Source organism: Gasterosteus aculeatus, chromosome 17, assembly GCF_964276395.1.
Source record: "Gasterosteus aculeatus chromosome 17, fGasAcu3.hap1.1, whole genome shotgun sequence".
Classification (NCBI taxonomy): Eukaryota; Metazoa; Chordata; class Actinopteri; order Perciformes; family Gasterosteidae; genus Gasterosteus; species Gasterosteus aculeatus.
This window is the reverse complement of record NC_135705.1, coordinates 6,086,636-6,370,789: the sequence shown is the minus strand read 5'-3', so window position 1 is coordinate 6,370,789 and position 284,154 is coordinate 6,086,636. Positions and strand designations below refer to the sequence as shown.

The 284,154-nt window shown below is 43.4% G+C and overlaps 16 protein-coding genes across 95 annotated transcripts in view; 7 read left to right on the top strand and 9 right to left on the bottom strand.

Moving 5' to 3' along the window:
• The window catches only part of LOC120834888 (cell division cycle-associated protein 7), a gene marked incomplete at its 5' end in the record, with an annotated part of 1,501 nt that extends 530 nt beyond the window's left edge, over positions 1-971 (top strand). The window contains 3 exon segments of the mRNA XM_078091819.1: positions 13-162; positions 622-758; positions 859-971. Of these exon segments, the coding sequence (XP_077947945.1) occupies positions 13-162; positions 622-758; positions 859-904 (333 nt within the window).
• A 280-nt stretch (positions 972-1,251) lies between these two features.
• Positions 1,252-9,069, bottom strand: sp1 (sp1 transcription factor). Of its 2 annotated transcripts, XM_040204398.2 has the most exons (7): positions 8,850-9,069; positions 7,986-8,076; positions 7,264-7,337; positions 4,886-6,269; positions 3,677-3,818; positions 2,984-3,174; positions 1,252-2,870 (listed from the first exon to the last, which is right to left on the bottom strand). In XM_040204398.2, exons 2-7 carry the CDS (start codon positions 7,990-7,992, stop codon positions 2,569-2,571), a joined length of 2,100 nt encoding a protein of 699 aa, XP_040060332.1. In that variant the 5' UTR covers positions 7,993-8,076; positions 8,850-9,069; the 3' UTR covers positions 1,252-2,568. The 2 variants fall into 2 exon arrangements, with proteins under 2 accessions (XP_040060332.1, XP_077947941.1); XM_078091815.1 differs by lacking the exons at positions 7,986-8,076; positions 8,850-9,069 and adding an exon at positions 7,880-7,958.
• Positions 9,070-10,133: 1,064 nt separating this feature from the next.
• tespa1 (thymocyte expressed, positive selection associated 1) lies at positions 10,134-16,694 on the top strand. Of its 4 annotated transcripts, none has more exons than XM_078091817.1 (12): positions 10,134-10,403; positions 11,163-11,331; positions 11,586-11,628; positions 12,407-12,435; positions 12,887-12,940; positions 13,391-13,430; positions 13,753-13,800; positions 13,880-13,969; positions 14,054-14,262; positions 14,365-15,458; positions 15,994-16,081; positions 16,449-16,694. In XM_078091817.1, exons 2-12 carry the CDS (start codon positions 11,205-11,207, stop codon positions 16,541-16,543), a joined length of 1,917 nt encoding a protein of 638 aa, XP_077947943.1. In that variant the 5' UTR covers positions 10,134-10,403; positions 11,163-11,204; the 3' UTR covers positions 16,544-16,694. The 4 variants fall into 4 exon arrangements, with proteins under 4 accessions (XP_077947943.1, XP_040060337.2, XP_077947944.1 ...); XM_040204403.2 differs by having other exon boundaries at positions 10,149-10,403; positions 14,051-14,262; XM_078091818.1 differs by lacking the exon at positions 10,134-10,403 and having other exon boundaries at positions 10,619-11,331.
• Positions 16,193-22,569, bottom strand: tarbp2 (TAR (HIV) RNA binding protein 2). 4 transcript variants are annotated; one of them, XM_040204414.2, is made up of 8 exons: positions 21,695-21,968; positions 21,006-21,053; positions 20,398-20,736; positions 20,147-20,216; positions 19,905-20,022; positions 19,563-19,690; positions 19,148-19,343; positions 16,193-18,232 (listed from the first exon to the last, which is right to left on the bottom strand). In XM_040204414.2, the coding sequence occupies exons 3-8, from the start codon at positions 20,724-20,726 to the stop codon at positions 18,075-18,077; spliced, it is 999 nt and encodes a 332-aa protein (XP_040060348.1). In that variant the 5' UTR covers positions 20,727-20,736; positions 21,006-21,053; positions 21,695-21,968; the 3' UTR covers positions 16,193-18,074. The 4 variants fall into 4 exon arrangements, with proteins under 4 accessions (XP_040060348.1, XP_040060350.1, XP_040060347.1 ...); XM_040204416.2 differs by lacking the exons at positions 21,006-21,053; positions 21,695-21,968 and adding an exon at positions 22,397-22,569; XM_040204413.2 differs by lacking the exon at positions 21,006-21,053 and having other exon boundaries at positions 21,695-21,936.
• Positions 22,570-28,099: 5,530 nt separating this feature from the next.
• Positions 28,100-32,120, bottom strand: sp7 (Sp7 transcription factor). 4 transcript variants are annotated; one of them, XM_040205106.2, is made up of 2 exons: positions 31,961-32,120; positions 28,100-30,836 (listed from the first exon to the last, which is right to left on the bottom strand). In XM_040205106.2, the coding sequence occupies exons 1-2, from the start codon at positions 31,979-31,981 to the stop codon at positions 29,469-29,471; spliced, it is 1,389 nt and encodes a 462-aa protein (XP_040061040.2). In that variant the 5' UTR covers positions 31,982-32,120; the 3' UTR covers positions 28,100-29,468. The 4 variants fall into 4 exon arrangements, with proteins under 4 accessions (XP_040061040.2, XP_077947938.1, XP_077947939.1 ...); XM_078091812.1 differs by having other exon boundaries at positions 31,946-32,104; XM_078091813.1 differs by having other exon boundaries at positions 28,100-30,832; positions 31,946-32,080.
• A 16,727-nt stretch (positions 32,121-48,847) lies between these two features.
• igsf8 (immunoglobulin superfamily, member 8) lies at positions 48,848-57,918 on the top strand. The gene is made up of 8 exons (XM_040202844.2): positions 48,848-49,164; positions 49,352-49,512; positions 51,507-51,887; positions 52,595-53,047; positions 54,366-54,544; positions 54,659-54,911; positions 55,031-55,489; positions 55,644-57,918. The coding sequence occupies exons 2-8, from the start codon at positions 49,461-49,463 to the stop codon at positions 55,769-55,771; spliced, it is 1,905 nt and encodes a 634-aa protein (XP_040058778.2). The 5' UTR covers positions 48,848-49,164; positions 49,352-49,460; the 3' UTR covers positions 55,772-57,918.
• Positions 57,919-58,751: 833 nt separating this feature from the next.
• Positions 58,752-69,115, bottom strand: soat2 (sterol O-acyltransferase 2). Its single transcript, XM_040202845.2, has 16 exons — positions 68,895-69,115; positions 66,900-67,039; positions 66,624-66,682; positions 66,075-66,214; positions 65,933-65,986; positions 65,596-65,703; positions 64,702-64,984; positions 63,770-63,845; positions 63,356-63,440; positions 62,956-63,001; positions 62,576-62,705; positions 62,086-62,183; positions 61,575-61,673; positions 61,283-61,418; positions 60,644-60,789; positions 58,752-60,034 (listed from the first exon to the last, which is right to left on the bottom strand). Exons 2-16 carry the CDS (start codon positions 66,976-66,978, stop codon positions 59,978-59,980), a joined length of 1,596 nt encoding a protein of 531 aa, XP_040058779.2. The 5' UTR covers positions 66,979-67,039; positions 68,895-69,115; the 3' UTR covers positions 58,752-59,977.
• Positions 69,116-70,229: 1,114 nt separating this feature from the next.
• On the bottom strand, positions 70,230-115,907 carry kif5ab (kinesin family member 5A, b). 2 transcript variants are annotated; one of them, XM_040202843.2, is made up of 29 exons: positions 115,391-115,907; positions 99,688-99,775; positions 98,201-98,274; positions 97,800-97,904; positions 97,364-97,412; positions 96,143-96,198; positions 95,431-95,518; positions 95,105-95,229; positions 94,065-94,169; positions 93,074-93,222; positions 91,734-91,870; positions 90,207-90,415; positions 89,310-89,378; positions 87,981-88,187; positions 85,086-85,232; positions 84,692-84,880; positions 84,179-84,296; positions 82,972-83,036; positions 82,300-82,409; positions 81,555-81,656; positions 80,788-80,848; positions 80,608-80,679; positions 80,394-80,498; positions 78,844-79,060; positions 77,075-77,336; positions 76,613-76,677; positions 75,012-75,039; positions 74,372-74,484; positions 70,230-73,294 (listed from the first exon to the last, which is right to left on the bottom strand). In XM_040202843.2, the coding sequence occupies exons 1-28, from the start codon at positions 115,517-115,519 to the stop codon at positions 74,385-74,387; spliced, it is 3,231 nt and encodes a 1,076-aa protein (XP_040058777.2). In that variant the 5' UTR covers positions 115,520-115,907; the 3' UTR covers positions 70,230-73,294; positions 74,372-74,384. The 2 variants fall into 2 exon arrangements, with proteins under 2 accessions (XP_040058777.2, XP_040058776.2); XM_040202842.2 differs by having other exon boundaries at positions 72,369-73,294; positions 80,608-80,848.
• Positions 115,908-116,820: 913 nt separating this feature from the next.
• dctn2 (dynactin 2 (p50)) lies at positions 116,821-126,867 on the top strand. The gene is made up of 14 exons (XM_040204264.2): positions 116,821-117,113; positions 117,418-117,486; positions 120,078-120,174; positions 120,639-120,700; positions 120,884-120,982; positions 121,368-121,528; positions 121,919-122,072; positions 122,298-122,363; positions 122,594-122,632; positions 122,867-122,944; positions 123,495-123,566; positions 124,215-124,317; positions 125,210-125,301; positions 126,029-126,867. Exons 1-14 carry the CDS (start codon positions 117,078-117,080, stop codon positions 126,113-126,115), a joined length of 1,215 nt encoding a protein of 404 aa, XP_040060198.1. The 5' UTR covers positions 116,821-117,077; the 3' UTR covers positions 126,116-126,867.
• Positions 126,868-132,407: 5,540 nt separating this feature from the next.
• ddit3 (DNA-damage-inducible transcript 3) lies at positions 132,408-136,698 on the top strand. Of its 2 annotated transcripts, XM_040202645.2 has the most exons (4): positions 132,408-132,868; positions 134,258-134,316; positions 134,627-134,835; positions 135,007-136,698. In XM_040202645.2, the coding sequence occupies exons 3-4, from the start codon at positions 134,680-134,682 to the stop codon at positions 135,763-135,765; spliced, it is 915 nt and encodes a 304-aa protein (XP_040058579.1). In that variant the 5' UTR covers positions 132,408-132,868; positions 134,258-134,316; positions 134,627-134,679; the 3' UTR covers positions 135,766-136,698. The 2 variants fall into 2 exon arrangements, with proteins under 2 accessions (XP_040058579.1, XP_077947937.1); XM_078091811.1 differs by lacking the exon at positions 132,408-132,868 and having other exon boundaries at positions 134,257-134,316.
• A 4-nt stretch (positions 136,699-136,702) lies between these two features.
• mars1 (methionyl-tRNA synthetase 1) lies at positions 136,703-152,744 on the bottom strand. 2 transcript variants are annotated; one of them, XM_078091809.1, is made up of 22 exons: positions 152,214-152,683; positions 148,809-148,899; positions 148,274-148,352; positions 147,807-147,938; positions 147,317-147,392; positions 146,969-147,153; positions 145,943-146,052; positions 145,207-145,323; positions 144,799-145,002; positions 143,529-143,730; positions 143,320-143,394; positions 142,926-143,096; positions 142,393-142,488; positions 141,563-141,680; positions 141,241-141,454; positions 139,752-139,883; positions 139,397-139,501; positions 139,089-139,284; positions 138,465-138,536; positions 138,207-138,233; positions 137,793-137,924; positions 136,703-137,330 (listed from the first exon to the last, which is right to left on the bottom strand). In XM_078091809.1, the coding sequence occupies exons 1-22, from the start codon at positions 152,314-152,316 to the stop codon at positions 137,181-137,183; spliced, it is 2,787 nt and encodes a 928-aa protein (XP_077947935.1). In that variant the 5' UTR covers positions 152,317-152,683; the 3' UTR covers positions 136,703-137,180. The 2 variants fall into 2 exon arrangements, with proteins under 2 accessions (XP_077947935.1, XP_077947936.1); XM_078091810.1 differs by lacking the exon at positions 138,207-138,233 and having other exon boundaries at positions 136,760-137,330; positions 152,214-152,744.
• arhgap9 (Rho GTPase activating protein 9) lies at positions 152,725-185,603 on the top strand. Of its 28 annotated transcripts, none has more exons than XM_040202641.2 (23): positions 152,725-152,859; positions 152,950-153,016; positions 160,946-161,032; positions 164,926-165,269; positions 165,961-166,159; positions 166,610-167,010; positions 169,475-169,726; positions 170,471-170,560; positions 173,532-173,597; positions 175,153-175,299; positions 175,480-175,578; positions 176,258-176,319; positions 176,434-176,521; positions 176,682-176,777; positions 177,174-177,272; positions 177,465-177,570; positions 177,973-178,092; positions 178,927-179,025; positions 180,032-180,109; positions 180,398-180,451; positions 181,168-181,302; positions 182,548-182,653; positions 184,391-185,603. In XM_040202641.2, the coding sequence occupies exons 4-23, from the start codon at positions 165,051-165,053 to the stop codon at positions 184,575-184,577; spliced, it is 2,703 nt and encodes a 900-aa protein (XP_040058575.2). In that variant the 5' UTR covers positions 152,725-152,859; positions 152,950-153,016; positions 160,946-161,032; positions 164,926-165,050; the 3' UTR covers positions 184,578-185,603. The 28 variants fall into 28 exon arrangements, with proteins under 28 accessions (XP_040058575.2, XP_040058574.2, XP_040058573.2 ...); XM_040202640.2 differs by having other exon boundaries at positions 170,468-170,560; XM_040202639.2 differs by having other exon boundaries at positions 166,610-167,052.
• A 2,150-nt stretch (positions 185,604-187,753) lies between these two features.
• LOC120834575 (zinc finger E-box-binding homeobox 2) lies at positions 187,754-212,180 on the bottom strand. 3 transcript variants are annotated; one of them, XM_078091784.1, is made up of 9 exons: positions 198,899-198,971; positions 197,479-197,659; positions 195,048-195,332; positions 193,361-193,573; positions 192,707-192,900; positions 192,434-192,545; positions 190,700-192,195; positions 190,345-190,528; positions 187,754-190,057 (listed from the first exon to the last, which is right to left on the bottom strand). In XM_078091784.1, exons 2-9 carry the CDS (start codon positions 197,615-197,617, stop codon positions 189,411-189,413), a joined length of 3,270 nt encoding a protein of 1,089 aa, XP_077947910.1. In that variant the 5' UTR covers positions 197,618-197,659; positions 198,899-198,971; the 3' UTR covers positions 187,754-189,410. The 3 variants fall into 3 exon arrangements, with proteins under 3 accessions (XP_077947910.1, XP_040058566.2, XP_040058567.2); XM_040202632.2 differs by lacking the exons at positions 197,479-197,659; positions 198,899-198,971 and adding an exon at positions 211,990-212,180; XM_040202633.2 differs by lacking the exon at positions 197,479-197,659 and having other exon boundaries at positions 198,899-199,062.
• A 4,764-nt stretch (positions 212,181-216,944) lies between these two features.
• gli1 (GLI family zinc finger 1) lies at positions 216,945-256,273 on the bottom strand. 2 transcript variants are annotated; one of them, XM_040204562.2, is made up of 13 exons: positions 255,902-256,273; positions 227,649-227,758; positions 225,542-225,768; positions 224,840-224,941; positions 224,551-224,749; positions 224,071-224,239; positions 223,868-223,975; positions 223,378-223,518; positions 223,107-223,256; positions 222,801-222,965; positions 222,254-222,496; positions 221,829-222,129; positions 216,945-221,628 (listed from the first exon to the last, which is right to left on the bottom strand). In XM_040204562.2, exons 2-13 carry the CDS (start codon positions 227,717-227,719, stop codon positions 219,092-219,094), a joined length of 4,413 nt encoding a protein of 1,470 aa, XP_040060496.2. In that variant the 5' UTR covers positions 227,720-227,758; positions 255,902-256,273; the 3' UTR covers positions 216,945-219,091. The 2 variants fall into 2 exon arrangements, with proteins under 2 accessions (XP_040060496.2, XP_040060497.2); XM_040204563.2 differs by lacking the exon at positions 255,902-256,273 and adding an exon at positions 233,484-233,751.
• A 9,346-nt stretch (positions 256,274-265,619) lies between these two features.
• Positions 265,620-270,241, bottom strand: LOC120835157 (inhibin beta B chain). Its single transcript, XM_040203805.2, has 2 exons — positions 269,050-270,241; positions 265,620-268,735 (listed from the first exon to the last, which is right to left on the bottom strand). The coding sequence occupies exons 1-2, from the start codon at positions 269,417-269,419 to the stop codon at positions 267,954-267,956; spliced, it is 1,152 nt and encodes a 383-aa protein (XP_040059739.2). The 5' UTR covers positions 269,420-270,241; the 3' UTR covers positions 265,620-267,953.
• r3hdm2 (R3H domain containing 2) overlaps positions 268,598-284,154 on the top strand; it is a 41,139-nt gene continuing 25,582 nt past the window's right edge. For 9 of the 37 annotated variants that reach the window (XM_078091782.1, XM_078091774.1, XM_078091767.1 and 6 more), the window contains exons 1-2: positions 270,837-271,158; positions 271,520-271,572. The gene's annotated coding sequence lies outside the window, so the exon portion shown is untranslated. Of the gene's footprint in view, positions 268,696-269,215; positions 269,701-270,744; positions 271,245-271,519; positions 271,573-275,972; positions 276,170-276,273; positions 276,358-282,442; positions 282,534-284,154 lie in introns of those variants that run through there. The other 28 variants (XM_040203797.2, XM_078091771.1, XM_040203799.2 and 25 more) reach the window with 12 other exon arrangements.

Genomic DNA, 284,154 nt, shown 5'->3' with positions numbered 1-284,154 from the left:
TTTTTTTTTCAGGGCTCCACATGTCATCAGTGCCGTCAGAAAACGGTTGACACAAAGACGTGCTGCCGCGCCGAGGAGTGTCGCGGGATTCAGGGTCAGTTCTGCGGACCGTGTCTGAGGAACCGATACGGAGAGGATGTCAGGAAGGCGCTGCTTGATCCGGTCAGACTGCTCGCACACCGCCACGCGCTCCCCACACGTGTAGAAGTTATAATGTTGCAATCATTGTTTTTTTAGATTCAGATTTGTAACAAAAGGTTTGAAGAGCGATTTAAGTGCAATGCATGCTGCACATGTGGCATTCGATCCAAGGTTGGATCTTAAAAGGTCCCGACTGTGTAAAATTCATTCAGGCCAAGAAATGCATTTCCTGTGTTCACTCGAAATCATGGCTTGCATGTTGCACGTTATCTTTGTTTTGTAAAACTGCTGAAATGGTAGTTTCTCTGTCGTGTTGTATTACCAAACTTCATTCGTTCATTGATTTTGTTTTGTCTATGAAAGTCATCGGCTACTCTGCATCTTCCACATGGCAGCCCTCGAAGGAATAAACCTCAATGTTTTCTGGCACACTTTTACCGTTCTGATTAAAGTCATTTTGCCGTTTCTAATCCCCCCCAGGAGTGGAAGTGTCCTCCCTGCCGCGGTATTTGCAACTGCAGCTTCTGCCGGCAGCGAGACGGCCGCTGCCCGACCGGCATCCTGTTCCCTCTCGCCCAGTACCACGGCTTCTCCGACGTCCACTCTTACCTCAGCAGGTGGGAAACCACATCGGCTGGTTTTAGGTCACTAAATTGGTTCTGGTTAAGCTAATCCAACTTTTTTTGAAAGCACTAACCAAAACATTTCTGTCGACAGCCTCCGTAAGAAACTGATGAGCGAGCACAACGATGAAGTGGTGTGATAGTTACGCGCTGCAGCATCTTTAAAGTTTGTGATTTGATAAGAAATAAAGTTTGTTTTAATCATGAGATCGTGACACAAGTTTGCAAAGCAGAGACGAGAGTATTCAGAATTTTAATCCAGCTGTTTGCAATTGCAGCAGTTGTATACACAATATAAAATCCCTTATTTAAAATGGGGCAAAGAAAGATAAGAGCACTTGTTGTCTGATAAACTTGGTCTATATTATAAAAGGAGAGCATTTAATTGGTGTTACAATTAACTTAATTTAATTAAGGAAGACGAATTCTGAAGCAAAAACTTAACTGGTGAAAAGTATTGTTCAGAAAGAAGGAAATCATTGACAAATATTTTGCAACTTATTTATTTGGCCAACCAAGAGATGTGTGTCCGGCGCTTGCCTCAAGCTAGATCTTTTCCAGTTAGAACTCTTAACATTTCGCAAGTAAAAATTAATAGAACGTTCACGAACCAAAGAAAGACTTTTTGCTTATAAAATGAGTATTAACCTTTGGTTTTAAGCTTGCATATTTATGAAATCTGGACATTACAAAATACTTCTGACCCGATTAAGTTTTTCCACCGAAAGAAAACGGAAACTGACGTAACTGCAAAGAAAAATATACCAACAAGAAAAAAAAAGAAAAAAAAAAGGTACTGGAAGATCTGGACTGTATAGAATACATTGTCCTATGACAGAAGGTTCTTAAATTTAAACATTTATTCTACATATATATATATATAAAAGTAATAACAGAAGATTAAGATTGATTGTGCATGAGAGGTTCATACAACTGAAAGGCAGTCTCTTGCAATCATGTCTGATGATCCTGCCTAAGCTAAGAATTGCTGTAGCCTTTACATTACCAAAAATATATATATACATAAAAAAAAATCAAAATGTTGCTATGACAAACATCAAAGCATGATGGCTTGAGTGTGTACCTACTTAAGAGGTTAAAGGGTTATTCTCAGGACTTCAGTGCCCTGACATACCTACGTCCTCACACTGCTTAGTGCTTCTGGCTCGGTCTCCACCTTTAGTATTCCAGCCCTCTAAACGCTTCCCCCTAAAAACACCTCAATATTTTCCAATTATACTTTGTTCGATAGAAATACGAGAAACCATACAAAATATTTCCTGCACAACATTGTTACTTGTTTTAGGGGTGAAGTTAGCATTACATGCCAGTTAGCCTGAGGGGGCGAGGCTGATACAGCAGCCCGGGTGGGAGAATACCTGAGGTGATGAGGGACAAGAAGCGCACATCCTGGGAAACGGGGGTGAGGGTCTGACCTCGTCGTGCCATCTCCTCATTAAGGAAGCTCGTAGAAAGGGTTTTGGTAGCTCCCAGTTCAGCGTCAAGGAGGCCGGTCTGTGGGCGTGTCTTTGCGAGCACACCGTAAAAGGGTAAAAACGAGTCTCTGTGTGGGACAGATGTCGCTGTAGCGCCATTTCCATTCAGGCGAATCGGGATTTCACAATGACGTTTTTGTCCAACATTTTCCTTCAACACCACAGATTTCTAAACACGAGATGGAGATCTGCATTCCCGCCTCAGTTCTCAGATGCAATAGGGGCCGCTGTTGCGTCTCAACGTGCCCTTTTTAACCCCAAATGACGCCCAAAAGCCCGCCCCCCCTGCTTCTCCTCCGCCGCTGCCCTTAGTAGCTGTTGGCATTGATTTGGTGAAGGTCCACTTGCATCATGTTGATCCCACTGTTGGCTAACCGGGCTATGCTCTCTGGAGATAAGGTTTCCATGGTGACGATGGTGTGCTGGTCACTGGCTGACATGTTTCCTGTGCTGCCTTTCGTGTCCTCTGAAGGGGAAGCGGCGTCGGTTGAGATCACGCTATTGCTGGCGATGGCTGCTTTCTTGTTCAGGTGGGTTTTGATGTGCTTGGAGAGGTGATCGCTGCGCATGAAGCGTTTAGGACACTCGGTACAAACAAACCTTTTTTCACCTGGGAAGGAAGGAGAAAAAAATAAAGTATGAATCAATAATAGCTGCACAGTTTTAGATGTATGAAGGTTTAATGCACTATAGAATACATTTACAACAAAGGTAAATGCTCACCTGTGTGCGTCCTCTTATGGCGCTGAAGCTCATCCGAACGGGTAAATCGTTTACCACAAAAGGACCAGCTGCAGACGAAAGGTCGCTCTCCCGTGTGCCAACGCAAGTGGGCCCTCAGGTGGGAGGTCTTTCCGTAGATCTTCCCACAGCCAGAGATGTGACAAATGTGCTGCTTCTTCTTAGTTGGGTCCCTGTTTTATGCAAAAAATTAAAGATTCATGGTTAATGATTTTTACCTGCAGAAGGTCACCAGTAATATAAATTTGTTTCTCTGAGGTAGTGTTAAGAGGAACAATGTTTAATCACAAGTTGTGCGGGACTTACTGTAGGTTTCTAAACTTTTACATAAATCACTAAAGACCGTTGAAACTTGCACCAACAAGTAACCATCATCATATCAAAACCAGGCAGTAAGATTAACATTTCTAAAAATACAATAAACTCTGAGAAAACTCTGGGTGCAGGAAATGTTTAAAAATAAATCATGTATTACTATAGATCAGTGGTGCCCGAACCCGGTCAGGGCCCCCTTTTAGGTTATCGGAACACAGGCACTCTGCGCATGTGCTCAGGTCGGTTTCGCTTTTGTGTTAGGGTTGGCGATGAATCCCCAACTCCCCTGTTGCGTTCAAAGGAGGGCTGTTGTATTGCTTTAGACTGCACATGTGTCCTTAAAGGGGTCCAAAGACGTACCGTCCCTCTCCGTCCTTGCAGAAGGGGCAGGTACAGGCTTCCCTGCGGTTGCGCCGCCCTTGAGGTTGTGGGCTTATATCCCCCTCATCCATTGCTGTGCTCTCGTCCAAACTGTCTCCGCCTGCCTGCAACCCTTGTTCTCCTGTCGTGATGGAATAGAGAAAAACAGATTGATCATTCAGGGCTAGAATGAGATTTTTTGTCTCTGCTCATTTCCTCAATCAAGTTAAGAAAAAAAAAAAACAACATCCCGGTTCTTCCTTGTAAAAAACCCAGCTTGATTCTTGTATCATTTATTCATTTGAATCCATTTAAAAAAAATGAATATGATGGTAGGGAAAACACTGCTGGTATTATGAGTGGTTTTGTTAAACAGTCAACACAATAGATGTAGAACCCTTTACCCTTCAGGCATAACTACTATACTAAAGTAAATATTTGTATATGTCAGCAAAGACAATTTCAGTATGAAGTTGACGGGAATCATTTTACAAAAAAGGTAATAATAGAACGAATCACATCCATTAAAAACAGATCAAGAGTCCTCTCAAACATCACGAATGACTATCAAACCTATGGTAATGTGAGTAATAACCAAATAGACGGGCATGGTTATGATAACGGTTGCTACAAGATGGGAGGGGCCAAGTTACACCCCTACTCTGTCAGAAGTTGTGGCCAAGCAAAGAAAATGCAGAGCAGGAAATGGCTTTGAAACACTGGGCCAGCTGAACCGGTTATACCAGTAGTGCGCACACACACACACTAAAATCTAGAAATACAAGACACTTAGAGTTTCAGTCCTGGGGAAAGTGGGCGGAGGGTTTGGGGGGCAAGTCAATGTAACTTTCAAGATATTTCACACGTTTACTGAGCTCCATTTCCAGTTACTGTAAAGCTGAAACTTTATTATATGTTAACATTGGTGGGTTATCAGTATTGCTGCAAAGAACTTACCAGGTAGTCATAACCAAAAGGAAATATAGATTCAATTCAAAATAAAAGCAAAAATGGCAAATTCGAGAAAAGCATTTAGACCAAATAGATCTAAAAACGTGTACAATCCTGCAAAACAACTGTCCACAATTTACTGCAAAGTGCTTTCTAGTAAACTCTTGTCAATAAGGGACACTTGTTATGAATATAAATGCAAAGGTTAGCAAAATAGAATTTGTAAATTATTTTACACAGAAGAGGATACCGACTGACCTCCTGAGCTGGTGATGGTGATGGGAACGGTCTGCAGCTGATGCATCTGCAGCCCAGAACCTCCGAGTGCGTTGAGATTTATGGTTTGGATACCTGGGATCTGTACCGTGTTAACAGATACTCCTCCAGCTCCAGAGGAACTTTGGCCAAGTTGGGGGAGACTTTGCATCGGGGCCAGCGTGATCTGTGGTCCTGTCGGACTCTGGATCTGAATGGTCTGCCAGCTCACCTGGCCATTGGGGCCTACCGTACGGAGGAAGATGGGGCCTGTATTCGGCATTATTTGAAGATTTTGAAGCCCTTCCTGGCTGAGAGTCGGCGTTGCAAATACCTGAGCGCCAGAGGTGGCAACAGTACCAGCCTGGATGGTCTGGAGGGATGTTCCCCCTTGGATGACCTGCTGAGGCTGAATAAGGATTTGTTGCGGCTGCTGCCCGTCTCTGTTGTCCGGCTGTATCGGGACACCCAGAGTGTTCTGCTGGAATGTCCCAGTCACCACGCCATTGCTGTTCTGCGTTTGAGTCATTCCATATGAAGAGGCGGCTTGTGTGGTGACAGTGGATGCACTTGTCATGTAGCCCGCCCCACTGGACACTGGATGCTGCTGTATAAGATGGTTTCCCCCTGTATCCCCTCCACCGTTTGCCTCTCCCCCTCCGTTTGTTCCAGTGCTGACGGGCAAAAAAGTAATGTTTCCGTTTAGCGACACGGGCATATTTGCCAGGAACTGGGGCTGGTTTTGTAACATCCCGTTGCCTAAGCTTATATTTTGTATGGGGATGGCTCCCTGAAGGAGACTGGGCATCGTTATGATGTTTCCTGCAGCACCAGCTCTGTTGGTCGCAGCGATGATCTGCTGGCCATTGGCAGATGATACTATCTGAAACTGCTGGCCTTGTCCTGCGGCGGAAGATACAGCAGAATCCTGCTGAGTATGTGCCAACTGCAGCGTCTGGCCATCTACTGTCTGAAACTGGGGAATAACTTGGTATTGAATGTTGGGCATCATACCTGATATGGTAGTAAGCATCTGCTGACCCTGCATCGATGGAGCCTGAGCTACTACATATTGCTGTGGCTGATGATGCTGCTGCTGTCCCTGAGTACTCACTATAGCTGCCGAGGGTGACATCACCTGTCTACTCTTGCCTATGTCTGATGTCATCACCCCCGAGGAGTCGGTGGTGATGGTGTTGGTACCGGAGGTTGTGTGAACCCCAAGAGGGATAACCTGCCAGCCGTTGGCACCGGAGGTGAAAACACCGTGGTTTAGGTCCAGCTGTTGCTGCTGGTTTTGATCTGCAGGTGAATCGTTCTCTCCTGGGGTGTCAATTCTACTACACGTGGCAGCCAACAAGGCAAGCGGAGATGGCTGCTGTGAGTCCTGGAAATGGAAATAAATGTGTAGTAAGTGTAAAAGAAGAAAAATATTTTTTACAAAATGCATCTTAATATCTTATATATATATATATATATCTTATATACATATATATATATATATATATATATATATATATATATCTTATATACATGTTAATGTTGAAGCAGTGAGGAAGAAGTTTAGAAATACCGACACAATTCAAAATACTATGCTAAAAGGAAACATTAATACCAATATTGTGATACTGTGAAACTATATTTTTAGAGCAGTTTTACAGGCAACCTTATACACCGTTTTACAATTAAACAGTGTAAAATTTTAAATATTTTACGGAGTAAAATAGAAAAAAAAAAAAAAAGATCAAGCAGAATTACTGCACGGGTAATTTTAAATATTAATAGTAAAATATAGTTGGGCCTGAACACTAATGGCCATTGGACAATTATTAATTCATTAAGTTATGATTTAAAATATGTATTTTTTGTGAATTCCAATAGAATCCCGCTGTGGGGCGGCACATGGCATCAAACGGACGGGCAGAGGGGGCAGTAGGAAGGCGTTCGATGGGGAGGCAGGGTGGGAGAGCATGGGAGGGACCACGTCTCTTTGGCAGAGAAGCGGCGGGCTCGGCTTCCCCTCCCCCCAAACCCACCCATCTCCCTCCCACACTTTATTTTGCCCTATAAACTGACACACCGCCCAGGCCACCCCCCCTCCGAGGCCGGCCAAATGGGCCGAGCGAGACGCACGTCGAGTGCCGCGGTTCGACGGAAACACCCCGTGTGGGCGAAATCTACCTGCCCATTCTCCACCCCAGTGACATGTGCTCCGCAGAGAAAGTCAACAACCGGTACCAGCTCAGACAGAGACAGAGAGAGAGATGAAATCCATGCGAAATAAAGAACACGGGCAGTGGGTGCGAGCGGGGATCGTAGTCGATGTTGCCCGGTTGACGAATCATCCGATTCGGCTAGCAGTGGGAGTGCGGGTAACCTACTTGTGAATTCGTGTTTCGCTTTTGACTGTAGCCTCCGCCGCTTTCCGCAGCGGCCATTTCACCCTGCTGCTGATCTGCGGAAGAAGAGTTACGTGAGATCACTTCTGTTGAAAGTTGCCCACATTTGAAACCGCAGGAACCAAACTGTTAACGACGAGGAGGAAAAAAACGCACGGTGGACTTCACACAAACGACTCAACTTCACACAGTCTCACGTAAAAAAAGCAATAAAAACAATTACGGGAGGACAATTTTGGGAAAATCCATGCCACAAGTGATCGCAGGGCCAGCTAGCCTATTAGCTACTACCAGGAACTCAACACAACAAGCGACGTTAATGTTCAGTAAAACTGCTAGCGTTTACGTCACGGTTTCAACTGAACTACCAAATACCACGCAGCTAGCACAAATGTACTGCTGAAGCTAAATTATTGTGTAATCATGCCGTTTTGACTGAGATCAGGAGATGCGTTACTGTTAAAGAGTAAGCTAGCTTCAATAGCCGGCTAAATATTGTTAGCAGAGTGTCGACAATTAACGTTAGCAGGTAAGCAACGCTAGTTGGTCACTTTTTAACAGCTTGAGACGCTAGCTGGAAAACAATGAAATGTCATACTTATAACAGTGAATACGCGTAAAATATGTATTTCAATTCTGCTTATTGTTGGTAACTTAACGCCTCGTTCACAACATGCCACTGAGTTTGGAAAAAGTTCACTTACTGCTCATAATTTGAAGACGGGAGGAGTTTCTCTGCTCTTTTTTTCGGGTTGACAACTTTTCAGAACTTCACACAAACTTGACAGACTCCCCCTATGAAGGAGAGAGGCAGATGCGTTCGATTTATGGACCTACGTATCCCGCAACATTCGAACATTAACCAGCAAACAGCTTTTACTTTTACATTTTAAAAGTTGGTGGTATAGCTTTTCAGAATACTGTATTATTTACTAGATTTTACCAACTTAAACCACATAACACAATCCTCATCGACAAACGAAGTTTCCTTTAGGATTAACTTCAACGCAAATCCATCATCTTCCCGTTATTTGGCTTAGAGTAAGCACTTTGTTGAGCATTATTCGTTAATTTCGAACTGGAGTTGAAATAAGTTAAGCATTAAGTACCATTAATCCAAACTATAAACAGGTAGTTAATTGCGTGTTTAAGTAAAGTCCCATTTATAATACACCTACCATTCAAATGTATTTGCTGTATTAAAATGTTAATTTCTAAAGGCAGTTTTTTTAGCATTAATGGACCTTATTATCATTATTTGGAAGTAACTGTTAATATGAAAATAGTCAACATTGATTGTGATCGTGTTTTGAGACGCGTTTACTGTACTTTTGCACCGTCTCTTTACACAAAAGAAGCGCACCCCACTGAGAGGGATCGTTGCTTTTCTCCAATGGAGTTGTTCGTTTCTGCCAACGAGGATCAACTAGCCAATGTAATTGGCTCAAAGGCGGAGAATTGGGCGGGACCAAGCACGGTAGGTTGAGTCCCTGAGCATGATTGACGTTGGGTTATCTGTTTTCCGCTTAAATGGCGCCATTAGCAAACGTGATCCCGTAAATACTGACGTTCATCTTCACTCTTTCTGTGATACTGTCCCGTCACACCCCGCGTAGAGACGCGAGGCCCCATCTGTCGCTTTGAACACGGAGGTGGGGAAGGAGGAAGGCTGATTCGGTATTTAAGTCTTGCCTCCGTGGCCACTGGCCACTCCCTGGTGGCGCCTTGTGGGCTGGGAAACAGCGAGGAGGCGGGAGGAGTCCGCCCGGGTGGAGGAGAAGAGACCCTATCACACTCAAACGCTGGCTGTTACCGCGCTGGGTGGAGAAAAAAGGGCGCACTTGTAGGAGGGTTTGTGTGATTGGGATGTGCGAGTGGGCTGTCAGTGAAGCAGCACATGTGCCCATGTAAACAGGAGGGAGGGTGGAGTCCATCCTCAGGGCCAGGCCTGCATCCACCCAACAATACCGATGTTACTACTGTGTATACTAACACAATACATATATATATATATATACTAATAATAATTTGCTGTACTAGCACGCACACATACACACACAGATAAATATGAAAATTAATAAAATTAGAGAATTATTTTTATACAGCAAAAACAGCAACTATAACAGTTTGATAAGATAAGTGACAATATAATACTTTAATAGCAGCGAGTCAGCAAGAAGGCAATGAATGGTTTATTATTACATTACATAACAGGTCACTTAGCTGACGCTTTTATCCAAAGCACTTAAATTGCATTTTTGACCCATGGCTTATTACATTTTGCCAGGGGAGCATTTAGGGGTTCGGTGTCTTGCTCAGGGCCCCTTCGACATGGGACATGGAGCAGCCGGGGCTCGATCGATCGATTATTGATGCGTTACTATCAAACCAGCCTACTATTGTAGTTGATATTGAGCTGATTTTAATTAGAGTTGACATTGTTGGGTAGTTTAATCATAATAATGCTTCATATTTTAAGCCTATCACATTTGTGCATGTACAGCAAGCCTCGGTGAGCACAGGTGTTAATAACATCTCACAGTGCTGCAACATGCAACATGTTAAATATATTTTACTTAGGTACTTTTCTCAGTAAATATTTTTGCGTTATAGCGTTCGTTACAAATACTACAAATGTTTTCTGTTTCCAAAGAAAAAAAAAGTTTTCTTCCCTTCAGAAGCAAGAGAAAACATAAAGAAACGTGTCAAACATCGGATTAAGCACACACAGCTTTCAAGTGAATGAATTATACATCTAACAAAAACCAAATGAATAACAAAAATCTGCAGAAAATTGTGCCGAGAACAAATGAACCTGTTCCTGTCACGTGGGAGCGTCTTGTTTCCCCGCTACTCAACGATGATGTACATATTAAATGTGACGTTGTAGGAAATTCAACCGTTAAGCAACCGCGACTCCATCTCCTCCTTAATGTGCACGCGCGCGAATCCGAGACACGCGGATCAATCGCTGGACGCGCGCGCGCGCGCGCGTGCGGGCTGGAAGCTGCGAGCCGCTCTGCGACTTTGCAGAAGCGTGCGGATCACTTTGACATCACCGGAGGAAACAGGAAACGAGAGAAAGCGACGCTGCGACAGAAGCGAAACCTGCGCCCATGAAGGTAAAGCTGGTGCTCTTCTTTCTCGCTCACAAGCCGCTCGGTTTTAATAAGTTAAGTAACTTTTAAGAGGACTAAGTAACTTTTAGGAGGACTAAGCTGATAAACTGCTTTTAAACACCTTGTTTTTCTCTCTCGCGGGTTTATTGAGCAAATTATTATTTTGTTGATGAAGTTAGGCCAATACCAAACAATGCTGTGATCATCACAACGGAAGGAAACGTTCAGACTTTCGACCATATATGCGGATGCAGTATTGATTTGCACATCTTATAGTTTGGATCTATTCATCATGATTGTATATTTTCTAAATGGCTTGTAGGGCTCATGGTTGGACTTGTTACATCAACCCTTTGCAAATTTGGACATAAGTGGATTTGGATTGATTTATCTGTCGATGTTTTTATATGTTTGTCTCTTACAGACAGTTCTAATTTAAGTCTAGTACAAGTATACAGTATATCATCTTTTATGTGCACTCTATTTGAACATGCATTTTTATTATTTTTTTAATGATGATTTCGGTTTCATGCACCTTCACACTATGCAGGTGTTTAATCGTTGATTCAAACTTCAATCAAACAAACCTGAATCTGAATCTTAATTCATTCATTTTGATGTGTGACTTGTCCTGAGCATTTTGTTCAACTTTGCCGATAAAAGGATTCCACCACGAAACAGCAAATATTGTTTTATTGTAAAAAGATCCGCTTTTTCAACCAAACATCAGCAAAACCACAATCTGGTCTTGCACCTCTTCAGCTTGGACCCCGGCGCGTGACCCCGCCCGGCTGTCTGTGAGCGATGGAGAACCCGTCGTCCACAGTGAGGCGGCGAGCCTGGATCAACAGCAGCCGGCAGGGGCCCACTGTGGAGGAGCCGGGCGTCCCCCCTTCCGCCTCTATAGCCGATGACGATGTCTTTTCCGACGGTAGGTCCAAATTTACGAGGTGACGGATCCGTCCGGGGTCAACGGTTCGTGTAACAACCGTGTAAGTGAAGTGAGCCTGATTAAGCGTATGCCCAGTTTAACAATCAAAATGCTATAAAATGGTACATTTACAAAACGTGGATTACTTCTTTTACACATATTGTTCAATATGATCACAGGCTGAACGTCTTCATAACGGAATATGTTCAAAGCTGGCATTTACATTCCGCTTGTTTTGTACATGACTTCCACAGGATGCTTTACAGGAAAGATTGAGAACTGGCTCCTAAGATGTGGGTGAGTCAGCTTGCTTGACTACTTTTTTTCTTTCTTTTTTGTGAGATGTAACATTTTTGAGCACATGAGGACCAGGTGTTCTACAAACAGTGTAGCAGACAGGTGGAAACTCTCTGAGGTCAGGTGTAGATGGTGTGTTAAGGTCGCAACGGCGTCGTTTTCACCACAACAGTATGCGTTGAGTTGCTGTTAAAGTTTGGTACCTTATTTTAGATCTCCAAAAAACACAATGTTAATGAAAATCAACCACCCAATGCCTTTCTAGGACACGAGAGGATGCAGACAACGAGTTCTGCAATCCCAAGACTGTTTCACCTAGAAAGCACACAACTTAAGCCCTTTCGTTTTTTTTTAATGTCCCTGTAGTTTAGATTGTTATATAACCAGACGGAAATGACAGTTCCTGTTATAGAACCGACAATTCATTTCTGTCACCGAGAGGGAGGCTGGTCGTCAGCGGCGCGTCAGCATCTGAGGGGTGGCGTGATGGTTTTATGCTTTCTGGGAACTCGAGAGGAAAATAACCAGATCATTTTTGGAGGTGTCAACCATTCGTTCCCTTGCTCGACAAGGGAACATTTACACAAGAGGAAGTTGACGAACAGGAGCAGCCCGTGGAGCGCTGATTAGGGAGTTGACCGCACAAGCCTGCTTTGTAGCTCTGCAATCGAAACGATGAGGCCGATGCAAATGCGATGACTCAGTTATTTATATAAAATGAAGCATGCAAATAGTACTGGGCATATCGATGCATTAAATGTTGTCATATATATTACAGGTCAGAGGAGAGCAGTCAGCGGAGCTTTGGTGAGTATAGACTGCAAGTCATGATGTAACATTTACCAAATCTTTAATGCATTTAATACATTTAGTTTGCATGTTATAAATGCAAATTAACTTAAATGCTTAAATTATTTTTTGAAATCATGTTCATATACACCAACGTTTTATAAACAGTGTACTTAAAGTATCATAAGAAGAAAACCAATATAATTGGTAGGTTGTACATTACATTATTATACTGGTTTGTACTTTAACTCATTGTACATTAAAGTTGAATAAAGTTGTAATGGAAATACCTCAAATTAATTTAAGTGCAGTACTCAAGTCAATAGGTTCTATCCCAAGGACGACGCATACAAGCCAGTTTTGAAGACAGGAACTTTTGCGTTCTTCAGTTGATCATTTTAGAAAATTTAGATAATGTGGAACCATGTGTGAAATTACTTAAATCAATGATAGTGTGCCTTTTCTCCAGAGTCTGTGCTGAAACCCAGCAACTTGGATGATGAGCTCAGTCTTGGAGCCGATGGTAAGTACGCACACACACACACACACACACACACACACACACAAACAAAGAGACATAGAGGAAGGTAACAAAGCAGGAAATGTAATATAGGAAAATGAGGTGTGCATCATAATGTGCATCGTCTGCTCAAGCTCTCATTTGTTTTGTGCAGACAGAGATGGACCCATCTCTTCATATCAGTTGTAATAAGTCAGATACGTGTCCGGTGTTTCGCCGTGTGGCTCTACCTTTGTCAAGGAAGATGCTTTTTGTGTCTGGAGGAAAGTTCCCATCTTTAGAAGTTAAGGAATCGTAAAATAGCTCTAAATATATAATGTAACCACGGCTTTACATTAGACAATGAATACGGTTTGCATAACACGGTCAAAACATTGCACAAGCAAATATGTAATCTAATCCACATTCAGATGCAAATGAACTTCTTCTGGAATGATTTCTTTCTTGTTTCAGCTTCTTTGTTAAATGTTGGAGAGAGTACACCTGAAACTGAGTGAGTAGCAGCTGCACCATGAGGAACAAGGAACGCCCTTCTATTATATTATTGTATATTAGTTTATGATCCATGTTGCTTTAATCATTGAGTGTATTTTTAAACTAAATATCACTTTTAACACAGAAAAACAGAAGTTATTTAGAGGACCTGTCTAATGTTTTGCATGTTTTAGTCAGATTCCAATGGACATGAGCTACACTTACGGTACATATGGCAGGACGAATTTAATAGCGTGACTTTACAAAAATTACACTTTACAAAAAAATGTACAAAAATGACTAAAGCTTTCACTTCTCTGTTTGTTCTTCTTCTCGTTAAGCGTCGCACAGCATCCCGCCACCAAACAAGATCCCAGCAGACCCACCAGGTCAGTGGACGACTTCTTAGAAGTAATAAGAAAATGCATTATTATTAAGATACTTAAGAGGGGACTGTTTCGTTCAAAGCACCCCTCGTCGGAGACTATGCCTGCCGTCACTGAACTTGGGCCACAGCATGGCCTCGAGCTGCCTCTCCTCCTCCACCTGCACGTCAAGGTGAACATATTCTTTGTTCGGTAAGATAAATTCCCCGTACAAACATACAGGTTTCCCGTTACTCCTTTTGTCTTTGCACAGCAGTGTATCGGAGATCCTGCAGCTGTGTTCGGAGGACGCCGAGGAGACGCTGTACGAGCTGGGCTTCGGCCGCGATGAGCCGCAGGTCACCGTCCGCATCCCTCCGCGCTTCCTCCACTTCCCTTCTCTGTCCGAGGGCATCAACTTCCGCGTCTTCCTCGACTCTCAGCTACGGCGGATAAGAGAGGAAGACCCCAGCCTCACTCTTGCTAGTAAGGCCATGGAAGTACATTCTACCATTGTGGTTGGTTTGGGGGATGAGAAGAAATAACTCAACTTGATGTTGCCGATGACGCTTTTTATTCTCACCACAGGTCGTTTCAGACAAGTGCAAGTGCTCACGTCAATGGCCAACGCGTTCTACTCCCTCTACTCCCACGTGTCCCGCACTCCCGTGCAGAAACTGGCCACGCCGGAGTTCACCTTCTCCTCGTCTCCCGTGGAGAGGATCGACCGCTTCAGGAGCGCCGTCCGCAGCGAGCCACGTTCGCCCGTGGAGAGGCTCAAGGACACCGTCTCCAAGATGTGCCTCTACACAGGTTCTCCTCGGGGGTCCGACTCCACCTCCCCGCAGGCCTCGCCCAGAAAGAGGTCGAGCCTCGGCGACGTTGTGGATATAGTCCTTCTGAAAGTCAAGACTGGGGCCACCGAGAAATTGGGTTCGGGGTTAAGCGACAGGAATAAATCGGCCGTGGACGTCAGGCTCACGACGCATGGTGAGACGCCACGCGACAGCGAGGTGGAGGAGGAAACGCAGCAGGCCGCGGCGGACACGGACGGTCTTCAGGAGGCCAATCCGATCCGTCATAAGGAGGTGAAGGGCAGTAAACAAACAGATAATGCGGATGCCGTCATACCAGGAGACCTTGACAGGAGGACTCACAGTGAAGGAACGTCCTCGGCGTCATTGACGGAAGAAACTGCGCAAGAAAAAGATCATCGGTTCATTTCCTATCAGTGTGACACAAGGACTGCTGATCCGAAACCAGTTGCAAAGATTACTTACGATCTAATCTGCCCGCAGATAGTGGAAAGTGTTCAGCAGAGGCCTTTTTGCTCTCAGGACACACATGGTACAAAAACAAACGCCTCACCTCCAGTGTCCTCTGAGACTGGGAGCATAGATGGATCACGCGCGGGCTCACATGGGCCCGATGCACAAACCGCTGTCTCTGAGCCTGATGCCGGGTCACTTCCTGTCCTGGTCGCAAGCGTTAGCTACGCCCAGTGCTGCATCACCGTGACGGGCTGGGAGGGGGACAACGTCTCGTCCACTGTCCCACCCGTCCAGGCCTGTGAGGAGACATCTAACACGTCGGAAAGGCGGTACCTGAATCCACAGATGCACCAGGGCCTCTGTGACGACTCCAATAACCTGCAACAGACCAACTCCTTTGAGCTAGAGGAGGTAATTGTTGGATATTAGAAATAAACTGACGACCCGGTTCATAAATTAAAAAAACGCATTTAGTGTACACCAGAATACAGCCATGATTCTGAAACTGAGTAATCAACAAAGTAATGACAATCTTGTAAAACCACTGTAATAAATACCTGTAGGGAACCATTGTTCTCAAGCTCGCTGGTGGAGGTCCAGGTTCAGTCCAGGTTAAAGTTTTACAAGAAGGAATTAGCCAAAATAACGTTAGATGGTTCTGGTTCTGATGTCATGGGTAATGGTGCAATGACATGTGTTAACAGTTACAAGTACTCTGCAAACAGTGACTGTTCTAGTTCCACAACATTTTGATCAAACCACTTTGTTTGAGACACTTTACTCCTCTTAAGTTAGATGCAGTAATGTCAGATTTATTTGGGTTTAAATTAATTCATTCTTCTTAAAACAATGTCAAAGAAGAACAATCAAACAATTGTGTTTAACCCTTTTGGTATACCGTTATTCTTAATGGTGCACAATATATTCATACCTGTTGTCTGAACAGGTCCAGAGTGCAGGAGAAGAGGATTTGGGACAATTAGAAACTACACAAACAGCAACCTTACAGTTGTCCAAAAACCATCAATCCAAAGGTAAATTATGGTTTTATTTGTGTGAATGATATCTTTGATAAGAACACATAGTTGTTACAACTCCTTCTTTAGAGTAGTCAATTTGTAGAATCAGAATAAATGAAAATCATGTTTGTGTATTATATTTATTTTTGTTGTCCTTAATGTGCGTACACAGAAATGAACATACAGTTAAAACAAGGATGACACACGTCAGATCACGACAATCATTTGTGGGCCTGAATAGTTGAGACAAATGTGTACAGAAGGGCCGTGTGTGTGTGTCTGTGTCTGAGCCGGTGTTTACACCACGCAGAGCGTGTGTATTTGTCAGCAGGCACATGTGTGACGTGTGGGAGTTGTTGACCGTGTTTGTGTCCTTGTGTAGGTGACGTGGTCCGGGGGGACAGCATGCAGTCAGACAGCAGCGGCTACGCAGACGAAGAAGTCAGCTCCTCATCACCAAACGCACAAAGCAGATGACTGAAAACTATGTCGACTATGCTTAAAATACTTGTGTTACTCCCGGTGCTCGTACTGAATACAGAACATTGTAAATAAGGAATCATTCATAGTAAAACTGTTCAAGTTTAAACACCTGGATGAAATAAAGTGTGGGGAAAGTTTATTAAAACGGTAATTTAATCACTGGAGCTCATATTTTAGTTCATAAAAACAGTTTCTACTACACGACAAAGATGTCAACTCAAATGTATCAATGTCAGCATAGACGAACAGTGTCAGCAACAAAAAAAACTAAATATTCCAGCAAAGGTTCCTTACTTCGTGATCAGAAAAACAAGATGCAGATCTGACTTTCCAGAGAATGAGGTTAACATCAAACTCCCAAAAGGTGGGAGAGATGTACAGAAACTCGGTCAGCCTGATTTGTGCAAGTAGAGCGAATGATCTTCTATTTTTAATACATATTTCAGCTGAGTGCCGGGGGGGGGGGTCAGTAATCAGTCCTTACACCAAGACCCAGCAGGTAGTTGGAGAAAATGATGTGAACATTTACCTCCAACATCATCACAGGAATCATAGTCGGTGACAGAAAAAAGTCACATGGGTTTAGATTATAAATAAACTAATACCAGGCATAAGGTCACAAAAAGCATCGAGACCACGTAATAATGTGCGGCAGGTTGTTTGCTTGGTCATTCAAAGTCAAAGGTAACATGGACAATGCGGAAGATTCACAGTACTTCTTTCTCTCTAATGATCAATTAAAAAATGGTAATTTAGAAATCATTTTTGGTAGTTGGATTTTGAATTGAATTGTAACGTTGTGTAATATTTTTAATTATCCTAACAGTTAAAAAGTGAGAAAAGATTCACAATTTATGAATCAATCATTTTCTGATCCTTCTCACCTTTTATATCTTGTGATGGCGTGTGTCTAGAAAATGAATTACACATTTTAAATCTTTTTGATCACAATTCCCCCAAAAAATACATGGACGAGGGCCAATTAATATACAACAAAAAAAACGGATTTTCTCATACAATCATCTGAAAACAGGGCAGTCTTTAAAAATAATTATCCTCTGAGGTCTATTCAGCAGAGTCCTTTTCTCTCCACGTTTCAGCACATGGCTGGAATTTCTACCATTCATCCATCCATCCTGGATCAGGGAATGAATGAAGCACCAATAATTGTCAATTCCAAGCCCAATTTCTCTAAACTCCTTTGACCGTCTGTTGCATCAGAATTTGTCTGCAGTGATTTTGAAACTCACTGCGAGAGCGCCTGGCCAACAAAAACTGAAAAAAAAACATTTGTGACAAATATGCAAAATGTCAAGGAGGGGTACATGAGTTTTTGGGCAACTAAATCTTCATCTGGAACAATAAGAAATCCATGTGGCTCCGGGAGTCAATTTTGGGCAAAGAAAAAGTCTTGTTTCCACATTTGAGGTAATTTGCGTCGTTTGAATTCATCAAAAAAGTGCCTCCGTCATCCGAAGAGGAAATGTATCCTGGCAGAAGAGAATCTGTGAGGAGGAAGACGACATCACTTCCCTCCGGCCATGATTTTGAGGTACTGTAGTGCATTGTGGGCCGCATTGGCCCGAGCGGCGTCGCTGCTCGGAGCAAATCCATGGCACACTGTGATTGGCTGCGTGGACAGCTCCACTAGACACTGGCACAAGCCACTCAGACTGCGCTCTTCTGAAACACAAAGCAAACGGGTCTTTTTGTTTCATTTTGTTCAGCGAGATTGGACAATAAAAACTGTTTTTTTTCCACCATCATTGCTGCTTTGGAACTGTCTCTGGGAGCTACAGGAGCTCATTTTGATGCTCTACAGTTGCACTACAGCCCATTTCACAGACATAGGCTGCCCCCCTCATTAGTTGTCCTTCAAGCTTTTCTCATGCTGAATTACATATTTCCAAGAAACTAATGAGCGTAACTTTTGAAAATGCATGATTCAAATTATGCTTTTTTTAGTCATGGATATTCTTTTGAACAAAAATGAAAAGGGACTTAATAGTTATGATTCTTCTTCCGTATTCTCACTTACCATAAACATGTCAATGACTGCATATATAATATAATCCAAATATAACCCAGACATCAGCTATAATTCAGTTGCGTCTGTTCTTTTAGTTTAAAAATAGGTATTCCGCTGAAATAAAGTATCAAACTGCAACCACCGATTATCTTCATACAAATGAAACCATTACATTCTCTGCAGAAGATGAGATATGGTTTGTCTGCACTTAAGTGTGGCAAGATGCAGCTTTGAGCCACTTCCTCTATATCTCATGACAGTTATGGTAAACCGTACAGCATTTATTTTACGGTATGTTGCCAGTAATGTGCACCTATGATGATACTGAAGTGTGAAGTTTGTGCAGAGAGTGTGAATCATACGCCCATTGATGGTTTATCATATGCTCAGTGTAAGCTCAACCGCCCCGCTATGTTTACACGCTCCTAACTAACATGCATCCCTTCATCCATGCAGACGCCTAACTGGTGATTTAACCTATAACCAATCAGTCACTGTAGTCACAGTGTGATGCTCGGCGGAAGGGAATGCAACAGCAATTCAAACCAAAGCCACTGTTGGCTACTGACCCAGATCCAGGTAACTGACGTCAAAGCGCTGCTCCGTGGACAGGTCACTCAGCAACGAGCAGGAGTTGGAGTCAGTGGCCGTGCCCAGAGGGTGGCTACGGAGCTGGAGGATTTTCTCTCCAGCAGAGTTACGCAGTGAGTCCCAGGTGCAACTGAAGCCTTTGCTTTTGCCCGTCTCCGCTTTGCTCCCCATGTGCTGTGTGTGCAGAGAAGGGGAAGTTCAGCGCAGTTAATAAATGCTATTGAGATGTACGAGTAAGAAAAGGGGGAATTGAGGTGCCAGGAGAGTAGCTTATTGTATTGTGCACGTGCTATTCAGTGCTCCGAGTCCTCGCCTGAGTAAAGTGACAGGCTGGATTTTCATTAGCCTTGCCAACGGGTGCAAAAAGAGTGAGTTTATTTATTTGTCTATCACCATGTTGAACGTGTCTTCTTCCACGTCGGCGTCGTTGCTGGTCCTCAGGTCCACTGGGACATCGTGTATACGCGATAACATCTTCGCTGCTGCATTTCTCTTGGCTAGTTTTTTGGAGGTTCCGCTTCCTGTAGAACAGGTTGAGACATGTTGAGTAACGTCGCTCAATCAATGATCAGTAGTTGTTGATAAGACGGATATTCATTCAGTACGAAAACGGTAAGCTGAGCAACCGCAGAGTCACCGGTGATTTCCTCTCGATTTCAGCTGCTGTAAACAAAAGTCTGAATATTGCACAGAGTAGATATGATTTAGGAAAACATTTTTAAATACACATTTTACCGATTTCCACAAATCTCTCCACTCTGCAGGTCATGGTGAACTCCTTGCGGTGTGCTGGACCAGACTCCTGGGTGACTGTGTACTCTGGCAAACGCCATCCTTTCTGCACCACCAATTCCTGGTGGAGGAGAATGAAAAACGTAGAAGGCATACAACTGTAAACCAGTCCAATCTTATGAATAACAATAACAAGCATTGACGACGGCAGCATTCATCAGTTGACAATCTGGGTTTATATTCACCTGCAGAGCCCCCACGGGGTTACATTCAGACTGCTGAGAACTGCCTGAGGTCTTCATCTCTGGCTGGGAGCTGTACAGAAGATGATCAAGCTCGGAAGTGTAACAGATCTCCATCCCGAAAGTATAAAGCGCTTAAATGTACGTTGAGTACTGAGATGTTATATTGGCTGATGTTTCCACAATGTTAACCCCCAGCATAGCGGTTTGTGAATCGTTATCGCTTTAGAGGAAAAACCTTAATAAAAACTGACCTGTCCCCATCAGTGGACACGTCAACCGCAACCAAGCCCTCGACTCCGACTCCAACTCCGACTCCGACACCAACACCAACACCAACGGGACCTCCAAGACCTCCCTTGTGCATTTTCAGAGCAGCCTCGGCTGCTTTGTGCTTGGCTGCCTTCTTGCTGGGCCCTTGGCCGGTGCAGCTGATCTCTCCGACGGAGACGCGGAAAGTGAAGTTTGGCTGGTGGGCCTGTCCCTCGGCCTTCAGCAAGTCATACACTGGGGTCTTGCCTATCCGCGTTCCATACTCCTGCAGCAGACTGATGGGCGTCTTTCCGGGATTCACTGCCAGCATTTGCTCAATACTAAATGACGTAAAAAAAAAAAAAAAAAAGAAGACCCAAGATTAGAAGGACTGTTGACTCCGGTTGTTTAAGTTGCAAAGGGCTTAAGACCTTTCAGGAGACATTTTAAAGCATTTTCACCAAAATTACAAAAGGCTTGGAGATATTCACCACCCCAATATAAGACAATCCCTTTTCAAAATGAATTAAGGGTGCAGTCTATCCAGAAACAATGTTCATCTCCTTGAATACAACTAAAAGTGACTATGTATACTAAAAATGTCCTTTACCTCCTTCATATTGTGGCAACGGAAATCTCAGCAGCTCAACTCCAAAATCTTAGGCAAATAAATGAGTACAAATTTTAGGTGAATTCACACTAATTATAATGTTTAAAGCATGATCATTTCATTCATACAAAAAGCTTGAGTATAATGAGACAATATAGGGAAACAATCGATTCAGGAAAAAATGGCAAAAGTTACGGTGTTCAGTTGTAGGAAGGTGTTGATTATACTCTACATTCATTTCCGAGGCTGCAGTTTGTGTTGCTGCTGAATTGTGTTGTGATGCATTGACAGATATTTCTATAACTTTGATCAATGAGGTTGGGCTAAACAACAGAAGCTGCAGCAATGTGAAACAAATAAACTATAATCAAGAGATCTTACTACCAAGTTTAGGTTCATTCTCCAGGGTACTGTGTAGACTACTGTGTTGTGAAGTGCTACACCAAATCACTTGTACACAGACGGCAATGTCTAGATTGAAGACGAATCAATGACACTTAATAATGTTGTAAACCGGATCTCTTGTAATCATACAGGTGGCACCTTATCCTAAAGCTAGCAGAGTGAGGCTTATATACACGAAATGTCGGTGTCCCACGTTAAAAGTAGTACAGCTAATTAGCAACGCTGTGGCTTCATCCCACTGTCCCCTCCGCTAGCCGATGTGCTATACTAGCTTAGCTTCACACCTGGAGCACCCGGAGTTTCTGTTCCAGCTGTCCGATGCTGTCTCGTCGTTCATTCCCTATTTCACGCAGCCAGAGCCGATCGGTATCGGATGATTGATCCGCCCACCGTAACAGAAGCTCGCTTTCATTAGACGGTATTTTCCCAAACAGATAATGAGGCAACGACATGCGAAGAGCAGACCACCCCTCCGCTACGGCATAATGCAGCGGGGCGCTGTGCTGGAGCACAGATATGACGTAGGACGGAGTTCCGCGAAACTCGAGTTCTAATTGGTCCGTGGGCGCTGTAGGGTGGTTCGTTTTATACACCGGAAAGCACCGACATTGTTGCTCGCGTTACATCCACGCGAGGTAATAGTAACGACTATTTCCATGAGGCGGTGTGCGAGGTTAAATGGTTATATTTTGTTTCATTGCGACAGGAACAAGTTGACAAACCAATTAGCGATACTGGAGAATTTAGTTTTCTGCTGTAGAAAAATATCGAAAACTCGAAAGTACAACGAAGCAAAGCTTTAATTCACGTATCTAACATGTGATGTTGCAGTAAAAATAAATAAGTCAACGTTACTTCAGCTATGGCTCTTTTTTTGCCGCTAAAGTAGCTGAAGATGTCAAACTGCAGCTGTCAAGCAGGCTGCATTCGGTGAAAAAGTACTAGGAAATAGACCAACTCAAGTAAGTGCAAGTACCAAGCTGTACCTTTAGTACATGTTAGATGTGTCCGCGTCGCTCTGCGTGTGAGAAATTCCCATAAACACATGTTTTCTGCGCGAACGGCGCGTTGAACCGGACGCTTCTCTTAATTATGGGCTCCAGCAATGAAGCGGAATGTGTAGCGACCTTCATCGCATTGTGGCATCTCGGCGCATCTCACGCGCCGTGACTGACAGCGACCAGAAGAGGGCAGCAGTGAGTCACTGTACGGCTCACCTGACCGGCCTCTCTGAAGGACGCTCTGCGAGCGCTACGGGGCCTCGGTTAATTGCCTGACACCTGTTATCTCCTGTAAAGGAGCCGTCAAAGAAACATGAAAAGTTACACTAGTTTAATAGAGTGATTTATGCTGAAACCCTGAAAACGACAGATGGGCCCAGACTAAACTGGTTTGTTTGATGCAAATATGATAGGTTGTCATATTTTTGGTAACGGCGGACAGAATATATGACAGCTGTCAAAACCAAGCTAATGTGAAATAATAGAGATGACGATTGAGCTGTTATGCAAATAAATGGAAACGCTCCAGACGTAGTCAACATCCAGCCACAACTCAAAGCGGTGCAACACATTGAAAACCCCCAAAATAAACACAATGAAATAATAAATAAATATGAATAAGTTGAAAAGACAACAGCCCCATACAGCTTGACCAAACTGTACCATTTAATGTGTGTGGATTTGAAAGAATGTTGCATTTGTTTATGGTATTAATAGATAAAAAAAGATTTAGGACCGACATCTCTAATTTTGGTGCTGTGTCTTTGCTTAGTTTGGATCCTGGTTGAATAGTCAAACCATTAAAATCCTTTTGGGTTTCAGAACCTCCTTCTCAACTAATACAGCAGCACTTATTCTGTACAATTTCCATCACTTCCTTTATTTCCGTGGCGGGACTATTAATCCCATGATGGTAATGCTTGTAAAGCCTCGATGGCCTCCGTTGAAATAGAGCGAGGATCCTGATGGCTTCATTCACTGGCATCAGCGTGCCAGTGTGGATCAGCACTGTTTGCCAAGTGCAATACTTAGTGAACTGGCCTTGACAATGAGTAAAATAGTCTCCCAACTGAACTCGGATTCACACTTCCAGCGTTAAAAAGTCTTGTTTCGCTCGGGCTTCATTTGTCAGTTTGCAGTCCGGATTTATTGACCTATGACATGATCATGTAAAAGATGTGAGATGACTTTTTATTGCGTTTGTGGTTGAATCACTGACTGAATAAAATCGGAAATTAATACCATCTTAACAGTACATCCAAGATGTATGCACACATTGGCACTCACACACACACACACACACACACTCTTTCCTTCTCCCTGTCTTGGCCTGGCGCATTAGTATGTGTGGTTCTTTGGTGGCCAAAATCATCAGTAGATATCTTGAAGCACGGAGCTGTATGAATGCTCTTTTTTCCCTCCTTCCATAATATGATGTGTTTCCTTTTTTGTGTGTGTTTTGATCCTTCCCTTGCAGCCAAGCTGTGCTGCGGTGGGGCGCGGGTTCGAGTGGCGCTCCTGTGTTATTTTTGGCAGCAGCGGTGGTTGGTGGCTCTTGAGGAGAGAGGGAGACAGGAGGGGGATGGCATGAAGCCCCCCAAAAACCCCGGAGGCTGCTTAAGGGATTCTTTTTGTCTGGAGGAATTGCTCTGTGATGATCAGGAACTCCTTATGGATTCTATGAATGTACTCACTCGCGTGCACGTTTGTTCATTTAGCACTTCACAAACACCTCATATACTCGTTCTCCTTTACAGACCACACACTCATAATTGCTTCATCGCTTGACGTGTCAAATGTTAGTCTTTCTTCAACAAAATCAACGCCATCCGTGTTTTTTTTATTTGATGGAGCCCATTTCTGAATCCACCAGCACGTTTAAATGTTTGGTCCTACGTATTTGCCACAGCTGCCCTGTTCGTGTCAAATGGGAACTATTTATTGTTTGTCAACTACATTGGCAACACACTCTCTCTCTCTCTTTCTCTCTCTCTCTCTCTCCTCGGCGGGAGTCGGTTGGAGACACGCCGCACGCTCAGGCAACACGCAGTGTCAGACATTCACGCTCCTCCCTCTACGCTTCTGAAAACACCATTTGAAAAAGATTTTCTCCGAGTCTGTTCTTGGCCACGGATCAAGAGAACGTTTTTGCTTGACTTTATTTATTTATATATTGTGGCGGTAACGTGTGTGAATGTGTGCGTGCGTGCGTGCGTGTGTGTGTGTGTGCGGGTGAGTGATGTGTAATTGCGTATGTATGTGTTTTAACCCACAAAGATATTTCAATTTCTTTCAGAATATTAAATAAACATGCAGCAGCAGCAGCTTCAGTCAAGCGCTGCCTGCCAGTGGGTTTTGGGTTGGATGGGTGGCGGTGCTGGTGGTGAAGGGGGAGAAGGGGTTTGTGGCCGTGGCTCTGGGGGGGTGAGGCAGCTCATGGTCAGGGCCCCCGCCGGACACACTGGCGCCTCGCGCTGGAGGACTTCTGAACCACCACACTCCTCCACCAAAACCCTGCCAACCCAGGCTCCCTGCTCCCACTTCCAACCCGGATCACTCAGTTCTCCTTCGGCATCTTTGCTCTCTGTCTTGCTGTCTCTCTCTCTCCCTCCCTCCCTCCCTCTCTCTCTTCCCCCTCTTTCCTCTCTATTTTTCCTTCTTCAGTTTCCTCATTCAGTAGATCCAAATCCAGATTCATTTGCTATTTGGCCACGACCCTCTTTTTTCTCACTTACTGCTGTGTTGTTAGAGGCAGGTCTGTGTGATTGTCTTTTCTCAGATCCTCCACCGCCCTTTCTGCATTGTCTCTCTTGAATCCCTTCATTTAAATAGTATTTAGTGGCTTAAAGAACGCAAACGGGGAATGCTTTGGTTTGCATGTCCGTCAGAATACCATCACGATAGAAGGCATTTTCAAAAGGAAAGAACTGTTTACGGGTGCTTTGGTTATTTGTAAGGGTATTTGCAACCACCTCCAAGACATATGCGGCTATTGTTTTTGTCATGGAAAAAAAGAAAAACCTCCCATCGTGCTCAAAGTGAGTCCTTCGAGCCTTACTTGATATCCAAACTGAATGAAAACATAAATAATTTGTCATGATTAGTAAATGTACCCTAATCGTACGTGAGGATAAATACTGCCACTGAAGAGGCTAAGCATGCGCTTTATAAATGCCTTATGGGCAGACTTGATTATTAAAATAGATAAATCCTGAATGCAGCTACTGCTGAGTAATTGATTCATGGATGTCAAACATCCCGAGTAGAGTGAATATGTCTTTACGTGTCACACACGCAGTTTTCTTAACTAAATTTTCCCCTGGAAGCAATTTGTCATCCGGAGGCCATTAAATGGGAAGCATATTATCTTTTTAAAGGGGCACAGAGTCACCCGCAACCCTCCCACAGCTCCTATAAACAAAATGGCCTCGTTTAGTGCCGCATTTGGATCACCGGGCAGCGAGGGAGGACTCCCTTTAAACTTTAAAGGCCGCTCTGTGCTGGAACGGGCTCCGACATTATATGATTAGAGGCGGAAATATAAAGAGCCCTCCGTGTTTAATGCTACGAGCCACACAGACGGCTGCATGTCCTGTCTAAAGTGAGGGGGCGGCTCAACCTCCATCACCTATGCAACGGGGAGCGAGGAGGAAGCATTGACGAAAGACTGTCGCATCAGCTGGGCCGCAGTATCTTCTGTGACGTGGTGCCGTTTCCTAACAAATGTAAATGATGGCTGATCTGCGTGATCGCCTGACCTTTTTACCTATCACCCTCTCTTATCTGTTGTGTTTTCCTCTGCAGCTCCTTCTCTCCGGGTCCCGTTATGATTCACTCGGGTCAGTTGACCTTTAGCCTTTGCCAAAAAAGCCTTATCTTGTTCCTCCTTCACGGCCTCTGGGCCTGCCGGCATTCTTTTCCCTTTCTTCCCCCGCTCTGCCACAGAGTCCCAGTCACACCTGCAGACACCTGTGCCTTTGTCCTGCCGACCAGTCCCCCCCCCCCCCACGCGCCTGTGGCCATCTCAGAGCACAGTCCCATTGTTTTACTCGACTATTCAGTTAGGACCAGTTAATAACAGGAAAGAGGAGATTCATTAGCATTTTCGTCAACACATCCCGATAACTTTTTTCCCTCGTTTTAAAAAACAGCTGGAAGTTTGGAGAGTTTAAATGGGAGTAATTCATCAGTAAGTCTCATGGCTAAACTAAACATTGCCTGAGTGAAAGAAATGGCTTCATTGTGTAAGATCGGAAATGGGCTTTAACTTGTGTGTGTGGTGTCCTGTGTGATAACCTTTACAGTCCCAGCAGGTCTGTGTGTTGCGGTGATTTCTGTAAAAAGAGTGCAGGGGCAGAAGTGGGCAAATCATATGGAACACATTGTCCAGCTTCTTCCTCTGCCGCTACGTGTCACGGCACGTATATTTTTTTCCTTTTTATGGCCTTATTCGAAGCAACACTTAATGTTTCCTGGCTTTCTAAATAAAAGATGTAAAAATAAAGTCAAGGCTACAGTATACCACCACCACCACCACTGGTAAGGCAGAAAATACCAGTAGCAGGTTTTAAAAGCCACTGACCATCTTCTTAACCCCCCCCTCCCTCCCCTCCCTCTCTCCCCCATCACCCCCAGTCACTGGCCTGACACACCCTACCCATACCCCACTCCCACTGTTAGCCTTTTATGTTGTGGACTCAACCGTGCGCCCACTTCAGACCACCATAAACATGTCGGCCCCTGATGACAGAGTCGGCCCCGGGACGTTTTATATAAATTGACCTCAACTACAGCTCATTAGATGCCCGAAATTGGAACCATGCAGCCTGGGAAGTGTAAATGTTGCATCACGAGGGTCGGTAGCTTCAGGGGGGTTCCGACTGCACAGGTCCACACTGCTGTGATGTAACTGGCAACGTTTTATCTTGTCTTTTTGTTTTTAGAAGCGGTAAAATCATGTAGCCAAAAGAAGGTTTGTCTGGGATAAGGACATAGTTTTACCTGCTTATCATTTATTTCAACCGTCAGCTGTCAACCTCTTTGGCTTTAGGCGTTGAAGGCTTCTTCTAGTCTTTCACTGAGGCTACCGCTCTAGTCCACCCAGCTCTGGTATTTTCATTAGTCTGCAACTTGACCCGAATGACCCGACTTGACATAAAGACGCACGTTCCACTTGTCGTGACACTAACTTGTTTGCCTACAGTGGCAGCACGGCATGGAGTTGGAGGTTTTTGACGGACTCGATGGTGAGCGCAGCTTCTCCTCTGCATTCGTATCTCCACATCACGTCCTCCGTCCTGCATCCTGCCTTAATTGGGGTCCTTTGTTTAACCGCCTCCCTCAATAAACAATACAACCGCAACTCCCATGTCCTAATCCGTCTTCTCCTCTCTTCTGACTCTGCAGGAGCATCGCTCTCAGTAATTACCCCTCTCAAGCCGGAGAGTGGAGTAATTGTCTTGAGTGTAACTACAGTGGCTCTCAGAAAGGGGCTCATTGTGTGGGGTTAAGACTTCACGTCAATGGCTTTGTTTGTGCTCCAAGGGATAATGAAAATATATGAAAGTATTAGTGAGTGTAGAGAGGATGAGGCGTGGAGGAGTGAGCGAAACCCTCTGAGAGCGACGGCTCCTCATTTTATGCATTTTAAAATGCCTTCAATAATACGAATAACACCAGTAGAGAAAATGCGTTTCGAAATGTCTTTACTTTACATTGTCATGATCTCACACCACAACTTTTACAAAATATTAACCTTTATGAGGCGTAATGCTTTACAGTATCTTATACACTCATTTCACAACAAGTCAGCAAACAGTGGTAGTTTCATTTTATGAGCAAAACTATCAACAACAATTCATGATCTTTTATGTTTCTTTTATACTAATGCAACATAGTGATCTTTTTCATTGTGGAAAGTTACATAAAATATAGAAAATAGATTAAAAAGTAGAAAAATAACACACCTTACAATGTCTATATATTGTTGTAAATATATAGTATGTACAAACAAGGAGAAGGCCTTATTATTCATTACTTTGCCAGGTGTGGAAGATTTCACGATTAAAAGATTATATAGAAATAGTTTACACGTACATCTAACATGATCTATAAATACATCTTTAAAAACACCCAAAACTCCACGTTATAACTAATAAATAAGAAAAAAGTTTTAATTTAATGCATTTTATTTTCTTGGCCGCCTATTACCATCTTGCGTTTATTCAGGCATTATTTTTCCTGCAGAGCGCAAGATAATCTCCCATGTGTATAATTTAAGACATAAATTAGGTTATTTATGTAAATATGAAATTAAATTAAACATCGTAAGAAGCAAACAGCAAAAGTAAAATGCAAAACCCTTTAAATCAAAACATCTTTGGCAACGTGAAGCAGTAAGAAAGACTGTCCTTTGATTGTTTCAGGAATAATGCATAAGTATCAAAGTACAACTGTAAATCAGATTTCTCTCCAGTCATGCAATGTTCCTTCAACTCCATCACTCTAACCATAAGTCTCATTTTAAAACTACTTTGCTTTTGTGGCTTCAGAGTTCTTTTCCTTCTGCTTTCGCGGATTACATTTCCCCAGTGGTCGGCCTCATTTTAGAGGCAGAAAATGTGTGCATGACTGTGTTTATTTGTATGTGTGTGTGCGTGTACATGCATTATATATTCTTGCACATTTGTACACATATATATATATATATATATATATATATATATATCTGTGCTTTAGTATTTGCACATGTGCGTGTTGTATTTATTTTCATGTACACCACGGCTTGATTGTTCATATTTCCGTGTGTATGTGTGTCGTCGTGTGTACATTTGTGCATTGGTTCATGCTAGCTGGCGTGCTCATATTTGTGTATTTGGACCAGTTGAATTGAAGTGATCCAAGCTGCAACATGCTCACTCATCAAGTCATTTCAAACATGATTTCATCTCATTTACATGTCTTGAAACCAAACCAAATCACTCCTTTTTTTTAATTGAAAAGGTGAATTCTTCCACCATCATGCCTCAAATGGTTCTAGATAGAAACCTCAATGAAGTCAGATCTCCAACAGTCCACTGCTGTTCTCCACTCCATTAGGCGTGCCAGTTTTATCATCTCCATTGGTGATTTGGTCAGCGACAGGATTGGTGCTCACAGCGTTGGCGTTCAGCTCTGTGGTCTCCTCGCTCCGCGGATCCGTCTCTCCCTCCACCGCTACAGCTTTGCCCTGCATCGCAGAATCCGCGTGGGTCTTCTGGTGCTTGGAGAGGTGGTCGCTGCGCGTGAAGCGCTTGTTGCACAGCAGGCAGGTGAACTTCTTCTCCCGCGTGTGGGTGCGCACGTGCCTCTCCAGTTCGTCTGAGCGGGTGAAGCGTTTCCCGCAGAACAGCCAGTTGCAGACAAAGGGTCGCTCGCCGGTGTGCCAGCGCAGGTGGGCTTTGAGGTGGGAGGCCTTGCCGTAGACTTTCCCACAGCCCGGGATGTGGCAGCTGTGGACCGGCTTCTTCCTTAGGGACGCGGCCGACGCCCCCAGCCTCTCCAGCTCCTGGCAGTTGGGGCAGTCACATGAGGACCTGGTGGGCGCGCCCCCTCCGCTGTAGCCCCCCGATCCCCGGGCAGGCTTCAAGCCCATGGGACTCTCAATCAGCCCTGCACTTGGCACAGGCTTTGGCTTGTACATGTCCTGGGGCAGCATGTGCTGGGAGGGCTGGAGGAGGTGTGAGGAGGAGCCCAGCCCCACAGACGGGTAAGGAGCCGGGTTGAGCTGTGTGAAGTCGGTGCCGTAGCTGGACAACTGCGGGCTGAGGGAGGCCTGTTGAGAGACGGGCTGCAGGGAGGCTTGGAGGCCTCCGTCCCCCTGGGGCTGGGAGGACGACAGCCAGTTGGAGTTGGGATGCACGTCCCACCAGGAGGACGTGGCATTAGCTGGAGCAGCTGTAATGCCGGGGTGGATGCCGGCTTTGTACCAGGAGCCATAGGGGTGTGTCATATCGAGCGAGGTGTAGACACTGGTGAGGCAGTCAGCTGTGGCGTGGGCCTTGGACACTAAAAGAGATGGGTCCTGGGACATGGACGTTTGGAAGGAGTGGGAGAAAGGGTTATATTCTGTAGTGTAGCCTCCGGCTGAAGGAGGGGGGCTTCCAGTGGGGGTGAGCAGCCCGCCACCTCCACCACCACCTCCTCCTCCTCCTCCTCCAGCTGTGGTGAAGGAGCCAGTGTAGGAGTCTGCCAGGCCATTGCCGTCTGCGGTGCGTCCGTTCTTGGCTGTCTGAAGGTCAGAGGTCATGTTGTAGGGCTTCTTTACAGGAATAGCGCTGCCGATCTTACCGGGTGTAGCCGAATCTCTGTGGGGGCTCGTGCTGCCAAACTTGTTGCAGGTAGCAGTTAACATAGCCAGAGGACTGGAACCATAGCGTGCGTCTTCCTGGAGGAGACATGGGAGAGAATAAGACTGTCTGTCTGCAGGAAATGGCTGCTTGCTTCTGTCAGTGTCAACTCTAATAAAAAACGCATGTGAGGCTGCCACCGCCGGGTTTTCCTGCTCGCTCTGTTTTCAAGGTGGTCAGAGCAATTTCAAGCAGTGAATGTTTATGCTTTTGTAAGTTCTGCTCTGCTCAGCAAAGGAGGAATTCCCCAAATCTTTTGTTTCACCTAAAACCACAAGCTATTCTACATTTAGCTTTAATGTTTGCTTTATACGTTCACCACCTGTCCATCACACATAAACCTAGGTTAATAATGTCTAGCCACTGCACTATTAAGCGTGACTTATTTATCGCAGTGAGTTGCATTTTTTTTCTCCAGTAGTCAATCATCTCGCTATCGTGCTGTTTGAATTTCTTACAGATCAAGTTGATTTCATTTAGGGTATTTATTTTTCTATTAATAAATCAAATAAGTCTCCACTTTTCACTACCAAAGGCAATTCCCTACAGATACTTTTTTTGTATCTCCCTTTTCCATGTGTCAGTTAACTAAACACCATGGCACAACATATCAGAGGTGGTGTGTCTGTACCACACGCTGTACACGTGGAAATAGCTTCATCGTTTTTCTATACAGACCTACTCTTGATGCAGAGGTTATTGATAGTACTCTTCCAAACAGCTGGAGTCAGCTCTCAGGTTAATCCTGTTTTATCACAGACTTTTAGGTATTTTATTTATATGTATTGTATTTATGTCGGCACTTTTCACGTGAGATAACTAATAGTAAATTCTCTATTATTTCTATTTGCTCATTGATATAGGAAGCTTATGCCAAGAGGAAATGTGAGTTGCGGCAGCAGCCCACCTTTAAATTGCTTTGAAATCACACATTAAGACCTACGGTCTTTCTTCATTAATGCACATTATACATTTCATTATCTTGAATTTCATCACATATTGATTCAAATCAAACCAGGCTTTAGGTTTCCTCAATTCAACTTACAACAGCGTCCCTTTAATATAAAGTCGAGTTGGAGTTTTAACATGGTAATAGTTAAGTTTGCATAAAAAAGGAGAGAAAAAGGAGGGAAAAGATTCTACTTACAATTGCATTCCCTACCTCCAGAATAGATGCAGCCATCCCTGAGAAACTAAATCCTAAGGAAGCTGAGGGGAGCAGGAGAAGCACAGCTCGGAGTCCCAGGACAGTTTGGAAGAAGTTGGGCACTCACGCGGGGAAGTGTTTTGAGGCCCGGGAAGCCCGCCCCCTAATTACAGGCTCTGGGCTCTTTGAAGACCGCTAAGAGGCAATGCAAACCCAGAGATAGAGGGGACTGTAAGGAGATTGGTGGATGGAAAGAGGACATCCCACCTCCCCAAACAGCGAGTATCGAATAATTTTTCAAGATAAATGCATGAATGGGTTACTCATCAATCACCGCGTGGACGTTATTTCAGTTTCACTGGCATTATTTTTTCCACCGGGATTATTCTAGTGGAGTCGGAAGGGAAAGTTTAACACCATCTCACAGAAAATGATCTTTCCAGATGACAGATTTAGTAAATTCTGTTCCTGCTGTTTGACACGTTGCTAAAGGAGCACTGTGAATACAAAATGAAAAAGGTCTCTATTGTTGTTCTCCTGAGAGAGAAAAAATAACGAAGTAACAAGTAGCCTCGGCCTCTGCCGCATAAATCTGAAAATGAAGCTAAACGAGTCTGTGGTTTCTATAAGAGATTTTATTATCCTGACTTCAAACCTCTCCCTGTTTCCAATATTCTTAAATACAGTTAACTGCCTTTATAGAGATTAACTGTAATGGTGAGAGACTGAACTACAAAGACAAGCAAAGCAGGAAAAGGATCAAGACATTAAATAAAATAAAGAAAAGATTATCACATGAAATGAAATGAATTCAAACAGCAGAACTATCAGGGGATAATCGTTTCCTCAAATAAAATGCTTGATGAAAAGATGAAGAACAGGGGAAGTTAGAAAATATAAAAAAGAATAGGTCTCGACAAAGACGGCTGCAAGAGGTACAGTTTTTTACTTGTCTAATTTATTTTATTCATTTTTGAGTTGTGTTTTGAAATCTTTCACAGGAAAACGTGTCTTTTTTGTTGACTTACCATTTATGTGTATTTCACATCCCCAAACTCCATGTAAGCTGATGGCAGTGCTCTCTGGCTGGGAAAGTAAATGCAAACCACTTTAAAGCTGCAATACGAATAATAACTCCATACTGACTCATTATGATAAGTTTATCAAATACTCAAGGGATTTATATACCTTCTTATTTATTTTAGATACAAACAAATGTACATATCTTAAACAGACATATGTATAATCAAGTCAATAGTTAATAAATTGATTCATTTTAGTGGAACATCTTTGTCAAAATGAGTAAACAAAAAAAAAAACATAATTACAGTTCCCAATTCCCAAGTATTATTTAAAAAATAACATAAATGTCAATAATATTGTCAACCGTGATCAACTCAAGATACAGCACATTTAAATAGATAGATAGATAGATATTTAGTTTTTAGAATTTCATTTGTTGGTTGAAAGAGTCAAAAAGTCAACTCTCAGTCTCGGGTGAGACGGATTCTTAGCGGCGTTTTGTGGGCGTCTCGTTTTCTGAAGGAGAGCACAGAAGATTAAAATTGTTGTCAAAAATAAACATATAATTTCTGTCCTTATTTTCTCCTCAATTACAGGGCATGGTCAGAGTTGGGCTTGTCGTTCTGGAGAGTCTGGCCCTCACATGAACAAAGCGGCTATATTTGGCAGTCTGCTCTCCAACTGACCTTCATCCCTTTATTTTCTTATTCCAGAAGTGGTGTTAGTAGAAGAACAAAGGCTGCTACATGCTCCTGAATACAATGTCACTCTTACCGGATTGTGTTTGCACTCATATGATTCTCTGAACTCACCCCAAACTCAAGACATGGTGTCAAAAAAGGTAAAATATTACAGCGTATATTTCATCTCCCTGTCTGTCCATCTGTCCTGTCTGTCGGTCTCCATCCAGATACATGTGCTGTACGTGGCAGCCTTTTCACACTTTTTTGGGGGCATTTCCCTGCCCTCTCATTTCACACATGGTGTGTTGCTGGTGTAAAGCTTTTAGTGAAGTGTTCCTTTTCTTCTTAGCGTTCATTAATGCTTAATGTTTTACACTTAAGTGAAATGAGAGGGGAGGAATAAAAGCTCCTATATTGCCACAAAAGTGGTCCGCGATGGACCACTTTTCCAGTTTTTATAAGACTTGTAGTAATCTAAAACTTTGGCGTGCTCCCATTTACTGTTCTCTTCAAAAGAGAGCAAGTTAGATCTATAATTAGAGAACGCGTTAAGCTCTTAACAGCCTCTTCAAAAAGCTTTCTCTGCTCTATTTACTATTTTCTGCTCTGTGTGGTTTAGATTCTTCGGGTATGTACACTGGGCGCTGCAGGCTTGATGAACCTCGGGGGCCTTGGGTGGGCACCATCATGTTCCCCGGGGCTGATTATACGTTTTGCATAGTCATTGTGCATATGACAGCCATCAGTTGTATTAGTAGCTCCAGGTTTTTGTAGTGTTGGTGCTAGCTCATTAGCCTGAACCGGTTGATTTAACAGAAATTGTCATTTTCAACATCTTGGTTCTTCTTCTTTGTGGTTTTCAAAGCGTTCCAGTTCATTCTTTTCGATTGAGGCAATTCATGGCCAACATATAAACCAAGTAAGCATGTTGTACCTTTTTCTTTCCATGTTGCCAGTTGTTCCCAGAGGATTGTGGGTAATGACCCAATTGTAAACGTCTTCGATCCCTGAATTGTGTGATGCACAAATACACCAGAACCTTGTTTTTTTTACATTTAATGAGTGGTCTTGATTGATAACATCAAACTTGTATTCACAACAATAAACCCTCCTTTACCAAAAGTTGTGTTCAAGGTTCAAGGTCCTTTTATGCCCGACTGTGGACATTTTTTGCAACCATCAAGAAAAGATAAATTTGTCTAATTGCTGTATTTTATTGTTTTTGAAAATAAACCCTTGTCATATGTGTTTTGTGTATTCTGCAGTGAGACTGTCTCTCTCAACTTTTCCGTGCAAACCTTCTGGGTGAATTGTTTAACTCTGTTAAAGGCTCAGCTCTAAATAAAAAACAACTCAACAAGTTGCAATTTTAATCGAAGTGACGGCAGTAAGAGCACAGTTAGTTTTCCCATCGAGGTGATAGACTACTCCTCCTTTTGAGTGTGTGAATAAGACAACGGAGGCATTACACTGCTCTTGCTGGGGTCGGGTATCAAACCTCATTCCTCTTTTGAGTTTGATTGAATGAGTCTGTAGAACCTGGTATTGATAACTGTGACACAAACCCAGGTGATGAATGTTTGTCCCGGTCAAGTTGCTCTTTGATCAGCCATTTCCTGATAAAAGCCTCATTCTGCTCATTTCAGACCGCCTCAAATCAAAGTATCATCATACAGCGGTTTGTATAATATGGCATATTTTTATTAATTTTTTCTTTCCAGCAACAACATTAATCAGTGTGCCTACGTGAATCTGCGACTTGCTTAGATTTAGGAGATTGTGGTTTGGGTTAGATGAGTGCAGAAAAGTGCAGAAAGTTACATAATGATCAATTCATCTTTGACTCAGGATTTAACTCGAGGCACAAAGTGCAGTCTTCTGGGGGAAGGTCCTGTGTTTCTTTGTTGCTGTGCTTCGTTACTTGTCCCGGCTCAGGGATCATCAGTATATGGCTCGTATGCGAGTGTGCATTACTCTTTGTAGAAACTAGCATAGAATAGAGCAGTGTGACTCCTTAGATGTTGGGCCGCGTGTACATCGGCATCACATGCTTGGTTTTTAAAAGCATCTTTCTTCAGGGGGTTAACGTCCTTCTGTTTTCTGCATTTGTATTAAATTGGCCTCTTGGTATCATTAGGCTATTACAGCGACCAAGTAAGTGTTTATAATGGTGGATCAATGGAATATCTCGCCGTAATGCATTTCCCTTTTCATTCCCCTCTGGGCTGCAACCCTCAGAAAATTAACAATGTTAATAATACTGCGACGGAGGGGGAAAATTGAAATGATTAGATGTGTTTTACTTTGCTGCTGATGGAAATGTGGTGAAAGGGAATCAGGGTCAGGCATAGACTTGCCTTGCAGCATGACTCTGTGCTATTTTTCCAGGCTGTGTGGTCAAAGATTCAGAGAGCTTGACAACGGAAAAAAAGAGCGAGCGAGAGACGTGGGGGAGAGGAGAGAAAGAGGGAGACGTATAGACAGAAAGACTGGGAGAAATGGGGAGAGCGGGAACAGGGCGGTGGGTTACACAACACGCCAGTGAACGCCGTGTTCATTTGCACTAATGTTGATGCCGCTGATAAAAAGCGATAACATGTTTTAATAAAATGACCTGAGCGAATGGTCTCTACTTTGGGGGCATGATGATGGTTTTGAGTAATTCAACCACCGACCGGCTGCATTTCAACCATTGGACAGAGCATATCCAGTCCCCAGACATGGTGATAATCCCAGTCAGCAATGAGGAGGAGGTAGTCCTTTCTCTAAATAAATGCAAATATAAAAGAAGCTTATTCTGCAACTTTGCATATTGTTTTGAAGGAGCTACATCATTTCCATCCCTGGCGAAATGGATGCCTTTCTCACTGCGATGTCTCGCTGACCACACGTCATGAAGCGATCCCACATGGCACCGGAGAGACGTTCATTTTTTACTTTTCGTATACTTTTTCGCAGTATGACTTGAGTTACCGCCCCACTTCGGGATTACAAATGTTGCTGTGTAGAGTACGACACGCAAGTATCAGCTTTAGAAACACAGAAGTCCGTCGACTCCCAAACAAATCCAAGTCCACCGCCTTCTTGGTGTATACAAACCGACATCTGGCCTGTAATCTCCCCGTCTGTAGAGGAGACCTGTGGCCACCTAATGACCCCGACAGGCGTCATGCATGCAATTGCTCGGGATGGTGCAATGACAAGTCTCTTTCAATATTTCTTTATACATACTTTGTAAAATGAGAGGGGCTTTGAAGAGTACTACGCTTTTTACTGGACACTGCACGTTACATGCAGTTTGTGAGGTGGTTGGACTCTGATCCTTATCTTATATCCATACTGCATCTTAGAAAAAAGCCTTTTTTTATACTATCCACTCTCGGATTTCTGTTAGTAATTTATGGCGGTACTTGACAAATTACCCTTTGTTTACGCTCAACTCAAACAGTTTTGTCATTTTTCAACCTGGATCTTGTTTTCATTTTTTTTTTCGGTCTAAATGCCAAACTATGTTTTTTATTTGGTCCAGTATTGCGAGAGTACACTACAGCAGACAGCACAGTCAACGGACCGTAATGTAGACGCGTCTGGCAGTTCCTGATTGTCCGTTCACATTAAAATGTTCACAATGTCAAATGTTCACAATTCGACAAATACTCATCGTACTTATGTGTGGTCGAATCTAGGAAAACCGAAATAACTTAAATGTAAGTTAGAAGTCAATGTTAATATACAGAAATGTTCAGTTAAGCCTGTTTCCTTGCTGCGATTGTAATAAATTAGCTGCTTTTTTGCCATCACATGTCAACTCTTACTGAACACTCTTGTGTCGGCAGGTACAGAGCTGCAGCGTACCACTTCCCTCCGTCGCCCCCACTGGCTCATGCATATTAAGTCAGTGCCCCCAGACCCCGACAGCAGCTGGTGCTGAGGTTTGGGTGGGAGCTCATTACTCCTTGGTGGAGCTCTGCCAAAAGGAGGGGAGGGTTTTTTTTTTTTTTAAAGGGAGTAAATTGAGGTTTTTCTTTTTGGGGTTATTTTATTTCGTACGGGCAAATCCAACTCCATCCATGCGACGTGTGATGTGTTCCATGTGTCGCGCGTGTGCCACCAGCAGTCATCTCTGGTCTCCTCGACCCCGGAAATAACTTCCGTCTAACTTCCCTTGATTTAATGAACTCCCCTCTTGCGTGTGCTTATTTATCTTTAACTTGATTAAAATGGTCAGACATTACAATTTTGTTGAGGTACTTGACCTTTACTTGACTATTTTCAAGTTCATGTTGCTACTTTGTACTCCTTTCAAACATATAGGCTATGGGCTATATTGTAGCCTACTTTTTACGTATGTATTTGATAGTATAGACATTGCGTAATAATAGCAGGTTAAACAGATTTTTTAAACCAAAAAAAATCTTGTTTCTCGTTTCAGATATATAAGCGTTTGTTTCGTTCGATAAAAACAATGGAAGAAAGATACGTTGTATAGTACACCTTTTTTTACTTACATATTTTCATACATTAAATGATTTCACAACCACTCAGATGTATCTTGTGACCCATAGACAATACTACCTTAATGTATGTTGAGTAGTAGCTACTAAGTAGCTACTTATCGCATCACTATTATCAAACTGCTAAATATGATCTTAGATCAGTCCCATGGGACAGTTTGAGTACGTATTGGCTGGTAGTAGTATAGCTTTATTCAGGTAGTACTCGGATGCAGGACTTAGGACGTATTTTAGATTATAAATTGGCGTTTTTACTTAATGGTCTTCCACCACTGCTTATACTTTAACAGGCTTTAGTACGTAACTATTACTCCATGGTCTGCAACCTACGAGACAAAGACTCCATCCCTCCATATCTTCCACTTCTAACAGGGGATTGTTCAATGCTTTACATTTGATGCGTTAGCGCTTTAACGATGTGGTCTGGTGGACTGTTTATTTATGAGAGACATTTTGCGCTGCGGGAGAAGGATAATATCTTTAAGTGGGTCAAAGGAGTGTGTTTGTCTCTGTGTTCTAGACGGGTGACCAAGAGTATCAGATGTCCCCCGTCTATTGAGTGATTGTGTGGAACAGAAGTGAAGTGTTCTTGATTTGCGTTTCCTCCTCTGGAGAGGAGACTGATGGGGGGACTTCCTGCTGATACTGATCAAGAAGAGAGTAGGGGGATCAAAACAGACGGGTTTAGGATTAAAGCAGCGTTCAAAACTGTCAAAAGTGGTGCTCGATAAATGGAAAATGTTCAGAGGGGATGTGCAGCAGGCCAGAGCAGGAAAGAGGCTGTAAGAACTCTTAAAATCTGGGAAAGGTGTGGGCTGGGCACACCATACAGAAATAGAAGGACATTATAGGTAGGTAAAATAAGCAGGCCGTACCTAAAGGGGACTTTAATACGTATGACCTAAAACCCCTAAAGTCAAAACAAAAAGGCCAAGCCGCACCATATGTGTGCAAGAGGAAGCTCACGTCTTCTCTCCTTTGGACCACCCAACGTTTCACCCACACACACTCCTGAGAAGCACTGGGAGACTGCGCAGGACTAAATATTCCAAACATCACATATTACACAAGATCTTGGAACTAACTTTAATTATTTCAGCTCATCTATTCTTTCGAGCCTGGGAGATCCAACCACACAACTTAAAACACACAGATTGGAGGTACTGGCTTGTGCAACTTTACCTCACTTGATTGAGCGGTGTTGCTTAAACGGAAAAGCTGTGAGAAAGCTTTTATCAGGAAGCAAGATAGGAAATTCAAACAATCCCTTCACCCCGACTGAGTCTAGTGCAGTGCAGATGTAGAAAAGCTCCCAAAGCCCATGATGCTTTGACTGAAAATAAAGAAAGAAACCTTCCTCCCCCCCACTTGCCTGAAGCCACAGCATGTGGTCTACTCTGTTGCTGCTCTAAAAATGGCAGGCGGGCGGCCTCGGGAGAAGCCCAGAACAGCCTCCACCGTAATGGCCGCGTGGGTGTGGCCCCTCGTAGATGGCTTTTGAGGGGGCCCCTCCCGGACGCCCGCACCCCTTGCCAGCGCCCAAGGGCTCCAGGCTGCCTGACCAGAGACACCGCGATGCGGCCCACGCTGAACCCGGGTCGGTCCGGACTAGGATGGGCCGGGCCGGGCCGGGGCCAGGGGCCACGGCAAACTCCGCGGCTGGTTCGCGGCAGGTTCCTGCACTCCCGCCCTCTGCTGGGGTCACAGGGAAACAAGACGGGAAATAAGATCAAGGAAGGAATGCGGAAAAAATGGAAGAAATGCCTTTACGTTTGTCGTGACAGCTACGCAGTCACCAGTAAAAAGACTTTACATGCAAAACATGTGGTTGGTCTGTGAAATATCGTGGATTGCAATTGGTTAAATTGATGAATTCAAAGCTCAAAGTACTACTACTACATCTTTCTTAACGTTTTATTTTATATATGCTATATATGCCTACTTTTAGCAACAATATCTAAATACTTCTTCAATCAATGCAACATTTCAAGTAAAAACAAACACAAACCGAATGGGCAGTAGAAGACTAACAAATGAGAGACTTAAATAATCTGGTATGCTATGTGCTAACATTTCCACTGGTTTAATGTGGTGAAGAAACAACTACAATCCTTAAAAGATTCTCTGGCCGGTCAAACAAACATTGACTTTATTGAAAGAAACAAACCCTGTCCATTCCAGCTCATTTTTCACTTCCTAAAACCCTGTAATTCAAAGAAAAGTTATGTTTTGAATGAAGCTTTGGCCTTTATTAATGTGTTTCAACACATCACAATTTACCCAGATGCCGCTCGTGTTGATTTTTTACTGCCCCGGCCTTTACAGTCAATATGCACTAACCATGTGTAATACATCACTGCACGGGTTTTTACATGTAAAACTGCACATCTGATGGTAATGCCGCCTGAACTGTGATAGTGAGTGATAGGGTGAAGCCAGCCAGTCACCTTCTGGTTTGAATCAGTGGGAAGGGGATCGGAGGGGGTTGCTCTCGCTAGGTTGGCTTTTATTGCTTCTCTCCTTTGGTTTTAAACAGATCTGCCTGTTTGTGGAAGTGTGGCTGGCGGTTGGCTCCTCAGCTGGCAAGGCAGCGGCGTTTAATTGCTCTTTGTTGTGGCGGGTCGGGGGAGAAGGAGGCCCTGTGGTCGCCGCTGCACACAATGGTGCTTTGGCTTGCCAACACACACTCGCAAACACACACATTTAGAAACACATGGAAGTACCTACACACTCGCACACGCTAGCTGTGCGTACTCGAACACGCACGTTGATCGCACGCAAAACCAGATGTACACGGATGAATCTAAACTACGTTTGTTTTTGATCAAATGTACATTTTTCTTCTAGCCTTATGTTCTGTATCCTGTATTGTTCTTTATTCTCTTTGAAAAAAATGTACTTGCAGTTACCGCTCACAAGCCACCAAATAATAGTGCACATAGGAAACAGCTTAATGGTGTAACAACGTTGGTTTATAATGGATTACCTCGGCGTTGGAGGAAATAAAAGAGGGATTACAGGGAGAATAAACAGAAGCAGCATGCTTTGTATATTTGGTCTGTACTGTGAATGGGCAAGCATATAATTATCACATTTGCAAGGAAGAGCTGCTGAATAATGGGTCACAGTGGGTGCAGCAGTAGGGCAGTGAATCCTCCCTGATTGGCCCCTCCCCCGTATGAGAGAGAGAGAGAGAGCGAGAGAGCAACCTGAAGGCATTTGATCAATAGCCATGGCTTGGATATCAAATCACACAATGATCCAGCTTCTGAATAGTGAGCAAATCCAGTCACATATTGATTATGAGACGTTCTGGATTAAGCAACACGGTTTAATGCAGTTTTTATACCTCCTTCTCAACCCCCGACCGTCTCCAGCGATGCGTCGGTACCAGCCAAACATTTCCTCGCCTTGTTTACTTTTCCGGCAGCCTCTGCACGTGTGTTTATTCAAATCTAAAGCATTCTCTTTTTTCTGCTCCTCCGTCACGGTGGCTTTTTGTGCTCAGCTGTGGTGAGTTGTGTGTATTTGTGTGTAATGTACTCCTGCAATTGGACAAAAGACGTGCTCTTGTCCTCGCCCCCCCTCCCTCCCAGAGAGGTTCTTTTCCGTTGATGCACTTACTGTAAAGTGTTCCCTCTGCCCTCCATCACTGACCACATAAACTCGGCCAATCACTGATGAGTCATTATGCACATAAACAGAACAAAGCACAAACAGTCATCACAGAATTACTGCATACGTTTACACATGCGGCACAGCAGTGTTTTTAGTCCCCCCCCCCCCCCACCCACCGCTCTTATCTCTCTATCAAACGCACACACATAGGCACACACAGCATGGATGCCCTCAGAGTGAACAGAACGCAACGCCACTGTAATCTTTGGAAATGAAAATGGAAACTGGCACCAATTAGGGAAACCAATAAAGTAACCTCAGCTGCGTACGTCTGCCAAGCGGTGGAGGGGATTCTGCTGGAGAGCGTAGCGTTACATCCAGCCTGTAGGTTATCACCCAGATAACATCATCCAGTTTTACACACTCCTCCTCTCTGCCTTTTACAGAGGCAGGACGTCACATAAAACCAACACGGTCACTGTTCCATGTTGATTCATTGTCTCGGTGTTTCTCAACAAGGCAACTTCATTTATGCAGCCGTGATAGCCTTTCATTAGCTAAGTCAATGTTTACATCCAGCTAACTCACGATGGATCAATGAGAGGGACAAGATTTAAACACTTACTAATTGTGACCCTCTTGGCCGCTGCGATGAATTGGTTCCGGCAGAACGCCGCGTATAAGAGAGGAAAGGGAAGGAGGCAGATGGGGCAGTAGGTTTAATACGGCCTCTGGAAGAGACGCGGTAATTGGGTAATGATTCTGTGGCCCTCTGGTGCTGATGTGGTGTCGAGAGAGCAAAGGAGAAAGGAAAAGAAAGAGGGACCTGAGCTTCAGGAGAACCACTAAATGCTGCCACATTGGTCCATGGCAGTGACGCCATGGCACACACTCACACACACACACACACACACACACACACACACACACACTTCACACACACTATCTCTCTTTCAAGCCATATCAAAACATTTAGCAAAAAAAGTCTTACAATCATTCCTCAAGGTCTGGTCACTACATTTAACAACATGGTCCTCCAGCACCAGGGAACCATGGGAGACTATTCATCATGTAGAATAACCACTGTAATAATAATGATCGGTCAAATAGGGAAGGTGGGGTTATCACTCAACAAAGCGCGCGTAGGGACGAGATCAGGGCCGATGGATGGGTTAATAAAACATGGACTAACCGCAGACTGGGCTTCTCCGGAGGAGTTGCTTGAATAGACAAGCGCTGAAACAGAGCGTTTCAGACAGAGTGGGTGAATACATGTATACAGACATTATAGGAAAAGTGTCTCGGAACAAAAAGAACTGTTAGGAAATGCACAAACCTGGAAATGAGCACGACAGGAAAAAAATATGTTTCACTTAATATACTCAATTATTTTTTCTGTCTAAACCAAACCAAACCTTAACCATTGTGTTGTAACTTCAGTCAACGGACTACAACGTTTTTCTGTACAGTATATGTGGTCGAATGGGTTTTATTTTACTGTGTTTGTTGTGACTGTTTTTGTAATTTCCTTGTGTTTTTGTCAACCTTAAGAGTTCCAGTGCATCGAACACAACAAGAGGCAGACTCAAGAAAGCATTCTATACACATACGTGATCGAATGAAAAGCGTTAAACTTACATTTGAATGCGAATTGAGTTCACAGCAAAAGAAATAAAGAGATACATCAGTCTACAGTAATGCTTTTGTGGGCGATACAAATAGATGTACGGTCACAAACTTCTCATTGTTTGAATTTTATGAATTTTCCCTCACAATGACTCATGTATCCGCAAAAATGTTTTTGTATTATAAAAAAAAAAAAAAAAAACTCATTCCGGACAGTACTTTGTTTTTCAGAAAGGAAAAGTCCTAAAACCAGTTTTCTGTGGCTCTTTGTGAGCACCCGCTTACCCATATCCTGACGTTGGCTTTCTTTATTGCTCTTTTCTTCCCCCTCGGGCCGTCACTCCCCCTCAGCTCCTCCTGTTCTATACCATACCGTTTCCTGTCTCTTTACTCCCTTCCTGTCATCCATCCCTCCTTCAGTCTCCCCCCCCCCCCCCCCCCCCTCTCCCTCTGTCTCCCTCTCCCAGTCTTTCTGGCCTCTCTGTCTCCCTCTCCCTCTCAGTTGTGCTCATGTGGGACTGATTGAGCTTGAGGATCCAGCCCTCATCAAAGGCCGAGTGTGGTTGAATGCAAGCAAGCCACTGAGGCTCCAATCTCGCACTGGTTAATGAGCCCCCCCCCCCTCTTCCTCCCCCTTCCTTCTCCTCCTCCTCCTCCTCCTCTTCTTCCACACTCCCCCAGCGCCGGCATCCCTCCAGCGGCGGGCTTATACGACACGTCCTCCCCCTCTTCTCTGTCTTTTAAAAAAAACAAAACGCTCCCCACCTCAGTGTACTCACACTGCTGCCTCTCTCTTTCAGCTAATGAATTGCTAATAAAGTTTATTCTATCATTCGCCTGTAGTTTAGCATTTTAGTCTCCCCTCCTCTCCACATTCCCTTGTCCTCGCGCTCTCCATCAGCAGCAGTCCCCTTTCAGGCACAGATCCAAACCACGGCTGGCGTCTGTCTCGCTGTGTCCGATCCCCCCCCCCCTCCCCCTCCTCCTCCTCCTCCTCCTCCTCCTCCTCCTCCTCCTCTTCCTCTAACCACCACCACCATCACCGCACTGATGATACATACTCTCTCTCACTCTCTTGCTGCAGACCTGCCTTTAATCATCGCACGCACTCCAGCCGCACACTTGTGCAAGTGCAAGTGCACGCGCACACACGCAAAACCTTCACACACAGGTGGGCAACATGCAAGCTGCTACATTTATGCACGCGTGGTTATAAACACACGTTGGTATTGTTTTGCTGAAGCATACATGAATAATTTAGCATTTCGCCTTTTGGTTCTGTTTTGCTGTAATGAATCAGGGAAAAATGCCACAATAATTTACATGAGTGCAGTAAATCAGTGGTACAAAGGGACCACTTTTGATTCTGTTCCAGATGGTAACTGGGTTTTTGGTCATTAAAACTGAAAAATGACTTTACCAAACTGTTTGAAAAGTAGGAAAATCTATTTAAGAGTATTATAAGATATACAGTGGTTTAAACATAAAGAGATCAAGCATCGAATATGAAATGTAAGAGAATGGATTTGAGGATGCGAAATATTATAATTCAGTTGAAAACGTAATTTAATTTCTATAGTGAGAACTTACCTTGTCCAGGTTCAAATACATTCATGTAGTGTGTCCTCCGTTTGTGTATATTCCAGATGTATATGCAAGACCTTGAAACATAATACGTCCAGTATGAGAAAGAATATTGAAAACAATTTTCAGATAATTGCATAAAAAATAATACAACCACTCTGAAATGTTTAAAATTTGTGTCAGAATTGTTCTCACAATTAAATAAATGTTATTTATTTGCAGCAGTAAATGTTAAACTTCTGTTATAAACGCTACATACTTACCATACTTCTACACAATGCACAATACGGAGGCCAAGTTATTACTTTCAAATTGTATTTATGGTCCATTCTGTCATCTGCACTTTAGTGATTGCTTGTTGCCATCTTTCTTCCATAAAGTGCTACCAGTACGAAACACTGCGCACGTGTCATCACCTTTGCACTCAACCTCACACCATTTCTGGCCCATCTCCCGTCTTTGTTTTGTGTGGTTGTCTGGGTGAGGCACAGGGAGGAAGACCAGCCATTAGACCACTACATATGCTTCCAATTTCCATCTTTGCAGACCTCCTCTCTCCTCTCTTAGCTTCCTCGTGCTCTCCCATCTCTCCTCTCCTCTCTGTGTGTATTTCTCTCTCCATGTCCACCAAATTGCCCGTTAGATTGTCTATTTCTCCATCTGTCGACCTGCCTGTTTGGGTAGAGGCCGTCCGTGCAACATTTTATTTGCGAATTTCTGTGCACATTTCATGCTACGTGGCCGCTAGAAGCCAAACTTCCAACGCATGCAAACACGTGCGGCGCAGAAACAATTCATTATGGTCATACAACGTTCTTATTCAATTGCAATGACAGTAAAAAGTTTGGTTATGTTAAAGGAGCAAAATGGAACAAATGTTTCTGTAGGTAATTTGAACGGAAGACATTTTACATCTTTGGACAACAAAGCTCCTTCTCTGTCTGTTTGAGGGTAAAGTGTTCATCTTGTTAAACTTGTTAAAACATGGTTCATAACGGTCGACATGGCATGTGGTTGTACTCATATGTGTTCTAATTATAATCTCATTGCTTTTTGTCCTCGGTTGACAGATTAGCCGCCCACATTTCCAGTCCCAGACAGTGACAAAAAGAAGTGGAACGATGCGCCAAACGCTTAGCTAAACATTGTTGTTGTATTCTGTTATAGAAAAAGAGGAACCCTCAAAACCAAAGGGCCCCCCCCCCCCCGGAGAAAGTTATTAGTATCCTGCCAACAGTAAATAGGCGGTGTGTGTGTACGTGGTGTCCCTGCTCCTTCTCTTTGTTTTGTCTGGCAGTCATCCTTCCATCAGCACCACTGGCTGGCAGTGTGTCCCCTGGAGCACGGGGATAAATCTGCAGACAGAACCCGGAGAAAGAAACGCAGCTCAAATATAGAGTTTGGAAGAATGAGCTGTAGTCAGTACCAATATTTGTTTGAATGTACTGTGTGTACTTGCGAGGGAAATAAACCAAGGGAGCATTCAGACCAAGTCACGCTCGAAAAAACCACGGCGGACGTGAGACAGACGCTTTGTCGGCACGTGCCAATGAAAATAATTTCCTAGCAAGATGAATGAACAAAAGGTGCAACTCTGTGTCTCTACCAACAATATCAACCGATGCCACACACGGCGAAGGGATCTCCTTGACAGTCATGGCGAGGTCCTCCCGATGACAGGGTTTTCTGCCTGACTAGTGACTGTACTACAATGTAATTAGAGAGCGTCGCCAGTACAGGTCACAGTTTAGTCTGTAATGGCCTTAGAAGAGTGGACGTGAGTGCACAAAGAAGGAAGATGTAATAGAAGTTAATTCATCATGTAGTGCAGAATATTGTGGAGGTGGAATTCACTTTCTTTAGCCTAAGCTGCACATGTTGATATTTTTTCAATGGAGCAAATTAATTCATCTAATGTAAAAGGTGTCAAATTACCACCTGGGTCCCCAGTAGGTCTCCGCGCTCGTCCACTTTATTTACCGCAGCAGCAGGCAGCTGTTTTTTTTTAGCTAAATCTGTGAGGTAATTTGTAGCTATAACAGCCAAAAAAGTGGTGTAAAAAGTACAATTTAAAGTATACAACTTGGAGGAGAAGAAATATAAAGCAGGAAAGGAAAATTCATGAGACACACTAAACTCAAAATTGTTTTAAAGCACAGTATAACATATTTCATTTCTGACCGGAAAAAAGGGATAATTGACATCTGACTATGATATATTAATGTTCAAACCAAACGACAAGAGAACATACACTTCAGCGGCAAAGATTTGGGGATTTTAAGATTCCCTGTCATAAGCAATACACAGACATGTGCACAAGAAACAGAGTGGAGCTTTGAGGGGTTTATTTCCGTTAAAGTGAATCAAAACGCATCATGCTCCAACTGTCCAACTCGGTTAAAAACGTCGCGACGCCTTGGAAGCCATGAGGCTGAGGAAGTTTACTCTGCATGGGAGCCATCCCTCATTGCTGGTGTGGGCTCCTGCTGAAGTCTGCATATCCCGCTCGCCGCCTTGTTAACCCAGAATACCCTAATGACTTCCCCTCTCGCTGCCGAGCCACACTGTGAAGTCATCCATGTTTCCATGTAGCCTGAAGTGAGAAAAGGAGTGAGCGGGAGAGGAAAGGAAACTAGACGGGATGGAGGATAACTGGCACCACTAATGAGGTGCCTTGTGATGGCATAAATCCTCTTTAGAGCAAGCAGCATCTGAGTGGTTGTCCCCCAATACATTATTGCTAGTCATAACCACACATAGAAGCATGTCCTGCCCCACTTAATGTTTCTCTTTTATTTTTCTAGTCTATGCTTTAATAATTCTCTGGACCACCCTAAATCTTGGGAAAATGGTTAAGTCACTGATTAGACTAATTTATTGCCTTTTCCTTTGAGGGTAATACAAAAAGGAGACAGAGAAGGCGCAGTGTTGCCTTTGCAGGCCACAGAAATGTTAGTTGTTTTTTATCGCTGCTTTACATCACTGTCAGCTGGTGAACATTGTTGCTGAAGAAACCTCCCATGCCGCTCTGACGATTCAGGGTTCAGGAACAAATAATGGAATTTTGAAATCATGCAAAACAAAAGTTGCATTGCATTTAGTTTCGGCAACCGCATATGTGAGGATTTAAATGGTAACACTGGAAGACAACCAATGTGTTGCTACTTCTTTGTCTTTTCATCTCTATTAATTGATATGCAGTGTGTGTCTCTGATGCTGAAGGTTTGAACTCGGGGCGATTCTTTGCCGCCACCTTGTGGCTGAATAAAGCTGTTTCTAACTAAAGTATTCGTTCAAAACATGCATGCCACAAAGTAATGGTTATTACGGCCAGACGTCACACGGAGTAAAGTTATTTTATTTTATTTAAATGAAAAAAAATATTGCTAAATAAACTAGATCTAAAAATAAGATTTTGCGGATTCAACACCCATTCAAGACCCGTAACAACGCTCAAAATCCTTCTTAAAGAACTTTTCACACTGTAACTATAATATGACATTTTGATGTAATTTCATGGCATACAATAATATAACATTTTTGTTACAATTGAACTACATTTTATGGCATACTTTGCTATGATGGTTAAATGCCATGTATCATACTATATAACATATTTATAGTAGTAAGTGCATAGTTACTCTTTCATGGCATATGTGTTTTATATATTTATATATGTGTACACTAATGTCAATAAAATGCTTTATGCATTTTAAATCTGTATATTTATGGCACCTTTTATGCCATACTATTACTATTGCATTAATCATAACGCCGTTGTGTTTATACAGTGCTGTTGCTGTGGCGACCCCTTGCGGCCTGACGTCGCATGTTCAGCCTCTGCGCAACACTTCATTGGTCGAAAAAGTCACCGTCGTTGCTTTACCACCGGTCTGACCTCTTTTGTGTGCCTACTCTGCATGCAAGCTCCTCCTCCCTCCTCCTCCTCCTCCACCACACGCACCGCGCGCACACACACACACACACACACACACACACACACACACACACACACACACACACACACACACACACACACACACACACTAACCCACCCCCTGTGATGCCAAACCCTCCATTGCTCGGCGGCATGTCTGTCTGGGCGATGTGATCTAAAACCGATCCCGTGCCGACGATGCGTTGACGGAGATGCGAAAGGTGAACAAATAAGGTAATCGAACACGCGGCGTTGCGCGTTTGCACCCGGTGACGTGATGAATATCGATCCTCCGCCTTGCACTTAGCCGATGGCGCTAAACTCCCAACTCTTTTATCGTTGCACAATAAACGGGTGTCGACATGTCTTCCGTCGCGAACACTAATCCTTTTTCGTTTTTTCCTTCCCTTCTCTTTGGAAGACGGTTTGTCCTCCGCGGCGGGATGAAGAATGAGCGACGATAAACGCGCGGAGAGGAATCCGAGTCAACATAATCCCTGCGAGCAGCGGGGGGAGGCGGGACGGGGACGATGAGGACCGCTATGGCTTCGATGAAAACAATATTCCCGTGTCTGCTCTGGGGTGAGTGAGCGCGCGCTCTACCTGTGCGACTCTCCACCTGTGTGTCACACGCACGCGGATTGTTCGTTCACGCGGACCAAAACACCCGAGTTTGTGTCGCACGGTCTGACCAGCAGCAGACGGACACGCGCCAGGCGTTTTGAAGGATGTGGAGTGTCGTTGGTTCGGGGGAAACAGGTGTTTTAATGTACACACCAAGAGGCCTCCCCCATGCTATTCCCAAAATACTACATTATTATTATTATTGTGGGCAAAAGAAAGGTGCTTTTGAAGGTTTTGTTGGTTTGACTAGTTATTGTTTGCTTTCATCACCTGTTTAATCTCCTTGTTGTTTTACTGTTACTTCCACCTTTGCACACAGCGGACACAATCAAACGTGTAAAGTACTTAAAAGTTTATATGAGAGTAAGAAGAACCTGGAACGTATTCAATTGGATCACCCCAGCAGTGATCCTATCATTTCATCTAATAACCAAGTAGACGGATTGACAGATCTGATTCTGATTCTGACAGGGTTCCATTTTTTTTCAGTCCTGGGGTCCAACATGCATCAGTTTGTGAGTTCTTAGTATGACAAATTGGGGCTTCGCTCCTCCCATGGTGCACACTAATCACTCCAGACAGCATTGAGCATTGTCCCGAGCTGTGGTGTCCCCCGGCCATATCGGGCCAAGCCCAATGTTAATTAGGACTTGATCCGCCTAAGCCTCCCTCTCGTCTCCCATGTAATTATGTAGGGCCGCGTTGTTGTCGGCTTACGGATCGCCTGTGAGAAAGCTCCAGTTGTTTTAGGCCTGACGTACACTCAGACACACACACACATAGAAAAACACACACAGCCACACACACACACACACACAGACAAGCGGGGAGTGCCAAAACACATCCATCTAGTATTTCTAGTTGCTCAGATGATTTTATCAACTGTAGGCGTTAAAGTGCATGTGTTCGTTGGTCCTGATCTTTTGTTCACATCTTATTTGCATTTTTAATTTTCTAAGCGCTGCCTTGATTGATACCAAGTACCAGAGATTAAGCATCTAAATGTGATTGCACATTTTTAATATACAAATGCCCCAAATTCAATTTGTGTTCAATTTATTTTTTCCTTTCATTTTCATTCATTTTTTTAAATTCAAATTAGCATTTTTATTATTATTATTGTGAGGGCGTGAGAAGTTCCAATGCCTGAGTTTCCGTGTTTGAATACCTCGGGCCCGTTGTATTTGGTCCCCTTCTGTGTGCTTTGCAGTTCTTACATTAGCTCATTCTAAAGGAAAACGCACTCAATGACCATCAGTTCTCGCTCATTTGAGCCGTGAAAAGTAGCATTAGAACCTTTTGAATGCCACTTTCCTGGATTGAGGCAACTAGTTTCAGGTAATCTTACTGAAGCTTGCTCACTGTAGAGAGAACTAACTATTGTCCTGTTCCTTGTTCCTTGTTCCTTTTTTAAATAAAACAACACCCACAGCATAAGCTACGGCTGAACATTTTCGACTGTACTATTGCTATTATTTCGAGCGATGTTGCCATCGCCAGATTATGATTAGCAATATTAGGTGGAACATTCGCTAAATCAATTCTCATTTTCATTCACAAACTTGTTAAAATCATTATATAGTGGTTTCTGCCCAAAAGCAATGTTCTCTTAAGACAGCAGAACATGAGGTTTATTTAATTTAAAATGGACTTTTGAATAATGCATCTCCTGGGATTTGAAAATTTGACCAATTTTGCCTTTTTTGATGAAATATTTGGGTCACTTGTTCAGCCTAAATATGAGCTTACAGAGACCCACATATACAATAGTATTTATTCATGAAACGCATCCTCGTTCTTCCTCCCGTGCCTTTTAACGTATTGATTCCATGTTAGCGAGTCATCAGCTCAGCATATCGACTTGTGACGCCGCGTGGCCAAAAGCCGTGACCCGCAGGGGTTGACCCTGTCAACAGTCTTGAACCTTCCCTGTCGCCATCTCCCTTCCCCAGGGCTCCAGTGCGTTCTGTGTCGCGACGTGTTCCTTCCCCCTGGCACGCTGTACCGCGTGGCGGGGTTCCCCCTCTCCCTGCCCTGCGCCGTCTCCGGATACGACGGCCCGCGCACGCAGGACTTTGAGTGGTTCCTCATCAGAGACGACGCCGAAGGGAGGCAGATGGGAGTGGTGTCCACCAGGGACGAGGGCTTCCCTTACGCCCCTTTCCAGGCCCGGGTGAAGAGCGGGGAGGTGAGGGTCGAGAGGGACTCGGGCGACAAAGTCCGGCTGGTGATCCAGAGGCTGCGAGCGGATGATCAGGGGAAGTATGAATGCTACACGCCCAGCACGGACACCACCTACCAGGGGAACTACAGCACCACCGTGCCTGTCAAAGGTGAGGAACAAGGTAGTGGTGATAAGAAGAATGAGAAGCATCCCACAGGTTCTGGAGACGGGCTGGTCTCACAACACGAACATGAAACGGATCGCGGAAGTAATCAGGGATCAAAAATACAGATGAGATCAGAGGAACGAAGAGACTTTTATTACTTGTGACCAGCAGAAGAATATGAAAACCCAGGCAATAAACATTAAAATACACAAACTAAATGAGTAAAAAAGGGGTGAATAATAATACCCGAATGATTGCAATGCAACTTATTTCAAGCTCAATCTCTTTCAGCCAGATGAAAATGTGTTCAGAAGCTGACGTTGTCTGGTCAGACTTATAACCTTTGTATTGTAGCACCAACTTCTGCTGGAAGTTCTTTAATCAAACTGTGTGTTTACCTTGCTGCTCGATGACGTTCCTCACGTCCAACTCTCATCCACACTTCCTATTTGGAGTTTTTTACATCTGCTTACTGATCCTCTTGCAATTCTTTGTTTACGGCCTGCAAGGTGTGTGTGTGTGTGTGTTTTGAGGCTGAAGAGTTTTAACCTCGTTATAGTCGCCTAAGCTTCGGCAAAGCTCGAGGCCAAAGGTCGGTAAACGTCCCGCAGTCGCCTTCAGCCACGCCGATACACGACTTGCTTCATAGAAATGAAATTTGCCTCCCGTCGATTTAATGTAATCGCCTGTGTCTCTTTACACACCCGCAGTGATCCCTGACACGCTGCAGATCAGCTTCTCCCGCTCGCTCAGCGGGCAGCCCGTGCCCGAGGGCGCCGAGTTAACGCTGACCTGCTCAGCCGGCATCCAATCGGAGCAGCTCACCCATCTGTCCGTCACGTTCGGGAAGCGCGGCGAGGCCGGGGAGGCTTCGGAGAGCGGCGGCGTCGGCGTCCGAGAGGTCATCTCCATCGACAAGCTGCTGGGCGTCGTCCCCGGGCCCGCGTACAGGAAGCGCTACGAGGATGGAGAGATCACGCTGGAGAAGAGGAACGGGGAGGCCGGCGTGGACGTGTACGTGATGAAGATGAGAGCGGTGCGGCCGCCGGACACCGGCGCGTATTTCTGCGAGGCCTCCCAGTGGATTCGAGACCCCGATCGATCGTGGCAGAAGATCGCACAGAGGACGCTGGATATTGGCAACTTGACCGTTCAGCGACTAGGTCAGTGCAACATTGTGTTACTTACAGCTTAAGTTAATGTCTAGCTTGCTGGCTGGCCAACTGGGCACTTTAGATGGGGGGCGGCGGGGCTGATTAAACATGTAACAGGATACGCATACGCAGTCAGCCTGTTTGCTGAATTAGTATTTGCCTTTCTAGCAGCTTTGATGGCTCGGATATTATACTATTGTTCCACTATATTTTATTATTCTTTATAGATATCCCTGTTATTTGTCTCGATCAATCAATTTGTCTTTTGATCTATACAACGGTGAAACTCTGAGATGACTTCATCAAATGTCCTTTTTTGTTAACTCGCTGTGCGTCAGCTGTCAAACGGTCTGACTGCTGAACTTGATGCTCTTGCTCTTGATGATTATCCAGCCGGATCCGAAGGGTCGATAGCTGGCTGACGGAGCATTAGAATAACGGCCCGCCGCCTCGCAGCTCGGATCAATTTAAATTCTAAAGAGCTTGTGTAGGTCTGAAGGATTAAGCAATCTTTCCTCCCACCTTGGCCCCTTGTAGCCCACAGAGAGCATAGCCATCCCTCTGTCAGACCGCTAACAGCTTTGTCCTTTTCAAAACCGCTTTAACAACTCTGACAGGGTTTATGGTCTTGATATGTTCGCTTCATAAAACGCATTTTAACGTTCAATATTTAATATCCTCCCCCCACATTTCACACATGTCGTGTTGCTGACCGAGTGCCGCGAACAACTGCATAGTACTTGCTAATTACTTATTGGTGCTAAAAGTTATTTAGGTCAATTATTTTTCTCTTCAGCAATACAATTGGAGCTGAAGTTGAGACATTGGATCCGATCAACGCCTGCATTGTTTTTCTGACATGCAGTATCTAGCTCTGTCCGTCCGGCCCCTCTTGTCTGACTAAACAATAGTCTGATGCGTCTCCTTTTGTTTAGATAAATAATGCGTCTATTATGGAGCAGGTCTGTGTGGGGGTTAAATGAGGCTTTGCAGAAGTTTCATTTATACCAGGTTATCAGCAACAATTTCAGTTCCTTAAACTTCTCATTAGTGCTCTATCTTCCACTGTGAAGCTTTAAATGTACCTCAGAATACAACACAGTACTTCCGCCCACATGCTGAAGTTTAATCTTTAAGGAAACAGAAAAGGACAAAGGGGTTATCCATTTTATGGCCATCGAATATATAAAGTCCAACAGAAACAACTCTAGCTCTTCCCCCCAAAAATGAAAACCAAAGTATATATTGCTTCCTGTGGATGTTTCTGAGTGCTTGTCGGAGGCCCTACACCATTATCACTAATCTGTCTCCCTCTTCCCTTTGCTAGCGGAGTCCCTGAGCATAACGTCCTCGCCCAAGGGGGAGGTGACGCTGCAGGTCGGGTCCCCTCTCATCCTGACCTGCGAGGTGTTGGGCCTGCCGTCCGAAGTAAGCTCGGGCCTCCTGGTCCAGTGGACGAAGAAGGGGTCAGAAAGCGGCGGCGTGGCTGGTAGCGGTGGAGTCGAGGTACTGACCCATTTGAACTCTAGTTGTCTACAAGGTGCCACGCAAAATATGTGTGTGAATGCACAGGTCCCATCACATTCTGAGACATTGTTTTTTATGTTATGTTACGTTAAGGTGGAGGTGGCCCGGATGAGCCCGGACGGCGTTGTGAGCTGGGGGGACGACCTCAGCCGGGCGAGCGGGGGCTCCATGGAGAAAGTGGCCGAGGGGAGGTACTCGCTGAAGCTGTTCTCGGCCCGGCCCTTGGACTCGGGGGTGTATCGGTGTGTGGTGAGTGTGTATGCCGGGGAAAGGAACCCTGGAGTTTCTACCCCTGCAACGCTCACCCAGAGGTCCGAGGGAGTCACTGTCAACCTCAAGAGCAAAGGTGAGAGCAGCTTCTCACACAACAATATAGATGCATAACAGTAAAATGACAACTGGAACATGTGACTTGTTTCTCTCCATATTCATCAGAAACTCTAAAACTACCCTTTGGGTTCACAGATGTGCTCGTTGCCGCTGTGGCTCATCTACCTCGAGGCCCCCTTTTAAAAAGAGGCAGTACCATCACCCTCATCTGTAACGCCACGGTGACGACCACAGGTCCCGCCCAGGCACAGGTGCAGTGGCTGCGCTGGCCGATCCCCGAACGAGGCGGCAAGAAGATACCGAGCCCAGCATTCGATGTCACTCTACCGGACCCGTCCGTGCAGAAAAGGCCCATACTGGTAGCTGCCCTCATGTACGACGGCGTCGCAAAGATCTACACCAACGGCAGCGAGGTCAGCGTAGAGCGCCTGTCGGCCGGCAGCTACAGGCTGAGGGTCCACGCGGCGACAATGGAGGATCAGGGCGTCTACGTGTGTCACGCCCAGGCGTTCGGCCAGGACCCTCATGGCGGCTGGTACAACACGGGGGCCAAAGCCGAGTCCAATGCGGTGACTGTTTACCTGTATGCCAGAGGTAAGAGTCTCCCGGGGGGGCGGGGGGGTATTTCTATGCAATAATCAAAGCGATCGTGGATGCTGCATGCAACGGATTACAAGCAGATACAGATTAACTATTTCTGAAGGGATTTAATTTACATCACTGCATGCTTCTCCCTTTTACCTTTCAGCTGCCGACCTCGTCCTGATCCCGTTGGTTATCGGAGTCTCCTCTTCCTTGTTTGTGGGCATCGTCATCATCGCTACGGTGACCTGCTGCTTCATGAAGCGACTAGCCAGGCAGAGGGCTATAAAATAGATGTTCGCAGTCTCCGTCTGTCGGAAATCTGAATGTTCGCAAAGACGCACAAAAGGAGGTAATACACAGAACACAGTGGTTCAAATAGCAGGGGAAAATGAAGTGAAAGATGACTCGCCCTGTTTATTTTCTTTTTGCTGTATTTTGACAAACCTGTTTAATGTCCAATGCCAAAATAATCGTAATAATAGTTTTTTTATTTTCTTGTATTTTTATATTCAAATGGTCTCTGACCAAATTTTAGTGTTTGCTCCACCTCACAGCCACAGGCGTAATATTCTAGATTTTTGAGGCCACTATCAAATTGTAGAAATACTTTTTCTATGTTAGCTTAACCCATTGCTTTGTTCAAATGAAGAAGTGAAAAATACACACGCTTTTAAAAGACCAGGTCAAAGGCGCCTAAGGTACTGCAGGTTTATTTTGAGGAACCTCGTGGATCCGAGCAAACAGAAGTCACACCTGTGATTGTTACAATATAAAAAAGGCTTCTCCGCCTGTAATAGCTCTATTTTCACATAAAGAATATGCTGTGTTTTCACAAAGGGTCGGTTGTTTTCCAGTGGTTCTCTCCCTCTCCCTGCATGTATTTTTCTAAATGTCTGTGCATGATTAAGCCTCTAGCACTGCCACTGACAGTCACATGAATGCTGATGGGAGCAGTTCAGTGTCCAGAAGCTTAATCTGAGCAGGAACCTTCCACCGCCTGCAGCCCAGCAGCACTCTGCACGTAAACAAAGTCTCTGTCTGTTACTTAATAAGGAAGGCGCTGGCCGGCGGCAGGATGATGCCACGGCCAATTGAATATCACTTCTAAACACAAGAATTCTTTGCTTGCGATACTGCGCGCTGAAGTGAGTTTTCCATACGGAGATTTGACGAGGCGAAATGGTAGAGTTACCCGTTATGCACTGAGCTAAAATATGTAAATATTTTGTGGGGTTTAGCTGTTTTATTTTTTCTTAATGTGAGTAAGACCACGCTTTCTTTTACAAAGCACCAGTGTTAAGCATTCTGCAGCAGTCTGCTCGTATGAAGCACTCTGAGACATGGGACTGAGTTCATTTGTTCTTGTAACTCAGACAGAAAAAAATCATATTTGTCCTATTTGTGATGCTGAAAAACAGAAAAAAACATTGTTTCACACCGATTAGGTAACTTGTCCCCAATGTTTAAATCTCCTCAGCAGCACAGTCATGTGACATAGTTTAGTGGAGTGACACTCACATCATCGCCATGTACCCAAGTCATTGTGACTGCTGCTGATGGATTCACTGTGTCTGCACACTGTGAAATGCATCCTTTTCTTCCTGTGCAAATTAAAACATGAAAAGTCAAATTTGTTGATAACCAGCTCGTGGGCAGTTCCTTTCTCCTGCTTTCAATCTGTTTGCATTGACTTACACTCTGCTGTCTCAGTCAGTCTTTACTGTCTGTCTCCTGGTGGGTTTTTCAATGTGAGAGTCCCTTTAAATCTGCTTGTCCTCCCTATCTTGTGCGCTATAAACCCCCCCTGTTTTATAAATCTCGTTCACAACCAATAGGGAATAAAACCACAGATCTGCTTGCTTCCCGAGCCACTTTGTTCCAGATCAACTACTCAAAGCTGATTTGTTCCCCCACATATTCGACACACATGATTATATAGTTACATGCACAAATGCACATGCACCAACAGTGCAGCAGCAGCGCTGGCTGGTATGTCAGATGCAAATAAGTGAGTATCTGCGTGCTCATCTCTAATCCCTGTTCATGGCGGCAGTTTGTGTCCTGCTGCCCTTCCCTCTCTCTCTCTCTCTCTCTCTCTCTCTCTCTCTCGCTCTCTGTGTGTCTCTGACGCAGCGCCAGTTTGGCTCGTGTTTTGATTCATTTCTAATCTCTGTTCACTGAGAAATACAGCTGACTGTAAGAAGTGCAGCACACGGCGTGCAAAGCAGCTGTAACGAGTTGTGCTTTTGTTTGAGGATACATGTTAAACCCTTTTTATGAAGGTGTTATGTTTTGACTGTTTACTCATGCTTTAAAACCACTGTTCCTGAATGCATGGATTGAAATATACAAAAAGGCTGGTTATTGCTGAGTTTCTGATGGTGCTTTGGCAGACCTGCCAGTTGAAAAAAACAATAAACCACTCTGGGTTTACAAGATCTCTTTGGTTTTATGTATTCCTTTGTTTTCTATTGCAGAATATGCATGTAAGGAGATAATACGTTCCGTCTGCAAAATAAGTGTTTGGGTGCCGGATGAGCGTTCTTTCCATCTATTCAGTAGGAAAAGTACAAAATATATCTTGTGGTTGCTGCAGTTTCCATGTTTGGACCAGCCAAAAGTTCGAATTTCAGCTCAAGTTAACTCTCAGCACTTTGCGTTCCAGTTTTAGAAGTAATTGGGCAGAAACTGTTTCTTATATTCTGACAGAAAAACATGTGCTCATGCAACCCGAATAATAGTCCAATCATCAAATTTAATTACCTAGTATTTCTGTTCCTGCTCTTGCTAGATGAAATAAGACACAACGAAAACAAAACATCTCATCCAAACCACCGGATTAAACTGCTCTTTCGTTCAGACGAAGACTTGTAGAAGAAAGAAGCAACGGCACAATGTCTCATAACAGCTTGTATCTATTGTAATTGTAAAATAGTTATTCATCATGTAATTTCCAGTGCATCGCAGCCGGAGACTCAATGAACCTATTCAAATATCTCCCTTTCTACAACTAGTATGCTGACTAAGCATTTTTGAATATGATCCTGGATGATTCAGTTCCATTTGCAAAGCAAAATGAACACTGCAAATATACATATTATTACTTTCCCAACGTATTTAAAAGGCCGTGTAAAGTGAGCGTGATCAACCCACAGATAATTATCACCTGGCTGCAACTTCTCCTAACAAGTTGCCCCCTAGTGATAGCCAGTGATAAAAAAAAGTCTAATCTAGTCGTCAAACTTAAAGATAAAACAAAAAACCTAGATGATTTTGTTCTCAAGTGTAACATTTAATGAATTATGCCAAACATAGACACAACTTTTTATTAAGTTCCACCATTGACGCTGCTTCTAAAAGGACTCTGAGCTTCCACGGCACTGCGGCATCTGTTTACAGAGCATTACATCACCAATGCAAACACTGTACCGATGTTAATCCTCTTCTTCCTGCATGACTTCGGAGGGACACGGCAGGCACACAAACGCGGCTTTGTGGCCGACTGATATGACGCTGCGCTGCGGTTGGTCGGTGAAGGTACCTGCTCTCCCAATCAGTCCCTGCCATCTGAATGTCAACCGAGGCGGGATTAAACGTGCAACACAGCGCAGGCCCATTGCGGCAGGTGACCATAACTATTTCATTTCCAGAGAGTTCTGAGGGCTTATTATTTAAATATATTTAATCATTCAGCAAATTAGATCTAGGAGGGTTAAACAGCCAGCCTGACAATTTATTGTGAATAAACCAGCAAATAGATGATTAATGTGCAACCGTTTCCTCACAGGTTGATGTTCTATGAGCACTTGATTAAAGAAAATACAATAAGTTGTAAAGAAAGTTTGGTAACTTCTTTTGATACCGCTCAAAGAAAATAATGCTCATAACAGTGTTTTGTTATAGTTGTAAGCGCTCATGAATATGAATAACTCATTATGACAATGATCATCATTACACATTAATTATTGTTTAAGGACTTATAAAGGTCAAGTATGAATCATAATTGGAGGTCGTAGCTTCAAAACTCTTTTACAAGGATAATTGCGTATTCATTTCCAATAGTTGTAATATACTGCAATATTTTTTCATATGGCTTTCTAAGATCTCTATAGTTACTATAATGGTCATCGTTTGCTTTAAGTGAAAATATATAGAAATGGTTTCTTGCTATTATAATCATAGTTTTTTTGTATTGTTATTATGATTATTGTCAAAAGGCATTCTGAATGTGTGTTACTTACAGCTATAAATACAGACTGCTGTAATCAGATTATGGGGCATTTTAAATGATTCAGGTGAGTGATCAGTGACAAAGTGAGAGACAACATATCCAAAAAACAACGCAAAGATACGAGTAAAAAAAAAATCTTTACATCATATCAGCAGAATATCGTACAAAAAAGCCCTATTTACATGACTTCCAAGCTCCTTGCTCTCTACTGTGTTCAGTCTATCACATGCCGTCATTCATGCATCCAGCCAAGGACAAAGGCTGCATTAACTCTGGTAGTTGCAGGACCACGACCGAGGTGTCACCGACTCCCAGAAGCTCTTCTGTTGAGACGCAGTAGAAGAATAGGTGTAAATACGCTAATCCTTCCCTACGTGATTAAACATAATTCTAACATCGGTTAATTACATCCTATTTATAGACGGTTACTTGTGTTAAACCACTGTTTGTGTGAATGACGCGGCTGGCTTTAGAGGACGCCTCATGTGTAAAAAAGTATGTTAAGTCCATCCGTGTCCATCTGTCAGGCAAATCCTTAACATCTGTCACTACATCAAACGTTGTTAGATTTCTACACACCCCCTGATACTCGACACATGTGACTTTCTAACAAGAGCTTAGAAGTTGGATGGGTCCTTTATTTATTCTGTGTACACGTAGTACATGGCTGCAGATAAGAACAGTCAATAAAAACAGTCAGTTATTATTAGATTTAGTGTTCATCTACAAAAAGTGTTTTTATGTTCTTATTTGCACTTGAGGTTGATCGACATCTGGCCTAGTTTCCATGTAAGTATCTCATAAACTGGGGTCAAAGTGCTGTCTACTGACGTCACTGTAGTGCAGCACACTACAAAAACCTGCCGTCACACGGTGTCTGTTCATGTACCTCCCCGTGTACCAGTGGGTGTGCGTGTAGGTGGAGTACGTACCCCGGCCTGAGGGCAGTGTATCTGAGCGTACCACTCCTGGCAGTACAGACACACCTGGACACCCTGACCCAGGAAGAGACACATCCACATGATGACGTTGAACACGGGGCTCTGCCGCTTGTCATTCATGGTAAAGTTGAACACCACTGTGAAAGGACGACACGAGGGATTATGGTGGTTGATGATTGTTTTTTGTTGTTATTGTTTTTGACTGTTAATCTACATGAGATGTAGCTCATCTCGTGCTTATAAGGACTGGGGAAAATAGAAAAAGAGCATGCAAAGCAATTTTCTCTGATGAAGACTTATATATAGCCAGAGGGAGATAACTCAATGCATACGTGTGGTCTCTTGAAAAATAATAAGAGCTGTCTGAAAAGAGCCTTTGAAGACACAGTTCAGAACGTTGAAGGCAACATTTACATAATTTTAAAAACCCTTTGCATTTAGAGACAGTGTTTTAATTTCAGCAACATTTTTTGATTCCCTTTTTCTCGCTCCATCTCCTTTTCATCCTTTATTTAAAAGCCATATATGTTATAAAAAAGATTTCCCCCGACCAGCAGCAATCGAATACCAATAATCTTTGTTTACATCGTTCTGAAGGCCCTCCCCTGAATAATGAACGCGACCCCTCACCTCCGAAGCAGGCAAAGAGACAGAACATGACGGGGTAGAAGAAGCCGAATCCCATGCCCAAGGCGTACTCGTGGACGAGGGCGGAGACAATGAACACGGAGAGCATGGCGGCTGTTCGGAATTTCCTTTTTGACAGCTGCAGGGATCAGAGGGGTTCGGCTCAAAGTTCAGAGGTCACGCTGGTTCAGTGGGGGAATTACAGGACTATGTGACGTGCTGCCGATTGTATTATTGTTTTTGTTTTTTTAATATATTTTTCTACTGGATGTAATCGTAGTCTCCCCGTACTCACCAAGAGGAAGTCTCTGTATCCGTAGTAATAGAGCCAGTCGTGAACCACTACATTCCAGGTACGGTAATAGTTGGCGAAAGATGTTGAGTTCCACCAGTCCTGAGACATCGACGCAGGGCAGTAAAATGAGGGTGTGGAAAGAAAAAATAGAGATGGATCATTTCAATGCATCTAAATTATACAGAGATGACTGCCGTCATAATATGTTATAATACGTAAATGGTAAAAAAGACAAATACTCTGGAGTGATGTCATTTTACATAAATCAATCAGTTGTAATTTAATGACAACTTGCAGCAACACATCAGTCAAAGCACAAGAGCACAAAACTGTCAAGTCATGTTCAGGAGAAAACTGTTTCAACAGAATATAATGTTGGAAAAGTTCAACTGTTTAGGAACAATAGGGACACCCTGCGGTGAACTCATTTGTTAACAGTCAAAATGTCCCCTTCTGTAAAAGCAAGCCCGTTTGAAAAATGGTGCCTTCACAGGAAGAGATGATGTCAAACCTTATAAAACATCCTGTCAGCAAAACGCAGCAGCTCCCCGAAGAGGTTGAGCCAGCAGTGCAGGAAGGCAAAGAAGCAGAGCAGGAGGAGCATTGTGCCTGTGATAGAAAGTAAGAGAGAGGGGGGAGGACACTTTTAATCTGGGCACCTTTCCCAGCTTTCTCATAAGAATTGTAACCCGACACTCACTCTCTTAAATCCACACTACAGAAAGCCAATCACTTAAAGAGAGTTATAAAAATGCCAGGCTTGAATACCTTTATCCGGTTGCATAATAGCATCTTTAATCTTATCTCTTGGAAACACAAGAGACTTGTTACCTCGATTTCCATACCAAGAGATACATCTTACCAGCGCTGACTCACACGGATAAGAGATAAGAAGTGATGTAACAAATGAAGATTCATTTCATTTCCGTGTGTGTTTTACACGTGGCTTAAAAATCTTCCAGCACAAGTTCCACGAAGGTGGCGAGTAGTAAATACTGTACCTGGTAATATTGCGTGGAACACAGCCAGCACCATTGTTCGTTTACTAAAAGGCTGGTTGCTCTTAGGTCTGAAGACGGGCACGCAGAGGCGGACCAGGATGAAGTAGCCGTAAAACAGGCACCCAAAGATCTGCAAATTCAGCGGTAGGACAAAAAAAATAAATAAAATAAGGGACAAACTGAATTTGGTATAAGAGAGAAAGCTATTTAGCACCTGTAGTTTATTTTTGCTTCAGGTTATCACATAGGTGCTAAGAGCCCTTCTAGGTCAGATCCTTTCTAGGTCATTAAACCCGCACACACCTTCTTCCTTTTCCTTCACAGGCTTACATAATCTGACTGAGGGGTGATGAGTGTGAAAAGCCAAAGTTGTATCTTACCATACCAAGTGTGGTGAAAACATACTTCCATCTTATGTGGGAGTTCCTGCAAAGACACAAGGGCTTACTTCAAAAATTGCATTTTCCTGAAGGTATTTCTCCTCATAATATTGATTATTGATAATCATTGTAGGAAAAGGCCATAAATTGTTACTATTTACATTTTGAAAGTGAAACAACATGAACAATACCAGGCCCCTTAAAAGAAAGCAACTAAAAAAGCAATTAGCTTACTATTAAAGTTTGTCTATGTGATATTCAGAGCATCAATTGAGCAGCACATATTGCACGTCACAATATAGTGGAACAATGTCTACCCGAGCATAGAATGACTTCATTTTCACTGATTAAAATGAAATAAAGGAATACAAGCAAAGGTCAAAGGAACAGCTTGTCTTACCGAGGATAAGATTCCCTGTAGATGAGAGTTGGACAGAAGAGGAAGTACAGATAGCTGGAAAATGTTGGAGATCTTGGACTTTCCCCTGAAAAGAAAGGAATACTCAGTAAGTATGTTCCTCAAATCAAGGAAGTAAAAAAAGGGGTTTTGTTTGTTGACAGTAAAATGAAAAAGACACATTCTTCACCACCAGCAAACTTTTGCAACATGACGTCATGGGGCGGCACATACTTGAGGTTATTTATTGCATGTGGGTTTAGTCGTTAGTTTTAACTTTAGCATGCATCATTATAGGTGGTATCCTGCTGAGGTCTGTATTAGTCATTTTTCCCAGCTGTCTGGGAGTGTCGCTGTGAGTAATGATACTGCCCAAGGTGTAAATACACCTGGCATTAGTACAATTCAGCACAGTACCTTGCTTTGGTGTATTCTTCATAATAACAGGAGCGGTTTCTCTCATGAACGAGTAGCTTTTCATCAGGAATCGAATCTGGGGAAAATTGATAGATAGATTATTATGAGATGAGAGACACAATGTATCAATTCAAACAGCTTAAAAACGACTTGACGAGGTGAAATGAAAAACGTACATATTTCATTACGTCATTCTCATGTTTCTGTTTTTGTGTATTTTAACCAATGATACATTATTTAAACCACCTTTGTAATTAATCTCGAGAAGGTACATCAACGGGGAACAGTTTTCAGTGATAGAAACACAGATGGACCATTCGTCTTCCTCAAACTCAAGTTCTGACATGATGCGTCATCTGTTTACAGCAGAGAACCGCTCTGTACTCACATCTAGATTATACACTTTATATGAGTACAATTAGGCTAACTGGTCCCAGCGCAGATGAAGATGGGGAACGAGTTTCACAGAAGGCCTAAACCCCGGGATTACTTCACTTCATCCAACGCAGCTGAATTAACAGCAGAACTAAGGAGGTTTTGGGAGACTGAGGAAGCTGCGATAAAGAGGAGGAGATCTTTGAAGTTCAAACGACGGCTACAATGAGATCTACTTTCTCCTTTCCAGCTGGAAGACTCCCATCTCAAGCATTTCTCATTCTTGTTATTGAAATTGAGAAATCTGTAGAATTATAAAAACTGAGCGGCTGGTTCTTAAATCACAACTGAACTGCTCATGTCAGCTGTTTGGTGACAACAGAATCCAACCACATTCGTACGTGTGTACCACACGGCTTTTACAATGACTTTTATTCTCGTGGTTTCTCATAGAATGAGGATGTCCTTTTCACTCAGTAAGGGTTCAGCCGGTCCAAAACCTTTGCAGCCTGTTTTCAATAAAAGGGACATCGTTTATTCCTCAAATAGACACTGACCTGCTCCAGTATCACGATAAACCGCGAGGCTGGCGGCAGCTCGTAGTGCACAGCCACGTAGACGGGAAATATTCCCAGCACACAGGTCTGCGCTGCAGACAGGACCAGACCCGCGCCGAGAGAAAGCCCCAACTTAGAGGGGAAGCTGTGGTACAGAGATCCCCAAAACACCAGCGTGAAGTAGGGCACGAGCAGGGTGTAGACAAACATCACAGTCCAGGCCCAGGTGACCGTCCCCAGCTTCCCAAAGGCAAAGAACAGCAGGTCGAACTCCAAGACCAACCTGAGGTTGCATAGGAGAAACACAGAAGAATCCAAGTTTTTTCATAGAAAAAAAAGAGTCTGTTTTAGCTGCGAACAGGGTATTGGATTAACCATTAAAATGATATTAAAGCATGACTGGCTTTGATTAATGGCGGTTGTAGTTAAATACATTGAATATTTTACGCGTTCATTTCTCTGAAGAGAGCCCTTCTGGTGATAACAGAAATAGATTTAAAATCCCACTCACTGCAGCATGTCAACTCATTAAGTTTCAGTCAACTGTGGGTGGACGTATTGAACAATTTGCACACAGCCGATGGAGAAACATAAAGCTTTAAAATCACAACAATGCGTGACTGCAAACAGCAACTGAATCATTACCGATCAGCCCAAAGCAACGGCAGAAATACTCTGAGGAATTGATTGCTCTGTTTTTCTGCTGCCAGACGCGCAGAGCGGCCGGGAGAGAAGGAGGGAGGGAAGCAATAAGGGAGGAAGATAAGACGTTCTTTTTAAAGGCTCCGCGGTAATCGAGCTTCTATTAGTTCAGGGTTACAGGGTTCGATACGTGTCATTGTCGTAAACCCACTTCCACACGCACGCATCCGAGCATGCACATGTCACACTGACCTGCCCTGGTCGAAGAAGTCGACAGCCAGCGTGCTCAGGCAGAAAATGAGGAGGATGGCGATGAACATGTGGTAGATGGTCCTGATGTGGTTGATCTCAAACAGTTCACTGATGAAGAGGAGCGGAGCCTTCATTAACGTAGCTCTATGTTGTATTCATGTGAATTATAGTGTGGTCCTGAATATATACATGTAATAGGATGTACACAAACTTGCTTATTTGCAGTTTCCGTATGTTGTATATGTAAACATTGCAGATTTCCACTCTGATCAAGGCATGATTGTTGAAACAATGTTTTCTCATGGTAAACTGGAGACGACTTTTCTTTCACACTTACTCCAACAGCGATGGCCTGTCCATAAACACTTTGCCATCATCCATTCTCTGAGAACTAGAACAAACACAGACACAGAGAAGAGAGAAGATGAACATGTCTCCCACATCAATGAGGGAAAATGTGCTAAAAGTTGCCCCCTTACCTGGATGGGGGTCTTTTGGATGGCTTCCCGTTAGCAGCTGGCCGTATTTGGCCAAAAGGCTGGATGGAGTCAGTCAGAGCTTTGTCTAGTAAATCGCCGAGCTGATCCTGGACCTGCTTCAGGACATTCCCCTTCACCACCTGCAGGACGTACAGGAGAAAGAGCTTTTTCAACCAAAGCATAAGTTGCAACTTTTACGCTGCATCCTATCTACTCTGCACAATTTGAGCTTTTGTATTGTATAGTAAGCCAGCCTGAACACAGCTACTGTACATTGCATACATGTAAAAAAGTCTATTGGTCTACATATACTATTCAAAATATTGCATTGCCATCCCCTAACAGGTAACATTTCAGTGAAATGTGGGGATTACATTAATAGTGATATATTTATACAATTTCTTAGCTACTTTGAAGATGTGGTTTATCTTGAAAGGCAGAAAATATTATTATTATAATATTTTTGTCTAATTTCAAGACATACATTTGATGCTATTTCTCAAAATCCATTCCAGGAAGGACTGGGCTGGAAGGGGAGTCAGCGGTTACCTGTGCATGTTTCTGCCACCGTTTTAGATCCTCCTCTTGTAAAATATTATGGTCTTCACCTGCAGAGAGAAAAACTTAATTTGCATTAAATGAACTGGCACAATATACCATATTTCACCTTAATATCCAATTAATCCAATTATTAATTTAGTATTTTATTATTTTAATTTTAAAAAGCCACCAGCCACTGGGTTTAGTGTGTGGGTGTGCTTAATATATATATAAAATAAATAAAATATAAAATACAAAATACAAATAAGATAAATATGGTCATACCGTGACCAGTGATCTCGTCCGACTGACGGGTCTTGATGTTTCGGTGCAACAGTCCGTTAGGTGGCTCTGTAGTTGTCATGGTTACAAAAGGGCCACGCCACAACAATGTGGACAGTCCACTGGAAGTCAGGCGGACAATCCTGTGCATGTCAAAGTTGAAAGTTAGTCTCACACAAATTCTCTTATGGAAATCTAATAACGTTTGAAGTCACATTGTAATATGCTACTAATTATTGCTGTCAGGTTCCTATTGGCCCAAACCAGCATGTTGTTTATTGGTCCGATAGGGGTAGGAAAACATAAAATCCATTAAATCTGCTGTTTTTTACTCATTAAAGAGAATAAAGTTCAACATGCATGTTCAAATGCAACATGCTTGAAACCTTCAAACCCCGGGATGCAGTAATTATTTTTGCTGTTAAATAGTTTTTATTCACTGTGAATTTAACCTTTGCAGTTGAGGCTTGTCGGTGTGAAGAATATTAAACTATTACAGGCCCGTTGCAGGCAGATTGCCTCATGCAGAAAATCATTGATATTCCTGATGAGTCGGTCCCAAAGCAGCAGGCTTTCTCGTGTGCATCTTAAACTGAAAGTGCCTGATCTGAATGCAGAAACAAATCAGGGTCAGAGGTTTTTAAACTGTAGTGACCCTACACTGCTTGTCCATAGCAAAAGTCACTTGAGTTCAAGCTAAACAATGAAACAAATGATAAAGACTGTCTACTTGTCCCCAGTGGACGTTCACAGCCTATAGATAAGCCATACAGATGACCGACGAAGTAAGAGACATAGAGTAACCCCCTTCTATGGTCCATACTGTTTGATCACACAGGGGAGACATGTCAACACAGCAGATAAGCTCACACAGATACACAGATTATGTATTATGTGCCTGCAGATAATGAGAAAGAGATGAAGAAAAACATGTCTCGGAGCAGATCCGACTTAATGCCACAATTATACATTTTCTCCTTAAGCAGACCAGATGTATTCTTTGCTTGTCCTCTTTTCTTATGCTACGTTCAGACTGCTATTTAATGACTGACTTGATAATAAAAGTCGGGTTTGAATTTACATATAGTTGCTGACTTTAATGGGAAACAATGAACCCACGGATTTTAAGTGATAGTTCCATCAACTTGCCTTTTCAACGTATTATTGTATCCAAACTCAATGTGGATGTCATCATCCACCCTATTTGCATGAATGGCTTACCCCATCTTAATGGGCAGCTAAAAGAAAATCCAGATTTGGAGTCGGTGGAACTGTTTTGTAGGGGTACAATAGCTTCAGGCAATCCTATAACATTTGGTTAAGTTTCCATTGAGAATCATTGACTACCATGGTAATATAATTTCCCTAATAGGTGTCTGCACGGTTTCACATTTACATTTTTCCAGACCAACTTACGATAAGTGCATTATGCAGTTAAACCAATGATGATTGTGATGACTATCATCACTGTTTCAGAGGGATTTTCATGTCGGATGATCATAGAAAGGACTTTTTATGATGTTATGGAATTCAAAATGAATGTCAGAGCCATTTTGAAGTATTGATTGAGTAGTTATCTTGAGCTCCACTGAGAATTTTCTGAAAAAGACATCCTCAATTTTATTGTCAGATGAAATCTGACCGGTTAGGGTACAATCTGTGTAGTAAATGACTGTAAAGTTAATGTTTTGCATTAGTATACGTTGTTTACAAACCTCAAGTGATTCAATCCTACATTTCCTTCAGAACAAACATATTTAAAGTGTCACCTCCAGAAATCAACTAAAAACCTGGATTGTTTTCTTTTCATACTGATGCACTAATGTGAGGACTTTTCAGCAGTCAGTAATCACACTCTATTCCACATTTGGTCATTTACTAAAACCTGTTCTTAATAGTAAATAGCAGAAACAGTGTAATTCTGGCTATAAATGTGACAGATGTAACATACGTTTCAGGCAGACATCCAGGAGAAAACATCTGTAACTTTGTACTCACACAGCTTTGCAGTCAGCGGGCTATCGGCTGGGACGCAGTGTTTCGATTGAGGATCCCAGCTGACAGGGTGTGTTTTTAAGCCTGTGTCACAGTTCTTATGATCCGCCTCCTCTCCGTTTCCTCTGCTGCCGTTTTGCACTTTGACCCCTTTGGCAGAACAGGTACACCTTCTCTTCGACTTGGCATGTGAGGTCATGCTGCGGGACAGTTCGTCCCACATTCTATTGACATAAAATTACTCTTGCTAGGTATGTTCATAGCATTATTGAATTGTGTGCACATGCTACTTGAAATAGCTGAATATGTCTGCAGGTTCGATGACATCCTGGTCAAAGAGAAGAACTGAATGGGTGTCAAGGCATTGAATAGTTAGTAGTTTAATTTAATAGTTAGAGTATTTCTCTACTGTGTATCTCAAGACATGTGCACAGGGGATTGTTAAGCTCATTAGGAGTAAACATATTCATAAACTTTGGGGAATTATCTCTGAAGTGCTCAGCTGTATGTTCTGGAGAAAATAATATGGGCAAACTCTTGCTCATAACTGCATTATTTGTACCTTTCACAAAGACTGGAATACAAGTAACACATGATGTAATGAAACAAGATGAGCAGTGTATTGGAAAAGGTCATGTAACTCTGTGGGCAAATACAGCGTTGGTGAGACTACGGTACGTGCCACAGCGGTGTGTCATTTAAAAAAACGTTTGTTGTTGTTTTTGGCAGTTGGACCAAAAAGAAAAAACATGCTGTACAAAGTTTATTTTGTGTCCATGTTCTCAAAGTGTTTATCTTGGATAGTGTTTGGAACCAACTAAAAGGATAATAGTTATTTGAAAATTCTTTATGTGAACAGCAGATCCACTTATTAGCAGCATGAGCACATCTTACATTCATGCAGAAAATGAAAAATGATTATTAACAGGGAGCTCTCAGACACTTAATACAAAAAAGTAAATTCATTTCTCATAAGTATGTCAGCCCTCCCCCTTTTTGTACTTTTATTGTACTTGCTTAACCTATTGATTTTTTAGGGGGTTAAATGTGACTGACTCACTTTGAGCTGATTCTAATCATCAATGATGATGATAATAATGTGTGGATGATATTATAAATGAATTAACTCTTATTTCTCTAAATAGAACCCATGAGAAAAAGGGTAAAGATATGAACTAATAGATATCACACGAAACCTCCCAGAAATTCTTTTTTGCATTAAATGTTTTTATGAAATATGTTCAAATCCAAAATGATCCATTATCCAATGCAAAATCTCCATTTCCTTTTTTTTTCTTCTGACAATCTCAAACAAACAGCATAAGATCTCCAAATGGATTAGCGCATGAAAGGAATGTTTTATTGCCAGAGGTTTCTCCCCAAAAGCAATTGAAAATGTCTGCATTTATTTTTTAGAACATAGACAGTGTAATAATAACACGACATAGGATCATCTTTATTTAAAGGAGATAACAACACTGTTTCCCAGCAGCTACAGAAGTACTGCATGCACTAAATCCCACACTATGAACAGACCGACCGACGCACACGAGTACAAACAAACATTTTGCATCAGTTTTTTTTTCCGACCCTACCATTCTTGCCAAGTTAGATTTCTGCATATTTTAGGCTACAGCTTCACACATTATTCAACTTGCCTGAATATTTTCAGTTTGGTTACAATGACAAATGGAACAATGGAATCGAAAATATACTCTCACCCAAACATTTACAGCTCGGTATTCAACCACAGCACATGTCGGAGGAATAATTGTTTTCTTTGTGGTTGTCATTCATTAACAGAAAATTGATATAAAAAGGCCGTTCACATTCAACATTTCTTTAGCTTATGCAAACACTTGTCTGTGACTGTGTAAAGTTGCACAATGTCTTTTTATCAGACTTAACAGCTGCTGAGTGAAGTAATAGAAGCATAAAGAACATAATGTGATAAAGTGCTTCATGAATTAGCATCAATAACTAAATAGAAAAGCGGTTCTCTCAGTTACGTTTGACATCACAGCCCACAATGTAACGTAATAATTCAGTTTATGTTATCATTAAAATGGCAACTACTAAAAATATGGGGCGAGAATTACAGAGGAGACAGATTTTATTTGTAGGTAACTTATAATTTATATGGTGTTCATTTCATGTGACTGAAAATCAAAATCTTGGGCTTCACGGTCTTTACAGCTGCAGGTAAAAATACTATTTTTTTGACAATCAAAACTGATACTTACAGTACTATCACCCTTGATGCTCTCATCCTGACTGGCTGATCAGGAGCTCATCACGAAAGTATGAAGGGCGACCAGAACATCATTGTGTGTGTGTGTGTCTGCATAGAGTCAATCAACTTATCTGCTCAGATAACTTTGGCTGCACCCATAGAACACGGCATGTGTGATATAGCTACACGTGAGGGTCAAAGGTCAAACACCTGATTGTCTGATGAAGCCATCTATGTGTGAGTCAGAGGGCCGAGTATCCTACAGTGACCTTTGGTTTATGGCTCGATCAGAACTTATAGAGACCTCTTCAGATGAATCACTCTAATCAGGACTTTGGTTTCGATCCAAGGTGCTTCATACAGAACCGTGGGGTGAGTCATTGACATTAACATTGGAACGGCCGCTGCACGGGTACATGCATTTTCATTCAATGACAAAACCCTGGAAATCCGATATCCAAAAACATTCAAAGCACACATACAAAACAAATACTTCACATTCAGAAACGGCTATAAATTATGATTTGTTTTAATAATTTATAGCAAAAAAAGTTTAAATAGAGCTAAACGCTTAATACTATATATTTATTTATTTATTTTAAACTAAAACCAGCAGTATAAAAATAGTTGCTACACATTTCTTTTTTTCCACTCTGCCATGCTTTTGGGTGTCATGACAATGACGGAACATCTCACAGACGGTCCCTGCCATGCTGTTTTCTTTAGGGACAATTTACTGCTTAAGAGTCTCTCTACTATACGACAGAATCAGTATTTAAAAAACTATCAGAAACCCTCTGTTTATGACTCTACGGGTGGGATACACCAAGTGGCCTTTCAAACTAGTTGCAACTTATGCAGTTTACCAAAAGTAAGACGTACTGAGTCAACTGAACATTTAGGTGAAGGATATTCTGATGAATGCCCTTATTAGCATTAAGATATTCACAATGGGTCCTTGCGTGGTTGGGTAGAAAGTGGCTTTAAGACCTCCACAGAAAGAGTGACTTGCTAGGGTGTACGTATATGGAATATATGGGTTACCATTTATTGAGTGTATGTACGAAAGTTATCCTCATCAGGTACTAAAATACTAAACTGTCATGACTTGAGGAGTTAGAAATAAACTGCATAATATATGTAAAGTTAATTTCCTTTGGTGTAAAATGTTGCAGGCAAGATTATAGACTACATTGTTACTGTGACGGCTGAAACTGCTTCTAGAAAGAAAAAAAAGCATAAGCTTTAATAAGTCTGATGGTGCTGCAGTTTATTTTCAGACAATCCCACTCACACAATCCTGCTGCTGTAGAAACTCACTAGAACACCACATGTGGTTAAATTGAATGAATCCACAGCTGAAAATGGTCCCCATGAATCTAATTTCTACCTGTGTTCTAGAAGGTGCTTTTACTGAGCCGTTTGGTTAAAGAATAACACAATACTTCATTGATCTGTTTTAAACATCTTTGCTTGAGACTGAAATTTCAGGAGATTTGTTAACAACAACAAAAAGTTGAAATAGTACAAGCCTAATCCTTTAAATACAACAGTTTTTAAGACTGAATTCCCCATTTATATTGACACAGTTATTTTTTTAGATTTAAACATTTCGTGGTAATGCAGTCTCACTTTCCCTCCTAATATTGACTTTGACATGCACAGTTCTAAATTATACATATTAGCCAGTAATCCTGAGGTTCACTGTGGAGTTTCCAGATCCATTTGCGTATAATTATCATAATATAACAGTAATAGTGATCAAGATTAAGCCTGTTGTTAATTGAACCATTGCCCTTCAGTTCACTGTGATACCCTCACTGATGCAAACAGCACCTACTAGTGGTCACCTACAGACCTGCACCTTCTCTTCCCCACCTTCATGGGAGGGAGGGTGCAGCAATATGGGCGTGAGCTGCCAAGTCACACATTTTTGAGATGCAGTGCATGCCATGAATCTTACTGATACCAACATACAACCCACATCCGTGTAGAGGAAGGAGAACATATTTAAAAAGAAGAAGCAAGCAGGGGGCGGGAAAGGGGACCCCGAAGAGATTGAGGTCTGCTCACAGCAGGTGAGGATAAGAGAGGAAGGAGAGGCTGGGAGGACGGTGTTCAGCTGCATGCAGATGTACAGAGGAGGCCTCAGAAAAAGGATGGAGGGAGCCTGGGGGGGAGAGAAAGAGAGAGAGACAGAGAGAGAGAGAGAGCAACAGTCAGATACATTTGAAAGTAACAGGGAGAACGAGAGGGCGGCCGGTGAGTCATGCCAACATTGCCAGAAGGAACATCACTGAGAGCCGGATGTGTTTAGGAACTGCATGGAAATGTCTTGGGACAGATTTAGACTACAAAGGATGTAAAACTGTGCACTTTGTAAAACTCGTACTAGAAGGTTTGAGTGAATTCCCGTTTTTGTGACATGTGGTGCTGTATAATATTCACTTGAATAGACGACAGGGGAAACCAAATGGAGCTCTTGACGGCAAAATGACTGAGATAAAGTAAAACCCCAGGGGAATCGAGGATTGAATGAATCTTTTTCCAATGGTATTTCCCAGAGGAAATACTTTTTTTATAATGTTGTATAATCTTTGACCTTCGCTGATATTTATGAGAGAGTGAGTTAGAAAAGTGTGTGGCGCTGAGCCGAGACAGATGCTCTTTGTTGGATATTTCTGAGCAAAGCGTCTTCTCTGAGCGTAGGTATTTTTAGTGCGGGGCCCCCAAAAAAACAAAAAACAAAGCTGTCCCTAGCAGCTGGCAGTGTTGTAATCTCTAGAAACCCCCCGAGACCCAATAAACTCTAAAGTCATAGTGATGTTACGTAAGACAATGTTGGCTCCCAAACCAATATATACAATGGTCTAATAGAGTTTTAATATACAACTAATAACTACTGTTTGGATAAGAACATTTAGTTTCAAATGGCAGGTAATGTTTGATAAGCATTATTTCAGATTTTATTTCATGCAACATGAAAGCTGCAACATCAGCGTTAATTCCTTTCTTATTTATTTTGAATGTTCTCAACAAATACTTGTAATCCATGCATGAGCTTACAGGAGCCCTCTAAGTCTCACAAATGTAAAAGCAGCTTGCAAGCAGGGACGACATGTGAGAATTGACACTGCCAACTTTTGCAACTTCAGTGTAAAATGCTTCATTTAAAGGCTCATGCTTCTCAGGATGAATGTTTTGATGAATTGAAATGATGTAATGTAATCTTTTTCTTTGTTCTTACCTCCCCAGGACTATTAGCTGGCTGAGGCCTTCGGCTGCAAGCTGAAGAGTTTGTCTGGGTCGTGGTTGTCACAGACGTCAGTACTGGACCCAGAATTCACATTGAGAGCCGTGCTATCCAAACGCACCGGAATCAAATGCGGCCGGAGAACCGACAACCAGATTCGCCAGCGGCAGCATCCACGGCAGCAACCAGGGAGCAGTGACGGAGCAGAGAGAGACGCAGCCGTGAAGGAAGTGAATCCGTAATGTTACAGTAATTGGTCTTAAAATACAGGTGAGATTGGCGCATGCAAGGTGAATGTGGCATTCAACCTGTTTTTTGCCCATAACTGACTGTTTTCAAAGATGCTAAAATACAACACGTAATTATCCTGCTCTTTTTCCTGACCGTAATTCTTGAAGTTGACAGCTGATTGTCTCCCTTTAAAAGTAAATACTTTAGGGCCTTAAGTTGAAAAAAAAGCTGTTAAAGTCCAAAATGAACCCTAAAACTAAATAATTCATAGTAAATACTCAACGAGTAACATTTTAAAGGTGAATTCTGCCCCATGACTGAATAACACGGAATCCTGCAGAAAGGCGAGAACAAAGCAGCAGCGGGAGTTTCGCGGTCCTCAAAGACGGGGCAGTGGTCTCACCTGTTGTCATTGATATCTGTGGTGTTTCCTGTGGACAGAGAGAGGTGCATAAGGAGGCAGGCAGGTGCACAGTGAGAGGGTTGGTGGCGTGTAAATGAGGGGAGGAGTGGCTTTGTCACACGGATAGATGGCAGCTGCATAATGTGTCAGTTTCTCCAACAAACAGCCTACTGTATTTTTTGGGGATGAGGACATTCTCTCTAGGGATGTATGACTGGAACAACCAGTAACTGCTATGCAGTATACGCTTTAAAAGAAGTGCAGTATCGTCTTGCTAGCCGCTACTGTGGAACTACAAATCCACAAGGCATGTTTTTTCTTTTCCTCAAACTTCCCAGACACAAAATATTCAGTTTGCATTTCATATTAAACAACATGTTGACAGCAAAACACGTCAAAATGTTTGAAATATTTATCAGCCTGCAGAAGAGTATGTGGGCATTGATTTGTCGTTATTCACGGCAGAAAGCTTACTTAATTCATGTGCTTCCGTTTAAGGCGCTGGCTGTAATCAAGGAGCCTTTGCATGACTGGATTATAAGGCTGCTCGGTTTAATCTCTTTGAAAAAAGGTACGACAGTTAATGAAAAGCTTATCCGAACAGAGACTGTCAAGGCGACACCTCAACGGACTCAAAATACACCAAAATGTGAGATTTTTTGTGGCACATGTCTGTCAAAGCTATTTGGCATTGACTTTTATACTTTCCCATAAACTCTTATTAAAATGCATGAACCGAGTGGAATCCCATCCCAGGGGGCCGTTGCATGTGAGGTCCCAGAAGGAAACCTCTCTCCTTCAGAATACATTACAGTGCACAAGCACATCCATTCCGAAAATGGCACATGTCCACTTCTGGGAAGAATACGAAATAAGGATTGAGAATTGATTAAAATATTTAGAATAACAAAGCTGCAGTTTTATGCCAAAAACAGGCAAATGTCAAGCATTTACTTGATGGGTTGACAACCTTCTAAAACAGGCACCGTGGAAAGCAATAACTAAAATCAGCGTTCTCCGGATACCATCTCTAATAACTGTTATTTGATAAAAAGACAGGTACCATCGCAGCAGTTTTGCTGTATTGGCGCAGTGCCAGTTTACGACTTTTATTAATATTGGTGGAGAATGAAAAAGGTGTAGTGTCGTTACGTAACTCTACAACTGTCAGCACTGGGTCACAGGCCGAGTTGGGCACTCAGCCTGTCTGGCTGGTTATCTGTCTGGCTGAGTAATGACACTGCAAGCTTAATCTATCTCCTCAAGAGCCCGCTGATGATGAGAGCGGACACACACACACACACACACAGAAAAGGCTCAAGTAGCATTATCTTCCCATCCTTAGTGAATGCCCCAAAAACAGCATTACGTAAACATATCGACGCTTCGTCCTTTTCCTCACACACCAATGAATTACAGTCATGTAATTGAGGCCATTACAAGGAGCTGAGAGCAGAACAGTTATCAGAGCAGCAAGGCAATCACTTTAACAGCATGAACAACATTTAAACATAAAGGCTCGCGTGATGACATAATGGCAAGCACTAAAAAATAAAAAGAGATTTTATTATTTTAACTGCCGTCATCTGAGCGGGGCTCACCGTTCTCTGAATCGAGCATCTCCGCCGTGTTCTTGTCTGCTTCGCTCTGCGGTTCGGCTCTGAGGCTACAAACAGGGGGAAGAGACATTTGTGTGAAGGCAGCAATGGGATTTGTGAGTCAATATCTTAGCTCTCTAGGTAACAGAACTAAAACGGCAATGAAAAACGGTGCGTTAACTCAACCGTTAAATGATAAAGCAACGTCAAAACAGAGACACAGACGCCGAACGAAAAAAAAAAAAAAGAGCTGGAACGTAAAAAGCTTTCACAAAATAGTCAATAGTGCTTCACTTCCTAATGGAGCTGTTCCTGGAGCATTCGCCGTGTTTCAAAAATCCACATCAGCGGATCGTTGTTATGACAACTGCACTGACGGGCGCAGCTTCCCGAGGAGCGGGCCTTAAGTTTAGTGGCCCGAACCGTGACCAAGAAAGAAGTGCACAGCTGCCTGAGCTTCCTCACATGTTGTCCTGAACGCTGCCCTCTTGCCCGTCGTCGTTTTGGGAGTCGAGGTGTCGGCCGGCGCCGACCTGGTCCGGGTGGGCCTCGGCTAACCTGGCCTCACCCTCCGGCGCCGCGGGGGCAGCGGGAGCCGCTGCTTGTTGCTCGTTGACGTTGTGGAAATCGGCTTTGCAGGAGGCCACGGGGTGGTGGCTGTAGCCCCGGATGAAGAAGGGGCTGGTGGGGGAGCACGGTGGGTAGTGGCCGGGACGCACGGGCTTGGCTGTAAGCGGTACAACAGAAACCAAAATCCATCGACTGAACTGTTCATGCAGAAAAGACCAAAACATCACATTTATCGGTAAACTGCCCACAGCGGATGTTGCTACACGCTCATCCGCAGCACAAAATACTACATTTAAATGGTAATAGAGCACTGGGAATAGAGCAACTTGAACAGCTTTCTATATGCTACTGCATACATATTGTGTTCTTTGAGACAAAATTTACATTCTGTATTTCTTTTGTTTAGGCTGTGATTCATTTTGATAACACAAATCTCCTTCTGATCAAAGTTTCAAACACACCAGCACAAGCTTGTGTACTTCACTGCAGCCTGCAAGCTGCTGTCAATTGAACCTGACCACGCCTCACCAGCTGAGAGGAGAGAAGCTTCTCTATTTCCCCAAGGACCCCTTTTTCCTCCTTTGAATAATGAAGAAGACTTAACAATGCATGAATGAAGGTGACAAAATGAAATATTGCAGTAACTCACAGTTGCTTCAGTTTACTCCTCAAATTAAAATAATTATTCTAAAAACACTCAAGTCAATGGCTAATTTTCTGACTGCAGCCCAGTCATGTAATTTCTTTCGCAGACGATTCAAAAGTATGAGTGCAATTGGATGAAGTGGGGTTCTGTAATTAAAATGAAGTACACTGCTTTTCTAATCAATGTTTTTTTGTCTCTCAGAAGATCTCACTGCGCAAATCCTTACACAAAATATTCCCACCAACCATCACAACTATAACTACAAACATGTTGTTGAATTTAGTTACCAAACGCATCAATGTGTTCCGCAGTGGTGAAAACTCTTCTCATATGTCGATCACTTATGAGTAGGTGGTGTATGAATGTGGGACATTCTGGTTGAGAGGGAAGGAAAGAGATGACAGACGATGCAAATACAACAATGGATGTCTCCTGTGGTGAAATCACTTAGCAGAGACAGAACAACATTCCTCCAAAACATCCTCTCATGGTGGAGTACAAAGACCACGGATGCGATGAAGCGATGCAGCCTATTATTTGAATTATTTAAAAGAAATAATTAAGGGAAATTTGCAGGTGTTGAGCTTCAGTGTCTTACCTCTTCTAAGAACAAATAATCAAAACATGCAAAATTACCATATATTGTTTAGTAAGATAGCTTGATTGCAGGATTCATTAGTTTTTAATTAAACTTATTTTGATTGTGGACTTTACGGATTGAGCACGATCACACGGACTAAACCACTGAGACACGGAGATGCTGTTACGAAAAGTAATTAATGTCCTCGAGAGGGGTTTTATGTAACCCTGTACTATTGCATTTTAATACCCTGCAGATCCAATTTAAAAGGCTGGATTCGGTGGATTGCAACACACCCAAAGATCAGAAGACAATTTGATCAGGAAACACTTTCTTACTGAATTAACAAATGCAGCAACGTGTACGCAGATCATCCGCTGGTGGCTGTTCCCAGTTTTGAAATAGCGGAATCGCTGGTGAATGAGGTGAGTGCGTTACCGATCTGTGCAGCGTGGGGCCTCCGGAAGGGGTTGCGGGTCCTCATCACATCTTTGATGCGCTCCACCTCCTGCTGGTAGCGGTGGCGGTCCTTCATGGCTCCTTCCTTCGCCTCCTTCAGCGCTCCCTCCAGCGCTTTAACCCTCTCGGCCGTAGAGCGAAGCCGCTTCTCCAGTTTCGGAAGCTCACAGCGAAGATCTGCGTTGTCACGTACCAGCTGTGGAGCGCACACACATATACAACAACATATACAGTAAACCCATGTCAGTCAGGTAATATTTAAAATACAAAAAGAAATTAACGATACAATACAAAAGTCAAAGAAAGGTTTTGTAAACTGTTGGTGATGATTTTGACAAAATAATTCTTCATAATTTCTTTGTGTCTGAGATTATTTTCTGAATACAATTGGAATACATAGAAAGATACAGTATACATTTTTTTTTTAATCTTTGTGTGAAGTTTTGCTGTAGTTTGTTTGGAGGAAGACCAATAAGAATGTTTTTTTTCTAATATTATTTTGTTTTTTAACAGTTTTATCAATATATTGGTTGATATATTGAGACAATCAAGACTTTCCCCGACAATTGCTGAACACAACTTGGTTGCTTCAAGAGAACAGTCTCGTTTGTTGTTGATTAAATAATGAAAAAATAATTGATTGAGCCCCTTTACGCAGAGTCTGCAGCTATGTGACCGTAATCCCCATGAGTAGAAGACCTTGCAGCGGGTTTAGACAACAGGCAGAGATTTCTACCATACAAAGGATTCAGGGATTGAATAGAATCACAGGAGATCTGGCAGTGCAAGTATTTGGTGGTGAGTCATTCTAAAAAGAGATGGAAGTAAATTCACGACAGTTGTGAGTGTGTTGAGATGCATTGATGGGACGACATCACTATAACTGTACAGGGGGCAGAGAAACTCATCCGTAGCTCCGGCACGCCGTCCGCTGCCTGCCTATGGGAGTCCTATCACTTTGCACTGGGAGCTTTTTTGATTTATGACCGTGACTTTCATCTTCTGTTCTCACAGAATCAGCAGGTGGTGGATGGGACGGAGTTTCCCAGCAGCCACTTTAGGATTGGTTTTCAGCCACTGCTGCAGTGCAGCTCTCACCAATCTGCCGGCACGAGTGATGTGCCAGTCTGTAGAACATTTAATACACAAACATTCAGCCCTCTGCTGCATTTAGTAATATTGAAGAAAGATGGAAAGTGTGTGTGTCTGTGTGTGCGTGCATGTTCATAGACATGTCCTTTTTGAGCACAAGGTTGCCTTCGAGAGCAGAGACGGGAGAAAAACCGGAGCGTGTTTATGTGAAACCACATGATGAAAACGTTTGTATTTATCAAATCAGAGTAGCTTCTTTATGCATGGCTTCCTTTTCCTGAAGGCAGCGTGACTTAACACCCCCGCTGTGTTTCAAAGGAGCCTTTCATGGGAATTAGTAAGATGATTGATGGACCCGGCGCTGCTTTTGCCCATAGGAGCGCAATGAAGAACATAGTATTCTATCAAAAAAGTTTCACTTTGCTGCTCATTGTTACCTGTTTGTGAACTTTTGTAAGCTGGTTGAGGTTGTTTTCAAGAAAGGAGATTTTCTGTTTCTGGCTGATATATCCCCCGCTTTCATCAAGCTCCATCTGTGCACTCTGTCGACAGGAACAGAACAGATCTTTTAGCGTTGGAGGAACACTGCCGTTGCAAATAAGAAAGAAACGCATTCAGTCCAGGTGAAGCTTTATGTTGTGTCCGGCTTACTTTTCTAACTTGAGTCGTGAGGTCTTGAACGAAAAGCTTTCGGAGGTTGTGCAGGGTGTAGAGTTCACGGGCCTTTGGTATAAAAGGAGAGAGTAAATAGTCAGAGCAGCAGGGGTATTTATGGTGGATCCGTGGCCTCTGAGGGAGCCAAGCGAATCGTGACAGTAAATGATGACTTACGACAGTCTCTTCCAGCCCTTTGAGGTCCCTCTTCGACTGCTCATGCCGCTCATGGAGAAATCTATATTCAGACAGATAGATGAAAAATTCTTTAACCTTCTCTATGATGACAATGTCAATAATGCATTCAAAAACAGAACTATAATGAGTTATTATTGCTTATAGCACTGCACAAGCACTCATAAATACTCATAACGCTTTAAAACAATAACATCATAAAGCATTTTACAGTTTCTTAAGATTTCAGGTCTCATTATTTGCACCACAATTGCAGTGTATTAAAGTAATTATGTATTACATCTATGGGTATTATAATACCCCATGAGCCCTGCAAAACAGACTTGTCAGTGAGTGGCAGTGAGTACCATTTCCCGGCAAGAATTATTCCTGAATAAAGAATAAATGTAATCATAGACTGTCGGCCCGGCTCGTGGCTGATTCCCATCTGCCATCTGATCAAATTCGCTGCAAAGGTCAGGGCAGAAAGAGGCCTATTAACAGCCAGCTGCTACCTTGTCCCATAATGGTGGAGAAAGAGATTAACAAAGAAATACAGAAACCACGACAGAGAGAGAGAGAGTGAAAAGGGAAAGGCCTTTATAGCGGCAAACTCAGCGACTGAACGACGCATGCTGCAGAGCGAGAGGAAAATAGACAAACGACAGAGAAAAAGGGGAAGTTGTGCATCAAAAGAGGCAGCTCGCCCCGGAGCCTCCATATGGTTTAGTGTTTGAAAGCTGGCCGGGACAGTAGCGCATGAGACTCACGTCAGTTCCTCCAGCTGTCGGCTCTTGTGATGTTCTTGGCTCCGGAGACACTCAAAGTCACAGTGCAGTTGCTCCAACTCCAGCTGCTGCTTCTGATTACAACTGAAAAAGGTGAATAACGGCTCATTCAGTTCAATGGACAGTTTCGATGCAGATCTGTAGAGAAGTGTTTCCATTCCGAGTATAGATACAATCTGACTCTTTTTTGTTCTTCATTTTTGGTTTTACCCTCCTTTTCTGATTGTTGAATCTAACATGAACATTTATTGTACACCCACAACGCTCCCATTACAGCGGCTTTGTGGCCTGCTCCATCCCTCCATCCAAACATTGGCGAGCTGCTTATCCAAACCAGGTCACGCTAGCGGAACGAGCAGAGAAGCCCCAAGCGTCTTTTCATTCAGAAATCCTCCGCTGCTGCTCCTTCACAGTCACGCCCGGCACGGAACATCTTCACAAGGAGGCACTCGAAGCGGCAGGAGCCCAAACATGCTCCTCACACAGTGGTTCAGCAGCTGCTTTACTCAGACGTCCTCACAAGCTGCAGCTTCGTAATGTGGCCACCCACATGTATTTAAGTCAGCCCTTTTTGCTGCTTGGCCGGATCTAATTTCAGATTTGAGCCCACAGACTGATGACGGAATGGGTTACATGTTACATGTTTCCGTGACAATGTACAAACTGCATAAAATGGGGCCAAATCATCTCATACATTGGGAGAACCTCATTTAGTACAAGCACTGACTCCGTTAAGTCGGCGATGATCTCCCGCTTCTCATTGATCTCGTCTCGCAGGCGCCCGAGCTGCTTGCTGTGCGACTCCCGGTGCGACTCCATCTGCTGCTCCAGAGCCCTCTGAGGAACACGCAACAAGTTTGTGAGACACACACGCGTGGAGGGAGTAGAGGTGGGAACCGATGGAAATCGAAACGACTCAACAACGAGAGGGGATAGAAACACACACGAGAGCCCCATTGGCATTACACAAACGTAAATACACACACACGCGCACTTCTTTGTGTATGGTATAAAGTGAGACACGGCTAACTGGTATGTGCCACACACTCACAAACACACACTCACTTAGAATAAATAAAATGTGCGCAAATAAAGTGCAGGCAGTTAATTAAAAACAGAAAATTCTCCCAACGATACAAATATGTCCAGCAGCTGAAAAATTCACGTGTTGCATGTTTACTTTCACTCTAGACCACCCGGGCAAAGTACAAATGTGTCCTGCTCTTGCCCTAAATAAAACCGTCTGTTTATTTTTGTTATTGATTGATTGATTTCCTGCCCTTTTGTCACAGAGACACACTGTGCGCACACATAAATGCACGCTAACAGGTGCACACGAGCACATCACACCTGACAAAGGTCATTACACTAGGTTGTTTTATATTGTTGTCATGGTTACCTTCATATCACAGGAATCATGGGCGCACGAGTGATTCTCCCCGCCGGTCACCTTTGCCATCCTCTCTAAAAAAAAGAAAACACACACACACACACACACACACACACATTTAAGAGAACGACAATGAGAGAAACCCAGAAAGAGAGATTGAAAAACCTAAATGAAAAGAAAAGGAGGCAGTTAAAAGAGACTAATGAAGATGATAAAGGTCACGGCTGACTTTGACAGCACAGCAGTTCCGCTGCTTCGTGTTGACAGAGAGGTCAGCGTGATCCAAGTCATGCCTCGGGTGTGATCATATCGATCGCTGACAGTGACATCTATTGTGTTACGTTGATCTGCTGCTAACTCACTGCTGTTCCTGCTGTCGGATGATGAAATTACAAAGCTCTCTACCTCGCACCGGGCCGGGCCCATCAAGACAACCTGTGGAACTTTGTATTTATCTACATCCCTAATGACTCAAAGAGCTCATGGTTGAAGTGTAGATTAGGGCCAAAATGTATTTACCTGCCCTTAAATCAATCAAGCCTCTCCTCGGGAACCGGGACTCACGTTGCCAACGGCCTGGTTTGTGAATCGCATCGGTGCCCTGGGAATATCTGCCGTGACGTGGACTTAGCACGCATTTCAAATGCACGGTCATTAATCTATTGGTGCTGGTGTTTTGACAGGCTTTGGAGCTGGAGTTGTTCATCAGCGTTTGACCTTGCTTTTTTACTTGACGGGACCAAAGCGCTTCTGGCACAGCCGCCACGCTCTGCACTGAAGCCGATGAAGTTGTTTTAATCTGCATTCCCTCAAAGTTCCAGTTCGGTGGAGTGACACGTCTTTTTCATGTTCTGCTCTGTCTAGACACGATTGTGTTCTGCTGCATCAGAATATTAAACTTTTATTTGACTTTGGCATCAAGTGAGCAATTAGGCGAGAATTAACTATGTAGCTCAATCTACATTTCGTCCTTCACTGTGCAGCGAGCGAACTTCAATCCATTTAGGACAATGTCATCTTAAAAACCTGTGCTTGTACATCACTGTCATATTGTCACATTGTCATAGCATGCTTACATCAGTAATTAGCTTAGCGCACTGCTGTGCTAAATTCAAATTGAGAATGTCGTAGACATTAGTCGTAGACCTTTTGAATATATTGAGAAAGCTTTTTTATTCTTTTTTTTTAACAATACCAATATACAACGTCAGTCTACCTTGAGCTTGGAGTTTGGCCAGCTCCTCGCTCAGTGAGTCGTGGCTGTCCTCCAGCTTCCTCTTCTTCAGCTCCACGTTCTGCATGTAGTCCGTTAGAGAGCGGATCTTTGCCTCGTGCTGAAAGACGGACGATGTGAAAAGCACAAATCGATGAGCAAAGGACCTCTACATGGCAACGCTTTGCACAAAAGATCATTTTTATATATGTGGCCTCCGGAATTCATTGGGGAATTTAAATTAAATGTCAGTGGTACCACACAATAGAAATATGCAATATAAATGTACCTTGATTTTAGGTTTTCCATATATTTATTATTCTCCTAAAAAAGCCTAACTGCCAAAAAGGCAGATTAATTGTAATATTTACTTGAAAGTAAAGCTGTTAATTAAACACGCTTTCAAGCACTCACCAAAATACGAATCACGCAATCCTTTAAAAATCAGGACAGTTTGTACACTAAAAACTGTTGAGGGACACTTGTCACACACTCATCATCAGGATAGTTCCTCACCTGTGAAACGAGGAGGTGACCTGAGGACAGCTCTCTACCCGTCTCCTCCATCTTCCGGTGACACTCTGTTTGAAGGTTCTCCAGGTTGCGGCAGCGCTTCACCATTGATTTAACCTCCGACTTTATCTTACTGATGTAGAGGCGAGCTACTGTGAACTCCTCCTCGATCGCACCGGTGACCTCCATGTGCTGCAGGCCAATGAGGTGGAGAGAAAGAGAGGCCGTTAATAGAGCAATGGAGACTTTTAGTTAGGATTCAGTGAGTCGGGCAAGTTTAAAGAGGGAGAAAGGCATCTCAGAGACTCTCTCTGACATCATTAGGTTTTATTAGAAATAAGGCGTTTGGTTACACATTTACACAAACAGGGATGTCTTCAGTTTGCCTCTCACTCACCAGCTTGATGTCCCTGTTTCCGAGGATGGTGCTGAACTCACTCAGGTCCCTCGTCAGCCCGTTGAGGATCTCAGAGATGCGTTTCCTTTGGTGGCCGCTCACTTCCTTGACACGAGCCAGCTCCACCTCTAAAGCCATGAGCTGAGCCTGTTAGGAGGAGAATAATGAAATTAGTGAACGAGTGAATGATCTCATTCTCACCCGGCTACCCGAGTAGCGAAAACAGAACGGCAACTAAATTCCAAATCAATAAACCGCTAAGATCGGGGCGGATGGCGTCGGCGCTGAATGGAAGGATGTGGGAGAATGAATGATGGAGCTCCATCGTGTACAGCAGGCAGCTCCACCCTTGTAGGCTGAATGCTCCAACATGAAGAAACCATTTGGTTTCAATCAATAACACTACAGGGCTGGATGAAATATAGAGAACGAAGGTGTGTACCCATTTACCAACTTCCTAAATACAATAACATTAACTCCTTTACTAGCCTCTCCATCTTCATCTCCACCTGTTAACTTCAGGCCTTGATTTACGGGTCACCTCCCATGACAAAACATTAAAACCAAAGGTAGTAAATCATGATCTGAAATTAATCCATTGACGAGTAAGTAAAAGCAAAAGAGGTTCATTTAACATGTTCAGTATATTTAAGCATCGATAAAGACATTTCTAAAAGAGGGGATGATTTGTTAAATCAATGTTTCCCAAACTAGGAGGGGGGGGGGGCACCAAACCACACAGACAGTCAATAGAAATACAATAGAACAGATCAGTGTAAAGAAATTGAAAAGATATGGTTGCACCTAAGAAATAGAGATGAAGAAAAATAAATCAAGAGGAAGAGAGAGACAGAGAGAGAAAGAGAAAAAGGGAAGAGATCAATAAGGTTGCGTGTTGCCAAAATGGACAGACTTGTGACAAGTGTAAAGCGACAATCAGATGATAGTCTGTTACAGCTGTGACAGGAACAAAAGAAAACAGAAATATAACGAAGCGTATCTGTCCCTGGGCTTTACAAGCACTGTGGTCGGCCAAGAGGACAGAGCCCAGTGTGTCGAGTGTCTTTAAATACTGGCGGCAGATCGCATGCAGCCGGCTAAATTGAAAGACACTTTCCGATCACACCCTGATCATGTGAACAAGCACCTTGAGTTTTTCAAAGAGAAATTGGAAAACTGAGTCACTTTGCGAAAGATGCTGTCCCGGTGAAAGCACTACTCACTTCCTACAAAGTAGCCTACATTTCATTTATTTATTCACAATAAAGATGGTTCGATCCATTTTGGGGGGCAAAGGACGGGGCCTTCGATGTTTTTATATCATCACAAGGGGGCTGGACAGAAAAAGTTTGGGAACCACTTTGTTAAACAATGACTGGCATGAATTGTAAAGATGGAAAAGAGCTCGTGAAAGAAGGTGCTTAGATGAACGCCTGCAACAGTTAGCGATGGCATGTCCTCCTGCAGAATAACTGAAAGCGAGATGAAGGACGCTGAGCAGAGAGTGGGTTAAAGACGGGGATGGATGTACTCCATCGCACCATTTTTCTAGGTCACTGCAGCTCATTTCTACTGTAGTTATGAAAGAAATGAGTACATTACGCATTAGCATAACAGCTGGGATGCAGAAAAAAGAGAATTTGTAATAGAGAGTCAGGGGGAATGGAGATGGGAAAGGCCATGTGAGGCAGCGAAAAGGAGATGTTTTTTTTATGTCAGTATTATTTCTTGTTTTCAGTTTCACATCTCGTCAGACTGCCAGGCAGCGTCTCCGAGAGGACATTATGTGAGTTGGGAGGTCAGGGGCGAACGAGCTGAGACATCTACAAAACTTATCTGACTGAGAATAGAAGGAGGTTTCTGCTGGTTTCAGCAGACTAAACGGTGCAGTCAGTCGTTACAACGTCGATTATTTTTTTTATCAATTTCCGGAGCAGCTTTTGATAGAGACGGAGGAGAGGTGAATAATGGCTCCACTCTGTCCAGTGACTCAGTCACAACGACGTCATTAATAACTGGCGAGTTCTGACAACGTCCACTTGTATAAAAACCTTTAAAATCATCAATAGATCCTGTAGGTGGATTTGTGCTGTTTCTGATGAGCTCTTTCCACATTTATAAGCCCCTGAAAACATGGATTTAACTTGAATATTTTCCAATAACAGTTAATATTCATGACTAAGTAAGCAACAATCAATGTTTAAGATGTTTCTGATTGAAATATTATTGAACTCCACGGTTTAAACCTAAACTAAAAAAACATTTATAAAAAGGATTCAAACACTGTACCACTAAGGAGCAAACTGAGAATGACTGTAACAGGATGTTAGATTGAGACTGAGAAACAGATAACATCTTCATCTTCACTAATTTAAAATTCTTTTTTTACAACTTTTCAAAGCTTCAGCTTTTGCAGATGAAACATGCCTAATTAAATCAACCCTAACCTTGTCGACGTTGAATACTGTCGTAATGTTAATCTGCTATTCAATAAAAAACCACTTTAGAACGATGATATGAGATGGCTTTGAAAACGGACCGTAATCAAATCATCAGACAGAAATCTATTTTTTTTTCTGGTTGAATTGCAAAACAAAGCAAATGCAGGTATGAGCTAAAGGAAATGTTGCTGTAATTTGAACAATATTGGTGAACCTATGCCAAGTTGTTGATAAATAGCTTTCCACCTTTTATGTACGCATGTCATTCTTTCTAATACTTCTAGTATTTCTAGATGCATCTGTTCAAGTCTGCTGGATTAATCAGAATTTCTCTCTTATTTTCCTTCCACAAAGCTCTTGAATTTCTCATTATCTTTTAAATTGCATTTTGATGTTCCAATTATTCTTGAAAGACATGCATGTCAAGACTGCGTCTCCACAGAGCCGAACCCACCATTTTCTTTGCACACTCTTCAGCCAGTAGTTTGTTCTGCGCGCTCTTCTCCTCGACCTCCAGGCTCTTCTGGTCGTAGTTGACCGCCAGCTCCTCCAGGGCCTGCAGGACCTCCTTCACCTCGGCCTTAGCAGATTCGTTCTCTGTCTGCAGCGTGCCGAGCTCCGACTGCACCCTCTCGCTGTTTCCTCTGGATGACGCTAGAAGCTGAGGGACGCAGGCGTTTAGCAACTTAACAAAACTGTAAAAACAGAAGGATTCCATTGTGAACAGCTTTGTGCACAACAAGCAGCGTCTTCAATATTCATGAGGCGGAGTTGTGGAATTTATCTTGTTCTCTTGGTAATAACAGATCTGTGCACAAACCTCTGTGAGTCTAAGCAGCTGGGAATTTATAGATAAAACATGTTTAGAATATTCAACTATCTCTTAGAGCTGTAAGACTTTCCTTTTGCCATCAGGGTGTTTTTTCTGCACGCTCCCTGCTGCAGCCCACCGAGGGCCATTTTACTGAATGGATGTCGTTAAATGTAGATTTTGCTCTACCCAGGGTGCCTGGAGGTTTGAACTGTAGAATAAATATTCTGTTTGGCCAAATGGATGTGAAATCATGTTATCGTACACAAAGCTAATGCTGGGTAGTTACCATCTTGTCAACCCACAGCGGGGACATTTTTGGAATGTGGATGAACCCATTTAGCAAATGTGGAGTCTTTTACTTGCCAGTGCACTACATTGCAAAGCTTGTTGCAGGCCGTTTTGCCCCTCTGCTATTAATGGGGTAAATGCTGTTTTCAAATACATTTGAATAGAGTCCTTCTTCCGACAAGTAGCAAACAAACACAGACACAGATAAACCTGTTTACTATATTGATGTTAACAACAGGCTTTGAACCAATTTATATTACATAAAAGGTCTCTAAATTCACAAATGGTTGTGGAGTCATGTTCATCCAAAGTATTATATTCCACATATTGAATAATTACAGGGCATTTGTTTGTTAGCTTAACAGCTACAACGTTAGCCATGGTCCCTTCTCGCACATCACGCTTCGATCCTTCATCAACCCTTGTATTGATCTTTCCCTCCACTCATTAAAGTCTGAGCAGCCACCAAAACACATTATATCCCAAACTACTGGAAATACACTTGCTAATGAACAATAACGCTTCATTTTCTTCAAGTACTTTCTGGCGCCTGAAAAATGTTTTCTCATGCATGTATCAAGGGCAAGGGAATAAACCTCTCCCAGCTTACTTCTATTCAAATGGTGCTATAGATTACCGCACGCAGCCTACCGTGTGCCGATTAACCAAACTGACTTTTACCTCCTCCTGGTCAAGCATCCGCTCCTTCAGTTTCTCCACCATCTGGCTCTGGTGGTTGATGTCGTCATCCTTCGGAGACAAAGAGACATGTTGAATAGACACAGTACACATGTACTGTGGTAAGTATGACACAAACTTGTGCATTGCAGATTGTTTGTGCAATCCCATCATGGTATACGGTATGAGCTTGCACAAACTGCATAAATAGGAGTTATAGTACAGGAAAAAAACGTGGATACATCAGAATTGAATTGGAAGTAAAGCACAGCTTGTTATTAAGTATATGTTAAATTACAAGTCAAAAATCATGTGTTTCACGGTCTGTGGTCAGCCAATCATGCATCACGTCAATCAAGTGCATCTTCAACCAGAAACGGTACATAACTAAAACAAGTGCAGGAGATCTGTGTTGGGTATAAATGTATATCATGTGTAATAGAATATCCAGCATCAGTTGGTGTACCACACAGGAGTGTAAAAATGTATGCATCCCCATGGATTGACCTGTGCAGTGTGCACAGATATGCCTGCGTGAGTAAAAATGTCAAATCTTTTTTCCCCCTCATATGCATTTCAAAACAAATACAAACGGTGCAACTGAATTCAATACAATTACACACTATGATCCTTCAGAGAAAGTCGTACATGAGCACAGACAATGTGTTGAATAAATCAAAGCTTGAATGCTTATCATCGTAGGCTATTATTATTTTCCCCAATGCCCTCTATTTCCAAGTTACAACATTATTCAGCACTATGTGCTGGATCCTAAATAAATAACAAATAAAACATTCATGATATTCTCTTTGTGTTTTTATGTGCATGCAATTACATCCATTATGTGTAAACAGCTCTACACCCATGAACAGGAATGCACCTGACGCAGCATCCATTCACCTTATCATCCAGCTGTTTGTAAAGCTTGCGGATTTCCTCCTCATACTTCTGCCGCTCCTCCTCAGAGATGTGTACGACAATGGAGGAGGCAATGGAGCAAGGGCTGCAGGGACTGCAGATGTCGAGGAGCAGCACCTCAGATTGAGGAGGCACCAGGGAGACGTCTTCCGATCCTGGGCTCACAGGTTCTAACACAGCGGCATCCTCACCTGAAGACATAGTGACAAGATGCTGGATTTCCTTTGTACATGCGAAGTTCTTATCTTTCAATATGGATTTGTGCATAAAATAAGGGATGGGTGGACATTTCTTCAACATTGGTCATTATTAAATGTCTCAGGTATAAGATATTTCTGTGCCATACATTCGTTTCCTTTGGAACAGCAGCACAACATACATGAGCTTATCAATTTTAAATGTTAGTGGTCTCGTGTGGCTTTGGCTCAAAAGCAAAGGAAGGGATCCGGCGAATGCAGAAAAGTGATGAAATTCAATTTTCTGACCAAAAGGTTCCACAGTGTTGGTCTCAGGAAGTTTGAGGCCTGAGGTGGGCAACAATATGTGGAGCTTAGATGGGGTAATGAGGACAACGATGCTGTCAAAATGATACATTAGGAAATTAAAAGCCCTGAATTGTGAGAGAGACACTCGGGAAGATAGTGGAGGGAGAGGCTATGTGTGAGAGAGAGGGAGGAAAAGAGTAACTGAGAGGGATTAGGCAGTTGAATAAATCATTTCACTGATAGCCTGTTCATTGAATGTCAGCCAATCACTACCGCTGGGTGCACTGACATTTGAATGAACACCCGTGCTTGTAATTACGGGTAAATGAGTTTGTGCTCAGGGCTTCTAGCGTTAAGGGATACGTGTAGAAGTTATTAGTCTTTGTTGCCTCAGGACTACTAATAGGTAAATATTCCTAAAAAAATAAAGCCTCCCGCACTTTGGCCCAATGAGAGAGAGAATCCATTTATACAAAGTGTATAATATTAGCCAGTAGACGTGGCCAGGGAAAGATTTTAAAGCGTTTGGGCACCAGGCCAGCAAGTCTGTTTGGCCGCTGTGCCCCATATCTCCATCGGCGTGTGTACAGATGATATCAAAGAGGTTAAATCTGCACTTAGGTGGACCCAAAAATAATGTCTGTAGGCGAGTTGGCTGGTCGTGTTCCATAAATGGCAAGGTAACACAAACTATGTGTTGAGATGTGCAGTCTGTCACCATACATTAAAGTATGTACTTAGTGCACCTGGTTGATGATCATTTTCATAAAACTCTATCTAATTGCTTTCCTTTTGCCTGAGAGACTCTAACAGCTTCGCTTTGAACTAGATGATAGCATCATCCTGCTTACATGTTCACAGTGACCATGAACATACTGATAATTAGCATATATTTTTACCATGCTCACCATTTAGTTGAACTACTGCTGAGGGTAACCACGCAATGTCATTAGGTGTACACATATTCATGCACTTAAGGCACATTATGTTTTGGCAAACGTTAGGATATTAGTGAGAGTCTTACCATTCAGCTCAGCCTCCAGTCTTTGAACAGTCTCCTTCAACGACCTGTTCTTCTCTTTCTCCTTTTCGTATTTCTTCTTCCACTGCTCCGCTGTGAGCTCCAGGTTCACTGTGACGGTGTTTCTGATGGTCTTGGCTCTAATTGCAGCGGTACCGAGCGATACAGAGAACAGGGGAAGAAAAGAAAATGTTCATGAGGACAGAGGAACTGTCAAACGAGGGTAATTCGGCCCCGGCTGCTCAATGAGAAACGGCTTGCACTAATTAATCGGTATGCAAATTAGGCTTCTGACATCTATGTTTAATGGTGCATGTAGGTAGAGGAAGGTAAGGCATGAATTCCAAATGTAAAAACCCTCCCGACCGCTTAACACATATTCACCACATCAACACATAGCACTCTTTAAGTTGGTGAGACGATACACGAACTGTATGTGACTATAAATCAATGCTTAATTATGATGCAAATAAGTGGCGTCACAGAGTTGAAATATTCATGATGCCACAGCACACAGTACCAGCTCACAGATCACTTAATTTAACACCCCAGTTAGAAAATGCCGTTGTCCTTGTTAATTTATTCCTCGATAATAAAGCAACAAACTGATAAAAATGTCTCATCACATCAGACTTTTGTTACTGAGAGCAATGGTGCTACTGGAACATCAGGGGACAATACAGTTAATGTTAAACAAAGCAGTAATGGCTCATTTGTGCGATTATGTCTAATTGCACAGTTTGTCCATAGACTTTAACATTCCACACAAACTTGTACATTTGTGGACCTTTCATGTATCTCTTGACACAGACTGAAATATCTGAAGTATATTGATTTTAACAATAAGCTCATTCATGGTGTTAAATAGCTACTGCGGCCTACAGAGACCACGCCTTCTCTTTAAAAGAATTAAAATCCAATATTTGATGTGGATTGCGTTACTGCTTTTGCTCGCAGGCATGCATTATTATATTATTGTATTATGCATTACGAGGAATGTATTATTTATTTCAACCAACAACACTGTTGTGTCAGCCACTATTCCTAGAATTTATTGGTAGAGGAAAAAAGGCTGGAGATGGATAAGGAGGATTTCACCCGATCTCCCCTCCTACAAGTGCAGCTTACCCGCAGGATTACAAAAAGCTATGTGTATTCCCACACCGATCAGGAACCAAAAAGGAACCCTTCCTCCAAAGAGGCGAAGATGGAGGCACTGTGTGAACAGCGTTTCTGAGTTCTCCAAATCTCAGCGGAGAAACATCCCCGGCGGCTGCAGCTGAGCAAGACGGACACGCACACGGTGAAGCCGCCCATGATCACTTAGCATGAAAGCATATTACCGTTGGCCAAACATCAAGGTGGATTTGGTCTCTGCATCGTTGTAGCTCGAGGGAGAGCAACAGATGAACATGGTGGTGCGACAGTTCCCGCCCAGCGAGTCCTGTAGGATGCGAGTCATTTTGCTGTCACGGTACGGGACGTGAGATTTCTACAAAGACATAAAGGCAGGACATAAAAAAAGATTTATCGAAAGAGCTTGGGGGACATTCTAAAAAGTTGTATATCAACAGGCAGATGCCTTTCTTCTTGGGAGATAAATTGATGTCTTTTGAGCAGCAGCACGGAACAAAGACGGAAGAGTTTTTTCCTCATCCGCAGCATCATTCGCAGTCTCACCTTTCTTTACCACTGGAATGCCATCAAAAAGAGCGTGTTCTTTCTTGATGAATGAAGAATGAATGCCGGTTGCTTTGTAAAAGATTTGTGAGACATTTGCTCTCCGTGAGCCTTTATGGAGGTTTTTTAAGCCTTCCGAGTTGTATGATAGAAGATGCAGGATGTTTTAATTACGATGATGGAGCTTGGAAAGAAGAGTGGGCAGATCGCATCGAGTGGTTCAATTATCTGGTTCCATTTGGGGAAATATGGAAAAAGATTACCAACTGTAGCAGCATTATGGTTTATGGACAAGGGGACAAACTACTTAACATCACTGCAACTTTCATCGATTCCAACCGCAAGACGAGAATAACAACATGAGGAGCTTCTGCTTGTTCAGAAACAACCTCGTCTTTACTTCTAGTGCCAAAGATGTTTGTATCTGTTCTTAGGGTCTGAGTGGTGCTAATATTAGGAAAATATCTTTTTTATTCTAAAAACAAAGGAAAAACAAGAGGTCAACATAGAGAGAGATTAGGCAGTTTCTATCTTCTCATCCAGCTCTGGGCAAATATGCATTTTCCCCAAAAATTGCAAACTATTTCTTTAAAGTACGGCTGTGGGAGTATATGAGATGGATAACAAAGACCGCAGAGAATTGCTCTTCCGTACCGTTCCTTCAGCCAAGGCTGAGATGACGTTCCCCAGGGCAGACAGAGATTTGTTGATGTTCTTGGCCTCATCCAGCACAGCTCCCTCTGCACCCGTCTTACTGACCTGACGCACACACACACACACACACAAGGAACTTGTTCATAGTACATTATTGCATCGTAAATCTACATTATTATTAACCGTAGGTTTTTTTTAACAGACAAACAAATGTGTAAACGATAACGATGTAGCATTTTAGACAGTGTGTTCCGTTGGTAAACGTCCAATTAATCAATAATAATGAATTAGCATGTTAACCAAGAGAGTCTTTCATTAGTGCAAAGCAGGTCAGTTTAGCGTGCGAACATTTATTCTCGGGGGAAACAAATTGAAGGAATGAAAAAAATATATATAACTTGCTAAAAAAAAAAAAAAGATCAGGAGGTGTTTGAGGCGGTAAATGTCAATCAAAATTTAACAAGGAAGTCATACCAGATTGGGTCAGATTCGTCCCGGGAGAAAGATAACGAGTTGCTTAATTAGAGAACAGGGCGAGTTGTCTTATCAGAGCCTTCGGTGGCGCATTCACCGGCATCCAGTTCGGTCAATAATATTTTTTCTGAATCTAAGGAGTTTTCAACCCCCAGGGATCACGAAGCAACTGAATCTATACTGAGGTTATGGCCACCAAGTACTCTGAACGCACACTATTCTTTGCATCAATACAATCGACACGATACTACGTACAAGACCCAAGGATCACGTTCAACCAATTGGATTCCTCAAAGTTTACCAGAGCCCTTATAATTAAAAAAATATGAATTAATAAATAAAAATCCCTTAAAAATTCAGTGCGCTGCTATGAAGTGAGTGATGGATTAAGCTCACAGCTTCCCTGCATTGATTATCGGATTCTTTGATGTCTGCACACAGACAGAGAAATAAGTCCGGTCCCAGCGTAACAAAATACTGCTGACAGTGAAGGTCGAGAGTTTATAGCAGTGCAAAGCTCTATTGTACTTTTCATGTTTTTAAAGAAAATTCCCCAGTTGCCTTACCTTCTCACTCCCAGCTAGGTCGACCAGGTACAATTTGCCACAGAGCTTCAGCTCCGTCTCCACGTTCTCTTGTTTGATGTTTATCAGGAAGATGCTGTGACTGCGGGAACTGTGCTCATTCATGTCTGGATAATAAAGCGAGGGGACGAGAAAATGTCATTCAATTCAGTATTTCCCCCTTAGACGGACGTGTAAGGAGCTGTTCCCTTAGCACTTCATTATACATTTCTCACCTTTGCACCTGGAAATTGCCAAAAAAGATATATCTGACATGAAACAGGGGGATTGAGTGTGAAACGTGGCAAAAGATTCAAAGTGTGACTCACTGGTGACAGCAACATGTCGGTTGGCCTTCCCTTCATCGATCACATCCATCACTTCCTCGGGACTCGTGACGAAGCGCTCTGTGCAGCCCTTAGCGAAAGAAAGATGGAGCAAACGTTCCTTTGTTGCTGTGAAGAACAAAACTAAGCATCTAAACGTACCACACTTTTATCCCGCCCCGAAACCTCTTTGAAATTGCACGTTTAAACGTCCACGTTTATGTCTGCACAAAAAAAGTAAAAAATGAAAACTACAGCTCACCCTTTTGCAGGAGGTTTTATCTTAAACTATTTCAGCCAAGTATGAAAGATATTCACACACTACGTAGATGTGAAAATTGTCCTTGCTCGATTCTTGTTGTTTTGCGTCTGTGCCCTCTTGCTTGAATGCACTTATCGTATGTCGCTTCGCATAAAGCGTCAGCTAAATGAAAAATGTAAATGTAAATGTGGACGGCGAGCTACTACAAAACGATTTGTTCCCCCGAGCCCACACTCAAATTGGTCTCTTATGTGCATTTGGCGCAGGGATTCAATAACTTTACCTTCATGTAGCAAACAAAATGACCTCCCACATTATTCTTATCCTGTCAGTTATACAACAAAATCTATTTTGAAAAAATGTCCTAATGTTAAATCATTTGCGCACTCATAATTATTTGGTATGTGAGGAGGAGAAATCAAACTGAATCATGTCAAACTTCTGATGACTCACCTTCACATAAGGAACTCTGTATTTGTCTTCGTGCACTGACAGGTTGGTTTTTGTCACTAGGGTGTAAAGGAAAGAGGTCATCGTATTACCCAAAGCATTGTGTGTGCAAATGAGCATACAAATATGTGTTATTACTCTCAGCACAACTATAATCTAACCTGACCTGATGCTCCACCTCTTTTAGTGTGGGGTGAGAAAAATGGGCGCCTAGCTATTCGTATTCTATGGAACGGAACTATTTCAGATCACCGAGAGATCTGAAACGATGCCTGTGATGGAAACATCGGACTTCTGCATTTGCCCTTTCACATTGCAAAGTCCTGTCTCTTATATTATAATTACATTTCACAGTATTGCGGAGGCCCGTTTATTTTTTGGGGAGACTACACACTTGTGAGTGTCTGTGTTTGTCCGTTTTATCCCCCTACAGCCACCTTTTCTCTTCGCAAATGCCTCCGCAGGGTGTTGTCTCTCTGCCGGGATTCATCGTGCGTGTCGTTGACTCTTTTTTTGTGTTCATGGCTGTAACTCCCCCGCATACAAATGAAGACTTCCCCTACTGCCTCGGGCTCGATGGGAGAGATGGAATCACCGGGATGCTGCCTACAGCTTCTTGTCCGGGGCCTCTCCATCATTTTAAACTGGTTATGTATCTGGGTGATAAGACTATGAACCACAATGGTGTGTTTTTTTGTGTGAATTAAGCACAAAACTACAAAGCTTTAGCCGAAAAAAAGGATATTAAGTGTAAATGTTGTGCTTTCCAAAATGAAAACCTCAAGATGAAAACTGTTCTGTTGTTGCACTTTATCTACCTGCTGACTACAAAGAGCTCTTAGCTGTACTCATGTTTGATTGATGTTCAATTCAAACAACCCCCAAAACACGATCATGTTTCATTACTTTTATCAGCCCTGCAATCTTCATCCAAAGCTGCATACATGGCCAACACCCGCCATTAATAAGGTATAACTGTAAATAGCCTCAGGGTTGAGAGATGCAAAATATGTCTATCCCTTGATACTGCGTGGTAACAAAAAATTCATTTGGATTTGGGCAGAAAATAGGATTTTGACACTCTTCATAAGAACATAACCATTTATCCATATTCATCCAGGTTTGAAGAGTTTTAAATGTCATCCATGTACTGGAAGGAAACTTTACAGTATTAACAAATGTGAATTGTGTTTTCAAACCCATGTGTTCAGAGCAACAACACACCATCGAGCAGGTCCCGGATTTTATCCATGTAGATCTCAAAGTAGGAGACCTGCAGCAAAAACAAAAAACATGAAGTGGTCAAAAACATGTGGAGGGTAATCTCTAATCTGAACAGGACGGATAGAAGAAAGTCATTACGATAAAGATGATTATTGTGCAAATATGTGAAATATTGTTGGCGTAATCTGTCACCCTGAGGGTTCAGGAAAGGTATTAACAACTGTTAGAAGACTGTTGTGTAAAAAGCAAAAAGCCCAACAACAGCAGCAGGATTATCACATATACATCATGATTTATTGATGCTTGGCCCTCGTGCACTCAGCTCATCCATGTGACAATTACGTAAGAGGCCCGAGCTGAATTACCCACTGAACGTGTCCAGTGGGAACCGCACAAATTCATTCATTAATAAACCCACATGGAAATACACACCAACCTTTATGTGAAATTCTAGGTTCTCATCCATGGCAAATATATGTTCAAAAATGTCCTCTGCAATCCGGGGAATGATTCCCATTCCCTGAGGATCATGAAGGTTCCCCTAAGAGGAGACAGAGAGGAGATGAGGACGTGTGAGGGATGAATTAAGCAGATAGGATAGTAAAATAAAGGAGAGAAGAGAGACGATTGAATTGAAAGGGAACAGGGTTGTTTCCCGGTGAGAGTTGTAAAGGAGGTTATTGGCCACAAAAGGCTGGGAGCGAGAGATAGCGAGCGATGACAGTGATGCAGGGGGATTTACTGTGCGAGGAGATGGGATGAGGATGTACTGTGTGTGTCTCGTGTGATGCACCACAGCGAGTGGTCTGCATTATGAATTATTTAATGAAACCGTACCTCCATGGTGTGCGTTTTTCCAGAAGAAGTCTGCCCATAGGCAAATATTGTCCCATTGTATCCACCCAGTACATCTATAAAAATAAAAGCATTTTAAAGAAATAGTATGAGAAGGACACAAGGCAGAAAAAGAGCAAAACATAATGAACATGGGGCAGAATACCAACCAGATGTGTATCAGTACAGAACAGAAAAGCCACTACACAAAGACCTTTTGTTTGACCTTTTGTTTTGATGGTTATTGAGACTGTGCCACACAAAGTGTGTGTGTGTGTGTGTGTGTGCACTAAGAACTGTGTGGTATTTAAGCATGGTTAGTTGCTAAATTACCCACTAAATTGCTAAAAGCTGCTGTTGTCACCAGGAGTCACCAGAAGGCACTCAGTGAAGTCCACATACATTATTCTCTCTCTCCACTCAAACCACACATCCAGCTGAGGTTGTGAAGGAGCACGCTGATGTATATCGTACTGCTGACCGAGTCTAATAAAACCCCTAAGGTGAAAGTTAAACATAGATTAAAGGAAAACACTTCACCCTGACACAAGTCAGCTGACCGTAGACTAATCATCACAAAGGCTCTCAGATAACACACAGAGGAATCCTCCTACCCTTCTCCTCCCTCTATCCTCCCCCCCATCCTCCCCTCTCCACCACCACAGCTCTCAGCTCAGCAATATACCTTCCACTGCCCGACCGCAGTGAGAACCAAACAGAGCGTGACGCATTACAGAACCGGGAATTAAGGATCAGTGTGGGAATAAAGACAGCCAGAATAAAGTCAAAGAAATCCCGAAAAAAGGTTTGAATGAGACGGCGTGAGTGTTGGAGAAAGAGAAAAGAAGAAGAAGAAAAGCGAGGGCGGAAAAACCTGACTGCCAGGAAAAAGGAGAGAAAGTGTTAACGTGGATGTGTCTACAAACCAGCTTTCTATGGCCTTGCTCCCGTTGCCCTTTTCCACTGACACATTTCAAATCCCATTCCTTCATTTTTCTACACCCCCAATTTGCTAGATCCCTCGGACTTTTCCACAGCTACAATTCTTTCCTTTTGGTCTTTCTTTGCCCTATTTGTTGATCTCACGTTCAGTGAGTAGTCTCAAATCAATCTTTTTTTCATGCTCCTTCTAGAGTTGTTGAATGGAATACCACACTCAAAAACGAGACCTTGACAGGGGTGGAGAAGGTCGACGGGAGGAGGGATGAAGGAAATAGCATTCGATCTCTGGACTCGCTGTGCTTTGATAAGCACGCATCTTTGTCAATCTTTGCATGTCCATGCTAATCACTGTAAATCGTGTGACCACGTCAGGTCACGGAAATTGATTTTCGCACTTTTCTACAAGAAGCTGTTGATGCATGCAGTCAGGAGAATAGAGCGTAAACTGACAAAGCTAGTAAGGGGAACCGAAGGATATGTTGATTCGGCGTGTATGGGCTTTCTCATTCACCTTTCAAGAAAAAGGAAACCCTGTTTACGCAACTTACCTTTGACAATCTGCTTGGCGCAGGTGTTGTAGACCTGTATCTGGCTGGTGTTGGTGGGGAACACTTGGTCAAACACATAGGACTTCCCCTGTGAATAGCAACGCAAACACAGTTTAGAGACGCTGTGACTACCTGTTGTATCCACCTTGGGAAGAGTGAGAAGCAGAGACCACACGGGAGCGATGGACACTTAACACGTTGTGCTTATCACTAACGCATTATAATGACATATTGCCACAATAGAAATACACCACATCAATATTCATTTAATGGACGCTGTTTCCATCTATGTGTCTTTGCCCTGAATAGCAGCACTTATCACAATAAGTGGCCCATCTCTTTTGATTTGAGCGATGTGTATCCTGTATTTTTGTCTGGTTTTATCTGTGTGTATTTTGTCCTATAGTGAGAGACATTGGGTGTGTTTGAATGAGCGCAATGCACCGTGAAGCTTTGGGCAAAAGACTGCGCAACCTCGAGAGAGACAGAGAAAAAGATCACATCTGAGGTGAAGCCATTAAAGGGCAGTGTGCAAGGACTTGAAGAGTAAAGTGATGCAACGGAGGGGAGCAATAGAGTGGAGGAGTATAGGAGAGGAGTGCAGATGCAGAGAGTGCCATAATAAAGTAGATGACCTGAAACAAGATATTGCATGTGAGAAAGAAAATGCAAGAGAATAACACACAAAGAACGGGGGGAAAAAAAGGTTGTTGTTTATTTTTTGAAACTTTGGGTCAGTTACGAGGCTGTCTGACAGCAATTAATCAGCCATTAAACAAGTCAAACAGCCAACCAGAGATGTACTCATTGAAACCACACAGAGATGACACTCTGTCATCATTGTTGACTAACCAGCATCCATCTTTCAGTGAACCACTCCGAACAACATACGAAGGCACAGATCAGCCAAGAACTGGTGATAGTTAGAAGTCAAACATGCATGGCTGCTAGTAAGCACTGTGTGTATGTGTGTGCGTGGGTGGATAGAGGGATGCATATGTGTGTGTAAACTTCACAGACTCTGCTTGTGCAATTGTGCAGACAGCCTCCACCGCCCACAGACCGTGCAGACATCAACCGTAGAGGAGGCTATCTATAACCTTCACATTTATTCCCCCTGCTCTTTGTGAGGACTTAGTTGCAAAGCTAACGCGGGACAATAGTATATATTGATTTATAAGTTTGTAAGCTGACTTTTCTGAACTTATTCATGTGAGTCAGTGAACTGAATTTCACACACTTTTTTTAATAAGAAATTTATAATCATCCAATAGCCTGACAGTTAGGGGAGACAAAAGGTTTTCAAGCCAAACCACGCAAACACTCTTTTTATTACTTTAGATGTCAAGATGTGCATTGTATCAAACTGCATGATTTCACTTTAAGACTTTTGTAAGTTATAAGACAAAACGAAGACTTGGAGCTCATTTTTGAGCTCAAATTCTGTGTCTCCGTCTGTGTTGACCCATTATGCCTCAGCCTTTTCTCGCTTGCAGAAACGTTGCTGACTTCTCAAATAATATTTCATCTCGTCATGTTAGACCGAGTCCTAAAATCCATAGAAGTACTGCACCTTCCTGCCTGCATGCATATTTAATATTTAAAAGTAATAGTAGAAATGATAATCTACTACAAAGAAAATTAAAATGTTCTGTCCTTTACTTAAAAGCCACACAACTCAGGAGGAGGATTTAAACTTGTTATGTTTGCACCAGCGGTCTGGGATATAATACATCCATAATCCCCTCACCTCCAGGTATTACACATGGCTCCGCTGCTTCTCAGTCTTTTTAATGACAGGTTCAACAACAAGCTTGACAAAAGAAATGTTCGACTATATTGGTGGATGGAATAGTAATCTGTTTCTTTTAAAGGTAGGAATTAAAGGATTTATTATTTTGTAATGTTAAAGTTCACGTTTCCTTTTTTAGTCCACAAACAGATATGTTTGTCAAACTCAATTAGATCACTTTGTAGTCCTTTCCGCCAATTTGTGCACAGCACTTACGCATTGTAGGAGGCAATAATGTGTCACAGCTAACGCTTTATTATTTATACTAGTGCAGTGCTTGTTGCCTTCTCAAGAACAGCTCTCACCAACAACTTCACATTCAGTTCCTGCGCTCTTGATGGGCCCTCTTATTGGACGACTTCAAAATAGTTTCACACACGTTTCACACACGTGGTTCAACCTCGTCAAGAAACAAACCCAGTGAGTTTATTATTGACTAACGATTAGTAATAAACTTAGCAACTTTAATGGAAGTATTCATAGAAGTACAAGCAACAATACAGAACTAATTATCTACAACTTCTTCTTAAAGTACTAAGTGATAGTCTTCACTATGCAGAATGATCCTTTTGAATGTACATTAAATAACTTGATTTTTATGTTCATTAATTTAGTATTGAAGCTGTTAAATCTGGAGATAATTTCAACTACTTTATATACTGCTAGTATTTTAATACATAATAACCTATCAGTTATCAGAATCCCCAAAGTGACGAAATCAAATTAAATCTGGCAAAATACTAAACAATATAGCCCTCCGAGATCTAGGGGAGTAGAAGAAGAAAAAAGTAGAAAATGAAAAATGAAAAAATTAACTGTGGTTATCCAGCAGTTGAGCTCTCCGTAAGTGAGCGATCCAAGCAGAAATCAGCATTCACTGGTGCTAATGATCCGTAACCCATGTGGAGAAGGCAATCACTTAGAGTTAGTACCTCGGGATAGGCCTCTGATTCCTGCTGTTAGAACCTGTAATCTGAGTCTGAAATGTGAAAACCATATGAGACGACAGTTTCATGCAGTTTGTGGCTATAGTTCAAAGCAAATTAATGTTCTACTTAGTTTTAAAAAGTCGGCATCCATCAGCAGTTTTGGTGAGCTGATCATGTGAAACTGCTGTTGGAGCTGCATCCCATCATGAGAGATACATTCTCCCCTATAGACTCCGCATCCCGAGGATCTGCTATAAATGATGAGCTATTCCTTTGACCTAAAGGCAGCACAGCAGAAAGGACTCATGTCTCCTTTGGGAGGTTTTGAATTATGTTTTTTCATTTAGTTTAGTTCAAGAGTTGGAAGGAGCTGGTGTTGTGACCGTCAACAAATATTGTTCCTCGGTTTTTCCTCATCTGTAGAAACTGCATCACATCTGTGGAGCCGGGATGAAAGGAAGACCATTGCCGAAAGGGACGGACGAACAAACGTGAAGAAAGAGGAGGAGGCTACAACTGAAAGAGGGCTCTGGAGCCAAAGACACTGAACAAAACACCAAACAGGATTTGTTGGTATCAACAGGTGCATAGTTTGTATTTATCATGTTGTGTAAATTCATGATTTAAATGAGGTGTAGCAGAGAATGAATATTGTTACTAACAAATGTGTTAGAACTAAATATGTATTTATTTTTTTATTTGAATTTGAGGCCAATGACCAGCAGCTGTGGAAACTGAAGCTGTAGATGTGGATCTGTATTTGCTGGCCACCGCAAAGCACATAATCCACCGGCAAGTGTAACACACACACACACACACACACTACTGCACCCACATACGTACAATATGGCCAGTAATCGCTAAGTCTTGCTTGTATCTCATTGGTTGCCATCAAACAAATTCCCAAGGAATACATTCCCCGCAGACACGTGGTCAGTGAGTAACACCTGCTGGTGTGATAATCTGTTGTTTTCACCACTGCACTCTCTTTCTGAATGTGTTACGGGCTCTCTCATCCTTGTCTCTGTAGCGGTGTTTCAGGGCGACGATGGGAAGCAGCTTTCCGTGGAGGTCGCCGTCATGTTGAAACTGGTGACCGAATCAGGGGCGACATCATCACCTTCGAATGGCTTCCCAGCGGTGCCGAATTTAATGCCATCCGGGACCTAACGGATCCGTCGCCCTCAGCTTACTTTGCCTTCTGTTTCTTCAGATTGGAGGCATTTGTTCGAGCGTAGCACCCAATCAGCACCGTACCCTCAAACCGCTCGGGCTTCACCAATGGCTCAGATAAACACACCCACACATACAAACAAACATGTACACACCTGCATACAGAAACGCCTACGCAGACACACAGGGACTCAAACACATATTTTCAACACCTTTAAATGAAAAAATATTTAAATGAACCCAGTGCCGAATGAATAGTTTTGGCATTTGGCAGCTTGTGTGCTCGCCCAGGCCATCAGAGAATGAATACATGAATGGGTGAATGACAGCTTGAGCTGAACATCAGACAGCATCATTGCAATGTGAGACATTGAGTGGGAACACTTCGCAGTGACCTCCCTCTCTGCGCTGCTGGCTTTGCATAAAAATAGTTTTTTTTATGACAGCAGAGGCAGTTTGGCAGAATCCAATCTTCAATTCATAATAATATTTCTTCCCCTCCAATGTTTTAATAAAAACTGATTAGTTCTTCCCTCCAAATGCTGTAATCACAGCTGGTACAAACAAGCTTCCCATCAGAACTGATTAAGGCTGCGTCTAGCAATGAGTCATTTGTAATGCAACACAGTATGTGCATACAGACCACATCAGACAACAGGCCGGCGGGGGGGCCGGGGGTAAGAAATCATCATGATGTGGTCTTCACTGGAGTGAATGAAATGAGTCAGTTATATAAGCTTGATGAAAAACAGTCGGTTGAAACCCTAATCTGATCCTGTGCTACAAAAAAAAATAATAGCTTGAATGTTGAATGAAGATATTCTGAGCCCTCTATCTGCGCATCAATCTCTCAGCCCTCTGTAAGTATGGTTGTTTCAATACGTGATTGAACGCGCATGCAAGCACAAGTGTGTGTGAGTGTGCGTGGCGGGTTTGTGAACACGTAAAGATAATATATTGAATTACGCTTATACATGCAGACGTTGTACATGGCCGCCGCAGCTTTGTGCGACGTCAAACACCCACATGCGCTGCAGCCTGCAATTTTCTGCTGCATGCCGAGAATCAAAAGAGGCTGTGGGTTGCAGGCAAAGAGAGAGAGAGAGAGAGAGAGAGAGAGAGAGAGAGAGACCAAGGCGGGAGGATGGTGTTAAAAACACCAGCATCTGTGAGGCTTCATTGGCTGTGAAAAAAAAAATCTAGACATATTAATCAGCATGAACAGCAACAAAAAGACGTACAAAAAAAATTCAATGGAGATCAAGGCTGACTGAAGGGGAAGCAATTGACTGAAGGGAAGACAATTCAACAGGCAGTTGACAAGAGACGGTGAAAGGAAGAAAAGAGAGGAATGAAGTGTTCCACAGCAGCTGTTGAATTTAGATAGTCTTCTGGTGCACGGGGCTTGACACCCTCGAGACCAACCGAGGCCCGTCTTTAACCCGAGGGCTCGGCATGAGCACACCTCCAATAGACACTCACAACATACAGGCACGTTTACTTACGTCTGCAAACAATGACTGCCCATGAAACTATTTACGAGCTGAACGACAAACACTTTGCCTGTCAGCGTTCTCAAAAACAGACCCTCCCATCTTGGTTATTATGCCGTTTGTTGGAATATCGATTTTTACACAATAGTTATTTTAATAATTCAGCTTGGAAAGAAGCTCTTGCTTGGATTTAGGTCACTCTGCAGATTAAATTAAAATCCATGTAACGTGATTATTAGCTTGCTAGCTGTGGTGCTAATACTAGCTACCAAAAACGTCAACAAAAACACAGTATGCTTTCGGTTCGCCTTCAATCAAATGCTTTGAACCGCACGCTCGCATCTCACCTTTACATTGCTGTGTTTGGAGGTCGCATTCTTAGCCTCTTCATGAAAACTAATCACTTCCAGAATCTTTGCATAGCAAATAGTTCTAACTAAATCCTTTTGGTGAGTGGGTAAGCATTTAGTATTCATCTTGTGTACGTGTGACAGCTTGCAAATTCCTGCAGCCAGTTTAAACTCATTCAAACTCACTCAATTCATGCAGTTTAAACAACTGACAGTTTGCTCTGTTGTGCTAAAGAAAACATTGCTGGGCCACTAAATTCAAGAAAGAGGAAGGCTGATGCAGTAAAGGTAAAAAAAAAAGCTTTGTTTTTTTATGTATTTGTTTTGCTTTCGAAATAATTTTTTACAAGAAAAGTTAAGGACAGCTCATCATCATGGTTAAGCAAATCAGTCATGGTTAATCAACACTGACAATATGTAGGAGACCGGATGCAGACGTCCTCAGTATAAAGTCTCACTTTGTTGTGTTACTGCCTCCAGTCACTCCAACCTCTGGAGGTTTTGCGCTGAAATTATCTCAAGCACATCATTCATCTCTGCTTCTGACAGAACAACAGGTTTTATTCACACATCCACAGAAGGTCACTTGTCAGGAAAATACGAGCTGGGCTCATTTTAAGTTGACAATTGACCAATGCCTTCCTTCATTTGGTGAGGACAGTACAAACAACATCCACATGCAAGAAAAGGCCAAACGCACAAATCCCCTGCTTCTGTTCATGGTGAATAATTGGAAAAGATACATCCCGAACAAAGATCTCACACCAAAGCCTCCCTACTGAGAATAAACACGGTAGCTAAATGTTTTAAAAGGCAGCGCTGGATGAGGCATGTGTTCCTCCTCCTACATTCTAGTGCGCTGACAGGCAGGATGCAGACTGCTGCTCTATTATTTTTCTCCGTGGCTCTTTTGCAGTGGTTCGAGGTTGGCATGTGAGCACAGCGAGGAAGAGGAGGAGGAGGAAGAGGAGGAGGAGGAAAAGCAGGAGGGGTTCTATTTTTTATTGTGTGTTTCGGCCTCTATATCCGTCCACCCCCCCAATCCCAGAAACTCATCAACTCCCCATTTCTCTCCTCACACACACACACACACACACACACACACACACACACACACACACCATACAAGCAATTCACACTGTTCACGCTGCAAATTCGTGCTCTATCCGTCAAGCTAATCAGGCTTAGAGCCCCAGATAACAGCGTCATTAGCGATTCTCTCAAAAAAAAACGAACAAACGCCGCAAATGCCGCAGTCACACAATATTACCAAACATAACTGAATTTCCTAATTCACTTTGCCGACAAGTCTAGGCGGAGTCAAGTGGCACACACCGCCTCGAGGGGAAAAGCAGTGCAGACTGATTAACCGGGTTGCAGTAGTGGTGGCATTCATTTTGGGGAGTCTTGCAGCTAATTATCAAGGCTATTTTTGTACCTGTTTTACTTTATCACTAGCTCAGAGGACAAAGGTTTATCACCTACCGTCACATTATGAACACTAATTTAATAAAGTTCTCTGCCTCAGGTTGTTTATTGACTATCAATATATTGAAATGGAGCAATTAGTTCCCCATCCACCTATTCGTGATTTATCCGGATGAACGAGAGAACAGGAGACAGAGGAGTGGAAAACTTGAGAGAATGATTGGGCCTTGTTCACAGAGTTTCAGGAAAAGAAAAAAGCATCAACATTAATCTCTCTACGGACATTAGAGGAGTGAGAAACAGAAAGACTTGGAGCCACATCAAATTCCAGTTGAGGAGAGTGAGAGAGAGAAAAACTTCAAACCACACAAGATGAACTGAGATAACGGATAGATGATTACGGGATAGATACACACAGATAGAGAGAATAAAGCAGTATGATAGCAGCAGGATATTCAGCAACATGCTGGTGAATATCATTTTATTTCATACTAAGCAGGTTTGGAAAATGACACATCCACTACAGAAGCGCCACCGCAGCTCGACCAGCTGTCTGTTAGGGGTAAACAATAGGCCAGATAGATAATAGACACCAGAGTTTGTCTTCAGCACAGAGTATCAGTAGGACGGAAAACTAGCATGTTCATAATCATGTTCATAATCAGATTTTTTTTACAGGAACAGGAAGGAAATCCCAAATTCAAACAATCAAAAAGAGTAAAAACAACGCAACTTGGGTGAAAAAGTAAGAAGACATCTGGTGGACATGCGATGAATGTTGGGAACTGGTTTGATAAAGTGAGGAACAGAAATGCACAAAAACGAAACTTATAGCTTTTAGATAACTGAACTAATTCCAGCTGCTGAGTAGGATTGTGTAGTTACATTCAGGTGAGATTATTTCGTCAACTGAACAGCTTTATTTGTACAAATTGTGTTTTGAAAACATGTAACAAGCTGGCTATGAAGAGAAACTATTGCTGTATATACGTTGTCTTTTTCTGATATTTTTATCGCTCAGCTCTTTCAGTCTAATTGCTTTGGAAAACCACTAAGGCACATAAGGGTCCATCAATTCATAACAGCAAAGCACACTAAAAATGATCCTCAGTTCATATAAAGAGATACTGCAACAACATGACTTGAAAGAGAGTGCAAGGAGAGCGGAAAACGCTTTCACGGATGACAGAGATGCCTCATCATCGACGTGACACTCCCACTGTTTCTGTGCTCGCCTCCGAAGTCCCGTTTGATTTGCCCTCCATCCTTTACACACCTTTCTGTTATTTACGTTAAAGACTTCTAGCAATTGTAGAGAAAATGAAAGTGAACCGTGAGATAAAGCTGTGTGGTTTGACATGGATTGGGGACCAGTGACCTAAATCTAGAGCGAAGAGTTCCACTCACAACCCGAGCTTTCAGCCGGGCTCTTAAAGAGAATATTTGATGACTGAGGAACTATCACAGGTATTGCGGATTCAGTAATTACCTTTTTACCGTTTCAGCCAGCGGCCACCTGCATGCATCTCTAACTGCATACACGCAAATCCACTCAAAATTAATTGGCAAAAGGTACAAGACTCCTGACAGCGGCTCTGTCTTTGCCTGCGCTGCTCCGGCACGACTCAGAAGAAGCCGGACACGTGAAGCATTTAACACAGAGGTGCTAATACAGCACTGAATGTGTAAAATAATCTGTCATGTTAACAAAGAATCCATTGATTCCTCTATAATTCAATGAGGGAACTGAATTTAGGTGAAAAGGGATCCTCCAATGAAATGACCATGCACGCGACTTATAAAGCATACACTCTGTGCCAAATTGAAGGTTTTGTGTTGTCCTACTGGCCAGTTCTAATTAAATCTTAATCCAGACCCTTGACACTGGGAGCCGATCCAGAGCCAGAGGACGACACATGCAGTAAACCACCAACTGTGCTGTACACCATTACTATGAGTCCTGTTAATGACTGCACGTGGCAGAGTATGAATTATAAATGAAGCTAAGATGGAAGTCATGAAAATGTGGTAAAATTAGGACACATTCCTATCAACTTGTGTACGCTGGCGGCAATTATTAAAGTGAGTAAAGCTAGATGGGAATAGCTGAATGGTAAATGAAGCCATCGAAGAAATAACAGTGAGCTGTGACTTCAATTTGCTGTAAAAAATCAACCACGGCGTTGAGCGGATTCTGTTCTGCTACAACTAACAACTAAACTGTACAGAGAGCTAATTTGGATAATAAAGGGCCTCCAGAAAAAAATAGTGAGCGGTATTAAGGGTTTGCATAAAATGCCGTTAATTAGAAACTCAGGGAGAAATAGACAGTGGAGTAAAAGAGAAAAATACTACATCACTATGTAGTTATTATCAATGCATGTACCAGATCTGTTCCCTCTTGATTTAACACACTTATTGTGAGTTGATTAGGATAAAAGTGTCAGCTAAATGATAAATGTAAAATGTAAATGTACCAGCAGCCAGAAAGAAAACACATGGGATTATTGGAGGGGTGTTTTTCTGAGCGCAAAGCAAATTTTAAAACGATTGCAAGTCCATTAATTATTTAGTGTACAACCTAACCCTCAACAACCTAAATTAGATTAACCTAGATAAAAAGCAAAAAAAAGGAAGACATTTTTTTTTTTTAAACATGGCTCCCACGAGGAAGGAGGCAAACAGTGAACCACGCTGGATGTCAAAGCTACAGTATCTGATCGATGCACTGAACTGTGATTAATTGAAAGAAACAGAAGTCCTCAGAATGCAAAGTGCAGCGATGCTCCTCTCGTCGCCTCGGGATTTCCTTCTTGATCTACTTCCAGGCTAACACAGCACCGACTGCCCGCGGGGCCTTGGCGTGTGCACAGCACACGCGTGTGAGCCGGTTACGCTGTACTGACCACAGACTGCGGGGCCTATAGGGCAGACGTAGAGTCCAGGCAGGCAGCATCCTGGGCAGGGCCGTGGTTAATGAGGACAGGATGCTCCATTAACGCTCCCCGCTGCCATACGAGCCTGCTAGTCACAGCCCACTTCTGCCATGAAGGGAGAGAGATGGGCAGGAAGCGTGTGGACGAACTGGCACACGCTTATCTAACCCCAGCATGTGTGCACGCTGAGTAAAAATAAAGAAAGGGCTAAAGGAACTGGCAGTTAATATGCAGCTGAGTGTGGCTGCTGACTGAATTGGAGCCAGTATAATGTTAATATTAGGGAACAGATGAGAGGGAGGGATGCAGCGCTTGCTGGTATGGATAGTGGCTGGATAGATCACGCACTCTGCGCTGGCAAATACTACAAGCCAGCCTGTAAAGTAGTAGTGATTAGAATAATAAAACAGATATTTCTATTAAAAAGTAGTTTCATATAGCCTATTTCCATATATCTCAGGGCTAATAGGAGAAAAATACAACTCACCAAAGTCAAAAAAGATTCTTTAAAATTCCCCCGACTCCAAACTGAGAGGCCCTTCCCCCTTGAACCCATTACAACGCTGCTAACTCAATGAGATGACAGGCGATGCTGAGCTTCTGCTCTTAGATCTTTCCAAAAACCGCCGCTGACTCAATGCGAAAGTGAGCCGCAGAATCACCACCACGTCAAACGCAGCTAGACAGAGAGAAATGCAGCGAAGAGGGTATTTAGGACGAGCGGGCGAGAGAGAAAGAGGGAGGTTTGATTCCAATTGCTATGTTGTGATGACGGCATTGAAGGGGAGAGATGAGTGCAGATCTTGACCCTACACAACAATCCCATTACACGGCCTAATTGGATAGGATGTGTGCACTAAAGTGTGCGGGGTGGCTACGGGGAGAGCCCTGTGGACCTCCATTTGTGGCGGTTTGCTCTGCAGACATTCAATTGCAAAGAAATATCCATGAGCAGAGAAGACCTCGAGTGGCTAAATGAATAACAAAAGGTACGAGGCAGGTAGAGTACGCCGACATGCACTGTCAACAGTTTGTTTCGACAGCAGCCGTTTTCTCCTCTCGGTGCCTAATCAAGGAACGGAGAAGGAGAACAAAAGAGAATCCGCTCTGTGCCGAGCACAACGGGGAAAGAGCCGCCACTCCATCAGAATTCAGGCCGTCCTAAATTGGTGCTCATGAACAATCGGTCACTTTCCAAAAATATGACATCCCGATTTTCTGCAACAGTACCACAAATGATCCTCATTCATTGTCACTAATCTCAAAGAAACTTTCGGGGGGGAAAAGTGCTTTCTTGTGAGGAAGTAGCACAGCCTGGATAAAGGATGATGAGCTTCAGAACAGAATAAACTCCACCTCAGGTGATCCTTTGGACAAGATTTTTTTAATCCTCTATTCTCCCCTAATAATGTAAGCCAGATGTTTTATGCATCAGTTAATCCAGCAGCCTTAACCACCCTCGAGTTCATATGGTAGACTTGTAAGCAAGCAAGGGAACAGCTACCCGGGAGAGTTTCATAGAATTGTAAATGGTCTGCAGAAAAAAGAGAATCAATAGTTATTTAATGAGTGCATTTGAATTGGACTTATCACACGGAGAAACTCATTTCAACAGAAATATCACCCATCTAGATATCTATCATGGACAATGAAAAGAAAAGATCCAACGGCTCCCTGAGACAATGCCAGCGAGGTCAGTCTAGAGATCATGGAATTAATGAGTGCTTTAAATGATTGCATATTAATCATTTATGCATATTGTATAACTCACATGCTGAGGCACGTGCTCTCACCCCAATGTTGAGTCTGCTTTTGTATTTTGGTGCAGATTGTAAATAGTCTGGTCCTGCTCCAATATGCAGGACCATTAAATATGTTCCTCTAATACTGGAGAGTAATGATATAAGATTAAAGGGACTCCTAATTTCAGAGACCAAATGCCCTGCAGTAGAGGAGGCAGTGCAGTGTAAAATCCACTGTTAAAGATTTCCTTTTACTGGTTTAAAATAGTTGGATATGGAGAGGGATCTAATAATCTGTGCTTATGTGTAATGTCATACTACACCCTTAAGCTAAACTGCATGCAGCTAAGAATATTCATAAAGTTTCACAATAGCAGCCAAATAACCATGAAATCAAATCATTTTGGACAAAAGGAATGGAAATTAGGCTCTTTCGCCTCTTCAGGACTAGCAAGACTCCATAAACCCTCACAGCTTAATGAGATATGACAACAAATAATCCCGTAGGAAATGGCGCAGGTCAGAAATGACAGTTATTACTCCTAACTCATATATTATCATTACATGCTGCCAATGGTATGATGCGTATATGCATGCAATGCATATTTAATAAGCCAAGCATGAACACAGCTCATATGGCTACAGCATTACATATTTACATATATATATATATATATATATATATGTCACTGCCTCGGAGAAAAAATTGCATATCTTGCTACCTCGAAGGCAACCGTGATTATTTATTATTCATAGAATTGAATCCAAAGCGTGATTCATGGGAGTTGACGTTTTCGCCTGCCGTAAGACAAATTTGCCCCCGTGATGGTGCATTGTTACAGACAGTGAAATAGCACAGACAGCTGTGTCACTCCACTGTGGAGCAATACAGCTGAGTATGGTCATTACTGTCCCACAGCCAGTGAGAGCCACAGGGCTCCACAGGTGGCACGTGAGACGTAAATAGAACCATACTAATAAACAGTTAGATATTGTTGTGTGTGGCATGTTGCTAGTCATTAGCTGACCATCGGGGGAAAAGGGATGTTGCAATGTCTGAAAGTGCTTGAATGTCTAACTTTTTCTCACGTCTTCTGTATGTGTGATGTGTTTCTTTAGAGACCCGACATTCTCTAGATTACTGGTCAATGACTGAACGAGTGATTTAGCTTTGTCTCGCTCCACACCTCGTGAGAGAACAACGCTGATTCCTGCCGAGCGAAAGCAGAATAGTACAACTCTCACGATGTTGGTGATGTCCCAACATCAAGTCTGGAGCAATCGGTGTTGAAATGCGAGTATACGTCACTGAGGGGAGATCTGAGTGGAGTCCAGGCTAACTGAGATGCTGCTAAACGGATCAAATGTCTACATTAGCCTTGGATACGTTGACTGTATAGCATGACAGGGGTTGATCATAGTTATAAAAATCTTTCCTTCACCCATTTTTATACACTTGCTGCTGCACGCCCACTTTACCTGCTATGAACAGCTTATGGAGGCTTATGTCAGATAACTAAAGATAGATATTGCTGTGTGTGTAATATTTATTTGCTATTTTTACTACTGCTCTACTTGTGCGATTGTTATAGTTGAACCTGTCAGAAATAAACTATCAAGTGCGCCAATACTACAGTTATGTTATCATGCTTGAAGTAATCCCTGTTGGAGTGGAGGATGCAAAGCTAATGTCGAAGTTGATGTGTCGAGTTCAAGTGCAAATCTCAGTTCAAGTTGTCTGAATTCCCATCCAAGCAGTTTCAGTAGTCTTTGCTGTTTGACTCTTCTTATCAGCCAGACTTCAACCGACGCAAATGTTTTTGAAGCCACACGAGAGACGCGTTCCATCAATACAGAGCACACCAGCACGCCGTCTTCCCAGATCTCTAATCTTTCAAGTCTCCTCCTGCCTGCCACCCAGGTGCCACCGGAACCATCACTCAGGGACTGAAATCATGGTCTGTGTCAGTTGCCAAGTTCTGAAAGGAGGCTTCCTGGCGCAGACAAATGTGGAGCCATCAGGGCGGTCCAGATGCCGATTGTTCTTTATCAACCGTCAGAATGCGGGCGCTTAGTTATCGCTACAGGATCCCTGCAGCCTGTCTGCGTGTCTGCCAGACGGATACTCTAAATCCTCATCCAACCTGACGGCCGTAGCATTTCCACTCTCGGGAGACATATTTTTTTTACAACTTCCTCGGAGAGTGTTCCCGAGCTGCGAGAGAGACGCTAAGGAAAGCGCACACTCTGATAGCAGTTACACAACTAAAAAACCTTTGCTTTATACCGCCCAAGCAATTACATGATGAGAAGATGAGAACTGCGTACGCCAGCATATGTGATCATTTGAGCAGAAGGAGATGGATGGACAGTTTGTTTATGAAGTTACTTGAAAAATGAGAAGACAACTGCACGCTTCCGTTCCCAGACGTTGTCATATTTGAAGGCTCCTGCTGGCACGCTGAAGTCTTGGTGGGCAACAACAGCCGTGCAGTGTGTGTTTTTTCTTGGCATTACAACAGATCACAGCTCCCTTAATTGGGTAATATAATTACAGTTCCTGCACACTGTTCTCAGCTGTCACCCTCTGCAGACTGTTGTGAGGAACACACTAAAACACTGCGGGCCAAAAGGAACAGACGCATTGACGTCAAACACATCGTGCAAAGACAATGATTTGAGATGCTATAAGAGATAGAATGCATTTAAATGCAGTTCCCGCGACGGAGGCAGGCGTGACTGATTTCAAGCCGTTGACAACCCGCCACTCCCAGACGGAATAAAAATAATGCGGTTATGAGCAATCGGGTCATTCAATCTGCATGAGGAAGATATGCCGCTGCTTCCATCACATACAACCAAAATGCTGTGTGTGTGTGTGTGTGTGTGTGTGTGTGTGTGTGTGTGTGTGTGTGTGTGTGTGTGTGTGTGTGTGTGTGTGTGTGTGTGTGTGTGTGTGTGTGTGTGCGCGTGTGTGACAATTTGAAAGATGATAGAAATTTTCTGAACTAGACTCTCAGGCCACATGTGTGTATGTGCACATCTGTGTTGTGGAGACATGTATGGAGGCATGTGTATCTGCAAGTGTGTGCGTGTGTGTTTGTTTTAGCGTTGTCCTGGATGTGCTTTACATCTAAACACTGAGAACATTTGCATTTAGAGCACTCTTGATCCCCTGCTGTTAACCTCATAGATCCATCAGATTGTCAGATGTTTTACAGCTTGGTTCATTTTCAAGTGCTGCTCTGCTCCAGATCAGTGAGAGTAATCGTCAGCAGCATTTCAAGTCTACTGGATGGACAGGAACACCCCTCCCTCCCCCTTCCCAGAACCTAATTAAGACTCCCATTACATTTGCAGCATCGGCATGGTCAAAGCTCCACTGAAAGGTACACAGCAATGCCTACACATGGAACACACAAAAATCCAGCAGATCAATACCAGGGAAGGAGTGATAATGAGACGGTGTGAGATCACAGATGTGGGGCCCAGATACATTTTTTTTGTTGAAAATAATGAGTTTTTAAGATCCTCACAACGCTGGTAGAGCTTAATGGGATGGTTTGGGCTGATCACGTGTCCAGGCTGTTCATTAATCAATTTGATCCAACCGAATTTCCACTGCGAGGCTCAGTCCACCTTGTTGCTCTTCAATGGCAGCATCACGTGACTGAACAATGTATTGTGCCGATCGGAATACTAATAGGGGTTATACTTAGTTCGATTCCTGTCAGAAACCCTTTAAGTCCACCAGCGTTGTCTGGTCGATATCCGAGGTGTGAGATGAGAAGTGTAACCCCTGGCGTTAGCGCGCGCAGACTGCACGAGGTGACGAAGAAGATCGCAATAGGATAACTTACCCCGAGGACGACGGTATCTTCTCCTTGAAATATTGGGATGAACTTATCTCTGCGGATAATTTCCGACTTGTTCAGGGGACGAAATCGACACAACACCTTGATATTGCATTCTGTGTTAGCATCTGCCATTGTAGGGGAAATAGTAGACGCGCTTCCAAAAGGTAACCAGGAATTTTAACTGAAGACAAAATATTCCCGGTGCAACCTTTTCCGCGTAGACCACCCGGACGCAGTCGGGAACCAACCGGCTTATACCCACACGCGAAGCGAGACTGACAACATTTGGAAGAATGAACTACGAGTTTTGGTGGGGCAGACTTCAGCCGAATTAATTAAAGAAAAACGTAAAGAAAGAAGCCGTTTGAGAGAGTTTTCGTTTTAAAAAAAATCCTCAAACCAGCTCGGGTCCAGTTGAGCGGCAGGGAAACAGATGGAGAGTTGTAAACGGTGAGTGTATTCCAAGCTGGTCCGGTCGGCAGTGGGCTGCTCACGGGCATGGCTCGCATCAACGTCATCCCGGTGACTCTCACTGGGGGCGGGGCGAGGAGCGACTCAAAATCCTCCCTCATCAGGACCACTGAGGACCGAGGAGCTGAGAGAGGACCCCCAACTCCGCTTCCTATTCCCGATGCCATCGCTGCCATCAAACATCATTACACGCGGGAAAAATTCACTTCTGACGTGATACGTTTATGTTGACAATGGCTATTAAACAGGGATTACGAGGGATTGATTAAAAGAGAGAATGTTGATGCAGTTAAAATAGTCTTCTTGTCCCTAGAGATTATGCAACAAAAACTCCGGATATGCCTGCCACATTTCCCAAATGACAACTCAATTTTCATTGTACCTTCCCTGCAAAGTAAATATTCTGGGGCCACATATAACATGATGCGACACTTTCGCAGGCAGAAAGTATCATACTTTGTTTGTAAAATAAGCTTAGTGGCATTTTTTAAATATTTGACAGTATTTTCAGGATTAGGTTTAAAAATAGTTTTTAAAACCAAAAATGTGTGCAATGGTACAAATAAAAAAAGAAACGTTGTAGAATACATTAGTAGTTAGTTTAAACACGTAACATACAGTTTAGGATACACTAATATTGTCTTTTACTGCAGTATCTGGAATAACCCATTTTTTTCCAACAGAGTGAATCATCGTCTTTTTCGACTGTCTTTGGCCCTTTGATTGAGTTTTCTGGTCGTACATTCAGCGCCACCACGCGACGACTTGCAATTTAACAAAAGACATTTAAAAAAAAGACAACATATTTTTGAGACGTAAAGAATATATGAATGCGACCGTAAATAGGAAATTAGCAAAATGAAAAAAACGATGTTAAACACAAGGGAAAGGAAAAGGTAAAATTGGTCAAACTTGGCGCATGCGTAAAGACGTTCAACTCTTTGGGAGTGCTTGATTTGTTGGTCTCGATATGCCGTTGGGCCCTTCCCCCTTGGCGTAGCAAACACCTCACCGTCCGTTCGCCTGCTCGTTCATGAAACCCAGCGTACACGCTGTCAAATCAAGCTGGAAAAGCCAACACATCAGCCGGCTGAGAGAGACTGCTGGATCGTCTACCGTTAGCCTATGTTACAATTTCGTTTGGTTTAATCGATTATTTTCACGTTTTAAGAACTGATATTATAGTCGTGGTTAATTAGATCTTTGCCCCTCGCTGAAAATGGCTGATCCCAAATACGCCAACTTGCCAGGAATTGTAAGTGGCTAATGTTAGCAGACAGCCTAGCTACAATGCTACTAGCCGATGGTAGCAGCAAGATGTGACAGCTAAGCTAGCTAACGTCCCACGCCTTATTGTTCGCAACTGCTAAACAAATACCGTTAGAAATTGTAGATTCTCAATAGCAAAATGTTCAGTTCGTCTTCTTGTGATATAAGCCAACATGTAGCGACGGCTAGCTAATATGTGTTGTTGAACGGGCCGGGGCGTTGGCCAGACTAAGGACAATAAACGGGACGTCTGATAGTTTGACACACTCCTTACTTGATTGTTTTATTAGGCCTTCAATGAGCCGGATGTTTACGAGACCGGTGACCTTCCAGAAGATGACCAGGCTCAGTTTGAGTCGGTAAGTTGGGACGTTTTTGAGCCGGCTGGATTTGTTTTTCCATATACGGACTGTTCGTTTAGCTTCACATTAACTTAATATAACTAACGTTAGCAAACAAGGGTTAATACTTGTAATAACGGAGGACGCATTTACTCTTTGCGATACGTGCGCAACAACAAGAAATGACTTAACGATCACCGCCACCTTCACGGGAAAGCACTGATTGTACCTCAGCTTGAAACGGTGTCCCTGCATGTGTGCTGTATACTATGAGCAGTGCTTTTTACATAAAGAGAAGTAAGTAAGGGAAGTTCATTTAGAGTAGATTTTAAAAGCCCCAAAGCATCGTCATCTTTTGAAATGTATACTGATCAACATGAAAGTGTCTTTTGATTCTTTGAAACGTCTGTCCTCCCTGTCAACTTGTAACATTAACCAGAGTTCCGGGTGTTGATGCTAAAGTAAAGACCTCTTCTGTTGTTTCCACATTCGCTCTCCTCAATCCCTTGCCCTTGTTTTGACCCCCCCCCCCCCCCCCTCCTGGGACCCTAGTTTGTACAAGTAAGACTGGCTCCATTTGACCCTCAGTGAGCTTAACGTTATGCTTTTAATGCATGGGTTTCTAATCTCATGTCCACTTTTTTCTACCTCTGATTGTGGTGAATTTAGAAATGGATCGTTTGAGTGACGTTTTTTATTCCCTGTAAATCATAAATTTCTTGATTTATGATTGTTTTGAATGGCAAGGAATATCTTCTTTTCCTCCCACTTGTTTTGCTAAAGTAGAACTATTTCAAATGGTCTTCAGCACTGCAACCCTTAAATAAGAAAAGTGTTTGAGATATTTCCTTTTGTCCTTATGCTCTGACTAAGCACACTATTTTGACTAACTGGATGTTCTAAAGGCCCTTACAGGCCGCAATAACCACTTGAAGGTCAGGTTTAGGTAAAAATGGCTATACATTACTGTTAAGTTTTCAAAGGTTTTAGTATTATTTTGGGTGTATGCCTATTACTTTATTAAAAGTTGTTTTGACCTGTCTATTCTATATCATTACAATTAGGGATGCATTGATATCCATTGACCTTACAAACTTCACAAATTTGGGCCCTGATTCCTGATCCTGTTCAACCTTTGACGCAGACTTCGTTGGTGACCAATGTCCTAAATCTGGATGTTTCTCTTGATGTCTACCTCCGTCCTGATGGCCAAAGATAATTGCATTTGTCTGCGATAGACCAAAGTTTCTCTGTGTATAGAGGCCTTAACTTGTAAATACTTCATTAGCATCATATGTTCAGCCTCGTCAATGAATTTAAGATGAACAGCAGGATAATAACCCACCCTGATGAGTTATTATAGATTCCAAAGTCCAATATGGGTGGGAGGGTTTTCTTGACTTTTTGATTCTTATTCCACCTTAAACCACCTCTCATTCCGCCTCATGGATTGTTTTTAAAACACCAACCCGCTGCATTCACAGCATAATATCCTGAGACCCGCAGTGCTCTTCGTGAGCGCACACGGTCGCATTGCATTCTCAAGTTTGAGGACTAGCTTACCCTGAATCGGGGAAGAAAGAAAGAGCTGCAGACCTCCGTAAGCAGTCCAAAGCGCGTGTCTTTGGGGGTTTTAGCAGCAGCAGCAGCTCTCCGAACACTGCTTTCTTTCTTATCTTTCCCCGACCAACTGTTCCCGTTGTGTGCATGCATGTGATAACCACATTAATCTGTGTTGTCTCTCTCTCTCTGTCCCCACCCACCCCCCCACCCCCCTCAACTTTTTTTTCTCTCCCTCTGCTGTTCCGTTACTCTCTCTAACTCTCTTTGGAAACCCAAGGAGCTGGTAAGAGCCTGACTAACTCTCCTCCCCACCCTCCCCCTTCTTCCTCACCCCTTCATCTGCTTAACTGTCTTGTCTGTGTTTGTTTTGGGGGGTTTTCTTCCCAAATCTGTAAGTGTGGCCGGACTCGTGTCATCTTGCTGTACGTGTCCGTGGTGTTTTAATCCTACCTCAGCCTCTTGCTCATCATAACTGATCACGAGGACGTTCTGATCAAAGGATGCATGTTTTGTCCTCCCCAGAATCACTAATCAAACTGTAATTTAGAAAAGAAAGTGTTCATGTTGTCCAACTTAACATTCACGTAACAATGATTTTACCATGGTAGACTTCTACTAAATGAACCTATATCAAACCTATATTGAATTTAAGAATCTCCTGTAGCTGTCATGCATATAATGTTGCACATTCATCTCTCGCCTGCTGGTACTCTACATTTATTTGTAATAATCTGACTCTGGGCCGCCCAAATTTATGGCTGTGAAGCTATTGCAGATTGTCATGATTCATTTCTACAATGGCTTTTATTTTCTCTGTGTGTGTAACTTTTTGTAGATCATTGTACGGTCGTTGACTTAAGCACATCAATCATCTTTAAATCATATTTAGGGGCAAAAATCAAACATCACATATTTGAAGTCTACCTTGGGCTTCGATGCTCTTGGCTCACTGAGCAACGGCTCTTTTTTTTTTTGTCTAGCATGCCATTTTAAAGATTCCGTTAATGTCCACCTGACTACCTTATTTTCTGGTATTTCAATGACAGGAGGAGCTCTGCAGCGACAGCGTGGAGAGGATTGTGGTCAACCCCAACGCCGCCTTTGACAAGTTCAAAGACAAGCATGTCAACACCAAGGGGCTTGGTCAGTTCACAGGGGATTATAAATCCCTCTTCTATTCATTTAAGTACCTTTTAATGGTGAAACAAAGATAACATGAACTTCAGAATATATATATATATCATTTAACTGGTCAGTAACTACATTGATTCATACAAGGGTGTTTCTGTTAATTAGCCTTTCCCATTGGTATTAATAAGGTGAACAATGTAGTAGAAAACTGCTTTCTGTAGAAAGCTATTGAGTTCATTAACAAAACAATATGCATTCTCCAAAATGGCCCTACATTTTAATCAACAATATCAATTTTTTTGAAAATCAAAAGAATGGTCACCTTTTTTCATCAGCTTGCTTTCTGATATTGTGTCTGGTGTCCTCAGTCAAATTTTGTGACCAGTAATGAGGATAAATACTAAGTATACAAAACAAAGTTACCATGTATGTGCTTCATACAACCAGCCAACGACCCATTTGTCTCCTTTTCACAGACTTCTCAGACACAATCAGCAGAAGCCGAAGAGTGGGCTATGAGTCGGGAGAATTTGAAATCGTGAGTACCTTCTAATCAGCGGCAATGCATGACTTCGCTTTTCATTTTTTTCTTTTCTTTAAACACGTTCCACTTTAGGGAAACGACGGCGTAAGGACTATTAGTCTCTATAAGTCCGTTCTCTCTGTGTGAGACTTTGTTTGCTGCCCTTAACGTTCACGATGCTCTCTCATCTTGCCTCAGCTTGGAGAGGGCTGTGGAGTGAAGGAGACGCCGCAGCAGAAGTACCAGCGCTTGGTGAACGAGATCCAGGAACTCACCCAGGAGGTGGATGCCATCCAGGTGAGCGCACAGCGAGACACACCCATGGGCCTCGAGGACACGTCTCCCTTCTCACCTGGTTACTCGGCCTTTATCTAGCTGTCCACAAAGGGACTCTCGTCCGGTCGGCTCCTTGGTCACATCATCATGGGAGCTTTCACAGGTGGAAAATTTATGTCCACTGTTGCACTAGAGCTCTGAACTTTGTACGCAGTGTTCACTGAAGCCTTAATGTAACAGAATGCATTGATTAAAACACTTCCAAAGACTCCCTCAACCCCAAAACAAATTAAACCTTTGGTGTCATTAACTTGGATACCCACCCATTTGCTCCCATTGTCAGTTTGTGTGGTTTCAACAACTCCGTCACCGCTGTGTTGAACTTCCGGTCTTCCTTTGCTTCCAGTCTGCCACAAAGGAAACCAACGCAGAGGAGCGCCTGACCCCGGTGGTCCTCGCCCAGCACGCAGCGCAGCTCAAACAGCAGCTGGTTTCGGCCCATCTAGACTCGCTGCTGGGGCCACACGCACACATCAATCTGTCGGACCCAGACGGAGCGCTGGCCAGGTGAGCCGGGTGACAAGACCAGGAGGCACGAGGACAAATGTCTGGAATCTGAAACCTGGCGAGGAAGTAGGCAGGCAGTGGATGCAGGGAGGGATAAGAAAAAAATGGTTGCTTGAAGATGTAGAGGGAGGCAACCGTAGATGGTGAGGGGGAGAAGAGCAGGATGATTGATTCCAATGAGCATCCTGTCACCCAGTTATACGCATGTACTGCCTATAAGTGGGTGACAGCATGCTCATTGGTGACAGCAGGGATCAGTCGGCCACATGTAAACGCCCCTGATCTGAAACATACAGTTGCCACATTTCAGGCACGATGGTGCAGCAACACATGGAGCTGATAATAATATTGACCGTTTAATCCTTTTGTGTCTCCTTCCCCTTCCCCCAGGCGTCTGCTCACCCAGCTGGAGTGTGCCAAGGGCGGCCGCGGCAGCGCCACCGGGGACAGCAAGCCGCCGGCCTCCGCTAAGGGCCCCGATGGAGTGGTGCTCTACGAGCTACACAGCCGACCAGAGCAGGAGAAATTCAATGAATCTGCCAAGGTGAAGTGTGGAGGAGCGGTGGAGGGGAGCAGAGTGTCGGTGATGGATGTACTCGTCAAGGGAGAAAATGCTCATCTGTTTTTTTGTTTTTCTCGCGAGAGGGATGTCAGAATGTTAAATGAACGGGACGAAAGGCTTCCCGCCTGTGTTTGGGTGTTTGTGCGCGTCTTCTCTGGGACGCTGTTGTCACTGCCAGCCGCGTGTTGCCTTGTCGTTTCCCTGTAGATGGCGGAACTGGAGAAGCGTCTAGCTGAGCTGGAGATGGCTGTTGGCTCCGGATCAGACAAGCAGGTACACGCCGACACGCACACACCCATATATTCCTCCCCCGTGCTGTTGTCATTCACATTCATTTTTGTTTATCTCGGTCTCTCTTTCACTCACAGCAGTAGAATTTTCATGCTCCCGCTGCTGTGTAACCATCAATTTACTGATTCTGGATTAGTCTTTCACTCGATTATGTAAATTACGGCTTCATTGCTTCTTATAATTAATTTTCCCTCTTCGTGTTTATGTTGCAGGGACCTTTGAGTGCTGGCGTACAAGGAGCCAGTTTGATGGTAAGAAGTCAACTACTTTTTTTTTTGGCAATGCACCAGGTGGAGTACATCCGTGTTTCTGATGTGCAGCCAGAGAACTGGGTCATACTTCAAAGATGATTGACATCAGTTTGTTTTTTGTTGTTGCCAGTAGCAAAAGCAGGAACACTGGGGTTGTCTTACCAATGCTTGTATTTACCGTGTGTGTGTGTGTGTGTGTGCGTGTGCGCGTGCGTGCGTGCGTGCTTGAAACAGGCCACCATAGAGCTCCTGCAGGCGAGGGTCAGCGCACTGGACTCAGCTACTCTGGATCAGGTGGAGGCCAGGCTGCAGGTAACCAATCAGCACACAGCACGGGCTAATGGTTTTATCATAAACATCAGTTGCCGTTTTACTGCATTCTGTGTTATATATCATGTTTCCCAGAGGAACTTTGTGTTTTAAAAGAAAGATGCTGTTTTGCTGTCTTAACGCAGACAGTTTTATAACACGCTTGGTGTCAAATATTTGTGTTCAGCACGGATGAGATGGTGCAACAACTAACCCGGCAAACCCGAAGCTTATTAAAAAGTATATACACATTGTGTGTTGTGTATCTAGCACATTTTTAAATATAAAATAAATTTAGACTTCAGCTGTGACATCATGCAATTGTTTTTCAGCATTTTATCAGCTCCATGTACTCCACGACAGAGAGTGAGCAGGGCTTTAAATACTGATAAGAATAGTACAATAATTGTATTGCTGCATTTGTAACTTTTGAAATATGTTGCGTTGCGCGTATTGACATGAATCCAATCGATGTCTTTTTTTTTTTGTATCAGTTTGCCTCAAACGATACACAAAAGAAAGAAAAAATCCAATTTGCTTCTCTCCAATTTAGAGTGTCCTCGGGAAGATGAATGAGATTGCTAAACACAAGGCAGCGATCGAGGACGCCGAGACACAAAACAAGGTTTGTAATTCCTGCACAGTTTAGTTTCAGTGCAGTAATTATCTCAGACGCTCTCACACAAAGTTACAAAGCACTTTGAGATGCAAAAACTGCAGCAACATTCCTCCAATCAGAAGAGTTGAGCTTTTTATCGGGAAGTCAAAAAATACATTTTTTTTTTCTTGCTAGTCAGAGGAAATTATATTTATTTGGAAAACGTTTTTTCTGGCACAGCCAAACCAGAGATGATCAGTTTTTTTTTATGAACGTTTAACTTCGCATTAGATAAAAAGTTGCGCGACGCCTAAACGGCCAGTAGAGGGCAGGGCATGTTTATTACATGTTCAATGACAAAATCATGCAAAGAGGTTCTATCTTTTTGTTATGTATGTATCTGAGGCTGTAATTATGATATCGTAACTATTACCATAACGAAATAAATGAAACTATAAAAGCTTCATGGGAAATTCTATCTGATAATCTCATTGGACAACCACAAACATGTCTTCAGCCATAAGTAAACTTTTAATGAAGGTAATTCTGCTTATTAGATGAATGTAGGGGTCATTTACAGTTCAAAAATTGGTGACATTGGGTGAACATTAACGTAATTGTAGCTGCTGGGGTTTATCTTGGTATTAAATGTGCTTGCATGTTTTCACCTGTCAGGTGTCGCAGCTCTATGACGTGGTGCAGAAGTGGGATTCCATGTCCACTTCTGTGCCTCAGGTGGTGCAGAGGCTCGTCGCCGTAAAGGAGTTGCATGAGCAAGGTAACCCACGGGAACGGAGACTGGTTTAAATCCCCTTTTAAATGTATTGTCTGCTTTGTTATGTGAGGGGAAAACAACCTTGCCTTGTGACACCTGTTGGAGTTCAAGCAGAGGATGTATGTAGGTCAGTGGGAGGGTGTAAAATATGCAGGGTGTGAACCCGGATCACGTTCCGATGCAGCCTCCATGCCGTGAAGTGAGGCCTGAATGATTTGCATTTGCAATGGGAATGTGAAACAAAAGGAGAAAAGTAAGCGAAAATGGGATTCAGACGGATAATGGAATTAGCCTAAACCATGGCATTCTATTATAACAAAGGGCAAAAGAAATCACTGGGAGGGAGTCTCAAAATGGTAATAGAATTAGCCTAATCTAGCAATACTGTTAAACACCCCCTCAGGGGGGAAGAGATGCATGATATTATACATCACATTATCATCTTTTTATTATTTAGCACATGAAAGCAGAACGTTGGCATAAATAGATTATATTGATAATTCATTTCTGGGCGCTGAAAGAGGTCGTTTATCATCCAGAACCACTCTGTAGCGATCGGTCACAGTCTGCAGCGAGGGTTCTTAGCTCGATGGGATTTAGCCGCACTGATGTTATTTTTCTCTCCGGATCGTTCATTACCAACGAAGGCAGACAAGTAAGAGACAATACTGTTTATGAATGACACTCACTTGAAAAGATTAGTCTCTGATTACATTTTATCTTCACTCACCTTCACTCGTGCAGAGGGCAAAGACGACATTGCAGGTTTTTTTTAACTATACTTTTGTAAATCAGGGAACAACTTTTTTTTTTTTGTCTAACTGGTTCTTTCTCACGCTTTATTTTTCCTCATTTTCCAAATTTCACTCGCTGCAACCTCACTGGCGTCTCGCAGCGATGCAATTTGGCCAGCTATTGACCCACCTGGACACCACTCAGCAGATGATCAACAACTCTCTGAAGGACAATAACACCCTGCTAACACAGGTATGAGGTCCACGAGTCATTGAACAGTTAGGAAAACGTGAATCAATTGGGCCCTTAAGAAGGCTGTTAGAAATACTCGCTTGTCTCAACGGCCAAATCTCTTTCTGTAGTCAATGAAAACTGCACCTTTTAAGGTAAAAACTGTAAAATACGTTAGTGTTTATCAATGCAGCTTTTCATAGCTAAATGTATTAATTTAGCAAAGTGCTGCTGCCCATAATGAGGTCTAGACCCCCCCCACTCAACCTGTGCTTTCACAGCTGAAGGTTAGTGGTTAGATGGACGAAGCGGCTCCTTTTTTATTTTATTTTTTTGATCGATGATGTGTTCTGAAGTGAGGTCTCGTTGGCCTCGTAGGCGGTTAATCGTACATACATCAGAGAGGTCCTTACAATGTCACAATTTTTAGAGCCCAGAAGGCTTTCTTTTGTCAAACAATAAAAATAAAATCATCCACACCGTGACAATTTGCTCCAGCTATAATATTTAGATAACCAGTAGGTATTTATTTTCATTCCCAGAGGATACGTTTTCAGTTTTTGTTAGCCTGACCAACTATATTCAATACATGGCATGATATAAAACTAAATGGTAGCAAATATTTACTTTTCAGAAGCTGGGACCAGTGAATGTTTTTGCCTAATGTGAAGTAAAATATATATATTTAAAAAATGTCTTTATTATTTATGAATTGACATCTTCCTGCACACCCCGTCTTCTCCCAAAGGTCCAACAGACAATGAAGGAAAATTTGGGGGCTGTAGAGGAGAACTTTGCTGCACTAGATCAGAGGATGAAGAAGCTCTCCAATTAAACGGTGGCAGACTTTGGACCGGTCCGGGAGACGAGTGTCGAACATGGACAAATGGGGAGCGGACCAGAGTAAACAGAGGAGGGATTTGGGTTTTTTAACTCTGTCCTTACTGGCCATCTCTCGCTCGCTCGCTCGCTCTATCCTTCTCTCTCTCTCTCCCGCGCTCCTATTCGCCTCTGCCTTTTTTCACAAAGTGGAATGTTAGAAAGATGGAATGACAAACAAAACAAAATGAGACTAAATGTTCTGGTCCAAACCTCCTTTCTCCTGCATCAAATTGACATCAACACATTTGTTCATTCTCTACCTGCCACTGATTGCAGTCCCCCGTTAAGTTCGAGTTTTAGACTGGATTGTTTTTATTAGTAGTATTAAACAGATAAGAAATTCCTCCATTCTTTTTGACCTTTATACTAAATATTCAAATTTGATCACAGTAATGTTGGGTTGATGGAGCGCACATTAAAGAGGTTGTAATCTGTGTAAAGACAATAAAATCAAGATCTATTGTCTTCTAGTGTTGTCGAGGGAGCACATCTGTGCGAGTGTGTGATGGCAAAGTCACGTAGGGAAAGCTTGTAAATATGCCTGTGTACCTTATTGTTTCTTCACGCTCAGTCACTTGTAACTATATTATTATGACTGAGACCAGAAACCACAGATAAACTTTTAATCTTCTTTGTCCTTGCCTACGAGTCAACTGTATTTACATCTGTAAAACGGATCAATAAAAAGTGAGATAAGCTTGCAAACATTTCATTTCATGAGATTAATTTTTTTTTCTATTTTTAAATGAACGCTTAATTGTTAAATGGGTGCCCACTTCATACTTATTTGGTTAAATAGCAAATACAAGGCGATTACTGTATCAGATGAATGTAGTGGATGATGCAAGGTTACGTGCTGACATTGAACAAGCCTCCAGCACAAAACCAGTTGCTGTTAAGACATAATTTGTATTGCCAAATAAAGCCATTAGTGATTTAAAGCACATTTCAGTGACACATTTGAAAATTTACCTTCATAAAATCCTTGTTTTTTATCTTAAAATAGATCCTAATACATGTGGTTTATTAATTATATGAAATCGTTATTCCTGTGTGTGACACTAGGTGGCAGCATAGCATCTATTAAAAAAAGGTTGAATACATTGTTCAGTTATTCAGCTTTAAAAGACACTACCAAATAAGAGTAAATTATTTAACATTTATATATTTTATCAAATTTGTAAGGATAATTTCTGTTACACTCAAATGTTAAATCACTAAACATCCAATTTGTTTTGGCTCTGGGAATCCCTAAACGGAGGAACTTGACGTTCTTGATAGTCAATTTTAGTTCATACATTGTCCACAAAGGAAAAACTACATAAAAAACAACTGAAAGCTCCAGATGTCAAATAACTCGTACGCTAGTCAGCTATTAAACGAAAGCCATAAACACCATACACTTCATTTTAAGAAACAGTCATTCAAAAAGTCTGAGGGATAAATGTTAGTTAACACAACCATACTCGTGATGAAATGAAGACACACAACAGGAGACACTTTAGAAATGTGACTTGATATGAAGCGTCCGGTATTATCCAATAAGTGGCTTTAATGTGTCAGGACTACCCGGACACTTTGTCACTTACAAAGTAAATTAAATCACACTGTGATTTTCTCTTGAGGTCAACCTCAAATCCATCTTGGCATTAGCAGCTTAACGAAACGCTTGATGTCAGGTGACGGTATTAGTGACAAAGCCACAGACAGGTAACATCCAGCAGGGCAAAGATCGGCTGGTTTCTGATGAGTCATCCTCACGCGGCGGCTCATGGGGGGTTAAGTCGCTGCAAGCCGCCACCGGTTTGCTACTGCCGATGAAGAACATGTAATCCAGAGGTCGCTTTCATCAGAAAAAAAAAAAAAAAACTCTGCCTTTGCTGCGTCTCATTGGCTGTATTGCATCTTCTGTTATGTTTCACAAACCCACTAACTGCTGAGGAGCTTTCAGTTCTTAGCCGAGCTCAACACTGGGCTGCTTGGACGGGACATATTGAGTGTGACTTGCAGGAAACAAGATCCGAAACTCCGACTTAGAAGGGCATAAGACCCCCCCCCACCCTCCTGATGAGCACGTTGACAGAGTGTGTACTGTATATCATGTTGTACTGCATTTGTCCTTCTATTTTGGGTGTTCGATTCGGTCAGACCGGCCCCCCAACTGTTGAGTCTCATTTGTGCACGATAACACATTGAACATTACCAAGTCAGCCCCAAAAATGCTGTTAACAATGAGTACTACCACTACACTTTAGACCGGGGCTCCCAGTGTGGCCCCCTAAAGTGAACAAGGACACAAGTAGGATGGAAAGGAAACACGTAACTGGTTAGAAGAAAAAAAAAATTACTTTAGATTTTCATAAATCCCAACAGAGATTCAAAGAAAGTCAAATCTCCGTCGTGAGCTGCGTGTGGGCGTTCCACACCACCCTTTCCTCCACTGAACAAAGTACATATTTAAGTCCAATGGCCACACGGACGGGGCCGTAGGGACAAATCTGTTTCTGCCGCTGATGTGTGGGGAAAACTAAAAGCGAAGGAAGAGCAGGATGCCTGGAGAGTGAGCCTCGCTGTCAGAAAACCCACCTGTTCCAACAGCCTTTTAAAGTGCGATGCCCTACAGACTCCTGCCTCAGCTTGTGGTTTTTGCCTTTGCCTTTTTTCTCATGTTTCATCTTTGACACGCATGTCGGAGCCGAGAAACGATGAAGTACAGGCACTGCTTACAGTTTAGATAAAAGCAATTTCTTATACACGTCTGAATCACACTGAATCCATCCCAATGCCGTGTAGTCAAATATTAGCAAATATTTAACTAAATTGAAATCCGAATTAATTAATAACAATTGTATCATCAAATCAAATTAGAGATAAAAAAAAAGAAAAGAAGCTATGGAAAAAAAGAGAGAACGTCTGCAGCAGTTTGTCAAATCTTCCTGAACAGGTGAGGCGCCGGTGGAGCAGAGAGGAAGACAGAAGAAGCGGGTGGAGGTAAGCAGTAAAAAACAGGATGGATACCGTTGTGGGGCAGAATGAGAGGCTCATAGCGAATGAGAAAAAGAGGGGAGAGAGAGAGAGAGAGAGAGAGACTGCATAGAGGGGTGAGACGTAAATAGGGTGTTCACGCACTAACAAGGTCCAAAGATCCAAACGCCGAAATCTCAACAAGTGGATGTGACGTCTAGTTTGTTAATCTGGACAAGCAAAGATGGGATCGAGCGGAGAACTCGGAGTGTGAATGTCGGACGTCTTACCGGTAGAAGGAGATGATAGATGGGGGACCTTCTGGGGAAAATCAAAATGCAAATGAGTCAATTAATGAGCATCATCAAGACAAGGGAGGGAGATGGGCAGTGGCAGAAGAGATGAATGTAGTAACCATGGGGACCTAAAGATCGTAGACAGAGCAATGTAAGTAATACTTGTTGGCAAAATATCCCATTTATATTCCCTAAGAATCTCAACCGGGCATCACTGCCACCTCCAAGTTTCCCTTTTCATTCCACACATACACACACACGCAACAAGAGAGTTTCTTTTGATACTTCTTTCCCACATTTGACCAAACGGCCAGAATGTCTGATGGAGTGAGGAGGTTTTGTCTGCTGGATGTCTGGGTCCCAGAAAAAGAGTTAAAGCAGACAATGAGAGACGGCGAGCCAGAAGAGAGAGAAAAGGGGGATTTACTGTATCACTGTACGTGTTAACAGCTGTATCGGTTGGTCTCAGTTCAGAGACGGGAAGGATTCCGACAGCTGGTGTGTGTGTGTCTGTCCGTGTGTGTGTGTGTGTGTGTGTGTGTGAGGGAGTGAGAGGGGAGTGGGGGGGGGGGGGGGGGGGGGGACTGGGTGTGGAGCCTTGACCAAGGGCAAAGGACCAGAGGGGAGTGGGGCGGCTGGAAATTCCCCCAGACTCTTTATGTCTATAAAACCAAAGACAAAAATAACAAAAAAAATGGTTAAAAACTCCCAACATGAATATCCACCAGAACCGCCTTCCTTTTTTGTGTTTCATCATTGAATCTCGGTTATATTCAAAACTCCACTTCTTCCGAATCAGCGGCACAACAAAGAAACCCTTAATAAAATGTATTCATTTCTTTGTTAAAAAACAATGTAATTCATTCACTAATTATTACGGTTCGTTTGGGTTGTTTAGTGTTTATAAAAGACACATTTGGATACTTTTCAGTGCGTAAAAGTTATGTGGACATAACATTTGCTTTTTTACAAACACATTCTGATAATGAGGCATTGTGTGTGCGCCTGCTACAACAATTATATTGACAAGACAGACCAAAAGACATTTGGTGAGATTAACCTGTAGTAAACATCACGGAAACAACATTAGGCAAATAAATTCAACGTTCAGTAAAACCTCATTTTAAAGCTGATTCACGTGACCAGACAGAGCGCCTGTTTACACACAAGAGAATAACACAATAGAGGCTCGATAAATTGTTCCATCAATTACTCAGTGTATCCTTACTTTTGACGTCTTTCTGATTGAATTACAACGGGTGTCCTTTGAAAAGACAGTCAATTTGAAAAAAAAGGAGTTAAACTCGATCTGGGGCTGTAAACAGTGTTTTTATAATTAATACAACACAGACGACGGGACCGACTAAATAAACAGACGGCAGGAGGGGGGGGGGGGGGGGGGGGGCTGTAGGGTGGGGAGGTGTGTGTGTGTGAGGGGGGGTGTATAGAGAAAGTATGCTGAACTACTCAGCAACAGCCACTCAAGTCGTGACGCGTTCACGGTGCTTCCTGCAGCGCTTTAACCCGGGTCCTAGAGACAGTATTTGAGCTTTCTATTCGCTACTTGGCGCTGTTGCTATGGGGGCTGTGCACGTCGAGCCGTGCACGCTGCACCGTGCATGAAGAACAGTTTGTGTGTGTGTGTGTGTGTGTGAGTGAGTTTAGGATTAGGGCAGAATGTGTCAGGAGCTGGGTGAAGCGCATGATGAAACGTGGTTTTATTTTGTTGTCACTTTTTGTTGTTGTTGTTGATTTCGCTGTTTGCGTTCTTTTTTTTTTTTACCTTATTAGTGTTCAACATTCAACAATAACTATGACAGAATAACATATTTACTGCCAGGCTGCGTGTGTCTGATACGGTGACCTTGATGAACTCTGTGGATTCAATCTTGTATTTCATCACATTATTTCGTTGGCCATGTCTGTAAATGTGACATTAAAGAACAAAGACTCTATAAATAGTAAAACCAACATCCCTATAGTTACTATTTTAATTATCAACCATCTAAACACCCATTAGTACATATGGTGAAACAAAGCTTCTACTGCGGTCATTATAAAGAGTACGTTTTTTGACAATGTTACCCATAGACTTCGATGGGTAATGCGAGTTAAATTGATCCATTGTTGCGAATTGTGCAATTTTAAATATAAAAATATCTACATAAACAGCAAACAGCACAGTTTCCCATTTCATGGGTGGGGTTAAATAAAATCATTATTGGTATTGTCAGTAGTTTATTCCTGTTAGATTCAACCTCGTATTTTAGGGATTTACAGGTTTTTAAAAAAGAGCCAAAAAATAAAAAAAATAATTAATGAAATACGAATAATAACACACCTGTCTGAGACAACAACATTGAAAGTTGCTTTCTCATTATTCCAACAGTCCTATGAAAAAAACATCTATGCAGAATTCCATCACAGCTGGTGAAACTGTAAGCGGAGCGCCGAAAGGGGAAAGCCCGCTGCAGGATCGCTGTCTCGCGGGGCGACAAAAGCCCACAGTGAGCCACATGTGTACATAATACTAGTCTGGTCTGCTGCATTCTACAAATACCGGACGGATGAAGGATCTGTGTCGTCCAGGGTCACAGCTGCTTCGGTACAGATGTGTCGTTTCAGGGGAGGACCGGTTATTCTTGTTTTGTTTTTTTTTTCTTGTTTGTTTTTACCTCGTGGGTTATGGAATGAAGGGTGTGTGTGTAACGTAATTCGACAAACTGAAGTCAAGTACCTGTAATCTAACGGCAGGTAAAAAAGAAGCGGGTGATAAAACAATTCATGTTTAAATAATATTTTTATGTAAAAAAAAAAAGCCGCTGAATGGATTTTAAATAAAATTCTTGAGAAAATCGATTGAACTTTTGTGTTCCGGAAACAAACAATTCTTCGACATTAGGTATCCATGCATATATGTATATTTTTAGATTTTAGTTAGAGCCAACACTGTTTAATAAAACATGTTCGGATTCTGCTGGTGTTATCCCCAGCTAGAAATTGGTTGCCAAGCATTGCATCATTCCTTTCATGTGACTCCCATACGCCCCAAATTCGTCCTGGCCGTCTTACGACTGCATCACAATTGCAGCTCGCACAAACTATACTGAAAACCAGCAGCAAAGACACCGCGAACCCCGCCCTAGTGCCACATTTAGGATAACCCCATTGGATGTCGTTAAGGGCAAAGATCTTAACTCCGCTATCCGGATAAGACAGTTGTTACGTCACTCACACACAGCCAAGCTAGGCTGTGGCGAAACTGCCTTCCCGTGCATAGTTCGGTTGGCCTCTCTCTCGATATAAACACCACCGGGAGTTTCCGAAAATTCACATTCAGCCCTGAAGACTGAACAATGGTTAACATGAGCTATCACAAATTTTTACTAAAATATCCACATTCGAGTTCGAGACAGTCGAGAAGGCGAGCGAATAAAAAAAAAAGGGTAAGTGGAGATTTTGTTTCCGAATACTTGTCAGTCGGTTTTTCAGTCTTTCGGGGGAGTAACTGCCAACGTTAAGTTACTTAACGTTAACCTGTGGTGATCCGATGTAACGTTACTGGAAATATAATTAAAACACAAAGCGTGTTTTTGGCAGTAATCCTAGTGTTATATTTTAGAATAACGGTTGTCTTAATCCATCTCCATTATGTGTTTTTTTGCCTCATGTCTGACAAGTTGTCAAGGCTCAAGCGGACTGCGAAGTTCTTCTAAAGAAGGATTTTGAGCGTTGTGACAGGCGTCTTAAATCGTTGTTGAATACGTACAATCTTATTTTTAGATCTAGTTTTATTTATAAATAGTTTTTTCATTTGAATTAAATAAGGTTCCTCCGCGTGACGTCTGGCCGTAATAGCCATCACTGGTGGGGCGTTCGACTCGAAACGGAACGGCTTTTTATTTCTGACAGCTAACGTTATCTTTGTTTTTGCCACTTTTAACCCGTTTATAGTGAGTATTTAGTATGATTGAATTGATGTTGTATTGTTTCCCGCAACACACCGTTTTTCCTCCCTCAACGGTTCCTTTTGTTTCGCCCAATCCTCCTGCTGGACTTTCATTTCCATGACGTAATTGTCTTGGCAGACAGCGGACATGTCGCCCACCTAAAGAAGAAAATACTACAATTTTGAATACAAAAATAATCCCTGAAGAAACATTTAATTGGTACGATTTACCAAACAAAGTCAAAATGCCTGTACGGTGGAAGTTTAACATTTGACAACAACACGAGATGATTAAAAAATAAAAATAAAAAATCTTCAACCCTTGGAATTTATTAATTAACCACCCTGCTCTATGTTTGGATTTTTAAAGTAAATATTTGAGATGACATATATCCGTATTTAAATTAAACTATTCAGTTCCAGACAGTCTATATTACACGCTTTAATTATTCGTCTTTTGTTTGGTAACTGTTGTTCTGGACATCTTTTTAAAGTCCTATTGAAGACCTGGAGGGATCGATAGATCAACTTGTCGGTTGTTTTTTTTTAACCACTTATCGATCCCAGGGTGTTTTGAGGACCGTAGAAAGCAGGGGGCGCAATAGAGAACATGTCGGTCTTTGTTTACAAGAAGAAGAGTTATGCCTTTTGTTACCTCCCATCCTTATTGATCATTTAAACAATCATTGAATATATTTGTTTTTAATCATTATTTTTAATTCTTCATCATTTTCTAAATCAGCCGTCTAATTTGAAGGCACTTTTTGTACCCTGACCAAGCGTGCTCTGTATTTGTGCAAATCATCACTTTGATTCTCAAACCTCAGCGACTTTCTGCCGTAAGAAACTATTAAAAAACTAACCTTTCAAATTCTTTTTCTTACAGAACTGTTGGGACAAGCTATCTCCAACAAATTGGCAGACTTGATAAGAGACTTTCCAAAGGTAAACTCTCACATCTGACACTGACTGCTGCATGCAGTGAAGTTGAGATTTAGATTTGATAAATTATTGGTTTATTAAAAACATTGGTTATACATTTTTTTTGTACACATATTTGGAATCTTAAAATTCCTTTTATCAGCAATCCCTCAACCCAGTAGTTGACTTGGTGTACTGGATGTTGGTGTAGTTTTTATTATGGTAAATAATTCTGCAGAGTCTTCCAGTAATAGTACACAGCTAATCACTGCATCCCAACAAGTGGCAGAGCAGTAAAGAGCATGTCTGTTCCCCCCCCTCCCCCTCCCCTCAGGTCCAGTGTGAACCGTGTGGCCGGGTACCTGTGTGTTGCGACTGACTGGCGAGATGACTGCCGAGTGGCTACACCTGCCCCCGCCATACCCCCCCGGCGTGGGGCCGTTGTGTGGTGCAGAGTTGGAGGCGTGGTATGAGGACCTGCAGGATATTCTGGGCTCCGACACGGGAGGGGCAAAACTCGCTCGTGCCCCCGTATGCACCGAGGTCAGTAGCTCGACGAATGAAAAGGCGATCACACCCATGATGAGTGTGAGTGTTTGTCGTCCATTGTGTTTGTTAATATTTCTTTTTTTACATGCAAAATAAACGTCACACATGGTTTCACATGGTTTGACGGTGTTGATGTTTACCCCTTTTTTTGTTGCGTTTTTGTAGAAGGAGCCGGAGTTTCTGGATGTTCTGGAGAGTTGTTCTCTGACGTGGCTGACGGACGGAGGCCAGACGTGGGGCGACGGTGTCCAGAGGACCAAAGAGGAGATCCACACCCAGCCTCTGCGTCACACCTCCTCCTCTTCCTCCTCTTCATCCTGCATGAGTCCAGCGGTTGCAGAAGAGCGGCGGACGGAGGCTGAGAGCAGGAGAAGGGGAGACGGCTTGACGGGAGGCAGCAGTGATCTGCTGCCTCCGGAGTTTTTCGAGTTGCTGAGCGAAGGAGGAGTGGGAATGGTGGATCCGAGTGGGGCGGTGATCAGCGGCGGCTATTATTACCACCACCAAGCTAATGTCCACCCTGCGTCTCCCTCAGCCAGCGAGGAGGAACTGCCCTGTGTCCCACATTCTCCATCCTGCTCCTCCTCAGCCTCCCAGTCGCCATCTCAAAATTGTTCCTCTCCCTCCTCGCCCGTCTCTTCACCCTCCGTCTACCCGTCCTCCTGCCTGGGAAAGCGCAACAGGACCACCAGCGAGAGGGACAGCAGTGCCTTGTCCCCATTTGCCTCCTCTACACAGCACAAATCCCCATCCTTGTCGTCGGCAAAAAAGAGTCGCAAAGAAAGAGAGCAGGACAACGAGAAGAAGGTACAGGAGCTGACGGAGCAGAACGAGCGCTTGAAAGCGGAGATTGACAGGCTGGGAGAAGAGGTACAGAGGACACGGAGAGCCCTGATAGAGAGACTAGTCAACACCAGGAAATGAATGAGGGAGAAGTGAAAGTAAGGAACGTTGAAAAGATGACAGGTCTTGAAAGAATTAGAAATAAGCAGAGGTGAGGGAAGATGTGATACGGTGGTCATGAAATGCCTCTCGGACAGGAAAGTACGGAAACCAAAGAATTCTTTCATAAGAGGACTTTTGAACACGGCTCTAGATGGCGAGAAATAGGAAAGCGATGAAAGTCAAGACAAGAAACCGAGAGGAAGGATTGCCACAGCAATGCGGCAAATAAAAAGACGCAGCATGTACCAAGTAAGGACGGACCACTCGAAGTGCAAATGATACCATGCTGGAGAGGAGTGTGTCATTTTAAGAATGCCTGACACGTTCCAGCAAATAGGATGGTAGAAATAACAGAAGCATTTGAGGATTGATTTGTATGTTGGACAGAAGGAAACTTGAGTGCTTTTCATGTCATTCATTCCTGCCATTTTTCAATAATTGTAACTCCTACGTTAAGGGCTGCAATTTGGCTAGCAGAGATTAATTTGCCCCAATTTGTAAAGAGGTGAAAAGCTCAGGAAAAGTCTGAAAGTGCCCAGTGCAGTGTGAGTATGAGAATTCATAATCTTTCTTACCTTTTTATAACCCATGGCTTGTGTATGAGTATTTATATAAAGTAAGTAGCTCCCGGCTCTACTTTCTAAGCTGACCTTTTCTATCAATATGGGAATTTGTGGAAGAATCACCACAAGATGTTCTACCTTGATTTACTATTTTTATAGAACATTGTAATATATACACAATTATACTGTAAAATGCAAACATATCCACTGTTATTTTCTCACTGCAGAAGTGTTAGTTGTAGAGTAATATGCATGGCTTTTATTATTGGCTTCAAATACATGTATATTACCATACCATTTATGTATCCTTCATTGTGATCCAAAATCAGCAATAAAAAAATATGTGGAATCTCTTGTGTCATGTGATGTTTATTTGTGAAAGATAACTGAGAACAGGAGAGTAAAGGCAATTTTCAGGTAATCGTAATCCCTTTATTTTCCAGATCCAATAAAAGGTATTTGTAGCAAATGGAAGAAAAAATTCCAAGAGATAAAAAAAATAAAGTACAACACACCTTTCAACACTAATACCGTATGCTGACTATCACAGGGGGAGTATAAAAATCAGTTCCTTATGGTGTGGGGATTTGGAAAAATCCCTCCTTTCTGTAGCTGTGTTCATTTGAGCCTCTGTGTTTTCATTTCCCCGCCGGCCCATCCAGCATTGCATTAGTCCTCAGAGCCAACACCACATTGTCTTCGATCCTGTCACGGCTTTGCCTCGAGGTAATACCCTCGCCTCCCTTTTTAGTGTACATCTTGTTCCCATTCGCCACAATAATACCTCAGACCATTCTACTCTCACTAACCCGCCTTCACTCTAATTTAGTCTCACTTCTTCTTGCCCTTCTGAGGTGCAGGCTCCGCGCTCTTCCCCTCAGCCACAGCCAGCTGTTTCTTAAGGTCCAACAGTTTGGCCACCTCCGCGGTGATCACGGCCTTCTCCGCCTTCTGGGCTTTGAGTGCTCGCACCTTTTCCCCCTGTCGTGAATAGAAATGTCAGGGTTTAATAGATTTGTTACTCATTCATTTAACTTTGAGCTTTTATAGACAAATCGCGGTTGACAGCTTGGCTTGGAAGTTAGAGAATCCAAAAAATTCTATTGCTGCATTTATTGTGAGCACAATGTAAAATTAAAAAAATTTGAGAATTCAATTTTGATAAATGGATTGCAAAATTTAAAAGGTCTGGATCTAACAACGATCTTTCTTTTGAAACTTAAAGCAAACATTTATTCCAGCAGGCTGTTGCGCGAGATCTATTTTTCGCGACTGTTTTTTGTTCCTTACGGAAGATGCCACCCGTTCCCTTTCTGTCGTATGGATTATTATAAAGACAAAATATGCCATTTGAACAACGCGATTGAAATTTATTTAGCTTATACTTCTGCGTGATTGATTCCAGGATTTAAGGACTGTGTTGCTAGTAAGCAGCCAGCTCACCTGCTCAGCCACAGCCTGCGTGAGCTGCTTGGCTTTTTCTGGGTCCGCTCCGTTCACCGAAGCCACCTCGGCGGCGGCGGCGGCTGCCGGCACGGCGGCGGGCGGAGCGCTGGCAGCACTCGGAGCGGTCATCTGAGGGCGCAAACAGACCAATGGAAATCATTTTGAATCGAAGGAGGTTTTGATGGTTAATATTTATGGATATTAATTTCCTTCATTTCAAACAATGACACTCGACACTCAAAATATGGACCAGTCACAAAGATTAAATGGACGGCAAATCACTCTGGACATACAGGAATGAGGGTAAAAATGAAGTAAAATAAATCCGAGCATGTTAGATGAGCGGCCAGTGTTAGTGAAGGCAGAAACAACCAGTGGGGAGGGACTCTTCAAACAAATACCACTCGATACCTTTTTTCTAGGTGGTTCATCTTCAGGCTAGAGGCAGGCGGTTGAGGAGAAGTTATTGAGAGGAATTATTTTATATCTATATGATGGATGTGTAATACATTAAACATTAATCGATGGGGAGACGGTCTGACAAAAGCCCCTGAATGGCAATGCATTTTCGAATATTTCTTTTTCAATTATTCATAAATAGTCAACCTATATTACTAGAAGACTTGTATGAACATGCACAGACCATTAGAGATCATAAACATCAAGTACCTGCTGTCCACCAAATCTCTTCTTCAAAGCCTCAATCTGGTCCACCTCCAGTTTCTGAAACAACGGACTGACCTGGCAATGCAAGAGGGAACAAAAAGTTAGACATTTAAAAAAAGAATATCTATAAATGTTGTTTAAAAGGTTTGCGATTGAAGATCAAGGCAAAGTCCATTGAAGCTAGAAATCTCAACCTGGAGACTTCGTGCTCGTCTTTGAACAACAAAGACCAGATCTCTGTACGAGAGATTTGCTTTGCTTTAGTTTCAATCACGACACTTTCAAATGCAGAGTTGTGTATCCCGTGTTAGTTTGACACGCAGCACCGGACCAGCACACGGTGGTCCGGTGCTGCTGGTCAAGAGACCTCAGTCACGCGTCTTGACAGGCTGCTGCAGACACTGGTCACCACAATTAGGCCTGAGGGGACAAGTGGCCTGAGAGAAACTTGCTATTCCAAGGCGTCATATATATATGTGTGTGTGTGTTCACATGATGTCCTCCAGGGTACTAGAATATTGACAGCCAGTTGCATCCTCATTGTATCACCCAGCGTCGACATGCAGGCGGTTCGACAGTCAGAGTGTACGAACCGTGCGTGTACTTCTCTTTCCAGGTCGTACTCACAGTGCCGATGCGGTGGCCGGCACTCAGGCAGCAGACAAAGGTGCCAGTGCCCTGCAACATGGTATTGACGCAGGACTGAGGGGCATTGAGTTGATCCCTGATGGTCTGGCTCACAGCCGGCATGTACGGCAGCAGCATCACCGACAGCAGGCAGGCGATGTTCACTGACACACCGGTGACCGTGCCCGCACGCTGCCTGAAGAGGCAATATCAAATTTTGAATTTACAAATCTGCAAAAACCAATCTGTCTGCTGTGTATGAATCCACAGCAATACAGGTTGTGCTAAACTGGTCAAAGCCTTCTCACTTCTCAGTCTCCCCTCCCTTGATCTTCTTCCAGGGTTCGTTGACCTGAATGTACTGGTTGCCATGGCGGGAGATGTTGAGGATGTGTCTCAGAGCATCGCGGATTCTGGTGGAAAATTTCATAGGAAAATTGATGACAGGGTGACACTGACAGAGTTATTACACGGAATTTACTTTAGTAAAAGTTTAAATATAGAGTTATCTACCAATATGTTTTCACTGAAAATGTACACTCATTTGAATCATTTTAAATGACTGATTTAATCTAATTAAAGAGTATAACTTTACTCCTTGAAAGCGATTTTAGAATGAACTGATATCCCAACATTAAACTTTTGTGAGTCTATGAGCCTTACTTGACTTTGTCCATTAGCTGGATGTATTGCTGCAGTTCCCAGCCCACCAGCGCCAGGAGCTTCTTATCTTCCTGCTGGAGCTCCATCGCAGGCACACTGCCCTCAAAGAACTTAGTGACGAACATGCCGGCTCTGCAGGTGAGGAGGAGGAAAGGAGTGAGGAAAAGGCCGCGAGAGAAAACAGTGAGAGAAAACTGAGCTGCCACATTGCTTGACTTGCTAATAGTTTATAAATTATACATTTTGTTGTCAGATGATATAAAGTCCTCAGCTAAAGGAAACGGCATTGAGCTTCATCAGCTCCTGCATTGCCTCGACACTGTAACAGTGTCTGTTGCGCAGTGATAAAAATTAAAAAGAGACTTTGGCGTGTGCATCAGGAAGATGTTGGTAGTGAGAGCGTTTGTCTTATCTGATGCAACAGACTGTTCTATATTTTACACATCTCTCAGCCCCCCCCCCTCCCCCCTGAGTACAGTGTGCCAGACCACTGTCAAATTTACAATGAAGTGATATTTTGATGTGTGAGCGTGAACTTTGTGTGACCTGCTTTCTTCATTTGATTTAGTCTTTTAATTGGTGAAACTAATTTACAAATACAAACCGAAGCCTTGAGATTTTTCATCCTAGGAGAATAAAGAGGGACATTGTTGCCGTTACAAGAACTGAGACATCGCAGTCAATAAAATCGTGTTTGCCGCAGGTAAAAGGAGGATTTACACGTCAGTTTGTCAAGCTGAAAGATTAGCTGGAACACCACAGCCCAGAAACGTTTAGGAATTAAAACAAAAAAAGCAGCCCCAAGATGGACACGCTGTCCCAAATGATGTAGTGATTTGGTAACTGGATCCAGGCAGGGACAGAAATGATTTTCTGAAGCACAATACTTTTTTTTTTTTTACCTCCAACACCTCAGGCTGGATGCAACCTACAAGATATTTTTGAACCAATTAGGCATCAACATTGCTGCCCGAGACCAATTTTAAAGATCAAGGTACTTTGGAAAAAAGCTGCAGAGAAAAATCTTTGATGTGGGATTTAACCCTGATCTTATAAAAATCATTTGAGGCAATGTAATTGGGGCTAAATTACACCATCCCAAACAAATTTAGAAAACTAGTCTCAAGTCTCCTGTAATAGTTATTGCTCTAACAGACTTTATTTTCTATTGAGTACAACAGTTTGAAAACTTACTAGTTAATTGGACTGGATGACAGCTGCGTTGCATATTTACTTTTTGAGTGAAACTTATTATCAACAAAATGTGAGCAACTTAAGGTGGATTGCCCCATTTTCTTTATTGCTAATACTGTCCTAGGAGAACAATTTAAATAGAAAAAGAATCGGAAACACGTCCGATTCTAGGAGGAAGTAGTATGAGGTGATTGGTGTTAATTGTTAGGCTCATTAGTGAAAGTCAAAGTCAGACCGAAATCTAAATGATACCACTAGCGAATCACATCTGGAACAAAGGTATGTGACCATCCACCTGTTGATAAAGTTGCCCAAGTTGTTGAGCAGCTCAGAGTTGTTCTTCAGAGCCATGTCGGCCCAGGAGAAGGCTGAATCCTGTCCCTCTGGGCGCACGTAGAGGAGGTAGAAGCGCCACACGTCGGGCGGGATGCCCGTGTCCATGGCCATGTCTCCAAACACACCCACGCCGCGGCTCTTGGAGAACTTTGTGTCTTCGTAATTCAGATACTCTGCGAGGGAGTTACAGCAAAAAATGACTCTCAAAGCTGAAACGGAACGTGGTGATTCATCACGTCTACGTCGGGTTAACTGCCCGACGGATACGATCCAGTGCTTACCAGTGGCAATGAGGTGGTTGACCAGAGTGTAGTTGTCCTGCGCTCCCAGTAGGGAGCAGGGAAACACCACACTGTGGAATGGCACGTTGTCTTTGGCCATGAAGTTGTACAGCTCCACCTAGTGGCAGACACGGAGCACTGGACTGTGAGGATGACATCATATTAGATCATCATGAGATCATCTAGTTCAAAGAGGACTTATCAGCTCTCCCCAACCCCCAGCTCTTTTTTTTTTCTCTCTACACACACACACACACACACACACACACACACACACACACACACACACACACACACACCCCCCCAAACTCCCACACACAATCCTGAGGTTTCAAATGGAGATTGGAGGAGAAAAATATTGAGGAAGATGTGTTTTTTATCTTTAGTGTAAATACAGAAATAAAACATTTGAATGTTAAAAGGAGTCCCCATGTAAATTAACACACTTGTTAATATGTGCGTGAGACGTTCTACGTAGACACAAAATGTCAAAAATTATATTAAGACGGTACCAAAGCTTTGCATTTCCTCCTTCACATTATACTGCTTGTACATGGCAGCGGCAATTACAAGACTGATTGTGCTTATTTTTCATAATCCGAGTGGTTTCGCCGTCATCGGTTTCTCAGTAAATTGATACTGTGCCAGAAATAACACTTAACGGAGTGCGCGAAGGACCAGATTGAGCAAAGAAAAAAGCGATCAGACCCATTCTGTGTTGCGAGCGGGACGCGGTCAGTGGCAAGCTTGTGCATCATTAGACGGCTCGGCTCGTAACTCCTGACGTGCGTGTTCAGATGGGAGGGGATGGAGGGGTGGGGATTGGTTACCTGACTCGGATTCTTCCACCACTTCTCCCATTGGTCAGTGTAGTTGGCGGTAATGGACAGATAACCAATGGGGGCGTCAAACCACACATAGAACACCTGCAGAAGCAGCAAGAGAGACGCTTTGCGTTAAAGAAATGAATTTAAATTTTACTACCATAAAACAATCCACAAGATGCGCGATGTAACTTCAGTAAGTTTCCCCCACGCAATAGTGTCTGGGGACATTTAGATGAGCACTAAGAAGAAGCAGCTAGTGTTACAACATGTTTCGACATGCAAGAACAGTCTCTTGATGAGCACGGCAGTATCGTCAGTCAATTCTGCATTTGTAGAGCTAATGACATTGTCATTTTGAATACTGAATTAGGAACCTGGTCTTATACATTAGGTGTTTTCATTCATTTTCTTTCAAGCAAATAATTTATCAGAGCGTTTGGGCTTCAATAAAAATAAAAAAAGTTGTGTGAATCTTTTCTACTATATAACACATTATTAACAAAAAATATGTTTTACTCTTGGTTACAATAGCAGACCTTCTCTTTAAAGTCGGGATGAGGTACTGGCGTTCCCCACCGCAGGTCCCTGGTGATGCAGCGAGGTTTGAGGCCATCTCTCAGCCAGGAGCGAGTGATCTGTTTGGCATTTGCTGTCCAGTCTCCTGTGCTGGTTGACTTGTCAAGCCACTGCTCCAACTGAGCCTCGAGCTGCATCAAAGACAGAGCGAGAACAAAAATGCTGACAATAACACGGAATGTCATCACGCCAAACCACAGCTGCGGAAATGAGTAACGTCGATTACGTAACCAAATGACAAGCAGGATAACATGCTGACTTTTTGTTCTCTCTAAACGGGCCCAAGACAAACAAGCATGGTCTAATCTGCATCATGGCCTAACGAGGTCATTACAAGGCAGTATGAAAGCATACCTTTGGCAGATCCAAGAAAAGATGTTTGGAGGAGCGTACAACGGGAGTCTGCCTGCAGACTTTACACTGGGGTTCCTGAAAGGGGACAACCGTCAATGCTCATCGTTTAACAACGCCATCGTTCTCATTTTCAGTTAAAAAGCAATAACCGGCATTGACTCATCGTGACTCTCCCCCTCTTTAGCGTCAACGTGCTCCTTCTTACTTACACTCAGCTCCACGGCGTTGATGAGCCGCCCACACTTGTCACACTGGTCACCGCGAGCTTCTGGGTAGCTGCAGTGGGGACAGATGCCCTCTACGAAGCGGTCGGCGAGGAAGCGCTTGCAGTTCTCACAGCGCAGCTGCTCCACGGTGTCTTCCAAAAGGAAACCATGCTGGTGGACTTTCCAGAAAATATTCTGGGCAATCCTGAAAGGATAAGAGAGGACAGATATAGTGTGAAGGGGGATGGAAGGAAAAATAAATTCTAGTTGAAAAGCCGTATGAATACACTAAAAATGTGTTGTGTGGGAATTCACTTGTCATTCAATGACAAACCCATTTTCCGTTCCCCACTTTTTGGATCAATATAGCAAGAAATATCAGCATTAGAAGAGACTATGTGTTATTGGTTTGTTGAAACTAAACATGAAGTAAAATGGTACGAAAAGCCCATGGTAATCTTTGGTGTTGGATTTTCAAATTTAAAATATAAGACCCGGAATCCAAAGTCCTTCTTTGAGTCCAAACAAAAGTTTTTAATCTCTGGGCTGTTTTTTTTTTTCCCCATGGAGAAAGGTTTGGGGGCACGTGTGATGTTATTTTTACTCATGAAAGCAAAGCCCATAAAACAAAACGAGTTTTAATCTTTGTAATCCTTTTCTATGTACAAGCTCAAGGATTAGAGTCTCATTTCAACTGACGACAAATGAAATACAAATAATTGATGAAACTAATCGTTAAGACTCATCACCCAAAACATATACATGTGCAAACAGACACCGTATCCATACAAACTCTGACAAGAATTCACACCAACCAACAATTTCTTAGGGCATCTTTCCAATCCTTTGAAACAATTAATTCCATATCAGTTATCCCTTTACGGTTATAAAATGAATAACGTTAGTCACTATTTTAAATTTATTTTGCCTTGATCGACACCGCCACTGCCAGTTAAGTAGTGAATAATCAATAATCTCTGGGATTAAGGAGGGACGAATTTAGGCTTGAAAGGGCTAGACATCCACACTAGTATCTACTGCAAGAATTTACTAATCTTAAGTGCAATCAAATGGAAACATGTTTGCTGCAAAGCCAAGCAGTATCAGAACCACATGTAACCATAGTTACCCAGGTTGCTCTGCATTATTACCGGGGAACTTTAGCTGTATTTTTATCTTTGTCGTTCAATTGTGAGTGTGATGAAAGAAATGCCCCGTCGTTATGATTTTCACATCAAAGCTAATCAAAGCATTCTTCCCTGCTTCCACTTACTCAGTCTGCTTTTCGGTAGTGGTTCTGCCAAAAAAGTCAAAGTCAATCTGGAACCACTTGTAGATGCTGGAGTGAATGGCATGGTACTTGTCGCAGATCTGCTGGGGGGTCAAACCTTCCTCTCTGGCCTTGTTCTCTGTTGCGGTGCCATACTCGTCTGTGCCACAGACATACAGCATGTTCCAGCCTCGCAGACGGCCGTATCTTAAAAGATAGAAAGATTGGGGAAAACAGAGCAAAGGAGTCCCAGAGAATAAGTGAGGGTGAGTGGGATAGAAAGCAGGATGAGTGGAAGAGGAAAATGAGAGATCGAATAACCAGTCAGTATAAATGAACAAGATTGTGAATGCTTTCCTGTAAAAAATGTTTTTACTCAAATCTCAAATTTTTTGAGATTTTGCGTCCTACCTGCTGAAGGCATCAGCGCTGAGGACGCAGCCAATGATGTTGCCCAGGTGGGGGACGTTGTTGACATAAGGCAAGGCGCTGGTCACAAGAAGGTTTCGCTTGCCCTGCTGTGGTAAACTGATTGGAAACAAATACGGGGTCAAAGGGCAGACACTTCCGGTCGAATAGGAGAAAAATGTTCCATATACCAGGCTACGAATGATGTAAGAACAAACCCCTCAATGTAAACAGAATATTGATTGTGAAGTTACTGTAATGTTTGATGTATGACAAGTGCTACAGAAGTGAGCCTTTAAAATTTAGAAAAGTCCAGCCTCTAGAGATTTGCCCTTTAAAATGTCATACATTTGGAAAGACGCTACGGGGAAATAGGGTAAAAGAAAATAACTAAGATAACCCCATAAAATTGCCCCAATTGATTAACTCTCCACTAGTGTGAAACAAGAAATTTGGTTGAAGCAAAAAAAACTCAAAACTGAAAACAGAGCACAGCATGAAACAAACGTTTTTGCCCTGTATTGTCTCACCTTGATATTTCCATCTTATAACTTCTCAAGAATGTTCTCTACAGCCTTAGATTTTAATTTCTTAAATTGTTGGGTCCGAGGTTATGTGATCCCCACATCAAATAGCATCCTTAACTGTCCAACGGCAACATCCACGCTCACTGGAAGCGGCCCTGAATAAGAGCATGCGCTTAGTTTGTAGAATAGGAACAGCCCTTTGCATCACTCACATGGGGTGCCGTCGGTCTGCAGCCAATGGAGAGGAGCTCAAACCTTGACTCCAGGTTAGAGCAGCTGCCTCCATCTCCTCGACGGACACCGCGCGCTCACTTTCCTCCTCCTAGACGAGCATTAAGATGCAGACGCCCATCAGCTTAACCAATTATTAATATCCCCAAATAAATATTACATTTTTAATTGTGAGGTTGAAATACATTTTGTTATTGTTTTGGTATAAATTGTACTTTGAGTAACTGCCATGACATTCAATTCATTCTCCCCGACTCAAGACTGAACTTGACAAAATTAACTCCATTTCAAGTATACGAGTCACTGTATCATATCCAAAATGTTTTTTTTGTTCAGTGTGTGGTTTGTAACATCTATATACATCTAAATGATTCTAAGGAGAGTTAAGGTTCACAAAACGATGTCTGTCAACAGAGTACTACGGGGCGACAAGAACCTCCAGTGTTTTAAAATTATACCACCAGCTACCACTTGATCTTTGACCACACCTCTGAACGCCCGAAGAGAAAGCGTTAAACAATCTGAGATAAGCACACCCTGCCATTTCCTCTGACAGGGACCAGTGAGCGCTGCTGCAGAACTTTGATGGACACCTGTTCATATCCTCACATGCTTACACAAGAAAAAGAGAACAAAGGGTAGAAAAAGTGATGAAACCTCTACATGCTCACATACAGCCAGGTTAACCGTCACACAGAGGTTGCATCTGCTTTACAGGAGAGCCCTGGTTGGTTTAAGAGGGGTGAATTAAAGCATTGCAGCACTATCAACGCCTTCATAATATGTGGGAAGGGATACGTGTGACGGGACATGTGTGTTGCAAGGCGTTGTTTGTGTTGGAGCATCCAGAGCTCCAAGAAAATAAAAAAGACGTTTTTGTTATAAACCTCACAGAGCGTACATGTTTCCTGAGGCCAATGCATGAGTGTAGTTAGTCACTTAAGCCTTTCAGATTCCTCTTCAGAAAGAATGCTTAAGGCCTGATCGTGATTCCAATGATCTGATACCTCAGCAGGGTTGCCGTTGCATGGCTGCGTGTCTCTGCACGGGCTGCTCTGAAGGGCAGGCTGCCTCTGCATGAAGCTCTTCATGCCCTGCAGGCCTTTTCCCTGCAGCACTTTCTGAGCAGCAGACTGGCAACTGTGCATGACAGCCCCGCGGTCAAACCAAGCCTTTACAGACGCGTGCTCGCCTGAAAAATGCATTTAAAAAAAGGCAGAGAAATGGTGGGGGAAGAGATATTAGGGAATTAAGAAAAAGGAAGAGCAAAGGGAAGCAATACGGACCATTAAAACACAAGGAAGACAACATTATAAAGAAAGATAAAGCAAACTTTAAGGTTTATTAATACTTACCCAATGCTAGTGAAGAGTCAGACAAAATGGGATACAGCGCAGCCCACAAAACAACATCAGCAACCGAAACTGCATCCTGAAACACATCGTTTCATTAAGTAATTAAACAATATTCCTTATATCAATTGTCCAAAACAAAATGCCCTTTTCATCACGATGTGAAGCATGCTTGGATCTCACACAGTATCGAGTATCTTCACCGGTGTGACGGCTTCAGTGTGTTTGCCATCCCAATCACCAAGAGTCTCAACAAAACAAATCTTCTGTACACATGAAATACACGACAGATGCAGATGACTTGTTGCTTCAGGGGCTTCAAATACCACAGAGAGCTGATCCCCCCCCCCCGACCCCACCCACGCTCAGGCACATTTACAACATGAGGGTGCTCCTCCCCGGATGAATCTTTTTAATTTAAAAATGCGTCACTAGCTCAGCATCAGCAGCATTTGGTAGCGCATTAGTTAAAGAGGAGATGATGATGCTGTACCCCGGTTAAATACGGCGTGTTCCCTTTGCTCAAGCTTTGCTCCATGTAGTTTAGAGACCCTTGGAGGACCTTGGACACCTCTGAACCTTTCCCCTGCAGTACTGCCATGTGAAGAGACTGTAGCAGTGCAGGCTGCACAAAGAAAAAAGAACAGAAATTGAATGACATTAGATCAAGCAGTAAACCAAAGAAGCATGACTGAGGTTAAACAATTCATTTTCTTAAAGCCTACAGAGCATGCCGATAGATTTCTCCAGTACATTGTTCTTTTGAAAGCATGAGCTTTAATCATTTAGCTGCATGGATTTATGTCCCCGTTGGCAAGACATTGAGGAGCGGTAAGAGGATTCTACTAAAGAGAACAGACAAATACATGAACCGAAAATAGTTTGCATTTCAAAGAGGTTTAATGTTTTATACAACAGATTACAAAGGAAACTGAAAGGTCCGTTTTATGTAGAGCTTACCTGAAGATCTGTGGCCTCCCATTCCAGCCACCGATTGCAAAGCTCACTGCAGGCTTGTCCACTTACTTCAAACAGGTATCTAAGGAGATCCAAAACAGAGAAGGAAGTCCCGTCAAACTGTTTCATCTCGTTTAGTGTTTTTTGTACCAAACAAACAAACCTTAAATAAGGACTTAATTACAATGTGCTGCCAAATGTTTATATATAGTTTGAAAATGATTTCATGGCAATAACGTTTGGAGGGATGAATTTTACCAATTTAGTTTCTATCAATCAAAGTATAGTTGCTATATTTCCAAATTAAAAACGCTGCTAAAGCAAACGGATTCATTACAATTCATAATATATGAACATGGATACATACAACTGGTGTAACTGGTAAATGGACTCGTACAGCACCCTTCTAGCCTTCTACCATTTAAGATGTTGCACATCTAAACATTATACCGTGGTAATGATTAGCAACTTCCACATGCATGCCAGCTCAGCATTAATACTGTATTTGACCAAGGATGAGGGGCAGCAGTCTACTGACCGGCAGATGGCATTAGGACTGAAAAGGTGCAGACCGCTGGTCAGGAGCAGCGCCGGCAAGGCTGGACGGCTGAGGAAAGGCACCACTCTCTCTGGAAATACAAATAAATAACATTTACTCAAACAACACCTAATAATTAACACACAACAGCGGAGAATATTGTTATGCAGATTAGCATGAATCTACTAGTTATAGACTAGTTTAATGAGATTCTTGAGGTGGTGCAGTCATGTTGTAAAAACATCTTTCTAACAAAAGGAAACTATATAAATTGACCAGTTATTTTATACTTTAGGACTTGGGGTGGGCTGTTATAACACAACGGTGCTCTACTACCGTGCCCCAATAAGAATGTCACCCTTCTATAAAAGTCAGTTACAAATGTATCATATTTACTTCATTCAGTTGATTTATTCGATTCTATTTTACTTGATTTTTAGTATTTTACCCATTTGTTATTATTCCTTTGAGTACATACGTATTGGTATGCTGTGAGCGTTTGCATCTGTGCGTAGGTGCCTATGTGCGTTTGATCATGCATCATACACGCTAAACTATTAGTACCGTTATTTATATTATCATGTGACTTCCTTTCTGAGATTGCTGGTCTATAATCCAATTTGTTGGAAATGTAAAAAAAATGTAAATGCATTAGATCCAACTTATTTTACCCCTTTTGTTCCTATATATGAATCCAACGCTCCATCTTAAAGTCAAACTAATAACACAAGATTCACCAAATGATTTGTGGAAAATACTGTGACCAACTTTTCAGCCTCGATACTAATTACTTGAATCACGTACAAAGAACATAATGGACTTTTAAAGGCCATGGATTTGATCTTCTCTGTGTGTAATTTATCACTAGAACAATTCTGATGATCAAAGGATTATCTTAATTTATCTTGTTACATTTTTACTAGTTTCGTCACTTCAATTTGATATGGCCGTTTTAGATTTCAATACAGCATGAAATATATATATATTTTTTTTTAAAGATATATTTACCCAAATAAATGTGCAATATTTAAGACTTTGTAATCAATAAATTGTTAAATAACAAAGAACAGATAATCTGAGGTAATCTCAGTGAGCTATTCAATTAATGTTTTCCATAAATAGGGACTTATATTTAACAATGTACTTCTACACCAATGTTCGTATACATTAAGTGTCTCTTAGTACATTTCATTCATATAGCGAGGCTGGGTGCCAGATGGTCTTGGTTAATCACCTCAGTGATCCTGTTCCCACAGACACACATCGCTCACATGCCTGACACAATCACAACATAAGCCCAAAGCCGGGCTGCATTACCATTTAATCAATGTAATGCCTCTACACACCAGCATCCACGTGATGTCCACGAGAGACAAAGCATGTGGTCAGAAATCACAGTGGTAATAGAAGTGTAACAGTTGAAAAGACGCCTTGCATTAAGAGCCTCTCTTTGGAAATAAATGTTCAACTGTGGGTGAGAAATGAGTCACATGGCCGTTATTGGACCCCATTAAAGATCAACATTTCAGTCTTTCCTGATGGAATAATACCAAAAATATTTTTTAAATAGGGTTGAATGAAAACCTACACCTGCACAGACATACTTCCACTTCTAATTTGTTCACTCCCTCAGTGTGCATGTATGGTATAGTTATATATAAAAGTTACCATACAGATTTTAAATTAGTAATAAGAAATGTAATAATTTATTTAAAATGAGAACTGGATACAGAGTTGGAGGCAGCGCCTCATTCATTCCTACGAATGTTGCTCTTTGGCTCATCACGGGAAAATAGTTCAGCTTCAGAGTTTAAAAATACCCAGATCCTCCGAGGATCATCTGCATAAATGGGCCAATGGAGCAAGTGCACTAGATTTCCCATTAATCCCGCCTCCCAGCACTTGGCCCAGCTTTAGTCTCAGGCTCCTTTACGTAGATGGAGCTGGGAAATATCTCTGAATTCAGCTATTAGTGGACTTACAACTTTTAAGACCCAATGATTTAAATAAGATATAGTTAGGTAATTTTAAGGGATTGTATTTACCGCTTATTCAATATTTCCCAACGTGATTCTCTGGGGAAAAGCATTTTTGGATCGAACAGAAACACGCGTTACACAGTATACGGCAGACCGCAGGAAGATCCGGACCATTCTGCGGCAACCCAGCTCCTTTTGTAGGAATGAATTGGCCACCACCTCCAAGTCAGTACTCACTTCTCTTTTAACACATCCATAGTAGTGCTCTTCCTCGGGCTCAGGAAAGCTTCTCCAAGGATGAACTTTAGGGCTACTTGAGCTTTGGTGGCTGTGTGGCGCGATGCTGCTCAAAGGCTTGTTGGTTTCCTTCCATTTGATCGTTCACTTTTGTAAAGTTTCCAGTGTGGAACTTGACAAAATAGTCACTCTGTATTGAAGCGAGTCATTCGTCACGTTAAAGCCAACCAAGCTTGTTTTTCCGAAACCAAACTAAGTGTTTTTTTAAGCCTAAACCCAACTTCCTGTCAAGGACGGAAGTCTATTTTCCGAGGCACTTTGCAATTGGGTCGCGCGTACCCACATTTTGATGTGACTTTTGCCACTGGTGGGTTTTCAGTTTAACGACTCGCGATGGAAGAAGCAGCCGACTCACCAGCAACCGCCACTACCGACAAACAGAGCGGGAAAACCGTGTGGGCCCAGACATGCTTGAAGATGTATTTTGACAAAACCAGAAGTACTGATTGGTTGCAACAGTGGAAAGACTAACAGCTTGAGGACGACTTTGTTTAATTTCATTTGAAGGAAAGGCCTGATCGATCATTTGTTTTCGAGGCAACAAGCCAGTCTTGGTTTGGTGCAGGAGAGACAGTTGGGGAAAGGACGTGCATGGTTGTGTTAGGTGTGATGAAAACATCGTAATGGACATGTCCATTACGTTGGACATGTAACATGGTAACGTTAGTCAGAAGTAGAATGAATAACTGTTATTCCGCAGGTTTTTTCATTCGTGTAATAAACTATAAATGACGAACATCCGTCTCGTGGTACTGGTTAATAAACGAGGTGCAGTGTGACCCGGGACTGTTCCAGAGATGACGGGTTGTTTACTGAACAGGTAGGATTTCCACGCCTATTGGCGCTGTTAGACAAAAGAACAGTATTTAAATAAACAAACAAAAGCAGTGGTGTACAGTAAGCGAGCGTTCTAGCTGATTCTCAGGCGCAGGGAGAAAAAGTCAATCTTGACAGTTAACGTTAGCTTACTAAATTAGCTAACGTTACTTGAACAGGACTGCAGCTAACGGTAGCTTTCTATTGCCGATAGAACCATCAGTTACATAACACATAATACACGAACTTGAACAGACCCACTCAACAACATAACTACATTCAGTGAAATGAAAAGCTAACCATGCTTTCTTACCTTCGTGGTTGACATTCTGGACGTCACAATGAACTCCGGTCACTTCTAGTGCGGCTAACACCTTGAGGCAGTGCGGGTTGCCTTCACTGACGAAGAGCTTCATCTAGCCGTTGGAAACTGTTCCGCTATGTGTGGCCCAATATGACTTTAAAAGTGTATTTATTTTACTTTACAACAAGACGACGAGCAGCTGTTTGTAACTTTACCGGCGAGTGTGGTCCACACGCTGATGCAAGAAGTGTTGTCACTTTTACAAATGGCGAAAATGTAGTTTGTGGTCCGCGTCTGTGTCGTTCATAAAATTATAGCCGTCCATCAAACGCACTACAACTCCCACAAGCCACTTCAAAGCACGTAAATTTCGTCATGAACAAGATCTGCCTGTTTTTTACTCCACCGTAGCCCCGCCGGGCGGGATATGAGCGCCGTGCTGTCCATTGCAAACCGGGGGACGCTGTGTAGTTAAATAAGCGCCCAAGTGCACGGCCTGTAATGTTATTGGTTCTCTGTAAAATAATATCGTTCCCTTGTAGCCAATCTTTAACCACCGAACCCAGACAGGGAAAGCTATTTCTTATCCGCTTAAAGCGCCAGGAGGACGTATCACCACGGGCAGTACCGGCCAACTTAATGCCAACGCATTACTGTAAATATGCAAAAGTGCACGGCGGAATTCTCCTCTTTGCTGCCGTTTAGCTAATTTATGTAAAGTTATTAATATTTGTATTTCTCCCAGGAGAAAAGGCGCAACTTCTGCTCTCTGCAGTGCACTTCCAAAAACTCTGTCATCACGTCGCTGCAAGGTGAGTGATGTTGAGTCCCCGAAATCCCCGAAGATGAGATTTCTGCTTGATTTTTTTGCCAGATAATTTATCACATCACAGGCCTCTTTCTGCGGGATAACGCGCTTCTGTTGTTCACTTATTATATTGTTAAGACAACTGTATAAACAATGAATGTTTGGATGTGTGTGTGTGTGTGTGGGGGGGGGGGTTATTTATTAGATTTGCAGTACACTAAAATGGGATGCAGATGTATAACAGAAAGTTATTTTTACGGATTTTTTAAAAATCCTTAAAAATGTTAAAAACTCATCACCCATTCAGGAGCAACTCCTTTCAACACGAATACGTTTGTTACAATGTGCCTTATTGTTTTATCGTTGCTTTTATCTCATTATTACCATTTTCTGTAAGTTGTTTTTTCTTCATTTAAGTGATTCCTTTCAAAGCTGATTTAAGCCTTCAGTGTACAATTACAATGTATCATGATGTTCCAATCGACTGTTAATTCTGTGACAATATATTCTAGACCGATGCTTAAAATCCAATAGCGAGCCAACTTTAACCACATTTACCCTTTACTGTCACAGCCGTTTGCACACACATGTTTGGAAGATCTAATGCATTTAGTCCTTTCTTTTGGTTGTTGTGTTCCTAATCCTTCAGAATATGACGTATCCATCACTACAATGGTGCTGACTCCATGACCTTATTTGTGGTCCTTTTCTATTTCCCAGTCATTAAATCTCACAATGATAAGAATCGCAAATCTCAGCACTTTACGTATGACAGGCCTCTTGCTGTGCTACTGTGAGCGCGTTTGGGCCCTTACATGCTTCTCAGGAAGTGCATGGACGGGGTTAACCACAGGGTGTGATGGAAACAGTTTGACGCATTGCATTTTTGCTGTTCCATAATCTTTCTTAAATCCATGCAAAGCAGCAGATTTGCTCCCATTTTTTGTCGACACTGGCTTGGAAGATTATTCTCCAGCATTTTTTGCTGATTAAAAGTGCCCTGTACCATATGCAGTATTACCAGGAGGGTTACACGCCCGTTGTAATTGCTAGTGTGCATCACAGACTCCTTCTGTGCATGCAACGTCAAAGACACACTTAGAGACTAAAGCGTTTTTACATCCCAGTGTGTTGTGTGCTTTTCAAATTATTCTGCTGCTTTGGGGTATTTGAGCCCTTGTGGTGCAACTGGTGTGAGATGTGTGCATAGATCAGGTGACAGCCACAACATATTTGTGTCTCTCCATGCGGTGTTTTGACATTTGGTCCTTCAAAATAAACTACCACATCTGATTTGACAGACAGATTTCTATTTTGTTGGTACCGATATACTTGTTTGTCTCAAAGATCACGTCGGTCAGTACACTGCAGAGACACACAATCTTACAAATTATATTTGTTGAATTGCTAGTCAAAATATCTTAAGATAACATTACATTTTAGTGAGGAATATTGAGTTGTTTTTAAGACAGTGGATTTAGAATGACAACATACTACTTTTGAGCATATGCGACTAATTATGACGCAACATCCTGATAGTAGCAAAATAAATTCCAACACAATCTAATTTAAAAATGACATTGCATACTTTCAAGAACAAAGGGGGGAGGGTGGGGGGGGGGCTTTAAAATGATGATATTTTTATCTATCTCATATTTACTCACTGTACTGTATATGAAAGCAGCTTATTGTCACAACCACTGTACAATGTAGTAGCTCCAATTACACCCACATCTGGGCTTTGCTTTAATCCGCTTTAATCCTGTGTTGATTTTTTAAATATCTTTGCAATGATTATTTCTTAACAATGGTATGGTATTACAATGGCATTACAAACATCACCCAGAAAGTGAGGAGAAGACGATGCAGACTGTATTATCGTCACACTAAAACACAACTCAGATGTTCAATAACTGGCCACGCTGTTTCACAAAGGTTAAAATGAGATACGGTTTGAATTAGAACTGAAACTATTTGTTGATTATATGATTAGTCCCTAATTGGCAGAAACACGTTTAAAAACCAATTATCATTACACATACTTTCATAGCTAAAGCAGTAAAACAAATAAAAAGAAAAGTCTTCTCTGGTTTCAAGTGGAAGATTTTTGGCTTTTCTTCTTTAAATATCATAGTAAACTGGATATCTTTGGGTTTTGGACTTTTGCTCGTACAAAAGAAGACATTTGAATGCAATACCTTTAGCTCTTAATTACTATGATGGATAATTTTAGTCTGAGTTTAAAAGTATGGTTGGTAATCCTAATACCCATTTTTGATATCGTTGTGGAAATGATCGCTGTATCCCGACAGCAAGGACTGTAATAACACGGCTACCTGTCTATTTTCTTGCCTGGCGTATTCTGGCCTTGCACTCATTGCTCCTCTCTCAGTGTCTCACGGCTGTGAGTGCCAACAAAAGCCTGTAGCTTACTTTTATCAAGATAATTCGGGGGGAGTTTAGTTGGTGGGAGGCCCGAATCGACGGGCTGTCGGTGGTATCAACTAGTCAACTTGTAGAGCTGGTGCAGATGGCTACCTTCAATCATTGAATCATTGGTTTGTAGACTGACGGTTCGAATCCTCGAGTTCGGCGATTCGGCACCATCTTGGACCACGGCTTTAGCCATCTTGGGTTGTTGCGATCGAGGAATGGAAGTTAACGGTATTCGGGATGCAGAGGAGGGACGTAGAGACTTCGTCTACGGCTGTGGTAGTGGCAGCGACCTGTCAATCACAGTAAGCCCGCCCCCGAGCATACTCTGCTCCGTGGTCTATTTTACTCTAAATGGAAACATGATTCACAAAATGAACATTGTGCTGTACTGAAACGTTTAAACAGGAAATTGACACCAAGAACTCATGTTCACGATGTTAAATTAGGTAACAAAAAAAAATAAATTGGGGCGACCTAGAAAGTTTCCCCCTGCTGGCCAGTAGAGATAATGCAAATTTTAAGACACTTCTGTATTGGCTTCACTTATCAGAACTGGAGGTTTCCACCTGCCTTTATTAGAAAATGTTGGCAACACTAAGCTGAGTTTATTGGTTAGAAAAAACAGTATTTAGTATTTTTTCTGGCAAGATACCTATGTTTAAAAATCACACCATCAAGAAAAAAAGGAAAGGAAAAGTTGTTCTTCACCTGGAGGCACCATGGGTAACACCAGTCCAATGGCCGACACATACTATACCCTTGTTGTTATTTATCCAACGTTTCTTTGTGGAACAAATAACTCCTTTAACCCTGTGAATGTGTCTGTGTGTGTGCGCCTCTGGTTTTGGCCTCAGGCGGTTTAGCTGCCCGTCGTTGTGCGAAAACAGTTTCGCGCTCTCTTCAGCTGCACCCGGTTGAAAGTGGGTCTTTGACTTGCCTGATAGCTTTTGACAGCTCACTCTCATCCCCGGTGGATCAATGGAGCTCAGCGCTCTTCATTAGAAACATCAATGTAGCGCACATTCCCACAGGCTCAGCCGCAACTCACCAGCCCAGTCAGAGAGACAAGCTTTGTTTCGCTATTCTCCAAAAGATCCTTCTTGACTTCTGTGTGACATTTTATGCTTTTTAATTGAAGAATATTGTGGGAACATGATGAAAGGGGAGTAGTTTGTTTGGCGTTAGTTCATACTGGGGAGATGACCGTTAGCAACACAGTGCACCTAAAATGTGAATAAAACATTGTCTATTCCGGTTTATACATCATATAGAATAACAAATATGTGCAACACTTCTTATTCTCTTTGACTGAAATGTAGGCAGGTCCTCATATAATGAATCACTACTATTAGTGCTGAAACAATTAGTTGTTTGACGAAGTTTGTCTGTGAAAGTGAATCTTTTCATTTTTCAAGCTTTCACCGGCTTCCGAAGCAAGGCGGGATGCTTATCTGTGTGTTTATTGCAATGCAAATGGATCTTTAGGTTTAATACTATTATTTGGATAAAACTAGCAATTGAAAGCTGAGTGAAAGCATTATGATGATGTCTTTAGTTCAAACAATCAATTATCTAAAGAAGACATTGACAGATTAATTGATTGATCAAACCCGTTGTTTCAGCCTCGTCTACTGTGTTGTGATAATAATGTCTTGGAAAGCACTTTGTCGATTTATACCTCAATACTTTATAAGAAGTGCGTGACATATTTTATGCTGTATTTCCACATCGGAAAAAAAGCTGCTGATTGAAATAATAAGCATTTTTTCACAAGCTTATTTCTAGAATAAGCGTATTATTATTTAACTAGAAGTATACTTGCAGCACATTTTTTACCATCCATTTTTTTTCTTTAAAATGTGTAAGCCAATTAAAAATGTAATGCTTGAATTCATTATTTCCAGTTTAAAATGCCCCCCTCCCCCCCCGAGCTATCCTACACTACGTTGCCTAACGCTGCTCTGTTTATACTGAACTTGAATATTATTCCAGGGAACTCTCTGAAGAAGTTTGCTATGTGTCGATGCCGGCCGCAGGGTTTATTGTAAACACAAGTGTTGCGTCAGCAAATGCTTGAAATGATGCCATCACACATATGGAAATGTTGTTATGTGCAACAAGAAACAAATAGACACTGGGGAGACACTGGAGACGGTAGTTGGTCACAGAGGTTGTTGTCATGATGCTAGTTGGGAACCCGAGCCAATGACTGCTTCACTGTCATCATCTTCTTTTCGATTGGCTCTGTGGCAACTTACACAGGTAATCACTGAGGGAATCCGGCCCGCCCGTTGAGTCACACACACACTGGAATGCATTGACACACACACACACAGTCACACACACAGAGTCACACATGCAGCTAGCTGTCACACGGAGAAAAAAGCAGTGTGTATTTCAGCGTTTCTCTCTCTGGTCTGATCATCAATAATGCATGAGTTAGGGAGGATGAAAGGCTGTTTTGGCTTGAGGCGTTTGTCTCAAAAGGAGAGGGAGACACATCAGCACCAGTAGCTGTAACTGTACATCCATAGAGTCAACGGCTTCTTGGCCGTCCTCAGTAGAACTGTTTCAAGATGATTGTACTGATGTCAGGCTAAATGTCTCAATAAGATCGGATTCATTTGCATTGTGAACATTACAGTTATTCCTTTTGTTATTATACCCATATATATATTTGTTATTGCAATTGCATTTTGGTCAGAATTGTGGATCTAAGGATGACCGTGTGTACATATTTTAAATCCTTCTGAGGCAATGAGGCTATTAGTAGCTGTTTAGAAGAATCTGGACTTTGACCATTAGACTTTTGATGCACCAGCTAAAGTTGTTGATTTCATATTTTTAAAAGGGTCTTCAAAGTTTGAGGTGCGGTTAAGTCGTATAACTGGTGCAACTGGTTTCATAATGATATGGATACACGAGGCAAAGGCTCACCTCGCGTAGCCTTACCCGTCTTTATGTAGGGGCTCAAACAGGAAAACCATAGGGTGCTTGTTTGTATGTGAAACAGTAGAGAGCCGCTTGGCTCGTCGTTACTCTCTGAAGAAGTGGCAGCGGCTGTTTGGCTGACACAGATATTAAATCAGCAGTCCTGTTATCTTAAAGTGTTTCACTTATTTCTGTGGTGATTAAAGTTACTGAACAGAGTGCATCATGTGGAGCAACTTCTCTTTTCTTCTCTCTCATTTTCCCGTGAAGCCTTTGGTTATAGACATTCATATGTAAATACAGTACAGTCTACGCGTGAGTGTGTGTGTGTGTGTTCTCAACGTGTGCGGATGTGGGAGAGCACGCGACGGCCCTTTGAAGTTCTTCATTCACTCGACGCGCCTCTTCCCCGTGTCTCGTCTCTCTTTGAAGACCACGTAGCCATGATTATTAAAGCTGCCTTCTTTCCACTTCAAACGTATGGAATGAATATGGATATGATAGGACACCAGGCGTCCCACGTACCAACACCCTCCCCTCCTCTGCCGTCCCGCCCGGTGGTGAGGTTTGATCGGCCCTGTCGTCTCGCACAGTCTCTGCTGCCGATGAAGTTGTCATCGCGTGACTTGAGGCAAGAGCCATCTGGAGAGGTTATGAAATGACTCGCTATGCAGCTGCAGGGGGACGTAGCGAAGTTATTATCTTATTTTATTAATACAACTTGTGGTCGTGCCCTTTTTCCGTGGCACCATCTAAGCTGCTCTGTGTACTTTGTCGTCTGTGTAAATGTTTTTTAAACCTGGTGGATTCCTCCACTGGCCATGTCATTTATTGCATGATAAATACATTCATGGTCATGGTCTCTCTCTCTCTCTCTCTCTCTCTCTGTGTCCTCCAGCTTCGGGGTATTTTACACAATGTCATGACAATGTTATCTTAAGGAGCTTTTTAATCCACGGCAACGCCATAAACTATATCATTGATAACTTTAAGGCTTTTTCCAAAGCACAGCATCATTATTTTACTTGAGCCTTTGGCGGTTATTGTGCAGTAGATTCTATTGTTTGTATAATTTTGTGTCAGGGATGCGGGTGGAAGGCAGGACTCAAATGCAGACTTCTCCGAAAACAAAAGACTTTAATAGTCAAAAGGCCAAAAAACACAGGAACCAGGGGAAAAACAGCAGGCATGAAACTACGGACATCCACGACGATAGACAATGACGCGACAAGTGACAGAAGAGACACACGGCTTAAATACACAAGGGAGGTGCAGGTGATTGGACACAGGTGGAAACTATTAGACAATCACAGGGGATGACGGGACAAGGCAGGAAGTGAAGTTACCCGGGGACACGAGTGGCAGAAAACTACAAAATACAACAGGAAGTGAACCACACCGTGACATTTTGTTGTTATTTGGGCTGTGGAAGGTAAGGTGGTTTTATGTGCATTTGACACCAGAAAGTTGTTTTTGCGTTAATCTGACAGTGAAGTTGGAGGCGTATTGTTTGGTTTTAACTTTTTTAATTAAAATCCCTTCAGAGATTCTGAATCAGTTTTTTGCAATGATTGAGAAAGACTTCATGTCATTTTATAACCTTTAGGTAAACTCTTTCTGTGTTTAACCCAAATTATTGTTCAAAACTAGAAGATTTCCATGTAAAAAAAAGATAGAGAAGGATGTCTTAACCAACTAAATTGATCATTTCAAGTGGGGTTTCTTACTATTGTGGGAAGAGCTGGAATCCATGAAGTTGAAGTGATTATGAAGTGAATCTGAAAATGTATGTATTTTTGATAAATGGTTGACAAACCATCAGGGGGTCCTGCAATCCTCCGTAAAGTATTTAATCTAGTGAGCTTTAAGAATGTCTGTTATAACTGAAAATGTAAAATGTTGGTGGTATACCATCACATTGTTGTGTTGATGATTCCATCTGGTATGTCAAACCTTTTATAATAAAACATATTAAGCGTATTAAAAGTAAACAAATCCGGGATGACCTGGGTGAACACAATGTCCCTTTGCTGGATGAGCTAGATGATGTCCGGTGCCACTGTTTTGAATCGATGGCCCGATCAATAAACTGTCGCTGTTGTTTGGTCGGCACACGAGACCTCTCAGTCTCAGCTATGTTCCTCTTCCTCAAGTTCAAGCGTGGTTCATTTGCATGAATGAGTCAGCCAGCTGACACTCTCTCTCTCTTTCTCTCTCTGTCACTCGTCTGTTTTTCTATCTCTCGGGCAAAATGCTAGCTAAATGGGGGAAGGTAGGTTAGCAGGGGTTCAATGAATGGAGGCAGGAGGATTTTGCTGCATTGGATTAACTCTGTGTGTGTGTGTGTGTGTGTGTGTGTGTGTGTTTGTGCATGAGAGAAATAGAGGGATTGAGTGCATTTTCTGCAGGGGGAAGCTTCTAGCTTCTGTCCATATTACTGGTTTTCTGTCCTACCTTTTCCATAACCCTTGTTTGCGCGAATCTTTTGCTTTTCATACTGTGCATGAGGGCATCGGATTCAACACATTTGAATACTTTTCTAATGGGGTTTGTGTCTGTATTTAAGGTTTAACGATGGGGTTAAACGCAGGGATCTGACTGCAGAGTGAGCCGGTGATTTGTTGACTTGGAGATCTCTCACTTCAGGACCATGGTGAGTTGCACTTACGCTCTCTTTGTCTCTCTCGCATGCATGCACAGAGCGTGTACTCTCTATTTCCTCAGCTCGGTCAGACTTGCACGCACAAACAGTCTGAGTTGGAGTGAAAGATCTCAAGCAAAACTACCGTGTTTCCCCTCTTTACTTTTTTTGCTTTTCTTTCTTTCTCCAATCCCGTGTTTCATTTTTCCGCCCTCCATCTTTTCTCTTCCATCACTCCATTTGTGTTGTTGACACAACAGCATAAGTTGTGTGCCCGCTGGCAAAAGCAATCATTGCCTCTCAACGGGCTTGGCGGTGTGCACGTGTCCGTCGCTGACACCATATGGGCTTCTCCGTGTGTTTGGGTGTGTGACGTCAGTGCCCCGTCTACTGCCATCTGACCTGCAAATGGAAACACAGTCTGGCCTCATTCTGCCTTTACGGATCCTAATTTGTCATCATCGCAATTTTTTCGTACATTTTTAAAAATCTTTTTACAGTGTTGCTGGATTAGACTTTTGCAGTTTGTGATTTATTAATGATTATTTGTTCTACGTCAAATAGCCAGTAAGGTTGTGATTCTGACACAAGAGCTATGATTATTATATTATATTATTATTACGCATGGACAAAGTAGTCACAGAAATCTGCAACGAAACAATACTGATCATGCCAATACTAGAAAAATACAAAAATGGCAAGTCTTCTATTGATCGCGCAGCAGGAATTCTACTGAAGTTCAGGATATTTGCTTCCTTAAGTCCAGCACATGTTTAGTTGATTAGTAATATAATTTGTCCTTTTGTGGAGTCCGTTGTTCAAGCAGTAAGTGTAGAACTATTCCTGTAGACTCTCTCTGAACTAACAACGCTGTGCGCTCCTCCTTTCATCTGAACCGAATGGCACCGAGCTGAAGACCCCTGTTTGTTTTTGTTCTCAGCGACGTCTGGGCTGCGCCGCAGGGACCCCCGGGGACGCCTGTGGCCCTCGTCCAATCAGACCTCAGCGTTAGTGCGTCAGTGTCAGTTTGGACCCGAAATCACACCAAATCTACGTGTGGCTTTAATCCGATTCAGGCTGTCAAACTCGAAGGCCTCGGCACCTTCGGTTAGCTGGGTATCATTGATTGATTCTGTTTTGTAAGCAGCGTAGAGAGAGACAGGAAAAGACAAGCAGGTGTGTTACAAGACTTCTTCCTGTCTGTATGGGGAGAAGAACCGCCGTCTTTCTTAATAGTGCATTATGCATTACTGAATACAGCAGGGACGTTCAGCCAAAAACACGTCTCAGACTGGTGGTAATTTGTCTACCGAAAAAGCTGCACATTTGTCAAACAGGGACGCTATTTATTGAAAACCGACCGTATTTGGCTTCAGGCCGCGGCTAAGCTGCATGAGATGTGTCTTATGAAAAGAGAACAAGGCAAAGGACAAGAAGGAGAGGATATGACCCCAGCTGTGGTTGTCTGTTGAGTTTCCTGTTTGCTTGCGTGCCTCGTACCTCCGACTTATGCCTGGAGTTCTCAGAAGAGCCTTCATGAGCACCATCTTTGAGCACCATGCTGAAATCTTCCTAGAAGAAGGTCTCAGTGGCCTTTGTTTTTAAATGAGATCACATAACATTTTAAAATGTGGCTTGCATCACACGCACTCTGAACAGGAAAAGTTACGCATGAATAAATAAAGAAAGCGCATAGTATTACAAACATAGACAGCTGCAGTGTGTTCAGTTTTGTTCCCTAAAGGAATATACTTCATCACATAACAGTTCTGCATCAATTACTCGCCCCATTACCTTGAATTCTCGAAGAAACCTTTGAACAACATTTACTTCACCAGATGACTGTATGACTCTATGGGTTTCTTCTCAGATTCCCAGTAACACTGAATGACGTCATTTTTTTGCTGAATTTAGCGGTCAGTCTTACTGTGAGTAACAGTAACAAAAGCATTTACAAAAAATAAAAAAAGGGGCTTCCTGCACACAAGAAGACTTTTAGACGTGTATTTGAATAACTGACCATCAAAGGATAAACCTCTGATGACAAAAGTTTGGATTCTTTCTAGCATGTTTTTTTTTCTTATTTGACATTTGACCTACATGGTCTTAAGAGGTTCATTCCTACGTTAGCTGTATCCACTCATGTAATGAGAGTGTGTCGTATGTACGTATTACCAATGCCGAATGGTATTTATTATGAATCGAAAAAGTCTTTATGGTGAGCCTTGGAAATGCTGAAGCCCGGGTCGGCTAGCTGGCCACACGGGACTGCAGTGCTGTGGCGCGTTCGCTGGCTCTGAGGGATTTCCTGTAATTCTCCGTAGCCGTGGGTTTCACAGATTCATTCCTGCGCTTCAATAACAGTGGGATTATCGAGGTTGAGCCAGCTAACGCTGCCCTCTCTGCCATCGCCTTCACGTGGCTCACAGCGCCGCCCCGCTCCGCCCGTTCAACCATGTTTCAGACATTTTTATTTCAGTCCTGACCTTTTCGGTATATCCCCGGCGTTCCCTCTAGTTTGCTGCCTCTCTTTTTCTCACCCACACTGAGATGGGTCAGGCCGGACTGTGACTGAAGCCCTGTTGCTAGGTGCCTATGGATGCTCCCTTGTCTCCGTTTCGTGTGTTCCTGATGACATCAGGACCGCAGAGAGCCTCCACATCTTCCGCCGCAACCTAAAGACACACATCCTCAGACTAAAAACACTAACAAATTGTAGTACTTAAATTGTACTTATGGCTCTTATCTATAGCAAGTTGTAAATCGGCTTATTTAATGAAATTGCACTTGTTTGTATCCTTATGGTTGAAATGCACTGATTGTCGCTTTGGATAAAAGCGTCAGCTAAATGTCATGTAATGTAATGTGTGTGTGGGTGTATTTTGCGGGGGTGTTGTGTGCATGTACTGGGTGTCGCCGTGTGTCTGGCAGAAAATTGGATGTTCTGTTATGTAAGCAGGTCTTGGCTGGGTAAAGCTCAGGGAGGCAGGCTCAGGTGGAGAGACGGAAACAGATGCTATTTCGGGTACACTGCGCGCATAACACATGAGTTATTCACTCACATGTGTCTGTTAGTTCTACCGGGATGAAAGTACAATAGAAAAGGGATTTGGAGCAAATATCTGCAGCAACATTTTTCTTCTTGTCTGTACATTCAAATAGGCAGCGGCATGTTTTGTTTGTTACATTACAGGTCATTTAGCAGATGCTTTTATCACTTTAAACCCATGGCTTTTTCGCATTTTTGCCCGGGGAGCAATTAGGGGTTAGGTGTCTTGCTCAGGGACACCTCGACATGGGACATGGGGCAGCCTGGACTCGAACTACCAACCTTGTGCTTCCCAGCACACCTTCTCTAACCCCTGCGCCATTAGCCACGACGTTGGTTAATGTTGGCTGTTGCCCATTAATTGATTAGTGGATCCGCGGGAAAAAACAGCCACTTATTTTAAAAGTCAATTTATTGTTGGTTGTTAAAATACCAATATATTTGATGATTTTCAGATTGACCCGGTTTTATATCCCTGTAAATGAAACATGGTTTTGAGTTTAATTCATGGTCTAAATATGGAATCAATTGTGAGGTTAATCAATAATGCAAATAAGAGAGTTTTACTTTCTGGATGACGTATTAAATATTTAGCATTTGAGTGGCTGCTCGTAGATTCAGTTGCCTTTTGAAGTTCAAACAGAGCCGAGCGAGTTGCCAGAAAATAGTAAAAACTGCCCATCACAATTTCTAAAAGCCCAAGACGATGTCTCCCCAGATTTAGCCAAAGCTAAATGGATTCATGTTCTCTCTCTTTGAACCCTCACACACCCAGGTTACATGTTTTCATTGTTCTCTGACAGCCTCAGTAATCTCTCTCCCTCACTTCTCCCCCACCTGTCTATTCTTCCTCCAGTTTCAGAGCATGGCTCGGGCCCGGCTCCAGTCTCAACTTCCCCGTGCTAAACCGGCCAGTACCACCAGTACCGACGAGCAGCGCGATTCCAGGAGAGCTTGCTGAGGAGGTCCGTGCGGAGAGCCATGCTGTCGGGGACTTGGCGGCGTTCGGTGGGGCAGCAGCATGCCGCGGCACCTGTCGTGACCCCCAGGAACGTGACAGTGTGTGGGGTCCCCAGCGGCACGGTGGTCCTGGAGGCCCAGTATGACTACAACTACCGCGGCGCTGACGGGCGGCAGGTCTGCATCAGGGAGGGCGAACGGTTCATCCTCCTGAAAAAGACCAACACTGACTGGTGGCAGGTGAGGATGCGTTGTCCGTCTTGCAGAGGTGGAACCGAAGAACATGGCATCACACACTGTGGGTTCCTGGAGGGAGGTTTCAAAGTTTGGATTTCAAATTAAAACACTGCATCCAATCCCATGAAAAGAACAAGACAAATGATGCGATTAAACATCTGACATAAGTACTCCATTTGTGTCTCTCAGGCCCGAGCCCATTTGTTCTTAAGGCTGTAAGTTCCTAAAAACTTTTTACCAAATGACCCTTTTTTTGTGAGTATTTACGGCAGTGTAGTGCAGTGCATTGAAAACAGTCTTTGTTCATCGTAATTAAGGAACACGTTCAACCGTCACTAATGTTTTCTTTACAGTTTATGAGGGGAATAGGATGTGTCCGTCATTGCTTACACAGGAAATACTGGTCTATTTTGACGAATGACACAACTGGACAGGCAGCGAACAATAATGGCGAGTAGACGGAGTACTTTTTTTGACCCCTTCCGCTGAAAAAAAAACCAAAAGAGCCATTTGGTGTTTTTAAAAACAGGAAGTTGTGGGTTTTCTCGTTGCTTCTGTTCGACGTGACAGGAACTGTGAGGCACTTCTGCCCAGCGTTCAAGCCCCAGCTGTGTTGGTTGACGCTCAGTTGAACTAAGTGGATTCATGTGGAAATAGGAGAAGCATTTGGAAATCCGTTTTCCTTCTTTGACAGGTGCGGCGGATCGGTGCGGCCAGCAAAACGAAGCCGCTGTATGTTCCTGCTACTTATGTGACGGAGGTGCCCATTGCACCGATGCCCTCGCCACAGCGCCTGGTCGCGTCTGCCTCGCTGAACTCCAACCTCACGATACTGCCAAGCGTGTCGCTCTCCCCCAGCCCAAAAGAGACGACCTACAGAGACCATCGTCAAGGTAAAGTGAGAGAGGACGACGGAGGAGACATCTCTGGTGTGTTTCTCCTTCAGGATCGGGCGAGATATGCCACAAATCTTTCATTCTAGATGTAGTTCTTGTCATACCTCCATAACGAGTATATACAGTATATTATGACATTGCACGTATATTCTGTGAATTGTCATTACATTGTAAATCCTATTCTTGTATCCAACTGACAAATGAAAAGCTATTTCTTATTAAAGTTAAGTGCAGAGGGATCAGATTGTACATTGTAGTTTGTAGATGACCTACTTTTGAATCACAAGGCCTTCAAATAGGATTTCATCCCATATAATTCCACTGAAAGACGATAAATTAGAATTGAACTATTTCTTTATTTAGTTCAGGAGTATATACTTTGTTTCTTTTGATTGCAGAGGAAAATATGTTCCTCATTGAAATGTTCAAACTGGCTTCCTCCATCAGGGAACAAACCCATCTTCCACTCCATGGAAAACCTCAACTCCAACAGTGCCTTCCAGGGGCCGCACAACCAAACCAGCAGAGGTGGAGCCCGCTCCACCACCACGCCGCTCTGGTCTGGTTTTACCTTCACGCCCGACCCTCCCACCTCCCCTTCAGGCCACCTCATGGTCCCCGGGTGCCCCGCAGCTTCCACGACGCCACGAAACGCACCGCTCAGCCCCAAGGCGGTCCCCATGATCACTCGGAGCCAGAGCTCCAACAACCTGCCTGAAAACCTGACGGAGAACCCGTACGACGAGGTGGGCGGCGGCCTCGGCAACCGCATGAACCACAGGGTGCCCAAGAAGTCCTGTAGCCAGTGGGACATGGTGGGAGCCTCCTGCAAGAAAAACCATCTGCAGGTAGGGAGAGGCCGGCCCTACGAACCTCCCAAAACAAACATGGTAATGAAACTCTTTATTATTTCTGATTTTCTTTATTAAATCTCAAATCAAGGTTTGAGGAGATGGATGAAAATTGAAAAATGTTCAAACAGAAGTCTTAATCAACTGTTACTTACTTCTTCCATCCCACGTAGCTGGTGTTTGAGGAATTGGGGGATTAGATTCATTTTGACTTCCTCTCACAAGCAAATTCTATAATCTGATGGATCTACAGGTCATGACACCCAAACTGTAACAAACCAGCTGTTAGTTTTTAAAGTAGAAAAGTAGCAAAGTAGAAATTAAGAAACACTATTCAAAATGGTACATAGGGTTTGCCTTTAGATCTTTATGTACTATTTGTACATAGTAGCAGGTTCAAACAAAACGACAAAACTGATTAAAATCCCCAAAAAGACCTTGCGAGATCCCACCACGCGACAGGGGCAGCAGAGGTTGTGTCTGATTTACGTCAATGCCTCCCCGCTGTAATCTTCCTAGAGCAGCAATCAAGTTGGCATTGTGGTGACGTCGGCGCTTCCCTGCATTACATCAGAGGGGATTACACAAGGCGGCGGAGTTGAGAGAAATGCTGAAGGTTATCCGTCACTCGGCTGAGGGAAGCTCCCACAAACGAGTTTCGCCTCCGCCGGAGTGTGTGCGTGTGCGTGCGCCGGTGACTTCCGACTTTGTGCAGCTATGATCTCAGTGGAAATGACAGTGCTCTTGTTTTTTATATTTCTCTTCTCTTCCTGTCCGTTCCTGTGTCTGCCCCTCTGTCTGAAGACCTTCTTCGCTCTGCGCTTTATTACCAGCGAGCAGGGTGATGGCAGCCACATTGAGGTCATAACGACCTGTTTTTTTTCCATCCGGAAAAACTCTCTCACCGTTTATTTCCGTCTAGCCTTTTTTAAGCTCTACCACACTGATGAATGTCAATTAGATTTAGTCGTTGTCCTCCAGGGGGCAGAATACACTCTGAATTTGAAGATTTTTGAAGGTTGTTTTTATGGCAAGTTTGCCCTGGTTTGTCAATACAATACAGGGCCAAGAATGTGTGTACACCTGAATATTATGACAGTTAGTGATAAGAAACCACTATTACATAATCAACAGGTATTAATACACTCCAATGATAGCCTCCATTCTAATAAGATTTGAAAACTGCCTGCAGGGTTTTGTTCCCGTGTCGGCTCCAAGAGCAGTAATGCGGTCGAATACGGACGTCCGCTCAGATAAATCCTCAAGGTGTTGCATGGTTTTGAAGTCTGGGCTCGGTGCAGGTCTGTTTATGAATCTCAGTTTGTGCAACGTGGCATTTTGAACTAGGAAATCTTCAATCTTCACCAAACCGTTAGAAATGGGCCCGTGCCATGATGTTAATTGAGAGTGTGCAAACATTATGAGTTGAATAAACACATACCTCTAATTAGGGTGAGAATATCAAAGATGATAAAGAGGAGGTGGAGGAAGAAGCAGATGTGTAACACACACAGGTGGTTTTAATTTAACCAGTAGTGAACAGTGAGACAGGAAGCTTCAATACACACCACGTCCCCTCAGTCACTATCTGAAACAGCAATATCTTATGTAACAGGGATCAACCAGCTAGCCGGTCAATCAGTTGGTGAATTATGTCTCAACTATATTTTGTGGGGAGATGATCTTCTGTCCATATCTCTCCAAATCATTTCATTGGATTTGTAGATGTCCTCTCTTGTAGCTGTTGCTTTTGTCCACTCTATCCGCGTGATCGCATGCATTTCTTTAAGCTCCGTCTTAATCCAAAGTCTGCCGGGTTATTACATAGTAAAAGGTGGAGGGATTTATTTGTTTTGTCTTTGGGGTTTCTGTCTCTTCTTTACGCACTAAGAGGATGGTTTTGTTCAATGCAATGTAATATTTCTGCACTAATGCACAAACAGAACCGCAAATAATCATACATTCACTCTAGCTAATGTTAGATTAATGCTGGCAATATTCAATGTTGCTCCTACTGTCAGCTATTACCATCAATAGAGCAAAACCAACAAATCATATTTTCAGTTGACAAGTGCAGCAAGTGTAGCCAGAGACTAATAGAGCATATTCTTGTGTTCATCGTAGCAGTAAATATGCAGCGCCGGAGGTTATTGTGAGTCAGTAACACAACCCATCATGCTGCTGCGCTTAATACTCTTTAGCACACTAAATGTGTATTAAGCTGCAGCTGAAAATAGTCCTGGAGTAGCATTTGCTCAAAAGTGCTGCACCCAGCTGTTTTACAGTTTTACCCTAATCTGGATTAAAATGTAGAATATTTGCATCTTTATCCTTTAAGTTGTAGTGAGCAATATTAAACTTACTTCCAATTTTTTTTAAATATTAATAAATGAATTGTAATTTTTCCTCCATGTCCTTGACTTTCCTTGTCCTTTGCACCCTTACTGTTTCTACCTACAAGGTCCCAACAGAATCCTATCTGTCCCGGCTGTCCTGGCAAGAGTCCCCTCTCTACAATGAAACGCAGCCAGACAGGCGTCTGTCGCAGTCAGAGCCCCCCAGCCCGGCACCAGGTCAGCAGCCTCTCCAGGTCATGGACCTGTGGGAGCAGTACTTGGACCTGCCCACGGGGAGATGCTACTACGTCAACAGCATCACCAAGGAGAGGTCCTATAAACCCCCCCGCCGGGCTCGTGGACGTACCTCCAACCAAGTAAAGCACCCAACACAAGTTCATCCCGCCCTACTTGTTACGCCTCCTGAATCGGTCTACTGTTTGGTGTCTTTTCCAATAAATTGCTTCAAATTTAGTAAAGGTTGGCATTTTAGAGCTGGATGAAAGTCTACAGTATATTCTCAAAGGAAAGGACAGCAAAAGGGTCAGAGCGGAGAATAAAATAATCGGCTCATTTATATTCTCACGCAGTTCGAAGGGATCAGCACTAAAATGGACCTTTTCAGTCAAAGAACTTCATAAGACCTAAAGAAGGGCACCCTGACTGATGTATTTTCTCTCCGTGAGGAGACGCACAGCGGGTTGCACACGCAGTGATCACAGGCCTCTACAGCTGGAAGTTAAAGTCTTCAGCAGGGGGGGAGACATGCAACTGAGTGTGACTGGCAGTCACTCTTTTCTCACTTTGGCATGCGGCGCAAAATGTTGCTCAGAGCTGCTTGTTGGGAGATTGTGTTACTTTTTAGAGAGAGGCTAGCTGCACACATGTAGTTGACACATACGTGGGTTTTCTTGGTATTTTAGCAAGTTTTCTGAAATAAAGGAAATAAGTGAACACACATTTGGCGTAATTGCAAACTATTCCTTTAATCTTTTCGTTTGCTCTTTGTTGATTGTGTGTGCGTTCCACGATTCAGTCCATTTGAGGCGGTTTCTACATAATATTACATCTAAACCCTTCCTGTTTCACAGTCTCAGGGTTTATTTCTTTTTCTCCAGCAGGGTGGTCCGGTACAACCTCAGACGTTACCCAGAGAATCCAGCCATCTGTCGCTACCGCTTCATGAAGCTGGCAACGGAACCATGAATAAGGTAGCACTGCTTGAAATTCAGCATCCTTCATAACCTTTTTGTGTGATTTAACAACTAAATGATGAGTGGCATCCTCTACGATGTTAATTTTGATTATGGGATATTTTGAGGGGTGATGAGATGAGAATGGGGATTGCTAGGATTTGCAATTTTTTTCACCATTATCCTTTTTGGTTCTAAATGTATTTACTATGTGCTCTCATGCAACAAAAAAAAAGATGAATAGTGTGTTAACAAACAAGAACAAAGCACACGACAGCATGCAGCTTCTGTCGGGCCCATGCAAATTAATCTATTGTTGGCCTCTATCTGTTACACGCACGCTTTATCTCACGCACGCGCTTTCCAGCCCTGAACTGTCCGCCAGACGAAAGCAGGGAAAATGCTGAAGGGGGATTACATCTCTCTGGTTGCCCCACCTTTGTACTGACCATCTCACTGCCTCATTTATATATTTATTCATAAAATCCTCTCAGATGGTGTTTTTTTTGTTGGGCCGATCGCTGAAGGGAATAACAAGGTAATGCCTTTTGATCTGATGCAGATGAGCCGAAGCCATTAGGGCCACACACAGGAAGGCAGGGGAACCTAAAGCTAAATTTAAACCACTCACTGAAAGTTCTCATCAGCGTTAAACCCCTCTCTGACCTCACAGATGTTGTCGTAGTCAAACTCTTTCATTCATCCCGGTCTTTTTTAGCAAACTTGGTTTTACAACAGCGAGTCACTAATCCACGAGGGAGGAAGCACGAGGGTTATTTCAGGCGGAAGGGTTTGGGGAATTAATGGAACAGCCATTGGCGACCGAAATTAGCCTGAATCAATAACGGGATCAACGTAGTAAAGAGGCGCGAGCTGCGCGATCCAGATTGTCAGAGATAAGCACTTTGCATCGTTGCCTCAATATTGCGTCAGTGTTTCAAATTTAATGTTGCTCATCAAAAAAATACACCCATGATCAAAGCAGCGATTCCCCCATCAAGTGTTTTTGAGAGGCTTTCTGTTGACCTACATGTGTCACTTTTTATTCAGTGGTACATATATTAAACAGGAAATGATATATAATGTACACTGCATGCCACACAAGCTACACACCCAGGTGTTCAAACTCTGAGTGACCCGTATCACTTCTTACCACACATTGATTTCCATTCTAGATTTTTATTTTATTTTGTTTACCCTCCTTGCCTTTTGTGAGTCTGACTACTGAGTACTAGTACATGTTCCCGTATTTCCATTCTACTGATGAGGGAATTTTTACAACTCTGAAAACATTAAATCGTTTACATTATACTCAATCAACAGTAAAACAATTTGTTAAAGTAAAAAACATAAACTATCCTCTATTAACAGATTCTCAAACTAAATACAGTATTGAATATCTGTGGTTCTCAAACTGCTAGCTAGGCAAACACAATTGGTGGCATATTAATGATTAGTGATCACTATTTCGGCTTCTATTGTTTAAAACATGTGATGCAAACCTTGAACACTTCCTAAACTAAGAGCCGGGCACCAGGGGGCCGTAGAGATCTTAAGGTTTGCGTTTTGGGATCTGTCATTTTACGTTTGTTTGACAAAGAGATGTGTTCATCATCCAAAATGTAGCACAATCTAAAAGTGAAAGCAATGCTTTCATTTTCGTTCAAAAGTTTAAGTCCAATTGTATTTTGCTCCTCGGGGACCGTATTATTATTATTTTGTACATTAGCAGGAATGTAACATAAAATGAAGTTTTAAACGTGATGGCACATTCAAAATGTTCAAATCATATGTTCTGAACATAGATCAATAGTATCTCTTTTGACATTGTAGTTTAGGTAAAATTTTACTTAATTTTACTTAATTTGCTGAACTCTTCTGTAAAATGTCCAGATGGTGCATAACATTGGACAGCAAGACAATGAGACAATAGACAACAAGACCAAAAAAACAACAGTGCAAAACAAATGACAATTAACAAATTTAAATCTACAGTATAAAATAGAAGGCCAGGAGGATATAGAATAAAAATGAATCTTTAGTAAGTCTTTAGTAAGTAAACCCCAATGTGGACACTGGTTAACAAGTAAATGTTAGCAAAGTTTTGGTGTAATTGTTCTGAGCGGCCATGCAGGAGACTTCTTGTACTGGCTGTTTAAAGCTGCTTCCCTCTAGAATGGGGAAGTAGAAGCGAGCTGAGATAGGAGGGACCGATAAAAGGTTTTTACGCTTTGCCACGTGAAAATGTGTCACGAAGTGGAACGACAGGCTGCTGAGGACACAAACTAGTGAAAAGCTTTCAGAAACAAGAGCCGGCCTGGATTGTGTTGATCGGTGGAAATGAGCACCTACGCCGTGAGTTCATATTCATTTGTTACGCGATAATATTCGTGTTCTTGGCGTGTTTTTTTTTATTCCACGTCCTAACAAGTGGGGAGTTTCTGTTTTATAACGTGCTGCTTAAGATGTGGAGGTAAAAACACGTTTCATGTGGTTTGATGCTCATACAGTTCACTGACTTGGCTGTTAATCTTAAATAAGCGGCGTTGCTACGGAATTTTACATTGTCACAATACGTTGTTTGAGTGAGAGCACGTTCTATAACCACAAAAACGTTGTTCCTGAGTCAAAGCAGTACCGTGCAGTGTGTGTTACTGAGCAACGGTCTTGACCTTTTTCTTTTCTTTTTTTTTCACCTGGCAGGATGTACAGAATTGTAGTTTTGTTGGCGGTGTGAGCGTCAGCTCAGCCTGATGACTTATCTCAACCCAACACAGCATCCTGTTTTTTTCACACAAATGTGTGCTACTAGTGCTACCAATTTGAACGAAATCTTACCGAGTCCAGAAAGCGAAATATTCCTTGATTAATTAACCATGAAAAGGAGTTTCGTATTAATTTAAAAAAAACAACCGATGAAAAGTAGTGGAAAATAGATTATCTCATGTCCCCGTCTTGGTCTTCCTGTATGTCCTGTCTTGGGTCATAGTTGCCGTCGGATCACCTCTTCGGGACCCACCAGAGGAACACTGGCAGCAGCTGGCAGATAAAACAGGTGAAACTCGTCCGCACTCTTTCATTGCCAGATGGCTGAAGCATTCGCCTTGACTCTCACCTCCTAAAAAACATTAAAAAATGAAAGAGTTAAGTAAAAGAAAAGAACCCTATACCAGTTTTACATATTCTACCTACACGGCAGGGTGCATTTGCTTAACAAAACAAGACAACATACCGCTGTGGTGTGTAATAAAACGTCCTGCAACATGTTATGCTTGCAGATCCATTACCAGAATCAAAAGCAGTATGTTTATATACGAGTATATGAGGATAACATAGACTGCTTTTCTTCCTTTTCTGGTTATTCATTTTGCTAACCTGACTGGGAGGGTAATCCTCATTGTTTTATGAACGCTTAAAGGGCCTTTGAAGGAGGGTATTTTCCTCATGAAAAATCAATGAACCCGAGTCATTACGTTTTGCACAAACTGCATCTCCACTGTATCACTGTAGAATACATTAAAGCATTGCCAGCCATGCTCTTTAGATTCTCGGAGATCAGCGTTTATGCATATTAAGGTGGCGAAACAGCAACTCATGGTGTTAAGAAAAAGTCTGTTAGCCAAGCAGTTCTTAGTGCAACATGTTGCATCACAGTGAGGTGAGGGTGTGCTGGTTGTAAGACCGTTTAAAAGCCTCCTCTTAGCAAAGGAGAAGATTTGGCTCCTCTAATCTGCCTTGCATGAAAAGACTGCAAACATTAGGATGGATATTTAGTCTGATGTTGAAACTAGGTTACAGGGAGAGCGATATGTACTTAATTATGGAAAAGTTGAACCATTCACACTAGTATGTGCACGTGCATGGGATTGCGAAAAAAGCATTTGGAATGTAAAGTAAACAAGCATCGGCCTCTCTGTTCCTCCTGTAAAGTGTTGCTAAACCTGTATACTTCAAGGGGAAGCTGCAGTTTGTCCTCATTTAACTTTGTGTACCATGTTCAGGACATGCACTCTCATGCTTACTGTCAGTGTTTCTGTGCCAGAATGCTTTGTTTGTATTTGCAGATTCTAAAGTAAATGTCATAATGCAGCAATGCTGCTGCTGTATTATTATACTTCTGCAATGAGTGATTGTTTAAAACATCCACCACATCACAATGAAACAATGAAACAAAAAACATTTCCACCTTTTCATGGACATTTTTAAAAGTTTGGAAGAGTTATTGTCTTCCTTGATAATGTTACAGATTTTGCATGCCTGTTTGCATGAATTATAATTGCAGAGTAAATTCAGATTACATGTGTTACCAGGGGCTCATTTTTATAAAAATAGGGGACAGACTGCATGCTCACATTTTCTGTTGCTTATTTGTGATTTGAATCCATGCTGATTTGGCTGCACTCATTTAAGGTCGCTCCAGGAAAGAGCATCACCTAAATACCTGAATGAGTTACTATGATTTATTCATGGTCAGTAGAATTATCCATAAGAAGCCAAATCAGCGCAGACAGGATCCACAGACGTTAAAATACAACGTTGCTGTATTGTCTCCACTGTATTCCCTTGTTCACCCCTGACCGGAACATTGACCCCGACCTTTGACCCTAAAGAGCATGCAGCGCGCCGCCTCCTCTGACACCCTGAGCACAATGGCGTTCAACAATGCCGATGGCCAGCGCCATAGCTCTGCCGCCCTGCATGACGTCGAGCAGCAGCTCAGCCACTCTCAGTCTATGATCCTGCCTGAGAACGGCAAGGTACTGTTGGTACAATCCTCACAGACCTGCAGAGGGAAGAGGAATTGCAGTTAAACTTCCAACACTTTTCATGCAAAACACTGGACATATGCACATATACACATACAGACAAATGAACGCCACTGATGCCGCCCCCCCCCCCCCCCCCCCCCCTCCTCCCCCCTTCCCTCTGTCATCCAGATAGTCCAGCAGTGCAGAGATTCCTCGTGTAATGTGACCAACATCGTTGTGGAGCCTCCATCTCCTGCGAGCTCTCCAGACAGCGATGGCGGCACGCCGGTGAGAAAAACACATTAAAATGCCTTTACTTCATTTGCTCTGGAACTTTAATATTGTAGAGACAGAGAGCTGTGGGCACAAGAGGCATTTTAGTTTACGTGCATTTTTAATTTTAAAACTACTTCTAATGAAAATGAAGAAGAAAATAGAGAACTGTCCACAGCGAGATATTCTGAATAATTAAGGTAATTGCATCTGGAAAAATACGTTGGACCTTCATTTTTATAAATATAATTTACCAATTCTTTAAGCACAGCAAATAAACTAAATCTCAGCTGTGGATATCTCATATCCTACCACAAGCTTTTTCCTTTCTTTAATGTTCTAAACACTGCTATTCCTCAGAGCGTTGCTCACTGTCTTTATGGGCTGTTTTCAACGCTTGCGACTTTAATTCGTCTCTCTTATACCTTACACGGGGCCGTACCGCAGTGGGGGATTGTAGAGCAGCTCCCCTCCTGCTATTTTTTGAATGATGCAACGCTGAAGCTAAATGCGTTTGCTCAGGATGCAGTGTTTCACACAGAGGAAAAGCCATCTGCTGTACATTTAACGTACTGTAACATTTAACGGTCCAAGCCTTTGGTGCATACTTTTAGTGATAGCATTGTCGTGACGTATAAATATCACTGCTTGAATCTGGCAGATTGTGCTTCCAACCCTTTGAATGTGCTCTCAGGAGTTGGAGAAAGCCGGCCTCTTGAACAAAACAAAGATTGCAGAAGGAGGCCGGAAACTGAGGTGAGGCTTCTCTGGCGCTGCTCCCATTAAAGACAAAACAAGTTGAATCAGATTGCCGATCTCTGTAGATATGAATTCCATCTAACATCTCTACATGCGTTTGTTGGTCTGCAGGAAAAATTGGAGCCCCTCCTGGGTGGTGTTGGTCGGGAACAGTCTGGTTTTCTTCAAGGATCCTAAATCACAGACACCTTCCAGCTGGGTAATGGCTCAGACAAACTCGGTTTAATGCCTTTAGTGGAGGCATCATCTTCAGCATGTTGAATTTAGTTCAGTCAGAAAGTGTTAAGGGTCTAATCCGCTAACTAGTAGAACAATGCATGATTTTGGCGTGTGTGCGTACCTGTTTTTTCACCAAACAGAAGCCAGGCAACAGTCGTCCTGAGAGCAGTGTGGATCTAAGAGGAGCAAAGCTGCACTGGGCCGACGACCTGTCCAGCAAGAAAAACGTCTTCAAGGTAAGAAAATGAATTCTCTCCCTTTTTTTCAATTGTTCTGTCTCTCTGTCAGACTGTTGTTCCTGCTGTTGAATGTGGATGATTTGATAGCAGATGTGTAGTTAAACACAATAGTGTTTCTGTTAATCCAAGGGCCTCTTATCAGTGAGGGAAGTGAGAGTGCGAAACTTTTTTTTTTTACACCCCTTGTTGACTCTTCAAACACATTGAGGAAGAGGAAGAGTAAAAAATAAAAATACCGGTAGAATGTGCCAGTTGACTTTTAAGTCACCTATTGTTAAAAGGCATTACATGTCATCATCACACGACATCTGAATGAAACGTGTGAAACAGGAAAAACGCGTTGTGTTTGTGTTTGACATTGTAAAATGTTTTTTTTAAACGTGTGCTGTGCAGCTGAGGACGGTGACGGGCAACGAGTTCCTGCTGCAGTCGGAGACGGGCGCGCTCATCAAAGAGTGGTACAGCACCATCCAGAACGTCATCGACAGGCTGGTGAGACCCACTGCCTCTTCTCTATTAGCGCTTAAATGAATTCCCTTTTGGTCAGAATAGTGTTGTACCTCAGAATAGGTTCACGTTCTCCTCTCCCTAACACCTAACCATAGACTCCTTTCCTTTCTGGTTCTTTTTCTTTTCTGAATTTTACTGTTGATCACAAGTCACAAGGACTTTCACCCTTTCCAGGACCGCGAAAACCCGTTGGACAATGTCCTCCTGTACTCCCTGAGGCGAGCGGGCAGCTTAGAGATCCTGGAACACAGCGGCGACGAAGATGACAGGAGAACGTCGCGTAAGTCGTGAACCCCCCCCGCGACGCCCCTCATCGCTCCACCGACTCCACCTTTGTTCTCGCGGAGTCGGGCCCCGCCCTCCGCCTCAGTTCACTCTCGCTGCATCGTCGTCACTCTTTTTCTTTTCTAAAACTTCCACACAGGTTTCTTGCATCCCTCCATCCTCTCCTCCATCCTCTCCTCCATACAGCCCACTTATATTTTCACGCGGCCCCCGTGGCAAATAATCCCCCCGTCGGTCCTGTCTCACCTCCGACGGCGCCCGGCCCTTCCGCTTTTCATCCTCACCACCATCCCGTCTCATCTGCTCTGTTGCCCCGCCGCAGCCCAACGCCCCGCGCTGACCTCCTCTTCTTCCTCCTCCTCCTCCTCCTCCACCTCCTACCTCCCCCCCCCTGCAGTCCCTCGCTCGGCGTCCAACCTGGAGAACACGGAGAGGAAGAGAGTAAAGACCCGGCTGAAGAAGCTGATCCTAAAGAGACCTCCTCTGCAGGCGCTGCAGGAGAAAGGGCTCATTAAAGGTGAGATCTACTGTGAATGTGAGGTGTCCTCAGTATTACTTTTAGAGTGCACTTCTGCCAATAAAACTAGGCACTGGACTTCCAAATGATCCACTATTATTTTAACACTTATTATACACATCTCAACTAGTTGATATGCTCCATACCACCAAGGTTTTTTTTTTTTTACTCTAATCTGTCATCAAATTCGTCAGCTATCTCCGCGTGAATTCCTTTTTAACTTCTTCTAAAACACTTCCTCTAAAAATGTCTTCATTATTCTCAGCACTACTTTCACAATAACTCTTGACATTATTATTCTGCCGCAACAAAGCAGCATCTTTAAAAAAATAAAAGTAGGAGATTAGGAAGAAGGTAAAAGATAAGAGTAGCACCCTTATAATATATATAACACTTATTGTAAAAATAATTGATGGTAGTAGCGAGGTGACGCAGAGAGAAGCGGAAAAAACAAAGCTTCTCACCCAGAGGTGGAAGGAAGTAGAAGTGGATTTATCATAAAGATGGCTACTCTCAAGTTGTAGTTAATAACATTTTCAAGTGCATTACAGAGATAACACAAAATGAGATGATGGCTCTGGAGTGAAGCTTTTCCCATGATGATTTCTTTTCACACCATAGGATATATAGTACAGCACATGTTGCATTGCATCATCAAGGGTGAGCCGATATTGCTGCTGGGAACATGGAGGTTTCATTCCATCGTGAACAGTAAATCTCTGGATCATTCTTGAGCTTGTAGCTCTTACATCATGCCTCGGCAGAGAGAGAGAGAGAGAGAGAGAGAAAAAAAAACCCTGCGTGTCTGACTGTCCGTCCATCACCACCCTTCAGATCAGGTGTTCGGCTGTCGTCTGGAGATGCTGTGCGAGAGAGAAAAGAGCACCGTCCCTCGCTTCGTCAGGCTTTGCACCGACGCTGTGGAGAAGAGAGGTACGAACTCAGCAAACTCGGAGCACGGCTCCGTGATAATGTGATTCTCAACCTAAAGGGGAGTCGTGAGGAAAACTTTCTTTAGGTTTGTTTTCTGTTCATCTCCGCGGCATAATTCTCTTCACAAACATTTACATCGGCCGACAGAGAGGCTCCTAAAAACAGGCAGAGAGAAAGTCGTGACAGCTGCCAGCCAGAGAGGAGATCTAAATGAGAGAAAATGGAGTTTTTTGGAAACTGCTTAGAAGCAGAGCTGCAAAAACATATTTATTACTGACAAAATAAATCTATGTTTTGAGCAAAAGGGGGTTTGTCTCATTGTTTCAGATTGAGACATTTACAATCAAGTACGGTGAAAACGTATTAAGATGATTCTCATAGTTACAGTTCATATAGGTACTTTGTTTATCAGCATACCGTGTTAATTCAAATAACAAAACAAGCATGTGTGTCCTTAAAGAGATGCTGCTCATGCTAAGGTTTTTATCTAGAAAATAATATGAAACGCTGGCAGAAAAATGGACGTATGGATGTGGAATGAATGATGTGTGTCTCATTCAGGGGCTGTGGAGTTCAAACTCACAGCTCGGATATCAATAATCAATATTTCAAGTTGTGGTGCCTTTGCTAACCAGTGAGGAGAAAGAATTTTATCACGCTCTGAAATGCTGTGAGGAAGTTGGCGTCCCATATTCCTGCAAAACATTACTTTTGACTTTTTTAAAAATGTTTAAATGTGCCAAGATGTGCTTTTGCTTGACTTTATTCACACGCTTTTGGGCACTTATGCAACAAAGCAAACTTCCCAGGCATACTGCATTATTTATGTGCAAAAAAGTAAAACAATTACATCGGCTCTGACCGCCTTGAAATCAGAGGAAATCATCTTAAGTTCATCTTAAATAATGTAATAAATGTCAGTTTAGTTCTAAAAGGAACCTTTTAAAGTGTTAAAGGATGCTCGGACCCAGTGGGGATCTAACCGGCTGCGTGTGGTACGTTGCAGGACTGGACGCTGACGGCATCTACAGAGTTTCAGGGAACCTGGCGGTGATTCAGAAGCTCCGCTTCCTGGTGGACCACGGTGAGGATGTGAAGGGAAACTGCTCCGTGTAGATGATTGATGCTGATGACCTCTGTCCGAATGAGTGACCCCTGGGGAGGAGAGGAGACGAGTGGTAGCAGGTTGCTTTTTTTTTTCCAGGTTTCCCCAAATCAAGTTAAATGTGATGCTCTTTGGTTTCATCCTGATTACGTATGATAATTAGGTACAGGTACACTTGCTCGTCACCTGATCGCTTGTCTCCCACTACTTCATTTTGACAAAGTGGACACGGAGGAAAGCCGTCTGAGTAACTGTTGCTTTTTGCAGAGCGAGCGGTGACTACAGACGGACGTTACATGTTCCCGGCGGAGTTTGTGCAAGGTAGATTCGCACTGACGGGGATGAAAAAACAGACGCTTTTCACGTGTAACTCAGCCTGCTTGTTTTTCGCGCGCCGTACTTGTTTGATGATGATGTCAAAAAAACGTCCCACTCGCAGACGGACACGCAGAGCCGCGGCGCGCACCACCCGACAGTTTGCCGGCTGTGCTTCCATTTGCTTAATGTATGTGCGTCCCTCCGGCCTTTTCTGCTTTTAAGTTTTCTGACGAAATAACACCCGGCAAGCTGTACAGCGGCGTCTCACGCGGCGCTTCGCTGCCACCAAGTGGACGGAACGGAGGATCAGCGAGGATCGACCAGTGTTTCTCATCATTACACACCGCTCTCCTTGACTCTGAGGTCAAATTTCCTTTGTTTCTTGTCACATCTCTAGGATATCTCTATCTATTTGAGAAGCATTGGTCAGGCCTGGACTTTTAAGAAAATGTGTTTGTGTGTTTGCGTGCATTTTGTTTGTGCATTTGTGTCTCCTGTGACGTTCACAGAGCCTTTCTATCTCCCTCTTGCAGCTCCAAGCCTTCATTTTACGGCTCAGCACTAACGTGAATTCCCACCTCTGCTCTCTCGATGTGTTTCGCTAACCAACACTGCGGCTCTTCTTATTTGTCTCCGTTTTCCACATTGCCGAGCCCTCCGTTTACTTCCTCTAACCCTAATCTGTCTTTTCCTCTCTGTCCTCCCGCCGTGTCTCTCAGAGGAGAAGCTGAATTTGGACCAGAGTGAATGGGAGGACATTCATGTCGTCACGGGAGCGTTGAAACTTTTCTTTCGCGAGCTTCCCGAGCCCCTCGTGCCCTTCGGCTTCTTCAACGACATCGTGGAGACAGTCAGTGAGTGACCGCCTCCAGTAAACTGTATCTGAACCCGGCACTTCAAACTGAATTATACTGATCTGATATCAATCCAAGGTTAAATTGAAAAACATCCCCTCGGTTATCAGTTTGCAAAGTTTGTGTGAAATAGAAATAAAACTCTTAATTGGGCCTTTTATTTGATTCTTTTGTTGTAAACGGTAGACAGGAAAGAGAGGAAAGGGGGATAATATGCATGAAAGTGACTCAGGGGGAATGTTGTAATTACACAATCACCATATTTTATCCTCAAGGCCACGAGGATGTCCGCATATGATACTTTAAAATCTCACCTTATTATTTTATCCACTGATGTTTTTGTTTTTTTCACTCAACACCAGGACATACTAGTTTAAAGAGTTCACTTTCATCTTAACTTCAGCTCTTTTACACTATCAAACTGTGTTGAAAGTCATCTTCACTATAGAATATACGGTATTTACAGCACTATTCCACCACTAGAAAATCCCAATTGTACCACATTTACCATAAAATATATATGGACACAGTAAAATAAAATGGTACTTCTCAAAAAGATTACATAGAATTGAATTGAATTGAATTCAAATGAAGAGAATGCGTTCTACACTTAAAGCTTCATTTGTTCACGTTTATTCCATAATCTCCACTCATACACTCTATTCTTTATTTGTCTTCCTGTCAAAATTGCAATGAAATGAATAGTTTCTAACTTTTTAAAATATTTCCAATACACATTGGTTGCTTTAGTGGCTAGTTATGGCATCATAATAAAAATAGCAATAATGTTTTTAATAGTTTTAAAAAACAATGTTGGTCTATTGTATTTCAGAATAAACCAACTCATGTCGCCAAACCTTTCCTTAACTGTATTATTGATTATTTAGCATGACCCATTGTGATACAGCAATGTATCATAATATATTTTACTTATCCCAAAACTAATAATGAGGCATTTAAGAATAAAATTATATTGAGTAAGACAAGTTGCATATCACAAATACACGAAAACAAATGTAAATAAATTCTTTGTTTGAACTCCATTTCTTATCAATCCGTTGGACTATTTTTTTTGATTGCACAGTTTCACATCAAACCACAGTGGGGATTGTCTATAATTGCATGCAGCCGTACCAGATTAGATAGCGGATGCTAATAGAGAACATGTGATATCAGATATCATGCAACGAAATGCAAATGATGACATTTATTGTCGTCTGACACGTCTCTCGCTCTGTGTTGCAGAGATGACCGACCACATGGACAGAGTGGATCGTTTGAAGTGTCTGGTGCTCAACATGCCTCCTCCCAACCACGACACGCTGCAGTTCATGTGCTGCCATCTCAAACGGTGAGTAAGAATCTCCACTGTTTCTAATCTCGGAAACCGGCGCAGTTCATAGAAGCCGAGGATGTAGCAGATATTTCAACTTAAAGTTGAAGTGAACCAGATGCCCCTTGGAGGGGAAACAGAAATCTCTTTGTAAATCTGACCGCGAGAGGGGGTACTTTCCTCGTGTTCATCAGTCACATTCTTTGGCCGCGGCTCTCAAAGTGTGCCAGGGCTGCTGTACCAGGATCACACTGTTGTTAAGTTTGGGTCCCTGTGAAGATGAAAAGGCTGGAGGAAGATGAATGGCGTACGATGTTCTGCGGGCCAGCTCCTTTTACAGTACATAAAATGTGTGTTTTTTACCGCCGATGGTTTTTCCTTCCACTCAGGGGTGAGTGTTCGTGTCCTGAGGCCGATGTTTGTGCCAGGGTGTGGTGGCCTCCATGAATATGTCAACCCTGTGTCTTTCTCTCATTTTCTCCCTGCAGTCGCCCCCCCCCCCCCCAACCCCCCCGCTCTGTTTCTCATTCCATTATCTCCCCTCTCAATCAACCCCATCGCCTCGTCTGTTTCCTTTGCTTCCTCTTAATTTGCTTCCTCCTCTTCTTTTGTATTCTGCCATTGCTCTTCCTTCCCTTTTCCTCCTCTTCCCCCCCCCCTTTCCTCCTTTTTTTTTTTATCCCTCCCTCCCTCCCTTTGCCGTCCCCCCAGGCTCTCCTCCTTGCCTCGATGGTCCCATGGGAGCCTTGTGGTTCGTCTGCTGGAAGGCATAGCAACACCACCGCCGCCACCACTGGAACCTCGCTCCTTTCTCTCCGCCCGCTCCTCTCCCTCTCCCTTTTCCTCCTCTCTTTTTAATGTGGAAGTTTTGAGCAATTGCTTCTGTGGCTTGGTGGGAATGGCATTTTTAGAAAGAATGCCTCATGCTGTGGCTTAAACCCCCAATCTCTCCCTCACACACGCACACACACACACACACACACACACATTAAAACACAACAGCATGCACACAGCCGGTGGATTTAGTCTCTCGTGTGCACAAATATAGACTGTAAAACGCAGATATAGATGCACAGAAAAGATCTCACTGGTGGACGATTGTTCTTTTATTTACTGTCCTGAGGCTTGTGAGAAGTAAGAAGATGTTACGTACTGACTGCTGGAGTGGAGCTGAATGGACAGTGAGCTGTCATCTATGTGGCTTCTGTCCCAAAGATGGATTCAAACAAGAATAAGTCCACACGCCATGCTGGCTTCTCGGAGTGGTGCTTCAGCGTAAGCGCTGATGTCCGCATGCCAACATGCTCACAATGAGTTGTGCGTTTTGTAGCTTTAACGTTCACCACATTGAACATCTTAGTCTGACACTAGCATGCTAACATTTATTATCACGAGCGATTCAAATTCATCCTGAGTGGCATCTGGATGCGTACCAACGTTTCGTGGCAATCCATCCGATAGTTGTTGATCTATTTCCCGCAAAGACCACAAATGTCAACCTCGCAGAGTGGCGCTTGAGGAAATGTCAGAGGACTACAAAAGAGGCTTTAGAATATCATCTGAAGATCATTACAGATTGTGCAAAGACTTTAGGCAACATTTGCTGACATATTTCTGTGTGCCTGTCGTACCTCAAAGCGTGGTGAAATAAACAACCGCAGGCTGCAAAGATACGGAACGTTCGATCCGGAGCCATTATGTTTCTTTTGATTTCATCTTCCGTGTCTCGCTCAATGCGTCCTCATCTCTCCGCAGAGTGTTGGAGCGTTCAGGCACCAACCGAATGACCACCCAGAACATCGGCATCGTGTTCGGGCCAACTTTGATGCGTCCGGAGCGGGACAACGGCAACATGGCGGTGAACATGGTTTACCAGAACCAAGCGGTGGAACTCATCCTCAGCGAGTTTGACCACATCTTTGGAACAAGAGGCCCGTCTTGATCCTTTCGGTCAGACGAGGCGAGGGTGTAGGGTGAGGGTGTGTGTGGGGAGGGGGTTCAAAAGGCTTATCCAGACCCGACAAATTCACAAGTATTGCAGCTTTTGTCCTCTTTGCCTGTTGACTCATGTGGTTTAAAATAAGTTTCACATCAAAAGATAATCACGGGGTAGAACCGGGACAGAAAGCTGCTAATAGTGACATCTGGCCTCCATATAAAGGCACGTTTAAACAATAATAATAATAAAACAAACCGATTTTAGCTGCAGTTCTTGTTTTTCACTGCAGATGTTGGGTGCAGCGTTCTTAACCGCTGGAGCAGACGCCTCCGTGTCATTTTTCCTTGACGTTTGAGACCATCAGGATAAATAAAAGCCATAAAAGTGATTAATGTCCCCCCGACTGGCTGAGTATTAATCAGATATTTGAGGGAGGATGTGTCTTATAACCTGGCACAAAAACAGAACTTTGGCACAACCGTCTCACTGTGAAAACCTATGCACCAGGACTGGACAGATCCCACCTGCAGCGGCAAGCAGAGGATTCTATGAAATATGCAAACGAGCAGGAAGCCAGCCGCACACGGAAAGCAACCGCGTAGCTGCTGAGGTCATACAGTGTTTTGAGGAAGAACTTGTACGTATATTTCAGACTTCAGAGGTAAAGTTCAACGGGGAACTCTTCCATGTCAAAAGCATGATTTCAGTGTCAATAGGGCAACAAATGTTCCCTTTGTACCAAACAGTACGTTTTAGTGCGTGTGGACCTTTGAAGTTTCCCGTAAATTTGGATATGTCTTCCATTTTTATTGGTTCGAACTCCTCAGATAAAGTTAAATAATATGAATGTGTAAATATGTGAACTACTGTCGTTGTCAACTAGTAGCACTTTGCATACAGTGTTTAACCTTAACATTATATATTAGCCAGATTCAAACTGATTCATTTGCTTTTAAATGAACGACGCGTCGTGGCTTGGACCTGATTGTTGAACTCTCCTGCAATAAAATAAAGAATTTCACAAACTGATCGTTCTCACTATTGGTCAGGATGTGTCTGTCGGCTTGTTTGCATGAGAGATAGTAGTGCGTGGAGGTATGTGGAGGTATGTGGGGCAATGTGGGGGTATGTAGGGGTATGTGGGCCCCTGAGGCGCAGTGGGCAGAGGCATTCCCTGTGATTGGTGCAAATGCTGCTTTTAATAACAGAACAAAAGGAACTGGAAGTGCATATGTTTTAAAAATGTGTATTTTCCCCCAAAACCCTCTCAGTCTGTGGCTTTGGTAATTTTATATTGACTGTGGGTTTGGCAAAAGACGAAAAAGAGCACAATAGAGAGACCAGGGGGGAGAGGAGCTCATATATTTAGTTTTATTAGATGTATTTATTTATTTTTATGTTCCTATTATTTCACATCATGTGAGTGATTGAGTAGCGGCTACAACGATGTGTTGCTGATTGATGGGGATTCATCTGAACTTTTAAACATTGTGTCCAAGGTTATCCTTATATTTGATTGGCACCGATTATTTTTTCTACTTAAACAACAACCACATCTATTCATTTGATCTAAATTCTTGTATGAACATGGTGATCACAGTTTATACATGTGTCAGTATGGCAGATTTGGCAATTTCTACTCTTGTAAGTAGAATGTTCCAGAGCCTAAATGTAAAGAAATGACAAAACCCCTCAAAATATCATATTATTTTTATCTCATTCTTGCTTCTAATTGAAGGGATTTCTCTTTCAATTAAGTTGAAATATATCTGCCGTAGCCTTTAGCTCTGTGATGTGTTTTATTTCACTTGGTGCGATGGCGCTAATCACCCCCTAAAATACAATTAGTCCGTTAGGGAAACACTCTAAACACCTCTCCCTTCTAATCAGCAGCATGTTGGCAAGGAAAGTCAAGTTCTATTACTTTGTCTTTTAATGTCGCCCCCTCTTTCTTTCTCCTTTGACCTATTAATCAAACGGGATTTTTAAAAGGCAAGCTGATATTCTTGATTAAATCTAAAACAATGCAAAATAGAAATGATACATGATAAATAGTACACTTAAATGTGCAGGCAAGCATGGACCGATTGAATAGACTGACTCTTTTTTTTTCATCTGTTGTCAGTTATTTACTTTGCCTCAACAGAATTTATTTTTAGTATGTGTAGGTTTTATTAAAAAATCGTGCAAGTAAGGGAATGGGTGAAATGGGATGCATCCAAGTAACTCTTGGGAACTGATTTACATTTCATAGTCCAAACCACTTTAGAAAATCTGCTCTTTATTGTCATTTGCTTGGCAGCTGTATATTAATGAATCAATATGTTTTGTTCTTGCAGGATGAAATACAGCCCGGATGCCACATGGCAAACAACGGGCCTCTTTCTTTCTGTGTGTAGCGGCTTTTATCTTCTTCCACGTTGTTTACAACTTATTTGAGAAAAAAAAAGAGACCCTTCTGGAGTGTTTCTCTCCGCCACCGACATGTGCGCCGTGTTCATTCTTTACACTCTCATTCTCACCAAAACTATGAAACGCTTAGCAACCAATCGTACGACCTGCTGCAAGTGATGCTGCTGTCTTGACTGTGTCCATTTTTGCCAACTGCAAATAAAAGTTTTCAATTGGGCGTCATCTTACTCACGTTCACGATCACCAATTGTTGGTACTTCAGCTGATTCAATGCTGCTGACCCCAAAAGCATCAGATCACCCGTTGATGTTAATTTTACGGGTGAGCCGATTGTTTACTCAATCAATCATCGACCTAAAACTCAAATGCCATCATTTGATACTGCAGAGCTGCCCTGCCCTGCATACCTCAGACACATCCCCAGGTTGACAGGCATCAAGCAGCACTTCGGGAGAATCATCATGCAAACACAGACACAAAAAGCAAAGTCTGCATCTCATGAGTGGTTTACTGTGATAGTCAAGCTTCAGGACTGCGCTTATGTTTTTGTCTTTACAATTGCATGTTTTAATAGCCATAGCTTTTCATAGTTTAAGAGTGATCTTTTATTAATCTAATCCATGTCATAGGCATTAAATGGAAATTGCCTTGAGGTGATTAATCAGAAATCGAATCTGTTCAGCCTCATGAAGAGGTTTCTAATTAGAATGCAAAAAAAATTCTAATAATATTCAGGATAATATTAAAAAGAAAAATTACAACATTCCTTTGACAAAGTATGTACAATTTTATTATATCAATTATAAAACATATATAAAAAATACATACAAAAGCTGAATGGGGGCAAGTAAAAGATTAAAAAAACACTGCTTGTAACAACATGAGTGTGCAGACGCTAAGAGAAAGTAAACCATTTCTCATCAGGTAAGGAACTACTCACGAAAAAGGTGGCTGTTGGCGTGTACATTTGCATATCTTTGGTGATAAATATACACATAAACAAACACACACACACACACACACGTTATGACCAAAAAGTTTCACGGTCTGCACAAATGCTACAAGCATAGTCACGCCTTTCTTTTCTCCTTGCACCAAGGCTTTGTCGGATCACTCACAGTGTCCAAAGTACATCTGAGGCACTTTTCACGATGACTGCACCGCAGTCAGAAAGAGGAAGTTAAGCTGTTGTATGTGTCCTGAGTCTTGACCCTTTTATTTCCGGGGCTGAGAAAATGGCACGTCGTAAATTGTTACGAAAAATAGAGCCCATGTTTGCATAAAATGAAATGGAGCTCCGTGTGATGATTAAACAGTGAGGCAGTGCAAGGCGTGATTGCTCCCTTGAAGGACCCCCCCCCCCCCCCCCCCCCAAAAAAAAAACTGCCTTCACTACCAACTTTAACACAGAGATGACTGTCCCTTTGCAAACCATACCATTTAAAAGGTGCAGTCGGATGCTTTTTGTTTAATAAAATAAATAAACAGCCACCTTCAACCGCTTTTTACAAAAGTATTCTGCTGGTTAGTCAAAGCCACAGAGCACCATAGTTAACCCGAGTTAACCCGAAGAGATGGGGTGGTTGCACCTTGTTATTTCACAGCATGAAAGATAAAAGAAGTACTTCATCTACATAATCTCCAGCCCTGACTTTGGGACAAAGTAATAGCTGCATGTGTGTATTTTCATGCAAAACATGTTACTGCTTATTTATCAATGTAGAGGTATGGCCTTGTATGAAATAATACCACAGGGTGTTGAATGTTACCTGCATTTGCAAAAATAAATATACTGATTGAGCACCCAGCGAATCTGGTTGATACCACTATCTGTAACATCCAAGCTCCAACTTGAACATCATGCTGAGTAACAGTGGATGTCTCTTCATTGCTGCAATCGGTCCTCTGCTGGTTTCTTAAATCCCCCACTGGTGTGCGTCTACATGTGAAAAGTTGAATTGTTTCAAACAAAGGAAACTGGATCATGGACATAGAAATACACATGCCTCCCCTTTGTGTGTTGTGCAACGGTGAGCTGCAGCAAATAAAAATAAAAATAGATGAGATTTATGCAATGTCACATCTGGATAGATGAACTCAGATGAGTGAACCCAAATGGGTTTTAGCTGTCTTGGCAAATAAAAACAATTACGACAAAACAAAGACGAACAGAAGGCGCTCTAGGTACATTAAGTCTATTTTACATTGTAAAATACCTTATAGTATTTTTGTGTTGTCATATTATATTTATGTATATTTATTTTGTTCATATGGCTTAATCCACGTCGAGTCCATCATAGCTTTGGAAGGTCTGTGCGTTTCCTCAAGTAGATTTAAAAAAAAAATTGTAATCAGTTTTATAAAAGTGTATCAAAATTCTTAATATATAGAGGTTATACATTCTATAGGCTTGTTGAAGTCACCTTAGGTTTTTATTCTGGGTAAATCTGTTAAATCCAGGCTAAGTTCACATTTCTCCAAGTCTACATTCTGGCCCTTGGTGTCCCAGAATTGTCTGTCTGCTTTGTCAATGTGGTTCCCCACATCAAAACCGTTTATCTCGTTTTGGACTCCATTCTCTGCTGCAGGTGAGCCTAGAATGGGGCTACAATCCCCCAGCTCCTCTGCTCCCTCTATCAAACCCACATGTGCCCTTTCCACTTGACCATCACTAACACCTAAGTCGTTATCCTCCTCTTCCTCCTCCTCCTCTTCTTCCTCCTTCAGGGCCTCTGCAGCCCCATCTAGACTGGAATCGCTGAGGAAGGAATGCGCCGTCTGAGTGTCCTCCACAGACAGAGGGGCCTCGTCAACGAGGCGGCCCTCTAGATTTCTCCCCGCCCCTGGGGGAAAAGACATTTCCTCGTGATCTTGGTCTGGATCCTGGTCTTTGCTGCAGTAGGCGTAGCGGTGGTTCATGTGCTGTGAGTACGAGCCGGAGTGAGAGAAGCGCTTGCCACACTTGTCGCATTGGTACGGTTTCTCCCCGGAGTGCAGCCGGCTGTGCTCGATCAGATGGTGCTTGTGCTTGAAGGCCTTGTTGCAGATCTTGCACTCGTGAGGACGCTTACCTGTAGCAAAAACAAATAAATTATACATGACATTCTACAGAGAATGGAAATCCAACATTTGTTTTTCATTGGGGAGGTAATTAGCATAAACATTTGGCAGCCGTATTACTTAGAACAAAGAATGGAAGTAAGGGGAAATAGCCAGCGCAGTTTTATTCAAAGAAAATCCGTTTGCCAGCATCTCTCAGTAAGAAATCAAATAAGGATGTTTAAACATTTGAACAGAAATTGTCGTGATGTATGATTCATATCAAATGGCATAGAACTTTTGTGTGTTTTTTTCTTGCCTGTGTGCTCGTATTTGTGACGGAGCAGAGAGCTGCTCTTCTGGAAGGTTTTTTCACAAATGTCACAAGCGTAAAGGCCCTCATCCGTCTTCCTCAGCCTTTTTTTGCTGGGTCCCCCTTCTCCCTCCAGTCCTTCATCCACCAGGGAGAGGTAGTCTAGAGCTCCATGGCTTAACACTTCACCCTGATGAGAAAGCATGAAAATCCCGATTTGTGTTAAACTATTTCTCAGGTTCTTACAGCAGCGCTTCAGGATCAGATATTTCAACCTATTTTTCTTGCTGCCTCTGCAACGTTGTTCTTCGGCAAATACACGTAATTGATTTAAACAAACCTGAAGGGGAACGCTACTCACCATGAGCGCTTGTCTTTCCAAGTGGATTTTTTTCAGGGTCGCCTCTGCGTCTGCGTCCATCATGTAAGCCAAAGGAGAGAGAAAGCCCGGGCTGTTGACTTGCTGGCTGAAAGGAATCGCTGTGATGCCGTCGTGTCCTGAAAGCCCTAAACCAGACTGGTTGAAGACATGATACCCGTTGTATAAGGAACCTGGAAACATAGGCGCTGCGGCCCCACCGAAGATCGGATGGGGCTGGAGGGGGAGGTGCGATGTTGGACTTGGTCTCCTGAGTAGCTGGGTCCTGTGCTCCTTCCTCCCTTCCCCTCTGGCTGAGAAGCCGTTTAGGGTTTTGTTTCTCCCCTCCCGGTCTAACAGCTGCTTGGGCAGCGAGAGGTCCAGAGGCTCGCTCTGTGCAGACCAGGGGCTGCTGGTCTGGTTCTGGGGGGAGGTCAGCTCAGGAGCACAGCTGGCGAGGCGGACTGGAGAACCGAAACCTGAAGAGGGAACCCTCTTTCTGACTCGGGGCGATGACAGCTTCGGGGAGTGGTGGATCGGCTGGCTTGGACTTCTCTTGTCCTGACTGGAGCAGTACGCTCGGGAGGACGAGGAGGCATCATGGTGGGGCTGTGGGGGAGAGTACATTGCCACCAAAAGCTGCTGCGGCAAAGAGTGCCAGCTGGGCTTCTGCATCGGTGACAGGCCGTTTGACACTTCACTCGGCTCGCTGTTCTCCGGTTGGAGAGCAGGTCTGGGGAAGAATAAAGGCGGCGAGTGGTGGTCTTTGCCGCGGAGATCTTCGATTACCTCCACCGTCTCTTTGTTCACCTTGCAGAGGTAGCGCTCGTGCTGCAGGAGCACCGCCACATTGGGGAAACTCTGGGAGCACCAGCGGCACGTCACGCCGAGCACACCTCTCTCCCCTTCACCTGACCTCGCCGCTTCTCTTCTCCTGTCGGGCGACACCATCCTGTCAGCTCCAACTCCGTTGTAAACCGTCTTACTTCCCTCCATTGCAGCCCCTCCTCCTTCTCCTCTGTCCATCTCTTCCTCTTTCCTCACCTCCTTGTGAAGCATCTCCTGCAGCATCTGTTCAAACTTGGTCCCAGAGTGCAGATAAGGCAGCATGGTGGTCCCGTTTAGTATGCCGGCCCTCAGAGAGAGCTCTGCCGAGGGGTCCCAAAGTCGAACCAAGGAAGGGTTGTGGTTGCCGTCCTGCACGGAGAGCTGGTGAGGATCCTCCGGTCCTAGATATAGAGGCTTATGGTCTTGGGCCTGTAAAGCCAATGGGGAGCCCTTATCACTGCTGTTTCTCCCAACACCTGCAGAGGGAGACGTTGGAAACGAGTGGTGGAAGGAGCTTTGGCTGTGTCCGTTAAACGTACCACTGGCTCCTCCCGCGTTTCCCCCTCCATTTCCTCCGCCACTGAGGCACTTTTTGCTGCTTAAGTGGGAGCTGTAGGAACCAGAGTGAGAAAAACGCTTCTTGCAGTTGGAGCACTCGTAAGGTTTCTCCCCTAAAAAATGACAAGCAGGGATATATTAGACAAAACATGCCAAGAGTGGGTTGAAATACTTTCAAAGAATTTCCTAATTACTGCCTAATGTTTTAGATCATCTTAACTTGTTTTCTGTCAATATATCAAATTAGGTATAATTTCATAGCATAACTGGCACATCATGTAAGGGGTAGTGATACAGTGAATTGAAGAGCAGATTGATGGGTGAGTACAGCTGTTTGTTATTTTGTCTCACCGCTGTGAATTCGCAGATGCTCTTTGAGGTGGTGTTTGTACTTGAACGCTTTGCCACACTGGAGACATTTGAACTTCCTTGTCTCAATGCCTTGATCCAAAGAGATGACACTCTACCGTGATGAGAAGAGAATGTTGTTAATTTTATGAACACATTCAGGGATTCATTTCAACATATGACCAAGCCGGATTTTGTAAAATCAAATCCACATAACTAGGTAACTTTGTGAGACTAAACGTAATGGTGAAGTTTCTCCTGCTCTCTGCATCTCACCTTATCCTGCACTTGGTTGTGAAAAGCCAGGTGCCGCTCCATCTGTGCCCTAAGGGTGGCAGTATATCCACAGAGCGGACAGACCATGTGGCCCCCCTCTCTCTCCTGACAGTACTTGATGTGGTCCCTCAAGGAGGCTCCTCGCTGATACAACCCGTGGCAGAATGGACAGGCCTGCTGGGTCCTCCCTGCATCTAGAGTCCAGACCCACAGGTTACATTTCATGAAAGGAAAACCCCCCAAAAATCACTATTTTATTTTATCTGATTCACTGATTCATTTTCTAACCCGCTGATCCTGTTGCAGGCAGGAGGGACTGGATTGTATCCCAGCACACAAGCAATGAAATAATAATAAAATAATAATAATTAAGAAAGCCTTAATTGGGAAGGTTATATCCATACATGACGTTGTAATTATCATACATATGTATATGGTTTATTATTTGAAACTAATGTTATTTATTATTTCATCTAGTGAAGATATTTTGTAATCTTATGTCTTAAAAACGCTTTCCCTTCCATGTGTTCGAATTAACATTATCATGTGCGATGTGCAGCTGAGCTGCTGTTGGTCCCTCTAACAACACACTGCCTGACTTCAGACGTGTTGATTCTATTTAGCATCACTGAAGCTGTTCCTTCATCAGCCTACCTGCTCCCTCGGGCGAGTGTTCGGCCTGAGCGCTCGGTGACCAGATGGCAGGTGGCAGCTCCTCGCGCCTACTTCCCGGGTGGTACACCGCTGGCGTGCCATTGTGGTTTAGATGGTCCAAGAGACTGGCTGAGGTAGAGGCCTTCCTCAGCTGGGCCAGAAATTCATAGTGGGCAAGGTCCTCCAAAGCATTTTGAGAGTCTGAGGTCTTGCCTACGAGAAGAGAAAAAGATGCGGAACGGAATTGTACTACTCGTTATAGGAAATATTTTTAGGAATATAAAATAGGATATATAATATTCTATTATAATATAATAGAATATTATATAGGAAATATAACAAGAGATAAATTCAGAATGAAAACTCTGATCTATGCACACATTTGCAGGAAAATATTAGTATTGGATTATTTATTATTATAAGTCTCCCTGAAACAAACATTCTAGCAGCCAGGGTTTTGTAAAAGCAGAGAATAACAGGCCGCACAAACTGACTATAAACAATATTCCGTTAAAATGCAGATTAATACACTGCTTTTTTATATCATCGCTCCGGTTGAATGAACTTTTTCACTGAAGTTGCTGCTTTCATGAACTAAGTGTTCAATAAAATTATTGAGAAAGTGTTTGCTCTCTTGCAGTGAGGGAATGTGCCAATATCTTAACCCAAATATGCAGCGCCAGTGGGGATGAATCCTAAAGGGACGCCGTGCAACTGAATCGAAGTTACCTAAACTGTTTACTTGACGACTGACTGAAAAACAAGGTCATTTGAAGAATTCTTTGGCATTTGCGTCCTTGAGTGCGGTGACAGGAGGGCAGGCGGAGAGGAAGGCAGGGCGCCTGCTATCAGGAATCAAGCCAGTCAGCTCACAGGGACTTTGAGGAAGATTTTACAAATGGTTGCAGATGTTGGCATATTTTGAGCTGTTTTTTATGTGGCGAGGGGACGAGCCTGAGTGGTTGAGTGTTGTAAAAACTCGGCTTCGCCTTCGTCAGGCAATGCCAAATCACACAAGGCGAAGGAGCTAAGTGATTGTTAGTAGGCGAGCCGCGTGAGCCTTTGATCTCTCCTAAATAAAAGGGAAAGCCTCGCGTCGCGCAGCGCTGATTTCAGTACCGTAACGTCACCTCTTTGATGCATGGAAATATTGTGACATTGTGTGGGATGAGTTCTTTTGTCATGCTTTCAGAGGGCTGCCTTTTTCAAAGAGAGGAGTGAAAGAAAAAAAAAGGAAGAGCTTGTAGCCAAGCGTGGTTTCACTAGGAGATGATATGAAGGTGTATCTAGAGGGCTGTGAGAGGCACCATGAGACTTCCGGGGACTTGCATCAGAAAAACAACGTAACACACACACACACACACACACACTGCTGTCCTACACAGTACTTTTTCAGGGTGGATGCGTTTACTGACAACCTCTGTCCTTCTGCTGTAAATCTTTGAGGGGACGCTGGAGGCGCATTTAACTCACAATGTTTTGAATTGAAAAAGTGCAGTGGGACCTGAAAGGAGTTTTTTGGCGCTCTATCTTTGATTTAACTCTAGTATAATGTGTCAAGCCCCACCCCTTTAAAATACAACGCAGTAATGTTTACTCTGAGTTTACTTTTACATTTTTAAAAGTAAGCGTGCTTTAGCTCGAGTATCATGTTTATAGTTTTTTCACTATTTTGTTCCAAACTTACAGTACATGCCCAACGGTTCCTGGTTCCCCTCCCTGCCACTGGCAGATTGGCTGGTGGCGTTTTCCGGGGCCTCGGCCTCCTGCTCCACTCGCCAGTAGCTCGCGCTGCCGGGGCTGACGCTGTGCGGCCTCATGGACCGGGAGGGGCTGGTAGGCTCCTCCGTCCCCTCGCTGGGGGTCAAGCTCGTCTTGTCCAGGCTCTCCTGGCAGTCCTGGGGCTCCAGGCTCCACAGGCCCACCTCATCCTCCCCTTCAGATCCCAGAGAACTCACTTGCTCGGCATCCACTGTGAGAACAGAAACATTTTAAGGCGTGGAAGGATATCTTGTCTTGTTTGAATGCCGTGCTGCGAAAAGATTGTGATGCAACATATCTGAGTATCCTATTATTTAAGCCGTAGATTATCACCAACAAATATGGTCAAAGATGGACAACAGTGTGATTACTTGTCTTGTCAGTTTTGTTCCTCTGTGAGCGGGAGGAATGAAATTGTCCTGATGTGAAGTTGTTTAATCTGGTTCTTATCATGAGTTCTTTTATATGCCTTTGCGTGGTTTGATGTGCGAATTAGGATCAAAACAAGCCTTCACACTCAGCATGCAACATACATGTTAATGCAAATAAACTGAACTGTAAAAAGAGATTGCCAACTTATTTTACGATGCGAGTTATGCTTTTTAAAATATTTTACTGAGCTATAACAACATTATAAAACTCCAGGCAAAAAATAAGAATGGTTAATAGTCCTTTTTTATGAATTTCAGCCAGATTTCCCAAATGAATGGTCTTTTATGAAAATTAATCGAAATGGATGCATTCAATCAATAAAGGTTTGGTTAAGGTCACGAATCCAGAAAAGACAGTTTATTTTATCAAATGGTAAAATGATGTCGTGAACTTAAACCGTTAGTACGTGTAATTGCTCTGAAAGAACATGATTAGTGTAACAGCAGAAAATGTACGTCTAAATGTGCCACACATGTGCGACAGGCACAGATGTAGTGCAGCAGTACAAAGAAAAGATAAATGACATATTGTAATAGAAGTGTAACTTCTGTGCCCAGACTCCCGCACAACTGAAAAGGCGAACGACTTTTTCCCATGACAAAGACAATAAATGACAATCACAAACACATGACTGGGATTTCAGCGGTAGGCTCTCATTTCCAAGGCTTTTCTTTTGAAGACCGCTGTTTTCCTCTCACTGATTGGCAATACCTAATCACCAGCAAGTAATGCCCATTTAGGAATATATCATTTTCAGGAACCTAAACCCTTGCACTGTGCCAACACACAGAGGGCCAATTCCTCTTTCTGTGATTGAGATCACGAAACAACATCGTCATGCTTCCTATTAGTTTTAAATACATTCCTCTCTTTGTCCTCTTTTCATCAGATCAGAGTGGAAATAAGGTTTCATGGCTCATTTAATGTCTCAAAACAAGATTATTCTTTAAACTGACAAAACTAACACTCCCGAGAGATTTTTCCTTCTCATGTGAGCCCTTCCAAATACACCCTCGCTGGCTGGTGGACGCCATGAAATAGTATAATAATAATAATAATAATATAATAGTATTTTGCTTTTCAGTTGCGGCCCGGAGCTCACGTTGAAAAATTCCAGAGAATGTTTTACATCGGCAGAGACATCTCTGCAAATCTTTGTTGTCGACTTTTACTTCACACACACACGCAAACACACACACACACACACACTCTGTACTGAAAGAGTAAAAGGAGGCCCAGAGGCCCAGTGCTGCCGATGGGGCAGCCCGCAAACACCCACCTAAAATCCTCGATGCGTACACACACTGTCCTGATGAGCTAATCTCAAAGTGCAAGACGTATCAGTTTGTGTCTCTAAGTTGCATGTCCTTCCCCAGCGTCATTTCACCTCTGTAAAATCTTACCTCATGCAAAACATTCTGATTCATTTGAGCTGCCGCTCCTTGCCGCACCACTGACATGAGGGAGGAATGACTTGCTCTTATGGGGGGTGAAATTGGTCATCAAATGTGCTTCCCTACAACAAACAGCTATGCAGTTTTATGATGTAGTTCAGGTCGGCCTATCAGCCCGGCAGGAATTTCCTGGGTTGATGGCAAATAACGCTGGGCCTAAAGAGAGAAAAATCTGGTCCGGATTAGCATCAAATTGGCCTTAATTCTCTGTCCCGTGACAGTGATCGACACTGAGCCTATACGTGCTGTCATTAAAGCAGCGCCGCTCTGGGATGGCTTTCATTACTCGGCCTGTTGATTTATTTATTTGGATCGCGCCTGCATCCTTCAAACTGCTCTTTTAAAAAAATATTGTTTGAGCAGGAAAGCTACATCTTTGAACTGCACAGCAGGTTCGGGACGGCTTGCAAATCGAGGTCGCATGTCAAGGTATGAATTCGTATGAATTCATGCAATGTGCAAGAGATTTACCAATGTGTAATTCGTTGGAAGACGCCGAACACCAAAAACACAGAGCGGAGCACGGTAGAAAACAGCTCGCTGCTATCGTGTGCGTGGGGAGCACATGACTCATATCCAGAGAGTGGTAACCGAAACCGTGCTGCATCATGCTTGACGATGTCAATCACTTGGTCTTCAGGATGAATCGTTTCTGATGGTTTGACAACAACAGAGGATTCAGATCAAACACTCCAGCTCTATTTTAATCTGTCTGTTGCTTTCCCTGCCACGACAGTGACTGATTGACAGTCCGCTTGCCAGAAAGGAGTTTCTTGTTTTCTGCTCGGGAGTAGTTTCATCCTGAGAAAATACACCCATGTTCTTGTCGTCTGCGGGGCTTGAGATCCATCTCCAATCGGATCTGAAGCAAAACAATTATCATCCGCAGTGATCGTAGATTGTTTATTTGTTTTTTGGCCACTTTTTCAAAGCCGGACGGTGACGGATAATGAAATATGTTCATTATCACGTACACAGACAGTGAGAAACCACACAACATATCATTTACAGTAAGATGAAGAAAAGAATGATTCTGCACGCGCTCACTACAGCACTGAGAGTTTTACTGTTTACATCCCAGAGGGCATCGACTGTACAGTAAAACCCTAAGTTGCAGTTTTTTTACGACGCACACATGTGATCTGCTATTGACTCAGTAATTCTGTGGTTAAATGATAAACATAGAATAATTACCTAGAAATTACCCTGTTTGTTTCTTTTGGTTTAAAAGGCCACTAACAAGGCCAGGCCCAATTTACCGCACATTGTAATCGTTACCGCTCTGTTAATTCTATGTTGGTTGCACAAAAGAATAACGGTAATGTTATCAATGCTATTTATAGATTTCCACTTTTCACATAAAAGCAACCTATTAAATAGTAGTTTATCCCGATACACTTGTTTACTGTGTCAGAAAAGCCTTGTGTCTGAATCAAATGGGTCCTAAAATGACATTTGTCGCTTTATACAAAAATAGTAAGTAAGGAATTTAAAGATACATTTCTTTTGTAAGGGTTGTAACTTCTCATTTGATAGGATCTTGCATTTTAAAGTTTGAAAAAGAATCCCTTTATAACAATTTCATCTATAACAATCCAGAGTTATTTATATCCACATACAAGGGACACTGTCAACTGAACAACTAAAAGCTTTTCTGATCAATCATATTTTATATATCTAAAAACCTTTTGGATTTTTTTTCTAGATGATTTAGTTTTAGTTAATGCATGATGCAATACAGATTATAAATGTCATGCTGTCAAAAAATGTCCTGCTCTCACCAGTGTCAAAAGAAACTTCCACTATTTTAAACTCAATAAATCACCACAAGGGCCGTGGACGCCCACGGGCTAAAATAAAGTGCGTGTAAATGTCCGTATTGTCATTTTACCTGTGAGAGCAGTTCAGAGACGAGGTAAATCCGCATTCGTCTTCAGAGCGCACTGACGCTGACAACGGTGACCCATCTTTAAATATATCGCAGAAAAACATTTTTAAGAAACTCTCTCAGCGACAGCTCTCCTGTTCATGCCTGCTGTCTGACATTTGAACAATGATTCAGGGGAGGGCCGCAACCAAGAACAAACGCCGCCCACCTGATCCCCTCCATTGTGGCAGCAACTCACACTCTCTCTAAGGTGTTGGTTCCTCCTGGCGCTGGCCCCTCTTCTGGTTTCGTTTGGTTTGACCTGCCCCAGCAACAGTGACGAGGGAAAAAAGGAGGCTGATGCCTAAGAGCGGATTGTTTTTTTTTTTCTTAATCTATGTGCTTTTGCACATGCACCAAATGCATAATGAACACACTGTTTTACCCTGGATCCGTTCCCGCAACAAAAACAGAAATAGAGGAGTTGATTTTGAAACGTTGTGAGTGTATGATACCAATAATATTTACTAGTTTGTTATTTAGAAAACTCAGTGTTGAATTTTAGTCAAGACCTCATTTTAATCCATCAGCAAGTTTTACATGTTAGCTTGTATCGGAAATGTTTTCAGAAAATGGACTCATAAATGCTCTAAATGGACATGTTAACCAATAAGAATGGTGGTAATGTGATGTTTTGCAGCACTTTTACTGCATTTATTTGGGAAGAAAAGAGGAAGTGCAAACATTCTAGTTTAATGATGGTGAAAATAACCACAAACTCATACATATGAAATACTAGGTCGCAAGGTCAAGTTCCTGTTCAATTGATTACAGTTGTGTCTTTGCAGGATGTCAGGATGCCACAATAGAAACAACAATTTTGCAAACGGCTGCAAGAATAAACGTGATTGAAAGTGTGACACTGTGATGGGGATTCTAAAGGTCATATTGGTGTGGAGAAGGAGATGCTCCAATGTGATGTTTGCCGAGGTATGATTTTGCATTCTTGCCGTGTGTTTAGCAGACAGTGCCGTGGTGTGTTGTGTTGTGGAATATTTCAATAAAATAGTTCGGGAGAAGAGAATGAATTCGTTCGAGCGCCTGTGAGAGCAAGTTAACTCCCTTCTTCAGACACACCTGCATATGGAAACCTTAAATCTTTACTGCTTTTGCACATCAGGTTCAAATACTGACACTTGAGACGCGGGTTTAGCACAAGACAATGTTATAACATATTTTTACCATTACAGTTGTCGCACTTAAATTGTACTTACAATGGCTGTTATCTATAACAAGTCGTATATTGGTACATTTTGCACCGCTGCATAAACTGTACGGGAAGAAAGAAAAGTGATGGAGAAAGAGAGAGAGAGGAAAGAAAGACAAAGTTAGGAATTTGCAAAGAGAAAGAGACAGAAAGCAACAGTTGGACTAGTGGAGTCGAAATGTGAAAACCACGCTACAGAGGGAAATTCCCTCAACACGCACACTCACACACCAACTCGGGTACAGAGAAACACAGAAAAACAAACAAACACGACTCGTGTTGTGAGCACAAATGGGGATCAAGACTGGGCTGCTGCTTCAGAGGGCCACAGCACGATCAAACACGGCAACGGAATCTGCGTGTATGTGTGTGCGCGGCCCTTCGTGAATATCCTAAAAGCGTCCCGAGATGGAAAAGTTGGAGCCCGTGCGGTGCCACAGCAGCGAAGCGAGTCACGGCTTTGTGCCTTTTGAGACGTCCCGCTCATTAGGAGACACCACCCTGTCAGAACGCTTAAACCACCACCACAGAATGTGCAGCCCAGTGGCAACATCTGCACTTTGAAACACTCAGAGGGCCCCACGGAACAATCAGCTCAAGAAATAAACACCCAGCCAATTTCTTCACATCGATAAAGGTTCAGCAAAGTGTGCACAACTGCAGACGAAGCAGAGATCTTTAAAACTGACTCCAAATGTTGAAACTCTCTTTTTTTTTGCCTTTGTTCGCTGTGGTTTTTAATGATTCTGTTAAATTAGGGCCCTTGCGACACAAACACAGAAACACTTTCGGCATTTTATTTGCTTCAAAGCCACCGAGCTATTCACTGATACCACACTCGCAAAGTTGATTTGTCATCTAGTTGCACTTTTGGTGTGACTGCGTGCTGCTGGCGTGGGTTTCATTATTCACAGGCGTGGATTCGATGTCTGAGGAGCGCGTGCGAATCAAAGCAAACCCCCGAAGACAGCGGCAGCCAACACACTGTGGTGTTGTGTACGGCTGCCTCTCTGAAAAGGGCGCCGGCATGTGAACAACCGAGTGAGATCAGAATCCCGAACCTAAGATGGTCTATGTCGACTTCTCCGTCAGTAGTACACAAAGTTTATTTGTTTTTACATCTGATTGTTGAATCTCATGTTTGCGTTTGAATCGTCTTTGCTTGCGCAAATTCATTTAATGAAAAATGCAGAACAGTCCTTAATATATGGGATTTTTGTGCATGGTTTTGTGACTAAAAACACAACTGAAAGAGCGATGTGTGTTTTTGCATTTTCAGACAGACAGAAATAAGTGAATTAGAGCAGTCAGAGTGAATATGGACAAGAAAGGAGTCCAAAATAACTTGTGGCCTAAACCAGTAATCAAACCGAGAAGGTGCACATACGTGCCGGTTAAACAGCTGTGACTAAATTAGAGGTACAGTACGCTGAAGTGCAGCTACAGACACACACGGAGACAGTGTGAAGGAGACGGAGACACATACTTACAGGCCACACTCTCGTCCCCTCGTGCAGATTCCCACCCGAGTTATTTATTCTGAGATTGTGCCTCTAGACATCCTTGCGACATGTTTGCAGCCTGTAACGATCGCCTCCGCAAGAACTCCAAAATGAGCCGCTTCACGTGTCTCACAGGTAGGGCTTAAAGAGATGGCTATCTTATCTTTCACAGAATCCATTTTTATGCAAAAAGGTGCAGCCATCGAGTTTTCCTCTCTGCACAAATGAGGCAAGGTGAGAGAGAAGAGGTGTGCAGAGAGCCCTTGTGGTTGCGTGTCATCTTCCTCTGGAGGTTTCCTGTGTGCTGCTGCCTACATGCTTGCTGCCATATTCACCTGTCCTTTCGACCACCACAGTGACATTTATCACAAAAGGATCACCTTTTTAGACACAAAGGCCAAGTAAATGCCTTTACGTGACTGATAAATGACTTTTTGCTATAGGGCCTCTTTCCGTTTCTTTGTTGGCAGCTCGCACGCAGCACAAAGGAGAGTGTTTTATTTGCCTGTTAGAAGGCCCTAACAAACAAATAAAATACCAGGATTTAGAATGTTTTAATTTTCTTTAAAAACCCTTAAAATACATTTTTTATTTTAATAGCCCTGTTTGGACAGTGGGCTTTTTTTACATTCACCCCCCGATCGCTGAGACGATGAGCACTTCACGGCCTCTGACATCATCGATCGCCTCATTCTCTCTCCGTCGTTTGGCTCCTGACATGAACTCACACGCGACACAGTTTCCACCGCCCTGCTAAAGATACACAAACAAACGCTGCCGATATCGTTCTGGACTCGAGTCTTACTGAAATGTGTTACTTGACTCATTCTCCGTGTCGGTGACTCACCAGCGGGCGACACCTTGCACCGAACTGCTCTGTTTCTATGGCGTGACAGCTCCTGCGTGCGACGACATCCCTGTCGCCCCGTTTGACTCGCGTTGGCGAGAAAAGGTTAAGATCGGTTAGAGGCGGCGCGTTATTTCGGGGTTGGCCCTGCGGGATCGGCGCTGGAAGGCAGTTAACGGTCACAGAGGGCCCCACGCGCTCACCGCACCGTGAATCAAAACCCCAAAACTCCACTTCATTAGGCTGCTGTCATTGCAGAGACTCTCACACCACTCTATAAATACACCCTCCTCCCCCCCCCCCTCGTCTCCCCCACTTCCAAATTTGTTTTCCCTCTTTTTTTTTTGTCTTTACACGTGAAAATGCTCGGGGACTGTTCCAGCTTTCTGATGTGGCTCTTTATTTTGTACGTTGGCGCAAGGAAACCGCACGATAGTGGCTCTTTTTGAATATTAAAACATTCCCTGATGGGGCACAAAGGTTCTGAAGTTTTATTTTAATAGGCGTGCGCGCTAAATAAAACTTCTCTTTGAGCTTAACAGCTTTATAATGTGGGATTTGGTTAGTTCAACTCGAGCTGTAACTTTCAGTTACTCACTAGGGGAGATTTGTTTTGAGGGTGAAACAAATATGCCCGGTATCCCACTGACTTTGTCTGCTTTATAAGATGCTGTTAGAGGTGTTTACTGTGATGTGGCGTTTGACAATTTACTGCATTAAACTCCCCAAAAAGAGTTATGAAAAAAAAAAAGTTATAATAAGAACAGAACTGAAGGCATCACCACATGTACGGTCGCAGCAGCATCAATTCAACTAACATTACAGATCTCCCCAGCAAATAATCCCACAACAATAATAATCCAGCATGTTATTCCACAGAAAGATAAACTGGGCCCTGATAGTCAGCAACAAATATGAAAAGACATCAGCACCACTTCTTGTACCACTTGCTGCTGGACAACTCAGTTGAAGTAGAACGTTAAGCGTGTAGCTGTACCTAAATATACGCTTCACCATAGCAAATGCTGTTTTTAATAGACGCAGCCTGTGGACTCGACCCGACGGCCGGTTCCTGCCTGGCAAACCCTACAGACGGGGCGCCATCCTCTGGCGCATGTGGACATTACACCCTCCACCGCCCGGGAGATGATGAGACGCCGAAACATTTCAAGTGACCACATGTGACCTCCGAGTGCTTAGGAACATCGAAAAGATGCCTTTCTAATGTGCTCATGTTTTCTTCTTGTCTCTCGCTGAATCATCCCTGCCGTGTCTGCACAAACCATCCACTCTCTCTCTCTCTCTCTCTCTCTCTCTCTCCACATACTAGGCCATTAAACCGGCCTTTTTGTGGGTTTGAAGTTCTGATTAGGAAGACGTATGTCATACTGCATATCCGTGTGTACGTTGGTTACAGCCTGCTGCACTGTGCGTGTGTCTGGGAGGGAATCTGTGTGCGTTGTGAATGTTGGGCCAACGCCTTGAAGGGGAAAAAAAAAAAAGAAACTAATTAAAGTAATGGAGAAAAATGCCAAGACAGCAGAACCGCACAAAAGAGTGTGTGCTTGTGTCTTGTGTCCTTACTGACCTGCCCCGGTTGGAGAAGAAAAGAATGATCGCAAGAAGAAGGAGAGAGAGAGAGAGAGAAACCTCAACCGGAAAAATAATGTATATAAAATAAGACTCAACAAGAAGAAAGGTTTAAAAAGCAAACTTTGGGAGTTTAAGAGGATCTTTGATGTGTATCAGAAGAGGAAAGCAGCCTTGCGACTGGGACGACAGTAATTTTAAGTCGAAGCAGAAGGCTGGCCGACTGACTGCGGGCTTTGATGGCGCCGGCTGTTTGAAGTGGTTTTCGGGGGATGGGAGCAGCGTGTGGTGTCAGTGGGACAGGGGAGGCGCTCGGCGAGAGACGGGGGTGGGCCCGATGGCGACTGCACAGGACTCGAGGATGGGAGGATGGATAGATGGCGGGCGGGAGGAGGAGGAGGAGAAAGGAGTATTAAGAATGGAGAGACGGGGATGAAAAGAGTGAAAGGGCTGTAAGAGTTAAGACAGAAAGCAGAACCAAAGCGATGGCAGAGGAGGAGGAGAAGACAGACCAATGAAACAGCCAGCGAGAGTCACACGACGAGGGGAAGAAGAAGGAAAGGGAACAGATGAGGGCCAGAAAAGCTCCAAATCTGAGAAGAAAAGTTTAAAAAACAAACAAAAAACAAGCGACAATGAAATCAAGCGTCAAGATCTGTGTCCGAAATTCAGAGGCCCCGTCCTATTATCAGGCCTGGACACATTCACACCTACCTATTACTTGTGTCATTAAGATGACGCTTCCTCCCTCTGATATGCTGCCAGGCTGCCTCATGGCTTATACTCCTCCTTCCATCGCCGCTGCATGCCGGACACATGCACCGTATAATCATAACTGCACCGTTTCCTCCGAGGTACCGGAGTCGACCACACAGCCGAAGAGGAAAAAGACATTTAATCCGTACAAGTTCAAAACGTTTCTTTGTTCTTCCTCTGGCCTATTCATTTTCGTCTACTAGTGACTGACTTTTTTGAATTAGAAACCTTTCAGGGTTTTCTGATTTTGCAATACCGACAAAAAACGTGACGACCTGTCACGTCATTCTTTAAAAAAGAAGAGATAAGGCTACTGGCGTGATTGTCACACAGTGATAAATGATTGAGTGGACCAGTGTCTACTGATGCTATTTGCTTTGCTTCCTTTCTAGCAGAACATACTTCCGGTTTACGGATCCTGTTCTTTATCATACCTGGGCTACAAAAGATTAATTTTGCAGCTCTCGTATTGCACACACCACGCCAGCGTCAACATCTCTGCTATGTGTTGGGGTTAAAGTTGGAGTTAGTGTGTTTAAAGGCGTACGCAGTTACAAAACGGCACTCTGACAAAAATAAATAAATCCTCACGTTAGTTTTCCTTGTGCCCAATGATGTTTTTTTTATTTTTTATACCTGGTATCAATTAAACGATTAACTGACCTAACGTATGAACGCATTTATTGCCCGAGTGAAAGATGAGCGTTTGCGCTTTCACAGCCTCTAAAAGTGTCGGGTGGAGAAGTGTTCAAATGAGCCGCTGCCAACAGTCGACACAGAGAGCGATGAAGCCGCAGTCAGATAGATACACGTACGATTTAAGACCTAAAGCCTCGGCCCTTACAGGTGGACCTGGAGGTCAGTGAAGCATGGAATGTGCTTACTCCCTCCCAGGTGACTGTGTGTGTGTGTGTGTGTGTGTGTGTGTGTGTGGGTGGGATGTGCAGATGAAGGTGGTGCCAGGTGATCACGGGTACAGGCAGACGCAGGGAAAGAGGGGGAGTTGGCCGGCTGACCTCTCCAATGCCTTTTCCTGTTGTCTGTCCAAGTTTTACGTGATGGAGTACAAAGCAAGTCCGCTCAGAAATGTTGCAGCATTCGGCGTTCACGCGTTTCTATCTGGTACAGAGATCGCAGCTCATTAACTCAATCAACAGGAAATGTATTTGAAACAATGTTTATGACATATTAATCATCTTAATTCATCATACAAAAATACCAAACATTCCCTGGTTACGGCTTCTAAAATGTGAAGTTGTGCCGGTTTAATCTGTCTGCTTTCCAGGCTATTAATTCTCCCTCAGCTCTTGGAATGTCTACGATTTATGTTTTTTATTTAAATGGCTCAGGACCGTGATCACATGGCGTGCAGCACAAACAGAACAAAATATAGTGATAAATGAATGACACATGGTTTAACTTAAGTACAACAAATGTAATATAAAAAATGGACATCCTCATAATAACTTGTGGCTCATCTGATTGGACTAAACAAAATGAATTTATTAAAAGATAAGATGGACCGTTTAAAGATGATGCTCTGGTTCCTGTCCAGTCCTTTATGTCTTACAATGAATGCGGCTGTTGTTAAAAGCCGGCCTGTTCTTTCGGTTTCCAGCAGCAGACGCATTTCCAATTTTAACTCTGAATATCACAACTTCTGAGCACACCATGCTACTTTTGCATTAACTGAGCGTTCAGCTAGTTAGTTAATTAGTTTGCACCAGTTGATGTACTTTCACTTTAGTGTGAGCCAGAAGTAAGACAAACCAGTCATTGGCCCATCTTATACACACGTATTATGCACACTAAGCATAGTTGGACATTTGTCAACTACATTGAGTTTATTTACCATATCAGGTTTTTATACCTACAGGTTTTTTTTTATATTTTTTTTCAAATATTTACTGTATCATGGCGTCAATTGTATCATAAAGCACCTTGAGTGCCTTTTACAGTGCTCTACAAATCAAATGTATTATTATAAAACTACAAACACAGTAAAAGAGATGTGACCCTCTCCACATTTCATCTATCCAGCGCTGTGCTCTTGTCTTTGGAAACTAGATCCCTTTGTCATCAGAAAGTGAATTCAGTGCACATCTTAACATTTGGATTGATTCTTTTTTTCAGCTATTGAGCTCTGCAGTATTTTTAGTAGATCTGGTTGCAGTTTGTTGTGCTAAAAGTGTGTAAGTGGAAAAACAGATGCAAGAGATGAAGAGAAACCGACTCATCTTTGTTACTTGGACATTATAACAATGAGAAAATGGACTTAGTGAGCAATGACATTGAAAAAACAAAAAGTGTTAAATTGATGAAACCATAAACAATGGGGTGGGTGGGTGGAGGGGGGGGGTTCATTTTGTCTTCTGGCCTTTTAAGTGAAAGCACTCCTCGGCCTGTTGCTGATACACCCCACATACCGGACTGTTCCCCGTTCGCTTCTCTGTCTCTGCCACCCATCTGCACCATGTAATACATGACAGCTGAAGCAGGGTTTCCAAATTTAATTTGAGGTGTGATAAAACAGCACATATCTATAAAGTGTGTGCAGAGAGTTCTCGTTTCAACCTCTTTCATGTGCCGCATCTGAAACACACAATGCGCAGGCTGTCTGCACTTAAGGAAGAGCCCAAAATAGACTTAATGACAACGAGTCTTGCCAAAGCAACGACAAGGAATGTAACAATAGCGTGGCGAGCGGCTCACGTGGGGACTTAGAAAACGGGAGGGGGGGGGTCGATTTACAGCATCCAACTATACGCAGCATGTAAACCTTATCAGGTTTTTATCATGAAACGCCTTTAATGTGAAAACAGAAATGTCTGAGTCTGAGTGAGAAGCCGCAGGAAATACAGTAGGTGTTAAAGAGTGAAAAGTGCATGTGCGCAGGCATCTATGCACACCTCACACGCGCGGGGCTATTAGTGGGATCGTACAGTTTGATGGAGTGTGATCGCTCAGCTCACGAGTTTATAATGACGATGTGCGTTCACCATTCAACCTTTTTCATTAGGACCATATTTTATAATAAGAGGGTTTTTCCGGTGATTACACTGGATCTGACCGTCACCTGACACCAGATCTGATCATGATTGCTCGTTAACTGTAACATCTTGACAAAAGTCATGTGCAGCTCACATGGCAACCCCCCCCCCCCCCCCCCCCCCTCTCTCCTGTGTGTATTAATCCTGCGATGGCACTGAAAACTTTCCAAATAAATCCTCCTAGAGTGGATCGACAGTGTGGCAGCCACCAGGGAGGAATGTTCATTCAGACATGGGACTGCTGTGGCTCCATCCGAAACATGGCAAAGAGCGATAATCGAATAAACATGTGGAAAATACCAGAGGGACTCAATCAAGGGAGGGATTCCCCTTTTACTGCAGATCTGCCGTCACACACGCAGAGCCGGGATGGGAGAGATCTCTGACATTTCAGCACTGCGGGAACGTCGAGGAACAAACGAGGAAGCCCTTATTATCCCGCGCTCTCGTCGCCCGCCCAGTCTCTCTCCGGCCTCGACCCCCCAACCACCCTCCGTCTCCTGGTGCCGAGAAAGACCTGTCAACCCCATCAGTTTTCCAACTCTGCCCCCCCCCCCACTGGTTCTGACGCCTGAGCTGAACCCCTTGAAGAGTCCCGGTAATAAAACTGTGGTGCCTGGGCTCTTCATTGCTGTCTCGGGCCCCGCCGGCCCTCGTCCCAGAGCGTTAAAGTAAGCCCGGTCCAACAGGCCCGCACCCCCCCCCCCCCCCCCACACCCTCCCCCCCGCTCTGTACTGTACAAGCGCGTCAGTCACTCACAGTCAAACGCCCCCCCCCAATTCTCTCTCTTTCGCTTTTCCACTCTACTCTTTCGTGTGCTGCTCGAGTCCTTTGTGTACAGTGCGCTATGCTCACTGTGGCAGCACCGTGCCAGAAAAAACCCACACAAACACACATGCACACGCATACACAGTCAACGACACACAGCTGGGCCCCAGCTGCATACAAAGACTGGGGTTTGGAAATCAATGAAGGAGAAAGAAGAAAAGGGGAAAGGAGTTTAAATAAATTGGCACTTGAAAAAAGAAGAAAAAGAGAAGGAGGGAATGAGGGAAACAGGGAGAGAGAGAAGCTCTTTTAAAAATACAAATCAACTCAACAACAGTGTGAGGGTTTTTTGTTTTTTTTTGGACTGAGAAAAGACTAAATATTTTTCTGAGGGTGTTCACGAGACGCAAACCGTCCTCTGATTCAAGAACGAGGCTTTGAATGAATCCGATCGCTCCTCAGAGGACTCGCGCTGAGTTGAGGCGAGGGCAGCGTCTTCACTGAGATGCTAACAGTGCTTCTCCAACGCGGCGACGTGTTTTCACCAGCTTCCTCATACATTTATGTCACTGTGAAAACAGAAAATGAGAGCATGCTTTTTGATAAGTCATCTCCCCCCGATCCATCATCCGGTAAAGTGGAATCACAGTTGAGCATGGGATGATCGGCGTCAGAAGTGCTTGGTTTAACTGACTGCTGTTTACACAGTGGAGGGGGACGTGGATCTGTTGGGTATCGTTGCTCGGCTAATTCATTCACACACTTTGAAACTCAAATATCTCCCCTCAAAGCCAGTAAATGCGTGCCGTCGTTTTCAAATGGATATATTTTCCCTCCCTTTGTCTCAGGGCTGTTTTCAATCTGCCAGGAACGAAGGGTTGTAATTTCCCCACGTTAAGATGGGTGAACATTGACAGCTTTATTGGGGGAGACAGAGACATAATCAATAGGCGCCTTGGAGAGAGAAGAAAAGCCAGCCCGTGGGTTTTTTTTTTTCTCTCTTTCTTCTGGTTTGGAAAAGATCCCCAAATCGCTGTCTTATGAGTTGGGTCTGCCAAATTCATTTGGTTTTATCAAGGACCTTTAACTCCCTGCTCGCGGAGCTGCCTCCAGCCCAGCACATTCCAAATCCAACACAGAGCTTTGAGACGCACAATTCTACACCGGCACGAAGATGCACACGCAACTAGGTCTCACTCTCACAAGACTTTGAACGTGCAGTGACGAATGTGTGACGAACACGTGTGCCCTGTGCGAGAGCTGCATCGGTGCCAGCAAACACGCACATGCAGATTTACCAAGAAATCGTTGTGCAATATGGGTGGGAAAGAGGCCTGAACTTACTGATATTACATCGGATACAAACGTGTAAAAGATAAAAGTCTAACGTGACATTTACCATTTTCGGATTCTCAGATAAATATTGATTTATAATCCTTTTTTCTTCACGGCCACTTTTAAAACAGTTTGTGTGAAATTGGCCCCATGGGATGCTTATCTGTCCCCTGAGGAGATTAAGATCTGGGACTATTTTATCTGCTGCTCTGTTAAGTGACAGGTCCTTGTCAATAAGTGTGCTTTTTTTGCTGACCGCCTCCGCAGTATGACGGATTTGTGAAGTCGGTCGACAAACTGCTACGTGACAGTCAAAGGTGATAGAGAGAGAGAGAGAGAGAGAGAGAGAGAGAGTGTGTGTGTGTGTGTGTGTGTGTGTGTGTGTGTGTGTGTGTGTGTGTGTGTGTGTGTGTGTGTGTGTGTGTGTGTGTGTGCGCGCGCTCGCGCTTCAACACACAACTATCCGTTATGCCAGGCGGCCAGTGAAGTTTCTCACCCTGGGGACACTTTGCTCAGCTTCACACCTCTCTAAATAAAATGAGGAAACACTAATAAACTACAGCAAACTAATAAACCAAATAAACACACTCCATACAGCACAGGTTTAAGCCGGTTGCACTCTGCTTGGTTTGCAAGGGTTCAGAATAAAGCAGGTATATTATATGTGAGTAAAAATAACATAAGAGATGTAGTTGATTGTGTTTTTTCTTTACTTACAGCTCTGTTTGCAATGGAGGTAATGGTTTGTTAAGGACGACTGGTGGCTTTACCTGCTCCATCCAACAGCCTTGCAGCAGCGAGACTCATCACCCAAAACCATTATTAGAAAAGGGTTCTTTTGAGGGTTCTTAGTGATTTTAAATGAAGGTTTACGTTTAGGTATTTCAAAAATGAGTGGCAAGATAATTTAGGGCTTAAACAAGCGTGTTGTGTTTCTGTTTATTTGTGGATTTGACACTAACATAAATGTTCAGTTATTATGATAGAGAACAAGAGAACAACAAAGAACAAGTGTACATTTGCATCCATGCACATAGTGTAAATCCTAAACCTCTATTTGTGAGTTCATAGCCACACACAAGCAAACACACACACACACACACACACACATACACACACACACACACACACAAGCACACAAGCACAGGCACAACTTGATGCATGTAGAACAATGTCTCTTAATTCAGCTTACTAACTAATGGTCTCTCTCCGCACTATTGTATGAAGTGATTTCACAGAAACTGATAACTGACATCATCTAATTCTTGATAAGGCTTTTCATGTCAGAATAATAAAAAAAATGCCTGGAAAATTAGATGGGTTCTAATAAAGACATCATCTTTTAAAGCCTATAGTAGAAAAACTAAATAGGTTTCATCATTTTCTTAACTCAACTTTACTATACCTTTAACTTTATATATTTACTTGAATGTATAATATATACATTGACGTGCAAGTGTTTTTTTTTGTGAAGAAATGTTTGATATTTCAAGTTCAAGAGAAGTAACCCATCGCTTCTGCAGGCTACTTTCTATCTAAAACATTTCAAAATAAAAACGTCAAACCCGGTCGCTTAGCAGGACTTCGAATATAGATTCTGAGTGAAAAGGATCCGGAAAAGTTTGAGTCTCATTGCATCAAAACTCAAATCTACAAAGTTGCTCGGAGGTACTGTGACAATGCGTTAAGAGAAAAGATCAGTTAAAGTTAAGCTCAAATAAACCACAGGTTGTGTGTGTTTTATACCCGTAGAATAATCCCAATGGGGGAAACTCAATCCTCAACCCGACGATTTAATCTGCAGGGACGCAAAAACCGATGAAACACGAAACACGTCAACCTGCTTGTCCAGCAAACTCCAGAGACACTGGACACAATGTGTACAATTATCCTTCGTACGGACTGCAGAAGAAATCATCTCGGTTTCGCTCGAGAGCGTCTGTCCACTGCATCATTTATCAATTTATTCAAACTTTTCCCAGCGCCGCTTGTTTCTTACCTCGATTCCTCCTCGGGTTGGCTTGTTTCCTTCGCTTGCCCCTACTTTCTTCTGTCATCATAACGATTTTATTTTCGTCGTGGTTGTAGTTGTTGTTGTTGTTGTTGTTGTTGTTGTTGTTATTGTTGTTTTAAGTTGTCCGGTGGAGAGCGGTGCGAGTGCGCGTTTGTCCCGAGCGCCTGCCTCAGAATGAATGGGGATGAGGCATCGCCTTCGCCTCGCAGCGGGAGACTCTCTCTCTCTCTCCCTTTTTCTCTCTCTCTCTCTCTCTCTCTCTCTCTCTCTCTCTCTCTCTCTCCCTTTCTCTCTATCTCTCTCTCCCTTTCTCTGTCTCTCTCTCTCTCAAAAAGCGGAGGCGACGCGCCGCGAGGCGGAGTGACGTCACCGGCAAGATGTTCGTCCCCGAGGTCAAGCGTGCACCTTCCTCGCGCGTTACAAAGTAGTCCGTAAAGTCCACCGCCTGCGATGACGTCATGCTTTGAAGAAACTTATTTTTCTTTTACGAGAGGGTCGCTGTGTGTCCGCGTGGCCTCGCTGGTTTCCTCCCTCTACATTGCGGGAGCGCGCCACTCTCACTGTTACTATAGTGCGTTGTTTGTGGGTAATTAGTGTAAAGTTCGACAGGAGACACGAATGGCGGCTCGTCTCCTCGTTAAAATCTCATATTGTGTGCGTTTGCGTTTATTTTTTTGTTGGAAACCTTCTCTCCTCGATGCTTATAAACGAGCTTACCGGCGCAGACGCCGCAGCGCGAGCTCATCGCACGTTTAACGCTTAAAAAAAAAAAAAATGTGGTTGAGGTGCCAACGAGGCCGTTAACTACTTAACTACGTCTCGCTACGTTTCCACCGCGAAGAGGTTACACTAACTGCAGGTTAATGGCGACAGGTACAGGTACAAAACGAAACAAAAAGCCCTACCCCCGCCTCATGTTTTATGGCTCGACTGTTATACGCGTCGCACCTGCGCTCGAGGACCCCGCAGGGGGACCCCATCCTGCGGCCCATTCACCGCTGGATGGCTGTAGGAAGTGGTGCATTGACCGTCCTTTGTGTTGCAACCTGGACCGTAATCTGTTTTGCAACTGAAAAAAACATCCGAAATAAAACCGTTCAGGACCCCCACCTTTAGCTTTCTATTACACCCCCCCGTAGCCCCCCCCAAGCTCTGCCTAACTTGGAGATAATAAAAGCGAGCCGGGTTGCTTTTCACGGCGCATAATGTGTCTCTCTATGGAGGGAGAGCGGAGTAAACAAACGGGGATCTGACCCCGTGAAACAGATTAGAGGAGTGAAAGAGCGATTACCTGCGCGCATTTCTGAGAGGCGAGAGGAGTCAATTGAAAACCCAACCCCCCCCACAAAGAGTAGCCCAGAGTTATTCAGTGATTGTAGGTTTTTTAAAGACACTATCAAAACAGATTCGTTTAAAAATGACCCAAATTGCTTACAGGCCCTGAAGTACTACACTCATGGGATTTAACATGATCCACGTGGCATCTATTTTATTCTTTATATAATTTAGATAAATAAGGTACTTCTTCAACTTAATATCATAATTAAGGGCCCTGTGTGTGTAGTAATAATATTTAAATATCTGATCACCACAAACATGCTGTTAGGGTCCCATTTTAAGAAAAGAAAAAAAAAAAAGCTTTTCCAAATGATCAGCTCTTGGTAGAAAAACAAAAAACTTCCCCCTCCGTTCCTTAACCCATCATGGCTGCTGGGGGTTTGTGTCCTAATGGATTCTGGAAGAGAAAGCATCCTGGAGGTGGGGAGGGAGCGGAGAGCCAAATAAAGACAGGGACAGAAGGGTCATCACGGCTCTTTGTGGAGGGATGGATAGAGGAGAGGGAGGAGAAAAGGAGAGGGGCGCGGAGGTGGGTGAGGAGGGGGGGCAATAAACTTTTTTACAGATGAGGGTCATGGAGGTGCAGAGGTGCTTTAGAGGTCCTGGGAGCTGTTTTATAAATACAAAAAAAAAAGATGGTCATTTGAGGAAACACGGTTTATAAGTTGCTTTCGCTGAGTGTTTTTCATTCAAATTTGAATTGAGTTCAATCAAACTGTATATTTCTCACTGATTTCTTTATGTTTAGTATCATATACTAAAACTTTAAGCTTTAGGTTTAGCTTTGTATTCAACCTAAATGTTACCATAGACCAATAAACAATAACATGTGTTTATGTATTCTATTCTGTACTCTAATGCACTTCTTTCAGATGGGTTTAATGACGCAACGTTTGAAGTGTTAATTCGTTTGATGGCTGATGGCCACATGGTGAATGCGTGTGCACAGTCTCATTCTGGTCCAATAGTTGTGCAGAGTCAAATAAGTATGCAGTGGCGGTAGCTGTGGCGTTCTACTGTCTTGGTAAAACAACTACTTCTTCCATACATACACATACGCACACACTAGGAGGAGCGCGGAGGAAGCAGTCCCACTGGGGTTTTGTCCCTGACCGTGGTCTATGGGTTCAAAGCTTCTTCCATGGGGAGGAGAGCCCTTAAACAGCATATTAAGCAGGAGTTAATTATATGCCAACCTAAGTGACAAAGGAAAAGAAAAGCCTCCTTCTGAATGGCAAGACAAGAAAAGGGAAAAGTCATTATGCTGCCCACTTCTTTGCATTTGAAAAAAACTCTTATTTTGGCATTTCCATTTGTGACTCCACAGAAAAGAGGACATCACGTTTTAGAAAGTTAAAAAACACTGTCTCTGCATCAGTGCCGTCTAATGTTTGACATCAGTCTCGCTCAAACCTCCTCGAGAATACGGTTTGGAAATATATACGTTCACACACACACACACACACTCTAAAAAAAGAAACTATCCATAACAATCCCTCTGGCCTGAGGCAAGAGACAGGGCAACATTTCCAGGAAAAGAATCATTGTGACTTTTCCCGTCATTTGACACTATTACATACATTTCAGATCGAAGTTAAATATTAAAACAGGAAAGCAAAGGCATTCAACATTTACACCAGGAGTTCTTTAAAAGAAAAACATAGCCGACTCTGATTTATCTAAGCACCTCATTGCGAGGGTGAATTGCCTTAAATGAGTGAAAAGCACTTTTGATCTGCTTAATGGGTCTATGGATCCTTTCTAGTATTTTGGAAACCTGAAGCATTACCTCTTCCCAACTAAATGCAAGCTAATGGGTATAAGCTGTAACATGCACCAATACGTGTGTGTTCAACATGTGGCCCTAAAAGTGTGAATAGTTTAATGACGTTATTCTCCCTTTAATCTCCTCTCAGGTGACCCTCTCTTTGACCTTTCAGTGGAGCTATTGTTTAAAATAACAAATGTAGACATGCCAGACTGCCGATCGGTAGTCAGTCAGAACTTCCCCTTCCCTCGGAGCGAATGAGTCAGCTTCAGCATCCCTGCCAGGCTGAAGTGGCTGCCGTGAGTCTACCGTGCCATGCCACAACACCACAATGCCAATATAGTCCAGGCTAGCTGGGGCCCCTGGATCAAATGTGAGCCAGCACTGTAAAAAGTAATGGTGGTGATTGCTATTTATATACATTTCACATTAAAAAGTTACAATACAAAATCCCTAAACACAGCAGTTTAAGCTGCACGGCGAGGTAACGCACAAAGCACCCGAGATAATGCTCAAGTCTTTTGGTTTCTACATCACAATACCCCTGTGGGAGGTTAATATTTGGGTGTATTTTGATGCGCTCATATCTTTCAGACTTTTTTCAAGTCAACTGGAAGTTAATCAAGGTTGTAGTTAAATGATGGTTACTGTTGCTACGGTTGTAGCACACTTTGTCACACACTTTTAAATTGACAACTGCTCCACAAGACATGTGAAAATTATATTTTCAGTAGAGACATTGTAATTAAATCATTTTAATTAGGCTGTAAATATTTCTAATTTAGTTTGAATATGTGTATGGTAATGTACCTCATTACCACAGGGTGATTCACGGGATTTAAAGACAGAAGAAACCCACAAAATAAGGGTCATTCTTTTTCTGAAAAATCACTCTTTGGTCCCACTGCTCTACACCACTTTCCTGTGACTTGAAATCACAAATAAACATGACCTCATTTCAGGCAGCTATACGAGCCAGAAATATTGGGAAACCCCTGCTGAGGAGTGTCACATACAACTACACTCTAATTACTTTCCCTCCACTCTCTTAGTTTGTGTCTTTAAGATGTTGATAATATTTTATGAGCCTTCTGTAGTTGCCGTTTCTTGCAGCACTCAGCGGCCCACACTGCCAGTCCCGGCTGACCACGGGGAGCCCGTCCAGCGCTGATGTCACCACCAGCGGCCATTTTTACAGCTCATCCACTTACTTACTGTAGCTGCTCAGCAGATCACTGTAGCTGATAATAGACTGCATTGACATGCTCGTCTAAATCATAGTCATAACAAGTGGTTTGCACAATTATGACAAAGACAAAACAAAACATGATTTATGATAGTTGTCGTTGCTTGGCCGGATGGTTAGACTTTACAATTATTTTGGGGTGCTGGATCACAATTACGCAGAATAGACTTGAATTGCTTGCAGGGATTTCTTTGTGGCGAACATGTACTCACGAGCCGTCTAACGTGAGACTTTAAGCTTTGTGTCTTGTGTATCCATAGTAACTAACATTGGTTGCTTCCTGAAGTAACATTTGCACAGAATATAGGTGATGGTGCAGCATTGAACTTTGGCTGTGGAGCTCTATTTGTTTTGAAGGAAAGGGACATTCTGTTGCCTCTACTGCCCTCTACTGGAGGAAAGATGGCGCTGCATTGATCCAGCGGGGCAGAATCAAGGGTCATCCAGTGGAGGAGAGGTTATTTCCACGTCTTTACTCTAAACCGTCCAGAAGTGACCGTATACAATATGTCACTTGATTGCGTGTAGTAGCAAAACATCACTTTACAGCCACAGATGTGAAAAGAAAACTTTGACAAACCTGCTGCATCCGGCCCGCTGAACATCTTTATTCATAAACTGGTAAAATATAGCACATTTGTATAAAAATGTAGAAAATTGTACACAAAATATAACAGTTGGCTTTTGTCTATTGTAGTTAGCTCTACTATTATAGCGTTTAGGTGCTAAAGGTATTATTCTTTTGCCAGCAAAAAAGTCAGAATGAAGGATGACAGTTATAAAAAACAAAACAAAAAAATAAACGCACACATAGAAGGCAACATCCATAAAGTTCATTAATATAAAAAGAATTTTATACAAAACATCTCATACATTCTAAGGAACAGCACTACCATCCAATGTTCATGCCCTTAATGCTAGTGTTAGTGTTGTGTTAAAATAGACTATTTGTGCATCTTTTTCTCAGTCCTTTTAAGGTGTCTTTGGTAGGTTGTACACTTTTTCCAAAAATGAAGAAATGTTTATTCCCGCTACTATTTTCTTCTGAAAAATCCTGTGAAATGCTCCCGCAATACAATGATGTGGCTTTAATACCTCTGGCTGACCTCGGACGTGTTCTTGAATTACTATTAAAAAAATACTGGGATAATTATTTCTCGCTATCAAAATGAGGTTCATGTGAATAGTCATCAGAAATCTGTCCACACAGTGCTGGAGTCAGTGCAAAGCCACAGTGTAAAATCCATTCTCTCGCCAAGAGCTGCAGTCTTCGTCTATGTGAAACAGCTCAAAAGTTGCAGAAAAGTACCTCATTATACCCACTGACAATATGTATTTTACTATGGTGGCAGCGATTGAAAAAAACTCCTGCTTCTCGATCCTCTCTACCGAACTGGTGATGCAGAAATTCCCCAATAACTCTTCTTTGGGATTAGAGCCGAAGTGCAGCAGCATTGAACGTTTCTCAAACATAGGCAACCATTACAGATCTGTTAATAGACACAAACCAGCTGACTCGGGTTTCATTCAAAATAGCTGTGGTCCTCATCTGAGTCATTAATATATCAGATGGACATACTGCAACGTAGTGGGTCCTGTTGCACACATATTATGATTGAGCTTTACTCTTTGATCCCCTGTGAGTGTACCTTTCGCCAGAGCAAGGAACTTTGTTTTGCAGATATAAACACCACTGGAAAAAAAACACAAGTACACAGCTGCTTCAAGAACACCTACAGTAAACATGTGGAGTGCAAACTCTCTGTCTAGAAAGGCAAATACAAAATGCATTTAATCTGAACACCAACGATTCAAACACCAACAAGTCCTGAGTGTCTGTGTGTGGACTCTGTGTGTGTGTGTGTGTGTGTGTGTGTGTGTGTGTGTGTGTGTGTGTGTGACTGCATTTCTGCAGCTGTGGGAATACTGATATGCCACTATAAAAGATTGTGTTGCTCATGACAAGGAAGGAATCCCCTTGCAATTCAGATTGATATTTAGTAGCACCCAGAAAATGATTTCTCAATCACTACAAGCACAACTTAATATCTTAGCTCAGCTCTTCAAACAAACACCGTACGGACTCCCGTCTGAATATTGGGCCATTAGAATACAAGCAGTTTGTCACAAGACGGGGGACAATTTATCCACTGTCTCATTGTCGTATACACAAAATATATAAATGTATATAAAGGTTATTTACATGCATCCTTCTGTGCTCCACTGTTGCAACCAGCACCATGTGACTGGAATGCCTGGTTAGAAAAAGTTCAGTGTCAGTTTCATATCAGGCATATAGCTCTGTGTCTTACAGAAAGGCACAGAGAAAGTACCAAGGCAGCGAAGGAACAATACAGCGAGGGAGGTTGATCAGGCACCTTTGGTTTTAAGGTTTCGGGTTAGGGCATTATTACAATTTTGACTCTTGTCTCAACTTGCAACCAAAATGCATTCCAACATATCATTTATTCCTGGTAGCGACTGGAAAACAGTCGTCTTACGAGTTTAGGAATTCTGGCTCAAATAAGGGCTAATTATACCCATTATATGATATGTCGTCAGTTTAACCTAAACCTAACATTCTTGAAGTATCCCGTAAGCAACAGCTTTTTAATGTTCTAAACCCAATGCAAGTTATGCCTGAATACTGTGTTTCATACATCTCCAGGTGGGACCTCAATTAAAATATCAAGAACTCGATTGCTAATGTGGGAAAAATGTCCCAAAGTCCTCCTCTAAGACAGCGTGTTCAGGTATTTATTCTCCCCAGCCAGCGAGGTGAGCATGGACGTCATGTCGCCTACAGCCATGTTGGACAGACCAGAAGTCTGGGGGGTGGTGAGGCGGGATGAGGCCTGGGAGGAAGACCCCGGCAGACCGTGGAGGGGATTGTTGATTGGGCTAAATGAGGAGGACTCGGCATCATCGATGATCGAGGTGAAGTCTATGCGAGCATTATCCAGGTCCAGGTGTTCTAAGGCATTGGAGATGGGGCCAGATTCAGGATAGGGAGTCATGGGGGAAGTCTTTGTGCCACCTGTCGGGTCCAGGTTGGACCTCATAGTGTGCGGCTGGTTGAGGCAAGTTCCAATCTGGGGGTCCATGTGTTTGTCCATGTCCATGCTTATCTGACCTGAATAGTACATGTTGTTATTGGAAGGAGAGAACATTTCATTCTGCTGGTGCTGTGGATGCTGCACCGGAGGAAGTCGGACCACTCGTCTGGGGCTGGAAGCGGAGTGGACGGGGCTGAGGTGGGGCGGGCTACCGAGGTAGCCTACTCCTACCTGCGACAGGCTGTTCTGGCGGCTGAGAGGCTTGCGCCCCTGAGGGGGCCGGGGGACCACCATCTCCTGGCCGTAACACGAGACCTGGAGACCCGCCAGCTGCTGGTCTTTGGGCGTCACGGAGCCGGGCCCTCTGCTGTGGCCTGGAGGGCTCATGGCCAGGTTCTGGTTGGGGTAGGACGGGTAAGGCTGGCTTGAGTAAAGGGTCTGGTTTTGATGTTGTGGACTGTGCTGCATTATTGCTGTCTGGCCACTCATATCCATATTATCAGATAGGGGAGGCGGTTTTATTCCACTCTGCTGTTGCTGTTCTTGTTGCTGCTCCCACATGAGTGCTTGCTGTGATTGTACATAGTTTCTCACCATCATCTCCTTCACCTGCATCATCGGGGTTTCTGACCTCTGCCCGTCGGCGAGTGCGGTGCCAGCGCACCCCAAGCTCAAGCCCCCCGCGGCAGGGAAGGAGTTCTGGTTCTGCCCTTGAAAGTCACAGCTGGGATTGTTAGAGTTCCCCATCAGGACCTGGCCTGTTTGTTGTGGGTAACCCTGAGGTTGCTGGACGAGCATTCGCTGCTGCTGCTGCAGCTTTGCACTCTGACAGGCATTTCCTCCTCCCATCCCCGGGTGGAACTGCTGCTCCGGCTTGATGGTGAGTTTGTGGGTTCCATCGGGACTGCTGTAGAGGCCTGTCTGATTGTTGAAGTGGGCCTGCGTCTGTTGAGGCTGCAGGCTGGGATCCGAATACTGCAGCCCTCGCTGGTTCTGGAGAGCATGGTTGGAAGTTTGGATTTGGCCGTGGGAATCGCTCCAAGGGCCTCCAGCATCTCCACCCTGGCCTATGCTGGGGTAATGGGGGCCTGAGGGACTGAGTTGGCAGGTGCTCATACTGTACTCGGCCTGCTGCAGAAGCGCATTAGATATGCCCTCCGAGTGAATAGGCCGTGCTTGTCCCATTGGATTCCCACCAGCCCTGGAAGTTACTTCCCCTCCCTGGTTCTGGTACGGCCCCTGCATGTACACCTGGTCTGGGCAGCTCAGAGAGTCATGGCTTGGGGACAGCTGGTTTCCAAGAGGACCCCCAACTACCCCAAGACTTTGATGTTGCTGCTGGTACCCCATGAAGCTCCTCTCCCCAGGGGGCATCATCATGGACCGGTCCCTGGCATCAATAGGGGCCAGGTGGGGCTCCATGCCCATGGCCTCCATCATTACATTCTCTGTAATGCTAGGTGGCCGAGGGGAGTACAGGTGGCGGGCGAGACTTGTGTCAGAGCCGCGGTGCAGCGCATTCCTTCTGCCCATCATGGCCACGTTGTTCAGGCTGTTGAAGCGCTTGGGGAGAGCCTGTGGATCTGCTACCGATCGAACCGGGTCGCTGGCTCGCCGGCTGTGGTTACCTGGAGCCTGGTGGGGGTAGATGACACCGGTGCCGTACTCTGTGTTGGCACTGTGCCTACGCGGGCCACCTTTTTGAAGGAAGGGGGGCAGAGGCTGCCCCTGGTACTCACTCAAAACACCTCTTCTAGCTGGAGTGCCTGGCTGCTCCATGTTGGGTAAAGGAGTAGGTGGTGGTCCGCCGGTTGCCGCAGCATATTTGGCCTTTAGGCTGTATTGCTGGGCTGGTGTTAAATTAGGAAGCCCCGGCAGTCCTCCCCCGGGACAGGGAGCACCTCTGCGATTGGTCTCCGGAGACAGGGGGTCGCCCACGCTCTTCTCTGCACTGAGGTGGTGGCATCCGCCGCCTCCCGTTCCTCCCATTTGGGAGACCTCACTGGAGCGCCGGCTGGACAAGTGCGGAGACACCATGGAGGACCGGCGGCTGACGGTGTAAGCAGAGCTTAGACTGCTGGTGCCGCTGCCTCTCCTGTCATTAGAAGAGCAGCCAATCGGCGCGCCGCCCCCTAACTCGTGATTGGACAGCTCCATAACGCGGCGATTCGAGAGCAGGGGAGATGGTGCACACATTCCCATGTTCTCTCCCGGACCTGGAAGTCAACATCCAGAGGGAGTGAACGGCTTGGAAGCAGTTTGTCAATACAAAGTATTTCACATCAGATTGATCAATCATAGGTCACTTATTTTAGAAATTTTCTATTTTGCGTAACAATTCAGACACCAATACAACCGAGGCTCTGCCCGCAACACAGTTCTGAACATTAAGCTGTTATTTTATCGCAGAACATACCAGGAAGTGCAGGCAGCCTGTTGTTGGAACAGCGGCCGGGAGGGGTCGGTCTGCGGATTTGCTTCAGCTTGTCGATCTTCAGGTTCTCCAGCCTCTTCAAAGCCTGAGAGGACATCCCCATTGTTCCGACCCCTACTGGCTCCCCTCCACCGGCAACTCCATCCTCCAGTGCGGTGAGATCCTCCAGACTGCCAGCTGCGTTCAGGTTCATCTCAACCCCGCTGTCATTGTTGTTGGCGCTCCCCAGTGGAGAACGTTCGCTACTGCAAGATGATTGACCGCCAGGGCTTGGCTGGGATTTCTGAAATGGGTGAAAAAATGAATTATCACGACTACCCAAATAACGAAACTATTAGCTTGGTAATTCAACATTGGGGCTTTCCTTAATCCTTTATATCTAAAGGATCTTTGAAGCCATCACTCACCAGAGTAGTCTCAGGAGCCAACAGCTTGCAGTCCTCTCTGCGCGTCTCCTCCTTCTCCAGCAGTAGCTCAGAGCTCTGGCCTCCAGGGGTCATCGCTGAACCAGGGGGTCGAGGTCCTGTGTCCCCACGATGCTTCTTGGTGATGTGGGCTTCAGGGCCATGTACCGTTTTCACGTGTTTACGCAGAGAGCTTGGATCTGTGTAGCGCTTCGTGCAGCCGGGAATCTTGCATACATACGGTTTCTGTAAAAGGACAAAGCAAATGTAAATACATCAAGTCTTGATTGTGTGTAAACAGTCTTGCATACAAAAAGGACTGCAGAGCTCATTGCAACTCTCACGAGAAGCGGTTTACTGGTATGCTGGTGTATTTGCCTAATTTGCTTTAGCTGACAAAAAAATATGTGTATATATGTGTGGAATACAAAAGATAATTTACGCATGTGTTTACCTTGAAAAGATAAAGTATGGTTTACTAAAGGTTTCCTAGTGTACCCTAAAAAGCCTGTTATGAAATTGTTCAAACTATCATTGCATTGTACAGCACCTCATTGGAGTGAGTTCGGTTCTGGTGCTTGGCCCGGTCTGAAGCATTGGAGAAGGCCTTGTTGCAGCCTTCGTGTTCACACACGTAGGGTTTCTCTCCTGTGTGAGAGCGCAGGTGGGTTTTCAAATTCTCCAGGCGAGAGTAGGCCTTGTTACAGCCTTCGAACTGAAACAGAAAGACACAGATTCGGTTTTTGTAACAACAGCCGAGTTCAACACAAAAGAGCACAACTTCCAAAAGCCAAAATAAAACAGATATAGAAACAGAGAGAAAAGAAGTACATGGACGGACTATAGATTTACTCACAGTGCACTTATGTGGCTTCTCTCCCGTGTGTCTGCGCATATGAACCACCAGCATGTACTGGGCTTTGAAAGGCCTTTGTTCTCGAGAGCATTCCTGCCAGTGACACACAAACTCCTTCTTCTCTCCATGGATGTGCTCATTGTTGATGTGCTGTTAAATAGAAAATCCCGGTCATTTTTAAAGTTGTCTCCCGCAGATACATTTAGTTAAAAACTATTTCTCTGTATTTATTGTCTCTTAATCAGTCGATCTTATTAGTAGTTCATCTTACATGAACTAGCTGGTCTTGCGTGTCAAATTCTTTGTTGCAGCTCTCCCAGTGACAATTGGTTTCATAGATGGCCTCTGGTTCGGGCTTCCCGTCCTCCTTGTCCAAGTCATCTCTGCCGTCCAGTAGACCCAGCAGAGGGTCCTGATGAAAGACAAAAGGTTCAAACCAGAGCTTTGTGCCTGGAGACGAAGGAAAGTATGACAGAGGCCCAACATCGAGTGGTACGTGAGGGCGTGGGAAAACAACGACGCAACAACAAGTGAGGCCGGTTACCTGCTGCCGCGGTGCGATTTGATTGGCTCTTTGCAAAGTTGTGATTTTCTCGTAATTGTCAAAAGTAAACAAAAAGGTATTAACTTGGTCTGCCAAATGAGTCCGGATCAGTGAAACATGAGCAGTATACGTTTTCTTGTATACTGCGGCATTTATATTTTACAAATCTATTGCCAAAGATGTACATTTATGAATGTGAACAAGATTGGTTCTGCACCTGAGTGCCAGTGGAGGAAGGACTGGCCACATCGCCCTCCGACCGCTCCTCCAGGCTCTTTACGTTCATGCCGTCCATCACACCTCCCAGCCCCGGCTCCGTCTTTAGCTACAAAAGAACAAAAATACACATGTCACCTTTTTGATTCAGTCATAAAATCAACACAGATTTCTAATCCTGTTGCAGCTTCCTATTCGTCTTACATGTCCATGCTTGGGCGGAGCGTGGAGCCGAGGATTGTGGGGCGGTAAGCGGGACGCTTGGCAAGGACCTGTTGAGTGTCCTCCAAGAGGTGTCCCCCCGCCTCCTCCATACATGGACACTTGTTGCCTGGATTGGCAGTTTATATTGCTGGAATAGCCGAGGGACGGGCTGCGGAGTAACAGAGGAAACAATAATAGAACTTAAAGAGATGAAAAGCTGATGGAACTGGTGGGATCAAATCATTTAAAATTAATAAAATCAATAAAACCTAATGAAATATGAATATGTATGTACATTTTGACATTTACCAACACTGGTAAACTTGTTTTCTCTTAATAGGGAACGCCATTGTATGTTATGAAGCTATTCTAAAGTCAGCGAATGTCCGGCAGATACTTTCAATTAAATCCCTTGAACATTAAACCTTACTCGTGTGAGGAATGGGGTATTTCTTTAGGTGGAATGGCGATAAATCTGACCTCATGGCGCTCACGGAGAGGTGTCCATAGGAACTGGCACCGTTTGGGTTGCAGCGAGAGTTGACGAAGGCCACGAGGGAGTTGGGTGATGTTCGGATCACGGTCTGCAGGTCCACGCTGGCATCAGACAGAGGAGAGATGGACAGGGCCCTCTTTTTACTCAGCTTCAGGATGGAGCGAGGTGTGGAGAACCTGGAGCCTAAATGGGAACAAGGGACGGCGAGGGTCAGAGCTGAGGGTGCAACATCTTTTCATGGTACAAAAGCAAACGGTGGGAGTGTTAACCTACCATCACCTGAGCCAATCTGATCAGAGGAGGACTGGAACTGGCAGAAGTTGTGATGAGAGGACATCATGTTGTTCTGGTTACAGTAGGCAGTGCTGTTGCCACCTGTTGGACAGACAGAAACACTGAAACACACCACGGCAAAAATCCACATTCCAAGTCCCTCGGGTTTTTGCAGATCGCCGCGTAGCTCCGAGTGCACACAAAACACGGTCACCAGCCGCCTTGTACATCCAACACCAGCTGATCGGTCGAGCAAGAGAGACTGTAGCAGTAATCGCTTTATTGTTCATACTTTTATTCACTTCATGTTTTTAAATGGTATATTCTGTATAAAAATACACAGTGGTGCTTGCATTAAGAATTCTCTCCTGGGTGCAGATGGAGGAAGACCGAACGAAATTAAATAAAAAACAACCAACACAATGTCTTTGACAGATGGCATTTAAAAAAAAAATGAACGAGCAAAAACTATGTGTGTGCTGCTTTAAGTAAATTAACCGAGTGATTAAGATTAGCCCAAGCTGCGGTTTCTCCGAGCAGCAGATTATATCTCAGCAGTACAACCGGCCTTCTGTTGACGAGTTCTTTCCTTTTGCAGAAACCTGGGCAGTCTCAGTTTCGTCCTCGTTCTCTCAGGTATCATTAAATCCAACTCAGTAGCAGCTGTGAGATTAAGGAGACGTAAAAGATACCCCGACTCACCGTCTGTGGGCGGCATGCCTCTGTGGCCCATCATGCTGTGTGGCGGTGGCGCCTGAGGGGGCCTCATATATTGATCCATGCAGTTGCCAATCCCCTGTCCTGATCCATGAGCCATGCTGGGAGTCATGGGATTATACATGGCGCGGCAGTCCTGGGGATGGCCGTTGAGGAGGGGGGCGCGCAGCGAGGACACATCGGTGTATGGAGACTGGTCTGATGGGACGAGGCTGCGGATATCATTAGATATGCATCATTAATCAGATAGTTTGCTTAAAAGGCAACTGCACACAACTTACGGCAGGGAGCAAATATATGGAGAGTAAATATTAGAATGTGCTGCAACTGTGTTGTCTCTTCTTTATTAGTACTCTTTGAAACATTACCTTTTAACAACAACTGAGATGCAGAAAATATATGTGGGATTTTGGACCCCTAACGTAAGTAATAAATAAAATAATAATAATTTTCTGTGTCACTTTTGGGCCTGAATAAATGCAAAACGATTGTGCCGATTAAATAGCTCCTACTAACACCACCACATCGATTTGCTCAAACAAACTTTTGAGAGGTGGTGCACAGATGGAGGCACCGCCTTGTGACGTCTGCTTCCAGCCACTAGATGGCGTAAAGCCCTCGTGCTGGTCTTCGCCGGGGAAAGTCACTCCTCTGGGGTTTCCCCAACCAGACTGGAGAAGGGACGCTGCAATGGAACTTTCCAGCCCCTCGCATGAATTTCAACGTTGTCTCCTCACTCTGACTGGCCATTTCAAAATGTGTCTCTCCTCTTCCATTTCTCCTGCTCCTCTCCCCAAAAATGGGGGTGCAGACTTCATCTATCCACCTCCTCCTAAGTCGTCCATTCAGGTCTTTAATTCTTTCAGCACAACGTGTATTCCACACAGGAGCTTAATCTGTCCCCTCTAATCCACTGCGCCGGTCCCCCCCCTTTCTCCCTTTCTCCTCTCCCATTCACCCCTTCTGTTTCTCCCCCTCTCTCCCTATCTCCTCTTCCTCCCTTCGTCTTTCTCTGTCCTGACCACCTTTCTCTCCATCTTCCTCTCTGTGTTTCTCCCTCGGTCTGCGTAACCTGAGCGGGGCGCGAGGCAGTCATGCAGAGCACAGCGGGGCCTGGTCAGCCTGTAATTAGCAGCTGTCAGAGAGAGGCCGAGTCCACCCGCAACCTGGGTGGCATGTGGAAGGGAGGGAGGAGAGGGAGGGGGAGGGAGGGAGGGACCGAGCTTGCACCACAGCGGCCACAACAATTGCAGCGAGGCCTCCGAGCTCAGAATATCTGCGTGATTAAAATAGGTGCAGTTTCTGGACAGCGAGCGTCAGCTCTGTCCAGCGTCCAAGTCTGCCGTCACGAAGTCAGCGCCGCGTAGAAGCCGTCGCTTGGGATTTTTTTGGGGGGGGGGGGGGGGGGGGGGGGGGGGGGGAGCGTTAACAGACTCGTTATCGCAGGCAAGTTTTTACGCCATTGTGTGGACCATATCTGTCAACACACGCAGTGGAAGTGGATGAACTGTAAGCCTGCTGTAATGTGCCCGGCCCTCACGCTGACTGATATCCCTTTAGTGTTTTATTTGTTGGCAGATATTTTTAGGTAACTTGTTTAACTTTATCACTTATTGCACTTTTATCTTGGTTTTCTAAAGCAAACATTTTATTCATGTTTTAGGTCGGTTTGTTGGACGATATCTTGACCAATAAATAATTGTGATGAAGGATTTTATTGTCATGACCATTTTATGCCATTGTGACATAATGATGCTAGAATGGCATAACGAATAAGAATGATGCTTTTTAATTCATTTGAATGTTAAACAATAATAAAACCTGCACAACCAAAAATATTATGGTCTTATCAGCAAAAAATGGGCAATGCCTGAAGTCTGGACAGTGTCAGGCTTGCTTTTTCTCCCTTTCTACATGCTAAGACTAAAATAACCTCAGTATCTCTGTTGATTGGTATAGACAGTCTTAAATCCAATTTTACTCTAAGGAAGAAAGGAACATAACTTTTTGCAGTATTCCTCATCTTTCTGAAACCATTTTCACCCTGTATACACGGAGCAATGAGTGAGCAATGAGCCAACTGGTGTCTTACCCTCTGGAGGGATGGCTGGGTGAGGTCTCGTAGTGGTACAGCCCCTGGTGTGGCTGCATGTCCACTGGCATTGGAGCTCAGAGACCTACTGCGCCCCGTACAGCCTGGACCTGACACGCAGAAGACAAGGACACGGTGAGATGAGGAAACCCAAACAAAACCCCGCCGAGCTAAACTAAACTAGTCGGCAGAGAAAAGGCACGAGGGACAAAAACGATTGTGGTCGGGTGGAGAAAGAAAAAGATGATGTAGGTTGTTAATACCAGAGCAAACCAAACCCGGGAGATGAAGAGTAAAACAATAGCGTGAGTCATACTTCTTCCAAACAAAGCCAGCACGCACACGCGTTTACTCCAGTAAAAGCGAAAACCAAAGTAGAAATAATGTGTAATGTAGTAAAGAAAATACGTCCTGCAGTCTGGAAAAAACAGGTCAGAAGTCACATTTAGTGAGGAATAAACAGCCCTCACAGTGAGCAATGGTAATGGTGGCACTACTACACCTTCAATCCATCGTATGTCATTAGAAATATTCAATAACTTTATTGCAAAATAGTCCCAAAATGTTTTATAACTGTATTCTCACATGAGTAAAAGCTCCAACATTTCTCAAGGATGCAAAGTCTCAGAGAACGCAGAACATTATGATTCTGTATGTGTACTAGACAATTTTAGCAAAGACATTGTATCTAATGTCTCCATCTGGATGAATGAAAGATTCGTATATATTATACATATGATCTTATAAAATGAACACCAATTAGCAACGCAACATGGCGTAAGCTCGGCTAACTGAACTTTAAAGGCAGGTTACGTGATGGTGCTGTTGTTCCCGGACACACTCACACAGATTAGACAAAACCCGGGCGCACAAACAGTGGGCTTGGGCCTAATCGCTCTTCTCTAAACAAAGTTGTGCACCTCAAACACTGCTGACTGACACTGAAAACCTGCCACACCTTCCCGTCCTGGAAAGTAGCAATCAACCGTGGGACAGACAGAAGAAGAAATCCCGGGTTATGCCTCAAAGCTAAAAAACAATAAATAGTTGCAGAATGCTAGCAACAGACATGGAAGAAAGAGTTGAAATAAAAAGCAGCCATGTGGTTCATTGAGATGGTATCTGTCAGCCTGCAGATTGCATGCGTAAGGTAATTCTAGCTGAGAAATCTTGGGAACGAGCTCCTGCTTATTACATGCAACCACATCAGTGCAAGTACTAATAGTCAGGACTGTGGGCTCTTACACAGGTAATTAGAATTAAAATGACTAAAAAGTATAATGTAAAACAGCCAATATTGTGTTAGCGTTTTAATCCTAAACGTACTTGTATTAACGTGTCTCTATTTTGGATGACCTGAAGCAATAATAAAAATGATGCAACAGATTAAATCTAGAACAACAGGGTTCAGTCAAATCTGAACCGTCTCGCACCCTTAACAGACTGCACACCCAAGTCCTCGCCATGCACGCCCAATCAGAATACTCCGCTGCTGCGGCCCATGTGACAAGTGCTCAAACCCAAACCGGCAAAGCTCCCGTGCCCTGCGGATGACAGCTCTGTTGCCGGGCCTGTTATGCAGTAGCACAAGTGTTAAAAGGGCAGCGGGGACCTATTTAAGCCCGCAAGCCACCAGGGGGATTTGACACGCAAAGTTAGCGAGTGGCTAAATGACGTGGGCGGTTCTGGGGCTAATTGCATACATTCAGCGCCTGCCTCGGCTGTGTGTATGATAATGAGCCGGAAGCGCTAAATAGAGATCTCGCCGAGCGCCTCAGCTGTCCAGGACTCATAAATACCAAGAAGAGGGTCGCCAGACTGCCTGACACACACACACACACACACACACACACACCTGTCAGTCTCGCCAGGGGATAGCATAATAATCTTGTGGCCACCAAGTCTGCAGAGAATGTGTGTGTACGTGTGTATGTGAAAGAAAGTGTGATCCAAGGCAGTTTCTACTGTCAGAGCGCAGTAGCAGGTGTGTATGAAAAGTGAGTCCTGGGGACAAGTGTAATCGCAGTGCAGCGTGTGTGTGTGTGCGTGTGTGTTTGAGAGAGTGTGTACAAATATTTTTACGAGGAGCGAGGCAATGATATTCACTCATTACTGGATTTCCTGTGAAGCAAGTGCAAAGATATAATAAGTCAACAGAATTCATGTCCGAGCATCCTTGTCTTCTATAAATGACAAGTATGTACTAAATATGTGCAGTTAATACATTAAGACAACGTCTTTTAATATAATTCAGAAATGTGTCGAGTTGCAAAATGTGCATACTGAATGTGTTCAAGACATAAAATAAACGCCATGTAAACATGTGTAAACACTTGTGTATATTGAACGATCGGAGGATAATTTATTGTCATGATGCAACACAGGTAAACGCAACCAATTGCAGATTTAGTCCTTTTCAACCAGAAAAACATGACAAAGAGAAATTAAATTGTATCAGGTGGAACATCACTAGCTTTGTACCGCATTTGTAAATGTACGCATGTACATATCTGCTTGTATACAGCGTGTGGGGCCACATGGGTGGGCCATTACATATGTGCACGGTGCCGATACAGGTGTTGTGGCATTGAGCTATCAATATCTAGGGAGAAACCCTCAGGAAGATTTGCCCCCGGTGTAATTTTGTGGCGCTGGGTTTTTTAAAGGAATGGAACGGACACATATTAAAAACCCCCAAGGCCATAAATCAAACTGCTAACCAAACAAATGCACTCGGCTGCGGCACGGCGAGCCGGGCAGGAAGCAAGGAGCGGAGGATGAGGACAGGACGTCCAGCCACTTGCTACACCCCAAAAACCTCTCCACTCAAAACAGTCCGGCTTCACACGCCTGCATCATCACGACACACAAGTTAGCCACACCTTAAACAAGACATCGCCAACCTCACCCAACCACTTTGTCCTCAACATTGACCATATTCAGTGGTCCAAAAAAGTCATGAATATAGCATTGGCATGTGGGAGACTTTAAAAAGAGCGGCATGCTTTGTAGAAAGGAAGCTAGTGCAGGTTTGAAATAAATTCTGCATTTATTATGAACACTGAAAGATGACAAAAAAAAAAAATCAAGGTCACGGGTGCCTGTGATGTCTAATTGACTTTGAATTAGCCAAGCAATCGATTTGTCGAATGATTTCAGCGCTTGAGGTTTGTTGCATAAGTCCATTAGCAGAATAGAGACGATGGCGACTGCAACAGGCTTTAAACGCCCGGTTTTTGCACAAGATGAAATGCTGCTGGAGACAGCGGAGAATCACCGCCTTCATCGCGTGGCGTAAAAGACAACGTTCATGGCTGTTGTTCTGTCAAAGCTCTGCATGATTAGGAAAAGAAATGTTGAGGTTGGTTCATTTTGGGTGTTACAGGTGAGAACCTACGTTGTAAAAGCACAGCTCCAAGGTACTTCAAGGCATTCCCGTTACACTCGTGGTTGAGTCCTTGCTGAAAGGTAGTACCCTGGATGGATATTAGCTGTTTAACTCAATTAGAGGTTGTTGTTTTTTTAACAAGCTCAACAAGTTGTGACTGTGGTCTATCCTAACAAGTTTCCATTCACAGCTTCCTGACCAACGAACAGCTTAACCACCAATAAATAAAATATGGCTTTGTATCCCTGGTGGTCCATTACTCATTCGCTGTCAGAAACCCAGCTCTGCAAAGCTGCTACTAACTTCAACAACAGATATAAAATCCTTCGTCATATAAATCAGAATTTGGATTCAAATGCACCCTGACTCGGTTTCAACACACAGCGGTTTTGTTGCTACACTCTTACTTGTTCGAATATGACCTGCAGATTTAAGTGGACACTGTTCGCTTTAGGTAGATCAACACTATTAACACTTTGTTTTGCACTGCTGTTACAGGCCAATATAGATGCTGACGCAGTGTAATAATAATAATAATAGCAATAGTAGAAAAGCCTCATTCTGCTAAATTTTAACAAAGCCAAAGTGTCCTTCCTCTTGCAGGGATTGGACTGCATTAAGTGATTTTATTTTGGTAAGCATTTGTCCCACGGACCCCCGTTCTCAGGTGATCGTTTGAGTTTGCGGCGCACAAAGAGAAACATTGTTTAGTCTTGCAGCGGTCGGCCATTTGTGACGTCCCCATTAAGCGTCGGTCCTCCTCCCTCTCAGGATGTCTCCACGGAGGACAGACATTTCAACAGGTCACTGCTTGTGTCAGACAAAAGGCCCGATCCGCGCCCACTCCACTGCTTTACTCTCGGGTGTAACACTAAACTGAGGCCAACACATGCCGCCCCCCCCCCCTCCCAATCCGATGTAGAAAGAGGCATTTAATGACAGCCCCTCTCCTCTTAACCTCCTTTCTCCCCTCCTCTTATATGGGAATGTGAGTAGACCCGGTGTGTCTGCGGGATAAACTCCTACTTAGACAACGGCCCAAAGCAAACTCACATGCGCACATCTTGGGAGCGCGTCCCGCAGTGTAAACACCCGTCTCAAACTATTTTCTCCCCGTCTTTCTCCCCCACCCCTTTCCCTCATTCTCTCTGTGTGTCTCCCTCTCTCTCGCTCTCTCCCTCTCTCCTCCCCCGCTGCCTCCACCCTCTCCCCTCGTTCCCTCTCTCCCCCGGCTCATTCCTGCTCCTGCGACCTCTCCCCCGCCCCTCCCCCCCTCCTGGCGGAGCTGCAGTCGAGGTGGGTGTTCTCTGGCTGTTTTGACTTGAGAGACGATAATGGCAGCTATAATGTAGCCAGCCGTTCCTGATGTGGCTGGGGCTTGTGGGGGGATTCTGTTGTGTTAGGGCCGGAGACTGAGTGAGGGAGGGAGGGCGGGGGCTGGGGTGACGGAGGCGGGGACTCGGGCCGTCGGCCAACCAAAGTCCAGATTCTAGCGCATTTTCTTTTTAATCCCCCCCTCTCTCTCTCCTCACCCACCCACCTTTTCTAGCCCCGTTGTTTTCCTACGGTGGTAAACTTTGTTTTTAAATTCCGGCTTTGTTTTTGTAACCCACACCGCCCGCCCGCCCGCCCCCCCCCCACCCTGGACCTACCCCGGCACTGACTCTCCTCCTTCCCAGTTTTTATCCCCCCCCCCCCTCCGCTGTGTTTTTACCCCCTTTTACACCAGACTTTGTGAATTCCTCACAGCTGCTGTAATTTGATGGGGGCTAATGGTGTGAGCAGCGAAGGGCCGCGGGGCCGGAGACGTCCCTGTAATGTACAATAAGCCCCATTCACTGACCTGCTGCAGGGAAGATTAATGTCATATCTACTTCAACAGCTCCTCTGAGTTTCCTTTAAACGGCTTCAATCGTTCTTACGCCAAGGTGAACAATTTCAAAAGACGCCCCAAAAAAGTATTTAAGTATAAAAAAAAAGGTATTTACAGCGCCATTGTGATGATATAACACTTAGCTGTGCTGCTTGAGAAAGCGTTAAATGTAGACTGAATTCATTCATATTTGAAACACCTTTTTGATGCTTTAAAAATGTAGCCGAAATTAATGCAGCGATATAAAGACCACACACATCGCTGAGCCCTATTCGGTAGATATAGTGTTGCTATTAGAAACATACACATTTGAAATACATCTGCAAACCTTCTACTTGAAAGTCGGTGACCTGAAGTGAGCAAATGTCCTCACATGACCAAAATACTACAGATGATCTCAAGGGTTCAAAAAGGGTGTCGTCTGCAAAACCACGTTGCGAAAGCAGAATCACTGAAGCCCTGAACTAACCCCATCGCCCCCCCCCACCCCACCATCACCTCCACACCTCACGTGACCCTCCGCTGCAAACCAGCGGCAGCCGCGGCGCTGATGTCTCACTGCCGGGCTTCTCACCTCGTCGAGATGGCAGAATGAAACGTTGATCCCTTGTTGCTACACAGGCGGAGTGTCTGATGACAGACATCGGGGGCACTGGGGGGGGGGGCTCAACGCGATCACACAGCTGTGGAGAGTAGTGGAGCGGAAAACAGCACCTGAGGTTCCAACTCACTTTTCTTTTTTTCTTTTAAATTAGGCAAACCGATGTAATCTTATTAAACTTGTTCAAAGGGTTATGCTGAGAGGAGCAGAGCAAAGAATGGAAACTACTCGCCAATACAAGCAGCTTCTCAAAGAGCCACTCGAGATGTTTAACGGCTCCATCAGGAGAACAGACGAGCAGCACGTGAGCGTTTCCTTCCTCTTTGGTCTCCGCGTAGCGTTGCTGCTCCTTCACGCCGCCACAACCCCCATTTCTTCTCTGCAGGCCACCCAGCCGCCGTCCTGCACATACCTGTGGTTTCCTGTAGCCCCCCTTTACCTTAAGCCACTCCCCCCACCCCCAACTCTGTCTTATCTCCCCCCTACCACTACTACTACTACGTGTATCAGGTAGGTAAAGGCACAACCACAAATATTTCTTAGAACTCCTTATAAGGAAGAGAAGTGCAGGAAACAGGGGGAGGAAAAAAGGGAGAGAAGGATGGATGGATAAAGCAGATGAGGAGAAGTTGATTCACACAGCTGGCTCCCAGCTGTAGGCCGAGGCGACGCCGCGTTGAAAAAGCCCCATCTATAAACAACGAGGAGCCCAACCCCCGTTTGAAAGAAGGGAAAAAGAAAAAAGAACAAAGCTTTGTCATTGTAAATCCAGCCGAGCGCTCATGAACGTCACCCGACTGCTTGTTGCTCTTTTCCTCCCATCCCTTCTGCAGCGCTACGTGATTTTTCCTCCTGGTTTTGGTCCAATCTGCTCGTCACCGCCGAGGCTTTTACTGACACCGTGGAAGGTAAAAAGCGAATCATCCCCCCCCCAACCCGACACCAGCAAAAATAAAACGTCGACTGCACAAAATCACAGGAGCCGCCTGTTGCACGCTCTCTCTAACGGGGACAAAAACCAGATAATAATCCGTTCGGTTTATAGAGCGACCACAGTGATTATAAGAAAAATAATAATCCTAACAGTCTTGGGTGGGCAGGCGGTATTTATAGCCGGCCTGCTGCTACTTATATTCCTTTGCTGTATAAAACACAGCTGGAAGTGAGAGAGAGAGGAGTCGGAAAACTCCTGAGGAAGAAGAGACGGAGGAAAGAGAGGCAGAAGGGGGATGGAGGTGGGGGGGAAAGTGTCTGCGTGTGTGTGTGTGTGTGTGTGTCTGTGTGCGTGTGGCTGAGAGCAAGATGGACAAAGCAAGGCAGCGAGAGAGAGAAAACGCGAGAGCTACGTGAGGCTGTGTGTGTGTGTGTGTGTGTGTGTGTGTGTGTGTGTTCGTAAACCGCTGCACGGCCCCTCAACAAAACGAGCACAGCGGCAGACACGGACCGCAGACCCCCCCTCTCCCCCCGATGCACACGCTGACCAGGAGAGACACAAACACAAACACCACCACGAGGTTCACCGGGGTGGGTGGGGGGAGGGGGGATTAATCGAGACACATGGAGTTTCTCCACTGCAACAGAAAAGGGAAGATGCTGCACTAATGTTTCGGTTTTTTTAAATGCAATACGCATAACAAGCACATTTTATTTTTGACGCTCATGCAATGAAAAGGTCAACACAGTTCATGCAGACACACCAACAAGGAGGCCAACTGGGAGAAGACGGACGTATGGAAACCTGCTTTGTAACTCGGTTCCCCGTGAATCTTCTCTACTAAAATGAAAAAAATAGTGATCATTGTTTACTAAATATTTAGCAAATACCCTAGCAGCTATTTTCCAACGCTTCCTAATATAAAAACAGGACAAATCTGATTACGGCAAGTAAATATACAAGACTTTTATGCTTGACTTTTGCTCTCATAAGCAGGTATTTGCCGACATCACGTCTCAACAGTAACCATGACCACCAGCGAAAAAGAAAAAAAAACACACTCTGTCTCCTTAAACCGCACGTTTTAAAACATCATAAACAAATGATGTTGTCGCTGCACAAAGCAAAGCAGTCGTTCTCTCCTCACAATGTAAACTGTGTTTAAATTGGTCCCAGTAGCTGAACACACACGTGGAGACTCGCCTTCCTCCGGTCACACGGCTGCGCGCGTCTCTCTCTAGGTTTGCGTGCACAGCCTTGATAAGGGTCATCCTATTTTACCGCGTAACGTCATCACTCGCACTGCTCCCGATTCACAACGCCAGCTTTCCTGCCGCGTTGTCTCGGGCCGCAACTCATCTCCATCATCTTGGGAATCTGCAGAGAGCTACAAACCACACGAGAACTGAGGGCTGCCGCAACCTGTTGATGCATAACAGTCGGGAAGAAGATGCTCTTCTTTCATTCTGCTTCCAATTTGCTAAAAACAAACCTCATCAATTTACACAGTGAGCAAATTACAGAGCAGCTGTTTGGATCATTTATGAAGAGGTGTTACTTCTCCTGTGTGGTCCTTCTCAGAGCGGCTGACTTCATCACTAATATACGGCAGGCGTTTGGTTTAATACCCAGATGTTGGTAGGGGCAAAGCGTCCGGGTGCGTTAGCTTTTAATTGGCTGGGATCCCTCAGTCTTGAGTCATGGCTGTCCAGAGAAATGAGAAGAGGCATTCTTCCATACGTAGGACGATGGAGATGGGAAACAAGTCACTAATTGCACATCAACACAAGGAAGGGGATTGTGTGTGTGTGTGGAGTTCTCCCCAGGCCTGTAATTAAGTGGCATTAGCATAACTAAAAGGAAACAAATGAGCTAATCAGCGGGATTAGCACGCGTTCACACAGACAAATGAAAAACGCACTTTCAAAATAAAAACATGTTTTAGATTTTGCTCTCAAATACACGGATGTGACAACTTGTAAAATGTAAAACCTATGAGGAGGCTCAACAATCTGAGCTGTTGCTCATTTAAAAAATGTTGTTAAATCAACCGGGAGTGAACTACGCTGGTACTAATTAGCTTATTTTATTATTATATTATATTAGTTTTTTGATCCACGAGTTCTCCATTCATCATGCTGTATGAATAAAAATAAAATGTGCATGTTATACGCACTCTCCTGTTAGGTAGCAAAGCGGCCATAATGGAGAAGAAGAAGAACCAAACCTCACAAGGACTAAAAACTCTTTAAAATGTTAAATGTAATCCCTTGAGCAGATTGTCAATGCCTTAAAGGAGACATGAAATCTTAATACAGAACCCAACAAATGGCGGCCATCGGAAATCAGAGATTCGACATCAACAAACATGGTGACGGGAGCAACCAATGGGAATGATTGGTAAACCACTTTGACCATTGTCCACACAGAATAAATAGTTCCCATTGGCATTTGGTCAAAATTACTGGCCGGCTAAATGCTGCTGTTTACATCAGAAAAGTTTATGAGTTGTTTTGCAATCACAGAAGCTTTCTGCTATTCGTCCATGTAAACACTGATCCTATCTCGTGCATGAGGAAGAGGCTCCCTTTCACCGCGTCTCAGCCCTAAATTCCTGCCTGTATCTTCAAGCAGCGCTTAGCGATGCGCAGGGAGCACGAGCACACACACACACACACACACAAGCATATAAAGGCAAACTGTACACAAGGCTCACACATAAACCGCCTCACATCAAATGAAAATTCATGCACACACTGACACACACACAAATACACACACACACACACACACAGGGAATTGAGAGGGCGGCTGACGGCCTCAATGACCCAGGGACCTGATGTGACAAACACAATAAGAAGGGCACCATTTACGTCAGCAGCTTGTGATTGGCTCGCTAAAGACACAAAACACACACACACACACACACACCTTGTGTCTGTCCTGCTCTTTTACTGGGAGATTTCTCGAACCGTCCTTCGTGGGAAGGTAATTTCTTGAAAGGCAAACTAGTAGACAACAATAAAATATGACCAGTGAGCATTAATAAATAAACTAAAGTTTGCAGACACGGCCTGTTAAATACAGACATCCAAGTCGTCACTTATTCAGCTTCAATCCGGACGGGAACTTTAGTTGCATATCTTCATTGACTCTTCATTGACGCTCTTTCCTTACATTTACTTTCAAGTAATTGACCCGTCCCCCACGCAAAAGAAACACGTCCATGTGAGCGTTGTATCATCTACATCACGAACAGAATGTTTGACTTCCGCTACTCACCATAAACCAAACAAAGCTTTCTGGATTTTAAAATGTATGATAAACTTTAAGGAGAGCTGTAACTTCTGCTCAATGTCTGCTTGGGATCTGATGGAGTCGTATGGAACTTCATCATCATTATTATCATCACATCATTGGATTCAAATGAAAAAAATAAAAATACCCACAAGAAATGTTGATGTTGATAGAACAACAAAAACATGCCGTCGGTGAAATTAAAGATGAAAGGAAGGCAAGGAGAGTTAACTTTAACCACGGTTTCCTGTGAAGAAAAAAAAAAATCAATTAGAGTGATTAACTTGGTGGAGGGAAACAAATCTGGCGGCAGTAATGTTGTTGTGCAGCAGGCGATTCACTGACTTTGTGTACGTGTGTGTGTGTGTGTGTGTTCATGCTCTCCTTTCTCCTCTACAAAGGAGGGATGGCGTGAATCAGAAGGGATGGAAGGATAGAGAAATACGGAGAGGTGGAGAACATGAGTGTGATGAAGAGAAAGAAGTGAAGAAAGACAGAAGAGGAGCAGAAAGGGGGGAGAGAGAGAGAGAGAGAGAGAGGGAGAGAGAGCAGCACTATGCTTGAGCAGTCCTTTTGAGAAGAGAGGGACTGGAGACCCATTGTTGGAATCCCATTCCTCACTGTATTGTCCGACCTTATAAATGCAGGGTCAGCAGGAACAATGAAGAACTCTCATTTGTTCACAGTGTCGCCGCAAACAGAGAACGCAGGTGTCGTTTCTGTAAAAGCTTTTAACGGAATCGAGAAAAAGTGCGTGATATATCGAGTGACGAAGTCATCGCGGATATCTCGCCTTTACATTTTAAACAACCCTGAGCTACAAACTGAAGGTGTGGAGGTTGAAAGGAGTGACCTCTGAGGCATGGGAGTGTCTAATGAAAGACGTTTTGGAGTTGCATTATGGGAATTGTAGGATCTTGACCTTAAACCTTAATACATCTAACCCGACTGCTCTGGTTGCCAATTTTAAGAGCAATACCAAATCACTAGAGTACAGCTTTAGGTATCCTTTTCAATTATATTGTCTTATTTAATGATTTAAATCATTAAATATGTTCCAAGTAGAGATAAGGAGAGGAAGAAAAAAAAAACGGTCCTCTCAGGTCACCAGAAGTTTCTTATTCATTACGGCCTATAAAGCCTGACAAAGAGAAAGCTTCTAGCCCTTCTCCTTCTGCCTCTTCACCCCTCTCCCCCCCCCTCCCTCCCTCAGACTCTTCATAGAGAGGACACCCGCTCTCTGAGAGGTTAAAGTCTATCCCGGGGGCTGGAGTTCTCGCGTCTGCCAGGGGCACCTGAAGAGGGGCAAACATTTACCGTCAGAGAAAAGAAAGGGGAGAGAGAAAAAAAGAAAGAAAAGAAATCAACAGGCTGCCCCGAGAGCGGCGGGGCCGCAGCGAGTGCCGCTGTAGGGCCCTCGGGGAGTTTGTCTTGTAATTGAGTCAATTGTTGACCCCCTGTTCAGCCCGTCACCGCAAACCTCGGGGAGGAGAAGCCTGCCCAATAATTAATGTTCTCCCTCGCTCTCTCTCGCTTTCCTCCTTTCCCTCTTCATCTATCTATCTCCTACTCCCTCCCCCCGCTCTTCTTCACTTGTTTTCCGTTGTCTCAGTGGATAATTGTGCTGTGAGTCAAAGGCAGTCATTTAGAGGAGGGGGGGGGGGGGGGGGGGGGGGGGCGGTTAGGGGATCTGCTGAGGCTTACAATCTTCTTTTCACCCCAAATCTTTCTTAGCCCCCCCCTCCCAACACTCACTCTCTCTTCTCCGCTGCATTCTCCCGCTTTTTCATTCCTCCTTTTGTTTGCACCGTGGGATGAATTTTAATCACTCCTCTCTCCAACAATCTCAGTTCCCCCCCCCCCCCCCCCCCCCCCCCTCATTCTTTCCCCTCCTCATTCTCCAGTTTGGTCACTCATTCCACGTTTCCGACTTATACCCGGCACCTTCCTCCCTCACCACTCCTCCACCGATCAGCCGATCGCCCCCCCCCCCCGACACAACCGGGACACACATGTAGCCCTTTGATAACGAGAGGAAGGGAGCATTTGTCACTCCAGGTTTAGCGCAGGCCAAATGTGTTTAACAGGCACGTGGACCGACGGGAACTGGGGGGGAGAGAGAGAGAGAGAAGGCTGGAATGACTAAAAGAGATAGTTAAGGAGGGGGTGATGGGGGGGGGGCAGCAGGACAGAGAGAGGAGGGTCGTATTCTGTTTGTGGAGTGCGATCATTTTTAAATGCCCCCTTCATTGGAGAACACTTTGTTTGCATAAGGGCTATAGTGTTGCGCTCCTATTGTGGCGGCTTATCCCACAGTGCAAGCCGGGGACACTGTTGTCATTCACATTTCAAACATTCACTTATTAACAGATGCTCCTAACGACGATACTCTTTTTACAAAGTGCATTAAAATCCTCGAAAAGGTGAGATTGAAAGCATATTGTTGTGGGAGGTGCAAGTGTAATATCCAGTAAAATGAATAAGGAAAAGGTCATTTCTGGATGTAATCTAGAGGCCACGAGTAAAAGCAATTGATTTAATTTCCTTTTTTTATATACACGAGGCCCCACAGTCCTCATTTTCTTTCATGGTACAGGCAGCCAGCCAGCACATTTGTCCCCTGAAACAGCAGATGACATTTACGAGGGACATCGAAGGGTCAGAGAACCTCTTGGGTTTGCTCTATTTTTTTATTGTGATGTAAGGACTTGAGTGCAAATTACTTGTCAAACAAGTTCATTAACCGAAAGACACAGTGAACTCTTGACCCTCGTGGCAACGTACTGTATGTTTGCAGAGGCTGGCGGACCTACAATATTGGAGGTACAGACTCAATTTTCTGCTACTTTGAAATATAGTAGAAGCATGAAGCAACATTTAAATGGAGCTTGCATTTTTGTGCATGAGTATAGCGCTATCGAGTCACTGTAATAATTTCCCACTTCCCTGTTTGATCTGATGTTATACAGGGGGAGTCAAGTCCGCCCCCCCCCCTCCCCCTCCCCGGCCTCTGTCTCTATCCTTGTGGAGTGTGTGTTAGGAAATCCTGAACAAACCTCGGCTGTTTGTTCTCTCTTTGTCGATGACGGGTTTTTATTGACTTCTGCTATTGACAATCGCTCAACTCCTGTTGGCCTCACACAAGCTGGATAACGCTGTGCAAACAGGTGTATGTACACACATTCCCAATCGGTCCGAAACGCCGTCTCACAAGCTCAAACACCTCGAGGGGAGAACGGAGCGATGAGAAGAAGTGACACACACTGGGCGATCAAGCCTACAGTGTGTGGACACTCGTTTTAAACCCATATAAAAAGGTGGGAATTAGTAGGTTATTCTCCCACGAACAAACGAAAAAGACTTGGACTTTGCTTTGTGCATTTCATGTTAAAAACAATAGTCTTCAGTTACGTGTCTGGATATGTGGGGTGTCCAGGGAGACGAGAAAGGCTTCTGACGACACTTTTTTACAGTCACAGAGACGTTTAAGTCTACATTTTGAAATAAAAAATATATATAAAATAAAAAACGTCCCTCATTACAAACACTGAGCTGCCCTCGGATCCCGACCAGTCCAGTGGTGCTGCTCAGCTGATTGAACTGGTCGGCCTCCAGATGTGTATGTGTGTAACTGCGCATAAGCGTTTGTGCAAAAGAGCGTCCTCCGTGATGGACATTAGAAATAAAACGTGGTTGGAGAGGATTTGGTTGGTCTGGTGGAAAAGACTTCATTTCAGGAGTTGCTAAAATACTGACTACACTCCTGACTAAGGAAAGGGGGGGGGGTCCATATACTTTTGGCCATAAGTCTTACAGAACTTCTTAATTGTGTAGATAAAGTAGCAGCCGAAAGGCAAAACAGCTACATGGACCGGCCGTGATCGCCATTCACAGCCAATTTAACGCATCCAGGGACTCCAGTTAACTGAGATAGGAGAGCAGACCCTCAAGATTCTTTGGCTCTGACTCAGAAAAAGAAAAGAGCTGATTAAGGGAGCCAAAGGGACGAGGGTGTGAGAGAAAGCGAGAGGGAGAGAGTGAGATGGAGAAGTGAGAAAGACAAAAAAAAAAAAAAAACACATGGAGCGGAGAAGAGCTTCTGTGTCAATGGAGCAGATCATGGATGCCAGTAGGGGGCTCAGCCTTCATCACAATGGACCCCCAGCAGAGCCAAGACCCTTAATACCCGTACTCCTATTTCACACATCTTTTCAAAGCACCCATACAAGCCACTTCCAACCCCCCCTTTCCTCCCCCCGGCGCCTCCACACTCGGTGCCCCGTGATTGCAGGCGGGGTGACAATAGCGAGAAAAAAAACCCCTCAGTGGTCCAACTAGGGGCCGTCCGGGGACTCGGGCAGGGGCCAGAGGGACACCTTGTCTTTGTGTATTGGTAGACAATGGAGACATCTCAGGAACAGCAGTAAAAGCTTCCTCTGTCTTGGCAGGGAGCTGTGAAGAATGAGAGGGGCATGGAGTGTCAGCGATAAATGGGTAATTATCATCTGATCTAAAGGTGAAGTGTGGAGCTGTTAATGAGTCGTTGCGTCTCAATCAGTTACCACTGAGAACCTGTTGTGCTGCCACAGAAATGACTGCCGGCAACTGTTTGATGACAGCTGGTGGAAGTCAGAGTGCAGGAGTTTCCTATAAATACTGATAAAACGTAACACGGCATTGATAACAGCGAGAGACCCACCACTAAAACTTATCAAAATGACTGTAGTATTTATCCAAGTATTTTGGGGTGCGATCTGGTCGGTGCAAAGAGAGAGACATGCAAAATGTTCTTTTCTGCCAAAAGAAAACATCTTGAAAAAACGAATCGCAGGGCGCAGGGAGGAAAAATATACCTCAACATCCTGGGCAGTTCCAAGGGGAATTCTGGCCCGGACCCAAACGCTGAAAACAGGGTGAAGAAGGCCGGGCTTTGTGGAGCAACGGGGTAGGGAGCATAGTGAGGGGCGTTGGGTAGCTAGAAAATGATTTACATTGGCAAAAATGTGACTTTTTGTGAAAACTATGACTTGAGGCTTTCAGAAAATGACGTTTTTTTGTGTTCAAAGGGGCATAATTCATCTTTGAACCAGAGTTCTTTCCTAATTTACGGCAAACATAGACTGCAACAAGCCAATTATTTGTGTTAGCCGCTCTGCTGCTGGGGGAGCTCATTGCATATATCCACAAGGTATCGTCAGGCTAACAAGCTATCCTTTAGCCGTGATCTAGCTTAGCGTCACTAGCCTCTCAACGCGGCTGCTGGCCTGCACTCAAGCAGATCCCCCCCCCTCCCCTCCCCAGTTTACGAGGCCCTTCAGTAGCCGACTGGTTGCCAGACAATATGCTTGGTTATGTAAAGACCCTCCTGAACACAAAAGCCAATGTGGGCGCGCGTTACGTGCAGCTCTTCAGAGCCCCGGGTCAGTTAGCAGAAGGGCTCTGCCGCTTTTTTTTAACACTCCAAGTTAAAAAACGTTTGCTCTTCAGCGCGTTTACGGAGAGGACGGGCCGGTGAATTGTCTTCCACCGGCTAATTTTCTCTTCCCCTCGACTTCCAAACCCCACTTGGCTGAGGTTAAACAACTCCCTTGTTGACCTGTGGGAGGGTTGCAGGGTTGCAGTAGGTAGGGCGAGGGTGTAGTTGTATGCGTACGAACACGCTCACATTCTCAGTCTCACATTCTGAACAACTCCGGTTTCTTCCTTGGTGATGTCGCAGTCACATCCAAACGGCAACGGCCCTTAACGTCGATGCGGTATTACACAACACGTGGAACAAATTTCAAAAGAATTCGCCCGAGTCACAGAAAGAAATGAGGCTCGCTAATTTAACGCGTCAACTCAAAATCGGAATTAAATTGTTAACATTTTTTAAAATTTTAATTTTTGACAATCAGTTGTTGCACATACACTAAATCCTGCATACGGAACCTTTAAAGCAAGCAGCAATGTTATGCAATAATATTATGTTTGAAAAGGGTTCTCCACTTCATAATTATTTTAGTCTCAAACTCAGTTCAAGGTTGTGGTACAGATTTGTCTTTCTCTCATGTTAATAAAAACAGGTATGCAAATATGAAATATGTCACCTGCATGCATAGGTGACAACAGACAGCAAGAGGCATCCAGGCAATGACATGGTGGTAAGCCACACACCACCAGTCTGCTCTAATGGCCAACCAGCAGGGCAAGAAGTTCTGAGGTAAAGCAAGCCACTGTGTGTGTGTGTGTGTGTGTGTGTGTGTGTGTGTAAAGGTTCAACTCAAGACACACAGCTTTGCTTACACAGAAATACACACAGATCCCGTTGATGTTTGTTAGCCGCAGACGGTCTCCCAACATGCTGCCTGTGAGTGATCAGGCATGATGTGGAACCACATAAACATGCCAAACCCCTGACCGTGTGAAATTATATAACTGAGCTGTTTGGTTTCCAAGAGGAGCCACAGGATTAGTTTTCTGACTTTTAGAAACTGTGTGCAGGAATATATGTTTGAGGACATTTTGTTAATGCAACGGCTTGTTTTGGAGCAGAACACCATTTTAACGGCGTCCTATGAAAACCGTCTTCAGCTTCACGCTTACAAAGAATGTAAAGGAAAGGTTTGTTGAGAGAAATTGTGAAATAAAAAAAACTTAATGTCACTACGATTTTAAGACTCAATTAGTTGTTTTAATCCACAGATCTGTAAAACTAAGAATGCCCACAAACAGTCACAAAAACACGTATTTAAATTGTGTAATAACTAGAGAGATGATAATCATTTCAGTGTGAAAGAAAGCATAACGACTTCTCAGCCACAGAAATCTACAGACCCAAACAAGATTAGTGGACTGAAGCGGCCAAAAAACGATTTAGATTATTTTTATAAGGCAAAAAGGGCAAACATGTCCCTAATTCCAGCATCCCTCTTGTTTGAGAGTAAAATAGTAATGTCGGGGTTTGGAAATTGTTGAACGGAGAACTTTAGCTATTAGAAGGCATAAACATGGCCTAATGAGTTTTTGCCTATTGACATTTGACAAAAGAGATGTTAAAAAGATTAATTCACAACAAAATAATCACCCCCCCCCCCCCCCCCCTCCATTAAATATTATTTAAAAAGGCAAAATGCAAAGTTTTAGCGGCACAACGAGCACATAAAACCCACGTTTCCAAAAGCCAAATATGTCGACATAACATTTTATTTGGCTGTAGGGCGCAAACAGACCTTTCCTGTATTTATCTCCTAGGGTGAATTAACATTTTCATGCTACTGAAAAGCGTAATTAATTCTGTGCAAGTATACACACTATTTATTTTCCACTGCAACAAGAGACCGTTCGTGTTTTACAGTCTTGTCCCTGAGATGAAACAAATGTGTAGACCACAGTGATCTCCCTCTAATGAGTTTTTTTTTTTTTATCCGGTCCTAAACACACCTCCACCCAGAGAGAGACCCCCCCCCTCCCTCCCCCCTCCCTATCTCTGACCATCTAAACACACACACACACACACACACTTGCACAAAGACACAGCCAGAGACACACAGACGTACATGCGCATGCCGACTGAGACACCCAATCACCCTCACACAAAGTCGGCCGAAACAAGCTGGAGCATGTGTGACGGAGCTCGCTGGTTGGAAACAGAGCTCCGTCTGCCCCGAGGCCGGGCTCTATCCCACAGGAAGCTGGAGTGTGAGCTGGGACACACAAGACGAGGGAGGGAGGGAGGGAGGGAGCAACCACAAGGGCTTAACTCCCCACCAACTGGAGCGACACGTGAGGGCATCTGACTTGCAGCGATGTCGATTTGTTGTTAGTTAAAAGTCGTGGTTTTCATGTTATGAAAAAGTTGCAGAAAACCCGGCGTAGGTCAGAGATCCCTGGCTTCGGATCCGAGTGCTGATCAAAGCGTCGCTTTTAAGCAGAGATTTAAGGAGGGGCAGACTTGAGATGGGAACGGAAACAATGATCTATTGAGGAAGTCTCGGATGAAAATGTTTGTGAAAATTTGATTCAAACACTGTGTGTCTTCTGAAGACCATCGGCTCCCATAAGGACAGTGGAAAAGCACAGTTTTACAGAATGGGACTTTTTTTATGTAGAAAATCTTGGATTTCTGTAACACCTGCAGTTGAATTAACTTCTAAATGAAAGAAGATTCATGTTTGCATTCCTAGAACAATAAGCTGTACAGATCGACACGCAACTCATTGTTTGGACCGTTTTGATGCTAAATCATATAGTTTGAGTACTATCCGACTGAAAATGTTATAAATACATGCTGACATGTAGATCAAGGACTAAAAAACACACAGACTGGTGTGAAACAACTAGCACGGCTCCACAAAATCGCCCCATGCACAACATCCACATCTGGGACGCTGGAGCACACAGCACTTAACATTCACACACAGACGCATTGACACACACAAGTGCTGACCACACTTCTGCTCCACAGCCGCACGGGGAGACGAGTCGATAAATAACCCCTTTGAACGGATCCCGTGGGCCTCCGTGTTCAAAACTTTGAACGGCCAGCGATTGATCTCTACAGCATTACAGCACATTTACGTTCGTATCACAAATGAAAATGTCCTCTTCAATGGACAGCGTGTACCTGTCAGTCAGTCAGTGAGTCAGCAGAGTAGGGCCTTGATGGACCACAGGTGCTAGCAAATAAAAGCTCCACGGCAGAACAACTGGCCGTCCCGACCCGAGTAGGCGATGTCGGGAACGGAGTGACGGGTAAAGTTGGTCCAACTGCTGGAGAAACAATCCGCCGTCGGGAAAGCTCAAGAATGTCACAACCTGCTGCCCGAGTCAGCGCATCTGGAGTTAACTGAAGTTAAGATAAGGCTTTCGGTGTGGAGGCTTCATTTTAGAGACGTGTCTAGTGAGGCACGGTGAAAATGTATGTTGAAACATTCAATTTAAATCTTAAAAAAGGTTGTGAAGCTAAAAGTCCAGCAGCTTCAACAGAGAACATTAAACATAGAGAACAACAAAAAAAATGTAATTCACTCAAAATACTCAGAACCGAGAAGGTCCATTTAGATTTCTGAAGTTTGGTAATGTGTCTTGACAATGAGTGGATGAGGCAGAGTGTTTTTTTCTCCTACTTTTTAATACACAAATGCTTTGGTCTGTTGAGTATAGAAAGAAATGCTCAACGACTTACTAGAGCCGTCGTCCAATCAACAGAACATCACATCTGCTAACCAGCTAATTTCCATATTTTTTCCATTTACAAAAAACGTTAATAAAAAAAGGTACCAAAGCAACTTTTGATCAATGATCTGTTTACTGACTCTTCATTTGTAAGAATATAAAATAACCATATTTTTTTTAATCGAGATTATGTGCACGTTCTACATAGTGGAACCACACAGGGCGGGCAGCATTTCTCTTCTATTTCCCAGCATGCACCGGGCCAAAGGCGGAGAACCAGCCTGCACAGGTCGACCGGCGAGTCGCACGGGGTCGTTCTCCGTGTGAAAAGAAAAGTGCGGGCGGATCCCCGTCGACCCTCGCTGTGCTCAGCCGAGTCTGCTCACATAAGCCCCGACATGAATGCCCAGCGTGGTGCCTCCATCCTCCCCGCAGTCCAAAGACCAAGAGACTCGCTCTCACAGCCTCTTCCTTTCACCGCATGCCGCCCGCTCTCAAAAAAGGCTGCGTCTCTCCCCCCCCTTGCCAGTTACTCTTCCGTTGTCCCGCGCCCCCCCCTTCAAACTTCTGCTAGCAGGTGCATTACTGCGGGAGCTCCTGTGCTTTGGGTGGACCCCCCGCTCTGCAGCCCCCTGGACACGAGGAGCATCAGGAGAAAGAAGTAGAGGAGGAGGAGGAGGACAACAGCTCTGGGCTTGGAGAAACAACAGCTGCGACAGGCGCATTGTCATGATTTTTCACTTAGCTGATCGACATCTTGTCCCCATCTTACAGTATGAAAGGATTTCACCAGTTGGACCTGCAGAACAGTTCAATAAGAACTCTTGAGGATCGGTCCCGAAAAGCAAAGAGACTCTACAGCGAGCGACAAACTGCAGCTTGCTGCATGTAGTATATCTTGCTCCTGCACACGTTTCAGGTGGGAAAAACATTTCGCACAAAAATAGTCTGCTGCAAAAAGCTTAAAATATCAGTTCTTACGCTCTTTCAAATCACGCTAAAACGTTGGAGGCACCGATAACCCTTACGCGGGAAAAGAGGCGTTTTTTTCGGCAGCACGCAGTCACGGTACGAAAGCATCACACCTGCATCCGGGCCTGCAACACGTGCGCGAGCCCTCTCTGCGGGTCTTCTCCAGCAGGAATGATCAGCGGGACGCTTTGTGTGTGGCCAACAACAGCGGCTACCGAAAAACAACGAGCTGTTTTAACACCAAGAACAAGTGTTTAACCGACAGCTGTGTTGCCACGTCGCTTCGCTCCTGCTTTGCTGTGAAATGTGACTCCGGCGTACGAGATGGGGGATTAACACGAGCTTCGTGGATGTTCGCAGACGCTCAGTGTGCTCTGTGGCTTCTTAACGCCGGGCTGCCCTCATGCTTCACCACACACACACACTCACTATAATCATGTGTGTCTTACGGCCCTTCTTTACTGGCTCTCTTTTTGTTAGTTATTGGCTACCAGGAAATGAAGGCCCGCCTCGTGTAATTAATGGGCACAATTATGTAATTGAGAAGTGGTCTGCAGTCTGCTGCAAATAGGACCAGATGTCCTGAAATTCAGTTGTTCTGATCACTTACAGTGGGGTCAGTGCCCGTACTCGCCCCCACGTAGTTACCCAGACCCTCTTTTCTTTCTCTTGTAAATAAAGACTTAATGGTTTACAAGCCTTCCAATAACCATAATACCTTCAGAGCGAATTAGCTCACAAAGGGGCCAGACACAAACAGGCTGGAATGAAACGGCACCACTGGGAAGGCGAAATCCACCCACGTGCATTTCATTTTTTTTTCCCCCAAAAGAAAAGTTTTAACTTGAACGAGAAGTTTATTTTTATCCAAAACATTTTGTTAATCAAAGCTTTGATAAACATTTAAATAAGAAGATAGAAGGATCCCTGCTCATAATAAAGCAACCTTTATTGTTGCTTGTGTGTTTCCGTCGGGTCTCAGGTTGTTGCGACGTGTATGCGTGTGTGTCCGTGTGTGTCAGCACATTATTGCGGTGAACTGAACCAACCGGCCTGTGAATTTGAAGTTGAGATTATTGCCAGGCTGATTTGCATGCTGCTGATGTCATCCCCTCGCTGTGTATTCAGGTCTGCGCCGTTACCGAGGCGAAGGAAACCTCCCCGTTTTCAAAGGTTAAGAGAAACTGGGAAACCGAGGAGGCTTTTCAGCGTTTGGGGAGAACTAGTTTAGATTGTTGAAGGCAACCCGTTGCCTTCAGTCCTCTGGTGTGAAAGCCGCACAGCTGGCGGTTGAGGGAACTACTCTCCTTCGTCATATCCATCGGGGAGATCTAGTCGAGGGCTACATGTGGGCCCGGAAAAACAAACCGGCAGAATAATCTTATCTGATCCGAGTTCTTGCATCGAGACGTGTTCCTGCAGTACACGCTACTTCTTAAAAAAGGGAAATCAGTTGACGGGTGGAATTTCTTTTAACTTATAAGATATGATATAATGATAAAATATTTCTCCATTTAGCCTCCAACAAAGTTTCCAGAGCTCAAAAACTAAACTTTTTTAAACTTTTGTTTTTTTTAATTTAAAGTTGGTTTCTCAATAAGCGGCAGAAAAGGTCAGTTCGTTTAGTCAAGTCAGGCAGCCAGTCAGTCAGTCAGCCAGTCAGCCAGTACGGTTGACTTGTAAATGTGTTCCAGCAGGAAAAGCCAAGCTTCAGAGCAAGGCGAGCAGTCTGGAGTCGGCAACTTTCCCCTGCTCCAGCTAGCGCGCCGCCCTCCCTGCAGCCCACCCAAGAAGCAGCCCATGGGCATAAATTTGAGAGGCTGACTCGCTGCGGATTTAACACAATCTGCATCTCTCTCTCTCTCTCGCTCCCTCCTCCACACTCAGAATGAAATGTTTCTCCCGTCCACCCTTTACTCTCTTATGCCCTTCATTCCGATCCAACGAATTCCACTCTTAATGTAAATTGAAAGCTCTTTCTCAACGTGAGCCAATGATATTATTTTTCTAAAAGGCTGATTAAGTTTGCAAACATGCAACAAATGGACAGGAACTGGGGTTTTTTTTGTTTCTGTGTCCGTCTTCTTCTCTGCTGTGAAGGAGGCGACGGCGAAGCTTTGTTGAAACAAAGTTAATTACACCTTCCAATAGTTTATTGTTTCCTGAAGGGAATTATTTTCTCAATAACAACTTTAGACAAAGTTAGACTTCTAGTTTCCATTTACGTTTTATTGCACCGGACCGCAGGGAACATAACTGTAAAAAAAAAAAAAGGATTTTATTGATGCTCCGGAGAAACATGCGGTCAGTTGGCTTCAGTTTATCTCCAACCAACCAAACAAGCACACCGCATGCTCCTCTTCAACGGAGGATTCGTCGCCGCTTCAGCGACGAAAACAATTAACGGACGCAGCGAATCGATCGGAATGAAGGTGCCGAGAGTTCGGGAAGTGCGGTCAAAGCCCTCCGGACCGAACGCCGTGTCCGATCTGACGTAGCCGATGCGAGGCCCTTCGACTGGGTGCCGTTAGCTTTGACCTGCAGCAGATACGGGTCAGCGTATCAGCGACGGCTCGGCCCGCATTCGGCGCGCGCGTCACTGTGCCGCGTCCCCGCATGAGGACCGACTTCCTGTTGAGGCATCTTATCTGGTCAACGTGGCATCGGCAAACCACTCCAGCTTCGCACAACTGTCGCCGCGAGGCGCAGAGGAGGAGACAATGGGAATGAAGACGGAGATTTATACAGAACTGGAAAGGAAGAGTAAGAGTAAACGTGCAAAGACACAGAATCTTTTTTTTCGTGGCCTTGGGAAGCCGACCACACTGTTCCTTTCTCATGAGTACAAAGCGAGATGGGAATGTGGTTTGGGTCATCTATTGTTTGAAATTTAATTTTTGGAACTATAAACTCGGAACCCATCAAGGAGGTCCTTTGTTTTTACTGGTACGGTTTACGGTAAATGCACCGCGTTAACTCTAAAATTTAAAATCTAAAATAGCTTTTTACACAGAGCAGGAGAATATGCGCCCTCAATCTTGGACAATGCTAGATTTATAATTTGCAAGAGCACAGCATCCTCTAGTATCAAAACTTGACTGAAAGATCCTCAACATCGACATAGTATTGAGGAAAAGTTTGAATTCAATGCATGGACAAATTCCTTGTCTTGTTTACCTTTTCTTTCCTGACCTTAAATAACTAATTCAAAGCATATTTTGACCATGCTAAGCTCTACATGTTTTCTAGAGATGAGTAACTGTGCTTGTCAAGTACTCAAACTCCAGTACCGTATGGGCTGATTGGAAATGCTAATTAGCGCTGAAGCACTCAAATAATTACTCAATGAAAGATCGAGAAGCCGTTGGCCCCCCATGTGCAGTTGCATCTGTGTGCACATCTGACACCTGGACGTGCTGCATACCACTGCATGGGTGACGTGTGTGGAGTTTTGCCCGAGAAAATCTATCGAGCCAACAATCTTCTAAAATGATCTCATCTCAGATAAGAGAGTTGTTGTTGTTCAGAAGAGTCCTAACAAACACACGCAACATGGATATGCTCCCACTTCCTGTTCTCTCCCTGGCTCGCTTCATGGAATTGAATTATTCCACCAGTAAAATGTAATAGCTTATCACATAAAACGGCTGGGAAAATGAAGTGTTACAGAGAAACGGACAAGGAGGAGCAATCTACCCGTCTCCACCTAAAGATTAAATGCCGGATTGCAGGTTTGTCAGCGAGGGAAGAAAGAAATGACAAAGCCTTTTAATCCGCAGTGGTGTTTCGCCCCAATTTAGTTTTGAACTGAAAAAAAAAAGGGCTCAAATCCCATCAAAACTCTGCAGAAGACACGCGTCTCATTGCTGGACGTCAGGCAGTGAGGAGGTCGGGTGCGTAAGACTCATGTGTTGTAAATACTTTGACAATGGCAGCACCCGAACGCACTGTGGCCATGGCAACCTGGTGAAATAACAAACACCGCCCCCTCTTCGCATTTAGGACGGCGCGGCGTTGAGTCATCAGCGGCCAAGAACACACACATTGAAAAGGCACACGTGTACAAGGACACACACACACACACGTGTACAAAATCTTAACAGCCCAAACGCACATCTGCAAACAAGAAACTCCCCCAGCTATTAATTTATCCTGCAGCAGTTCGATTGGTTTTTTATGAAATAACTGAAAGAAAGAAATCACAGGATCTTTTTTTCCCCTCTGCCTGCTCCACAGATGCCGCCAATGTTTCACCTTTTTCATCCAGAGACGACCACCAGCTCTCAAAAGAAAAAAGAACCCGACCACAAGCCCATTGTTGCAAACCGAGCTAAACGTAACAGCGAGGAAATGAGTGAGTGCCACTGTGGGTTGGTGGGTGCATGTGAGAGCAATTCACAATCTCACCTGGATCCGATTAGCTCCAGTTTGATTTCTAATATCAACCACATGAGAGATGATAGTTAACAGTCAACATGCCGAGATGCTTTGACAAACATGCGCACACACGCACGTTTAAAAAAAAAAAAAACGCCACCCTCATTCAGAGGAGGAGGTTCGATGGGAAAAACGGCTCCGCCTTTTGCAGTCAGCATTGATGGTTAAATCTGTATCTCTCACACACACACACACACACACACACACACACACACACACACAATGCTGTCTTATTGCTGCCTGCAGTACCACATGTGACTTAACATTTCATGTCTAGTCTCAAGGCATTAGAGGATGGACTATTCTAGAACACTATTCTATATTAGGAACCAGAACGGTTACTCGGCCCGAGGATCGAGACATCAACTTGTTGGAGGAATTTCAGCCATCGGCAAAGTTTGGGGGCAAAACAGGAAGTAGTGATCTCTTTATGTAGCGAGCAGGAAAATGAGGAGATTTGGGTTTGAGACCGAAGCTTAAGGCAACAAAAACTTTGCTTCAAGTCACTCTAGCTCGGTTTTTTTTCAGTAAGATGTTTGTCTGCAAGAGTAAACAGATGAAATAATTCAGTGAGCAATTTGCTTATACTTTCAGTATTTCTATGTTGATATGAAATATAATTTGGCCAGCATTACATTAAAATGTATACAAGTACGTATACAAGTCAGTATAAACATACGTGGTTACGGTTGAGGTGTTGGTGATGGATGGAGTCATTTGTATTACTGATGAATCTGTCGTTTGGCTTTTTGACGACTTGATTAATTGTTTTCTCTGTAAAATGCTAGAAAATAGTGGAAAGTTATTGGATGCTGCTTCGCCACAACAACCAATATCACCGTGTGCGTCCAGTCGTAAGTGCAGTCTAAACTTTGCCTGATTCGTCCTCCGAAATAGTGACATCTAATACAGCCTCTGACATCCCTCTATTGCTTTCAATTGATTATCTCTGGAGATCAATTTGTCTGATACGCCCTGAAATTAGTGGGAAAGCTCTAAGAGACCACGAACAATGACTCTCAAGAGTATTTCGCGGGACTGCGACATCGCCCCTTTCTAATATGTGCGGCCATTGACTAACGCGTCAAGCTTTCTAAAGTGTCTAATGCCTTTGCCCTCTTGTGTCACTCACGTGTGTTCAATGATACATTTCCAGGAAGAGCGACTTTCAGATTGCTGCCGTCCGGCGGTAACCGCGGCAACCCGAAAAAAAACAATTCACTCCGGTCTCAATGAACAAAGTAACCTTCAAAAACACCAGGCGCCGACGCCGGCGATGTGAGCGAGCGCACCGTCTCCAAACTCGAGGATGGGGGAGAGAAAAGAGTAGCAGGGGATGAAGACGGAGAAAAAGTGTTTGGTTGTGTGTGTGTGTGTGTGTGTGTGTGTCCTCTTTGCTCATGTGTCCTTTGGAGCATCCCCAGGCCTGTCTGCTGTGTTCTAAAGCCGACGGGCTCGGCGCTGTGAGCCTACACGGTGTTAGCCAGGGCCGGCACAGACAGACAGCTGCTATTAAACCCTGATTGTTTCAGGTTCACAGGGTGTGAAAGGGCCTGATTGAGGGGCTGTGATCCCAGTGAGGGTGGTCTTTCTACCCCGCTCTCTCTCTCTCTCTCTCTCGCTATCCCCTCCTCCCTCACTTCCCTCTGACTGGAAGGTGGGAGGGGATTGGGGGTGGGGGGGGGGGGGTGTTACAGGCCTCACGTGACGCATGTTTCTTGCTGAGCGGACCAAAATGGAATCTGGATTTTTTTAAAAAATGTTTTTAATAACACGCCACTTGTTGCCGCCTGCCTCTCTCCGGGTACCGATGTGTCACGCGACTGCGAGATCTACGGGGGGGGGGGGGGGTCCATCCTCAAATGCTTTCATTTCCAGACCACTGTCATCGCTCAAGCTCACGGGGGTTTTAGAGACTTCGGCACTCACTTGGTAAACTAGGCAACTCACGGCAAAAATAATACCAATAGAGACATAGCGCTACGGGTAAGAGTAGAACTGCCCCCCCCCCCCCCCCCCCCCTTTAAGTGATTCCCCGCCTACCTTTGTTTATTCTGTCCTAATGAGACAAGGAATTTGTCCCACCAAATCCAATTGTATTCAGGCCGATAGAGACTTATCAGCGCTCTGATGCGGCGGTGATAAACCGCATCAGTCCTCTCCTGTGACTGGGTGAGGGGGACAGTCGCTTCCTGCATGGTCTATTTGTTTAAGGGCAGTCCCATTAAGGAGCCTTTTGCCCTTAACACACTCGATAAAGACCAGGGAGGGTGAGGAAGCTCCCCTGCAGAGCTTTTCACACGTGGCCAAAGGACAAGTGCACTTTCCTTCTTTTACCCCCCCCCCCCCCCGTCCCCCTGTTTCAACCTTGAGAAAGGCCCGAGTTCCCCTCTGTAAAAAGCCCACACTCGATTTTATATTTTCTTTTTCTCTGTGATCAAACTAAACAAAAAGGTTCTTACGTTCTCTTTTTACTGTTCACCACATACTGAACATCACAACCCTTTTGACCAGCAAAACAAATTTAAACCATACACAAACAAAAAAACATTAGCGAGCACGTAATCCACAACTTCACGTAACAACGTCCAAATAAATCATTGTGTCTCGCTATCCTGTTTATGTAGATCTACTAAAGACCCTTTTGTGGCTCACAAATACACTCCCTCTATGTGTACGAGAGTGCGTCTGTGCAAATACTGTTTGGGGAGGATGTGAGTCTGTGTGCTCAGCACTTCTCACTGTCACTTTGGAATAAATAAGTGTTTGGCTGTCCCATTGAGTCCAGTGTTGACGCTCTTCAGTCCGGGGCCACTGCATGAAGACCAAGCCGGCCTAATCTTCCCACATTAGCAGCTACGGTCACCTCTTACGCAGATAATTAGATTGCATTCAAATCATCGAGGTCAGATTAGAGATGGATATGGGAGGCTTCAATGCATGTTTATTTTAGCCCGGGATAGAACGAAAACAACAACAAAAAAGGCCCCAGCACGTTAATTCAAGATGCACAGGAGCCTGCCGCCTCCCGAGGCCTCACACGGTGATGCTGATGTTTTTGCGTGCGTCTTGACGTAAAGTCACATTTGGAAAAGAAATTGGCACCTCGAGTATTTCATGTTACAGGGCCCAGCTGTTCGGGCCACCCTGAAGCTGTGCCAGATGATTCTTTTTACTTCTATGTTTTTAAAAAAAACTTTTCTTGTAGTCAGACCACCAAAATAGGCACTTCCCCCAAAGACATCAACATACCGAGGCAGGACATGTTAACATGTTTCTGACGTGTGAGCGTAGCGTGTTCTCCACATCAGAAAATACATCCAACGCCTCATCGCGGTGAGGAGGAATCGAACCGCCGAAAAACCGGCGGTTAGTCGAAACATTACGCAACTTAATGACTCAATTGAGCAGCGCACAGGAAGCGTAAAGCAGCCTAATTAGTGGAAAAGAGGACGAAAACAATCCTAAAAAGTGGTGGAAAATAGCAAACACAGCGTTCCGACCACGTAAAAAAAACCTCTTCATTATCCAGCGTTACTTTTCAATGGATGCCAACGATTTTGGACAAAGCGGATGTGAGCCAGCCGATATTTACCTCAGGTCAACGCAGGGACATTCAGCGTGGAGGTCTTCTTGGACCCCGGGAGTCCTCGGAAGAGCTCGGAGGTTCCAAAAAGTAGACTGCGACCGTTTGCAGTAAAGCCTCCTTCCCCCTTCTCCTTCTCCTTCTCCTTCTTCTTCCCTTCCGACTTTCTGGCGAGACGCACTCGGATGGAGAGCAAAAGGAGAACGCAACTTTATCCCGCTTCAACGGCGCGTTTCCATCGCTTTTTCACCAGCCGGAGTCCCGCTTACGCGAACGGTGACAGAAAAATGAGCCCCATGTCCGGACCGTGGAGTCCCTCGAAGCCCCCGGAGTTGGTTGCACACAGCCAATGCGGGAATGCGTGCACCCCCGCCCCCCCCCCCCTCTCCTTCTTCTCCTCCTCCTCCTCCTCCTCCCTCCTTTTCTCCACAGACCGTGGACCACCCCGAAACAGGAAGTTCACTTTTTGTTTTTCTTAAAAAAAAAAAAGGACCACGCTGCCTCAGTTTTCACCCTCCAAATTAACATGCACTGCAGATTATCCAGCCAGGCTCGTGCACATTCAATCCCTCGCGCTTTTTCTTTCAGAATAAATGACGGTAAAAAATTGTAGCATTCTAGTTAAATAAAGACATTGCAGGACGCGTGCAATGTAAGAGTTTAACGTGCGCTGCTTTATGTGTATTAGGGTAATCTATCTGTACATGTTTTTGTTTACTTTAATAGTGTAACTTCGTGTGTGTGTGTGTGTGTGTGTGTGTGTGTGTGTGTGTGTGTGTGTGTGTGTGTGTGTGTGTGTGTGTGTGTGTGTGTGTGTGTGGCTACGTGTGGGGATGCTGCAGAGCTTTCCCAGTAAAAAGAAGAAAAAAAAGAACAAAACCTGGACTGGATTTCCAAGAGCACCACAACTGGAACAAGTGGCAGCAAAAAACACAACAGCATCACCAAAGTGTAGAAATATATGTTTGGGATCATAAGTATAAACACGGCTCATTTCAGAAGAATATCCATTCTATTATTTTGTCATGATTTCATGTCCATTACTGGGTACTTAAATGTTAAAGCAGGTAAACTGGTAAAGTACAAAGCTCCTTTTAATGGCTTATTACGGCTTGGAAATTACCCTCCAAGTCTTATCCTAACCAACAATACATTAAAATTCATTTGTTGATTTATATTTTCTGTATTTGCATTATTAAACTGAATCTGCAAAGTAACTGAAGTTGTCATTGAAACGTAGAGCAGTAAAAAGAACAGTAGTGGCAGAAGTCGCAGTAATGGAAATACTATGAGTACCTCACTGGTCTTACTGTGGTTACAGCCGGCATCGTGTCAGCACATCCATCCTCCCCTTCCCACTCAGGGACACGCAGATGACACTTTTGCTGCAGTTTGCACCACATGAAAGGTTTGCACTGTTAGCAGTGTTAGCTCTGTGAAGGTGCAGGTATGTTGCAGCTTCACATTCTGTACTTTGGTAAATGCACAGCCTTTTATTTCGGTTTTATATAGAGAACACGTTCATGCAACGTATGCAAATAACAATCAAAGTATCCATCACATTAGCATTTTACAATGCAATATTGAACAACTGAGGGGCCACTGGTCACTTACTTGTTGGTTGAGTTGGTCGAGTCAGCCCTGGATTCAGGGACACGTGTCCTAATGTTTTCAGGGTTAGGTATTTGGTTGTATCCAAATGTATTATATTATTTAAGAGGATATGCTACAATGAATTAAAACATCAACGAAAGCACGTCTTGCATAAGAGTTTCAAAATGTAGTTCTAACACCTGAACTAGAATGAATGAACTGTTGTTCTGTGTGTGCTGAATGAATGAATGATGGTAAACTATTTGACACATAGAGGCCAAGTAGTATTGTTGCATCAATATCATTATTATGCATTTTAGGCTTTTGTAATTTCGGTCACATAAAAATGGCTCTCTTAACCGCGGCCGAAAATGGCCAACTCACAGCTTTACCACTGCAATACACAAGCTAACGGGGGATGTTGAGGTGACTTTGAATGTAGAGTCTATAGTTTCATTCAACATCACACATCTATCAATATGAAGCACTCTTACTTCAAAGTAACAGTCGAAGCGGATTCAATGTGTCAAGTTTTTGACCTGAACAAAGGCAGGAGTCCATCGAGAACACATGGAGAGGGGTTCAATCAGGTTCTGTCAGTGAGAGATATGTGCTTTAGCCCAGCTGCGTAGCAGCCTAGCAGGGAGATCTTGGCCGTAAATCGGCCCACAGATGCTGCAGCCATATGCTTCATCTGCCAGCAGAGAGAATCCAACACAGGCTTCACTCCAGATTATCAATGGGAGGAGATTAAAGGTGAGGCAGCGAATCCAGTGGGCGTAAATATAGATTGGATTGTGGATTGTGTCGGACATGGAGATTCGGCCTTGAAGGTGCACTCATTGACTACTTAGTCCACTTGGGGATATTCACTCATCCAGCAGCCGTTAAACATTTAACATTTAAAGTTGTGATTTTGTCTTTACAAGTATAAATCCAATAATCATTTTAATCTCAACTATCCACCAATATATCTGAAAGCTCATCTATGTTCAGCAGATGCAGAAAACATTTTCTGTGTGATTTGCGCTGATTTGTTTGAAGTGCCGGCCAGTTTCTTTTGCTGCAAACAGCTGCTTCCTGCAGCTGCAAATGAGATTACAGTGAAGTTGTGGTCCGTGTCTGTCTGTAGAGAAGTCACTCTGCACCTCTAAATATCTGGTCAACAGAGCCGCTTCTTCCATGTTACACTTCGTCAATTGATAAATATTGATTGCTGCAGCTCTAAAGTATTTAATAAGAACAGCTCTTAATAATATTGTATTCATTAAAATAGGAAATCTATATCTATCTGTGGACAGACATTAACAACATAGCAATTGAGACTGTGCAGTGTAGACTTTAAATAAAGCGGGTTCTTTGAGTTTTTCAGCATTATCTGATGTTCGTTCTTTAATGCAGGCCAGTCACGAGTCATCGTAATCCTTTGTACTGCTTTGAATGGATCATGTACGCTAGACTGCAAGACCATCCAAACAACAAGATATGCGCTAAGTAAGAGCACTATACCGTTTGTATTATTGTCGTTTGCATGAGTCTGTGATAAATGAAAGACACAGTTCAAGAAAATACATTAGAGATGTGGCCACAGTGTGTTTGAAGTTAATTATACATTTCATTGTCTGTCTCAGAAATTTTACAAAAAAAGAAAGAATTATGACAGACGTACAGAATGAGTAAGAGAACACATTATATGTATCTGCTACATGGCGTGTGCCATATTCATATGTGTTTTGATTTACCTCAAAATCATTCTGTCAATATTACCAGAATGCATGCAGCTCTAAGTAGACATATCATGTTAATGCCTACATTTTCATATTGTTAGAGTGTAAAAGTGTAAAAATATGATGCTAAAAATAGTTCTTGTAAATTCAATCTCTCATTAGTATTGATTTCTAATTTGAGTCACAGCCACTAGAGAGCAGCATAACACAGGCCTGAGAACAGGGAAAGCCAAAACAACATGAACACTTCTAATTCAGAGTTTTACTGATTTTTTAAAGCCACTGTGGGAATTATCTGAAATGACTTTGGCCCTCTCTTATTTTTAAGGTTTCATTTATCTGAAGAATCCCAAACATTTTGCAACCACATTAAAGATGGCTCTTAACTGGCTCTAATGGCTGACACAGTACACGTTTAGCTGATAGCTTTTGAAGGAAAGTGAATATTGATGTGTAAACAACTCGGCTGTAATCCAATAATTTTGCCATAACAACTGGGTTGACAACTTGTTTCCTCTGCCACCAAGTGGCCAAAGGAATCTGTTATTGCAGGTTGAAGTATCTTCACCGAACCGTCAGCAGCGTACAACTAACCAACAAGTACCCAGTCGGGCTGATCGCTGGTTCACTTACCGTAATTCGTCAGTGTCCAAACACAACAGGACAAACTTGGTCACACAGTGAGTACGGCTGCCAGATTAGGAAACCTTTTGGGGAAGCAGCAGGGACGCTGCAAAAAAACTCTCCACGGAAACTCCAAAAAAATTATAATAATAATATATCTATATATTATAATTCCACATAGAATCAGACCAGTGTGCTGGGTACAATTCAGCCATACATTCTTCAGCCAAAGGGGAACCAACTGTTGACCCACACCAACATGTTCTCCTTGCTTTTGACTGTTGCGATGCCTTAAACTGAATCAAGACAACGTTGGATGCTGTTTTCGGAGCTCTTATCCAATGCTCCCTCTACTGGTACCCAAGTCACAGGTGGCAAAAAAAAGGCAAAGCATTGGTCCAGGTCTTGCCTCTCAACTAAGAAACCCCAGAAACATGCAAAGACAGTGTTCATCCGTACATTCTTTCTTCTTAATTGGATTATTTGTAACAACACTTTTAAATTGTAAGTAGCCAATGTTTACAGGAGTAGGAGTACAACATTTTCCCCATGTGTCCATTAGTTAAAGTCATTAGGCACATGCTATGTTCTTGAGATACATCATTTATATCATTGGGTATCCAACGGTTAACCATGTACGGCTGGGGCATAAATCTGTTGTTCTTGTTTGTAGTGATATATCTACGTCACGTCATTTAGGAGCCAATCTAGAAGATGCGACTGTCTGTCAGTTTGCACTCAAAAGCCATAGTTAAGTACCATTAGCTCCAAACACCAAAGGTAAGGTGTGTGATGTTGCTCTTAGTAGAAATCTGCATGTTTAGATGTGTTTATGCGAAGACACACAGGTGCCTACTGTAACTTGCCTTAGGCTGAGGGCTTACAAAGGATTCTTGCATTTTTCAGGAAGGAGACGGCTTCTCGTTCCTTTGATCGAGGGAAGTAGTCCATAAATCAGTTTACCGGTAAAACGGTAACTGTTTTACCAAACCACAACATTGTGGTTCTTCTTTCTGAGAAGGCAAAAGTGGTGTTTTGGTAAGTTCCTGCACATAATATATAATAATAATAATAATAACACATTTTATTTATAACGCACTCTTTATCAGCAGATCTCAGAGTGCGACAGAGATGGAAAAACACAGTTAAAAGTAAATAATAAGTAAAAGCTTGTGGTCAGGGAGACGGTTCCACTTGGTGCTGCCAAGCACAAGTTAGTAGAATTTTGTAGGTCAATCCGGAAGGAGACGGGGAGCCGGTGTAGTGAGTGTAGGATGGGTGTTATGTGCTCATATCTCCGGACTCTCATCAGGATCCTGGCAGCGCTGTTTTGGATGTATTGTAGTTTCAGGATATTTTTGCCAGTGATTCCAGTTAAAAGTGAATTACAGTAGTAGAGTCTTGAGGAGATAAAGGCACGGACATTTACTTTAAAGCCTAGATTCCAACTCCGAATGTCTTGATTCCAAACATTTGAAAACACTAATGCATCACTAGTTGTGTTTTGTGATTCTCTGACCTTGAGAGCAAAGATATTTAGCTACTTCTCAGGGCACTGGTATGATATAGTCACGTCAAAAGCTCTCCTTTGTTGATCAAACAAATTTCTCTTCCTTCTCTACGATCACATATGATATTCAGAAGACTATTTCCAAAGAACAAGCACACGTGTAATTACATATTTTTGCCACAAACAGAGGATTGGAAGTGAGATTTTGAATAATCATCGGGTTAGGGGTTAAAGGTTACCGTGAGCCGGAACTGTGTCTCATCACAATGTTGGTTTTTGAATTTCTTCAATGTAAATGTGGCCGTAAAGCAGGTGTTGATTTAATTGGATATTTCTACCAGGTGTTAAGGACTGATGCTGAACTGAGTTTTCTAAACTAGCTGGTTATTTTATAGACTAGTCGCGTACCATTTAAAAAAAAAAAATTCTGCCATTTTTCTGGCAGTTGGCTATAATAAGCATAATAGTAATCTAATAAACATCACATCACTAGAATTCTTAGGGGATATATCAGTTCTAGATGTTAAAGTATGAGAAAAATAAATCTATTTTTTAGAACCATATACAGTTTCCGAGATGATCATTTGGGTGGGAGTGTCTCCTGAAGTCTAGCACCACCACAGTAGCACCATGTAACATAATATTTTCTTCTTTTTACAACCTAATTCAATTATAGAATTCATTGCTATCAAACGACCTCTTTAACAGTGGCCACCAAGTCCGAAGTAAAGCAAGTTCTATTCGAGTTCACATTGAGGACACCAGAGAAGGTTCTGTAAGGCAACTCTGATGTAATACATGAGCTATAAGCGGTAAGTAGGTCTGACTTAATGTGATCATCCTGTGAATTTAAAAGGTATTTGAACTGTTGGAGCGAGAATGTAGTCAACACATTCCAGATTAAACTCTGTATGTTTTCTATAAACTCTAATAGGTTGAATACATACAGTATCTGTAGATAAGGAGTGATAAATTAGCATTAATCTGAATGACGGCATTAACTGACGGCCATGGAAATATCTAAGCCTTGCTTCGAATGTATTTGTGTATTCCACCAGTTTGCTGAGTTTGGTTGTTAGATCACACATTTTAATACTTGAGCAGTCCTCTGCTCGGGCATTACATCAACGAGTCTGACGCTAATCAGAACCAACCTCACTTTTGGAGAATTTTTTACCTATTTGCATGTCAACACAATACAATTCCAATTCCATCATGTTACGCCAAGATTGCTATAATAACAATTGCTGCAGGCACTAATCAACACTAATCTCCATGATTACACCGTAGATGGTTGTTCTTTTGACCTTTTATCTGAGGACAAGCAGGGGAAAGGAGTGAGAGCAGGTTCTTACCAGGCTTTCCTGTCACTGCGGGGGGAAGAGTCTGACTGACACCTTAACTCGGCCCTGGGGGATTTGTGGGATTGCGAGTGGAGTGAAGGATTATTTTTTAGCAGACACTGGTTCTTTGGGTCAGTGTGTCAGTGTAACAGTGAGTCAGTGAGGTTATTTAGTACCAGAGTAGGTCTGTTTTCCGTTGATGGTTCCACTGACGTTACTTTCTGGTGTCAAAGACTACTCACCCACTCACATGTCAACACCAAACTCTATTCATTCCCCAAAACCCCCTTGTGCAGCCTTGATATGATCCACTACAATTTAAACTAACCTAAACGTCCATCTGGCTTGTATCTGTCCTTTCACTTGGTGGAATAATCACGTTGGATCAAATATATTTTAGCATGTTCACGGCAGTGACTTTAGCAGGAACACGTGTGTACAAATAAAAATTTGGAACGTGAGCAACTTAATTGATCTGACTACAGTCCACTTTGGGTGATGAAACATCACCTCCGCTGGTGGCTTGAGAAGGGGCAGGAGGACCTTTTCTGACCCAATGTTTTTAAAGGGTCAGCCAGCCTTTTGGAGATTTGATATGAGGTGTTTTTAAAAACACAGGATTTACACATATTCAATTCATTTTTCTAGTATTTCTAATTCATTCACTTTAGCACATAAATAAATCGGTTTAGGTCAGTGTGCAACCATGGTTCACCATATAATGTGTGTAGCACAACAAAATAGCACTCATTCCTGCACTTAATATGCTGGTTACAATATGTAGGGGTGGGGGGGGGGGGCACGCTTTTAATAACAGTAAAATAGGTCTTATTTTACTGTTTCGTTGTTAATTGGTTATTAAAGTCCAAACTATATTCTCAGCTTGACATTATAAGCTCTGGTGTCTATCACTACTGCTACTGATTTATTCCCATGTTGCTCGTCCTGTTTGACATCCTGTTATCGTTCAGTCGAAGAGATTTGGATGTTTACGGGCAGATGTTGGTCAAAGCGTCACTTCTTCCTAGCAACAAAAAAGAGAGGGATCCCACCAGCTGAAACATCTTCCATTACCCATATGCACTGGAGGTGAACAGCAATATTCATATACAGAGTTTTGACTACTTTTTGCTTCTCCCGTAAATGTATTTGTTGGAAAAGTAGCTATGATTAAAACAGCACTACATCAAACTGTGAGAAAAGTACATGGGACACCCTTTCTGCAAAGGTGTCTGTCTGTCTGTTTTGTATTTTAAAGTAATAATTGGTAGTTACATACAGCATTCAGCACATTCATTTAACCAGCACATTTTGCTATGTGAGGATATAGTGGAATATCGGTGTCCTGAGCAGAGGTCAAAGTCACAGTGTCTTCTTCTTCTTCTCTGTCTTTTGGTAGCCGGGTCGGCCGTACCTGCATGTTACCGCACGTGAGTCCCAGTGCACGTCCGCCCCCCCTGGCTCGCTAATTGCCGCTCTGCACTGTGCGTGTATACAGCTGATGAGAGAGTAGACACTGAAGCGTGACGCCCCCCCCGCCCTCTCCCACACACACCCCTCCCTCTGGTTCCTCCTCAGGTAAACGCTGTTAGCTCTGTTGGCACTGTTAGCTTCTTGCTGTTCTGTCTTCAAATAGAACCCAAACTAAATTACCATTAATTTCTTCTCAGTACGGCTCTTATTCCATTACAGAAACGTGGATGTGTTAATGCTGATGCTGGAGCAGTTAACCGTCTTCCCAGAAGGTAGTGCACATTACCTCGTATGCATCGAATCAGGAGGCCTCCGTTGTGTACATTTTCTATCAGCAATGAATGAGTGCAGAGAGATATAGCGTAAATGAACTGAGGGCAAACATAAATCAACATATTGCAATGCATACCATAACTAAGAATGATAATTAAAAATAACTTGGGTTGGGTTACTTCATTAGTGCAACAACATGTAAATGGGACATCCTTTTATCAGGATCCTACTTATAGAAAACAAAGTAAATACCGGATAACACAAAATACATCCACTGTCTCCTCAAATAATATTTTTACTCACAGGTAAACATATCACACAGCTCCTGAACGATAAATCACTTCTTTTAGGAAGTCAGATACACAAAATGAATTAGGATGTGGAGCATACAGCATTACTCAAAACCTATAGTTGCGTCTCTAGGCCAGTGGGTGAGGATGTAGGAGTAATTTTTATATGAGCCACTACAATTTAAACTAGCCTAGAAGTCCATCTGGCTTGTATCTGTCCTTTCACTTGGTGGAATAATGGATGTATCAGCAGTGACTTTAGCAGGAACACGTGTGTACAAATAAAAATTTGGAACGTGAGCAACTTAATTGATCTGACTACAGTCCACTTTGGGTGATGAAACATCACCTCCGCTGGTGGCTTGAGAAGGGGCAGGAGGACCTTTCCTGACGCAATGTTTCTAAAGGGTCAGCCAGCCTTTTGGACATTTGATATTTGGTGTTTTTAAAAACACAGGGTTTATACATATTCAATTCATTTGTCTTGTATTTCTAATTCATTCACTTTAGCACATAAATAAATCGGTTTAGGTCAGTGTGCAACCATGGTTCACCATATAATGTGTGTAGCACAACAAAATAGCACGACACTCGTTCCTTGCACTTAATATGCTGGTTCCAATCAGACCTATTTTACTGTTTCTTTATTAATTGGTTATTAAAGTCCAAACTATTGTCTCAGCTTGACATTATAACCAATCCCAAATTCAAATGCGTGAGGAAAAATTGACAGGATGCCAAAGAAATGTGACAATTGTTTACACACCCAACAAAGACGGTCCATAAAGCCACTTCCACTGTTTGCATGAGCAAACAGGCCCTTTGCCTTTCAGACAGTGCCAATGTGATTGCAAAGCTAAAATAGGAGACCTGCTTGAAAAAAATACTGTTCACTTTCAACCGTGTTTTATCCTTTATTCACTTTGTAGTCAAATGTAAAAAACAATACAACGTTAAAAGTGTTGAGATGATCATCTCCAGCCAATATATCTGATAGCCACAAACAACAAATTTCAAGATGTGTACATTTTTTAATCAATTTTTTAAAGCCAATGTTCTCATTGTGTTTAAAGAGAAGAGATACAATACAAAATATAGATGGATATAACAAGGTATATTTAAAATATGCATTTATTAAAAATATAATTTTACTATTAATCACGTTATTTCAGCACATTGTGATATTTTGCACGCAGTTTCGATTTCATGTCCTTAATTATGCAGTAAATATAGCATGATGTAAAAAAATATTAATATTTTCAACTTTAAATTGACAAAAGTAATCACATCCTGGCTCTATTTACACCAGTTACAGTATACAGAAATGTGTGCTCTGCAAACATATACAACCCAATTCATATTCATTCTAGTTCAACAAACTAGAGCATAAGACAATAACATGATTGACATTTGCTTCCTGTTGGCCTACAACATCTACATGTAGATGCTGCCCACCTGGGTTAAAGGTAGTAGACCCTCCAAGCAGAATTTGCTCTAAAAATACAGTAGGGCGATAAAGTGCTTAATAAGTTATGTTATGGTGGTGCCTCAATGTCACATTACGTCCTGGGACGCGGGGAACTTGCAAAATAAAATAATACAAAATAGACTTGTTTTACAAAGGTTAGAGAAAATAAAATGAGTGCAGCTTGTTGAGGCAGCAGACAGAGGTTAAAACCTGTTTGTGGGCTATTTGGATGGAAATGCCGTGTTGTCTTATTGCCTGGGAATCTCCTTTGAATAACAGAGCAGTACAATACAGTTCTGCAAATCAGTGGGACAAATCCTGAAACCTCAATCAGAAAAAAAGAGAATATCTTTGGCTTTTACACAGTTTGGTGTAAACTTAGATGATAATGAGGCCTGGCTCTCCAATCTGTTCTACAGACATATTTGCTACTAGCAGTGTAACGTTTATCGTTGGTAAACAATAAATTATTCCAAAATATTACTCCTCCTTCCATCAGCATGTGCGGAGATGGTTGAATTTGCTTTTGAGATGCCGACATAGCAGCGTAATCCATTTTTTAAAAGATCATTTCTAGGAAGATGTTTTTTGAAATCCCTTATTTCCACATCACTTTCAGGAAGTCTCAAATTTTGCATCATTCCAGAAAGGTTTAGACTTTGAGAGGGATAAACGCAACGTGCAACGTGCTCGTTGACCCACATGCCTCCAAGACCTTCACAAAACCTGACACTGAGGCAATAGCTAAATGTTTGCTTAGGCTGCTAAGAAACGACCTTGGCTTCATATGCTGTCAGTTACCCAACCGACTTGGCCGACTTGTGTAAATAATACAGTGAGGATGCTGATCAAACATATTCCAAACTAATCAGCATCGGCTGTGCCCAGACAGAACCCAGGGCAGATTGTACCTCTTCAGTTCAATCATGAAAACTGCTTCACCGCAACGTTGCAAGTGTTTGTTGGCTGTAATGTGAAGATAGAAAATGAAACAAGTTCATATGAACATTGTGTCATAGACGGTAATACAAAGACTCAATGGATTATTCACACCACAATGACTTTATGCTCAATGTCTAAGTAGCGCAATTTAAATCAAGGATCTCTTTCAAAGCCTTGCTTCAAAATGGAATAATTTGTCATGAAACGTGTGCCCATTGTAAGACGAAATACTGTAACTAAGGGTTTGAAATAACTGTTTCTTGGCTGCAATCATGGAAAAAAACAATTTCTGTCAAAGAAAAAAGCAGGACTCTTTCATTGTCAGTTTTTTATACAGCCATACGGTTTCTTAGTTTTAAACCTCTCTTTAATGAATTGTATTAAAATGTGGCTGCATTCAGATTTAGTTTACTCTCATTTAAATTCACTTAGTTGGTTCGTGAAACTCGCTCAACATTATCTCACCAACTAGTTTACACACTGCCTTTTAGACTTTGAAGTTAAATAGAAAAAACACGTTGACATAAAATATATTTAAAAAAAAGCATTAGTCTTTGGGCTTGCTGTTTCCCTAATATAATGTCCATTTTGAAACTATGCCTGTGACCTTAAAGTCAATGTTTTTGTACATGTAAACTGCTTAATGATGCCTCTATTTCAACACACTCGTGTGCCTAATCTGGGACAAAACAAACCTGTTTTTTTTTTTTTAAGAACAAATAACAACATGCATAGAGTCGGTTGTCCCCAACTAGAAGTACACAATTACTAACACTGTCATCCCCTCTGTCTATTTTATGTTTCTTTCCTTCTACTCTTTATGTACATCCGCAGGACTCCACTATCATATCAGCGACGTCCTTTTGGACAATGCTGCGAGGGGTGGACAAGTACACCATGGAGAGTGGCCGGCGCTCTGTGGGAACGCAACACGAAGATGCGTCCGTGACGATGCCGTTGACTTTCAGCTGGCTGAAGACGGTGGTGTGGAATGAGGACGCCATGCCCGGGGAGCCGGCCAGATGCTGGGGGCACTGACCCATGCAGTAGTTCATGTGGTAGCCTTCAGGTGCAATGATCCAGTCGTGCCACTGGATATCCTTGAACTTGATGAAGAACTCTTTCTTGCAGCACACGCTGACGACGTCGCCGCAACGCAACGAGCGCTTCCTGAGCGAGTGTTTGGAGTGATCGTCGCGGAGACGCACTTGGGCCGTCAGGAACGGCTGCTTGGCGGTGTCGGCGGAGCCGTGAGGGGAGCAAAGGTTCTTCCCGCCCTCGTCGCAGCTGACTTCCAGACGAAGTCGTTGCTGGCCTCCGTCCAGAAAAGCCTGCAAGTTGTGGGTGATGGGGAAAGCGTGCCAGTTACTCTCCCGGACATCCAGCATCTTCTCCGTTACCAGGGTACGGTTGGAGATGGACATCCCACTTTCTGCAGACAGAAAAACGCGGGCAGCGAGACGGGAGTCTCGATGGCGGTCTTCAGAGGAGCGGACGTAGATCCACAGAGAAGACTTGAGTACTTGGATACTTTGGCCGCGTTCCTGCAGAAACTGGAAGGTAAGACTAAGGCTCGCTGCGTCACCACTCCCTGTCTCATCTATGGATCAATGGCAAGTTAAGAATAACAAAGAATGTTAATAATTTGGAAATGTGTGATCAAGCTTCACATTCATGTAAAAAATAAAGGACAAATCAATACTTTCACTCATTTCAATCATGTTATGATGTCATTATGTTATGGATTACCCTACAACCCACGACAAGCCGTGCTGCATTATTATATCAATGAGTAAATCGAAAAGTTTATGACAGAATAACTTATTTTACGCACAGACGTGCGCTTAAAAGGCACCATGTGGTTTTTCAGAGCAGAACAGCTCAAACTGATAAAAACGTGAATACCAAACTTACTTAGATCTGCAAAGCTCACTATTTCATAGCCTTGGTCTTTGGCGGGCATAGTGTTTTCTAGTTCAAGTGTGCCATCGTTCCCGACGCGCCCCGAGTGCAGTTGGCGCAGCGCAGTGAGGAGCGCAGCTCGGGGGATTGTCTGAGTGATGTTCGGTCTTTCTTTCAGGTGCAACCTTTCCAAAAGTTGCTGCTTGACGAGTTCTATCATCAGTCTTTCTTCGGCGGCTTTCTCCATCGCCGGCAAGCCACAGGACGCGCAGCCCGGGGAACCACTGACCCGGAGACCCCTCAACAGCAAGGGTGCCAGAAACAGAAACGCCGGGAACAAAAAAGAGTGCGTCCTCCTCGACTCTGAAATAAATACACGCATCTCTGTGCTGGACGTGCGTAAAAACACAACTAAAACTCTTCAAATCGTCTTTCCAGAGTGTTCTTTGGAAGTCACAAGTTTCTCCAATGTTCTTCCGAGGTCCCTGTTTGTGGGCAGCTGGACACCGTGAAGGCAAGAGTCGAGCGACAGGAATGGTGTTTCACCCCTTCGGCGGTGCAGATATCTGGGATAATCCACCAAAACGGGTGACACGTTGGAGGGACGCACCAATGAGAGCATCAAGACGCCGAGTACATTACTGGCAAAGGCATCATTAACGTGTATTACTCTCACACACAACACGATACACGCACTCACAAAACACACAAAAGAGAAAAAAAACCCAATTGTATGAGAGGCGATTACGATGTCGTCATCTCAACAGGTGGTTTCTGTGTCTCGTTGCCCTCTGAGCTGCACGCGCAACTTTCCAATACAGACGATCAAAGTTTAAATCCAGTGCCCTTTTACCCAGTTACAGAGTAAGCGAGCCACAGTGCCACCAAAAAAAAAAAGTCTGCAAGCACGTGCAAAGTGCTCAAGGCTACGAGGCGGGGTATTTATAACGCATCATGTTCACCTCCAGGTGGCAGAATCATTCGCTGTAAGTGCGTGCGTGCGCGGCTAAATACTCTCTCAATTCAATTAATTGCCCGTGCAATTTGTGATTGTTTGGGCTATTTTGTGCACAATGACGAATTCAACATAGAACAGTTTATGAAAAGTGTATAGGCTACGATTTTGATGTTTGAGCTGAAATACGACTGCATAGTTGCACTGTATATATGTGACACGCGTCTATCATGTGTTCCTACAAATAATAATATACATCACGTGCCCTGTTGCAATGTGATTGCACGTGTGAGGATTCGGGTTCGAGAACACAACAAAAATATTGAGTGTGTGTTCACGCATAGTCCATTACATTTTGGTTGGGGTCTTAGTGTGGTTCAAGTACTTGCCTGCCCACATGTGGGGAACTTTGGGAACTACAATAACCTTAAACGTCGTATTGATTCCTTCTAAAATGTGTGAAGTATTATTGTAGGCTCACATATTAAAGCTACGTTAATGAAAAATGTCACTTAATTGACCTAAATATAATAAGAATAACAAACAAGAAACATCTAATGTTAAACTAGTAATGCTATTGTGACAGTATTTATTCTCCATTTGACCTGGTATGTGGGAAATATTATATATAAATATATTTAGCAAAATGGGCTTTCGCTTTTTTAGTCCACAATGCCAAAAAACCTCCATTGCATATTAATGAAAGAGAGAAAATGCCCCTCAATAAGAATAACATACGTGTGATACAACAGTTGAACAAAAAAAAGACATTTGGAACAGTTTCTATATTTTCTGAGTCTTAAATAATAGGTTTAAACAGGCGCACTGTATCCCGAGCGTCTCCCTGCGAGTGATCAGCACGCCGCTGACGTAAACTGTCGATGAGGAGAAAAAAAAAGTGACGCTGACACACACAAGCCGCAGCCGAGTAGGGGGAATCGCGTTTTGTTTCTTTCTTTCTTTCTTTCTTTAAGTTGTGTCCTTTTATTCTTTGGCGTTTTGTTCTTTTTTTGGCCGAGTCCCTGTGAACAACCCGACCGCCTCGCTCCTCGGTGCTTTCTATCCATCGGTACCGTCCACGCCGCTCCCCCCTCACGCGGCGCTATTTTGACAGTCGGGGTCGCGGTGAGCCGACTCGAGCTAGCAGCTCCATTATCTCAGCATTGGTAAGTCATTCGGGAAGCTAGCTAACCGTACCGGCCAGGGCAACATATTTTGAGGCTTGACAGTACAAGTAGAGGTTTACAAAAAGGTTGGCATTGCCCGTAAACACATGGTACTCTCTCGGTTAACTTTGTCGTAACATAAACGCCATGTTTCGTTAACATGGGGCTGCTTGCGTACGCTGCAAAGAAAAGGCTAGCTAGCGCTAGCTAGGTGGCTAGGTGTTGTAGGTGGCTAATTATACTCGCAGAAGGAAGCGAGCTAACGCCGCGAGCTAGCTATTGTTAGCGTGCGGGGCAAGCTAATATTTTCAGTCAACTGCACGTCCACGGCTCTGACCGCACTGCCGTCTGCTCTCTACAGGCACAACCCGAAGGATCCTCCACACGGACTCGCAACGCACGGCCAGCAAAACGGTGAGCCGAAGCTTTCGGGTGACGTGAGATCACTTCGTAGCATTCGTCGATGATCCACGTTTTACCCCCAGTTAACGTTGGGCGTCTAAACGCGACGGTTGAAGTCCCGTGTTCTCCATGCCTGACACGAGATGGCCATGTTAGCGTTTATCCCCGGGAGACGGACCGAGGGGACTGGGATTGAAGTGATTAGCTGGTTTGATTGGAATTAAGGGTTTTTAATCACGCTTTAAAGCCCCGTTTGGCTGGTGACAACAAGGTGTTATTTTGGCCGTTGCACCGTGGCGTGCGTGTATTTGGTCTCCAACGACGGTCAGAAACGAGAGCAAACACGGTGCAGATGCAATGACAAAATGATTGGAAATAAGAAATCTTTAGTTTATATTTATGATAATCACTAAAAAATGATTTCGGTGGTATATTGAGTTGAACCGTGCTGATGAGGAAATCATCTATAAGACACTACGCCATTGAAGTTCACACTTTGTGTTACTGTTTTCTAAACTTTGTCATCTTGCAAACCTAATGTAATATAAATGTCGCACAATGCCTAATGACATTCAATAGAAAAGAGCATTTCCCACTCATTTGGTTTTCCAGCCCCTAATATAAACACAGCTCACGGCGTTTCAAAAAAGTAAAAAAGGGTTTGTTGAGAAAACCACGACAATTGATCCCTATGACTTTAATGCAGCATTTTGATACTCCAGCTGAAAATAGATGGCAAGATTGTTGTGTTAAACTAAGTGGGATTGCTGCATAGACTGTTGGAGCTGTGATTCGCACATCTGCTCTGGGAAAACGGCACGTGTGAGTGAAAACATAAATATGCATTACTTTTGGCACGCGATGCAGATAATTGCATCAAGAGGCAGGCAAAGATTGTAAAAAATAGTCTATTGGTTTGGTGATCGTTTTTGGAACTGTCTCGTTGCATCTTCTGTTGTAGACGAGTCTATGATAGATTAAAAGCCATGGTTAAGAAAGTACCCCTCCTGGTCATAGGTAATGCTGGTATTATTGAGATAAAGTGTATCCAGAGTCAGATCCAATGGAGGTGAGTCATTGAATCAACAGTCTGCTGTTGCTAAGGCCAGCAATGAGAAAGATGTTGCATCCTGCCTCCCCTGTCAACAGGTTTCTCCTTCCCTGCAACTTGGAAATCCTAATACAAAACCATAGGAAATGTTGTTTTTTGCTGGAGAAGTGTTGAAGGGATTTCATATGCTGGCCTTTCTTTTTTTGTTTGTTTGTTTTTTTGCGCACAGTTCTTGGAGATGGATTAGTGAAGCATTCTTTTTTTCATACAACTGTCCAATATGAAAGTTTATGTTTTGAATTAAACTTCACTTCCTACATTCAAATATTTATGTAAGACAAGATGATCGATGAAACAGTGTTTTTTTTAATACGGTCATTTATGGGGTGTGATTGAAAGGCAGTTAATAATTGATAGCACGTGATCCTGGTTAGGATTTGACGAAAAGATATCCATATCTTCTTCTGTCGCCCTTTTGAATCTTTTTTGCAGCAGCAGCATAAGCAGAAGCAGGCTTTTTCTAGAGAGATTTGAAGAGCTATTTATAGATCTCTGCCAGAGCACCAAGCGTGGTGGTGCTGCTGCTGTTGCTGCTGCTCCTGTGTCTCTTCTCTCAACCGCTCTTGCTTCTGTCTCGCTCTATCTTTATTTATTCCCTCTTCTTTTCCCGTTGTCTTTGTTTTCTGGGCTTTTTTTTTTGATGTCTTCCCTAGTCATTGTTAGTCAATCCTCTTTTTGGCTATGTTTCCTTCCTTGCTTGCTCTGATGTAAAATATTGATTAGGGCAGAAGGAGGGAACTGGTTGCATGGCCGTAAGCCTGGACTGATTGACTTCAATGTAATGGCTGCGAAGCAGGAAGCGTTTTGATAGATCAGAAGGAAAGAAAACAGAAAATACATACAATGTTGATATTAAACAATGGATCAGAATCCAAGCAGGGATGGACACATTTTTGGTGTTGTTGATTAATCTACACATTTTGAAATTCATTAATCTCGATTAAAAGTTTGTTTTTCTTCAAAAGACTAAATCTTATGAATGAAAACTTAATCACACAAAACTACACACATTTGATTATCTTCGAGGCAGAATTCCTGTGGGTGGAACATGTTGAACTAGCGGCTCTTCCTGCTGTCCTCGTGCAGTTTGCTCTCAACTCTCCATCATTTGACGGCTGTGTTTGAAGAACCCAACAATCTCCTGACATTTAGCCAGGATGTTTTCCACACCCCTGTCCTTTAGGGACACTTTAGTGGTGGTCCTCTGCAGATTGTGTGTCGCGCAGGGCAGATGAGATGGAAGTAGCCTAGCAGCTACCACCATGTTCCAGGCACGATCACTCCTAAAGTGGTCCGTTTGCCACTGATCCTCACCCCCCCCCCCCTCCTTTTGTGTGACACGTGGAGGAATTCCTCTGCACAGCTCTCCGCTGTATGTATCCTCTGTTTGTTTTACTGCCAATGCAAAAAGCTCTCCATCTTCAGCTACCTGCTCCGTGTCTCCGGTCTGACTGACTGCTGCAGACGGCGGGTTCGTGTTCGGGGTCAATGCACACCGGAAGTTGTGTTAACATGTTTTATCGCATTGATCAAAAATCGCGTAGATTAACGCGTTAATCTTAACAGCCCTCGTAAATAATAACCCTTTTCCTAGCGTTTCCTTCTTACTTTACCTCAGATGCATGATGCTTGCTAGAGACTGCAACCACGTATAATTGTGTTAACAAAAGGTTTATCTATGGTGTCTTTGGTAACTGATCCATGCTTGTCTCCTCCCCTCTTTTCTGCTTTTTAAGCTCTTTGCTGTCTTCTTTCACTGTCCCCTGGAAGAAGCTACCAGACGACCCAAATTCAGGAGAGGCTGCTAGACTTGTTTTGAGGCAGTTGGTGGTATTCATGCATACCATCAATCTGAGACAAACCTTTTCCAGTGCCAGGCTTCATGATATTTCATGTGCCAGATGTATAAATTCCAAGCAAATTCCAAGCCAGTATGTTTTTCCGCCTATTCTGACCCGCAATCCTCTGTACAGTGACATAAGCAAGAGGGTCAAAGTTCCAGGTGGATTGTTATTAGAATTACCCAGTTGAATGCATTCCGCATGCAACAGAATGTACCTCATAAGGGCAGCGTGACTATGTAGACTGCTAAAAGTAAAACAAAAAAAGATGTATGAGATTTGAACACATTTTGACTTTTTTCAGTTCCCCTACACGTTGTTAGTTTCCCAATTTTGTAAATTATTGTAAACAGGATAAAAGGTGCAGATAAATAACCGTGGGGAACTGACAAGTGACATATTTAAGTACAAACCATATATTGTTGATGTAAGAGCAGCACGATGTCTGCGTAGCGTGTGTGATCGAGTGACAGCGATCGATGTGCTCAGAACAGATGAGCTCTTCGGCGATCATCTGAGCTGAGTAGAAATTCACAAATTCACAGTAAAGATGTTCTATGGGGTTAAATGTAGCCTACAGTGTCACACGCACCCCCACTTCAGCAAATGAAACCGGCACCCTTATCAGGATTGGGAATCTTACCTGGGACAAGGTGGACCTGTAGTAAAGCAGTTGCCTCCACCTACGAGTTCTGGGCTCTGCCTCTCGGGGCCGTAAAGGTGTAATGGGGCACCGCAGCATTTCTCCCCACAAGAAAACAATCAATAGGTAGCTTCATTTCGTTTTAAGTTGATGCAAACAGGGTACAGTTTCACCCAGCGACACACCCGCTGATTAATCTCAGGCAAACCGGTTCGACCAATGGAACTGTTTAGTCATTGATAGTAGATATCGGTCGATGACGATCGGCAGTTCGCATGTGTGCAAACCAGGTTTGGGGAGGGGTCCACGGATCACTTACCTTACGCTACCCAGAGTTTCCTTTTGATATTTTATTCAATGCTCAACTTTAGACTGCTCTCTTCCTCTGCGTCTCGAGCTGCAGTGTGCAGTGAGGGGGCTGCATGGAGAATATGCAAATATTTTGTCCTGTGGGAATACGGTTCTCTCCGAGCTAATATGGTGGTTTTCATTATTTTACCCCTGCATCCTTCAAAAATCGCTTTTTTTTTGGGGACATTGCAGCAGTGATCCACTTCACCAGCAGCTGTCAGTACTTTGAGCCCACTTCAGTTTTTTTTTTCAGATACAAGGCACATATACCGACCTCATACATTCCCATGAAATGGAGATGGATGAGTGTTGACTAGTTGGTCATCGACTGCATCTTTTTCATGCCACTTGTATGTAGGCTTGCATTCTTTTTTGCAACAAAAAAAGTATGTAGGTACATTTTTCTCTCCTCCCCCCCCACCCTTTGCAAGAAGGGAGGGTTGGAGGAGAAGGGAGCAGTGAAAGCACTGTGCGCATAAAAACAGAAGGGAAGGGGGGAGCCTGCAAGGCTTTCTGTTTCTGTGTAGTGCGTGTGATTCATTCAGAAAAAGGGAGGCAGTCAAAGGAAGCAGTTTTCTGTCCATTTTCATGAAACTCCTTTACCAAACCACTGAGAGCAAGCTTGACGACAAAGAGTATGATGAGATGAAGAGAGTGAGAGAGGTAAACAACCTAAAAATCTGCTGTTCTCATGCTGCAGGAAATGGAATTAATTCAGCTGTGCTGCTTGGAGAGATTAAACTAATGTCGGCGTTGTTTTGGTTCAGAGCTGCTGCTGCTTCTTATGTGCTTTTATCTGAGACACCGGATCCGACTTGGCTGGAGATCCACAGAGCCGAACTCTAAATACAGTAAGCATGTGCTGTGTGTGTGTGCGTGTGTTAGCAGTTTGTTGGTGAGATGTAGCTTGTTCAAGACTGTGCAATTTGGTTTAATGTGCAGCTGTTGTCAATGTTGATTGCTTCTTATTTTGGCTCTTTTCATTGTTGCTCTTTGTAAAGTTCCTCCAGCAATTTTGCTTTTAACGATACCTTTAGTAACAATGCAGATATCATACGATGGGGCTCGCTGGACGAACTAGTTGAATATACTATGCACACCATTTAAAGAACAACTCATTTGTTTAAGTGCAGAACATTTCAACACTTTTATGGTTGAATGAGAACCTTTTTGATTTTGCATGTTTTTATATTTATTGTCCGAAAGGTTCCTACGTTTGCATGGCGTTCAAAAGGGGTTTAGTAAGGCAAATGCTGAGGTAATGAGGAATTCCCTTCCACTGTGTCCCCCTGTGGGTGGATGGTGGAGGTGGCCGGGTGGGTGTGGGCAGTCACCCAGAAGTAGGCGTCACTCTGCATCTGTCATACTGAGGAGGGAGGGAGGGAGGGGTGCAGTTAAAAGGAAAACCAATAGGCTTACATAAGGCTGCATGTGTGAAGTTCTGAGACACTCTTTCTCCATGCTCCTCTTTGACTTGAAGGTGCAGTAATGGGTTGTGATGGCTTTCTTTTTGAATGCATCAGAAATTCAAAATCCCCACTTTTGTCCCTGTATCTCTTAGTCTCTCTTACTGCGTTCTCCCTTTATTTGCGAAGCACAATGTGCAGGAATAGAGAGGAGGTGAGAAGCAGCACAACAGCAGATCCCTCTTGAATAACAAATCTGCTGCTATTAATAGCAAGCCGTCCTCATGGCCTCCCTTTTTCTGTTCTGATGATTAAAGCCTAACTCCCATCGTTCTCATTGTATCTTCCTTTTATTATTTTTTTCCCTCACTTGGCCCAGATCTGTCTTGCACTGGATACGTGCTGTTTACACAATGTCTGACCGTTGGTGTACATGTCCTGCGTGTGCACATCTTTCAGCATCACAATAAATCGAGCTGCATCAGGGTCCTAAGCGATGCAACCGAAATGATCTAGCTTGATGTTGGCTCATAAAATGACTGATCCCAGGATTCTACTCTCCTGTCAATTAGAAGGTCTGCAACCTACCCATCTAGCGTTAGTTAAGCCGGAGCTAATGCGGTTATTCCCCCCCCACCCGCTCCCCTTATGTCTGCTGGTGTGGATGTTAACCCTTCTTAGCAATAAGAATACCTGGCAGCTGCTTAGCCCTGACTGACACACTGTTGTCCGTAATTGTGTGTTTGTGCATCCTTCTCTGTGCGTTTGTCCATTTACCTGTGTTTCTTTTTTTTGGGTTGGATGTAACTTTGGTGTTCTGTTCCCCAGGTAGCTAATGCCCTTGTAGCCTTACTCCTGCATACTAATTGCAAGTGCGTGGGAAAAAGACTTTGGAATGAAAGCGAGGAAGCACGACGTGGAGGGAGGTAACTGAAATCAATAGCAATCCCTACAGTAACTGCTGCTGTAATTGCCTTTTAGTTAGTAGGTTCACACTTTCTCATTTGGAGATTTTTTTTGTGCTCACAATTTTGTCTATATTAACAAAACAAGAAAAATGTTGAAAGAATGAAAAGCTCCAAACTTTCTTCAAGAGCGCTCCGATCCACCCGTCCCTTCTCATAAGCTCCGTCCCTAAAAAGTGTTAACCTTTACCTGAGAATGAAGTACAACACTCTATTAGAGCGCAAATGGACTACAAAGAAGCGCATCTTGGGTAACCGATGCTCCAGTGGTTCCTATGCTAAAGATGCTAAGTAGGGAAGCATTGAAGCTCCTTTCCTTAGCATTCAAACGGCTCTTCATAATCACGGTGGCCAATTACACTGCTGCCACATTTCACTCCGTTAGGAACCTTTCCAAGCAAATTCAATAATTCTAAAACAGAACGCGAGAGTGAGCAGGAACAACGGGAAGCAGGCGGAGATGAATGGATTGCTGTCCTTCGGCAGGCGGAGGTATCAGGTGTAGTTGCCTGTTACAGGTAAACAGATGGCGCAGCGAGGTGCCGATCTGCCACTGCTGTCAGGTCAGCTGTGCGATGTCGTGACTCGCTGCAGTGGGCATTTTCTCTAATCAACACTACTTCCTAATCTGTGCCGAGCTTCCAGTCTCGTACACTGTCTCACTTGTGGAAAGGGTGAGAATGGGCCCAAGCAATAAATTAATTTAACAATGGCAATGAGATTTCAAACACAGCATTAATGTTTTACTAGCATATTGTATGTTGTCGGAGGCATTTTTATCAGTCTAAGTTGAATACTATTATTGTGGGGCATTCTTTTTCATTATTTGAGGATTTATGGTCACACTCAAGTGTCCCGAACAAAAAGGAGGTTTGTTTACTAGATAAGTGTCTGCACAGCTATAGTCACGCTAACGGTCTGTACGCTATACATATCATTTTGGTTGCACAGCGGGCTTGTCATCATCCCCCTTATTTTTCTATTTTAGCACAGCGTCTTGATGGTCATGACTTTGCGGTCCCCCGATGTCTGATGTGATGGTAATGCAAGAAGCACAGGGGCCGTGTTTTATCCGCCTGTGTTGACTTACATGGCAGCCACGTTCCTTCTGTTAATGTCCTCCATAATGCATGTGATGGAGACATCTTCTCTGCTGTGTGCCTTTTCATTTGCAGACCCTAACTTCTAAGTCTTTCACTTACGTGATTAAAGGGGACTATATTTAGCTGGTTACATATGTGAAAACAATTTGCTTTTTGACAAAGTTTGCCCTTTTGAATGTGTCAAGCTAAACCTGAAGTAAACTTTTGTTTTTGTAGAAAACATGGATTGATATCGCTTTTTTTAATGAGCAGCATTTTTACGGCTTGGTGAAAAAAGGCCATTAACCTACTTAACAACATCGCATGTTGTTGACTGTGGTGCATGTGGTAGAGAGGGTGCGCCTAACCCTAACCGCAAGGTTGGCGGTTCAACCCCCGGATTCTCCATGTCGAAGTGTCCCTGGGCAAGACACCTAACCCCTAATTGCTCCCCGTGCAAAAAAGCTGTGAAATAAAAATGCAATGTAAGTAGCTTTGGATAAAAGTTTCAGCTAAATGTCCTGTAATGTAATATGTTTAGAATCTCAATTGACAAAGCACCGAAACAAAGCTAATATCGTCAAATAGATTCAGTGAATTTGTGACTCGGTAAAGTAGAAGCATGCTTATTAAGTTTCTTAAGAGTTTTGGCTTGTGATTTGATTATTTATATATAATCATAATATATAATCAGTGTTACTTTCCAAGAAAGACCATGTATATACTCCAAATGGTTAAAATGGATTAAAAGCCTCTGAAAATGTTGATAGTCTCCTGCCGTTCCATTATCCCCCCCCCTTTTTTTTTTTCTTTCTCTTTTTGCCCCAAATAAGTAATCAATTCTATTTCACTATGCCACAGCCTGTGCGTCAATCATGGGAACTGATTGAGCCTGTATTGATCTGCACCATTGAAGACTGGGCAGTTCACAACAGTCAGTGAGTGTGGCCAATTATTTTGTTAACACAGCTTTGGAACTTACATTTCTGTTGCAACAGCGTGGTTGTATTTATCTAATTGAATCAGTGCAGGGATGATAGTGGGCTTGAAGTATCAGCTGCTCTGTTCCTCTTTATTGCAGATGCTTCCAGCGTTACTCATCTTCATGTCGCATTTCTCAAAGTGCTTAGTTTTTTAAGTCCGACCTCCGTTGAAGGCAGAGCTGAGCTCCGTCATGAGCAGGGCGGTGCGAAGGAGAGCCCCCGCTGATGAAAGAGGAGCCGGTCACTCTGAATATTCTGACCAGCGTGCGTGCTAAATGAATTACGATATAATAAGTGTCTGACAATATTTTTGAGGTTATTCCTCCACGGCTCAATTTGGATTTGCCGTCGTGACCGATTGCAAACGTGTGTGCAGTGTTCAAAGGATCCGACACACTAATTCCCAACTGGGCAGGAGCTCCATTTGCTTTTCTTACCCGGGACTTGCAGTGTTTATTCAGACACTCCAGGTAAAAAATAGAAGTGTTTTTGCTGACTTGATGGTAGTTTGTTTGGGAATTTACATTCAGATACACAAAAAAACGACTAACATGTCTGAGGAAGTCTTACAGCACCTCGGGCAGAGTCACTGGCCTTTACAATGGTGTGACCTGGGTGAAAGCTGCCTTACGGGGTGATAAAATACTGATCATAGGCTAGATGGCGATAGACCAGCAGCCAAGTGGAGAGAGGAAGGGATAGCGTGAGGAACTCTGCGTGCCGAGGAGTGACGGAGCTCGGCCAGGTCAGGGCTTCTCCCTGGATACGTTCACCATGTAGACTGCTCGTATGGAAAATCATGTTCTACAGCAGGCAGTGTGACACTTTGGCAAACTGTGCTTCAATCTTATCAGATCTTTTAGGCGATTTGAAATAACGTATTACTAGTCTGTCTTGGTGTGGATGCTGCTGTTCTTTTAGACCTGAGCGATCACTGCTCAGACACACACACACACACACACACACACACACACAGTGAGGGAAATCTGCGTCCTACTTCCTCTGGACTTCTGTTCTTGCGTCTATGAGCTCAGCCTCTTTTAGTTCAAGGTTCATTTCCAGCAGACCTGATGTTTAGTCACCGCTCTCTTCTGGACAAAGTGGAACAGTCTGCAGTCGGTGCACGAGGGGACTCATCGGCGATCTGCACTTTAAAAAAAAAACTGCACAAATGACTCACATTCCGATCACTGCGTAAGCCCCATTAAGTCTGTGTGCCCGCGTGTACATCCGCAAGCCTCGTTTTTGGCTGCATGCGTGTGTGTTTGTTGTGTCTGTGCCGTTCGTGCTTCATGAGGGTGCCTTCATCTGTGTGCAGTTTTATTTGCGCATACCCAGTGATAAATACCCCGGGCCTTGTGATTGGGGAAAGGAGGGGGGGGGTCGTGAGAGAGAAAAATATGGGGGTGTTGAGGGATATGGCTGCTTTTCTCTTGGTGACAGAGCCTGTTGCCATGGAGCTGGTCCTCCCATTGGTGGAAGCCTGGTCCAATCACTTAACAGCACAGATTGTTTCATCATTGAGAAGTTTTTCCCTCTCTTCCTGTCTCGCTAGCCATCCCTTGCTCCTCCATCTTTTTTCCTCTCCTCTCTCTCGTCCATCCTCACTCTCGCAGTAAGCGAAGCTGATGAATTGCATAAGGTTTATAATGAGTGTGGAAGCTGCCACCCAATTTCATTTTGACAGTTAATTGTTTTGCAGCAGCAAGTTTAGAAGAAAGCTCTATACTATACTACTATACTTGAGAGAACAAGATCTACCCACAATAGCATTTTATTATCTATCTAGTTGGGGAGCTTTTTCCAATCCTCTATCTGGCTGTCCACAAGGTTTAAAGACCTATTTTTCATCTGCAAATATTTTTATTTGCAGCTGCTTGTTCAGAAATTTGATGAGCTGCTCCATTTTCTGTCAGTGAGGTCATTTAACACAAGGTTATAAAAGCTTAATTTCTGTTCTCAAGAAATAAACAAAGTTTTGAGACTTTCCCACACACACTTTACTTTCAATGATTTAACCGTTTTAAGGTATTTAGGGCTGCCTCTCAAACAATGTCCTGTTGGACCAGCTTTAGATGACAGGATGTTAAGTCGAGACGTTTTGTTTTTATCTACTCACACACGTTTTTTGGAAGTGGTTGATGACTTACTCAGATATTTCTTCTTCCACGCTGCTGGAAAATTCTGTCATGAGAAGTTTGATTTCTATGTCTGATGGAGCAGGACATGTATGAATTGTAGCAGGAAGTCAACCATAGAAGCAATGAGGAACAGTTGAAGAGATTTTGGTTGCAAATTGGGATCCGATCTCTGGATCCTAGAATAAAGAAATGAAAGTGAAACAAATTCCATGGCTTATTGCCCGTTATTTTACACTTCTCTTGGTTCATATTTCTCTACATTAATCAATGTGATGAATCGTTCATTATGCAGAAGGGAGATTGTCTTTCTCTTTCCCCCCCATCACCCACTTTCTCCTTGTGGTTTACTCCTTCTGTAGGTTCCCCCACATGCAGCACAGAACTATGCACAGGTTACTAAAACTAGTGAGCGCAACATCGAGAGGGAGACTTTGAGAGAGCTACAGAAAGGTAGGTAGGTAACGAGGGAGGGAGGAAAGGAGGGAGAGAATGAGTCATAGCTTGTCCCACAGGACTGAGTGGGTTGTGCTGAGTGGAGGAGGATGGCGTCAGCAGTAGGCCTGATAGAAAAAAAAAAAAAGAGGAAGGAGAGCGACACAACACTTAAAGGTGGGTCGACGGAGATATGTTGATGGGAGGGGGGAAAGGGGTATCCTCATACCACTAGGAGAGAGACTTGGATGGAAAAAGAGAAATCCTGTCTTATGGGGGTGAGACAGGATTTCTCTTTTTCCACTAAGTCTTTGTGTTTTTGTAATGTTGCTCTTCCTTTTTCTTCATTTATTCTTTGTTGTGTAAGATTGCCGGGTCCTGTTTTTCTGCTCCGTGCCGTCTCCTTCATCATTACATATATAGTTAGGTATTATATATCTACAGTATTTTGACACATTAAACCATATGAAGCGTGGACTGTTTGAGTTTGAATCAGCCTGAACGCTTCCTTTCTGGTCCTTTAGCCAACCCCCTCGCCCCCCTCCCTGTGTGAGATTGTGCAATTGACGCAAAGGGGAATCCTCTCTGACACAGGCAAACACTGGTAGGCACACACTGCGCGCGCTGCTGATATATAATCTCTCCAGGCACTGAGCTTGCACAAACTCTGCCCCACACACACACACACACACACACACACGCACAGAGACAGCCTGCACTATGTGAAGACGTAACCTTGCTGTGAAATGAGTTCTCTGACGTCAAACGGGCGAGGCGTGCGGCTGAATGCAGAGGCGCTGAATTGGGTCGAACTGCCTGTGAGTGTCTCCCACTGGCGTCTGTGGGTTTGTACGAGCTTTTCTCACTGCTGTTTTGCAGCCTCCTGCACTTTCATTCAGCTTAATCTTTCATTCAGCCTCTGCGGAGAAAATGGAGAGGCATGTCAGCCGCGTTATGCTTCTCCATTCTGAAATTCAGAATTAATGAATGAAGAAATGACTGCTACTAATAGCAGCCTGCTGTCATTACTCACACAGAATGATGACACTAAATGGCGTTCTCTGTTTGCTTGCACTCATTAGCAAAGAAGGGCTTCTGTAGCTTCATCTGTATCTTTCCTGTCTATATTGTAGCTATGTCTATTTCGTTATTCTTCTGTGGGGGGATTTTCCCACAGCAGAATGTGTCCGCTCACATTGTGCCTGTTGAAATTGGTGATCAATCAAGTATATGATTTGATTTAGAAAATGAGAATATAAGCCCATTAGTTCCACAAGTCCATATTTTTATTTTTCACAATAAAACCAAGCAAAAACAGCTGGCTTTTGACCCCATTTACATGATGTCTGCCAGTGGTTCAGGTATCTGTTATCTGATAAGTGAATTTGTTTACAGACTTTGCATAGAGGAGCTCATTGCTCATACCAGCTATTTTCACGGAATTATTCCTCTGCTGCTAACTATTGCTGAGAACCTGATCCAGTTTGACCTGAAGCAGTTCTATTTGAAAGTGAGCTCATACTGGCCCTGAATATTTAGTCTACTGTCTGAAAATGGTGATCCGTGAGTTAACTCATCGCACAAACATACTCCCAAACGAGCGGCCTTTCTCCCACTGGGTCACTTCATCGGTTGTCTC

What these genes read in the sequence shown, in the direction of transcription:
- sp1 (XM_040204398.2), bottom strand. An exon ending in AGCGAAACACGAATTCACAA is followed by an intron (nt 6,270 to 7,263) that starts GTAGGTTACCCG and finishes TTCCATTTCCAG; the next exon opens with GACTCACAGCAGCCATCTCC. An exon ending in CACCATCACCAGCTCAGGAG is followed by an intron (nt 3,819 to 4,885) that starts GTCAGTCGGTAT and finishes CCATCACGACAG; the next exon opens with GAGAACAAGGGTTGCAGGCA.
- tespa1 (XM_040204403.2), top strand. Translation starts at nt 11,205, where the DNA reads ATGGAGAACCCGTCGTCCACAGTGAGGCGGCGAGCCTGGATCAACAGC. An exon ending in TGACGATGTCTTTTCCGACG is followed by an intron (nt 11,332 to 11,585) that starts GTAGGTCCAAAT and finishes TGACTTCCACAG; the next exon opens with GATGCTTTACAGGAAAGATT. An exon ending in GAGAGTACACCTGAAACTGA is followed by an intron (nt 13,431 to 13,752) that starts GTGAGTAGCAGC and finishes CTTCTCGTTAAG; the next exon opens with CGTCGCACAGCATCCCGCCA.
- tarbp2 (XM_040204413.2), bottom strand. Translation starts at nt 21,747, where the DNA reads ATGAACGACGAGACAGCATCGGACAGCTGGAACAGAAACTCCGGGTGC. An exon ending in AAGAAGACACGTTCAACATG is followed by an intron (nt 19,344 to 19,562) that starts GTGATAGACAAA and finishes CTGCACACACAG; the next exon opens with CACATGGGGAGCAAAGCGGA. An exon ending in CGTCAGTTACCTGGATCTGG is followed by an intron (nt 18,233 to 19,147) that starts GTCAGTAGCCAA and finishes TTTGTGTTTCAG; the next exon opens with AAGAGCGCAGTCTGAGTGGC.
- sp7 (XM_078091812.1), bottom strand. Translation starts at nt 31,981, where the DNA reads ATGGCTGCATCTATTCTGGAGGTAGGGAATGCAATT. An exon ending in TGGAGGTAGGGAATGCAATT is followed by an intron (nt 30,837 to 31,945) that starts GTAAGTAGAATC and finishes TGTCTCCTCCAG; the next exon opens with GAAGACGCACGCTATGGTTC.
- igsf8 (XM_040202844.2), top strand. Translation starts at nt 49,461, where the DNA reads ATGAGGACCGCTATGGCTTCGATGAAAACAATATTCCCGTGTCTGCTC. An exon ending in CTTGACCGTTCAGCGACTAG is followed by an intron (nt 53,048 to 54,365) that starts GTCAGTGCAACA and finishes TCCCTTTGCTAG; the next exon opens with CGGAGTCCCTGAGCATAACG. An exon ending in TGTTTACCTGTATGCCAGAG is followed by an intron (nt 55,490 to 55,643) that starts GTAAGAGTCTCC and finishes TTTACCTTTCAG; the next exon opens with CTGCCGACCTCGTCCTGATC.
- soat2 (XM_040202845.2), bottom strand. Translation starts at nt 66,978, where the DNA reads ATGACAACTACAGAGCCACCTAACGGACTGTTGCACCGAAACATCAAG. An exon ending in TTATCGTGATACTGGAGCAG is followed by an intron (nt 63,846 to 64,701) that starts GTCAGTGTCTAT and finishes AATTTTCCCCAG; the next exon opens with ATTCGATTCCTGATGAAAAG. An exon ending in GATACAGAGACTTCCTCTTG is followed by an intron (nt 61,419 to 61,574) that starts GTGAGTACGGGG and finishes TGATCCCTGCAG; the next exon opens with CTGTCAAAAAGGAAATTCCG.
- kif5ab (XM_040202842.2), bottom strand. Translation starts at nt 115,519, where the DNA reads ATGGCAGATGCTAACACAGAATGCAATATCAAGGTGTTGTGTCGATTT. An exon ending in ACCTAGAATTTCACATAAAG is followed by an intron (nt 97,413 to 97,799) that starts GTTGGTGTGTAT and finishes TTTTTGCTGCAG; the next exon opens with GTCTCCTACTTTGAGATCTA. An exon ending in GGCCAAACTCCAAGCTCAAG is followed by an intron (nt 83,037 to 84,178) that starts GTAGACTGACGT and finishes TCTTTTTTTTAG; the next exon opens with AGAGGATGGCAAAGGTGACC.
- dctn2 (XM_040204264.2), top strand. Translation starts at nt 117,078, where the DNA reads ATGGCTGATCCCAAATACGCCAACTTGCCAGGAATT. An exon ending in CCAGACGGAGCGCTGGCCAG is followed by an intron (nt 121,529 to 121,918) that starts GTGAGCCGGGTG and finishes CCCTTCCCCCAG; the next exon opens with GCGTCTGCTCACCCAGCTGG. An exon ending in AATTCAATGAATCTGCCAAG is followed by an intron (nt 122,073 to 122,297) that starts GTGAAGTGTGGA and finishes GTTTCCCTGTAG; the next exon opens with ATGGCGGAACTGGAGAAGCG.
- ddit3 (XM_040202645.2), top strand. Translation starts at nt 134,680, where the DNA reads ATGACTGCCGAGTGGCTACACCTGCCCCCGCCATACCCCCCCGGCGTG. An exon ending in GTGCCCCCGTATGCACCGAG is followed by an intron (nt 134,836 to 135,006) that starts GTCAGTAGCTCG and finishes GCGTTTTTGTAG; the next exon opens with AAGGAGCCGGAGTTTCTGGA.
- mars1 (XM_078091809.1), bottom strand. Translation starts at nt 152,316, where the DNA reads ATGAAGCTCTTCGTCAGTGAAGGCAACCCGCACTGCCTCAAGGTGTTA. An exon ending in ACACGCCGTATTTAACCGGG is followed by an intron (nt 147,393 to 147,806) that starts GTACAGCATCAT and finishes GATGTGTTTCAG; the next exon opens with GATGCAGTTTCGGTTGCTGA. An exon ending in CAACCACCTCATTGCCACTG is followed by an intron (nt 141,455 to 141,562) that starts GTAAGCACTGGA and finishes ACTCCCTCGCAG; the next exon opens with AGTATCTGAATTACGAAGAC.
- arhgap9 (XM_078091788.1), top strand. Translation starts at nt 165,051, where the DNA reads ATGCTGTCGGGGACTTGGCGGCGTTCGGTGGGGCAGCAGCATGCCGCG. An exon ending in CTACAGAGACCATCGTCAAG is followed by an intron (nt 166,160 to 166,609) that starts GTAAAGTGAGAG and finishes TTCCTCCATCAG; the next exon opens with GGAACAAACCCATCTTCCAC. An exon ending in GTGGACGTACCTCCAACCAA is followed by an intron (nt 169,727 to 170,467) that starts GTAAAGCACCCA and finishes CTTTTTCTCCAG; the next exon opens with CAGGGTGGTCCGGTACAACC.
- LOC120834575 (XM_078091784.1), bottom strand. Translation starts at nt 197,617, where the DNA reads ATGATGCAGCACGGTTTCGGTTACCACTCTCTGGATATGAGTCATGTG. An exon ending in ACAACCAAGTGCAGGATAAG is followed by an intron (nt 192,546 to 192,706) that starts GTGAGATGCAGA and finishes TCATCACGGTAG; the next exon opens with AGTGTCATCTCTTTGGATCA. An exon ending in TCACAAATACGAGCACACAG is followed by an intron (nt 190,058 to 190,344) that starts GCAAGAAAAAAA and finishes TTTTTGCTACAG; the next exon opens with GTAAGCGTCCTCACGAGTGC.
- gli1 (XM_040204562.2), bottom strand. Translation starts at nt 227,719, where the DNA reads ATGCCAGTGGACATGCAGCCACACCAGGGGCTGTACCACTACGAGACC. An exon ending in CCCAGCCATCCCTCCAGAGG is followed by an intron (nt 225,769 to 227,648) that starts GTAAGACACCAG and finishes TGATATCCGCAG; the next exon opens with CCTCGTCCCATCAGACCAGT. An exon ending in AGAAGCCACATAAGTGCACT is followed by an intron (nt 222,966 to 223,106) that starts GTGAGTAAATCT and finishes TTTCTGTTTCAG; the next exon opens with TTCGAAGGCTGTAACAAGGC.
- LOC120835157 (XM_040203805.2), bottom strand. Translation starts at nt 269,419, where the DNA reads ATGCGTGTATTTATTTCAGAGTCGAGGAGGACGCACTCTTTTTTGTTC. An exon ending in AGTGAGCTTTGCAGATCTAA is followed by an intron (nt 268,736 to 269,049) that starts GTAAGTTTGGTA and finishes ATTGATCCATAG; the next exon opens with ATGAGACAGGGAGTGGTGAC.